At 32.2% G+C, this 288,358-nt stretch overlaps 15 protein-coding genes and 2 long non-coding RNA genes across 26 annotated transcripts in view; 7 read left to right on the top strand and 10 right to left on the bottom strand.

The window, feature by feature from the left end:
- LOC115878816 (clavesin-1-like) overlaps positions 1 to 10,418 on the bottom strand; it is an 18,931-nt gene extending 8,513 nt beyond the window's left edge. The window contains exons 1-2 of one of the 5 annotated variants that reach the window (XM_030895421.1): positions 10,315 to 10,333; positions 10,102 to 10,163 (exon numbers count right to left, since the gene is read on the bottom strand). The gene's annotated coding sequence lies outside the window, so the exon portion shown is untranslated. The other 4 variants (XM_030895420.1, XM_030895423.1, XM_030895419.1 and 1 more) reach the window with 4 other exon arrangements.
- Positions 10,419 to 19,077: 8,659 nt separating this feature from the next.
- LOC115878832 (myosin-9) lies at positions 19,078 to 72,876 on the top strand. Of its 3 annotated transcripts, none has more exons than XM_030895440.1 (13): positions 19,078 to 19,232; positions 27,730 to 27,940; positions 30,431 to 30,719; positions 50,947 to 51,082; positions 59,848 to 59,920; positions 60,041 to 60,115; positions 61,826 to 61,994; positions 63,143 to 63,294; positions 63,462 to 63,674; positions 65,993 to 66,167; positions 66,271 to 66,366; positions 68,695 to 68,784; positions 72,554 to 72,876. In XM_030895440.1, exons 2-13 carry the CDS (start codon positions 27,756 to 27,758, stop codon positions 72,749 to 72,751), a joined length of 1,851 nt encoding a protein of 616 aa, XP_030751300.1. In that variant the 5' UTR covers positions 19,078 to 19,232; positions 27,730 to 27,755; the 3' UTR covers positions 72,752 to 72,876. The 3 variants fall into 3 exon arrangements, with proteins under 3 accessions (XP_030751300.1, XP_030751299.1, XP_030751301.1); XM_030895439.1 differs by lacking the exon at positions 19,078 to 19,232 and adding an exon at positions 23,187 to 23,278; XM_030895441.1 differs by lacking the exons at positions 19,078 to 19,232; positions 68,695 to 68,784 and adding an exon at positions 23,187 to 23,278.
- A 19,414-nt stretch (positions 72,877 to 92,290) lies between these two features.
- Positions 92,291 to 147,628, top strand: LOC115878810 (frizzled-10-A-like). Its single transcript, XM_030895413.1, has 5 exons — positions 92,291 to 92,722; positions 139,588 to 139,793; positions 143,515 to 143,710; positions 146,272 to 146,455; positions 146,518 to 147,628. Exons 1-5 carry the CDS (start codon positions 92,540 to 92,542, stop codon positions 147,330 to 147,332), a joined length of 1,584 nt encoding a protein of 527 aa, XP_030751273.1. The 5' UTR covers positions 92,291 to 92,539; the 3' UTR covers positions 147,333 to 147,628.
- Positions 147,629 to 147,669: 41 nt separating this feature from the next.
- Positions 147,670 to 148,893, bottom strand: LOC115878813 (superoxide dismutase [Mn] 1, mitochondrial). The gene is made up of 4 exons (XM_030895415.1): positions 148,733 to 148,893; positions 148,500 to 148,676; positions 148,216 to 148,445; positions 147,670 to 148,162 (listed from the first exon to the last, which is right to left on the bottom strand). The coding sequence occupies exons 1-4, from the start codon at positions 148,768 to 148,770 to the stop codon at positions 147,963 to 147,965; spliced, it is 645 nt and encodes a 214-aa protein (XP_030751275.1). The 5' UTR covers positions 148,771 to 148,893; the 3' UTR covers positions 147,670 to 147,962.
- Positions 148,894 to 149,200: 307 nt separating this feature from the next.
- On the top strand, positions 149,201 to 149,945 carry LOC115878814. Its single transcript, XM_030895416.1, has 3 exons — positions 149,201 to 149,315; positions 149,373 to 149,434; positions 149,495 to 149,945. Exons 1-3 carry the CDS (start codon positions 149,281 to 149,283, stop codon positions 149,665 to 149,667), a joined length of 270 nt encoding a protein of 89 aa, XP_030751276.1. The 5' UTR covers positions 149,201 to 149,280; the 3' UTR covers positions 149,668 to 149,945.
- On the bottom strand, positions 149,869 to 152,186 carry LOC115878809 (protein RFT1 homolog). The gene is made up of 9 exons (XM_030895412.1): positions 152,026 to 152,186; positions 151,755 to 151,957; positions 151,506 to 151,695; positions 151,152 to 151,445; positions 150,918 to 151,093; positions 150,776 to 150,863; positions 150,466 to 150,719; positions 150,157 to 150,406; positions 149,869 to 150,099 (listed from the first exon to the last, which is right to left on the bottom strand). The coding sequence occupies exons 1-9, from the start codon at positions 152,083 to 152,085 to the stop codon at positions 149,947 to 149,949; spliced, it is 1,668 nt and encodes a 555-aa protein (XP_030751272.1). The 5' UTR covers positions 152,086 to 152,186; the 3' UTR covers positions 149,869 to 149,946.
- Positions 152,187 to 152,202: 16 nt separating this feature from the next.
- LOC115878811 (S-adenosylmethionine mitochondrial carrier protein homolog) lies at positions 152,203 to 155,999 on the top strand. The gene is made up of 7 exons (XM_030895414.1): positions 152,203 to 152,511; positions 152,561 to 152,717; positions 152,996 to 153,105; positions 153,159 to 153,278; positions 155,032 to 155,191; positions 155,255 to 155,396; positions 155,796 to 155,999. Exons 1-7 carry the CDS (start codon positions 152,458 to 152,460, stop codon positions 155,920 to 155,922), a joined length of 870 nt encoding a protein of 289 aa, XP_030751274.1. The 5' UTR covers positions 152,203 to 152,457; the 3' UTR covers positions 155,923 to 155,999.
- A 171-nt stretch (positions 156,000 to 156,170) lies between these two features.
- Positions 156,171 to 157,899, bottom strand: LOC115878834 (transcription factor jun-D). Of its 2 annotated transcripts, XM_030895447.1 has the most exons (5): positions 157,802 to 157,899; positions 157,673 to 157,742; positions 157,233 to 157,548; positions 156,884 to 157,175; positions 156,171 to 156,822 (listed from the first exon to the last, which is right to left on the bottom strand). In XM_030895447.1, exons 3-5 carry the CDS (start codon positions 157,426 to 157,428, stop codon positions 156,633 to 156,635), a joined length of 678 nt encoding a protein of 225 aa, XP_030751307.1. In that variant the 5' UTR covers positions 157,429 to 157,548; positions 157,673 to 157,742; positions 157,802 to 157,899; the 3' UTR covers positions 156,171 to 156,632. The 2 variants fall into 2 exon arrangements, with proteins under 2 accessions (XP_030751307.1, XP_030751306.1); XM_030895446.1 differs by having other exon boundaries at positions 157,673 to 157,866.
- Positions 157,900 to 158,327: 428 nt separating this feature from the next.
- On the top strand, positions 158,328 to 163,188 carry LOC115878835. The gene is made up of 3 exons (XM_030895448.1): positions 158,328 to 158,557; positions 162,203 to 162,425; positions 162,753 to 163,188. The coding sequence occupies exons 1-3, from the start codon at positions 158,546 to 158,548 to the stop codon at positions 162,956 to 162,958; spliced, it is 441 nt and encodes a 146-aa protein (XP_030751308.1). The 5' UTR covers positions 158,328 to 158,545; the 3' UTR covers positions 162,959 to 163,188.
- A 5,763-nt stretch (positions 163,189 to 168,951) lies between these two features.
- Positions 168,952 to 182,643, bottom strand: LOC115878807 (dyslexia-associated protein KIAA0319 homolog). Its single transcript, XM_030895411.1, has 14 exons — positions 182,167 to 182,643; positions 181,855 to 182,094; positions 181,535 to 181,723; positions 181,314 to 181,483; positions 181,079 to 181,261; positions 176,826 to 177,039; positions 176,591 to 176,761; positions 176,354 to 176,530; positions 175,049 to 175,178; positions 174,761 to 174,993; positions 172,121 to 172,536; positions 171,812 to 172,063; positions 169,917 to 170,130; positions 168,952 to 169,709 (listed from the first exon to the last, which is right to left on the bottom strand). Exons 1-14 carry the CDS (start codon positions 182,306 to 182,308, stop codon positions 169,558 to 169,560), a joined length of 2,883 nt encoding a protein of 960 aa, XP_030751271.1. The 5' UTR covers positions 182,309 to 182,643; the 3' UTR covers positions 168,952 to 169,557.
- A 297-nt stretch (positions 182,644 to 182,940) lies between these two features.
- LOC115878841 (cytidine deaminase-like) lies at positions 182,941 to 184,160 on the top strand. Of its 2 annotated transcripts, none has more exons than XM_030895456.1 (3): positions 182,941 to 183,203; positions 183,331 to 183,499; positions 183,550 to 184,160. In XM_030895456.1, the coding sequence occupies exons 1-3, from the start codon at positions 183,149 to 183,151 to the stop codon at positions 183,782 to 183,784; spliced, it is 459 nt and encodes a 152-aa protein (XP_030751316.1). In that variant the 5' UTR covers positions 182,941 to 183,148; the 3' UTR covers positions 183,785 to 184,160. The 2 variants fall into 2 exon arrangements, with proteins under 2 accessions (XP_030751316.1, XP_030751317.1); XM_030895457.1 differs by having other exon boundaries at positions 183,171 to 183,283.
- Positions 184,054 to 185,134, bottom strand: LOC115878840 (AN1-type zinc finger protein 2A-like). The gene has a single exon (XM_030895455.1). The coding sequence runs from the start codon at positions 184,932 to 184,934 to the stop codon at positions 184,275 to 184,277; it is 660 nt and encodes a 219-aa protein (XP_030751315.1). The 5' UTR covers positions 184,935 to 185,134; the 3' UTR covers positions 184,054 to 184,274.
- A 309-nt stretch (positions 185,135 to 185,443) lies between these two features.
- On the bottom strand, positions 185,444 to 187,318 carry LOC115878837 (erlin-1-like). The gene is made up of 6 exons (XM_030895450.1): positions 186,742 to 187,318; positions 186,603 to 186,683; positions 186,386 to 186,494; positions 186,133 to 186,284; positions 185,914 to 186,066; positions 185,444 to 185,857 (listed from the first exon to the last, which is right to left on the bottom strand). The coding sequence occupies exons 1-6, from the start codon at positions 186,868 to 186,870 to the stop codon at positions 185,468 to 185,470; spliced, it is 1,014 nt and encodes a 337-aa protein (XP_030751310.1). The 5' UTR covers positions 186,871 to 187,318; the 3' UTR covers positions 185,444 to 185,467.
- A 1,525-nt stretch (positions 187,319 to 188,843) lies between these two features.
- On the bottom strand, positions 188,844 to 189,408 carry LOC115878836. 2 transcript variants are annotated; one of them, XR_004049610.1, is made up of 3 exons: positions 189,319 to 189,408; positions 188,920 to 189,096; positions 188,844 to 188,861 (listed from the first exon to the last, which is right to left on the bottom strand). It is a non-coding gene; the product is annotated as an uncharacterized LOC115878836 (long non-coding RNA). The 2 variants fall into 2 exon arrangements; XR_004049609.1 differs by lacking the exon at positions 189,319 to 189,408 and having other exon boundaries at positions 188,920 to 189,312.
- Positions 189,409 to 190,414: 1,006 nt separating this feature from the next.
- Positions 190,415 to 196,557, top strand: LOC115878805 (ring canal kelch homolog). The gene is made up of 12 exons (XM_030895409.1): positions 190,415 to 190,658; positions 190,837 to 190,998; positions 191,050 to 191,254; positions 191,309 to 191,505; positions 191,563 to 191,659; positions 191,712 to 191,944; positions 191,993 to 192,176; positions 192,229 to 192,510; positions 192,563 to 192,677; positions 192,877 to 192,974; positions 195,004 to 195,278; positions 196,542 to 196,557. Exons 1-11 carry the CDS (start codon positions 190,615 to 190,617, stop codon positions 195,217 to 195,219), a joined length of 1,833 nt encoding a protein of 610 aa, XP_030751269.1. The 5' UTR covers positions 190,415 to 190,614; the 3' UTR covers positions 195,220 to 195,278; positions 196,542 to 196,557.
- A 7,479-nt stretch (positions 196,558 to 204,036) lies between these two features.
- LOC115878806 (SET domain-containing protein SmydA-8-like) lies at positions 204,037 to 211,089 on the bottom strand. The gene is made up of 9 exons (XM_030895410.1): positions 210,928 to 211,089; positions 210,743 to 210,860; positions 207,659 to 207,872; positions 207,424 to 207,601; positions 207,215 to 207,375; positions 206,265 to 206,491; positions 206,051 to 206,210; positions 205,293 to 205,480; positions 204,037 to 204,471 (listed from the first exon to the last, which is right to left on the bottom strand). The coding sequence occupies exons 1-9, from the start codon at positions 210,937 to 210,939 to the stop codon at positions 204,224 to 204,226; spliced, it is 1,506 nt and encodes a 501-aa protein (XP_030751270.1). The 5' UTR covers positions 210,940 to 211,089; the 3' UTR covers positions 204,037 to 204,223.
- A 52,557-nt stretch (positions 211,090 to 263,646) lies between these two features.
- LOC115878845 lies at positions 263,647 to 264,101 on the bottom strand. Its single transcript, XR_004049611.1, has 3 exons — positions 264,079 to 264,101; positions 263,920 to 263,995; positions 263,647 to 263,848 (listed from the first exon to the last, which is right to left on the bottom strand). It is a non-coding gene; the product is annotated as an uncharacterized LOC115878845 (long non-coding RNA).
- Positions 264,102 to 288,358: the final 24,257 nt, after the last annotated feature.

Raw genomic sequence — 288,358 nt, 5'->3', positions numbered from 1 at the left:
GTGTTAGAATTTTTATAATTTAGAATGAGTGGGAGGGGGGTTAATCACTGCGACCTTACAGATATATTGTATCCCCCTTTCTTGAGTTACAACTCATCATACAGTCCCAGGGCTTTGACAAAAGCCAGTATCTGGGACGGTTTTACAGAAGGTAGTTCTCCATTTCCAATATCAGTCGTACCAAAGTTCATGGCACGAATGGGTGTCGTCTCGGCGCACTCAGTGATGAGGTGTTGTGGTGTCTCCCCATCTCCACAGAATCTGCATTCGCCGTTTCTTCTTAGTTTCAATCTACTGAGGTGTTCAGTGAGGAGACAGTGTTCTGTTAAAAATCCCGTGACAATCCGAAGATTGTTCTTACTTAACTCCTGGAAGATCTTTGATTTTTCTTGGTCGTAAGCCCTCAGAAACTTCTTCGAGTGTCTTAAACCGTTGCAAGATTCCCATTCCAGGTTGCAGATGGAGTCTTCCAAGTTCTTGACTTCCGCCTTTAGTTGGTTACCACTTGGGAAGCAGAACGGTTCTGGTCCAGTTACTGGAGTGTTCCCTCCTTTTCTATCTAGATCATTTGCTTTTTTATTGCCTTCTATCCCTTGGTTAGCAGGCACCCAGAGTAGGAGGACTTTGTTTTCTTTGCCTAATTTATTCAGCTTCTCTATGCAATCTTTGACCAATTTCGAATTGATTGTTACTGAGTTGATCGCTTTTAACGCTGGCTTGACTATCAGATAAGATATCAGTATACCAAGTTATGGTGTGGTCTTTAACTGCTGAGCAGACGTTTCTCTCTTCCAATCCTTTTTATTGCTCAATACTACATTGAGATGTTTCTCAAAGTTGTACATTCTTGGCATATCATCCAACTGGAAGTTGAAGGAGTGGTATTTCCTTTTTGAGGATAACCTTTGGTGTTACAACAACAAAATAAAACACGAATTCACCACATACACCAAAATACCTTTACTTTTACAGTGGACGAGCGTTTCGATAGTTATCCTAACCTAACCTAACATAGTTATGTTAGCATCATCAGCAAATGATTAAAACTCAGTTTCACTAGTGTTTTATTTCACCCCCTGACAATTAAATAGTCTAAAATAACAAAAATTATAAAAAAATAAACCTCTCATCCTTGAATCATACAAATACATTTTTTTAAATCGTTTAAATCCTAGAGAAAAAAAGAACATACAGTTGAATCAATAGATCTTTGGGTGCACGTCACAAAACTTTGATTAACACATCCAATTAACTAGCTATTTATACACTCTCTTTCCATCTTAAAGAATCAGTCCGACATATGGTCGGAGCTAAGGTTAAAAAAATATTTGTCGGAGCTAAAGTTAAAAAACTAAGGACGACGTGCACGCAAAGATCCGTGGATTCAACTGTCCTTTCACATAGCCATTGCAACAAGTATTTTTATTTTGAAAATTGATGCTTTTAATTTTGTTTAAAATTGATTTATTGCAGGACAGTAAAGAAAAGTTATTGTATTAATAGTTGATTTGATTAGATTCACTTTGCTTTGGTGAATTATAATTCTAAAAAAGAAATTCCGAAAAATCAGTAACCACCAAAAGAATTTGAAAATATATTAATATTGACGCTGTGCATTCTGTGCATTGTCATAATTGTCTACTATAGTACCAAGGAAAATAATTCAAATATATTTACGTACAGCTAGAGAATTTTTGATAGGATTATTTACAGACCTTTCTAGAACACCTGGTTTAAATATCGCATGACACCCATAAATATACGAGTGTCATGAGACATTTTTTCAAAAGTTCCGAAAAATAAAGTTATAAATTACGTATGTATTTTAAAAACCCTAAAACACCTCTAACTTATATTCATAAAAAATTGATTTTGATTGCTGTAATAAACATGAAATTATAAATTTTACCTCAACTAACTCATGTGCTTGTTTGCTTAAAAGTACTTTTTAAAAAATTAGTAATTATATTTGCATAATTATTTGAAATATCATAGGATCGAAAAAAAAACGGTTTGAGAATGACGATCGATTACATCTCCCATATAATTTTACATATAAAATGACAGCGATCTTCATTTTATAGCCACAGCTGACACCGTTTTTTTTTTCATCATATTGTATTAATAATAACAAAAAAATATATAATTACGGGGATTCACGCTATTTTCTTGTTATAAATAATAATAAATTAATCATGATATGAAATCCTCATATCACCCTATCAGAGATAAATTTAATTATACCGGGTGTTTTTCAAAAGTGGCTCACACCTATAACTTTAATACTTTTTCAGATAAAATAACGAGATTTGGTACATTTACATAGTATATGATAAATTAGGATTGATGGACGTTCTCAATTATTTTCGGTCATTTTTAAATGACACCCTCGGTATTTTTTACTTCATTTGATAGAAATATTGATAGAAGTAGTCATTTCCGGTGATAGAGGAAGCGACCGAAAACAATTGAATACATCAATCAATTCTGATTTATGTCATACACTGACCTACCAAATCTTGTTTATTTATAGAGAAATAGACGCAAATTAAAAAATCTATAGGGGGTGAGCCGCTTCTGAGAAACACCCGGTAGGTACAGGTCAGCAGACCAAACTTGCTAGAGATTTTTGTTTAATTTAGAAAACCCAAAGGAAAAATCAAGAAAGATAACTCAAAATAACGTATAATCGAAAAATAAACGACGTCAGAATTGGCTTGGAAATTAAGATCGATAACATTCACTTTATAATTTTACATATAAAATAACAACGATTTTCATGTCCAAGCCGACTCTCAGTGGCGTAACTACAGATTTTGGGCTCCCCTGTAACTTCCGGCATTAGACCCTGGCAAAAAAAATGTCAATTTTTACCCGGTCGACCGGCGCTCATTTGAATAGCTCTATATAAGAGAGCCTCCAAGTTAGCGGGGGTTACCGGAGGTGTAGCTACGGCACTGCCAACTCTGATACCGTTTTTTACTATCTGTATATTAATATAGAGAGTTTTATTTTAGAATATAGGAAAAAAAAACCTGGTGCTATTTTGTATAAAAGAGTTTAAATCTAGTAGTAATTTACTAGCACTAGTTTGATGTTTTGTTGTAGTATTTATGTAACAATTAACATATCAAAAAAGGATAAACATTAATTATTAATTAACATAAATAGTAAAACAACTTTTATTAATTAAAAAGTATAAAATGTATAATAATTATAATACCTACAGAAGTTATTTCGTTTTAAATTTACCTAGAAAAATAGCAAAATATAAAAATTTATATATTATTATTATTATTTATAACATAAGAAATAGAAGATAAGACTAATATTGTTCTCCTTAAGAAAATGGACTGTGTCTACTATGAATGAAAAATTGACAAGGCTTAGTGTTATCTAGAACAATATTGTATAATAAACATCATCTTGTGTTATTAAGATTCATTGTTGTTAGTTGTTAGATTTAACTAACCATAGTGCATTCAACTCTACCTTAGCGTTATTTGTTTGACATCCGGTCATAATGACCCTAAAGTATGTTGTTTGATTTTAATTTAATGACCCATGTAGTTAATGCACAAATGATTATAGCTCTGTTGAAAAAAATATACAGAAATAAAAATCTAGATATATCACCAATGAAACAGAAAATTATAAAAAAGGAAAAAAATTAAGATAACTAACTACAAATTAGACAGGTAACAAATACTAATCAAAATCATGGATTGCAGACCACATATAGAGTCAAATCATGACCACATTCAATGATCAGAGAATATAGAGTTGTCGAGAGAGGACATCCATTGAGGGAAACGAAAATTTAAAAACTCTGGTTTTAATTAAAACAATAATAGCATTTTTAGCTAAGCCAGTAAGTGCGCTATACATATACAGGGTGAGTTTAAGTGAAAATTCCACACCTGCAGTTTTTAACCAATCAAAACGTGTTTTTTTGACAAATCACCATGGCAACGGATAAATTTTAGTGAAAATTTTTTCCTTCTGGGTAACCAACAGCGAATTATACTGGAAATTTTTTGACGTTTATAATGACAGAATATCTTTTTGATTTGGTTTGGAGAGTCTGGTTTTTATTTGTTTACATGATAATTTTGATACATTTCAATTACAAAGCTGAGATAAAAGTTTGTAAACTGCTTCCATACGCTTGACTAGTATTCGCGGGTGTCAACTGCTTAATTTCCTGGCGAATATTTTCTTTGCTTTCATGACCGAAGCGAAACATTTTTTTAAGCCGTGCCGCCTGACAGCTTCAAAACTGAAATAGTTTTTAGGTTTGGGTCATAGGTTTGGGTGCATGGTATAAAGAAAACAAGGTATGATCGATAGCGGGTCCAATTTCGTTCAGTTTGCGCATACCACCTGTGACGTCATACGCCATACAAAAAAATATCCATATTGTTCAATTGCCACTAATAAAAAAAAGACCTAAACGAGGGAAGAATTAGGACATAACCCCAAAAGTTATGTCAAATCATCGAGCTTGATATTTGAAAAATTATTTTCACATTTTGACACAATTAAATTTTGTTTTTTGTTTATCACCTGTGACGTAGTGACCAGCCTGCGCAATATCATACCTTGTATTCTTTGTATCATGGTTTGGGTGTCACTTAGTTGTCATAGTAACTAAATAATCAATTCGACCAAAAATCGAAAAATACATTTTAATTATTTGATTTTCAAACACAATTTGGTGTGGAATTTTCTTACCGAATACCACACGAGGTCAAATTAAATCCGGACATTTTTTCTCGCTCATGAATATTTTTAGAAAATTATCCCTCGTCTTCGACTCGGGATAATTTTCAAAATATTCATGAGCTCGAAAAAATTTCCGGAAATAATTTGACTAGTGAAAATATTTTTAAGAGTGGCCATATTTCGATTCCAAGAATACGTCTTTTTTGCCAAAAAAGATTTCACAATTTTGTGTTTTTCAAAAAAAATGTTGAATTTTTTTTTAATTTAGAACATAATATATGTATATTTCTTTTATGGAGATCTACCAGCCCTGAAAATATTTGCACTTATATAAGACACCTAGAGGTAAACTGATGGGAGCTCTGGTACGAAGGAACAGAATTGAATTATTCTGGGTGCCGGGCCACAGCGGCATTCAAGGCAACGAAAAAGTCGATGAGCCAAGCTAGAGAAGAATCATCGGCATCCTGTATTGGTTCAGAGCCAGTACTGGGAATACCCGAAATGTATGGCGCGTAGTCCACTAAAACTCTGGATCAGGGAAAAACAGAATGTCCACAGGAGAAACAGACAGAGGCACAGTCACAGCAAGGCACATCCAAGCAATGCTTAGCAGGAATAAAGTGCGGATTACAACAAGCCTCTTGGCAGAACCCATGTCTGTCAAGTATTACCTGAACAAGCTCAACTTGTATGAAGAAAGTATTTGCTGCAAACTCTGCGATAAAGATCCTGAAACAGCGGAGCACATAATATGTTTCTGCGAGGCTCTGGATCGCAAGCGACTTTATTTGGGAAAGCTGGGCTAGAACCGGAGGAACTATGCTCCCATTTTATCAAGAACCTGCATAAGTTGGTGCAGGGTACAGGAATAGGAGAATGAGTGCAGATATAGAAAGGGGAATAGGCCGACAGAATAGGCCTCACAGGTCGCAGTGCTTCCGGCAAAGGACAGCCCCTTGTTATTTCTAAATTATACACTTTGTATAAGACAAAAGTAGTAAAGTGTTCATTAATTAAATATTTAATTCCTATTTCTTACGAAACAAATGCAAGTTGCATGTAATATTTACAAAACTGTTTACTCAGAATTCCGTAAATATTATACTTTGAGAATAAAAATAGATTTTTATTATTTGTAAGTCTAACATTGCTGTATGTTTACTTTCTCGAGTTAAAACAATACATTGTACATATATTAAAAATGTCTACGACGGTGGTACAACAAATAAGGAAGAAAGGAAACAGTTTATTATGTTAATAACAATACCTACGTTATCTTGTGCGATGCATAATAGTTCAGTCATTGGGGATTTTTTCTTGGAAAAAAGTCCGGAAGTTTTGCAACTTTGCAGGTTTATAGGTTTTAGGGTCCCTAACTAAAATCCATAAAATGCACATTTCCAGATTTGCCGCCCGCGCCGCCATGTTGCCAAGATGGCGCCCAAAATCGGTATGAAGTCAACCGTTTAGGCACAAAATCCCTGGAAATTTTACAATTTTGCGTAAAATATGATATATTATGTATAGTCGATTTTCCGAAATCAAATGTCGATTACGGTTCACTAAAACTAGTTTTAGTTTAGTTTCTTCAATTTTGTCATAAAACAGTGGCGTATCATTAATTCGCTTATTAATTTATAAATAATTAATTTTAATTATTGAAAATGTGTACTTGTTTCCACACCACCCAAGAGGTAAAGTACATGGCACGTTTATTTTAACGTTTTTATATATTAATTCTTTCATTTAACGGAGGCCTACTCCACTAGATAAATTAAAAACTTTAACTTATTAATCTCATTGATGTCAAAGTCTATCGTGTCTGCTGTGCTGGGCTCATCAGGGTGGTCTCTCAATACGTCCAACTCTTCATCTTCAGCCGCCAGAGGGATATCTACAGGCAAGTCCAACTCCTCTTCATCGGATTCGTCGAGTGACACTTCAGTGACGTTGTCACAGGATTTCCCATTGCAGTATATGCACAAATCATTGAACATTTTAATTCTGCTTTTCTGCATCCGCAGGCTTTACCATAGTTGTTGGTTTTGCATTTACACAGTTTTTGTTTTCTTCCAACCCCATTCTTCGGTATCTTTGGTACAACTAGACCAATGCTGAACCCGATGGAAAGTTCGCAATGAATGCTGTTCAGCACGACAATTAATTATTCATAAATTAATGAGCGAATTAAAGATACGCCGCTGTTTTATGACAAAATTGAAGAAACTAAACTAAAACTAGTTTTAGTGAACACTAATCGACATATGACTTCGGAAAATCGAATATATTATGGATATCATACTTTACGCAAAATTGTAAAATTTCCAGGGATTTTGTGCCTAAACGGTTGACTTTAGCGAAAATTTTCATATAACCTTTTCATAGGAAATTTTATTCTCTTTAATTTTGCTCTCTTCAATTTTTTGCGAAAAACGCATAGTTTTCGAGATATTTACAAAATACCGATTTTGAGCGCCATCTTGGCAAGATGGCGGCCCAATGTGCATTTTATGGATTTTACTTAGAGACCCCAAAACCTATAAACCTGCAAAGTTTCAAAACTTCCAGACTTGTTTCCAAGCAGGCCTCTTTTTTGATCCCCAATGACTGAACTATAAGGATTGCCGGTGTTTGCTGACTGAATATTCGGAATATTCGGGTATTTTAAAAGTCAGAAATACAAAAAAAATCTTAGTAATTTACTAAGTGATAAACAAAACATTACACAAATAATTTACACGTTATTTTATTTTATAATATTACATTATTATATAATATTACCTACGTTATTTTATAATGTTTGTCAACTGACACTACGTGTCAGCATAAATAAAAGTGTAAATGCATAAATAAAAAGCTTTCCAATAAGTGTTTAAGGCCACTATCCCAAATATACACAAAAATATATTGTAATTTTCGTGTATATTTGAAATAGTTTGCTGTTTATATCTCTATAACAAAATTCACCGAATTAAAATAATTATAAATTTGCCTTCCAATAAAAAAAATCTAAAATTTCCCTTGTCCAATTGAAACCTAAATTCTTTGGTAAGTGTGTGAAATAACTATTAAATTTACTATCCCATCAAAAATATAAATGTGAAAAATGCCCCCAATCGCAACATAATTCTTCCAATATAAAAACTTTTGGGAGCTCAAGTAAAACCAAGTCAGTTTATTTTATTTGGTTTCTCTTTAAGCACCTATTCAACAATTTTGTTATAAACTGTTAGTATCAATATTAGACATATTTATTTCTGTAATAATTATAATGGCTTGGCAATTGCACGATATAATATTCTATATTCTAATTAAAAGAACTTTATTTTTAAGGGCACTGTTTAGATTTACTTATTAATGGAAATGGTAGATTATTCTTCTTTAACTTTCTTTATGTATTAAAAAGCAACATCCCACAAAAGTTCTTCGTTTGTCGTTTAGAGGGCCTCAATCACATATAAACTCGAAAGTTAACTAATTAAGGATGTATTAATTTTTTTAAGCTTTTTATAAAGTTTATTGTTAAATATAATTTGTGATACTAACATAAAATTCTTATTTTTGCTAACTAGATTATTAGAACATAATAAACTTTATGCCCCTCCGTAGCTTGATTTGATTGATGTGAAAACATTTTTTAGAAGTCAACTTCGGAAAAATAGTTTTTTTTCCTCAAAAAGTATGCCCGGTAGCGTTTTTTTCAAGAGACAAAAAAAGTAGTAAATACTAGAAGAAACCATTTTAAGAAAAAAAAATCGGTTATGGGTTGAGTTGGAAAATATATATAGTTTTTTTTCTTGATTTCTGTAAAAGTCATATGTATGTTTTTGTAAAAGTCATAAGCACTTGAAAAAATGTAATTTTTTTTAAATTGCTGCCCTCTAACCGACAAACGAATTACTTTTGTATAGAGGTAAATTGTGTCCAATGACCTTATTTTGATATCAAAAATACGTAGTAGTTCTATGTCCACGGAATATCAGGACACCCTGTATATTTAAATATCTTTCTAGATTTAATATGCTATGTTCCTACTATTTTCCGTTGAATTCTATAACGTCTAGTAGGTATGTCACTGATTTACACTGGACATCTAATAAATAAGCTAGAGGAATGTGTGAAGTAAGCTATCAATAATTGCTGAAGATGGCGGAGTTCCAAATGTAGTTTATTTAAAAAATTATTTTCCATAATATAATTTTTCCTTGAATATTTCCATTATTTTAATAGTTATTCTGTTATTCTAGCGGAGACGAATCCAACAAATCATAGATAGAGAGATTATAATTGGTCCAACCGTTTTTGAGTTAATTTAAAAGTTTTTTTAATTTTAATAGTATTCTTAGAGACACTGATCTTATTATTAACATATCAATTTATACCAGGCAGCAAATCTGCAAATATTGCATATGCAGTCATAATCAAAAGATTGAAAAACCTTCATTTCGAAAAATCAGTCAGTTCATTTTAAGACAAATAAAAAACCTGTAGCATGGTTTTGATTAAATGAAAATACAATATGAATCAAAAATTCGGCTTCAGCTATGACTTTCACGGTTTACAATGAAGATAGCTCTCATTTTATATGCAAAATTATATAGGGAATGTCATCGATCGTCATTCCCAAGCCAATTGAGCGCCGTTTTTTTATCATTTGGTATATTATTAAATATACGGAGTGTGTAAAAATAAAAAAACTATAAAGTAGCTTCATTTTAAACTGAAAGCCCTATCAGGCCGACACTACATAATTAAATAGTTTCAGGTATGTCTTAAATAAATTAGTAATTACGTAAACAATAATTAATTATAATATTCTGTTGTCATAAAATGTAATACTTTTTACTAACAATATATTCAAAGCTTCTTAATTATTTTTATAAATTTTCAAAATACTTACATTTTTTAATCACCAAATATACGAAAAACTAAAAGAAAATGGTTTCAATAACACTTCAATAATTTTCTGTTTTTATCATAAACTGCTCAATAATTATTAGTAATCTTTTTTGCCGTTACCTTGCCAATACGAAAACTGATTAGATAAATTCTCCGATAGATAAAACGAGTAAGATCGCTAAAGATCCGATAATAATTACGCAAATACACTTCAAAAGTAACAGCGTCGAGAATTGTGAATGGTTTCGTGTTATTCAATACCATAATTTCATCACAACCTGCATTTTTTTCAATCTGCATCTGCCACTGCGGTTTCTCAAATTGCTTAATTTTATTTGAAAAGCAAAACTAACCAGTAGAAATTACTGTTCATTAATAGGTTAATTAAAAGCAATTAAAAGTATTTTTAAGGTACCTAAACCATTAGTGGGATGATGAATTGAATTTCAGGCAGCTAAATATAAACTTACTCACCAAGAAGCTATCTGTAATATATCTATTGACTGGCACTCTTAACCATCACGTATTTTATGAACCTTTAAGAAAAAACGTATATAGAACAATAATTGACAATCGGTTTTTGTTAAGTGACTCACGAAACTTTAACATTTTGACGGTAGCTTGTTAAAGCACAACCATAGAAATAAACTGAAATAAAAAAGTAACCAGTATGCACTCTTCACTTACTTTGAATTTAAAATTTAAACATATCCCTAGGATAAACGTTATAACTGGTACAGTTGAGTTAGAAAACGAATATAGAACGAATATTGTTTCATAAAATGTAATACACTATTGGAATATGGTTACCAACTAGCGTTACTTTGAATTTAGGATCTACCTGTTGAATGGAGTGGGGTTTCATGGTACAAACGGTGGGACAGGTAAACCATGAACAAACCGGTAGAACGTAGGTCTGGTATTTTATCCTACAATTAGTAATTACCGTGTTGTTTTAGAACGTACGTCTTTGATAACGTTGTATGTGGCTCGTGACCGCAACACCATGGTTCCTATATGGTTCCGAAAGTCTGGGCATATCCGGCGACTTCCTTAATTTATTTTTTAATAATTTTACAGGCAATAAACTTTAATGGGAGATATGGGCTTTTGCGGCGATTTTCGTTGCTTATATATTGCCGTAATTATTTAATTAAAATTTACAGTAATAATATTTCAAAATCGTGAAAAATTACTTGGCTCAAGTTTCGTTTAGCCGAAATCAGTTACATAGAATATCGGTTTATAGGATGATTCTATACAAGAAAACTAGCACTACATAATTTGATTTTTTCCGCGGAAATTCTTTGTTTTTGAGAAAACTCGAAATTTTAATATTGAAAACTTTACGGTGTCTTTAATAGTTTTTTTCATTATACAGGGTGTCCCAGAAATAAGTGCAAATATTTTAAGAGGTGATAGATCTCGATAAAAGAAACATATTTTCTCTTTATCGTTTTTCAAATACTCCAAAAAAATGATTTTTTGCTAAAATTTTCAGAACCACTGAATCTTTTCTGGATTTTCTTTCTTGTAAATTTAATCTACCACCTATGTTGCCATATTATCAAGAAATTATATTTTTTAACTAAAAACTAAATAAATTTCCAAAATTTTTTTCAAATAATTTTTAATTTTTTTTGCGACAAAAACCTCATAGGCGTGTTTCTGGGGTTGAACTATACTACCAGTTAAAATATTTGCACTTATTTCTGGGACACCCTGTAGAATGACGTAAAACCATTTAATATAACGATATAATTTTTATTCAAAAATAGTATATTTTTATCACAATAATTTTCATTGATTTTTCCGGGTTTAGAAGTGCCGAAATGTGATAGGAAGATAAAAACTTGTTTGATATTTTTGTTTGATTAATAATTTGCTATAGCTTTTCTATATAAATTTTTCTGCGGAAATTTATCATAAAGGCGGTGTAATAGAAAATCTTCAATATTTCGAAGTTTTCCCTAGTATTCTCAACTTTTTTACATACTTTGGGTTTGGTTTTAGTTGGTTTGGTTTGGTTTGGTTTAATTGTCGTTTTTAAGATTTATTGACAATTTTTTTTTAAATTTTCGCATTTATTGACCATAGCGATATTAAGTTGATAAGAATAAATATTATCCATTGATCTGTGTCAAAGGTCGGGAAGAAGATCACTGCATAGTGGTGAAACAACGTGTTTCCGCGAATTTTCATTTTTATATCGGTGCTTAAAAATAAGTCTACAATATAAAATAATATTAATTTTTTATATAGCTCATTTCGTTACTTCTAAACCGTATTCAAAAAATGTCAACAGCGTATTTCCGTGGAATTTCATTTTCGTATTAGCAGTCAAAGACGTCTAAAATATGAAATAACATTAATTTTTCATGTATGCCATTTCGTTACATTTAAACCGCATTGAAAAAATTGTGACGCATGTCCTAGGCAAAATGTTTTCAGTAATTTTTTCTTTTTTAACAGATTTTGGTTTATTTTCCTTTTTCTCGATACGGTATTGATGTCTAAATTACAGTATCTACTAGATTAAGTTCATACCTACACAAGAAAAGTATTTAGTAAAGCAGGGACACGTTTTCATGTAACTGATTTCAGTTATTCCAAAGTCGGAAAAAAGAGAATGATGCATTTTCGCAGAGACATTTTTATGATTTTGTGTTTGGGGAGGCTTCTATATACTGTATTTTTTGTTGTTTTTTTATAAGTGATTTCAAGTAAAAAAATTGGCGCCGGGAGGCACGTATAGCCGCCCATACTAAAATATGTTAATAAAAAGTTGGTAGGCAGTTCTTTTAGTTTCAAAGTAATTCCAATTTTTTTTTATCTCAAAAACTGCAACTTTGACTGATTTTGATGTTATTACAAATTTTCTTGCAAATATTATTCCTAATCTTAAATTGAAAACCGCGTTTCGCTAGCTACTGTAATTTTGGAGTTACGAGTTTTGAAAATTTTTAAGCCCCTCCTATACCCCCTTACCAATCCCCCACTCCCACCAAAAACTAATGGTCAGATTCTCGGGTTCTACAGTATTTTTGTGCCAAATTTGGTTAAAATCGGTTTAGCGGTTTTTGAGTTATCGTGTTACAGACGGACAGACAGACAGACACCATGAAAATATTTTGTATTTAGGTCATTTATGACCCAAATTACTCATTTTGAGTGAAATTAAAAAAAACTTTTTTTTGCCGATCTTATAACCTACCATACCTATTGGTATGGTCGGCTAAAAAACTTCAGCCAAAATATGTTTTTTTAAGAAGATTGTCATATTACGTCGCAGTGCAAAAAGTTAATTCTTTTTTGTTTTTGCACAATTTTTTTTTCTTTTAATTACCTTCAAAATATCGTTCACGATGATGAAAAAAAGATCCGGCAAAGTTTTTAGTGAGGTATCATTCGTTATTTTCTATTTCCCATTTAAAGAACACGTGGATTTTTTTTTAAATTTTATTGGGTTTTAATAAATCAGCGAATTGTAAAAATCAGTACATCTTCATTCTCGTGGGAATTGATGAATAGAATTCATTCTTGTAGGAAATTGAGCGGATTTCAAACATAAAATATCCTATTTTCTCCTAAAGTTCTTAAAGTACCTGTTCTTTGGTAAAACATTGAAATTACACAATAATTATTAATTATCGCTAATTACAATAATTAAGAATCATCTTGATTAAATATAGTCAATTATTATTTTTAACTACGCCTTGTATTTTGCTTGGCGCCCAATATTTTTAGTTTTAGGGTAATTTGGTTTCCTCCAGTAAAATACAAACGAACCCATGACTGCTCTATTGACGAATATATATTGACGAATACGAATCGATTAAATGAAAAATCATATCAAACCTTTTATGAAGATCGTTCAGTTTCCTACAAGAATATGTATTGATATATTTACAACAACACGCTGATTTAAAAATTACTAATTTAATTTAAACAACATAATTTTGATGATATTATCACATTTAAATTGTTGTACCTAGTACCTCCTCAAACAATACTCAGGAAGACTTCAAAACATGAAGAAGTAATCTGAAGAGATAAGGTTTTATGTTATAGTTTTGCATGTAAAAGTTTTATATAAAACGAAACTTTTAATAACGATCTAAAAAGCTATAAAAGTCGTAAACAAAGAAAGTCGTTATAAAAGAACTGGGTTACTTACATGTCATATATTTTTTGATAACTTGTTAAAACAAAAATAAAATGATAAAACAATTTTATTTCTATTGCATTTGTGGAAATATTTCCTTTTATTATAGAAACTTAACTGTTAAATTCCATAAACATGAAAGCAGTAGGTATATCGATTAGGTAGTCGAAAATTTGCTTGTGGTTAATAAATCATAAATATACATATGGTGCATGAAAATAATAAAATGGACATTTTTTGAGTATGGTCAATTACATTAGTAAAGGGTTATAAGTTTCTTTAATATCCCTTTAAAATATTCTAAATTTTACAACATTTTCATCATTTTTTTTTTCATTTTTATATATGTATTTGCATCAGTTATACATATTTAAATACTAAAAAATTACAAAACAATTATAAATAAAATAGAGCCAGACAATGTCGCTGAAATATACTTTAATCTGAATTGTGTTTATATTAGACAATTATTAATACAATTAAAATATTTACAAAAAAAAGAAAATTATTAAAAAAATATAAAATAAAAATTAAAAAAGAATACTACTAGAAGAAGAATATAAATCGATATTGCTAAGAACGATTTATTAAAATAAAAAAAATGTTTTCGAAGGTCCCACATTATTTCGATTCGTTTCTCAGTTTTTTTTAATTTATTGCCAAAAATTGAAATACAATATTTATTTTAATTCATCTACCAAGCCAACAAGCCAATAATGCATATTAAAATTTAAAAATATAAATTCATTGTATGTATGTTATCGTTGATTGATTCAACGATATTTTCTTCATCATATTTATGTTATCTTAAGAATTTAACAGCGTACCTAAGAACAATGTTGCAGAAAAATCAAAATATATTTCCCTACAGAAACAGGAAACAACAAATTAGATTGAAAGCTCATAAAGTCTCCGAGAAATTAAAATTTAAATTAATTTATGTGTTTGTTTCAATATTCAACACATTCAGGTAAACAAAACATCAAATATGTAAAACTAATTGAGAAAATAAATATAAAAGTAGAAGAAAAAATATTACTAGCAAATAAAAATATGTTTTAATAATATATTATTTTAACGTATAAAGTACTAAGAGAACAGATTGCGGAATGTAAGTTTTAATAATATTTCTTTTCTAAATAATATATAGATAAAAAGATTAGAGAATATAATTATTCTGGTGAACTTGACTATCTATAAACAACTACGAGTACACTTTATATATGGAATCTAAGGATATTTTTATTAGAGAAATCCAATAGAGAATATATTAAAGCCCGGTGGACACAGTCCAAATGTACTTGGACCAAGTACACTTGGATGCTGCCATATACGTTTGGACCGTGTCATCTCGCCTTTAAAGTTGGACCTTCGTTGTTTGATATACATTTTTGTATCCGCTTAAGTTGAATATATAACACTTGAGAATGCAACCAAGATGGTCTTATTTCAGTTAGTTATATCTGCCTCTCTATATATGTATTTTAGATACCTAAACTATATCTGCAACATTTACACCAACAAGAATTTGATGTCTCAATAGTATCAAAAGTATCTCAACACATAAAAGTATCTTTGCTACATACAACATTATAAGTAGGCTATTAAATATGCTTGTCCAGTTTTTCATCTCACTTATGTGATGTAACAATTAATTACATACTTAATTAGTTCTACTTTAAGTTATAACCGCTAATGACACCTACCAATAACCAGATTTATAGCTTTTGCTCTCCTTCTATTTCAGAAGCATAGTTTTACGAAAATAATAATTTACCCCTCGTTTTCATTCTCATTAAATATGTATTAAGTTTGAGCAATCCCCACAATGTATTCCATGTAAATGTATGAGCATTAAATAAAAATGATTATGAAAATATGTGATAAAATCGTATTAATATTAATTAATTTTTTAAATATTTTTTTTTCTATTTTAGTAAGTTTATTTACTTATAATATTTATTTTCCCTGAAAAATATTATTAACTAATAGAATAAAATAAAAATAGTCACACTTCCTTTCTTTACACCTTACGACGTTGTGCATTATTTATTTATAAATTCATACGTCGTCTTACTACTTCCGGTAAAATTGGCCAGTCCTGTCACAAATCTAATTAAAATTCATAATTAATCATTAACAATATTTTTATTGTTATAAATATAGTCGAGCTACAAAAATAGAATTCTATATATACTAAGATGTGTATAATAAAACTGTTCAAGTCATAAAGAAATTTTAAAGACGTCTAAGTATTGAGGGCAGAATAACTTTCATTACTGCATATTTTAGGAAAGAAAAAAATAGTTTGATCATAGATTTTGTATCAGAACTTTGATTAATTTCATTAAAAAAATATAGACATAACAGAAACTAAATTGTATTTTTTATTTTTTGTGCTACTATATCAAGAATTATAAAAATTATTTACATATCCAATTCAAGATATATTGATTTAAAATTGTTGCTGAGGCTATATAATAATATGGCATTCATAAAAAGTAAAATTATGCATAATAATTGGCGAATTTTTCGAAATAATATGCATAAGAATATTTGCAGTATTTATGCCTACTCTTTGTCAATCTCTTATTTCATTTTGTATCACTTTAGGTTCTTTGTTCAGCATTTACGAGAAAAAGAAAATAGGGTAAACATAAACTCCTGTTTTACCTCACTGGAATCGGTAAAAATGCCTACATTACGAATTACATTATAAATAATGAACTATTAGTAAGTACAAATATACATATTACATGTAATGGATTGTCCTAAGTCTCTATCTAACAATATTATATTACTGTTTTAATTTCAATTATTATTCTTGACATAAAAGTGAAGGAGCGGAATTTATATTTATTCATATTTTTTATGTAAGTTAAGTACTCACTTTTTTATAAATTAAAAAATAAACTAAAATAATAATTATTAGATTGACTAGAAAGATAAATTTTAAAGTATATATAAGCTGCAAAAATTTTGTTAAAGTTGTTGGAAAAGAAGAAACATTTTAATCAGAAATGAAGCTTGATAATAGGTAGGCTACCAACAATACACAAAGAAATAACACCTTTAGGAGTGATACCATAAAACACAGTCGAGTTTACATTAGTACGTGCATAACAAATATATCCAGACGGTACCTAAAGCGCTTGTAAGCCCAAAGATACCGTCGATATTATCTGGAACTGGCAGAAAGGAACGATTAGATTATTCTGAGTGCCGCGTCAGGCAACGAAAAAGCCGGCAAACTAGCAAAGCAAGGATCATCGATATTGTATCTTGGTCCAGAGCCAGTACTGGGAATACCCAAATGTAGTATGAGTATTACCCTGGATCCAGGAGGAAACAGATAGTAGGAAAAGTCAGTAGTGCATATTTTTTAGATAAATATTCCAGTGATAACTCATATGCACGTTCTGGTAAATCTGTTGGCATATTTTTAGATTAAAATATGTAGCACTTATAGTAGCTTCACACTCAAAATTTCATTCGAATTCCTAAAAACACTTGGAAGAAAATTATAATAAATCGAAAAGAAATAAAGACTAACCCCGTATAGTTACGAAACATAGCAGAATCGAACATAAATATCGATATAATCGATATAAAAAAAATTAAGTGAAAAAAATTAAGTGAAAACCCACAAGAGACGGCACATGTTTTTGAAACACTCTATATGTTTTTTTTTTATTTCAAAATATCTAACAAACAATTAAAATTTAAAAATGGTCATTTTTATTGACAAGGCACATGAACCTATCCGAACTTGAAAAAACGACCAAAGCTTGACCATTAACAAAGTGTATTAATTTTAGTCCAAACCCTTCCGACTGCAACCCCACTAGTTCCTAGATTTTCTTTTTCGGATAACAAAATGTACGAAAAATTTTGGATTTTATTTTATATAGTGTTACAAATAATACTGTATAATTATTCTGGAACAGTATAATGTTTAGAGCAGAAATAGCCCGTAATTTTCGTTGAAGCTTAACCCTCCGGAGGGCGCGCGCGGACTTACAGTCCGCAGTCATATTTTTCCGATACTTCGAAAATCTGGAAATATCATATCAAATACTGCGCCGTTTAGTATCTTCCTGTCCCCGTCTCTACATATTTTATGAGAAGTGGTATGTTTGCACATCGTTTAGGTTAGTTAGTATCTTTTTATACTCATATGCGGAGTGTCAGTCTGTGCGCGACCGTTTGTGATACTATTTTTACATCAATCATTTTATAATGTCGAACAAGGTAAGTTATTTTACTGATTTGTTCTAATTGAAAATCAGCAAATTGTGATAAAAAAAGTGAATAATCGACTTTTTTTTATTAAATAAGTATTATTGTTTAGATGTATTCTGCAAGAGAGATTGCAACAGTTCATGCAAGGCTATTTGAACGAAGATGACGAATTAACTACTAAACATAACGATGAAAAGGAAGAAAGAGAAGTGGATACTATAGAAAGGCAAGAGCCCAAAATAAATTCTGATACTGAAAAATAAATTTCAGATTCTGAAGCACTGAATACAATATTACCAGACGATCGGCACTACAGAATTGTGATAGGCGGAAAACAGAACTCGTTAATCTTTGTACAGCGTCATAATTTCGTATGTTTTGAGCACACACAAATATTCTGTAATCACTGTTATACGGATTGATTTTTTCATTATTATTAAGTATTTTTGTTTTTAGATAATATTTATTAATTTGTTTTTTTTGCGTGTTTTATGTTATATATTTTATGTTTATGTTTGCTATTTGTAATGAAGCAAGTCAATAAATAATTGTTATTTTGTTTATCATATTTTATGTCTTTATTTTTCTTCTTAATTTTTTTAATTTTTATAAAGATTATGTCGTATTTACATGGAAAAACGTTGAAAACAATAAAACTGATAAGGTATTTTTTAAATTTATGTATAGGTAATATCATTTAAAATATTTATAGCACGCCCATGAATTGCTCGCTAACCGAGAATTTCGTTTCCCCCCTTACGGATGCCCCGTAGCTACAGAACGGATGGGCATCTTCCATTATAGCCACGTTGAATTTTTCGGCAGGCATTTTTTTAAATAAGGAAAAAAGCGCAAAATATATGGTGCTGCTCCCATATTACTTCACATCGGTGCCGGAGAGCGAGAATTTGAATCCCCGTCGCACTTTGTCAGTGCCCCCCTTTACCTTTTGTCGAATTAACTAGAGGGGAACCAAAATAATTATTATTTCTAGAAATGCAACCAGAAAAGTAAAGCAAACCGCGATGAGTTGCAAGAAATCGCTTCTAGGCTGGTTCCGGTCAAAACGCAAATAAACAAAAATCGCAATACAGTCCGGGAACGTCGGTGCGCGCGGTTCTCAGTACGTTCGTGTTGTTCTTACTTGTTGAAAAAAGCTTATTACCTAACAGGGTTTTCGCAATAATTAGTTTAACAGGTACGTAGACTGATTTTCCTTTCATTTGCATAAATTTGTTATGATAATATTCATTTTTTGAAAATCGGGTTTTAAATATCGTTGCGTATACCAATTGGTGATCTAATAGTTGTTGTGTTACAAAATATGTAGCAATAAGAGTTAGTTGGTTGCTATATTACGAAGATTTGTTATTAATTAAATATAAAAAGAGTAAAATATCGCAAAGGAAAAATAAATATGATATTAGTCCCTGGCGATGGAAAATCCAGAAATAATAAAGTAAGATCCTAATTAATAAACTGCAGCACTATGGGTTCAGGGAACATCTCTCGAATGGTTTAAGTCGTATCTGAGCAACAGAAGTTAACTTGTGAGGGTGGATACCAGCAAGTCTTCTAGCAAGCCAATAGAATGTGGAGTGCATCAAGGCTCAGTACTAGGCCCTATTTTGTTTTTTCTTTTTATTAACGACATTGCTAACATAAACATCAGTGGTAAAATATGTCTTTTTGCGGACGACACTAGCTTCACTTGGAGCAACAAGGACGTCACGGCACATCATAGGATTATATTAAATGACTTAATCACCATTAAATCTTGGTACGATTCGAACCTCCTGAGTCTCAAGATTTCTAAAACTAAAGCTTTGTCATATAAAAACTCACTGCAAACTTTTGTACTTAACAACACCACCATTGACGTCGTAAAATCTGTAAAATTATTAGGGATTGTTGTAGACAATTCTCTAAAATGGGACATGCATATCGACACTTTGTCGAAAAAATTAAGCTCTGCCTGTTTTGCATTAAGATCTGTTTCTAAGGAGCTTGACTTTGATTATTATGTACTTTTTGAGTCGCACCTCAGATATGCCCCTCCATTCTGGGGTACGTGTTGTGCGACTCAATTTGACCGCATTTTTAAGCTCCAGAAGAGAGCTATTCGATATTCACTGGGACTAAACAGCAGAACTCAATGCCAGGACTTTAAAAAAAAATAAAAAATATTAACTCTTCCTTCCGTATTTATATTTGAATCCGTTTGCCTAATACGTAAGCATGTATCAGCTTCTCAAGAAAGGCCATCTCACACTTATCCACTCAGGAACGGGGAGCAAGATTTTTATCTACCTACCCCACGCTCAGAGTTAGTTAAAAGTTCAATATTATACCACTCGAAAAAAATGCACAATCACCTGTCATTTGAAATCAAATCCAATCATTTTCTTCATTTCGCAAAGCATTGAAATCTTATTTACTTATAGACAAGGCTTTCTACGCCGTAAATGACTTACATTTTGATAATCGAATTTGATCTTGTAGACACTGGTCTAATATTTGCTATTACTATATTTACTATAATCTTATTAAATATTTGTGAATCTTATTTTTATTTTTTATTTTTTGACATTGTAAACATTTATAAATGTTCATTTTAAACAATAAGACTGACAATGTAATTTGTATACTTGTTTTGTATTCTATTTTGTTTGTCTGTCTGTTTACTTTACCTTTGTCTACAAATTGTAAAAATTTTTGACAATAAACGCATTTACTTATTTATTTATTTATTAAAATCAAATCCCAACCATTGTCAAAAAAAGTATTTATTAGTGACCGGTTGCGGCTATTCCAGCCATCATCAGACCTTTGTCAAAAACAGCTGTTCGTTTGACTTTATATTAATATATTTGTATCTCTACTCATAAACGAGAAACCCCAAAAAACACACGAAAATGGGACACCTTGTACAGGGTGGCCCACTAAGAATAAGCTCTCGGTTGTATCTCGGAAAGTATTAGTGGTAGAGCCTGCGGAAAAAAAAAATATTTATAACTAGATAGGCCATGAAAAATTGCTGGAAATTATTTTCGTTTTTCGTAGAATCTTTTCCGTCTTATTTTTTATTAGAATGGTCATAATCAAGAGGGCTAGGTTAGGGATACCGTGTTAGAAAATACATATATACAGCCGTTACTCGCTGACGAGTTTTCGACACACATAAAGAAGATGGTCACGCAAGACGTTTTCTTTCATGAGCTTTTCTGTGACTGAAAAGCCCGATACGTGATGTTATCTGCCTATCGCACTCCGGACATGTTAGAAAAATAGGTTAAGGGGTTATTGTTTTGTATTTATTTTAATTTTGCTAATATCTTTGGTTTGAAAAAAGCTATCAGGATGCGGTTGACTTTTTGAGCTTTTATTACTCTTTAGTGCCAGCTAAAATTACGCATACTATCGTATTTTTTTTTAAACGCGCAATATTTCTTAAATTGTAAGACAGCGCCCCCTATCGTCTACGTTCAAAAGTTTCTATTATTATTTATATGATATATTATAGAGTAAGGAATGCTCTTTTAAACGAGCTCCAGTTTGTTGGATTCCGATAGTCCAGTCCGGAGTTATTAATATTTAAATAAAAACAAATATAACCTACCCCCAACACTTTATTTTAACAGATAGAGAAAAATGGTTCCAACAAGAAAGATCCAAAATTTACCGAAAATTGCGAAATTATTATTTATAGTACCCCTTATTTAGGCAAAATTTCGTAAAAAATCAATTTTCTTATTTTCCATTTCAGTTGCGCCCTCTAGCGGCCGTTCTACAAACTTGAAAATAATTTCCAGCAACATTTCAAGGCCTCTTTGTCATAAATATTTTTTTCCGCAGGCCCTGCAGCTAATACTTTCTGAGATACAGCCAAGAGCTATTCTTAGTGAGACACCCTGTACTCTGTACATTAATAACTATTTTTTGTACTTGAAATCTAATAGCTAAATCTAAAATACAAAAATGAGAATTTGTCTCATGATATCTTTAATCACACTTTAATGTGTAATATTTGAGCTTCCGTATTTGAAAAATCCCGATAATTTTGTTGGTTATAAATTTGCTTCACCTTGTAGCTTGTGAACCAAAACCAGGATAACACATTACAACACCCCTATTTAAAAAAAAACGAATCACTTTCCAAGTTTTTGCTCACATATAATTTACATCCAGTATACAAACATTTAATAATTTATTTTGTAAGTTTTTGAAAATCGTATTGAAAAATGTGACACAATTTCAGACACATACTTTGTATTAGCAAATGGTAACTGGTAAAAAGACATACCACAGATAACATATAATATGTGTTATCTGTGCGTCATACTATAATAGAAATTCATTTACCCAGTAGAAGTTATAATTATAAAAAGCATTTTTGGTAAACTCTGTCTCAAATAGTTCCTGAAAAAAAATAATTTTTTTAAAAGGTCCGATTAAATTTATATCTCCGAAACTAAAGTTTCAAAAAAAGTCATACTATACTAGAAATTCATTTAAATTCATTTATCCAGTAGTAGTTATAAAAAGCATTTTTGGTAAACTCTGTCTCAAATAGTTTCTGAAAATTACTATCAATTTAAATTTTCACTTATATCAGATGTCTGTACTGGGTTAATAATGATATAAGTTTTAATTAAATCAAATTTGATTTTTTTTATTTAAACTGACCCCATAGCATAGCAGTAAAAATGTAGTAGAATCAATTACCAAACTTTCCAATTTTAATTTCTAGCATAATTTTATTGTATTTTTCTCCAAAAATATTTTGACCTAAAAATATAACATGGATTCAAATGCCAGTATTTTTTTTTCTTATTTAATCACATTTTTATGATAATTCACATTGGTTCAAACCGAAATTAATATAACCTGACCTTTTGTTAACCCAAATTCATACCAAATAAATAGAACTTTTTCGGCTTAAATTCAGTGTTTATTAACAAATTGATACAATATCCTACTTTTCAAAAAGCACTTGTATTTTTTAGCAGGCATATTCTAATCGAACGGTAAATTAAAATCAGCTTTTGAAGCGTGTTGAGCATGTGACTCCACAATATCCTATTACTTGACAGGTGGATATTGATAAGATTAAAAATGTGTTGTAATACCAATAAAGATAATTAAGGTAGCGTGGCATGTTACAGGCTTTTTTTGTTTTTAGCTGTTTTCGTGTAATACAGAAATTTGAAATTACAGTTTTGTGCTAATTATAATTGTAAAATGGTAAGTTTTTTCTTATACAATTATTTTTATTACTTTTAATTAAATTCTAGCACAGTAATAAGTGTAAAGTCTTAGTAATTATAAATTAATATGTTATTAGTAATGAGGAATGAATTGTATACGGATATATTATATTATTATATGGGGGGGGGGGGCTAGAGAGTATAATTTTGTTACAATCATAAACAACAATGTGTTTCCGCTCAGTTAAAATTATGCTTAGATACAGTTATATTTAGATTGATTTAAGTAACAATTTTATATTAAACACAAATTCAAGGTAATATTTAGATTTTACAATATTAAAACAATTGAAATTAATTTTAAGATACCTAACATAAAAATTATTTAATTTAATAACTGTCAATCTTAAATTGACAATAAATGCTGCAAAGCCGCTATTTTAACGAGTAAAATAGCTATTTATGTAACTAGTACCTAAAATGATGTTTTTTAGGACGAATCATTACTGTTTGCGGACGAGGCGTTAGCCGAGCAATTTTTGCAACTGCAAATTTTCCATATTTGAAATTATAATGTTTGAAAAAGTTGGCTTATAAATTCATATCTTAGTAACGAGTTTGTTTATTTCATCGCATTTTGACATGCATAGATAAATGCAACAAGTTTAGATTGGAAAGCCCGTAAAAATTTTAGGTCGCGAAATTATTTTGGGTCGCGACCGTTATACGCGATCTGGCGCTGCTATAGCGGTCGCTAAGAACAACGGCAAACAAAAACAGAAATAATTTTCTCTTGTCAAAGTCAGAATCTTCAAAAATCATGTGTCCACACTCCTGTCAGGAAAGCCAGAAATGTTTGTTTAAATTCATAATAGTATTTTAAATTGCCAAAACACATCAGAATATATCACAACCACAACTATAGGTTAATCAGTTTCTAAATTTTATACCTAGTAAGTGATTTAATTCAACTAAAAAGTATAGGATAAAAACAATTATTAATATAGAGTGTACTATAAAATGTCCTGCTGTGCTATGAAATGTGATTCTGCAAAAATGTCGTGAATACCAGTAAAATAAAACATAATTTTTGGTTTGGTTTGGTGTTTGATATTCTCCTTACATCTATTACAAACCTAAAGTGCTTTTAGTGAGTAACTGTATTTTTTTATTATTCTTTGTGTATAATAATAAAAGAATAAACAATATTTATATTTCAAGAAATATAAAACGAACCGCAATAGATATCAAACAGATTCATAAAAACTACTTACAATTATTGTACATAATTATATATTTTCAAGTGTTATTTGATGTTTGGTCCCATTACCAACATTACCTTATTTGGGTCTTCTACTAACAACAATCTGTAATGCCCGCGCTGTTTCGTGAAATATAAGTTTTAATCTATTTATTATCATTTAGTACATATTACAAACCTGAAAATTACTGATACGAGGAAACTCAAAATAATTAGAGACCTTTTACAAACATCTGACTAATTTATTTTCACGAATTTGTGAACGAGTCAATGTTTCGAATACGTTTTTAAACGTTTTACACATTTTGAATATCTTCCAGCCTATTCGTAAATTCTTGATCGGTGAAAAGATTATTTATAACTATATAATCTAGTACTTCAGGTTGCATTTTAAATAAAAAGAAGAACAAAATCAAGTTCGAAATTTGTCACAAAAACACACAAAATAATGAAAATATTTAGAAAAAAGGAACCGTACACGTCAATGTCAGCCAAGTGTCAGAGTTCAATTGAAATTACCACAGATTATCACTTCGAACGATTTGAAGTCTCGTGCGATTTAGTTTAAAGATTTTCGTGTTTTAAGCCTCCCATACAAAAATGTCCGTATTGGGAAGTTTTAAATGTATTGCTAAAGTATATTATATTATTATATGGGGCTAGGTAGTATAATTTTGTTACAATCATAAACAACAATTGTGTTTCGCTCAGTTAAAATTATAATTAGAACAGTTATATTTAGATTGATTTTGTAACAATATTATATTAAACATAAATTCAAGGTAATATTTAGATTTTACATTTTAAAACAATTGAAATTAATTTTAAGATACCTAACACTTAAATTGACAATAAATGCTGCAAAGCCGCTATTTTAACGAGTAAAAAAATATTTTACATTATGGTCAAGGTTTACTGAATATGTGATATTTAATATATTCTGACACAATAATTTGGCAAGTTATGGAACAAAAAATGACACTATAAATATATATTTTTTTTTCGAACGTCACAACAGTATTAATTTTTGCGACGTGATTGACAATATAGAAAAGTCATTTTAAAGCCTAGGCACTTTCCTAGGCATAAAAGTAAAGCACTTTTACGCCTAAGCATAAAACTAGTATAAAAGTACGAAAATATATTATTAAACTGACATAAAGTGTCAAATTCAACGAGCGTAACCATAGTTTCTCGATATATAATTACTTACAATGTATTACCTACTTTTCTACGACAATGTCATTATGACACAATGATGACACATTTAACATTGTCATTTGGATGTCATTATGGCGTTCATAATAGCACTAGTGCTATCATAGATAAATGAAACAAGTTTAGATTGGAAAGTGCCCATAAGGACAATGTAAACACTATTTGGCCCTATTCTCGCAACGGTCGCGACCCAAAACTTTTGAAAATTGTTGCATTTATCTATGAGTGTTATTATGAATTCATAATAACACGCAAATTTTAAAATAAGAAACATGCAAAAAAAGGTACCTAAATACGTTTATTTATTGTAATCATTAATTATAATATCAGTACAATTGGTTAAATTAATTCCAGACAATGACATGTGAGTTGTATTTTTAGAAAGTAAATTTATTTCCTGAGTGCTTGAACTTGTTGAAGATCCATCATTGCCAGAAATGTTACCCAAAACATTACATGACACTTTTTTCTTATTTTATTTGGATTTTTCTATATAGCTCTCTGCCACTGTGTTAGAGCGCCAACCACCATGTCTTTTAACAGTTAATAAATCCACTCCTGAATCTGCAAGCAATGACGCAGACGATCTATGGAAACAATGTCCAGTGTATTGTTGTGGATTTGGAAGACTTAGGAACAATGCTATTTTATACGGCATTTTCCCTAAAGTATTAATGCCAACGGGTTGCTTAATACATTTTCCATTTCTGTACCCCACAAAAAAATCGAGTATGCTCTGTGTTGCTTGGCCGCATCGCTATATATCTTCGAACCATTTCCACCATATTTATTCCTTCAACATTCCCTTTCGTTATAAAAAATCTCGTGATATCTTTGTTTTCGTAAATGGAATAATGACATGAATGCATTGTCCTTCATCTTTAACATTTTGCAGCTGCAGATTTGTCAACTCGATACGCCGGCAGGCTCCCGCAAGTCCCACTATCAATGAAACTTTTGTCAGGAAATAAGTTTTATCATCGGCTTCCAACAAAAAACGAGTTATGTCTTCTTTTCTTAAAATTCTCGATTTTCTTGACCGAAATCCTTCCGATTTTCTTTTTAGAAATGCAATTAAATGGACGTACTTACTAATATCTGTATTTTTCTTCACTGATATAACTGAACGTAGCATGGAATAATATACCCAAAGTGATGAAGCCTTCCTATGTTTTGAAAGATGTTCAAAATATGCCAGGAGATCCTTTTCGTTACTACTATTCTTGATTCCTTTCCCTTTGCACCAATCTTCAAGTTTTACATAGGCTTACTCGTACGTTTGTCTTGATTTTTCGGGATGTAGGGAATCGACAACGTTTTGCGCAATGCGTTCAATATCCGAAGGGACACTTTCAGAATCAGAATCACCCATATTAATATTATTTTTTGCTTTTTGCTAAAACTGAACATTTAACACAAAATTGAACATCAATAATTGAGTTGTCAAAGTCAAAATGGAAACAATCAACAAGCACGGTTACCACGGCGTCGACTAATATGGGCACCTGATAATTTTGAATTTTAATTTTTATGAGGATAACTCTGATATTTTAAATTAAATCAAATCTCTGTGGATCGTCCCTCGTGTCGCGTCGTAGATTAAATTTTGAATGATACACGTTCGATACGAACTTTTCAATGAAACTTGTGTTTCGATGAAAAAAATTACGTTCGTATCGAACTTGTATCATTAATAACTATTATATTATTTGGAACGTTTCAAATTACAGTTGGGGATTGGAGCTTTTGGTGGCTTTACACAGCAAAATAAAAAACTAAATCACCACAATACACCGAAACACTTTTACTTAAAAACTAGTTTTTAGTCATCTGCTGATGATTAAAAATGTAACGTCAAACGCCTGTAACGCTTTTCTCGCATGTAACGTCAAACGTACAGCCTCGCCACAAAAAGTATAATTTTTACTCCTAATAAAACAATATACTATTACTGACACAATAATTTGGCAAATTGTAAAACAAAACATGACACTGTATTTTTTTTTCAGACTACTAAACGTCAAAAAAACAAATCATGAGTGGTAAAATGTTTTCGACCAATCATTCGAAAACACCAGAATCTAGAATACCAGTACCATCGTCTCCTGTACCATTTCGCAGGCACAACAGTTTAAGACTGAAAGGTGAGGTAGGAACCACTCCTTACGTCACTCTTTCCAAAAGCAAACAAGGACATGACAGTGTAGATAATGTATCAATGTAAGTATAAATAGAACTGGCATAAGAATTACAATACAAGTTTTGCCGAAATATTTGAATCGTTTATTTTTGAAACGCCCTAAGCGACATTTTGCTAATTTTTCAGGAAATGAAAAAAACGTTTAATTTTATCAACTTGTGATATTTTCCTGAACTGATTTGGAGATGTTATTTGGACATATTTATTTGGTATTAAACAAAAAAAAAAAGAAAAAAATATTTTTTGGGTCTTAAAATTTGATGTTAAAAAACTGTACGTAAGACATAAAAAAACATTTTTTGTATTAATCGCAGTTTATAAAACTTAATTGGTGCTTATCCTACTAATTTCTATTACCGATTTTTAACCTTTTCCGGTTTACGAGCATGTGTATTCAAAATATGCTTAATAGTAATCCTGATATTCATAAGGCACCCAGCGTAACAAAGTTTCAATATCATCCAATTTGACCGCGGGTATTGGCAGTGGACCTTTGTGGACTCGTTCAGTAGGAAATTTTATCATTGCTTTTGATGTTTTTGGTTATCGAAAATCACTAAATTCATGCCAAGTAAAACCGTTTATATATTCACAGGCTCTGATAACATTATTTTTCTCATGAACTATGTGGTGATACTTAGATACCAGAAACTGATTTTTTTCGTTCCGGTCTTTTTGCCGTCCGATACGTAACATAACTTGTAGTATATTGGCCACCATTTTTTAAAATTTAAAATATCATTAGTGGCCACTTCTTTAACTGTGAATATGTTTTTAGCACTAACCAGAACTATTAATTCAATGTACTGATGCACATTATACAACCTGTCAAACCTTCTTAACTTGAAACCCGAATTGGATAAAATTGTGAAATTTTCTCGAAACGCTTTGTCGCTTTAAGGGCCATGCACATTTTAAGCATGCAATGATTTTTATTTTGCCCAGGGCAATTGTCACAAAACAAGCGTAACTCGGTAACATTCTCATTGATTTCCTTATGGAACAGACTAGATTTCCTACAAAAACAACTCAAGTGATGTCACCTGGGTTATTTCTGCACTAAACAGGTCAAACATAGTAACGAATTATACGCGGTACTCGTATTTAGGTTGTTTTTGCACCAAACGATGCATCTCTGCCAATATAATAATATTGTACAAAAACCCCAAAACAAAAATAAATGGTTCATTTATAATTTCACAACACCATTTAAGTTGGAACACATGGTATAAGAATATACATGGTCCGGCAATAGCACGTTGGGCATCTGTAGCTCCTAGAATAAAAAACTTGGGAATTTTGTTTAAGTGCAAACCTGAAGAATGTTTTAGGATGTATTTCAGGAAATATTTAAAACTTCTATAGGACGGCTCAAAAAAGTGTGAGTGGATCGGGAATTTTTTTTTAAATGGAACACCCTGTATATTACTGCATTTTTGGCTTCTATTCAGACCACTTTACATATTCCTAAGATATGAGTAAATATATTTCGATAGTTTCAGAGACATTAATAAATAAATAAAAAATGAACATCCTGTATGATTTAAGATTGCAATGTTTATAGCAAAGTAAATTTAGACCATCTAAAGTAAATACCTAATATAGTTTTGATTTCAGGACAGTTCTTATATTTTTAATATTTTTTAAGAAGGGCTGAAAAAAATATATTCTTTTTATTTATTTATCTGGAACTATCGAAACATACAGGGTGATTCTTAACCTATACGCATAAACTTGGGAAATTATATGCTGATGACAAATAATGACTAATAATGGAAAAAAATGTTAGTAAAATATTTTTAGATTCGGAAATAATTTGTGATATTTATAATTGAAATATTTATAATTGTAATTGAAATAAATAAGTTTTTTTTCACAAAAATTTATCAACTTTATCAGTAAATGCACAAATTCAATTTAATGGAATTTACGTTTTTTGTTTTTATTTCAAATAGTCTGTTATCTCCGTAAATAAAAATATTTAGTGCACATTCAATTTAATGAAATTTACGTTTTTTGTTTTTATTTTAAATAGTTTGTTATCCCCGTAAATAAAAATAGTTTACTAACTTTTTTTTTTCATTATTAGTCATTATTTGACATCAGCAATAATTTCCCAAGTTTATGCCTATAAATTAAGAATCACCCTGTATTTACTCATATCTTAGGATTATGTAAAGTGATCTGAAAGGAACCTAAAAATGCAATAATATACAGGGTGTTCCGTTTAAAAAAATCTCCGCTCGATCCACTCAAACGTTTTTGAGCCACCCTATAGAAGTTAAAATATTTTCCTGAAATACATCCTCGTATTGTACATACTTTAGGTTTACACTTAAACAAAATTTCCAAGTTTTTTATTCTAGGAGCTACAGATGGTCGACGCACTCTTGCTGGACCCTCTAGAAACAAACCTAAAACTAAAAACACAACCCTGTCCATATCCCACTCTTCCGGTCCCCATAAACCCAGAAACCTACACCGACTTGAATCGATACCCCATTTTCCAGCCAGGAACGCGGAAGACACGTCTCAGTAGTTCCTCCTGCTGCTGCTAGACCCTCGAGGGCAGCACCAGCGCCGTCACCAAACAACGATGAAAGTCGGCAGTCCGCCAACAACCCCCGTTTGCTGCGACGGGGCCGCTCCTTCATGGAGAGGGGTGAAAGTCGTGACGGTGGCAAATCCACCCCGATGCATCATCGACCCGCATCGGTGAAAATCACCACCAAGCCGCCGACAGGATTGGGCAAGGTGACGCTGAATTCGCCACAATCGCCAGGAAGGATCAGGAGTTTGGTAAGTGGAAAAAATATAAGAATTTGTGTCATAATAGCGTATAGGTTACTAGGAAGAATAGTATTTATTACAAAGGAAATTGGTCAGTTAAAGTAATTACGTAAAAGTAATACTTTCATATTTGACATTTAGGAATTAACCTGAAAGGTTACTTATTAATCGAAAAATAGCTTTAAAAGATGTACGTATATAAATGTTGTCATGCAATTCAGCCAATTGAAGAATAATATACTGTGTGTTAAATTGCCGACTTAAACATAGAAAAACCCATATAAATTTTTAAAGATAATATTTCGTTGCAATTCCATTGCTATTTTAAATATACCGGGTGCGTCTAAAAAGTGGTTCATCCCCTATAACTTTTTTATTTTTTCAGATAAAAAAACGAGATTTAATATGTTAGTATATGACATAAATTAGGATTTATTGACGATTCAATTGTTTTTGATCACTTCCTGTTTCACCGTAAATGACTACAACTTTTGATTTTTAAATGGCATCCTCGATAGATTTTTACTCTATTCAGTAGAAAATGCCATTCTGAATAGAATGACATATCATATGTCAACTTTTGACATTTTCGAATATGGTTTAATTGAAATTGTAACATGCGGTTCATAGCGACAATTCGACTTGAAATACTGTAAGTGTGTGGTAACAAATTATTCGTAAAAAAATGCCTTTTTTCAAATATGATAATGAGCCACGTTTGTTCTATTCGAAAAAATTGAGATATGATTAGAAACGATTTAGGCATCTTTTAACCGACTAGGACAAGACACGAAAAACACTAGATGATCAAATCCATTTTTCCAAAGCTCCTTTATTAAAAATTAGTGTTTTTAACACAGCCATGTCACTAATTGACATTTAAAATACGATTTTTTTGTAAGCCAAAATGTCAAAAGTTGACATATGATACGCCATTCTATTAAGAGTGTCATTTTCTCTCGATTAAAGTAGAAATATACCACTTTTGAGAGGTACCCACTTTTGAGAGGTGAACCACTTTTGAGAGGTACCCGTTATATTCGACTGTAATAAGATTTACAATTAAAATTAATTAAAATTCATTAAAACTTCCAAACAGAAAACTCATAAATTTTACTTTACTACTTTACATAAATAATTACGAGTACATCAAAGCCTATATTTTGGTACACCTACAAAAAACCCATGTAAATTTTAGACTTTTTTAAGATGATTAAATTTTCCCATGTTTCCCATTTTACTTTAGCGAAAAACATCAATATAACTTTTTTACATGTTCTTTTAAAATAAAGCAATTTCTCCATTATAAGTTTCAACGATTTGAACTTAACGAACTTAAAAACGTTTTCAACGTTTTTAATTATGATAAATAAAATATTACCAAATTATTATTATATTAGAACATCATTATTTTCTTCGACATACAGGTCTATCAAAAGCATCCTAAAGTTCGTTCTGTATAAAAATCTACAAAAAGCACACCCTAAATATGACGCAATCATTAAAAATGATCGTTTAATGAAAGAACGTAAACTTTTACTTCTCATTTAATAAAGAAACCTATAGAAACTATTTAAAATGAATAATTTACTTTATTTTAATGAGTTCTTTAAAAAGATTTATACAATTTTCCCTTAAAATAGAATGGGCATCTTTATTCATAATTTTAAAAATATATAAATGGGATTGCCTGTATTCAGGGGACAGCTTACAGGATACATTGTATTTTGCGACATTATTTTCATATAATTTGAACCTGTTCATCATAATTTGAATAAAAGTTAATAAGAACCTTGTCTAGATACAAAAAAATATCAATCACAAAGAAAGTCTTGCAAATCAAAATAAAAAATATGTGTGCACTAGGTGGGCATGTTTGAAGTCTCCTTCTTACTTCCGTCTGTCTATCTATCTGTCTGTCTGTCTATCTGAAGACTCCATTCGGGTACCTCTATCTACGTGCCGAGTTTGGTTCCAATCGACACATAATTAAGAAAAATCCTGTAGATTTCGTCCATTTAGAGGCATCTAGCTATGATCATTCATGTTTGTATCAACATAAAGAAAAAGAAATGCACCAATATGAATATTTATGTGCAAATCCAAAAAACCTAAACAATAACATACACCAACTTTAGACTCCAATTTCAAAAATCATACATTATTACAATTAAGTAACAATGGAGGAGAGAGTAACAAAAAAGTAAAATAAAGCTAGTTAAGCAAAACACTTTATTTTGAATTCTAGTCCACCAGATGATTAAAACTTAAAGTTTGTTAACCTGGCTAGCAACAAATGTGTCCAGACTAATCCAGGGACTAACTAGGAATAGTTTGCAGCATCTCAGCGAATACCAGATGAACAGCCAGAAATTTAAAATTCCAAAACGATATTTAGTTCTGTATTTACCACTGTTAGCATCAAGAATCATTTCAAATGACTTACAAAACCCAAATGACGTTCAATTGAATTCACGGAATGGCATAAACAACTTTCAAGAAAGAGTAATAAAAAAGTTTGAATCTAATTAATTAACCTGTAATAAATTAAATTAAATACAGGGTGGCGCACCTCATTCGCCTCGGTTAATTATACGAAAACGGAAAGATGTAGAAACAAAGTTTTTATGTTTGAAAGTATGTAGAAAGGCAATGTACATAATTTAGAATTATTTTCAAATGTACAGGGTGTGTCAGAGCTAAGATCCATACCAAAGTTATATTCTTTCTTATGGAACACCCGGTATTTTATTTCGTTTTTGGATTCTTGGGCATAAAATAAGGCATTTATTATAAGGGTTTAATATGTTTAAATCCTTTGGTTTTTGAGATATTTAAAGATATTTAAATATGCATGTTATAATAAAAAATATTGTCAACACCCTGTACATTGCATTTCAGAATTAATTCTTGTGCTGACTTTGAAGCCAGAGAAATAAACTTTACAAAAAAAAATATTGCTTCTTTAAATGTGTACAGGGGTATCAAAAATTGCTGGTCTATTTTAAATATTTATTTTACGTAAAAACTTCTTTATTTCAAATTCAAATACAACACTATGTATTTTTTTAAATAAGGTGAAGCAGATTTAAATGCTCTTTCAAACTACATTAGGGTTTCCTTTACCTATCTGGCTCAGATTTTGAATATAAAGCGATTTTTCAATAAGATGGCAATCAAGATGAAGATGGCTGGTGTCGTCATGGCAATTTGCCATTGACAGTAGCTATTTTCAAAACCGACATTAGTTTATGTATTTTATTTAAATTTATAACAGTTTACTTTTATTTAATTTACCTACAATAGTTTAATAAATAAGTATTTATTATTTTATCAAGAAAAATAAAGAAGTAGTTCTTTTTGATTTATATTACGATGACCTAGATATATTGGATTTTCTATAAAAGAACCAATTAAGGCAAATTCATTTTATTCACTTCCAATGACAGGTTTTTGCCTAATATGTTTTTCATATACCACCATCTGCTCTGCGAAATACGAAAAGTAGCTTTTCAAAGGAACGCTTGTCAAGAAAATTTTTATTTGGATATCTGAGCATAAACCCTTCAGGCCAACAAGCAATTGTCCTCACAGAATAAAATCACTAATCACTAGTAACATATCCATTCCTTCCGCCAGCAGATACTAATTAGTTTTTCTTGATAAAATAATAAATACTTACTTTTTAACCTTATTGTAGGTAAATTAAATAAAAATAACCTGTTATGAATTTAAATAAAGTCCATAAACTAATGTCGATTTTGAAAATAGCTACTAAGTGTCACTAGAAAATTGCCATGGTAACACCAGCCATCTTGATTACAAAAATTGAAAAATCACTTTTTATTCAAAATTTGAGCCAGATAGGTATAGGAAACCCTAATATAGTTTGAAAGAGCATTGAAATCTGCTTCAACTTATTAAAAAAAATACATAGTGTTGCATTTTAAATAACAAAGTTTTTATGTAAAATAGATATTTAAAATAGACCAGCAATTTTCGATACCCCTGTATATATTTAGAGAAGCAATCAAATTTTTTAGTAAAGTTTATTTCTCTGGCTTGAAAGTCAGCGCAAGAATTAATTCTGAAAGGTAATGTACAAGGTGTTGACAAACTTATTCATTATAGCATGCATATTTAAATATCTTTAAATATCTTAAAAACCAAAGCTTTTAAACATATTAAACCCTTATAGTAAATGCCTTATTTTATGTCCAAGAATCCAAAAATGAAATAAAATACCGGGTGTTCCATAAGAAAAAATATAACTTTGGTATGGATCTTAGTTCTGACACACCCTGTACATCTCAAAATAATTATAAATTATGAACATTGCCTTCCCACATATACCCATAAAATATTCTGTTTCTACATCTTTCCGTTTTCGTATAATCAACCGAGGCGAATGAGGTGCGCCACCCTGTATACATCTCCTGATTATGTTTATTCGTTGAAACAATGTGTATATCCTTCAATTCGAAAAGATAAATAAGAAATTTAATAATACTGTATTTCTACAATCTACAATGTACTAGTTTTCTGCCAGTTATGATAGCCTGTCTATTTCATATCGACAAAAATTATTTACAAAATACTACCGGTTACGATTACGTGTTATATTTCAAGGTAAAATACACCTGTTTCATTAACTCACTTCAAAATCCATTAAAGTTAAACTGGTCATAAATATAGAAATAATTTCCTTCTTGTTGGCTAGGGAAAAGGAAATTGTAAGAACTTAGTTTGCGGATTTAGATGGAATAATGTAGTAAAGAAATTAATAACATAAATAACACTTACCTTTATATAAACAGTGGAATATAACTGTTTAGGATGTGTTAAAATGTATAATTTGTACAAGGGTGACAATTTGAGAAATAGCAATAGAGAAAATTTCTTAGACAAAAAATACCATTACAAAGATCTCAAAAACGTATCGCGAGATAGGAGAAAAACTTACATTTCTCTAAATGATTGTCTTTTATATACCAACCACATGGAGAAGAGCAAAAGTAATCTTCATACCCAAAATAGGCAAAACTGACTGGACAAATCCAAAGTCATTTAGGCCTATTAGTCTCACATCGTTCATACTAAAAACGCTGGAGAAAGTAGTTGACAACCATATTGGAGAAAATCATCTAAAGGTTAAACCACTGCATGATAGTCGGCATGCATTCGTCATCTTGGTTGTAGTTTTTGAGCGATCTTTTTCGTTTTTGGCAGTGAGGCTGTATGGCTATATAGAACGGGCAGTCCACAGAAACTGCTCTGTACCAATTAACGGAGCTAATACAGACAAGTCTGGATAGCAAAGAAACAGCAATTTGTGCCTTCTTGGATATTGCGGGGGCGTTTGACAATATACCACATAAGGTGGTCAGGCGATCTCTAGAAACAAGAGGGGTGAACAGAACTATTATTCGCTGGTTTTGGGAAATGCTGTCAACACGAACAGCAGAGGCTCAGATGGGCACCAAAACTGTAGCTGTTAAAACAACGCAAGGAACTCCACAAGGTGGAGTAACCTCCCCTTTGCTGTGGAGCTTGGTGGTGGATGAACTACTAGATGAATTAACTCTAGCGGGAATACACTGCATTGGGTATGCAGATGACATAGTCATGATCGCTCGGGGGAAACATGAAGGCACCTTGTGTGATATTATCCAAAGAGGACTCCGTATCACTGAGAGATGGTGTAGGACTGTCGGGCTGAGTATCAACTCAGACAAAACCGCGATAGTGCCATTCACCGAAGGCGAAGTCTGAAAAACTTGAAAAGAATCCAACTAGATGGAAAGGAAATACTGCCAACACAGGAAGTTAAATACCTGGGAATAACTCTGGACAGTAAACTCCTGTGGAACAGGCATATTAAGAACACTACCAGCAAAGCCATAAAGGCTCTCATGATATGCAGAAGATGGCCGGAAATAGATGGGGCTGCTTCCCTAACATTTTGCGCTGGATGTATACCATGATAGTAAGACCCATGATTACTTATGGAGCAGTTGCCTGGTACACAAAACTAGAGCAACGGACGGCAAGGCTAAACCTATGCAAAGTCCAGAGACTAACATGCGTTTGCATCACAGGAGCCATGAGAACCTGTCCAACAGCAGCAATGGAGGTCATTCTAGATCTAACACCACTGCACATTGTCATTGGTAGATATGCCAATGCGACATTGATTAGAATGGTCACTAACGGAATTAGTACTGGGAGAATTGTCAGATCAGGGGCTTGGAACACCCTCATAAAGGAAATACCATCCTGCAACTCCCAGTGGACGATATGCCAAGAACGTACAACTTTGAGAAACATCTCAATGTAGTATTGAGCAATAAAAAGGATTGGAAGAGCGAAACGCTTGCCCAGCAGTTAAAAAACCATACCATAACTTGGTATACTGATGCTTCCAAAACCAATACGGGAATAGGGATCGGAGTGTTTGGGCCGAAAGCTAAATACTCCGAACCAATGGGCACTTACCCTAGTATCCTACAGGCAGAAATCTACGCTATCGAAAGATGCGTACAACTTATCTTCGATAGGAACTATCGGAAACAAGAAATAGCCATCTTGTCTGATAGTCAAGCAGCGTTAAAAACGATCAACTCAGTATCAATCAATTCGAAATTGGTCAAAGAATGCATAGAGAAGCTGAATAAATTGGGCAAAGAAAACAAAGTCCTCCTACTCTGGGTGCCTGCTCACCAAGGGATAGAAGGCAATGAAAATCCAAATAATCTAGCTAGGAAAGGAGCGAACACTCCACTAACTGGACCAGAACCGTTCTGCTTTTCAAGTGGTAACCAACTCAAGGCGGAACTCAAGAACTTGGAAGATTCCATCCGCAACCTGGAATGGAAATCTTGCAACGGTCTAAGACACTCGAAGAAGTTTCTGAGGGCTTATGATCAAGAAAATCACAGGTCTTCCTGGGTCTGAGTAAGAACAATCTTCGGATTGTCACGGGGTTTTTAACAGGACACTGTCTCCTCAATGAACACCTCAGTAGATTGAAACTAAGAAGAAACGGCGAATGCAGATTCTGTGGGGGAAGATGGTGAAACACCAGTACACCTCATCACTGAGTGCGCCGAGACGACAACCATTCGTGCCATGAATTTTGGTACGACTGATATTGGAGATGGAGAACTACCCTCTATAAAACCGTCCCAGATACTGGCTTTTGTCAAAGCCCTGGGACTGTATGATGAGTTATGATTCAAGAAAGAGGGACACAATGGATCTGTAAGGTCGAAGTGATTCCCTCCCACTCATTCTAAATTCTAAATTCTAAAATTCTAAAATGATTGTATTTAAGAGTTTTATTCCATAAATTCGGTCTTAGGGGAAGTCAAAGTTACTAGTTTTCAAAAATGTTGCTTTAAAATAGAAATATCTTAAAAATTAATAGAGCAATTTAAAGATTTAGTGTAGAACTATAAAAAGAAAGCAATAAGCTTTTATATACAGGGTGTCCCACTTAAGATGGATACAAGCCAATACTTTGATTGTTTGTTGAACGATCTTTTTCGTTTTTGGCAGGAGGCTGTATGGCTATCAGACGTACATTTTGCCCAGGGTAAGAAATGCGATACCTCATAGATCATACGATTTAATGGGGTTTGATATTTTTCGAGTCAACAGTAAACTATAATCATCAAATCTGATAAATCAGATAAATCATCTATTTCAAATCTGATAAATTATATTGAATCCTCCTTACTTAAGATACTTAAGTTCTAATTTTGATAAATATTGATACAGGGCGTGTCATTAAAATAAGACATTTTTATTTTTATTATTATTTTTTTAAGTATTTACGACGCCACCGGATAAACAACAGGTTTATTATCAATAACCAATTATAACCAATTATCAATTAATAATCGATTTAAGTTTTCAGATAGCTTCCATAATAATTAATATACGATACAAAAAAATTAAATATTTTCAATTTATTTTGTTTACTTTAAAAAATTGTTTTTAAGTTTGCTAATACAAATAAATAAAATAAGTTACAAAATAATTAAAAAACCCAGTTTTCAATGGAATCTGAAATATGATTTTTATTCGTTTTATTGAGAAATATTTTAAACAATCCAAATAGTTAGATATTTAAAACAATCACTAATAACTTTGAAAAATATGCTCTAAACAAAGATTTTAAAACTATAACGAACTAAAAGTCAACATCTTCGACCAAACCACCATAAAAAAAACGATTATTACAATTAATAATCGTTTTTTTATAACCAATTATCAATATAATTGGTTATTGATAATAAACCTGTTGTTTATCCAGTGGCGTCGTAAGTACTTAAAAAAATAATAATAAAAATAGAAATGTCTTATTTTAATGACACGCCCTGTATCAATATTTATCAAAATTAAAACTTAAGTATCTTAGGTAAGGAGGATATCAGATTTGAAATAAATACTGTCTTAAGGGTAGTTTACTCTTGACTCGAAAAATATCAAACCCCATTAAAACGTACGTCTATGAGGTATTGCATTTCTTACTCTGGGCAAAATGTACGTCTTATAGCCATACAGCCTCCTGCCAAAAATGAAAAAGATCGCTCAACAAATATCCAAGATATTGGCTTTTATCCATCTTAAGTGGGACGCCCTGTATAATAATGGCCCATACAATATAGGTTCGTATAAAAAATGGAAGGGTAGCCCTCTCAAAGGTGAGACGGGGTAAGCTAAGATGTACGATCATTTTGGTTTTCTCTCCAATCACCGATATGTATTTAAGATCTTCCTGATAATATTTCAAATTCTCACTCCCTATGAATTTGTCAATGGTGTGTTAAAAGTGACCGGTGTTAATACGGGTTTAAAAATATATCTTTTTAAAGATAAAATTGGTATCAGCGTACAGTAATATGGGTAAAATGAATATTATTATTTTTCACAACTATCGTTCACTTTATTTGAAATTCAAACTTTTACCAAACCTTTGTACCTACATCTAAAATTAGGTATCTGTTTAAAAAAATGGGTTCTATAGACCTGGTATTATTCTAATTAGAAAAATAGCTTTCTTTTCTCTTTCAAACCATTAGGAAACCTTTTGTAGAAAGTTCCTAAACATATTATATTATTTTCTAATATTCTACAGGTACCGGAGGTTACAAAAAATAATTGTATTGGCCTTGAAGCGTTTACATGACTTTTACCCATTTCCTGTACACCATTGTATAAAAAACAAAATAAAAAAAATATTATTACAATGGTTTGCACTACACTTCAATAATAATATTTTTCATCATGTATACTCTTTCAAATAAATCATATAATACAAAATAATTACTAAGTGCGCAAAAAAATTTTCAATCAGAACCACTGCAAATAGATATAAATCATTTTTTTCCTAATAAAATGCTTAAAACATGAATATTTTTAAAGCCATCTATCATAAATAAATTCTAAACGATTATTTTATCAAAAAATATACTAAATTATTCGGTATGTAGATACATGGTATTAAACCAAAAAGCAATGGTAATGAATTACATAAGGACCGAAACAAAGAATAACCAGGATAATAATACTTTTTTATCGTTTTCACGTAGTAAAAATTGCATTCGTACCTTTCTATGATCACGAAGATTAGTTAATTGCATTAAAACCAGTTAGATAATCACATTTTCCACTAGCATCAGTCGAGATTACGAAAATACTAACCTATTTTTCGACGGAAGAAAATAGTCGCCTAATTTTTCGCTTCCCTTTTCGTGTTTTCTTCCATCTCGCAAATCCGAGTCATTAGATTTCCTTCCCTACATAAAATACTTTACCAGGGCAAATCCGAAAGTATTGCTCTGTAAACCTATATAAAATATATTCGCTGGAAGTGTACTAATATAATTTACAACTGTATCTAATGTTGACATTATTGACTATTTAAAATTTTAAAAATCGCTATCTATCTTTAGTTCTTTCTTCTATTTATCCTAGAATGTAGAATGGTTAGAAGGGGAGTTAATCACCGCGACCTTACAGATCTATCGTGTGTTGAGTTATAACGAGTTATAACTCATCATACAGTCTCAGGGCTTTAACAAAAGCCAGTATCTGAGACGGCTCCACAGAGGCCAGCTCTCCATCCTCGACATCAGCCGTCGTCGTCTCGGCGCACTCTGTGATAAGGTGTTCTGGTGTTTCCCCATTTTCCCCACAGAATCTGGTGTTCGTTGAGGAGACAATGTCCTGTTAGAAACCCCGTAACAATCCGAATATTGTTTTTACTTAAATCCATTTGATTTTTCTCGGTCGTAAGTTCTGAGGAACTTTTTCGAGTGTCTCAGAGCGTTGGAGGACACCCATTCCAAGTTACGGATGAAGTCTTCCAGATTCTTTAGTTCCGCTTTCAGTTGGTTCCCGTTTGAAAAACAGAACGGTTCTGGTCCAGTTAGTAGAGTGTTCGCTCCTTTCCTAGCTAGATCGTTTGCTTTTTCAATGCCTTCTATTCCTTGGTGAGCAGGCACCCAGAGTAGGAGGACTCTATTTTCTTTGCCTAATTTGTTGAGCTTCTCTGGGCATTCTTTGACCTTGATTACTTGATTTATTTATTTATTTTATTATTTATTTACCCTAACTTTTCTCCAGCTTCTTCTCTCGAATTATTATTTACATCTACAAATTTACTATTAACATTACTCCATTTGCCTCACTCATTTCCGTCACTTGTCCTCTTCTGTTATTTCACTTACTGCTGTTCTTTCTGTAGCTTCAATAATAGTCCAAAAGATGGGTGCAAAAACATGAGTTTTCTGAAGGCTCGTATTTTCAAAATCGATTGCAATTTAGTGTTAAAAAGCAAAGGTACAGTCAGCAGTTCCACTTCCGGGACACCTAGCGCTGAGAACCCCGCAGAGGTGTATTTTATTTAACACCTCCAAGTTGTTTCTAAAGGCTGAAAATTTGTAGATAACTGTGTATTTGTATAAAACTCTGTGGCAGTGCCAATATTAAAATAGTATTTGTTATGACTTTCTGAAAACATTTTGTTTAGCTTTCTTTCTTTCTCAAATTTGAAAGAATAAATGTAAAATTTAATATTGACCAAGTTTGATATCTTTTATTGCTGTTATTTAGTTTATCTCTCAGTCATAATTATGCATTTCTCTACTTAGTACAGTGGTCGCATCTAAAGATGAGTCTTCTACATTAATTATTAGACTAGCTACCCTTAAATATTACAGTTGGGGGTTGGAACTTTTGGTGGTACAACAGCAAAATAAAACACTAATTCACCACTATAATTCAATGTTATTATATTTATCAATTTTATCATTCGTTCGCGTCGAATTAATCATTTGTAATGGTGATGATAAAGCAAAGCAAGAATTTCCATTAACATACAAATTGGATAAAATTTTTTCACATTTATGTCAGCACGAGAAAAAACAATCGAGAAACCCTTCCTTATCGAACCTCTACACCCCACAGTCAATCCGTTTGTCATTAATCAGCTTTAAACGTCAAGCAGTTTAAGCAGAATCGTGCTACTTAATGGTCATATTTTACGAAACACCCTGTATAATTTTTTTTAAAATCTTAAAATATGTAAAACAACAAAATTAAATATACGTGTTTAAGAGTTTTTACGAAAGACTCACCGGTTTTTAAATTAAAAATATTCTAATATTTGAGGGGTGGTTTCACCCCCTTGGATCTGGTATTTCGAGAAATCCCTTCTTATCGAACACCCTAGAATCAATCTGTATGCCAAAATTGAGCTTCTTACGTTGAGTGGTTTGAACGGGATCGGGATTAATCAGAGAGTCACTTAAGAATTTTATACAGGGTGTTAATGTGTTTATTACTCGCGGCAAGAGCTTTATAGTTGAAATATGGCAACCTCGGTCCGCTCGTCGAGAGACGACGCGACGGGACGAGTCGGCAACTTAGCTTAGTACTCATTTGGAACGTAGGCAGTGTTGCCATTCTTTTCCCAATAAGTAACCGTCCAGTTAACAATCTGTATATTAGTATAGATTATATGGAAAAAATCATCGACCGTCATTTCCAAGCCAACTGGACGTCGTATTTATTCGATCATATGGTACTTATTAGACTTGCTTATAACAAACGACTTCCGTAGATTTGTACAAGCAGGAAAACAAAATATGTTTTTTCTTTGTATACTTCGCAAAAAAAAACCTATAAAGCGCAAGCTGCACTAATACTAAAGTCAACTAAAATCAACCTTTTCATTGGCCCCATTGTTCCAGACACTAAAAACGCTCTTTTATTTCCCTTTTCAATGGATACTGATCAGCCGTAGTTCGGAAAAGCACATTCTCGTTCCGTTGTCCGAAAGAAAAATCCCTTCTTATCGAACTTCTACACCCTAGAATCAACCTGTATGCCAAAATTGAGCTTCTTACGTTGAGTGGTTTGAGCAGGATCGTGATTAATCGGTGAGTCAGTCACTTAAGGATTTTATATATTAGCACAATATTAGTATAGATAATCACCATGTTAGCGAAACTCCACGCGTCCATTGCAGAAGTAAAAGTGTTTTGGTGTATTGTGGCGAATTATTTTAGTATATTATTTTACCAATAGGGAAAGTAAGAGAAAAAGAACTATTATAGAAATAAAAATGTATTAAATATAACGACATACACACACGTATGCCAAGTAAAGTCTGCAAGTAGTTAAGTAGACGAAATTAGACCCGCATTTTATTTCTTCCAACTTTCTCACCTTGACGTAACAGAAATTACACTGATACAACTTATTTGAAGTTTTAATTAGTTCGTAGCCGCTGCACATGAAAATTATTTTAGTAACGTCTTACAAAATTTCTGATAATTTTCCTTTTTTTTATAATTATTACTTGGCATTAATTATGAATCTCTCTTTTTGATCTTTCATCTTCTCCATTATTCCGACAATGTACCAGTACTTGTATTGTCAAAGAAAGTGTACTTAATTGTATGGAAACAGGTGATTGTGATTGTGAGAAAAAGTTTCATATCGTTCAATGCAAATGTCGAAGATAAGGAAAAGAAGGTACTATTAGGATTTTAATTACTGTTACATGAAGAGATAATTTCTTTCTGTAAAGAATATTGTCTATAAGGAATTATATTTAAATGCATACACTGCATGTGTTATACAGTGTGTCCCAGGCTGAGCGTGCATTAGAAGTTTCTAGAGAACTACAATATCTAGATCAGAGATTTTTTGCACATCATTGTTTAACAATGAGATCTATCGATTAAAAACATTTTCAATATGGCGGCACTTCCGGAAATACCTGAAGTTGACAACAGTTGGCAACTTTCTTATTTTAAAAGGGTACCCCAATTTTTTATGACATACTTAAATTCTCTGTAAAATTTTATGAATTTTGATATCAAACACTCTATACCTAACATTAGCCCACGGCCACACAGAAAGCGTTTTTTGCATTTTTAGCTTGAAGCGTCTTTAGCGACTAAAACAAAATAACAGGATTATATAGGAGTGGCCCCACCAAAAGCGTGTAGCGTTCGGCGTGTCTCGCAAAAAACGCAAATGAAAACAAATCAGTTTGTTTTCTGTAGCGTCTTTAGCGATTTTTAAGATGAGACCCCGTCATAGGCGGACGTTATATTTAATAATACAATAAAAGTAAATTAAATACTATGCATTTTTTTTTCATTTTAGGGTATTATCTAAAAACATTTTTATAGAGATCTACTGTTTAGAAAGATTCTATTAAATTCAAAACTTTGAAGGAAATGTTTGAAAAAGTGTAGTTTGAAATGTCGAAAAAGTAATAAATTAAAGGAATATTTTCTTACGCGTAAAAAATAGTTTTTTATGCGTAAAGAGTGTTTTTTTTTCCGCGTAAAAAAGTTTTTTTAACAAAAACAAATATTTTTTGACGCGTAAAAAATAATATTTTTGAGGTGTAATAGTTTTTTACACGTAAAATTTTTTTTTTTGGTAAAAAAGTTTTTTAGCAGATTTTTTTTACCAGAAACAAAAAGCTTTTGACGCGTAAAAATTAGTTTTTTACGTGTAACAAATAGTTTTTTACATGTAAAAAATATTTTTTTTTGGTAAAAAAGATTTTTTACTAGAAACAATAAGTTTTTGACGCGTAAAAATTAGTTTTTTACGTGTAATAAATAGTTTTTTACACGTAATTTTTTTTGGGGGTAAAAAAGTTTTTTACCAGAATTTTTTTACCAGAAACAATAAGTTTTTGACGCGTAAAAAAATAGTTTTTTACGTGTAACAGTTTTATTAGTAAAATAATAAAAATAGTTTTTTTACATGTAACATATGGTTTTTTACACGTAATAATTTGATTCACTTTTACAAAAATTTGTATTAAAATATCAATGTTTTTGATAAAAACGTGGACTGCTCACAAATACACGTCGCGTCATTCAAATACACATCGTACGTATTTCTAAGGCGTTAACACGTTTCGTTACAACTAGCTCGTGTCAGGGCCGTATCGCTAGCTCGTATGTCACGGCCTTGAATTTTTACTCCCAGCGCAAGAAGTTTCACTCCAAAAAGTTTTATAAATTATGTCCTAAAATTGCTGTTTGACACTTAATGACAAAGGAAGCTAGATGAAATCAAGAAAAATATACGTTTTCAAACTAAATCTCAAATAACTTAAAAACGATTTATTTTAAGTATAGGAACATGTACAGTCATAAAGTATTCAAATGAAAAATCTACTTTCATCGGAATAAAAAGTGGGTTTCCATTTGAAAAAAAATGAGTTATGGTAATTTTTTAATCGCTCAATTCCATGACAGCTACCGCCATTATTATATGACATTCCGATAATTTAATTTTTGAAATAGATAGCCACATGTCTTCTCTTTATATCACAGTAGCTGTGGTAATCACTAAATTTGACTTTTAGGCTATATGTACAAATTTTTTTGACATGTAGTTTTTTTCGTCCAAAAATCTTAAATATTTTTACTCAAAAACGGTTAATGTTAGGTATAGAGTGTTTAACATCAATATTCATAGAATTTTACAGAGAATTTAAGTATGTAATAAAAATTGGGATACCCATTTAAAATACGAAAGTTGCTGTCAACTTCCGGTATTTCCGGAAGTGCCATATTGAAAATATTTTTAATCGATAGATGTCGCTGTAAAACATCTAGATATCTAGATATATTGTGGTTCTCTAGAAACTTCTAATGCACGCTCAGCCTGGAACACCCTGTATATTTATTTTTTTGTTACAGTTAATAGCTGAAAACTTATTATACACTCAGATGCAAAAAACGCAACGGAAAAAGTTTTCGTCAAATTTTTTATTTTTATTTAATGTGTTTAATATTTTTTAATTTTAGCCCAATTTTCATTATTTTTCCTGGAAACTGTGTACATATAAATATATCAACTTTAATTCGTAAATTCAGTTTATTATAAACTTTAGTATTTGACTTATTATAGAGATTTAATTAAAGAGTTATTTTTTACCATAAATAAGATCTCATAGACTACATAATAACAACTGTTGAATTTAAATGTGAAAGGCTGAAAACCAAGTAACTATTAAATAAAAAAAATACTTTTTCAGGCACTTAGTGTTTTAAATGTCAAAAACACAGCAAGAATCTTCTATGCTATCAGACCTTTATGCCAATTATAATTACACAATATGAAACGCCATCTTTGGAATTTAAACTACCTAAAATTCCTGCTAAACGTTTTTTCAAACAAAAAACTGTTTAATTTATTGGCTCTATTGGCTTTACTCTCGGCTTTACTTATGCAAAATATTTAATTACATAAAAAAGCATTCAAAAAAGGAAATAGTTCTGTGACTAGATATATGTAGGTATTTCAACACAACGAACTAGTGGAAAGAAAATACATTCTAATAAACAACACAACACTGTAAATAGTAGAAGAATATAAATATTTGGGACAATTAATACACAGCTCGTGATCTCTACTACCAGAAATCAACAGAAGAATTAAGTTAGCATGGAGTACTTATGGAAGAAACTCAGTCATATTCAAATCTAGAATGCTACTTTATCTATAGAAGAAAACATTCAACCAACCGACTGTACTACCAGTCATGACCTATGCATGCGAAACCTGGACAGTTAAAACGGACATAATAAGGAAACTGCAGGACGCACATCGCTCAATGGAACGAAATATGCTAGGAATAACCAAGAGAGCGTAAAAGAATAGAGTGGATACAAGATACAACAAAAGATCCAGGTAATAGATGTCATCCACAGAGTTAAATCCCTCAAATGGCAATGGACAGGACACCTGGCAAGAAGAACGGACAGAATGGACTAAAACAGATTGACTAAAAAAAACAGCATGAAGGAGGAATCAATCCACGAGGTCTCTACCTAGAACCTGAAATGGGACAATGATATTAGGAAATAAGCAGGAGTAACTTGGGCCCGCATAGCCAACTACAAAAAGAGTATCAAAATATGTGAGGAAGGCTACACCATAATTGGAAATGGTTGAATAAGCTGAATATGATGATGATGTTGATGATTTGATCGAAATGTGGATATACCGCAGAATCCTCAAGATACCATGGACGACCAAGATAAGAAACGAGGATGTGCTCAGACGTATTAATAGAGAACGTGAACTCTTCAACACTATAAAAAAAGAAAGACTGCATACCTGGGTCACGTCATGCGTAACCATTAATACCAATTTCTCCAGTTGATTATCGAGGGTAGAAGAGGTTTGGGACAGAGAAAAATGTCGTGGCTGCGGAACATAACACAGTGGACAGGCATTAGTAACATACAGACGTTGATCCACACAGCCAGAGATAGGGAAGCCATGGAAAGTGTGGTCGCAAACATCCATTAATGGATAAGCAGAGAAAGAAGAAGAAGTTGATAATTTAAATGTAATTGATGTAAAAATGTATCTAAATTATTTATTAGAAATTGAGGAAAATGCTTTGAAAACCTATTTTAGAATATTTTAGATATCGACCAGTGATATCATGCTATTCCGGAAAAGACATAAAGATCTGTAGGGACTATATTCAGTCGGCGTAAGCCTTTAAGCACATAAATAAGTCGTTGCACAGACATGCCATTTAAATAATTGAAAAGATGACCTAATTGCAACCAACTTGTTCAACGCGAAACTCTAGAGAATTTATATTTATTACTCTCTTATGTTATAAAGAAATGTAAAAGTAAAAAACAAGTTTCTTATCGTATTACACCAGGTCGAAGTACATATACTAAAACAATAACTGGATAGTTATTATATACAGGGTGGGTCTTAAATTACTGCAATTAGTTAGTATTTTTAGGAGTAGTATATTTCTATTCAAAAAACAAAAACATAATATCTTGAGTATAAAGGTGCGTATTCATTATCCGAACGAACGAACGAACGAATGAAAGTGCGGTATATTTAGACGGGGACCGAACGCATGCGGCCGTTCATTCGTTCGTTCGCTCGACCATCCGTTTCGAGTCGGTACATCAAAGGCGTTCGCCAACAAATGCCTCCGGTCTTCTCGTGCGGTTCTATCGTACGGTCCCCGTCCATACCACTAGCGAACATTCGTTCGTTCGTTCGTTCGTTCGTTCGTTCGTTGGTTCGTTCGTTCGTTCGGATAATGAATACGCACCTTAATATGTTAATTTACAAGAAAGTAAACCCAGAAAGTAGCCAATAGATCTCAAAATTTAAGCAAAAAATAATTTCAAAAATGTCTTTTTAAATATAGAATATGGAATTCTTCATTAGAATTGCTTAAATCGATCAAATATACAGGGTGAGTCAAATATAAGTACAAATATTTTCAGGGCTGGTAGATCTCGATAAAAGAAACATATTTTCTCTTTCCCGTTTTTCAAATAAGTCCAAAGTTACCGAGTGATTTTACTGTGAAAATTTCCAAAAAAAAATGTTTGCTTAAATTTTGAAAACCACTGGATCTTTTCTGGATTTTCTTTCTTGTAAATTTAATAATTGCTACCCCGCAAATATAATTTTTAACATAAAATTGGAGGCATTTCAAAAACGGTTAGACTAAAGTACCTACATTATACACAAAATGTATTTAAAATCCCATGTAGAATCCAAAAAGAATAAAATGTATACAGGGTGTCCCAGAAATAAGTGCATGTATTTTAAGTGGTGGTAGATCTCGATAAAAGAAACATATTTTCTCTTTACCGTTTTTCAATAAGTCCAAAATAACCGAGTTATTTTACTGTGAAAATTTGGAAAAAAAAATATTTTTTGCTTAAATTTTGAGAACCGCTGGATCTTTTCTGGATTTTCTTTCTTGTAAATTTAATTACTACTCCGCAAATATCATTTTTAACATAAAATTGGAGACTTTTCAAAAACGATTAAACTCAAGTACTTACATTATACACAAAATGTATTTAAGATCCCATGTAGAATCCAAAAAGAATAAAATATACAGGGTGGTTCGAACTGTATTCTGGAAACTTCGGCGGCATATTCTGCAGATAAAAATAAGCAAAAATGTTCGTATAAATATATGTCCTAAAATGCTTAGTTTCGGAGATACATGGTGTAGAAGTTTCATTTTTATTTCAATGTTTTCCAAATAATTTCTGAAGTAAGGTCAATATTTGAATGAAAATTCATGTCTGGGAGTCTTTTGACATGAGAAATTTGATTTTGATGTCAAGATGAATCCTAATAGAAGAGCGCGCCACCTATTTGTGTTTAAACTGTTTTGAAAAGTAATAACTTTCGTCCGTACCTGTATAAAACTGCTGAGTGAAAAAATATACATTTCCGTGACTTTTTACGTAAAAAATATCTCTTGGTAAAAATCGTCAAGAGCAACCGTTCTCAAGATACTTAGAATGGAAATAGTCAATACATGTTATTATTGACAAAACATAAATACGTTGAGTAGATAGTTATTTGACTGAAATAATAAATTTGGGAAATTTTATTTTTTTTAAATTGTTAATCATAAATTTTCTGCGAAAAATTATGATAAAACAGTTTCTGTTAAACTATTGACACAAAAACATTTCAAATTATGATTTTAGTCTAATAACTATTTAGTCAACATGTTTAACTTATGTCAGTGATGACAGGTATTGATAATTTCGATTCCAAATATCTCGAGAACCATTACTAGTAGCGATTTTACCAAGAGATCTTTTTTACGTAAAAAACGTCATAAATGTATATTTTTTAGGTGGCGCCCTCTACATGTAGGAGTCATATTGACATCAAGATCAAATTTCTCATGTCAAAAAACTCCGACACTAATTTTCATCCAAATATTGACGTTACTTTAAAAATTATTTGGGAAAAATCGAAATAAAAATTAAACTTCTACGCCCTGTATCTCCGAAACTAAGCCTTTTAGGACATATACGAACTTTTTTCTTATTTTTATCTGCAGAATATGATGCCGAAGTTTCCGGAGTACAGTTCGGACCACACTGTTTATTTGGTTCTGTTAGTTTATTTTATTTTTCTTATTTTGATAAGAAAGCATACTTCGAAAAAAAAATTAAACAATTAATTGAATAAAGACATTATTAAAAAATCTAAATTAATCCTCGAACTTTTCAATGAAGAGGTAGTACAAAAAAACCCTGTATAGTAACAGTAGCAACAAATTCACTTATGTGAGGGCTAATTTTAATACATACATAATTATTCTATTTAAGAAGCATATAGCAGATAGGAGAGACGTTTGTTTTTAATTTTCTTATGAATATTAATAAGAATCTCACATAAACTTCTCCAATCTCTTCAGCTAAGCCGTTTTGCCACCGAAGCTGAAATTTTCCCACCGGTGCATTAATGCAACCTGATGTGAGAATTTCATAGTTATTTATTCATTTTACATGGCAACTAGCCATCATGTTAGTATACTACTATCTTCTGTAGTGAAGAGTACCTAGGTATAGATTTCAGTAAAATTCGAAACTATTTATCCCGAAAATGAAGATATTCAAGCCCAGAAGTCAGAAAAGTTTGTCATGTCGTGTAAGAAAATTTATTATTTAAATTATAAGTTATACACAGTATTATTTGTGTCAGGCAAAACCGTTACAGCAATTCGTTATTTTCGCCTAGATTAAACATTAAACTTAAGCTATCTAGAACGGATTTTTGTTGGTCTTTTTCTGAGGTGAAATTTATTTATATTAAATCGTCGCGGTTTTACGGTGGATAAAAATGGCTTTTATTGTTCTTGTTGTTGTTGCAGTCGCTGTCGCTGTCTAGTTCGCGATTGTCTAGTCCGAAGTCGCCATCTGCAGGAATAAGCAATCCGGTATCGCCAGCAAAAAACCATTCGGCTAGTCATTTGGATTCTTGGGAGACGGACAGCATTACCAGTATAGGTAAGGATCACTTAATTTACTTCATAATGTTGTAGAGGGGTCAATAATACCGTACGATCGAAAAAAAACGGCGTCAGCGATGGCTATGAAATGAACATCGCTATCACTTTTTATGTAAAATTATATGGGGAGATATTTTTAGATTATTATTATAGATATATAGATTATAGATTATCGATCATACGATACAATGATTGTAGCGTCATCATTAAACTATACTCTACAGCAGAGATTTCTAAACTTTTTTTTCACGAACACTACTTTTAAAATTTTACTGATTTCAGTGCACCCTTCTATGCTGCTACATTTCTATCATATTCCCAAAACTTGTCAAAAATGTGATTATTAGATATAACGATATGATTTTGTGTCTTGATTCCTGAATCACTTTGAGAAACACTGCTCTAAATTTTTCCATGCGATTAATTGAGTGCGCTATTTTTAATTGGATTTTTCTATAATATAACATACATATGTATACAGGATGAGTCTCAAATAAGTGCAAATATTTTTAGGGATAGTATATTTTGACCCCAAAAACACGTCTGTAATGTTTTTTTTTCGCTAAAAAATATTTTGAAAATTTGGAATCTTTTGAAATTTTTTTTCAAAATATTTTTAGATTTTAGTTAAAAAACATAATTTCTTGTTAATATGGCAATATATGTAGTATATTAAATTCACAAGAAAGAAAACCCAAATATCTAGTGGTTCTCAAAATTTAATCAAAAAATCATTTTTTTTCTTAAAATTTCACTCTAAACTGATCTTAGATTTATTTGAAAAACGGTAGAAACGAAATATGTTTTTTTATCGAGAAAATACTTGCACTTATTTAACACTAACCCTATATAGGATGAATATTTCAAAATAAGATAGATATTGTGTCTAAACATTTACGTGTTCTTAATTGACCCAGGTTCTTGCAAATGGCCCAAGTAATATAGAATTTATTATAAATGTGTCCCAGAAATAAGTGCAAGTATTTTAACTGGTAGTATAGTTCAACCCCAGAAACACGCCTATGAGGTTTTTTTCACGAAAAAAAGAATTTGGAAAATACGGAATTTTTTGAAAAATTTTAGTTAAAAAACATAATTTCCTGATAATATGGCAACAGAGGTAGTAAACATTTTTAGATTATTAGATTACATTAGATTACATTTACAAGAAAGAAAATCCAGAAAAGATCCAGCGGCTCTTAAAATTTTAGCAAAAATTTTCAAATTGGAAAAATTTTCAAAGTGGAAATTTTCAAAGTAAAATAACTCCGTTATTTTGGACTTATTTGAAAAACGATAAAGAGAAAATATGTTTCTTTTATCGAGATCTACCACCCCTTAAAATACTTGCACTTATTTCTGGGTCACCCGGTCACCTGGTAGGTACAGTTATACAGGGTTGTTCACCACATACGACATGGAGTATTGTAGCTAAACGATGAAATTTTTACAAATTGTAAGTTTTGGGTTCGTTGAAGGACTATTAGAGCTACAATTTAAAATATTTTTACAAGATACAGAGTGTCCCAAATAAACAAAAAATATCAAAGTTTTATTTTTTAAATGGAACACCCTGTATGAGCTTTTACAGGCAGATGATGACCTTGCTTGAATTTTAGAAATCAAGCTTTCTCCGCTGGCGAATATCATATGATGTTAGGTATTATCAGTAATACTACTGAGTGTCTAAAATTTATTTGAATAATTATTAGCTTTCAACGACACGCATTGAACACTTCGTTTTATGATGGTCATATACCATCAAATTATTTTTTTACCTATCTCTTTAAGTTTGAAAATGCATTTTCTTACGAAAACTTATTTATCAATATACCCATGGAATACTGACAGTTTAGATTATTTTTAAAGAGTGCAGATACTAATATTGTCGATATAATTCATTTATATCATTAAAAAATCAAAAAAAAACTGTTTAAATATTTGTTAAAGAGGACCAATTAATATGATTCCAGTATTCAAACTACATTAACTGCCTGTTTACGTTATTAATATTTTTTACGTTAATTAATATTAATTGCCTCAAATACTAAAAAACTGAGTTTTGTATGTGTATTAGACAGTGTGGTAAAAAGTAACACCTTAAAAATGATATTCTATTATTTAATAAATGCTTATTTGTAACAACAGAGACGTTTTAATGGTATACTCTTTTATAAATATTTAAATAGTTTTCTTTTTGCCTACAAATGGGCTAGTAATATTACCGTTTTGCTAAAAACAATAATATTACTAGCCCGTACATTTTGTTATTTGTTTAAAAAACAATTTAAAATGTCAATATTCCATGGGTATATTGATAAATGAGGTCTAAATTATAAGAAAATGCGCGTTTTCTGTGAAAACTTGAAGGAATAGGTAAAAATGGTATAATACAATTTGATAGACAATTAAATTGTGCATCTGACTCCCTCCTAAAAGATACAGGATCAATAAATAAACTTCAGTAAATATTTAGTATTAAAAACTTTGATACCCTTGGAGAAATGAAGCCTTAAAATGTTTACTGCAATTTCACAAAATTGAAAAAAATTCAAAAACGGTAAGGTTTAAGTGTAATAAACCTTAATCAAATTTACCTTTATTTTAATCGTAGAAACTAAAAATGTAATAATATACAGAATGTTCTATTTAAAAAAATACAACTTTGATATTTTTTATTTATTTGGGACACTCTGTATCTTGTAAAAATATTTTTAAATTGTAGCTCTAATAGTTCTTCAACGAACCCAAAACTTATAATTTGTGAAAATCTAATCGTTTAGCTACAATACTCCGTGTCGTATGGGGTGAACAACCCTGTATATACAGGGTGATCCAGGAAATTCATACGAAAGGAGGTATGCATTCATTAATAACGTGAGGAAACCAAGGGAGAAGGGGTCAATCGGAATTTCACTAGTGGGGAAGAGTAAAAATGTAACAAAATCGGATTAATATAAAATAAAACATATTTCTAGACTAAAATATGTTTAATATTTGATATATAATTCTTCTGTATATTAAAATCCATATTAAATTTTTTCAACAATATAATAACAATATATAAATCACCTTTCCTCTGATTTAGCAACTCTAAATTCTAAATGTTAAATCAGAAGAAAGGCATACATATTGTTGTTATTTGTTGAAAAAATCAACAATATTTTTATGTTTTTTTTTTAATTTTCTCTAAAACGGTATGGAAATTTGGAAAAGTATAAAAGGGATTAACCATTAACCATTTTAGAACAAACAAAATTTTTATTAAGAATGCATTTTTCTTAAAATGTCAATAATAAAAAACTGTATCCTCTTGTAAAGACAATCCGGGGACATACTGTATAATACGAATTATTTAATAAAAATCAAATAAATGAGATATATATTCAATAGTAAAATGGAGTTCACTATAGGGAGTATTAATTTAATTAAAACAATAAAGAAAATTAAAATCTAATCTATTTTAATACACTTTCTTCTTGTTCAAATTACTCACTAGGAGCGGCTCACTTATTGGCCATTATAAAAATTACCACATTTTCTCTGTTAAATAAAATAATTGTATTTTTAGAAATGTTATTAAATTAAATTGTAATGTAATTAAATAAAGTAAATATTAAAATACAGGAATAATGACCAGATATTTTAGATAACGTAATAAAAACAAAATAATAATTTGTTTTGATAAACAATTAATAATTAAATAATTTAAATTTCGGCTTCGAATATAATAGACATTAAAAAATTAATATTTTTGAAATGACAACTAAATGAGGTTTTGTCAGGTTATTCTGGGTGCGTCTCAAAAGTGGCTCACCCCCTATAACTTTTTTATTTTTTCAGATAAAAAAACGAGATTTGGTATGTTAGTATATGACATAACTTAGGATTGATTGACATATTCATTTGTTTTCTGTCACTTTCTGTTTCGCCGGAAATCACTACAACTTTTGATTTTTAAATGGTATCCCCGGTATTTTTTTACTTCATTCGATAGAAAATGACATTCTGAATAGAATGACATATCATATGTCAACTTTTCACATTTTTGTTTAAAACAAAATTGAATTTTAAATTTCAATCTAGAGTCCATGGCTATGTTAAAAACACTAATTTTTAATCAAGGAGCCTTGGAAAAATAGATTTGATCGTCTAATGTTATTCATGTCTTGTCCTGGCTGGTTAAAAGATGCCCAAATCGTATTTTTAATCACATCTCAATTTTTTCAAATGGAACGAGGGTGGCTCATTAGCATATTTGGACAAAGCATTTTTTTACGAGTAATTTGATACCACACACTTGGTATTTCGAGTCAAATTATCGCATGTTATAATTTCAAATAAACCATATGCGAAAAAGTCAAAGTTGACATATGATATGTCATTCTATTCAGAGTATCATTTTCTATCGAATAAAGCAACAAAAAACCGAGGGTACCATTTAAAAATCAAAAAGTTGTGTCATTTCCGGCGAAACAGGAAGTGACAGAAAACAATTGAATACGTCAATCAATCCTAATTTATGTCATATAAACATACCTCCAATACCTCCATACCAAAATCTCTTTTTTTATCTGAAAAAATAAACAAGTTATAGGGGTGAGCCACTTTCGAGACGCACCCGGTATAATGTTATTAATGAAAATTGACACTAAAACTTTAAAATTAAAAAAAAAATATTTTTTAAAAAATAGATTGTGTCAAAAAATTCCTAAAAAATACAGGACAGGAGCCAGTCCGACAAAAATTATCATCAATATTTCAAAACCCAACCTGACGCCGTTTTATTTTCGATCACATGGAATATATATTTTAGTAGCAATTAACACGATAGGGTTCCTAAATTTAACTTGTGAAACATTTACAAATTGTTGTACTTAAGGTCATATGTTAAATTCATATTAAACCGACCCAAAATAATGAAGAATAAACACGATATTCCTAGTTGTTACCTCACTTATTAGATGCATATTTATGACAATTTCACATATTAAAGGATTATAATTTAAACTTTTGAAACATTATTTTAGAACCTTTTCTAATCTTAAAGATTTAATTATTTTAATTGGAGATAAACCTAAGAGATAAATAAAACTGAAAATTATACACATCAACCATAATAAATCAAAATACCCTTGTTTTACGCGGTATGCGTTATACGCGTTGGCATTTTTAACATCAGTGCCTTATTTTACGCCGTTCACTTATACGCGGTTTTATTCATTCAATGTTCGATAAAAAAAAGTCATTCAATTTTTATTATCTGAGTTCTAGTAATAAAAAAAATTGTGTGTGCTCTATGTGCGCATATTTGAAGTATAACTTCTTACTAACAGCTATTAAATTGAATGATTTGAAGATGTTTGAAAAGGTGAAGTTCCAGGAACAAGCAACATAAACATAATGTTCCTAGGTGTTGCTTTCGGTGTGGACGTAGCTTTATTCTCGAGATTAACCGGGTAATGTCGACATTAACCGGACATCGAACCTTAACCGTAACATATATATGACAAGGTTTTTGCCTACTAGATCTGACTATTTATAACTGCAAGTTGCAGGAAAGAGCTTTGATTTCGTTGGTTTCAACTTCATTGGGGGGGGGGGGTAGTTTTTTTATGTATGGCCAAAATTTGTCCTACGCTCAGATGCTTGGTATCAGAGATGAAATTGTTGATTTATTAAAGTCGATGCCTGAATACTTATTGATTGCCAGAAGAAAACAAAATAAAAAATTACCTGTACTAAAATTATAATTTTTGTAAGATATCTCGAATCTAAATATTATCACTGCCTTGATACCGTGATAGCCACCTTTAGCACTTCTTGAGATAAAAGTTGTGCTAATAGCCAGACTTGGGTAGTATTGGAATACTCGGTATTCTGAATCCTATTCAGAATACTTTTGACTGGTATTCAAATACTATTCGAATACATTTGTGTATTTGGTATTTGATATTCGACTGAATACTTTTTTGGTCAGTAATCAGTATTCTGGATTCTGAATACCGTTTTTGAATCCCAGTATTCAAATCCTGTATTCGAATCCAGGTATTCGAATCCCGGTATTCGAATCCTGTATTGGAATCCCGGTATTCGAATCCTGTTTGATTTTGTTTATGAATATTGCGTTACGCTTTACGCAACTTAAGCTTGTTAAAACACGTTCGCGGGGGTTGCGGACGGTTTTCAATTCGCGATGCCGACAATCGGCTTAAATTTTGTCCCATTGCTGCCAAAAGTCACTAACTTACTTTTTATTACTTCCGAGAAAAATGCGTCTAAAGATGAATTGCATCGCATAAAGATGTTATAGTTAGTAACTATTCGGTATTAAAATAAAACATAAATAGCCAGAAATCGTAGTTAATTACTTTTGCAATCGATTCTCCGCTTTAAAACATATTTAGTGATTGAATTTGGTTGTTCGGAAAAATGTTAGTTAGTGGCTTTTGGCAGCAATAGGACGATTTAATCATCGCCAAATCATGAGACGAGACAGGTCGCTTAAGGATCATGATTAGATATTACGTGTGCACTTGTGCAGTATCGCCATTCTAGGTATTTTATTATAAATTTTAATACCTGTTAAGGTGCGTATTCACTATCCGAACGAACGAACGAATGTTCATTCGTTCGTTCGGTAGTAGTATGGACGGGACCGGATTTTAGAACCAAACGAAAACACCTTAACCCATTCGTTTGCGAACGCCTTTGATGTACCGACTCGAAACGGATGACCGAGCGTACGAACAAACGAACGACCGCATGCGTTCGGTCCACCGTCCAAATATACCGAATCCCATTCGTTCGCTCGCTCGTTCGTTCGTTCGTTCGGATAATGAATACGCACCTTTATAATTTGTATGTGATACCAGACTAACCAGACAAAGTACATAGATATATAAAAAGGTAAGTTAATTTTTGAATTAAGTGGGTACATTGTGTAAGATTCATGTATTCTCCTATTAAGTTTTATTCTAGTAATCTATACTAATATATAAAATGCTCGATTGACTCACTGAAATCATCCCTTTAATATTAAAATAATTTTTATTTGAAGGACCGTTAGTTTTATGAAAAACGCTTCAACATGTGTATTTTATTTTATTTTTGATATATTTTAAGATTTTTAAAAAAAATATACATGGTGTTTCAAACAATCGGGTCTCTAAATTATCAGCCATTTTATGGATATTGTAAATTTCCTTTTCTGTAGATTTTAGATTTGGATAAAGGTCAACTTTTGTTTCACTAAGCAACAATGATTAACCTTTTATAATTTTATTTTGCCATTTTTATTTGGTTGATGAATATTTCAAATTAATATTCGGATTTTAAAATCAAGGTAATTAAACATTATTAAATAAATATCTTACAAATGGTTAATTCCGGAGTTTCTATGTATGGTTAAGTAATAGATTCACCTGTCATATTATAAATTTAACGTAAAGAGATTTTTTTTTGCAGATTACCGATGGAGAAAGATATCGTCACCCGGGAAACCATTTCTGATGGTTCAGAGCCAGAAGAACCGTTTGTTGGAGCCGTTGGAGGTTCGTCCGACTCCGATTATGAGCAAGAGTGCGCAAAAAGACGGAGGCTAATTCCTGACTATTTTAATGTCCCTTCTTTATCAGGAAAAAGAAGTTGTTGTTTTATTTATTATTTAAGATTTTTTTTAAGAAGATAAGCTTTTTTTGCTATATGTACAGTTATTTTTTGTTACCTTATTGTGGTCCATATTTTTATAACTTAAGCACATAAATAAAAATCAAATTTAAAGTACGGATATGTTTTTTTTGTTGGAATATTCAAAAAGTATTCATATTTAAATGAATCCAGGTATTCAAATACAGCGGTATTCGAAATTTTTTTTCTTTATATTCGAATCTTGAGTATTCGAATACAATTTAGAATACAGTATTCAGGATTCATATTCGAATACCGGATTTCAGTATTCGACCCAAGTCTGCCAATAGCGAAGTCTCAAGTAGCATAACTCATTTTTTTCTTTTTTGATTTACACCTTTACGTGAGATAGGGGACGCTGTAGGTATATACAGGGTGTCCCAGAAATAAGTGCAAGTATTTTAAGGGGTGGTAGATCTGATCAAAAGAAACATTTTTTCTTTTTACCGTTTTTCAAGTAAGTCCAAAATAACCGAGTTATTTTACTTTGAAAATTTAAACAAAAAATGCTTTTTTGCTTAAAAAATGATCTTAAATGAAAAAATAAAAAAAAAATAAAACTTGATCTTTTCTGGATTTTCTTTCATATAAATTTAATCTACCACCTATGTTGCCATATTATCAAGAAATTATGTTTTTTAACTTAAAACTAAAAAAATTTTCAATTTTTTTACAAAAAATTCCAAATTTTCAATTTTTTTTTCTCAAAAATACTATTTAAATACTTGCACTTATTTCTGGGACACCCTGTATAATATTACCAAAAAAATTAATACAACAATATTTTTGTATATCATTCGTCGAAATTGTCTCTGCCCTATATAGGGCCAAATTTTACCTACATATATTCTATATGTATATGTTACGGTTAAAGTCCGATGTCCGGTTAATGTAGACATTAACATTGGGTTTGGTTATGTTTTTGGTTGTTTTGTTTTGTGTTATTCTCGAGATTAACCGAGTAATGTCAACATTAACCGGGCATCGGACTTTAACCGTAACATATAGACAAAACAAAACTAATTCTTTTTAATAGAAATTTAAATAATAGTATAACGTTTTTTTTTATTGGAGGTAGCAGCGTGGCTTCCTGTGATCATGCCAGCGTCGCCAGAAATGGTACCACTTTCTCGGGAAGGAGTATGAAGTAAGTACTTACCCGTTATGGTTTAAACAGGCCATTAGCCTGTTGCGGTTTTGGTAATAGATAGCAGATAGCATACTAGTTGAATAATTCTCATAATATTATGGTTTCGCTTCCTGCTAGGTATGTTTTTCATTGCAATCAACATTCGGGAGTGGCAGGAGATGATTACCTAACACCAACACAGAGGGCGCATAGGCAAGTTCGATTCATATTTGTAGAACATTTCTAAAAATTCTATTGATCTCTATTTAAAAATTAAATAAATATTTAATTAAACGCAAAACCTCTAGCGAGGGGGAGGGGGGATTCAAACCTCACAATATTTTCAATTTTTTTATTTCAAAAAATTATTTTTGTTAATTAAAATATTTTTTGAAATAAAAAAAATTAAAAGATTATGAGGCCAAAAAAATCCTTTATGGGTATTTCGCCACTGCACTGCAAGAAAATCTACAAAATAAAATAATTATTTTTTGTAAGCACTTCTGCGTTAAAACTAAACGGATGCTGCTTGTCAAAAGTTATGTTTACAGTAATACAAATTTGTCTAACAAAGAAAAAAATGCTTAACGTTTCGGAAAGTTATCTCTTTCCGTCGTCGGAGCAAAAAAATACAAAGAATAAAGAAAAAAACTATTTGAAATATTTAAATTCAACTATTCGAGAACACTTTACTTTTTAAAACAGATACGTCTACAAGAAACCGTTAACGCCCTTTAAAATGACATTATATCAAGTTAAACTTCAAAATTAACAATTACTACCTGATAACAATTACTTAATAATCTAAAACCAAAAAGCCCCAAACTTATATATAAAAAAAAATTATGAGCCCAAAAAATTATTATGCCCCAAAAAGAATATGAGGTTTGAGTACCCCATTCCCCTAGCTAGAGTTTTGCATTTATGAACTCACATTGGGTTAGAGAACGTTTTAAATATTTAATTAATTATAGCTCTTTTATACGAGGTAAAAGCTATTGAATAGAAAGAAAAATGAAGGGTCAAATACACTCTTTGAATTTTCTCTTTCAATTTTGACTTTATGCGAATATTTGAATTACGCGAAATGTGCATTTATATCTATACTTTTTTTAATATTTCTTGCCTTTTTCTTGTTTATTTTATAACTCAAAATTAATTAGCATAAATCAATTATATGAATTTTACTTCTTTCATTCAGTGGCGTATCTGTGTTTGTATTATTAATTAATAACTTTAATGGATTTATTTTTATTTACAACCTAATCAGAAAACTAGTGGGTCAACACTATTAAAAATTATATATAAGTATATGTAACGCATTAAAAATAATTAGAACGCCACTGGTAAACCGAAATTCAAGTTAGCCATGTTAAAAAACCTTTGCGTTTTCGCTAATTTTCTGAATGTACTTCTTCCTCCTTATTCTTTTTATTTAATGATTAAAATAGAAAACAAACGCTTTTAATTTATATTTTATTTATTTATATTTTTATTTTATTACTTATTTATTATTACATTATAGATCCAGATTATTAAATTAGGTTCAGGTGTCTGTTATAGAACGTTATTGTTACACAATACTTTGTTCCTCTTTTTCTTATTGATTAATTAAATTTATAAAGTTATTGATTAACGTGTTTGTTCTCATATTAATTGTTTTTCTGAAGGACAGTGTCTCGACAAAAAATCCAATTATACTATTATTTGTGGGAAAATTCCCCATTTAAAATATCAATAAATCAAAAATAAGATCGCATAAATTTTAATTTATTATTATTAATATTCATATTATTTTATTACGAGTAGGTATATGGAAAACAATAGAATTTCTTTATTTAAGATATTTTTTTTAATTGAATTTCATTTAATTATATTTTATAGTTGTTATTAATACAATAATTTTGTTGGTTCATGTTTCAGGCAGGTCAAAAAATTAAAACACCTATTACATCAAGCCAAGAAAGATCTCGAGCAAAAAGATAGTGATATATTGAAATTAACCAAAGAAGTAGTGGAATTAAGACTTTATAAAGCTGCACTTAGCTCACCTGAAGACAAATCAAACAGTAGTGATGCTGTAACAGTCAGGGTGAGTTCATTCACTGAAAAAAAAATCTTGGAAACTACTAACACAACCTCTTCATAACCAGCCTGTCGACTTAAGATTTGTTGCAAATCTACGTACTTACCTAGATAATCGCTTATCATGTATCTTATCTATATTTTGTAATGACTGTTCTACATGATAGGTCACTATTATGGCCACTTCGAAAGAATCGTTGTCATCAGAGAGTTCATTATCAAGAATCGTTCATCCACTTCATAAACCATGCATTGTCATTTTTGCCTCATTTCTTTGAAGTGTATAAGAAAATACTACGATCATATAGTATTTAGGCAATTGTGTTACTGTCCTTGATTACCAAGGATGGTCCATTGTGTACAGCTGATATAACAAAAAGAAACGCGAATACAAAAAAAATCAAAATCAAGCGTAGACGACCAGCTGGTGCAGAACAAGTTGTGCTGGTAATTAGTAATTATTATTATTTGAAGTTATTTACATTATTATGCCACCGGTAAAAAATTAAATAGTTTATTTTAACTAAAACAATAACGAGCCTTATAATAGAAAATATAAATAAATATGAAGCTGCATGTAGAAAATTACGAAAATTTAAATGTTGTATGTTTTATACATATGTATGTTGTAGTATATTATTAGTTATGGGAGAGTGATACTGTTCCAAGTGAATTATTTTGTTGTAAAATAGTAATACTTAATAAACTGATTTCTTTCATCTAAAGTTACAGCGCAGAAATTGTATCATATATACATAGTATATCATATATTGGTTTTAGTTTACAGAAAAGTAAATTCTCTTAAGATACGATTTATATAATATATTTTTAGAATGTTTTGGTTAGGTTAGTTTATTTATAAACAATTAAAACGAATAGTTTTCTAATAGCAATGACAAATAACTACACAATTCAAAATAATCTTAAAAAATTGTAAAGAAACAAGGACAAAAATATTAAATTAAACTAAAGTAATTAATTTTTATTAAATAGTTTCTTTAAAATTGCAAAATTTACAAAATATTACCCGAATAAATATTCAAATATCCCAGTAATCTTTAGCTTTAAATAAAATAAATATTTTATTACATTATAAATGTTACTGAAAGTGTTGTATTTTTTTTACGCTTCTAACAATCATAATTTATTTTGCAGGAAAACGCAAGCGAAGAGACCACTCCTGATGGCGATGTTGCTGATTTGCGTACTCACCTTGTACCTGTCGAATTAAACAGTTCCTTTGCTGATTCCGGCCATTTTGATGACGGTACCAACTCTTCCATTCACTCCAACGATGACTATACAAGGTGCGAATCGATACTACATTACTTATACATATGCGGTTAATCCATCGTTGTATAAGAAACCAAAATATCAAATGTTAAAGTTTTTATACACTGAATAAACTTTTTTAGATATGAATCTCATTAACGCATTCTAAATATAGAATTACTTAGTATTATGATGTTTTTAGATCTCCATATAAGTCAAAAATCGAAATGTCCGATAAATCGTGTTCCGTTCATATGCAAGAGAAAAACTCGGAGCAAAGCAAGCTCATCATCGAATACGAAAAGAGAATTCAAGAACTGATACGGGCTCACGAGGAAGAAACATATCATTTGAAGCAGAAGCATAATGACAAGGTTGAAGAGCTGTTGCTGAGGATAACTGAAATTAATGCAAGGTAAATAAATATTGTTACGGATTCCGTGGGTCCACTAATTTAAATTCACGATAAAATACTTAACGAATTTATTATCTCACTTTATACACACAATAACTAACTATTTATAAAATTCCTTCACCAAATTGTCCGATTCGTAATAATTTCAAGCGCGGTATATTCAAACTTCCAACTGTCAACTGTCAACTGATACCCCCTGGCGAGTGTTTCTGGGACGTTCTAAAGAATTCGCCAGGTTCCTCAATGCTCGTTGCGGTTATGTAGCAGTAATGCAGTTATGCAACCAGTAATACACCTTGACCTTGACATTGCCCCCTTCTCAAATTTGATCGTCCCGATCAAGGTTTCCTGTCTGGTATCTCTTCAATCGATCCAGATGAACTACTTTCATCTTACTTCTAGGGCTGCGTTGAATCCGGTACACAACATCATTTATCCTGACTGTATAAGGACCTTCCCATGCTGGAGCTAACTTTGGGGACCTTCCTTTCTTGCGCTGTGGGTTATACAACCATACCCTATCGTCCTGTTGAAATCCCGTAGAATTAGCTCTGAGGTCGTAACGAGCTTTCATCCGGTCACTGGCTAGCGCAATCTTAGCCCTAGCTATTTCCATCCTTCTTCTGATTTCCTTAGAGTGGTCTAGCTAGGCTGTTTAATTCCCTGGCATATCTCTGCGTGGTCTCGAGATGGACGCCGTTTATCATTATGTCGGTGTTTTCATTGTCTTGTGGTTGTCTTTGAAAATCATAGTTTTTGTCTTGACGGTGTTAATCTCTAGACCCATCCTGATACTTTCTTCTGTCAGTTCTGTTCTGACACAACCTTTGTGATTCCAGTATATGTTCCTTATAATTATATCTCTCTCATCTAAGCCTACCTCAGTGAGAACTTCTCGTAATTTTTCGTGCTGTATTCGATCGAAGGCTTTTTTGTAGTCAACGTAAAATACCTACTGCTTCCATTATATACATTGCTTCCATTAACGTAATTTAATTTAGATTCTTGATTGATGTGCTATGTCAATTCTAACAATTTTAAACGGATAGCTTCCATTTAGCCAAGAACTGCTGATCATAAATTGTGTTCCTCTAAGTGAAGCATTCTGAATTCTGAATAGTCCTCAATTTGGTTCATAATGTGCGTTCAATTCGCATCTTCTTCTGAATATTGACTGCATATTGCTTCTATTCGTAGTCGGTAGAACAGTGCGTGTCCTGTAAACTATCCATTTTGTGAGCTGTTGTTTTTTTCCAGTTCAACAACTGTGCTCTGATACTATTTTTATCACCATCATCATCATCATCATTATTATCATTCTCAGCTTATTCAACCATTCCAATTATGGTGTAGCCTCCCTCACATATTTAGATATTCTCTTTGGAGTTGGACCAATTGTTGTCTATTGTTGACTATGCGAGTCCAAATTATCTCTGCTATTTCCTAATATAGTTCAAGTTTGGTCTTCTTCTAGGTATCTTAATTTCTCGTGGGTACCTTGCTGTAATTTTTGTGGTCCATCTGTTGTCCGTCCTTCTTGTCAGGTGTACTGCCCATTTCCACTCGCGGGATTTAATTCTGTGGAAGACATCTATTACCTGGGTCTTTTGTCGTATCTACTCAACTTTTTTACGGTCTTTCTTAGTTATTTCAAGCATGTCGTTCCATTGGGCGTTGTGAGACCTGCAGTTTCCTTATAATGTCCGTTTTAACCTTGTTTTAAGTATCGCATGCATAGGTCATGACCAGTCATGACATACATGACTGGTAGTACATATTGGTCGAATGGTTTCTTCTTTAGATAAAGTGGCCTTCTAGATTTGAATATGACTTAGTTTCTTCCATAAGTACTTCTACAGAAATAGCTATTTTTATAACTACGTTTTTTGAAAATTTAAATAATTTTGCTCGTTCTTCACAAATTTATCATAAGATTGAATCCACATCGGTAATTTTGGTATCACAATTACCTCTTTTGTCTTCATTTTCATAGCAAGGGCTATTAATTGCTGGATATTAATGAATAAATTAATTGATTTTATTTGTAATGACGCTGGTGCTTTTACTGATACTTAACTCTCTCCAATAATATCCAGGTCTTCCTGTTTGTAAACTTTCTCTTCGCCATAACACACTAGCTTCTATTCCTAGAAAACTGCTTGGATATTTGCAAAGCATGAGATGATTTTTGGACTAATATTAATAAAGGGGCAATATTACTTGCTACACTAATTATTCCCTTATAAAGTTAATAGTTCTACACTAAAGTTTTTGGGTATGTTTGACTACATTTATTGTTATTAGACTCATGGTTTCAGATATTGGGAACTGGTCCCCGAATTGGATGCCGCCAAAGAAAAAATTAAAGAACTTGAATCGCAACTAGAACAGGCTAGCAAGAAATTAGAAGAGCAAGAAAGTCATGCAAAACAAACATATTTGAAGATGTACTCGCAAGGTCAAGCTGCAGCTCGAATGGAGCAAGAAAACGCTGTAAGTATTTATAAAATCCTAATTAATTTCATTAATAACAATATGTGAAGCCAGACTATAACTGTAGAGCTTTTCATTTATGTATCTTCATATAATTTTCTAGGTTATGGAAATTGCCAGGCAGCATCCTAACAGAGTTTCCGTTCCTGAATTATTAAACGAACTTCAGGTGACAAAAAACGAATTAGAAAATATAAAGGTACAAAGAAATATTTAATAATTACTACCTACTATTTCCTTTATGGGTTTTGTAAACGTCTGCTAATTATAATTAATTACCCTGCAAAAACCACTTTTGAAATAAATAAGATTTTCAATAATATATACGCTAGTTTACAATATTAACTATTATGCTTTCATAATTTTATTGACCTTTGTAGGTATTAATAATGCATCCTTTTTGTAAATTTGTTTGCAAATAGTTGCTATTAGCGACTAAAAGTTGATGAATAGATATTGCTCGTACAACACGATGTATATTCGATACCAATTAAACTTTTAGTTGCGTAATCGAGGGCTCAATTCTTAAATTCATTGTTGCCAACCATGGACATATTCGGCTCCGGGCTGACTAACTGGAATTTAAATTTACCACTGGGGATTCAGGTGGTAACTATCTGATGTAAGAAATGTCAAGTTGCCACATTTATTTATTTATTTCCTTACATCGTCATTCGTTTTGACACTTTAGTTTTGTATTACGAGTTTTTGGTTTAAATAAATAGTGTTGGGATACTTTAAGCTTAAAAATGTTTACTATCAGACCTTGCAGTCGAACATTGTTCTTTTTAGAACCTCTTTTAGTGCAAAGTGTACAAGATAGCTTAATAGCCGTAAAAAAACTCATCGCAACTTTATTATAACAGTTAGAATGGGAAAGCGTTAGTAATGGTCTTTTATGTCTCTTAAGTGCTGTTAAGAAGGTGAGTTTTGTTGATGTAAATGATAACTATTCATATAGAGGGTGGTCCGAACTGTATTCCGGAAACTTCGGCAACATATTCTGCAAATAAAAATAAGTAAAAAACTTCGTATAAATGTATGTCCTAAAAAACTTAGTTTCGGAGATACAGTGTGTAGAAGTTTCATTTTTATTTCGGGTTTTTCCAAATAATTTCTGAAGTACCGTCAATATTTGGATAAAAATTGGTGTCTGGGAGTTTTTCGACATGAGAAATTTGATTTTAATTTTTTTTAATGTCAATATGTCTCCTACTAGTAGAGGGCGCCACCTACATATTTTTTAATTAGTATAAAGAGTAATAACTTTCCGTCCGTACCTGTATGAAACTACTGAGTAAAAAAATATACATTTACGAAGTTTTTTACGTAAAAAAGGTCTCTTGGTAAAAATCGCTACGAGGAATGGTTTTCGAGATATTTGGAATCGAAATTATCAATACCTGTCATCATTGACATAAATTAAACATGTTGACTAAATACCGTATGATCGAATACAAACGGCGTCAGCGATGGCTATGAAATGAAGATCGCCTGTCATTTTATATGTAAATTTATATGGGAAATGTCATCGATCGTCATTTCCAAGCCAACTGGACGCCGTTTTTATTCGAACATACGGTAGTTATTAGACTGAAATCATAAATTTGAAATGTTTGTGCCAAAAGTTCAACAGAAACTGTTTTATCGTTATTTTTTGGCAGAAAAAATTATGATTAGTTTAAAAAGACAAAAATTTCCCAAATTTATCATTTCAGTCAAAGAGCTATCTACTCAACATGCTTATTTTTCGTCAATAATGACATATATTGACTATTTCCATTCTAAATATCTTGGGAACGGTTGCTCGTAGCGATTTTTACAAAGATATATTTTTTACGTAAAAAGTCACAGAGATGTATATTTTTTCCCTTGATAGTTTTATACTGGTACGGACAAAAAGTTATTACTCTTCAAACCTGTTTAAACACATGTAGGTGGCGCCCTCTACTAGTAGGAGTCATATTGACATCAAAATCAAATTTTTCATGTCAAAAAACTCCCAGACACCAATTTTCATCCAAATATTGACGTTACTTCAGAAATTATTTGGAAAAAAATAAAAATAAAAATGAAAATTCTACGCCCTGTATCTCTGAAACTATGCATTTTAGGACATACATTTGTACGAACTTTTTTACTTATTTTTATCTGCAGAACATGCTGCCGAAGTTTCCCGAATACAGTTCGGACCACCTTGTATTTATAATTAATTTATTTTTATTTCCTAAAATATTTTGATTAAAAGAAAATACGGAAAAATTGGCAACGCTGTGCCGATCAAGCTCAAACACGTGACTAAAAGTTTATTTGATATGAACTATACGTAGACCCCTTTATACATATAAAAATTAGCATAAACTTTTTAAAGACATTCAGTATATACATACTTTTTTGTACATATACAGAAAAATTATATCAAAAATATTTTTGAAAGTTTTATTCCTTCATAAAGTTACATACTAATTGCTAATGGTTTTTGTAGAATATCACACTCATACCCAATTTGTTGTGTTGTCATTTCTAGGACGTAGAGTACGCGTCAACTTCTAACCACTCGCAACCATTATTGAGCGCCAAAGAGGCGCTGTCGCTTTGGGTACTCGGTGCACGAAAGGTAAACACATTAACGACCTTTTTTAGTGCACCCTGTAGATATTTGCTTCACAGCTGAGCGCAGCGCGAGAAATATTACCGGTCATATAACGTTCTTTTTCCTTTTCTTTTCGGCTTTTAGTCGGTTTATTACTTTTAGAGCCAAAGTTATGAACGTTACCGATGGGATGTAATATTTTAAGCCGAAATTTGCTGCAGTGCGTATCATGCATCTTTTCATATTATGTTTGTTATTTTTGTTTGACTATATGCTTTACTCAAGGAGCAGCACTGCTTTAATATATGTACTAAAACATGCTTATTGCTTTATTTCGTTAGTGTGAAAGAAAACTCTTTTTTTCTTATTTTACAGAGGAAAGAATTTCAAGCGGTGATTTTCAAAATAAGTTATGATATTTCATATAGGACTAAGCAAAATCACAAAATACATCACAATCTTAATCTGCAAAACATTTTCACAAAGCAAAAGGTGATGTCATATGTCGGAGTAATAGATACATTTTATAGTTTAGAGAGATGGAGAAGTGGCCACTGAGTATTTTTTAAATTTTAATTTGCAGCTTTAATTATATACCAGTACCAAAGATTAGGTACAAATGTTTACTTTTTTATATATATATATATATATATATATATATACCCATGGAATATTGACATTTTAGATTTTTTTTAAAGCAACAAATGTACAAAATGTACAGGTGGTAAAAACGATAATATTGGAAGCCCATTTGTTTACAAAAATAAAACTATTTAAATCTTAGTAAAAAAGTATATCAATTAAATATACCACCATTATTTCCGCCCAAAAATTAGTTAATTACATACTTATTTGTTTTAGTTAATAAATTATTGTAAATAAATGTGGATTTGAATCAGAAATCCTTATTTTTTACCACACTGTATAATACACATACAAAATTCAGTTTTTTAGTATTTGGAGCAATTATTATCAACCAATGCAAACAATCAACTAATGTAGTTTGAATAGTGAGATCCTATTAATTGGTCCTCTTTAACAAATCTTTAAACATTTTTTTTTCTCCAAAAAATCCTATATGGGTATTTCGCCACTGCAAGAAAATTTGCAAAATAAAATAGTTATTTTTTGTAAACGCTTCTGCGTTAACCCAGACGGAAACTACTTGTCAGAAGTTAGGTTTAGATATATACAAATTTGCCTAACGAACAAAAAAAAACGAAAAAAAAACACGACGGGAAGAGATAAACTTTCCAAAACGTTAAGCATTTTTTTGTTTGTTAGGCAAATTTGTATATCTGTAAACCTAACTTCTGACAAGTAGTTTCCGTTTGGGTTAACGCAGAGGTGTTTACAAAAAATAACTATTTTATTTTGTAGATTTTCTTGCAGTGGCGAAATACCCATATATGATTTTTTGGAGAGATGAATCCGCCACATAGGCATAGATATTTTTTATTTTATTTTTTAATGAAATAAGCGAATTATATCGACAATACGAGTATCTGATGCTCTTGAAAATTTGTTATATATACATAAAAATAATCTAAAATGTCAATATTCCATGGGTATGTTGATAAATGGGGTCTAAATTAAAAAAAAAATTGCATTTTCTATAAAAATTTGAAGAGATAGGTAAAAAATGATATTGTAATACAATGAGAATTAAATTGTGCATCTGATTTACGAATTCTCGAAAATTTAAATTATAAAGTTATTGCCGTTTAAAGCTAGTAACTATTTAAATTAAATTTTTAGACACTCTGTATAAGGTAGTATAAATTTTATTATTGCAACACAAAACTTAATAAATAGAAAAACTTCAGTACAATATTTGGATTTAATGCGCCTAGAGAAATAAAGCATTAAAATTACTAATATTGTATTTTGACAAAAACGTAAATATTTCAAAAACGACAAGATTAAAATACGGTAAACCTTAATCAAATTTGTCTTTATTTTAATAGTAGAAACTAAAAATGTAATAATATACAGGGTGTTCCATTTAAAAAATACAAGTTTGATAATTTTTTATTTATTTGGGACTTGGAACACTCTATAACTTGTAAAAATATGTTTAAATTGTAGCTCTAATAGAATCAACGAACCCAAAACTTACAATACAATTTGCAAAAATCTAATCGTTTAGCTACAATACTCCGTGTCGTATGAGGTGAACAACCCTGTATATTTTCATATTTTTTTTATTTTTTTAGCACTATTAGTTATGTCCAATAGAAAAGTCAAACCAAATTTACCCCGATTTTTATGTTAAAAGTTCTTCTCAAAAATCTTTTCTCATACGGGTGCGTCTCAAAATTGGCTCACCCCTAAAACTTTTTTATTTTTTCAGATAAAAAAATAGGATTTGGTATGTTAGTATATGACATCAATTAGGGTTGATTGAGATATTCAATTGTTTTCTGTCACTTCCTATTTCATCGGAAAGAACTACAACCTTTGATTTTTAAATAGCACCCTCGGTATATTTCTACTTTATTCGATAGAAAATTACACTCTGATAGAATGACATATCATATGTCAACTTTTGACATTCTCGCTTGAAAAAAATTGTATTTTAAATTTCAATCTAGATTGCCATGGGTGTGTTAAAAACGCTAATTTTTATCAAGGAGCCTTAGAAAACTAGATTTGATCCTCTAATATTTTTAGTGTCTTGTCCTGGCCGGTTAGAAGATTCACAAATCCTATTTTTAATTATATCTCAATTTTCTCAAATGGAAAGAGGGTGGTTCATTACCATATTTGAAAAAAGCGCGAAGTTTTTTACGAATAATTTGGTACCACACACTTGGTATTTCGTGTCAAATTGACGTTATAAACCGCATGTTACAATTTCAAATAAACCATACGCAAAAATGTCGACATATGATATGTCATTCTCTTCAGAGTGTCATTTTCTATCGAATAAGGTAAAAAAATACCGAGGGTGCCATTGAAAAATCAAAAGTTGTAGTGATTTCCGATGAAACAGGAAGTGGCCAAAAACAATAATTGAATACGTAATACGTTTTTTTTATCTGAAAAAATAAAAAAGTTTTGAAAAAATAAAAACACTTTTGAGACGCACATAGTATAGTATATTCCTTATAAGGAAATGTTTGTAGCATTTGAATTAAATTGTTGAGACTAGGCTGATTGTATTATATTATTTGTTCATTATAATATTAAAACAAACATTGTTTTAATTTAAACATTTTATAAAGGGAATGGACAGTTAAAGGTTGACTCTCACTATATCAGCTCCCTTCCGTTTCCCTTCCGTTAACATAAAATATTATATCATGTAAATGAATAGGACAATGCACACTATCCGTTCCATTTCCCTTCCGTTCCATATCCATTCCTTCCATACATTTTTTTGGCGGACGGACTGAAGCGTATCGGAAACAGCGTTGTCAAGTTCTTACATTTGTACCAGCTCTGCTAACATTTTGCTGATATTTATTTATGCTTTTATCCCTTAATTAAATCTATTACCTTTTTCAAAAGATACACATTTTTAAAATAAAACTTTCGTAATGATATGACTTGTACAATAAAAGTATGGAACTGATACGGAAAGCTTACGTATAACGTCAATAGAATAAAAATACGGAACGGATATGGAATGGATATGGAATGGAAACTGAAGGTATAGTGAGAATCAACCTTAACTCGGACAGATTTTTCTATAGGACAATTTCAAATATTTGTTCTTAAACTTCTTTAACTGCATGATTTAAAACAATTTTTTTATAAATTAATATAAAATTAAATTTCTATATTTCAGGCTATGTATCGCCAACTGATGGAAGCCAAGAGCAAGAACAAGATCGATCCCGAGATCACTCTGCAGTTTCTCAGATCAGCTATTTACTATTTTCTAACTGATAAGGAGAACAATCAAGGCCACTTGAAGGCCATCCAGAGCATTTTGGGATTCACCGAGACGGAGATAGCGAACATAGATAAAGCTAGACTGTCTTAACTTTTCTATAGATTTAGAAACATAATGAATTTTATATACGTCACTCGTATTTTGATGAAAGAGAGATTACTAGAATATTTAAACGAGCTTGCGTCAAAGATATGTGCCTAATATAAGAAAAAAAATAGAATATTTTAATTATAAATAGGGGCTCGTCCAAAGCTGTCTTCAGTGTTCTGATATTTGACATCAAAAATGTAAAATCAGTATTGTTAAAAGGTTTTTCTTTTATTTAATAGATGATCTGCAAGATTCATAAAATAGATTTCCACAAAAGCTAATATTTTTTTAATAATGCCCAAGAATACAGCTTGTCTAATATAGAATGATATATTTCGATGTTGACGAAGTGTAGACGGCAAAGTTTTCGATTACAGCTACTTTTAAAATAAAATTAAAGTGCAATACTATCAATGTTATCATGAAACTTCAAACATTAGTACAGCATTGTCAAGATCAGAGAAAAGCTTATCAGATACCTCAGAGGTTTAGAGGACTGATAAGTCTGATCATTAATTTGTATTGGAACCAAAAAAAAACTGAAATTCGTATATAACGTGGGAGTATCAGAAGATATATGAAATAAAAAACGAAGCAAGTCAGGGTTGTATTTAGTCTCCAATGTTGGTTGAGCTTATATGTGGAAAGATCATTTACTGAGTCACGTGAATTTCGGTCTTAGATACGGAATGGTGAAGTGCTATGTCTAAGTGATAGCATAGAGATTGAAAGTAACAACTATAAATAGAATTGAAACCTTAGAAGTGTGGGACCCTACAACAAGATATTCTCAGAAGACGAACATGAACTCTTCGAAATCATCAAGAAGAGAAATATAGCCTATATTGAGATATATATTATATATTACGTGGAGAATGCTGGTATTAGACGCTGTTCAGCATTTAATTGTCCAGGGTAAAATCAAAAGAGGTAAAAGAGACCAAAGAAAGCTATCCTGGTTGAGAATTATTTGTCATTGCAATGCCAAGAGTTCCAAGCACTCCAAGGCGCTGCAACTAATAGAGAAAGATGAACGCCTACGCAGGAACCTGCACGACTCCTTAAAGAACAAGAATACCAAGCAATATTTCGTTTTTTCTGATCAGCAAAAATGTTACTATGTATTCTTTTTATTTAAAAGTGGCTTATAAAATGTCACTGCTAACAACACCGTGTAAAGCTTGATTCAGAACCTCAAAATTAGTGGAATAAATCAATGGTTTCAATTAGTGTAGAAGTTTGTTCCTCTAATATCAATGTAAGCATTCACAACGTCAAAATTAGTGGTAGTAATCTCCAATTAGTGGAAAAAGTTAACAAACTTTTAACTTTTCCACTAATCATACTTCAAAAGTTGCGAGGAATGTCATTTTGTCCCTTGATTATCAGCCGTCAAGAAAAAGTGTGGTTAGAAATCAAAAGTTTATTGTTCTATAAGCTAAATATTAGACTTTCTCTATGGGTACAATATGGATAATATATAGCTTATAAAACAATTAGCTTTTGATTTCTAACCACAATTTCTCTTGAAGGAAATCAAATGCCAAAATGACATATCTCGCAAATTTTGAAGTATAATTAATGGATAAGTTACAAGTTTGATAACTTTTTCTACTAATTGAAAATGTCTACCACTAATTTTGACCTTCTGAATGCTTACATTGAAATTAAATGAACAAACTTCTACGCTAATTGAAACCACTAATTTATTCCACTAATTGGCGAGGTTCTGAATGAAGCTTAAGCTTAAGGTTGATTAATATTTTTATGTTGTCTTTTCCTTGATACAATTCAAAAATATTCTTGACACTGATGACAGCCGTTATTTAGCACTAAGTAGTAGTTTGTTCAAGATTCTTTTTATCTGTAATTTTGATGTTGTGATGCTAATATTAGTTAGTCTAGAAATTAATAAATTTTATTCAAATTTGATGAGCATGGAGGTAATACAGTAAAATTTGATTATGACATGACATTATTCTTACAATGACTTTATATTGATTTTAATTCTTATATTTTTTAGTATTTACGATTATGAAAAATATGATTGTTAGAGTTGGGCCAAGATTGATACTATATCAAAAATAACCGAAATTTAGATTAAGTTTTTTACTTTTTATACCTTTGGAGTCATATCTTATGCACTACAAAAATATTGTTTACGGAAAATAAGTTCTTAAAAGGTAAACAATGTTCCTTTCAGCTTATGGTGCTTTCTTCTCAGATTTTTGTTTATCGGAAATATAGAACCCGCAGGTATACACAAATAAGGAAGGTTCAAGGGTTCAGTTCAAATGGTTTCGTGCGTTGCTGTACAGAAACTACAATTTCTTTTTAAAAATCAGATACACAGTTTCGTTCTTGTTTAGTAATCTTGCACAAAGGCATTTAAACGTTTCTATTATGTTATTTAAAAAATAAAATAATATTTTAGATTGTTTACGATATTAGTTGACTTCTTTGACAATCTCCGATAATGGCATATACCGTATGATCGAAAAAAGACGGCTGGGGAAAGACAATTATCGATGATAATTTAGGCGAGGTCAAGCCCTAGACAGCAACCAACTTTATTAATTTGTCTTTTACTAGGAAATAAAATAACTCAATTATATATCTAGAATTTAATGATAATAATATATAGCTTATTACTTTTTATAAAGTTAAATAGTATTCTAATTTACAGAGCTACAGATATCACTGATAGTTTTACGTTTTAGTGAAAACTATAACACTATTTCATCAGGCTATTCATTTTTTTCAGATTTAGAAAGATAATTGAGTTTCTTATAAAATTTGGTAAGATTTCTAGCATGCGGTTGATTCGAGGGATAATTATTAAAATTTCAGTGTTGTCTCAGTTCTTTCAAATTTAATATTTTAAGTATTGGTAGTTTATGAGAACAGATACTCTTAAGTATTCGGTATTGGTCCAAACTTTAATACAAGGTGTAAAATTCTAAAAAAACTTAAATTAAGCGTTTACTCTCTTGGTATTATTATTGATTATAATACCAAGATCAAATATCATAATAAATCAATAATACCGTTTGAGAAAAAGTATATTTATAAACTTCTTGCAATTTTTTGGTAGAGTTTATCACATAAAAATAAATAGTTTAAAAATATCTATAGAAAGAAATGAATTACAAAGCAATTTTTCTTGTTATAATAGGTTTTACTGTACAAGTACAAATAATACCAAGTTAAAGAATATCAAACAATTCTTCAGAAAATAAACAGCAATGCCCTTAAAAAGGATGAACATAAAAGAGATTAACATTAATACGTTTTTCCGATATCCCTATCATACCCAAAGAGATCATCCTCTTGTTTACTCAAGCTTGGATTTTATTACTTTTCAGAATGTGATTTGTTATTCACAATAGTAGGTGCGGTTCCTTCTTTGAACTTAAAGGTTTCTTAAACAGACCCTTTTGAACGTGTTCTGAAAAATATAGAAGAAAACTATTTTGGGGAATTATAAAATGTTCGAACTGTGATGATTTTGAAAATATATTTTTTTTTATTTTAGCAAATTATGTAAGTAGGATAGGAATTGTAATTATTTCAATAATTTATGATTATGACATTTAAAATTTAATATAGAAGTTAAAAACAGTGTGAAAATACCGGGTGCGTCTTAAAAGTGGCTCACCCTTATAACTTTTTTATTTTTTCAGATAAAAAAATGAGATTTAGTATGTTAGTATATGACATAAATTGAAAATACCGGGTGCGTCTTAAAAGTGGCTCACCCCTATAACATTTTTATTTTTTCAGATAAAAACATGAGATTTCGTATGTTAGTATATGACATAAATTAGGATTGATTGGTGTATTCAATTGTTTTTGGTCACTTCCTGTTTCACCGGAAATGACTACTTCTATCAATATTTCTATCAAATGAAGTAAAAAATACCGAGGGTGTCATTTTTAAATGGCACCTTCGGTTTATTTCTACTTTATTAGATAGAAAATGACACTCTGAATGAAATGACATATCATATGTCAAGTTTTGACATATTCGCATATGTGGTTTATTTGAAATTGTAACATGCGGTTCATAACGACAATTTGTTTCGAAATATCAAGTGTGTGTTACCAACATATTCGTAAAAAAATGCTTTTCCAAATATGCTAATGAGCCAGGGGTGAGCTACTTTCGAGACGCACCCGGTATTATGTACTTTGTAAAGGTTATACAGAAATAGAACTATGATATGACAAAAAGAGTATTATGGAAATTTTAACATTTGAATGAAAAAATAAAAATTAATAATCGTTAACAATTTCTTTAAAAAAAATAATAATTTTCAATAATTTGTTTGGGGAATCTTTACATTCACTAAAACAAAATTAATTTATGATTTATTATTAAACAATGTGTGTTAAATAAGTAGGTACACATATTTTTTAGGATGGTATACTTCGATCTCAGGACCACGACTAATATGTTTTTTCTCGAAAAAAATTGTTAAAAATTTTGTATTTTTAAAAAAATAATTTTTAGTTAAAAACATAATATTTTAATAATATGGCAACATTAGATTAAATTTACAACAAAGAAAATTTACAAAATTAGACCAAAAAATATATTTTTAAAGTAAAATATCTCGGTTATTTTGGACTTAGGTATTTGAAAAACGGCATAGAGAAAATATGTTTTCTATCGAGATCTGCCAGCCCTGTAAAAATATGTGCACATATTTAAGACTCACCCTGTATTTACATCTATGGTCTATATACTGTTATATTAAATTTCAAATCCTATTAATTTAAAGGTGACGGTATTTATTTAAATAAATAATAATTATATAAAATTTACAATAAATATGATTGAAAATACCAAATATTTTTAAGCTTAATATGTAACGATAAACTTTCTATGTTACGCCTCTGTACCACTTTATTAGATTTAAGTTGTCCCTTTTAAGTACATCTGGTCGAGAAAAAAATACCCCTTTTTCTCACTTTAACAGCTGTACGTTAATTTTAGCGCACTATTCTATACTAAAAGTTTTTTTTTGTTGTTAAGGAAATTATTTTAAGTCTCTTATTTACGTTTAGTAACGTTTGGTCGGATTGTGCAATCTTTTTCTTCGTTTATACTTTTATCTGTAATATTTATTTTTATTATTTCTTGTTTTATTTTTTATATATCGTTAAATATAAAATACATTTTGACAAATTAGACTTGTTATTTTCTTACCTTCCTATTTGTTCATTTGAATTTGACTGACTATACTGACTAACTTTATTAAAAAAAAAGTTTTTCATAAAGAACTTTGTACCATTAAATATACATTTCTACTATACCACTATTTCTTGAGTTAACGCATGTTAGCATTATACAAAAAATAGTTCTTTAATTGGTTTGAATTTAGTCCTTTGAATAAAAAAGGATAAAGGAGCATGGGTATATCCACAAACTTTTCCCTAACCTAACCCATAGACCTAACCAAACAAACTTTCATATACATAGACTTAAAATAAAATCATACATATCAACATAGATAAATGAAACAAGTTTAGATTGGAAAGTGTCCATAAGGACATTGTAAACACTATTTGGCGCTATACTTGCAACGGTCGCGACCCAAAGCTTTTGATAATTTCGGATCGGTTCGGCTTTTTCCGGAATTATGTCGCCAAATATTATTTATTCAAATTTATTATTTTCTTTTAATTTTATAAATACAATACAGTGTGTTGCATACAAGAAACTTTATTTTATATAAAGACATGCATGTGAAATAGGTACCTATGAAACATTGAAACCGACGTTATGCCACGATCGACGATGGTTTTTGCAGTTCACAGTTCACACATTCTCAAACAAGTTTTTTAGTTCTTGATGCCACTTTTTCACAATTATCACGAGTTTGAGTAAGTAAAATTTAAACCAAACTCACAAGATATCAATAATTACTTTGAGAATAATTATAATACGCTTTAAATGCTTTTCGATATTTTTTCAATGAAAATTTTTAAATGGTTTAAATTTTAAAAGATTTTATAATTTTTGAAGATTCTGACTTTGACAAGAAGAAATTCTTTCTGTTCTTCTTTGCAGTTGTTCTTAGCAACCGCTATAGCAGCGCCAGATTCCGTACAACGTATGCGACCCAAAACAATTTTACGTTTTGGCGGGAAACCGAGCATTCCAATCTAAATTTATTTCCTTTATCTATGATTCAAATGTGTCATTTGAAACGTCAAGTAGAACTATAAAAAATGGAGGTTTGTGATGCCGATTATACGTCCCTAATGCATGAATACATGGATAGCTTCTAATATTAATTTCTTAATATTTTTATTCAAAGATTTAGTCCGGCTCTGTTGTTTTTATTACCATCTCATTTTTATTAAAAAAAAATTTTTTGATTGCTTCCATTTCCTTCACGATGTGAAAATTTACAAGAGAAGAACTATATTCTACGGGACAAATCCGAAATATCACCCTCATTTATTTTAATAAACGTGCCATTCTAACACTACAACATATGTCAAATCAATACCAAATTAATTAAGGTATATGCAAAATCAAGTCATTTTCAATTATTTTGAAAACTGTCCTGATAAAATATCAGATAAATTGACATATGTTATTAAGACAAGAGTTTCTTTTCAATTCGCCGCAATTTTTTAATTAGTGTGTGCCAGACATTTCGAAAGTGACACATCAAAGGCACCGCCCGCGGTTTATCGTTCTGTATAATTAACGGAACAATTTCTTTTTGAATTTCCCTGAAACTGATACTGTTAATATAAATTGCCATCATAAATTTGCTCTATTAGTCATATCGCGCTAATATTGAATAAATATTAATAATTTAGCATATTATTGCAAATGCGATATTAATAATGCCAAGTACCAAGTGTGACTTGAGTATATGGAATTAATTACCGACATTATGTATTGCTGAATAATTTCTACTATACAGTGCTATTGCTAAATAATTTTTACTATACAGTGTGTTATTTATTCTCTATGTATTTTTCTAATATGTATTATTTAATAATAAACGACAAAAGAACAACTAAAGACAAAATACAACATCAAATACATATGTCATCATCATCATTTTCAGCTTATTCAACCATTTCCAATTACAGCTTAGCCTCCATATTTTTATACTCTCTTTGTAGTTGGTCCCATTATTGTCTATTGTTGGCTATACGGGATGCGGGCCCAAGTTATCCCTGCTAATTTCCTAATATCATGGATCCCAGTTTTGGTCTTCTTCTAGGCCTCTTAATTCCTCGTGGGTATCACGCTGCTAATTTTTGTGGCCCATCTGTTGTCCGTCCTTCTTGCCAGGTGTCCTGCCCATTGCAACTTGAGGGATTTGGTTCTGTTGATAATATCTGTTACCTGGGTCTTTTGTCATATCTACTTTATCCTTTTCTGGTCTTTCTTGGTTATTTCCAGCATATTTCGTTCCATTGAGCGTTGTGCAGTTTCCTTATAATATCCGTTTTATGTCCGAAAATTGAGAGATGGATAAACGAGGGCCTACTGTATATTTACTTTTTAGTAAAAGACTTAACTTCTCAAAATGTCTACGCGTTTGATTATTTTGACTATGTTTTTTTCTTGTTACTACTTATTAGAAGACCAGAAGTGCCGCTATTATGCAAACCATAATAATTCTGCAAAGCACTTTTAAAATTTATTAAAACATTTTATTAGCTATCCGAGTAGTTTTGAATGCAATTTTAAATCAATAAAAATAAAATTCGTAAAATAAAAATTTATAAAATTATAAATGCAAAAATTATGAACATAAGGAAATTGTTAATTCATAAAAGATTTAAAAAATATTTATTAGCAATCTCTACAATTTGATTTTTTTATTTATTAATTTTCTCAAAAAAAAATGGACAGAGATAGGATTAGATGGTAATATCATCTGATTAAAAAACAAATTTAATAAAAAATTAACTGAATACTTTTTTTACACAGTTGTTAATTTAGACTTTATTCATTGTTTGAGACAAAATGATTGTAATAATATTAAAAAATACAGGTATTTTAATAACACAATAGTCGTTGATTTAAAGTTATCCGTTAAATAAACTATATCATAAAATTTTTAATACACATAATAACGAAAGTATATGATATATTCATATATTAGATGATCTGAACAACATTTTCTAAGAATTTAATATGTTAATAATTATCCTGATATGAATCCACATTACTTTGTTACTTATTTTTTATTATTTTTTTATTTATTCTGGTTATTTATTTTGAAAATTTTATAAAAATATATTTATTATTCTGCTTCAATTATTTTCAACAATATTCAAAAATCCTTAAATATAGTTTGCCGTACAATTTTTTTTAAATTTTTTTTTAAAAAAAATATTTTTATAAGTATTTTCTTCAAATTCATCCTTCCAAAAAAGTAAATGTTCCGTCCAAAAATTAGAACAAGAAAATTAGTTATATATTTTACTATTCTAAAAAGTATACTCTTAGCTGAAACAAATATACAACACAAACAAACAAACATAATATGTATATTTGTATTATGTATCTGATACAAGTGACCCTTCTGGCTTAACTATGGTAGCAGAATGTTTTCCAGTTCATAATCAAGATATGACATAATGGTGCAACTATTGTACTTACAGTGCACATGAAACATAAAGATAATAGATACTGCTAGAACTGTACGAACTTATACAGGGTGCCAATATGAAAAGCAATAGTCGGGAATATTTCTTTCACTCACTCCGCTTCAACCCTTAGAGGGAAACCACCCTAACTCTGTTTTAATACAAACCTACTTTGTGTGGTACATCATTGGAAACCATTGGTTGCGTTTTACAGTACATATAGCAATCACACAGTCTATATTTGTGTTATAAAAATCCTAAATACACACCAGGAAAACTTCAGAGAGTGTTCCGTCTTCATTACCTCGATATGTTTTAGAGACCTTTTTCGTAGTATTTTTGTCTATTGTCTCCCTGTATCCTGTTCATTTTATTTGCTTAAAAATTTTTTATTTGCTTTCTCTCACTTCGTATGAAAATTATGTTTCCAAGTCCAATTTTTAAAATTATAAATAACTGAATAATATAAAAATTTCTCTTTTATTTGTAATTTTATCAAGAAATAAAAATAAATTTAAACAATGAATATTGAATATTGAATCTCACGATAATGTCATCCATTGTGTAGAACAAAAAATTGTTTAAATATAAATTTTTCCATTACCTAAAAAGGACTAAATCGTAATGGAAAAATAATAATTAAATAATAATCTATTAATAATATATTCCAATCAAGATAGATGATATCCTCAGAGCTGAGAAATTTAATTTTTTTATTTAATAATTGTAAATCTTTCGCCATTTGACCCAGTCTCTAGCTCCAGTAGTTTCTAAGATACCCATAGAGAACATCGTAGAAAACTCACCCTGTATATTTAAAAGGAAAAATATTCATTAGACAAATGTTTCTTCTTTAAAATTTCATTTGCATTAAATTTCCAAAAATAGTATTATTTAAAGATTTCCTATGTAGACAATCCTAGAATACCTACCTGATAAAAATCTATTAAAAAAGTGCAAGACTTCCAAGAGAATGCTGCAAGACTCTTGCAACCAAGACCAAGACTACTTATTAAACGGCGTTCCAAAACCAAGACCAAGGCAATCTTGATCTTGCATTTGCTCATCACTATAGGTGGAGCTATTGAAGAATACAATTAGTGTTGTATGGATTTAAGTAAGAACAATCTTCGGATTGTCACGGGGTTTTTACACAGGACAATGTCTCCTCAATGAACACCTCAGTAGATTGAAACTAAGAAGAAACGGCGAATGCAGATTCTGTGGGGAAGATGGGTAAACACCGGAACACCTCATCACTGAGTGCGCCGAGACGGCGACAACCATTCGTGCCATGAACTTTGGCACGACTGATATTGGAGATGGAGAATTACCCTCTGTAAAACCGTCCCAGATACTGGCCTTTGTCAAAGCCCTGGGACTGTATAATGAGTTATAACTCAAGAAAGGGGGACACAATAGATCTGTAAGGTCGCAGTGATTAAACCCCCTCCCACTCATTCTAAATTCTAAAGGGTTCCTTTGACATAACACCGGTAATATAAAACTCTAGGGTAAGTACATCAGAAACACATTCACCACAGTAAAAACAATAAGCTTTAACCTTCTGCTGACGATGCTAACATGGTTAGCGAAACGTATCTACATCCAGGTTTAAAAGTACAGTGTTTTGATTTATTCCAGAGAATCAGGGTGGTGAATCTAACAAATTCTGAACTTTGTTGGTTTAACCACTACTGTGAAAACGAATGTTGGCTCCAAAATGATGAATTTGAGACGAAAATAATATTTTCAAAATAAATTCAGTATTTAATAACAACATAAAGACATAAGGATGCGTATCTTCCTGCGATACTTACTATCTTTCAGGATGCGGTTCGTTTTGGGGTTAATAAACTATTAACACTTCCTGCGGCGTCGCTCGGCATATCGGGACGATGCCGCTTATTTTTTTAGCTCGATACGTATACATGCACACATATTCAACGGCACTACAATTTTTTTCAACCATTATAATTACAATAGGTGTAGTTTTTACGATCGAGGCAGGAAGCGGGCCTTTCTTTGATCTAATGCTAATAAACCAGCCGCAAAGTATGCTAAATAACTTCTCGGTGTAGTCTGCTGCTTACGAATGGGGCATTAAAATGCTTGTAATATCTTTTGGAATGGCCTGGCTTCGTTATTCTTTTTAGAGTTAATTAATTTTAATCTAATCGTTTGCCGTAATCGGGAGAGTTGCCGTTACCTGTTGTTTAAAATTAAACTATAACTACTAAGTAACTAAAACTAATAGTTACTGGTTTTTATTATTTATTAATTTTGATAGGAAACATTAGTTCTTCTTCTTCTAATGCAAACCATCATTAATTCTTATATTTATGTTCATATTCACCTTAATCAAGTCCGTCAGGCAGGGGCGCCCGCGCCGGCTTTTATAAAACCTCGTGGATGCTCAATAGATTAGGTAAATATAACAAATTTCATACATAGGTAAATGTAACAAATTTCCAGATTCTTAAACAGCCTCTACACTATGCGAAAAACTTTTCGAAACATGTCAAGGTTGCATTTCGTCGCCCAACTTACTGTTGTTACGATGATATTTCGTTAATTACAGCTTGTTTTATGTTATATTGATATGATAATATATATTCCACAAAATTAACATTTGAAGACGCGTTTATTATAGTATGTATAGTGGATATTTAGGAACAAAACTTTTCACTTAAAACTGCAGGAATATAATTAATATTTTTATGATTTAATTTTATTATAATGAATTATTATATAATATATTATAAGAAGAATGAAATTATTGGGCAACTTACAGTAAGATTAGCAATGAAACATAGCTAAAATACGGCTACCCGTAGACACTCAGTGTTTCTGCCTTCCAGCTTCATCAATACGGGAGGAATCAGCAACGATGAACTAGCGATCCTGAAAAAAGAAGAAAAAGGGAAAGCAAACGAGGCACTAGGCACCATTTGCAACCCGGTTAAGCAGTAGCTCACAATTCGCAAGCGTTACTACCAAAAAACCGCTGGGGAGGTACTTCTACATACCTCGCCGCTATCACCTTAGCCCAGAGAAAACAATAAAGAAAAGATGTTATCATGGGGACTATAATAAAAAAAGATGAATGAAATTATTGGGCAACCTACAGTAAGATTAGCCATGAAACATGGCTAAAATACGACTACCCGTAGACACTCAGTGTTTCTGCCTTCCAGCTTCATCAATACGGGAGGAATCAGCAACGATGAACTAGCGATCCTGAAAAAAGAAGAAAAAGGGGAAGCAAACGAGGCACTAGGCACCATTTGCAACCTGGTGTCCCCGTTTGCTTCCCCTTTTTCTTCTTTTGGTATTATTAGATCAAAAAAGAAGAGTAGGGGATTCGCTGTTCGCACAGACAGTTTGAAATCGACAAGAAACTGCATTATTTGAGACCTGCGCATTAACACCGGTTTGGAATAAGTCACAAACATGTCACAAACATGTTGGGAACACGCTGTGAGAGCAAACCTCATACCGCATAAAAGAATCTAAAACGAATGGGTCAGGTGACCGAGGAGCCCTATGCAATTGATCCGCCTCTTCCTATGCCTCTTCCTATCCCTGAGTTTGCATAATTATGATATAAATAATTTAAATTTCTTTCGTTATGAGGGGGAGAGTCAGAATGAATGTCATGTTGGAGCCAATCTATTGATGCGCGAGTCTAAATTCAAACATGTCTTGAAAACCGTTCTCTAAAAAGCGTAACGTTCACCGGTCAACATATTGTCGAAAATGTATGGCTCAAGAAGAGTTGAACCAATAATCCCACACGTTTTTCTTCATAAGGAATATTTTGTTGATGTTTGATCATCAAAATCTTAAAAACAAAGAAATTTTCTAAAAATGTGCTACTATTCGGATATAGTATAATCCTTTATCTTCAATTTTCTTCTTCATTTGTGTAAAAATACCTGGCCAGTTTTACATAAAACGTTAAATGCCGAACGCTTATTTTGCTACTTTTTTGGACTAGTGAAATGGACTCTTAAGATTTTTATTTAAAAAACGAAAAAAAAAAATTAAGTCTATTTAAATTTTACGAGAACTTTAAATGCTGGATAGGAAGCAAACATTTATTTCTACATTAGGCCGTCTCTTAAATTACCCATATTTAAAATGTCGAAACGAGTCAGTATAAATCCTCCGACGTTGAATGCTTCCCCGGTTGTCTTCATCGCAAACCCAAATAAAAGAAAAACTATTACACCGAGGGGCTGTTCTATTTTTGTCGCTCTCGAAATGTGATACTTCGGAGACAAGTTCAAATAACCCGTAACGTCTCCCGACGACAGATAAAAAGATTTTTTCGGTAAAAACACGCTCATGTTAGAGACGGTCCCTTTGATTATGGAATCCCGTGGCAAAAAAAGAAATATACGTTGTTGCGAAGTGTAAAATGGAATAAGATTAAAGAACCACCGGGCCGCCTAAATGAGAAAGAATTTTTTAATAATCCTCTTTAGTTCTTTTGTAAGCATCTCTACTATGAATATATGTCTATACGTTTTTGTGAAAATGTGCAGAATGTCTACATACATATACCAGATTCGTACAGGGTGGTTCAACATCGGAAGTTGTATGTACATTTACACAGAATCTGTAAGATTCGAGAATACTTCTAGAATGTAATGTGAGATTAACCAAATATTCTGTTCAACAGAAAATGGGAAAAACCAATTGCTTTAGAATTTAAATGGCAGACATTGAAATGAGACTCTCACCTGGTATGTATCATTGTACAGGACATGCATATTATGAACATTTCCAGCAAAGCCACAAAGGCACTCCTGATATGCAGAAGACTAACAGGACAGCGCTCCTAACATTTTGCTTTAGATGCATGATTACTTATTGAGCAGTTGCTTCGTACACAAAACTAATGCAATGTGCAGCTAGGCAAAACCTGTGCAAATTGCAGAGATTGGCTTACATCACAGTTTAAAGAATATAAATATATCAGTTGGCCCACTCCCCGCCCGTATCAAAATTCCTCCCGCCGCTCCCCGCCTGTCTTGTAAACTTGGGTCAGTCTACATCCGTTGCTCAACGTGTACACAGCGTTCCAAGTTTATTTTAGTTTTGTTTTCGGTCCGACGCATAGGGTGAACCAAAAATAGTGTTTTAGTTGTTTTGTTCGAATTGTGAATAAAATGTCTACTAGAAATATTTGTGCAGTGGATGGTTTTGAAAGTAGAATGACAGACAATATATCGTTCTTTAGGTGCCCAAAAGATGAAGGAAGGTATATGTTTATATAGTATAGGATATTAAGTATATAATAATTAAAGTATTAGACATATTAATTTTTTAATTATAATTATGGAAACCCAACTATGAATAAATTGTTTTAAAAATATACATATAAATTAAGAAAAGATTTTACTCGAAATATGCACAAAATATTTATTTTTAACAATTAGTTTATTATTTTAGTAGATATTTTAAAGTAGTAGTAGATACTTTACTATTATGTTTTGGATTTTCCAATATTTACCGGTTGGCAAAGACCATATTAAATTATTTTTTAAGATATTTGCATTTTTTTAAATAGCATGTTTTGCTTTTTAGATTTTTGTATTTAACTTTAACTACCTACCTGGAAAGTCCAAATTTTATCGTCAGGTAATAAAAATACGTGCATACAACTTGTTCTGCTATTGACAAGTTATTTAGAGTTTTTACTAAATTTTATGTAATAGTAAATATAACAATTGACGAGCACATGGGAAAAACGATGAGTATCCAGAAATGATAAACGTTCAGGAAAGCGTTTTTAATTCAAATTAGGCATGGACTTTTATATCCTTTTTCCCATTTTTAAATGCCCGTTTCTATGTGGCCGTTATCGATATTCCCGTTTATTTAGGTACCAAAAGGTGTAGCCCCCCCCACCCTTTTTTGGTACTTTCATTGTTTTTTCCGTGTGCTCTCAATTAGTAGTAAATATTGTAATAAATTATATTTGCATATTTCTTAAGTTATAGCATGTTTTGCTTTTTAGCTGTTTGCATTTAACTTGAATGATCTACCTAATATTTAATCTTCTAACCTAGTATCTAATATCTTATTTTTATTTTTCTACTTGCTATATTAAAATTCCTTAGTATTTTTATTTGATCCCTCGTATACGGCCAGCGTTCTGACTGATAAAATAGCACTTCCGCTGCACCCGGTAAACGTACAAATTTTTTGTCACCTCGAAGGGTCACGGGCCGCCTTTGAAGTCAAAATAACAATAGAATTCCTTAGAGTGAGCCAACTGTATATGTACATATATGTTACGGTTAAAGTCCGATGTCCGGTTAATGTCGCCATTAACACGTTAATGTTTGGGTTAGGTTATGTTTTTGGTTGTTTTGTTGTGTGTTATTCTCGAGATTAACCGGGTAATGTCGACATCAACCGGACATCGGACCTTAACCGTTACATATATATTCTTTAAACTGTGCTTACATCTACTTAACAGAAGCCATGAGAACATGCCCAATAGCAGCACTGGAGATCATACTAGAGATCTACTACTATTTTTTGGACAGATTTTTTATTTTATTTTTTTTTTATTATTTAATGTGGCATTAAAAAATGCATACAACCCTAAATTTTTACTCTTCTACCATCAACCCCTATTTTTTAAATGAATGTTGTCCCATAAAAATATGTATGCCATGGTATGGCAAAACAACGTTTGCCGGGTCAGCTAGTTCATATCAATGAAAAATAGCGAGGAAATCGACATAGGAAAAAAGTATTTAATATTTTAATAACATTTTTAATTTACCGGATTTTAATATACCTTATACAGGGTGGTCCGAACTCTATTCCGGGAACTTCGGCAGTATATTCTGCAGATAAAAATAAGTAAAAATGAATGTATGACCTAAAATGCTTAGTTTTGGCTTTGGGGATGGTGGAGAAGTTTCATTTTTATTTCGATTTTTAAAATAATTTCGGAAGTAATGTTAATATTTGGATGAAACTTGGGAGTTTTTTGACGTGAAAAATTTGATTTTGATGTCAATATGACTCCTATTTGTAGGGGGCGCCACCTACATTTGTTTAAACTGCTTTGAAGAGTAATAACTTTTTGTCCGTACCTGTATAAAACTACTGAATGAAAAAATATACATTTCCGTGACTTTTTACGTAAAAAATGTTTCTTGGTAAAAATCGTTGCGAGCAACCGTTTCTCAAGATATTTAAAACGGAAATGGTCAATACATGTCACTATTGACAAAAAATAAACACTTTTTGAGTAGATAGTTACTTGACTGAAATAATAAATTCGGGAAATTTTTATTTTTTTATAATGTGTCATTAAAAAATACATACAACCCTAAATTTTTACTCTTCTACCATCAACCCCTATTTTTTAAATGAATGAATAAAAATGACTGTTGTCCCATAAAAATTTTTATATGGCAAAACAACATTTGCCCGGTTAGCTAGTTCATATCATCGTAATTTTATTTAGATTAGACATAAATTTTTCTGCAAAAAAATGATGATAAAGAACTTTTGACACAAAAACATTTCAAATTTATGATTTCAGTCGAATAACTATTAAGTAACATGTTTAATTTATGTCAATGATGACAAGTATTGATAATTTCGATTCCAAATATCTTGAAAACCATTAAGCCTAGTTCATGCACTTGCGAATTGCGATTTACGAATTGCGAAATGCGTTCTATTTTCGTTCTGATTGGCCACCTTCAAGGAAGACCTTGAAAGCGACCAATTGCAAGGCAAAAAGAACGCATTTCGCAATTCGTAAATCGCATTCCGCAAGTGTATGAATTGGGCTTTACTCGTAGCGATTTTTACCAAGAGACCTTTTTTACGGAACAATCGTCGTAAATGTATAATTTTTTACTCAGTAGTTTTATACAGGTACCGACAAAAAGTTATTACTCTTCAAACCAGTTAAAAAATATGTAGGTGGCGCTCTCTACAAGTAGGAGTCATATTGATATCCAGATCAAATTTATCATGTACTACAACCTCCCAGACACCAATTTTCATACAAATATTGACATTGTTTCAGAAATTATTTCGAAAAAATCGAAATAAAAATGAAATGTCTACACCCTGTATCTCCAAACCTAAGCATTTTAAAAAACATACATTTATACGAACTTTTCTACTTATTTTTATCTGCAGAATATGCTGCCGAAGTTTCCGGAATACAGTTCGGACCACCCTGTATATGATTAATCGGATAACAAATAAAAACTATTAATTAATAAAAACTAACAACTAATAAAAAACATAAAATAGTTGAACATATTTCGGTAACCAAAACCCACAAAATAGGCAATAAATTCCCTGCAGTGGTAAAAACAAGGAGAAAGTCAAGGCAAAAATAGGAAATATCGCATTTCAACGATTTTATATGCGCTGCTTGTGCTCGTTTCAACCCAGCGCGGCGGCCAGGGGCTTTGATCTCGATGAAACATTCCTTCTCAACCTTCAATGACGGCTAGCTGTATCGCGCCGATAAATGCGTAAGCTGAACAGAACATATTCACATTGGATTTCTGTACTTTCACTTAATACATATTTTTAGAGTTTTTTATGATTCAATTTTGGTACGCTGCTTTTATTTTTTTTTATAAAATATAATGAATGTAAAAAGTTCAAAGGATTCTTATTGACACCTAAAGTGGTTTTATAGAGGGTGAGTCTTAAATAAGCGCACATATTTTTAGAAGTAGTATATTTTGACCCCAGAAACAAACAGGTCTATGAGTTTTTTTACGAAATTTTTTTTTGAAAATTTGGATTTTTTAGTTAAAAAAACATGGTATCTTGACAATACGGTAACATAGATAGTAGATTAAATTTACAATATAGAAAACCCAGAAAAGATCCAGTGGTTCTCAAAATTTAAGAAAAAAACATTTTTTTAAATTTGAAAGTAAAATAACTTGGTTATTTTAGACTTATTATATTACATTAATGCAAGACTCACCCTGTATAAAGCATGACTTTATAGTTTTAATAACAGTAATGCCTATAATAATTATTTCTTTCCCGAATTTATTGACATACAATTATCACAAAAAAATATTATCATTGTAAATTACAAAATAAACGATTATGTTTTTATTAAATTTGTATTAAAATTTGAAAATATCAAACAAAACAGAATTATAATCTGAGATATCCTGATTTGGATAGTCGTTACAGAGCGATATTATTTATTTAGAAGGCATTTGTATAGTTTTGCTAAAATTTTAACAATTTGTTTCAGAATTAAGCAATTAATGACCACACTAAATAGATGTCAACAGATAATAAAAAATCTAACTGCTTAAAAGAACTAACCTCTTATAGTAGCCACACTACCTTAAGGCGTTTATCCACTGAAAAAGCTGAATTTTTGTGTTTTTTCAGAGAGATATTGGAAATAACTTTTCTTTTCATGTTGTCTACACCAAATTAAATGTAACAATAGAGATGTTTACAATTTATGAACACTCTAGTTGACAACTAGTTATCTTCGCCAAGACTAATTAATTCCCAAAATCAATTTGTTGCTCCAAATAACAGACATGTTTCGGTTCACAAACGCTCTCTCCAATTAAATAACGGCAATAATGGACAATATATGTATTCTTTCGATATTTATCACCAAAAAGAGAGACACTGTTTCCATTTTTTTTCACAATTTTTGTTGAAAACTTGCGGAAATTACAGCTACTTTTGTCACCAATGCCTTATTAGCAACATAAAAGTTGGTAATTTTCATTTAATGGAGAATTAGCTCGTTTCCTACTGTTGCCAAGTTAGCTATTTTTCGTTTTTTTAGTTAAAAAATAATTTTGCGTCTAGCGGTTTTTTAGGGGTTTAAATTTCTGAATAATAATAACTAATATTGACAACACAATTTTTATTTCAATTCTACTCAAAATTTGCACCAATAATCGCGTAATTATCATATATTCTTTATTTATCTAGGCCTCAAATTGCGTCCAATCTTCGAAGTCACGTTAAATTCGTCTCATTATTTGACAAGAGCCTTACACAAAGGTTCAAAAAAAACAACATGGCAGAATTTCACTTTTAATTTCGCTCTTGGCGAATTCTAGAGGTTTTTAGTTACGAATCTAGCGGATATTCAGCTTCGAGAGTTGGCAACCCCAGCTGTATGTGGGCCAGTGTTGCCGTCTTAGTGGTTTTCTAACTAAACCTGGTGATTTGGTCTAATGGCTGTTTCTTTTAGTGGTAACTTATATTCAAAACTGACAACCCCAAAGCCCGGTGGAGGGCCTAGCTACTAGATTGTTAATAGTTGACATTTGTTGTATATCACAAATCCACCAAATTTTAACTGTTTAAAAAAAATATATTATACAGGGTTAGTCTTAAATAAGTGCAAATATTTTCAAGGTTGGTAGATCGCGACGAGTTACTATACCTTGAACATTTCCAAAAAATGAGAGAAAAAATTTTAATTTTTTTTTAAAAATTTATTTATTTTTTAAAATTTTAATTAATTAAATTTTGAGAACCACTGGATTTTTTCTGGGTTTTCTATCTTGTAAATTTAATCTACTACCTATGTTGCCATTCTATCAAGAAATTTTGTTTTTAACTAAAAACTAGAAAAAATTCCAAAATTTTTTTCAAAAAATTCCGTGAAAAAAATGTGAGGTCGAAACATACTACCCCTAAAAATATTTGCACTTATTTAAGACTCACCCTGTATAAGGTTTAATTCGCACAACAAAAACATCTAAAAAAAGTTCTCTTGTCAGCCCTTAAGTAAACTTTACTGAGTAAACTCGAGCCCACCACTTTATCGACGCGAACCGCTCACGAAATTATCACGGCACACTAAAAAGTTTATCTTTTGTAAAGCGGTTGTTTTGTATCAGGCCGAGCGAGCGGCATTCATTTATTTCTCTTCCCTCCGTTAGTCCGTTTATTGCCTGCCTCGTATCAAGAGCGCATTGAAAAAGTCGTTCGTTATCCGATACGTTTGAGCGTAGAAAACTCGAAGAATTTAGCGTTTGAATACGGAAAAAATGGACTGCGATAGGCGGCCGCGTCTCAGACGTTTACGTGTCGATATTCTCGCGTAGAAATACGAATAATTTCAGTCAAAAATCGGAAATTATCCACATTATGGAGCGCGGCATCAGCGGTGCTTTTGTTTTGGTGCTGCTCGTCACGGCCTGCTTGACTTGGGGCTCGGGAGCGGAACGTTGTCAGACGATTTCGTCGAATTTGTGCAAGAATCTGGGCTACAATTCGACCACGATGAGAAATTTCCTCGACCAGGACGGCCAGATGAACGCCGATCTAGGGGTAATAACAATTTTTTTTATTATCTTCCATAATCTTTTATCTTTATGGTCCTGTGTTATCGTGATCCTTTTTGTACGTCGGCTGTCTTGTGTCTGTGTGTGCGTGTGTTATTTCGTACAAACAGCGATGTGTTCGGGTAATATATTTTATTGCCCTACAATAACTGATAGATTTTCGTCTTGTGATACCTAGCGGTATTTTTATACCTACACACATTCTGACAACTATTATTCACATTTTGGATAAAGTTTTATGGTTTCTGCTTTAATAAAACTTTTTTTATAACTTTCCTAATCATTAACGATCAATATTCAATTGTAATCCGTTAAATAATAGGGCAATAACAAAACAACACCATACATTAATAAATTATGGATTCATCACTATGCATTTCTTCATGAAAGAAAACACCTAGCTCCAGATGTAGAAAATCCAATAAAATAAATAAGCGTTAATCAATCATAACAATCATAAAAGAAAATCAAAAAAATAATTGATTATAACTGGAAATTTCTACTTAGGTTTTTAGATTTAGATAATTAATTCAAGTTTCAACAATCAACACCATCATTAGGACCATATGAACTCTTGGCTCTTACAATAACTGATAGATTTTCGTCTTGCGATGCCTAGCTGTATTTTGATACCTACACACATTCTGACAACTATTATTCCTATTTTGGATAAAGTTTTGTGGTTCCTGCTTTAATAAAACTTTTTTATAACTTTACTAATCATCAACGATCAATATTCAATTGTAATCATTAGCGTAACTAGTAACTCATCCTAGGGGGGGCCTGGTGATGAGCCAGGGGGGGGCCTAGGTCTTTTGGTTTTTAAAAAATGAAGAATAATTTAAAAAACACGTTTTTTGAATAAAACGTTTACATTAATTTCTATCAGTAAATTTCATAGATTTGGTTATCAAATCGTGTTCCCGTAGATTACTTAAATACCTACAAATTTTATAAAAAAATAAAAATTAATACATTTTTTGAACTCAACAAAATAATGTTAACTAAACAAAACTAGAAAACGTAATTTTTAGTACATCACAAGCAAATAAAAATTAATACGTAGCCAACAGTCATAATTCAAGATTTCTGGTGGGTGCCCAGCAGTACCTAGGGGGGGGGGCGGTACTCACGGGCCCCCCTTTAGATACGCCAATGATTGTAATCCGTTAAATAAAAGGGCAATAACAAAACAACACAGTGCATTAATTAATTATGGATTACACTATCAATTTCTTCACGCTGAATGTGTTCTGAAGATTGCATAAATGTATATAATTGTGAAGTAATGAAAGAAACACCTAGCTGCAGATGTAGAAAAGCCAATAAAGCAAACAAGCGTTAAATAATTAACTATAACTGGATTGTCTACATAGATTTTTAGATCTACTTGATTGATGATGCACTCTTGGCTCCCTCAATAACTGATAGATTTTTGTCTTCTGATACCTCTAGCCGTATTTTTATACCTACACACATTCTGACAACTATTATTCACATTTTGGATAAAATGTTATGGGCACTGTTTTACTTTACTAATCATCAATGGTCAATATTCAATTGTAATCCGTTAAATAAGAGGGCAATAACACAACAACGCAATACCGTTATTTATGGATACATTATTATCCATTTCTTCATATTTTGTTTCATTGAAATGTCAACATGCTGCATGTGTTGTGGAGACCTTAAATTAAATGCATATAATTGTGAAGTAATGAAAGAAACACCTAGTTGTAGATGTATGAAAATCAATAAAATAAACAAAAGAGCGTTAATCAATCATAACAATCACAAAAGAAAATCAAAAAAATAATTAACTATAACTGGATTGTCTACTTAGATTTTTAGATCTAGTTGATTCATTCAATTTTCAAACATCAACACTATCATTAGGACGATATGAACTCCTGGCTCCTACAATAACTGATAGATTTTCATCTTGGGATGCCTAGCGGTATTTTTATACCTACACACATTCTAACAAATATTATTCACATTTTGGATAAAGTTTTAGGGTTCCTGCTTTAATAAAACTTTTTTTATAACTTTACTAATCATCAACGATCAACATTCAATTGTAATCCGTTAAATAAATGGGCAATAATAAAACAACACAATACATTAATTATGTATTCATCACTATGTATTTCTTCATACTGCATGTGTTCTGAACATTAAATGTATATAATTGTGAAGTAATGAAAGAAACACCTAGCTGCAGATGTAGAAAACCCAATAGAATAAACAAGCCTTAATCAATCATAAAAGAAAATCAAAAGAATAATTAATTATAACTAGTTGATCTAGTTGATGCATTTAAGTTTCAACCACTATCATTAGGACGATATGAACTCTTGGCTCCTACAATAACTGATAGATTTTTGTCTTCTGATACCCCAAGTCGTATTTTTATACCTACACACATTCTGACAACCATTATTCATATTTTGATATAGTTTTATGGACCTGCTTTAATAAAACTTTTTTATAACTTTACTAATCATCAGCGATCAGTATTCAATTGTAATCCGTTAAATAAAAGGGCAATAACAAAACAACACAATACATTAATTAAATAATTATGGATTCATCACTACCTATGCATTTCTTCATTCTTCATGCTGCATGTGTTCCGATTCTGAATATTAAATTTATATAATTATGAAGTAATGGAAGATAGCTGCAGATGTGGAAAACCCAATAAAATAAACAAGCGTTAATCAATCATAAGAATCATAAAAGAAAATAAAAATAACTATAACTGGATTGTCTACTTAGATTTTTAGATCAAGTTGATTAATTCAAGTTTCAACCATCAACACTATCATTAGGACAATATGAACTCTTGGCTCTTACAATAACTGATAGATTTTCGTCTTGTGATGCCTAGCTGTATTTTGATACCTACACACATTCTGTGACAACTATTATTCACATTTAGGAATTTTTATGGACCTGCTTTAGTAAAACTTTTTTTATAACTTAACTAATCATAACCATCAATATTCAATTATAATCCGTTAAATAATAGGGCAATAACAAAACAACGCAATAGATTAATTAATTGTGGATTCATTATTATCCATTTCTTCATATTTTGTTAAATGTCATGATGCTGTGTTATGAAGATGTTAAATTAAATGCATATAATTGTGAAGTAATGAAATAAACACCTAGTTGCAGATGTATGAAAACCAATAAAATAAACAAGCATTAATCATAAAAGAAAATCAAAACAATAATTCACTATAACTGGATTGTCTAAGTAGACAAGTAAGGCATAGTATGAATTTAAGTAAATCCTTAGATTTAGTTGATTCATTCAAGTTTCAACCATCAACACTATCATTAGGACGATATGAATTTTTAGCTCCTACAATAACTGATAGATTTTAGTTCTGTGATACCTACCTGTATTTTTATACCTACACAGATTCTGGCAATTCCTATTCACATTTTGGATAAAGTTTATGGACCTACTTTAATAAATCTTTTTTTATAAAATAATTAATCACATCAGTGGTCAATTTTCAATTGAAGAATGGAAATACGAAAGGGGATAAGTGCAAAAATTATTTTTTGGAGATAAATGAGAAAAACACAGTAGAACTGAAACTAATAAAATACATATAATATACATAAAAAATAGACGCTTTCGCTTGGCACTTGTAACTTTTGTTAGGACATGCAGTATGGTATTTATTACGTTTCTAATGCAATAACTTTAATTTTTCAATATTAAATTTGGCACTTGCCCGCTTTGGTATTTCCCCAATAATTGTAATCCGTTAAATAATAGCTCGACACATTAATTATTATTATTATTATGGATACATTATTATCCATTTCTTCATGTTTTGTTTCATTGAAATCAGCTGCATGTGTTCTCAAGACCACAATGAAAGAAACACCTAGTTGCAGATGTGTAAAAACCAATAAAATAGACAAGCGTTAATCAAACATAACAGTCATAAAATAATATCAAAAGCTATAGAACGCTCCTTTTCTAGCTAGACCGTTTGCTTTTTCATTGCCTTCTATCCCTTGGTGAGCTGGTGCCCAGAGTATAAGGACTTTATTTTCTTTGCCTAATTTTTTCAGCTTCTCTAGGCTTTGTCGTAAATATTATAGACTAATTATTATAGACTCATTCTTTGACCAACTTCGAATTGATGGTTACTGAGTTTTTATTGATGGTTACTGATCGATTTTAGTTCTGATTGAATATCAATAGGACGATATGACTTTTTGGCTTCTACAGTACCTCACTGATTTTCGTTTTGTGCTACCTAGCTGTTTTTTTATACCTACACACATTCTGACAACTATTATTCATATTTTGGATATGGATTTTGGAAGTTTGTGGACCTGCTCTGATGAAACATTTTGAATTGTACCTATATCAAATTTAATGTAATTGCGTAAAATAGAAAATGCAAACATTTTGTTAAAATTTTAGAGACGAATTTTTAGTAAAATATTATTTCTTTAACCATACAAAACATTCGATATTCAATAATTTTCTATAAAATATTAGTCTAACAACAACGCTAATAACTAATAGCTGTTAACTATAACGCATTACATTAATTATGGACATCCACTTTATTGCTTCAACATTAAAATTTCAACATTTCTTTCAACAACATACAGATGGGGATGCTAAAAAAGAAATTAGCCATTCATTTAAATTACAAAGTCCTTTAGAAAAATCAACACTAGTTCAAAGGATATTACTTTATGACATAACTATTATAATTTTTCAATCACGAGATACAGTAAAAATCATGCATCAATATAAAAAACAATAGGGTAATTAATGTAATTATGTCTTGTCTGTAACTTATATCAGTTTCATTAAGATCAATAATTCTTAACATTTCCAACGCTCAATATAATATTTTAGCGCCTGGTTGCTGTCTTCGTTAACACATTTTTATAACTTAACTAAGGACAAACAACTTTATTTTAAAATCAAGAATTAAATAAAAATGCACATAATTATTAAACTTACGAGAAATTAAAACAACTTCCGTTGAACATTATAATACGACCACCAGCAAACTCCATAAGACGTGACATTGATGACGTGCAACGAAAGTCGTTCCAATTTCCCTTATATATTGTTTATTTTGTGTCTATTACATTAGCTATTAAAAGTCATAAAATACAAGCATAATATATTTCAAAGAGGTTGGCTTTCTGTATATTTAAGATTATTTGGCATCAGATACTAAGAGCACTATTATACTAGATATATCTCGATATTCTCGATAAAAAAAATCAGCAATAAGATGTGTATCATAGATTCTTTAATAGTGGCAAATAAAAATATTCAGAAAAAATTATTTTTGCTGTATTTTAACTTCATTTTTCTTTAAACTGTCTCTCAGAAACACCAATATAAAGAATGTTTATTTAGAATACTTACATATACATGTTATGTTATAATTGAAAATTATAAGACACTGCTGAAAAATCAGTAAATTTGATACAGTGATATAAACAATATTTTATTATTATGTCGTTATGATTGGCATTATTTTATTGTCTACGCACCTTTAATAAACCGTTATTATTTTATAACTAGAGTAATCTAAAGAATCGTAAAACAATCGTAAAATGACTAATTACAATCAATAATAAAACACTAAATTAATGTTATCTATATAGCTGCTGTGGCGGGTTCTTTCAAATCCCAACAATATCTTCTCAATGAATTTGTGCCCCCAATAACCAAGAAACACTAAAAAATATATTTTTCATTTTCATATAAAAACTACGGAAACCAACATATTATCAATTTAGAAATTTCCATTAAGTTCTTTTTAGTTCTGAGAATAAGGCGTTATACTAACATCTTTTCATTTATATATTTATCTAGATAAAAACCGCTTTTATGTGGAATGGTTTACAGTAAAATAATTTGTGTATTTGTACGACACTAAAAAAAGATGGATATGTATTCGAGACGGCCCGAGTTTCCTGTATAAAAAGATATTTATCTAGATGGCGGCCTCGCTTTGATCAACGGACTAATATTTAGTTCTTCCGCGAATGCAAAAACTGCGCATAACCTTACATAAATAATTATCGGCAGTTTTTCGAGAAGGCCCGGCCAGTCGTCGACGTAACTCCCAAACAGATCGCTTCAAATTGTTTTCGACTAATAAACATTCTCAGACATCAAAGCCTCCCTACTTGCTTTAATGTGTATATCAAAGTTAGCTTTGATTTTTCCCGTGTTTACGTTCGTGCCATCTGCGATAAAAGTCATCGATGTATTTTACGTATCTCTGCCTCTAGTGTGGCCGACTAAACTAATTCATCACAGATAGCTTCACTTTTATTCTTCCCATTTTTATTTTTAGTGTCGATTTCAATGAATATAGCAACTTTTCCCATAAAATCACTTATTAGTGAATTGGTTTACTATTTTTTTTCAATTTATAATTGTCGTCCATATTTCTAGTATTTGTCATGAATTTGTTTATTCAGTAGATATATGTATGCTAGATTGTAGATAATATAGGAAAAGGGAAGTTAAGCACCGTGACCTTATAGATCGTTTCTTGAGCTATAACTTATTACACAGTCTCAGGACTTTGACAAAAGCCAGTATCTGAAACGGTTTCACAGAGGTTAGTTCTCCGTCTCCGATATCTATTTTACCAAAGTTTATGGCACGAATGGTTATCGTCTCGGCGCATTAAGTATGAGGTGTTATTCAGGTGTTTCCCCATTTTCCCCACAGAATCTGCATTCGCCGTTGTTTCTTAGCTTCAAACTACTGAAGTGTTCATTGAATGAACAGTGTCTTCTTCTTCCAATGCGAAGATTGTTCCTACTTAAATCAAGGAAAATCATTGATTTTTTTCGATCCGTAAGTCCTGAGGTCTTCTAGACCATTGGAGGATTCTCATTCCATGTTCTGCTTTAAGTTGGTTTCCACTTGGGAAAGAGAACGGTTCTGGTCTAGTTAGTGGAGTGTTCGCTCCTTTTCTAACTAGATCGTTTGCTTTTTCATTGCCTTTTATCCCTTTGTGGGCGGCAACCCTGAGTAGAAGGACTTTCTTTTCTTTGCCTAATTTGTTCAGTTTCTCTACGACTTTTTGACAAACTTTGAATTGATGGTTACTGAGTTAATCGCTCTTAAAACTGCTTGTCTATCGAATAAAATAGCTATTTCTTCTTTTCGATAGTTCCTATCTAAAATAAGTTGTACACATCTTTGGATAGCGGAGCTTTCTACCTGAAGAATGCTGGGCTAGGTCTCCATTAGTATGGAGTATTTAGTTTTCGGCCCAAATACTCCTATCCCTGTTTCTGCTTTGGGTTTAGAAGCATCAGTATACGTTATGGTATGGTCTTTTAATTGTCGAGCACACGTTTCTTTCTCCCAATTCCTTTTGTTGCTCAATACTACAGTGGAAGTTGTATATTGTATATTCCTGGTGTATAATCCATTGGGGACGATACTTCATTGCCCTTTTTGGTTATATTTCCTCTCCCATTCTTTTTACGTGCCCATACCATAGTAACTCTCTCAATTCCATCATGCATTGTCGGCAGCGTTGCCAATGGTCCAAACTTATATTCCACGGCGAACATACCCAAATTCCACAAAATTCCACAATCACTAGCCAGGGGCGCTATTCTGTACAATCGTCGGTATCGGCAAGTTACCGACAGCTATCGGTACGTACGGCCAATGAGCGTCGTGTTGATTGTTGTTGTCATAGTTACCGCCAGTTTAGCGACCATCTCTATTTTGATGTAAATTTCTTGGCACCATATGTTAGAATTGGCTCTACGATTGCTTTTGTAAATCCTTAGCTTTTTTAGGATAATTACTACCTAAAACAGGAGAGGTTTTAAAAGACCGATTACTTTCTTGCCTTGGTGAACTCTGCGGAGTTTCCTTCTTCAGATACTTACTAAATATTTGTATTCGCTACACCTTTTAATTTCGTGTATGTGTTGTTCAGGATCTTGATTTTGTTCTTCTCCTACTTTCCGGTATTCGATTTTTGTAAGGTTGGTATTGAGTCCTCATCTATTATATTTTTCCTCAAGTTTCCTAAACATATAATTGGCATCCTCCTCACAACCTGCAATGATAATTTGGTCATCTGCAAAAACAAAGTCAAGTAGTAGACACTGGTGGTCAAACTCTAAATAGCTCTACTCTTCCCTCTGCAGTTTTTCAGTGCCTTCTGGATATATATTTTAAATAAGGTATGTGATAAAGTAATCAGTCTTTTGATGTCAGAAAGGATTCCGATAGGAACTTCCCCTGTCTGGATATATTTTTGGGGTTTTTATACCTATTCCAGATTACATTGATATACAGTATGCCCCCGGATTGTCTTTACAAGAGGAAAAACTTTTTTAATATTCACAGTTTGACAAAAATGCATTCTTTATAAAATTAATTTGCTTGTTCTAAAATGGTTAATCCAGTTTATAATTTTCCAAATTTCCATACCGTTTGAGAGAAAATTAGAAAAAACATGAAAATGTAGTTGGTCCTAAAAATCAAAACGCGTTTCTATAATAATATAATTTCGATTTCGTTCTTTGATAGACGGTTATTATTAATTTTGACTAGTCATATTTTTTGCTGTTGTAAAGTATCATATTTTTTGATTGACTATTATCACTCTTCCCGTAACATTGAATTAAATAAATTTTATACTCGTTTAACATTTTAAAACAGCAAGAAATATGACGTTAAGTAAATCAATTCTATCAATAACAATCTATCAAAGAAGACGCAATCAAACGCGTTTTGATTTATAGGACTTTCAATTATAATTCAACTTCATTTTCGTGCGTTCTTTAATTGTCTCTAAAACGGTATGGAAAATTGTGAAAGTATAAACGGCATTAACCATTTTAGAACAAGCAAAAATTTTTATAAAAAATATTTTTATTTCAAAAAGACAATATTAATCATACTGTATGTTTTACTCATATTTGTCTTCTTGGCTAGGCTTGTTTTTTTTTATTGCATTTATCATCGTTGTAGGTAGTCATGGTTAGTTTCGTTGCACACGGTATATACCGCTCGATATGTCCTGCGACGGCGACCGGTTCGTTTTGGTGGACGGAGAAAAAACAAAGGCGAGCGGCCCGATTGAAATTACTGAAATGCGTCCGTCCGTCCGTCGTCTGGCCGAGACCTCTTTTTGTTGGAAGACCGCAATTAGACCCGGCGTGGCGTACAAGAAAAAAGGGGCAAGAGGAATGGCAGTCGAGACATGTCAGAAATCACGACCGATGCGGAAAAAAGTACAATTAATTCCGGCGTGGTAAGCGCAGTATTGTCACCGTCTACGGATATTCCATAGATAGGTACTAGAGAAAATTGATTTAAAAACGGAGTTGAGTCGAACGGACAAAGCCGCGACAATGCAGAGAATCTGCCGTTTTCAACAAAACAGCAATTGGAGTGAAAAATGAGGAACATTTTGGAGATTTCGGTTCCTGTGTTTTTGTAAACAGAGTTTGTTTAGTCGGAATGGCACTAAATTATCCATTAAGTTCTTTATTTGTATCTCATGTGTTTAGCCAATCAATTAAAACAATTAACAATTCCCAAATGCGTGTCTGGATATTCTCATCACTTGAAATGACTCTACAAAATAAAAAAAAGGTAGGTATTTTTTGTAATTATTCGTCAATCATAATTTTACCATGTGATTCAGTCGGTCATGAGTTTACCAGTCCCTTTCCAATAGTTTAGTCCCTTCTACATTTGATTTTTTAGACTTAATGCTATAGACCACAAAAAAAGGAACTATAAAGCAGACCTCAGGAACCTGGAAGACTCCATCCGTAACCTGGAATGGGAACCCTCCAACGGTCTAAGACACTCGAAGAAATATCTCAGAACTTACGACCGAGAAAAATCAAAAATTATTTTTGATGTAACCATCTTCGGATTGTCACGGATATTTTACAGGGCACGGTCTCCTCAATGAACACCTTGAAGCTAAGAAACAACGGTGAATGCAGATTCTGATGGAAAATGGGGAAACACCAGAACACCTAATTTCCGAGTGCGCCGAGATGAAAACCATTCATGTCATAAACTTTGATACGATTAATATCGGTGATGGGGAACTGACCTCTATAAAACAATTTCAGATACTGGCTTTTATCAAAGCCCTGAGACTGTATGATGAGATATAACTCAAGAAAGGGGGGCACTTCACAGGTAACTTCCTCCCCTCCCATATAATCTGTAATCTAACTCATAACCATCATCATCGTTTTCAGCTTATTCAACCATTTCCAATTATGGTGTAGCCTCCCTCTCATATTTAGATACTCTCTTTGAAGTTGGGCCCATTGTTGTCTATTGTTGGCTATGCGAGCCCAAGTAATCCCTGCTAATTTCCTAATATCATGGTCCCATCCCAGGTTCGGTCTTCTTCTAGATCTCTTAATTCCTCGTGTGTACCATGCTGTAATTTTTGTGGTCCATCTGTTGTCCGTCCTTCTTACCAGGTATCCTGCACATTGCCATTTGAAGGATTTGACTCTGTGGATAACATCTATTACCTGGGTCTTTTCTCGTTTCCACTCTATACTTTTACGTTCTCTCTTCCATACTTTTTTTTGCTTTCTTCGATATGTACTCCATGCTAACTTAATTCTTCTGTTGATTTCTGGTAGTAGAGATCGCGAGCTGTGTATTAGTTGTCCCAAATGTATATATTCTACTATTTCCAGTATTGTGTTATTTATTAGAATGTCTTTTCTTTCCACTAGTTCGTTGTACATTACTTATTTAGTTTTTGCTAAATTTATTTTAGCACATTTTGCTAAATTCATTTTACCACTTTATTGCTGGCTGTATTTAGTTCAATAATTTGTGCTTGTAGTTGCTCAGGACTTTTGGCAATTAGGACTATGTCATCAGCGAATCTCCGATGGAGAATAAGATATTCTCCATCTATTTTTAATCCTTTGTTGGTCCAGTCCAGTTGAAGGAAGATTTCTTCTAATGTTGCTGGTAAACAGCTTTGGGGATATTGCGTTTCCCTGTCGTACTCCTTTGCCAGTTACAACTACTATTTGGGGATAGCTAAAAAGTTTTAGTCAGACAAATTGATTTCTGCTCGAAGTCTAAAGTATTTTAACAAAAACCTTTTCAGTGATAACAATCTACAATTTAAATATTACAGTTCTCTAGAATATTGTGATGGAAACTCATTAAGAGTCCATTTCACTATTCCGAAAAAGTAGCAAAATAGGCGTTCGGCATTTAACGTTTTATGTAAAACTGGCTAAGTATTTTTACACAAATGAAGAAGAAAATTGAAGATAAAGGATTATACTATATCCGTATGCTTCTTTGTTTTCAAGATTTTGATGGTCAAATATCAACCAAATATTTCTTATGTTTGGACTAAATTTTCTCGAAAATAAAGACATAATTTATAATTCCGTTACAATACGGAAATATATTAAGTTTTGTGATTACAGTGATATATAATTTATATGGTTTTGTAACATATTGCTCGCTATTTTATGGCAAATGCTGAAGCTCTGCACACCTTAATCAAGCCTTAATCAAAGCACGTGTGTATGGAATTTTGGGGGTGGCTTAACACGACAGGATCTGGCTAAGCCTGAAGCAGATTTCTGAAATATAATATATATTTCCTTCTTCCACACACCCGCTTTACCCGACCCCTGAGAGCGACCCGAACAGTACAGCGTAATAGACTCTTAAGCAAAATGTATGTATATCGTATGCTGTATATTGCAATAAAAGTGTATATTGTTTCGCGATCACCATAATCTTTCTAAAGCATTGGTCTTACTGCCGATCGACGACCCACCAACTAACCTTTGAGAAAAAGGTCGATTTTCGAGTCCCGCGCGGTTTTTGCTCTCCTCTCTTGGGCATTCTTTAAAATTCGTCGTAGAGACACCGGGACAAATTTCGAATTATAGTTTTTCGTTGCGCGATCGCTCTCCGTCTCTGTCCCGTCGGCGGTCCCGTCCCTTTTTTATTCCTCTTCTGCTTCTTCTTCTGGTTCGTTGACGGTCTGTCCGTCTTCGCTTCGCTTCGTCGAGCCATCAAATCGAGAATCCGCTCTCGCGAGCGGGTTTTTGTTTAAGCCTGCCAGTGGCGTATGTACCTGCATCGCTGAGCAGAAAAGAAACGATTTAAAATGTTTAATAATTCAAAATATAAAATTTGGGAACACAAAAAATTGGTAGAGTATAAAGGATTATTTTTATCGGGAATGTAAAACATCAAGCATTAAATTAATGTAATATTTATTTTTGTAATAGATTTAGTATCATTAATTATGAGTATTGTGTTACCATTTCAATGCAATGCTCGTGAAGGATCTGGGTCCGAATTCTGTAACTTCGAAAACGCTAAGCGCTTTTAGACGCTCAGCCTATATGACGTTAATTTTCGCTTAGCGCGCACTTCACTACCGATTTGGGTATTCTCATCTGACGCGCTTAGCGTCTTTACTGCATTCGCTAAGCGATTCGAAAACGGCTACCTTAGCCTTAAAGGATCGTTTTGCTTGTCGAACTGTCAGTAAAAATAGAAAAAATTGTGATTTTGTGCGTTCTCTTGCTCTTTAGTTAAAACCACAGAATATACTAACGAAAAAGAAGCCCAAGTTCCTTGTAATAAATCGGTTCCATTTTCGTAACGCCATCTCTCAACATAGCTGACATTTACAGGTTAGCCAAAGGGGTGCGGGGCCGGGGGGAATTGTAAAATACACTTTTTTATTTTAATTATTTTTATTCGCTATTTGCAATTTTATTTTTAAAACATATTATGTGAAACAACCACATAATATGTCTTAAAAATAAAATTACAAACGGAAACAAAAGGAATTAAATAATCTGAAAATCTACAAAGTTTATTGATAAAAAAGTTAGGCTATGCAAATTGATAAGTATATTAAGTATAACCTCTTTGGTATAACATTGTTAAACAAACATTAACAAATCATAACATATCAGATCATAGAACTAAAAAAAGTACTATTACATAAAAACAGGTGATACAATACTTCAAAATTAATTTTAACATGATATCAAAACCAAATAATCAAACTGCAAACACAACCACACTTATCACAACAGAAATTAACACACATTTCCGCGGCAAATGTCCAAGAAAGACTGATCATTCTGATTATTCCTGGGTCCGGTCGTAGCTCACGTCGTATTGTCGGTAAGCAAAATCCCTGTCCAAACATTTTGACGATCAGCGCCATCACCCGTCATAATTGGGAAACTTTTGTTGGAACCATTTTTAATATTTCACTTACAAGGCCCTGGTTAAAAATACTTCTTTTTCTATAAATTCCTCAATAAGTAATTGATAATTTAGGAATTTGCAGTTATAGGTATTGTTCAAAACATCAAAAATGCTGAGAAGCGTCTTCATAATTTCTCTCGTATAATAAGAATAATGATATATCCAAGGCATATCCATAGAAAAATAGGTTGACATAACTCAACAATAGGTTATGAAATTCACGTAACATTGACATTTTCCATTGTTTTGTCCACATTTGACTATTAAATACCTGAAAAAATGCGATGCTGCCAATATATACTCAACGCGTATCCAGAAAACAATTTGCACGGCAACGAGAATACCAAAATCGACTGCTTGGCGTTCTGCTAACCGAATACTTTCACTTAGCGCTTTGAAAGCGTAGGTAATGTTTTTATTCCAGTTTCAGATGAAGTTCCAGAATTCTGTGGCCGTTAATAATTCCTTTGTCGTTAAGGGTTCCCTAAGATTAAGGGAATCCAATCTGCGGAACCAGACCAACTACGGTCATTAAAGGATATTGCCAATGATAGGGAAAACTATGGCAAACACGAGTCCACATCTGCTAGACCAGAAAACGGACTATATTGCCCTCTAAACATGATTTTGGAGAAAAGATAAGGATTCACATTCCGACATGAGAACCGAATAATGAACACTCAAGAGATAGCAGTCTTCACAGATGCTTCCGTAACTTCAGAAAGCTCAGGTAGGTATGCCTATACCTGCTCTCAGAGGAACTAGACATCCGCTTTCTTTAAGGCTATTGGATGGCTGTAATGTTCTACAAACCAGTTGTATACGAGGGAAAATCGCTGATAAACCATATTTTATATTGTGATATACTCGTGTGTTGTGACAGCTTGGGCGCTTTAAGAAGTATTACCTTGCAATCAGTGAGATCGAAAATGCGATGAACTGCCGAGAAGCACTGTCCTGGCTGCGTCAACGCACTCTGTGCTGGATGCCAGGCCACAGCAATGTCGTGGGTAACCAAGGACCAGGGGAGAGGCCGTGGCAGATGACCCACCACTTGTAACGATCAACACACTGAAGGAAGCTATAGGAATTACCACTAACGCCAAGCAGCAAGACAGGTGGCAACACCGTTAGGACCACGCTACAGCTCGAAGACTATGACCAGTGGCAAAGAGGCAAAACAACTACTAGAGCACAAAAAGAACCTAAAACGCATAATTGTAGGTATCATCACTGGAAACTGCCCTGCGGGGATAAACTTTGTGAGATCGAAGATTCTCAACGAGGACTACTGCAGAAAATGCGGAGAGGAAGAAAAAAACCCTAGAGCACCTGCTGTGCAACTGTTCGGCACTAGAATACTGACGCTTTAAAACTTTAGGGCAAGGTTTTTTGGAGAGACTAGAGGAAGCAGCAGAAGCCAACATCAGCGACATCGGGAATATTGCAAAGAACTGGAAAAGCAAATAGCAAAAGAATATAGCAAAGAACTGGAACTTTAACGCAAAAAAAGAATAAGAAAAGGGGTTTGGTACAATAATACAGGGGTATCGCAATGGGCCCAAAGCATCCGAGTAAGAGATTTTAAGAGAAGATTGAGAGTAAATATGTATATTATGCATTATACCATCATTAGCAAATTAACAATAATCTAAAATTACATTTTCTTAACAAAGTAACTCTGATCTAATGTTGTTAATGAAAACTCTTAATAATTATCAATCATCTATTATTTAAAATCGTCAACATTCAAATTTGGAATCAATATCTCTTTGGCTTTGGTAGAAGATATGTATTAAAGTAGTTTATACAATATTAAAATTATAAGTGCTATTTTAATTTTAAAACAAGATTTTAATTAAATAAACACATTAAATAGATAACAATGGAGTGTCATTGTTAATTAATATTTTCAAATATTAATAGAAAATTTTTGATAACCTAAAATAAAATTCTGGCTTGAAATATTTATAAAGCGTGAAGTGTTTGATGATCGTTATCGACACAACACATCTGAGATCGATATTAATTTTTATAATTGCTAGTTAATAACATTAGATAGCGAAATCGGTATAATATCATGTTTCTGGCAGATGCTTAATATAGAAGTAGGTATTTTTTTTCGATTAACAGACTTATAGTTATGAATTTTATAAACTACAATGTTACCTATTGTATAAAAGATATTTTTTAGAATGTAATAGTTTATAATTATTATTTAAAAATACTATTGATTGAAGATTTGTTACTTTTATTACGCAGAGTTCCAAAAAAGATATAAGCAGTAGAGATATATAGGGTGAGTTTTAAATGAGTGCAAATATTTCTAGGGGTGGTATATTTCGACCCTTCTATGAAGATTTTTTCGCAAAAAAAAATCGTTGAAAATAGTGCATTTTCTTTTAAATTTTCCTGTATATTTTTAGAATTGCCTGTTCACCCCAAATTTTACGATGGTATAATATCTTATAATCTCTGATATTACCATAGTTAGGGCTTTACTCTATGGTTACTGCACTAAAAGGGATGCAATTAGAGATAAAATCCGGTAGCTCTCAAATTTTTTAAAAAATAAATATTTTTTTAATAGAAATTAAAATAGATAATCTGCCAGCCCTGAAAATATTCGCATTTATATTAATAGTATCTATTATACACTCTGTATAATAGATACTATTAAATATTATAGGTATGATGTAAGACGTGTGTTAATTTTCGCATTTTTCTCTCCCCATAATAAAAGAATCCATAAATAAATTAAAATCTTATTCTTCAATAATTAGAATTTATTTTCAATTTTCAGCCTCCTCTCAAAAGGCACCTTGATTTTACAACTTTTTAAGAGTACGATTATACCTTTTTATGTAATCTAATCACGGATGTACCGATATCTAAATATAATAACAACATTAATGAATTTTTAAGATTCTTAATTACTATATAAATATGAGTACCAGAAATCTTATATTTAAATTTACTATCTGAATCCAGTGTTATCTTTTGTAAATATCTCCTACGCTACATAAAAATAATATGTTTCAGCAAATTGCACAGCTTGTAGAGGAAAGTTAACATTTTCTTGGCAATAGATATCTCGATAGAGTAACGTTCGATTTAAATTAAAAAAAAATGTTCGAAAGGATTTGTAAACATGATATTAAGAGTATATTTTTGGAAATATATCTTAAATTATTTTCAGCATTTAAATTTTAGTGATATAAAATTTGTATAGTAAATAAAGTAGTGAATTGACACAAATATTTACTACATCTCTATGGTAGTTGTGAACTGAAAAGGATTGTAAATATATTTATGGAAATAGATAAGAGTAATAAGTAGTGGTTTATGATAATCATTGAAAAATACAAGAGAATATGTACAAATCTTTATAGCTTCACATCACATGTTCTAAGGATTCTGTAAAATCAAAATGCTAGAGAATTTCGTATAAGCTTTTAGCAATTTTTTGCATATTTTTTAAATAACAATGGGAATATCTCTTAAACAAAAAATACTGAAGAAAGATCGTAAATGCAACCGAGGGATTGTAGAGAGAAGATTGGGTTTTCCAATTTATATTTAACGTCAGACTTTTATGACAGTTACCAAGAGAAAATTGCTTGTGTACAAATTACTTACTTTTTATTTTTTATTATAAATATTTCTAAAACAAATAGTACGATTTGAAATTTTACTATATGATTGTATTGAACTTTTTGAATGAATTGTGTTGTACAAGGTACTTTCGTATTTAAAATAATGTTGTAGTAGTTAGCCTCGCGGTGGTGAGTCAATAATACCTTATTTTTACTCCCTACTTATACCCCCGATATGTATTTAAAATCCTCCATTACTACTTTTCAAATGATTACCCTTATATTCTATTTTTTTAGTTTAGGGGCAAAAATAAATAATGAGAGATATTTTACCATCATTATCATCATTATTTTCAGCTTATTCAACGATTTCGGATTATGGCCTAGCCTGTGAATGACATCTGTTACCTGGATCTTTAGTCGTATCCACTCTATTCTTTCTTTTGTCTTTTACGATTTTCATTGAGCGTTGTTCGACCAGCAGTTTCCTTGTAATGTACATTTTAAATGTCCATGTTTCGCATGGCATGGGTCATGACTGGTAGTACACACCTGTCGAATGTTTTCTTCTTTAAATAAAGTGGCATTCTAGATTTGAATATGATTGAGTTTCTTCCATAAGTACTCCATGCTAACTTGATTCTTCTGTTTATTTTTGGTAGTAGGGACTATTTCATCACCGAATCTTAGATTGTTAAGATATTCTCCATCTATTTTTAATCCTTTGTTGGTCCAGTCCCAGTCCAGTTGCCGGAAGATTTCTTCTAGTGTTATTGTAAACAGCTTTGGGGGATATCGCGTATCTCTGTCATACTCCTTTATCAGTTGGGAACTCTGGAGTTGTTTTATATATTATTATACTCTTGCTTTGGCTTCTTTGAGTTCTTTGTATATATTGGCAAGAGTTTCTATATAAGACTTGTCATTACCTTGTTTCGATAGGGCTTCTATTATTGCATTAGGATATGTCGAGTCGAAAGCCTTCTCAATGTCTATAAAAGCTATGGCTAGTGGAAGTTCGTATTCTTTTGTTCGGTTGATATAGTTTCTCTTAATATGTATGTGATCAATCCTACTGAAGCCGCTTCTAAAGCCTGCTTGTTCTCGTGGTTGTACAACATCTAGCGTGTTTTGTATTCTGTTGTTTATTATTTTTATGAATATATTGTATATTACTGACAGTAGGCTTATTGGTCTATAGTTTCTGATGTCTTCTTTGCGGCCTTTCTTATAAATAAGAATTATGTTAGCACTATTCCACTCTGACGGTATATGCTTTATACCCTTAGACAGCTGGTGTATATATTTGCTAAGATTTTCCAATTTCTTCTACCGATGAATATAGATGTACCTATAGATATTTTATACTTCCTTTTAATAATAAAATTTAGTCTTTAATGTATACAATAAAGATAATAACGAATTACGGTTCATCACAGTACTTTAAATATAGCCCAAAATTTGATGAACTTCTAAATTAAGAGTGGATAATTGCGTTCCATTTTATCTCTGGGAATACATTTCATTAAATCAATTTAAAATCCATTAAAGCACTTATAATTTAAGTAATGGTTGAATGATGGCCACCCGTACTATATTTCGTCTAACTTTCTTTTAAATGCTGAAAGAAGTGGAAACGTCAAGCATATCTTTATCAAGACACACTTTGATTTCAATATGTCTTGATTTAACAACTCTGGCAATTCTCATTTGAATTTGCGTCATGTCTGTATTACTTTGTTGTCGCATTGTAAAAATAAGATTCGAGTGTTTATCAAAAAAAAATTTTTGGTACTGCCTACGAGTACATAAAAACTCGCTAAAATAAATCGCGGGGGTCTTTTACCACGGATCCGTCATTTTTGAGGCCGGATTTTTGTTTACGTTCTACCACACGAGGTGCGAAATTTAATATTTATTTTTAATTTGTACGACCGTCTGAGTCCTGTCCAAAAATAAATCGAACTCGACGATGCGTTCCTCAATCCAAATCGAATTTACAGCTGAATTTTTCTGATTTTCTAAAATTTATCCCATACAGAGTGGATTTTACAATCTCGGATTTTTTTTCTATCGTGATTAAGAAATTATATATTTACATGACGTATTTATATTCAAATTTGTCATTTTTGAATAAATTTATAATTAAAACAAGGAAAAATTAGATCAGGCAGATCTAAACAGAAAATAAGTAACTTTGGAATGTATTTATTAGTATGGGCTTCAATTAAAAAAGGCTTCTTATTTTTATAGCTATCGGTCATTATTAATTTTGACATTATTCAAGTCAATTTTATAATCTATATTCCATGAGTTTTGACATCTAAATTTTACAAAAATATGTTCTTTTAAAATGATTAAGTATCTTGATGTTTCATATCTAGAAGATTCGATGGATCACAAATTCGATGATTTTGTCAATGGTTGTGGCAGGCATTGTTATTATTCTATCTTAGAACGTAGTGATATTTCATGAAGAATAGTTTGGCCGTTTTGTACAAAAACTTACCGTACGAAACAAAAAAGTTAGCAGGAAAGTCAAAATTATAAAATATTTTGATTTAACTGATTTATCTATAAAAATATTTTCGCATTTTTGCTTCTAGTTTATAAGCTGTAATGAAAATTCGATTTTTGCAAGATGAGTAGTGAAAAGCAAGACTCCCTTAGTCGAATAAGTAGTCTTTGCCTTGTTGCATGACTCTTGCATATCTTGTACTTTATTCATAGCTTTTTACTATAGAACCACTTTCTCCATAAAAAAATTATGTGTGGACATTTGAAGTCAAACTTCTTTTTATTTCCGTCTGTCTGTCTGTCCGTCTGCTCGACTGTCCGTCTGAGGACTCCATTCGGATACCTCTATCCACTTGCCGAGTTTTATTCCAATCGACCAATAATTAAGAAACATTCTGTTGATTTCATCCATTTAGAGGCATCGGTTCGAAACGTCGAGGGCGTCATCCTGTAGCCCGTCCCCAATTATGCAGAAATCTACCCACATTTTCTTCAATATCAAATCCTTAGTCCCACACTGATGAAGATGTAAACGATCGACGTCGTATCCAACTTTGCAGGGTGGGACTGTGTGCACCGTCGCTCACAGCCAAATACGTTTATAATAAAGTATACGGAAGGTACCGCTTAAATTCCTGTCCCGATATTGAAGGATGGCTATAGAATTTCAATGCATTTCCTACATAAGTCTATCCTTGTGTTGTAGGAGGTTTGACTAAACAAGGATGAACCTATGTCTTGAAACCAAATACGTTTAAAATAAAGTATACGGAGGGTACCGCTTAAATTCCTGTCCCGATATTGAAGGATGGCTATAGAATTTCAATGCATTTCCTACATAAGTCTATCCTTGTGTTGTAGGAGGTTTGACGAAACAAGAACGAACCTATGTCCACTCGATCCGATTTTCTGTCCTCCTTCAATACTGGGACGTAAATCCTCTCATTGCTCTTATGGGGAGGCCATCATATATTTTATTTAAACGTATTTGCTCACAGCCCCCCCACCAAATTTGGTCGCGATCGGACGACATCAACTTTTGACGTTTCTTACGTCAGAACTAACTGTCACAGTGACACGTATCGTACACGGTAAAGTTGGCCTTGGTCCAATCTATCGACATACCAAATTTCATTTAAATTAGACGATTTTTTTATTTGATCATATATATTTTTTTATTTTCATTGATGATGGGGTTTCGTCGTGCACGAAACGTTGTCAAAATATCATGAAAAGATGGGACTCTTCGAGTTCCATCTACATTCCTAGTTTCAGCCCTCTAATTTACATAAGGGCCGAGTTACAACGCTCCAAATACCCATCTCAACTTTCTCATTGACATACCACTTTTTTTCTCGCTAGTTTGTGTCAAGGCCGTGTCGTTGAATTTTAACTCCCATTCACTTCAAAAATATTTTCGAGCAAACAGCTTTAATACAAATATGGCTTCCATCAATCATATTTTTATATTTTGGCAATAGTTTCGGTGAAACCTTTTTTTATTAAATAAAAATTTCTTTATTTTTTTAATTAATAACTATGAACAATGAGATGTAAATAAAAACATGAAAAAATGCAATACCGCAAAAGTTTTGCATGCTGGGTTTTGATCTTACGTTAGTATTACCCTGGTCGGTCTTGGTTTTGCAGATCTAACGTTGCTCTTAGTATTGGTCTTCCTTTTTGACAAAGAAAAAGACCGCAAGACCAAAATAGAAGAGGTTAGGTTAAGCACCGCGATCATTGTGTCCCCTTTTCTTGAGTTACAACTCATCGTATAATCTCAGGGCTTTGACAAAAGCCAGTATTTGGGACGGTTTTACACAGGTTAGTTGTTTTTTTCCTATATCAATCGTACCAAAAGTTGATGGCAAGAATGGTTGTCGTCTCAGCACACTCAGTGATAAGGTGTTCTGGCGTTTACCCATTTCCTTCACAGCATCTGTATTGGCCGATGTTTCTGGATTGGCTCCAATCTAATGAGGTGTTCATTGAGGAGACAGTGTCCTGTTAAAAACCCCGTGACATCCGTGACAATCCGAAGATTGTTCTTACTTAAGAGTCCATTTCACTAGTCCGAAAAAGTAGCAAAATAAGCGTTCGGCATTTAACGTTTTATGTAAAACTGGTTAGGTATTTTTACACAAATGAAGAAGGAAATTAAACATAAAAAATTATATTGTATCCGTAATGTAGACAACTTTATTTTTAAGATTTTGATGGTCAAACATTAACAAAATATTCCTTATGTTTGGACTAAATTTTCTCGAAAATAAAGACATACTTTAAAATTCCGTTACAATACGATAATAGATTGAAGTTTTGTGATTACAGTGATATATAATGTATATGGTTTTCTAACAAATTGCTCGCTATTTTATGGTAAATGCTGAAGCTCTGCAAACTTTAATCAAGCCTTAATCAAAGCACGTGTGTTTGAAATTTTGTGTGGGGCTTAACACGACAGGATCGGGCTAAGCCTTAGGCAGATTTCTGAAATTATTACATATTCCCTTCGGCTACACACCCCCTTTACCCGACCCTTGAGAGCGACCCGAACAGTACAGAGTAATAGACTCTTAAAGCAAGAAAAATCTTTGATTTTTCTTGGTCGTAAATCCTGAGAAATTTCTTCGCGTGTCGGAGACTGTTGGAGAGTAGAGTTTAGGCGAGAATAGAAGAAACATGAGTTTAAAGGGTCTTGACAACAATGAAAGACATTTTAAACCGACTATCCGAATCTACAGAACATTCAATAACTAATTTTTGTAATTCGTACCATCAGCGTGACTACAGCGAACTTTCAATACTGCATCTAATCGCCCTATTTATTCCCTTCCTCTCCGTTCGGGACAGCGCCTCTGTGCCAACGCCACCATCGCGCATCGCCCTCTCGCCGAGTAGGTAGGTAGGTAAAACTGGACATAATCAAGCATGCCGAGGCGCCTTTGTGATAGCCGCCGCCTTGTAATTAGCCGTGCACAGGTGCCGCTCGGGCTTTGGGGGCCCAAGGCTCCTCTAATAATGGACTCCTCTCTTTTCTTGCGTTCCGTCCTTCTTCTTTGTCGTCGGCCGTCTCTCGCTGCAGCGTCCGTCAGTTTCGATGGGGGCAGGGATGGACAAATATCGCAGATTTTCGATTTTTATCGCGGTTTACTGCCTACAAATTAAAGATATTACCTTAACGTAACATTATTATTCTGGAATATAATGATTTCATTATAAATTCTAGATATTCTACCAACGGAACATTGAGTTGCACCATTTGGGTTGTAATATATGCTTCTTACTCTTCTAGAATTATTATATTGTAAATTTGCTGCAAAGTCTTACCAAGTCTACCATTTGCTCTTAGTCTTAGTCAAAATCAATATTTTCGTTCATATCATAGATTTATTTGAGTAGTCGCTATTGTATTACATACCCAGGGTCGGACGCATTGTGATTTTAAGAAATCTCCTCAATGTCTGTGGTAATGATAGATGAGATACTAAGTTGATAATAATATAAACTAATAAGCTGCAGTTATTTAAATTAATAGTTAAATATAGTTCCAATTTCTTGAGTTTTATGAAGATAACCATTCAACATTTTTTTAAAGAAAAGTGTCAGCTACTTTGTCAATAAGCTAACCGTTAAAGCTATTCTCCTTGTCTGTTTCTTGATTAGATTCGACTCTGTGTATTCGGTTAGGCCATGTTGCCATGAAAAGGGTGTCTTTTATGGTTTTGTCAACTTTAAGTTCATCTTCTTCCTCACTTTGAGAATCTGAGCCATTTATGTCTTGCAGTCCAAGTATAATTATGTCAATGCAAAAGCATTTTACAAAGTTATTAAAAACTTCTTGCATAAGGTTCTAGATCTTTCCAAAACAATTCTCGATGGACATTTGCACAATTGATGCAAGATACAATCCTATTTTTGCTGACATTATTACTGCCTGTAATCTTTATTATACCGATATTATTTTAAGAGGATGGTTTTATTTAAAGTATTTTCCTCCATATTAAATGAACCAACACTTTGTATATTTTTCTCTCTACGGTTTGTATATGTTCAGCATTACGCTTGAACTGTCTATTACTACCTTCAGATTGCCTGCTTGTACCAACCAATGTAACCAGCCAAATGTAACAATTTTCCAGGCGAAAACCACTGTTGTGTAGAAGAAATAATAAGGCAGCAATGCAAACACATAGTTCGGTGACAATCTTCAAGCAGCGCTAAGGGCACTCGGTTCTACGGAAGTCAATTCTAATCTAGTATGGGATTGTGTGTGCGCTATATACATACATAGGTGAGCGTAGCAATGTTGCGTTAGTCTGGGTACCAGGACACGAGTATTAGAAACTGAATGAACAGGCAGATGAAATGGCCAAACAAGACTCACAAATATCATTCATAGGCCGAGAACCCGTCTGCGGCGTTGCAAAAGTAGTCCGAGAATAGAAAAAAACGGTGGGTAGCCAACACATCTCTTAGAATGATGGAGAAAGTCACCAGGGCAGGCGAAAAAGTTCATAGTAGAACATTCACCAAAATTCACGTCAGACATATGATAAGGAAAGACAGAAAGACAGTCAAAACTCTAGTGAATCTACTAATAGGGCATTGTAAATTGAATAGGCATCTAAAGCCAATGGAAGTGATGGAGAAAGCCAAGTTTAGGTTCCTTCAATCTGAAGAAGAAACGACAGAACATACATATTTTATGTCGCCTTTTATGACAGCCTGGCAAAAATGTACGGTTCCTTGTACTAGACGATGATATGCTATTGATAGAGAGCTAAATTAAGGTTTCTGTTTCCAAATTGGTACAGTTTTTGAAAATGATTGGACTGGAGAATGTTACCTAAAGATCAGAAGAGTATCACAATAGAACTGAAAAGGTCGTAGTGGATCAGATCGATAACCACCTCAAAGATTCTAATCTAATAGCAAGCTGTTCAGCACTACACTTGAACTGCATATGAGAAGCAGACTTACAAAATGCATTTTGTTAATTTTTTAACGTTTTCAATCAAAGGTGGCACAGCAAACTATATACTCAAGTTACAATATTACGTCAGAAACGACGTTTTTAATGGATTTTATCGCCCATTCGAATTAAATGGCGAAAATATCTGAGACATTCTATGCGCTGTATGTCCATTGGCGGTAGATAAATAAACAGAACTATGTCCGCAAGATGCTGTGGACATACTGCTATTTGTTTGTCATTGCCAGATGAAGAGTTTTTTTTTTATTACAACTTCTCTATTTTTTTGAATAATACTACTTAAAATAATGTACGGAACTACGACTGAGAACCATGTAGTTGGAGTTATGGACCGTGGTAATAACAGAGAAATGTCAAGTCTAAAAGACAGTCAACAGCGAGGTCAACAGTTTTTTTTTCAATTTTTTCAGATATCATCAAAACTAGATTTTTTACATGAAGATGTACTATTTTTATGATTTTTATCCATTTTTCCAACACTGATAAAAAAGATAGACTTGAACTAAAGACGTCATCGTTCTTGAAAAAAAAATAGTGGCAAGAGAATTTATTTTAGCGTAAAAGAAAATATTTTGCCTGAAGAAAAACTCTCTTAACTCAAGAAAACTGGTTCTCTTGAAAAATTCAAAAATTTCTCTTGTATCTATTTTCATTCAACCAAGTGCAAGTTACTTTGTTTTAAGATAATAAGAAAAATACGCTAGGAAGTACTTCATTCAAGAAACATGGTCATTTTTCCAATAGCTAAATACTCTTTTGATGAAAAATAATAAACAACACGCAAAGACGATTACGAAGGACGGTATATACAATCAGTCGGCAGTCCGATCAGTCGTACATCATAGTACGCATGGGTTTTGTTGCTTGGAATTTTTCACTTGGAATTTTGCATAATTTGCTTTTTAAACGCATATCGTATAATAAATTAGTAATAGTTATTAACATGCATTTGTCAGTTTTTATGGACAAATTTTAGGATATATAGATTCTTTAAAGGAGTTTCTGAAAAAATGGAAATTAGAGCATTTATTTGCTATATTTGAAGGTAAGAGACATTTACCTAATGCACCTGTTTAGATAATGCATGTGTGACTATAGATAGAGTAAGAATATAGGTATCGATTTTTTTATGCAAATAATTACAAAAATTTTAGAATTTCAAGTCGTCGTATTAAAAAATTCAAAATGTGACCAAAGCTTATAATTTTAATAATTTATTTGCTTTACTTTGAAATCGTGATGTAACATTGCTTTGTAATTTGTGAGTGATGAACCACCCCAAAAAATACCAAGGAGTGAAGAAGCAGAAATAACTACTATCGAGGAAAATAATATCACTTTACTTACTACAGACCAGGAAAACCTAAATTTATCAGAAAATAATATACTTCGTAATATGCCTGTATATGATGTATAGACTTCTATTAGATCAAAATAAATTTTAGTTGAGTCAATAGTATTCGCTATTGGTTTAAGAAAAGTGTCTATAATCAAGAAATGATCCCTTTTCAATCAAGAATTTTTGCATGAATCAAAGAGACTATTGTTCTTGTAGCAAGAACTTCTTTGCCTGGACAGATAGATTCTTCTATTCTCTAAAGTAATTTTTTAAAGCTTATGAAAAGATAGTTAATGCTTTGGGTAAAGAAACGTCGTTCTTGGCCCTATTGAAAAGCGCCAATCTTTTGGGTCAAAGTCATATTCATTTCGACTGAGAGATTCTTTTTTTCAGTGAAGTTACTAGTTTTTCGGTAAGATTTCTGCAAAAAGTGTAGCAATTTTTCTTTGTTTGCCAAAATTGATTCCAGTTTGTTTGCCATTCTTTGTTTGCCAAAAAAAATGGACCAAATGCATCAGTTTCAAGTTTAAAGACAAGTCCCCCATATTATTACATTCAGATTGCCAGCTTTAAATAAATATTTGGAGTTCACATTCAACTCAAGTACTCATTTATGGCTAAATAGACCCAAACTTTTTTTTCGACAATATCCAGCATAGTAGGCGAAAGCGGTACTTCAACGCTACCGGATAACAATATTACGGAACCCATATAAATATCGAATTTTTCTTCGGCATTCTTCAAAAATTGACGCAATAATAAAATCAGTCCCGTATGGTTAATAAAACTGCGTAATCAACGTTTATTACTGCAGAGCCGACCCTGGCCGTGGGCAGACGATGCCGATTCGACGCGGCGGCGTACCGCTTTGCCCCGGTACTCCCTTCTTAGAAAATGTGGCTGGAGGGCCGCGCCGATAGGTACCGCCGCCGATGATGACGACGGTCCGTCACGGGCCCCAGAAAGACGGTCATTACGGCTTTAGTTCTGGCCGAATGGATTTGCCACGTTGCCGATGTGACCGCGGCCGAAGATTAATAACAATAATTACGTAATTCTATGCAAGCATTAATGTCTATAAAAAGTATATTGGTATACGTTATTTTAGTTTTTTTTGTTTTTTTTTAAAGAAACTTCTCTTTCTTGCATCGGTGTGTAGGTATTTGTCTCGGTATTTGTATTCTGTAATTTAAAACAAGATTGGGTCTCATTTTGCCCAGCTTAAAATAAATGTAGAAAAGATACAACATACCTGGTTTAAAACAACCACGAGATCTTCTTTTGCCAACTTTTAGATAGGACCAACACTGGTATCAGATCTAAGGAGAGACCAAGTAAAAGAGGTGGAGAAAATGGAGACAGATTCTCCAGCCTCCACCTTAAGGGTACCTCAGCCGGAGACAAGCTTCTAGACTGGGAAGGACACCGAGAGTTAAATCCCAACCGATGAAGGGTCCACTCCTCGGAGGATCAACAGCTGTTGTCCGAGGAGGATGTGAAATACCCTGTCTCCCCTACAACAGGCAGATCCCCATATATGATGAATTATAGACTGTATGATGGATAAAAGAGAAAGAGAAACACAATGGGTCTTTAAGGTCGGTGTGATTATCAACAATACTATCTATCAACAATACCTGCATTGCTTAGCATACTCTCAGTTACTCTCTTTGTAGTCGGGCCCATTGTTGTATATTATTGGCTATGCGGGCCCAAGTTATCCATGCTAATTTCCGAATATCATGGTTCCATACCAGATTCGGTCTTCTTCTAGATCTCTTAATTCCTCGTGGGTACCATGCTGTAATTTTTGTGGTCCATCTGTTGTCCGTTCTTCTTGCCAGGTGTCCTGCCCATTGCCATTTGAGGGGTTTGACTCTGTGGATGACATTATATCTCTTACCTGGGTCTTTTGTCGTATCCACTCTATTCTTTTACGGTCTCTCTTGGTTATTTCCAGCATATTTCGTTCCATTGAGCGTTGTGCAGTTTCCTTATGATGTCCGTTTTATGTGTTCAAATTTCACATGCATAGGTCATCACTGGTAGTACACATTGGTCGAATGTTTTCTTCTTTAGATAGAGTGGCATTCTAGATTTGAATATGATTGAGGTTCTTCTATAAGTACCACATGCTGACTTAATTCTTCTGTTGATTTCTGGTAGTAGAGATCCCGAGCTGTGTATAAGTTGTCCCAAATATAAATATTCTTCTACTATTTCCAGTGTTAGTTCCTCAGGACTATTGGCAATTAGGACTATGTCATCAGCGAATCTTAAATGGTTAAAATATTTTCTGTATTTTTAATACTTTTTTCCATAGCAACTGTTAAAATTACCTTGTATCTGTCAAAAATAGTAGATAAAATAGTACTTCAACCGCAAGGGTAGGTTAAATGATACTTTAACAGCGAGGATAGGTAAAAAACTTTATTTCCTTTCGAACGTTTTTTAATTGCTTCCATTTTTGAAAATTTTTGTATTCCTATTCATAAGTTATTCTTATAAGGATTTAAATGGAGGTAGTTTGGATATTGCGTTTGTCGCCTCAGCCTGAATATCTGTTGGTAATTTACTTATTTCGTTTTGAGCCATTTCTGGCTCTAATTCAATCAGCAATCGACACGAAACAGAATTAAAAAATATTGACTTAAAACTGACAACTAAAGAGACAGCTTTATTTGTTTGTCAAATTACATAGAAACCAACGCCAACCCAGCACAATATTTTTTCAACTCGTAATAAATTCCTTGAAATAATAATTTCTGAATATTTTTTAAAACGTAACTCGCTATGGAAAAAAATATTGTTTTATACACGACGATAAAATTGCATTATCGAAATTAATTCACATTCAAAATTAACCTTTTCGGTCGACGATAAAATGGTATTTTATCGTCTTGTATAAATCACAATAACAATTGTTAGTCCAGTCCAGTTGACGGAAGATTTCTTCTACTGTTTCTGTAAACAGCTTTGGGGATATCGCGTCTTCCTGTCATACTCCTATATATCATTACTATTGCCTGCGTAAACGTAATTACCCATTACTGCGTAAACATAATGACCCATTAACTGATAGACGGTACCAGTAGAAGGTAGACTAACCATTTAACTAAATCATCTAAAACATTATTTAATATAATAAATTTATCAATTTTATACATTAAATGACTACTGCGTAAACATAATGACCCATTAACCTAACCATTTCCTTCCTGAATGATGTTTAGTCGCCCAATATAAATATTATTTTTCGTATCATTATCGACAGAAGTATCGAGTTTCTAGAATCACATTGCCACCTACGGATACTGAATCCGACAACGCTGCATTTTTTACTACGTCGGCACTCAGAGATATCGAGAATCTTTCTTCTCTCTTCTCCCAGCTTTATATAGTTGAAATATTCAATTTATATGGGTTCCTGTGTGATTTCGGATTATCTTAAAACATAAATTAAGCGGGCAGGAATAAGATCGACAGCGAAAAAAGAAAATAAACTCACCGCGCCGAGTATTTGTTGTATAAATATTTAAAATATATTAAGGAATGATGTATGGCCGGGCTCTGCCGACGGCAAAGTTAACTCTACACGTTTTTTTTTCTCGAGGTGTATTTGCCGAACGCGAAGAAAAACAAACCTAGGCCACTCCAGTACGAAAAACATAACAAATCCATTTTGTACGAGTGCCTCGTATTTTTTAGATGATAAACACACTTAAACAGGTATCAGTTATTTTTCTGTGCACATCCTGAAGGTGCTACAGAGAATAGATATACAGGATGGTCCGAATTGTATTCGGGAAAATGCGGCAGCATATTCTGCATATAAAAATAAGTAAAAAAGTTTGTATAAATGTATGTCCTAAAATGCTTTATTTCGAAGATATAGGGTGTAGGTTTTTTATTTCGATTTTTTCAAAATAATTTCTCAACCAATGTCGATATTTGGATGAAAATTATTTTCTGGATGTTTTTTTACCTGAAAATTTTGTCAATGTTACTCCTACTTGTAGGGGACGCTACCCCTACATATTTTTAACTCATTTAAAAAATAATAACTTTTCGTCCGTACCTGTATATAACTACTGGGTGAAAAAATTAACATTTCCGCCACTTTTTTTCTCTAAAAAAAAGGTCTCTTGATAAAAATCGCTACGATAGTGACCGTTCCCTGTCATCATTCACAAAAATAAATATTTGACTGAAATGATAAATTTGGTAACTTTTTATTTTTCTATTAATCATAATTTTTTCTAGAAGGAAATATGATGAAACAGTTTCTGTTGAACCTTTGGCACAAAAACATTTCATATTTCAGATGATTTCAGTCTAATAACTATCTTATCAACATCATTGTCAATGATGGCATGTATTGATTATTTCGATTCCAAATATCTCAAGAACAATTAGTCGTAGTGATTTTTACCAAGGGACCTTTTTTGAGTAAAAAATGGCGGAAATGTAGGTATATTTTTTCACTCGGTAGTTTTATACAGGTACGGACGAAAAGTTATTACTATTCAAACTAGTTAAAAAATAGTAGGTGGTGCCCCCTACAAGTAGGAGTCATATTCAGATCAAATTCCCACTTCCCATGTCAAAAAACTCCCAGACACCAATTTTCATCCAACTTAGTTCAGAAATTATTTAGAAAAAATCGATGTACAAATGAAACTTCCACAACCTGTATCTCCAAAACGAAGAATTTTACGTCATACATTTATACGAACTTTTTTATTATACGTATTTTTACCTACAGAATATGCAGCCGAAGTTTCCCGAATACAAATCGTACCACCCTGTATATGGAAGTGCATATTTGTCTCTAATTCCAATCATTGTTTGCACCGCTTGAAATGAAAAAGATAAATAGCGGCAGAATCAAAGGAAATTTTCATTTGTTTAGATATGATTTCGTATAAGTGCATATCTAGTTAATTTCAATCATTATTTACTTGGCTGTTACTGTAAAGATAATGAACATTTCTAGAATAGAATATAAAATGATGGTTAATTTAAAATGAACAATTTGATACTTAACAAGCTATACCATATTTGTTTATTAAATTTAAATCGTTAGGTAGGTATTTTGTTTGGTCGAAAGTCGAAAAAATATCGAAATTTACGTGTTTGAAATTTTGCTGAGTTATGTCCTGTGTACAGTTTGTAAATAGAAATTAATAACATGTTACGGTTGACGCTTACCCGTGCAATTTTATTCGATTTTTATTGTTTATGACAGCAGATATTTCAGCACGATGATACCATTGCTTGGTACAAATATCGTCTACTGAAACCAGATGACTTACATGGTGGACTACTTTCATTTTTCATTCATTTAATCTACTTTTTTGAATTGCCATTTGAGTCGAAAAATTATTTTATATCTTCATAACTTTTATGCTATGATTTTTTTATATAGAAAATATTTGTCATCATATAAAAGCTAATAGTATCAAAGTTTACAGAATATATTTTTTAAGCATTGGTAGTATTTGCAATGGACGTCGTTCTTATAGATTGTCGGAAACTGAAACTGCTTTCACTGTATTTTAAATTGATCATATCTCTAAAGTTTAAAGACCAAATAGGAACAATACTTTGAATGTGGTAGACAATGATCTGTATTAACTAATATTATTAATATTCCAAACCAAACCAAACTAAAATATCGTATATGTTGACGATATTTTTATAATCTGGAATAAAACCAATAGACAGTTGGATTCCTTTCTCGATCATCTTAGCTCACGAATTAACTCAATCAGATTCACGATTGAGAAAGATAAAAACTTCTGTCTACCATTTCTGGATGTTCTTGTCAGTAGAAGGGATGGATCCATAAGCACTGCTGTTTATACAAAACCCACACATACGGGACAATATTTAAATTCTCAGTCGAACCATTCTGAAGCAACCAAAAGAGGCATATATAGTTATAGGTAATTTGTGTATATAGTTAAAACATTATGTCATCGAGCAATATGCAGTGACCAAGAACCTCTGAATTCTGAACTAAGTAATATTAAAACCGATTTGCTTCAGAATGGTTACTCTACAAAAACCCTGGACAATATTATATCCAATTGCAAGTCTGACTCATTAGTGCGTCAGTCTAAGGAGGATGCTCTCTCTCTCTCTCTCTCTCTCTCTCTCTTGACGATTCCATATGTGAAAGGAACATCGGAGAAGATAAGGCGAATAGCCAAGCAATATAAAATCAAAAATGTTTTTATATCCAGAACTGTTCTAACAAAAACAAAACCGGAATCATCAAAACAAGAGAAAGAGTGCATCTACCAGGTATCTTGGGAGTGCGGTGAATCGTATATTGGAGAGACAAAACGTCCTCTATAGTACATGTACGGCTTGACGAACATAAAAAACATATGCAAAGATGTGACACAATGAAATCGGGCATTGCAAATCATGTGTGGTCCAAGCACTATAACATAAAATGGTCGGAAGCCAGTAAGACAGTTGCCAGTTGGACAGATTTCCCAAAACCGATGGAAGCGTATTTGGAATGTTTTTCCAGTTCATTTATGTTATTCCAATCTTTGGTATTTATTCCTATTAATGTTCACACTCTTATAGAAAAAAGCAGATTACAAGCAAAATTTATCCTGTTTTTTTGTCCAAGGAATTAACACAAAAAAATAACTCGGTTGAAGAAAATAATCATATCTATATCAGTCTCATGAAATTATTTTTCATTAGTAGGTGAAAGGAATTAAATTATATAATTATATTATAAGACAACATATATTCAATTTAAATGGGCACTAGATCAAAGATCATCGTTCCTAAGCCTAAATTATCGTTCGAGTCAGAATTGTTAATTAGTCAAACTATATTTTAGTAGGTGTTTATATTAGTAGCAGTTTACTCTGTGGTCTTAATATTCTATTCGAAAAGATATATATATTTTTTATTTTTTGGTCTCTTTGTAACAATACGCAAGGATTCTATAAAAACTAAAAAAAGGTTTCATCATAAAGCAATAAAATACCCGAAGAATTCTGGTTTACAGTGCCTAGAAAAGGTATAACCCCCGTTCCTCAAATATATAGTGCCGAAAGTTAAATAAGTATCCCGCTGTTTATGATGATGATACTTTGTAAGAATACACTTGTTTTATTATAGCAAAGGAACTTCCTCATTGAAGAGCTGAAATAGGTATATGTTTTTTGTTTTGAAGACGATGACATATGACTTTGAATAAAATATATCAGTTCCACAATACACAGGCATACCTGTAAAACAATAAAACAATAATGGATTTTAAATTAAATAATGAGGAATAAGAAAAAGAGTGAATCTTGTTTATAAGAAAGGTAACTCACCTATTCTAAATTTTTTATGGGAGAAGACACGAGCTTGCATTACCAAAGTTTACCATGGCAAATGACAATGCAGAGTCCTCGAAGACATGCAGTGTATAATTAGTCTTTGATGTGCATGCTGTATTACAGAAAAAAATATTTCAAAATTACTATCGTTACCTAATTCTTTTCATTTCTACAATAGCCCTTATAGCGACTCACACGTCGTACAAAAAAACAAAAACTAAGTATTTCTATTCTTCTCTATGTTAAGTATCCAATTTGGCAGATATCTCAGCTGCTGTCTTCAAAAGATGCCCAATGCGCAGATATTGTTTAATGAAGTCATCTACTCTATCTGTTCCACTAATTGCGACGTTCTGAATGAAACTTTAGTTTGCGATCATTCGCAATGTTTAAAAAACACAATTAAAATTATTACAATATCTTAGCAACAGCTTGCATTAGTCAGTTGTATCCATAGAGAAACCCTAATATTTAGCTTACAAAACAAGCAACTTTTGATTTCTAACCACAATTTTTCTTGACGGAAGAATCAAAGACCAAAATAACATTTCTCGCAAATTTTGAAGTATAAATAATGGAAAAATTAAAAGTTTGATAACTTTCTACTAATTGAAAATGTCTACCACTAATTTTGTCTTTCTGAAATTTGAAATTAAAGGAACAAACTTCTACGCTAATTGAAACCACTAATTAATTTCACTAATTGCGAGGTTCTGAATGAAACTTAACTGCACAAATTTTGTTGCATGAATTATTTCATATACAGAGGTCGGAAACTTTTTAGAAGAGACTGGTAGCAAGATTGAAGATACTTTTATCTTTACAGTATGCACAGAGGTTATAATATTATTCCTGAGGTACAAGTATTACCTCTAACACGAGATGAGAGAAATTGTATATTACTGGAACCAATCGATTAGTAAATTACGAACACAGACGTATCGAAAAACATCCAGTTATTAAGCCCACATGCCTGCACTAATTTACGTCCAATTTAAGCAATATCTGGACTTGAGTTAATTTAAAGCCGTTGGAAGCCTGAACGCTGGTCGACCGTCTCGACCATTAAATCTACATTTTATTGTTCTAAATTAGCACCTAGCCTTTGCTCGTCTAACTAATTCCTTTTTATTATTATTGGTGGCTGTAGTTGTAAGTAGATAGTAGATATTTATTAGTATTAAAATTGTCGATGCAAAGGCATACCTAGAAAAGTATAATTTAATAAGCGTTGTTTTTAACTGACATACCTGTAATTTTAAATATAAAGTATGGTACGGATACCCTAACATCAACCAAGAAAACAGTAAGCAAAATCAATCAGAATAACACAAAGAGCAATGGAAAGAACAATGTTGGGGCTTGTAGTTCAGTCATTGGGGATTTTTGCTTGGAAAAAAGTCCGGAAGTTTTGCAACTTTGCAGGTTTATAGGTTTTGGGGTCCCTAACTTAAAATCCATAAAATGCACATTTCCAGAGTTGCCGCCGGCGCGGCCAAAATCGGTATTTTGTGAATATCTCAAAAAATATACATTTTTCGCGAAAATTTGAGGAGATCAAAATTAAAGAGAATAAAATTTCCTATAATAAAGCTTTTATGAAAATTTCCGCTAAAGTCAACCGTTTAGGCACAAAATCCCTGGAAATTTTACAATTTGCGTAAAATATGATATATTATGTATAGTCGATTTTTCGAAATCAAATGTCGATTAGGGTTCACTAAAACTAGTTTTAGTTTAGTTTCTTCAATTTTGTCATAAAACAGCAATCTGTGGTGTATCATAACAGTGGCGTATCATTAATTCGCTCATTAATTTATGAATAATTAATTTTAATTATTGAAAATGTGTACTTGTTTCAACACCACCCAAGAGGTAAAGTATATGGCGCGTTTATTTTACCGTGGTCTCCCCGGAGGCCTGCTCCACTAGATAAATTAAAAACTTTAACTTATCTGCACAACCCCGATGGATCTGGCTCATTGATGTCAAAGTCGATCCTGTCTGCTGTGCTGGGCTCATCAGGGTGGTCTCTCAATACGTCCAACTCTTCATCTTCAGCCGCCACAGGCAAGTCCAACTCCTCTTCATCGGATTCGTCGAGTGACACTTCAGTGACGTTGTCACAGGATTTCCCATTGCAGTATGCACAAATCATTGAACATTTTAATCCTGCTTTTCTGGCATATGCAGGCTTTACCATAGTTGTTGGTTTTGCATCTACAGGATAAAAATGCCAACAGGGATTTTGGAGCAGCGTTGTGATTGACCCCATTCTACGGCATCTTGGTGGTACAACCAGACCAATGCTGAACCTGGTGGTAAGTTTCGCAATGAATGCTGTCCAGCACGACAATTAATTATTCATAAATTAATGAGCGAATTAATGATTGCCACTGTTTCATGACAAAATTGAAGAAACTAAACTAAAACTAGTTTTAGTGAACCCTAATCGGTACATTTGATTTCGAAAAATCGACTATACATAATATATCATAATTTACTCAAAATTGTAAAATTTCCAGGGATTTTGTGCCTAAACGGTTGACTTCAGCGAAAATTTTCATAAAACCTTTTTTATAGGAAATTTTATTCTCTTTAATTTTGCTCTCCTTAAATTTTCGCGAAAAACGCATAGTTTTTGAGATATTCACAAAATACCGATTTTGGGCGCCATCTTGGCAAGATGGCGGCGCCGGCGGCAAGTCTGGGAATGTGCATTTTATGGATTTTAGTTAGGGACCCCAAAACCTATAAACATGCAAAGTTTCAAAACTTCCGGACTTTTTTCCAAGCAGGCCCCTTTTTTGATCCCCAATGACTGAACTATTGGGGCTACCTATCTCTGAGAGACAAAGTACCGAATATCAAAGTACGGGGGGGAGACAGAAGAAAAGTCATGGAGACCATAGACGAAATAACAACTTTTAAATGGAATAAGCCAGGGTACATTGCAAGGCTAAACGCAGATCGATGGACGAAGAACATTATAGAATGGAGACCAAGATATGATGCATTTCATTGCAACATATGACTTAAGATGTATTCACAGTTCACAGTAACTGAATGCAAATTGCAATATAGGGAGTTATGGAAGCAAACGAGGGAGGCCTACGTCCAGTAGTGGATTTTAGTGGCTGGTTGATGAATACATTAATACAATACTACTTCTACTTATAGTCAAGATTTCGAAATACGATATCCAAAAAATGACAGAAAATACAATTTACCTGTTAATTAAAATTACAGATAGAACCGTCACTTTTATCGAACCTTTCGTTGGACAGAGTATATTATATTGGACCCATAACCACATTAAATTTATTATATTTTAATAGACAAAATATTTAGATGTTGATTCTCTTTTTATTTCTGAAATATGAACAAATGATTATTTTTAACTGTTTTATTGATTGATGATGTATGTGATATATTGCAGAAAACAATATATAGAGACAATTACAAACCAGATTAAACAATAAATTATTGGAAAGTAGAACAGTAGGAAAAGAAAACTAGAAAGAATTATCTCTGTTTATTCTATCTTTACATTTATTTGTTTCATTACACTCATAAATGTCTAATTGTCTGTAATTTGTTATATGTTTGGTGTATCTGAGAAATTATTTGATACTAGTTGAAACCTGGCGCATCCGCCACGACATCAGGAAAAAAATACTTTTTATTTTTTTTAATTAAATGAAAAACAAAAAATCCGGTGACGACAGTTTTTAGAAGAGCCAATTAGCTATCTTTTAGTAAAAAAAGCAACTTTCTAGAGTAAGTCGTTACTTCAGTAGAGACGACACAGATAAACATTAGCATTTTATATATGTAGATACTTTTGTGGTGCAAATGTATTAAAAAACACTACAGTTCATACCAAATAAACGTTTAGTCACGTGATTAAGCTTGACAGACATAGCGTTGCCCACTTTTCCATATTTTCTTTTAATCCAAATATTTTAAGAAACAAAAATAAATTGATTATAAATATATAAACAGTTATTATTAACATCAACAAAACTCACTTTCTTAACAGCACTTAAGAGATATAAAGAACCATTACTACCGCTTTCCCGTTCAAAATATTCTAATAAAGTTGCGATGACTTTTTTACGGCTATTAAGATATCTTGTACAGGGTGTCCCATTTTGGTTGAAATCATACGGTATCTCCGTTATTCGTGAAGGTAGAAGGGTGCGGTTTGCACAAACCGGTGCCACTTTTTTCTCAAACAAGAGATGCCGTAAACAAAATTTTCATAGCCCTCTTCGTTTCTGAGCTACAGGGTCTTTTTGAAAATTTTGCTATTTGGGACACCCCCTGTATCTCTGTTATTGTTAAAGGTATCGAGAAGATGAAAACTGTTTATTTTTAAGTTTTCTTAAACGGAACACCCTGTATATTTATAAATTATATGATCTGGCTTGCCATAAGCTTCTCAAAAATATGTATCACTCTATATTTATTTTCAAAATTTACTGCAATATTTAAAAAAATATATTAAAAGGTCATATTTATTAGTAGGCCATGATTGATAATATAAGAAACTAAAGAATTGTTAAAACTGCTCTTGTTTTATTTGGAGAGCCACTAATAAATTCTTTATATACTAGGGAAACTTAACTTTCTACCGCTATTTGTAAATCTTGGATCGGATTGGAACGGATCGTATCGGAACTTTTAAATATACCTTTAGCTAATTTACGTGAAATCGAGGGGTGTCTCACTTGGGTAAAAAATGTACATGTACTGCCAAAATATAATTTTGTTGCCAAGCGACTGCCAATGACTGCGAAGAAGACTGCCTATGACTGCCATGTAATTATTATAAGCGACTGCCGCAAGACTGCCAATGACTGCCGGCGACTGCCAAGAAAATGTACAAGTAATTCCAATAGTGAGACACCCCTCGCGTGAAATATACTTTCATCAAGATGGAACCCCTACTCACAATTTAACTTGCAACGAAAATATTAGAATTTTGTTAAATTATTATTTCTCAAATCAATGAACAATTAGAACCAATGGACTCGATTCTCGATTTCTGATTTTAGGGATTTTTGAAATATATCGTGGCAACGAACACAATGTCGAACACCCGGAAAATTCTTTAATAATACAAGCTATTAATGCAAGCTTTTAGATATTTGCAAACCCATCCCCTTATAATAAATTCCGTTAAAAAAAAGAAAAATATATTCAGAGATTGAGTGGTTACAGTTCAAAAGTAAAATATATCAATTCCAAACAACATTTTAATAAGTGTATGACTATTTTAGTAAATACCATTTTGATTTTTTGTTATTCGTCACGGCCTACTAATAAGAAAATAATATATTTTAAATATTGCAGTAAATAGTGAAAATAAATATAAAGTGATATATATTTTTGAGAAGCTCATAGCAAGGCGGATCATATAATTTATAAATGTACAGGGTGTTCCATTTAAAAAAACGTAAGTTTAGTTCATATTTTCAAAAATATTTTTTTCGCAGAAAAATAGACTACGCCGCTGTATTCTATGTAAAAAGTTCTACAAGAATCAGTTTTCATCTTTTCGATATCATCCATAAAAACGGAGATACGGGGCCTGTCACAAATTGCAAAATTTTCGAAAAGACCCTGTAGCTCAGAAGCGAAGAGGGCTATGAAAATTTTGTTGACAGAATCTTCCGTTTGACAAAAAAGTGGCACAGGTTTGTGCAAACCACATAATCCTATCTTTACTAATAACGGAGATACCGTATGATTTCAACCAAAATGGGACACCCTGTACACTTTGCACTAAAAAATGTTATAACATAACAGCAGCTAATGTTCGACTGCAAGGTCTGCTAGTAAACATTTTTAAGCTTGAAGTATCGCAACACTATTTATGTAAACCTCGATTTAAACTAAAAACTGATAATAAAAAACTAATGTGTCAAAACGAATGACGAATGACAATGTCAGGAAATAAATAAATAAATGTTGACATTTTTTGTTGACAAATGTTGACAACTTGACATTTTTTACAGCAGAACTGCCATCTGAATCCCCAGCGGGAAATTTGAATTCCACTTAGTCAGCACAGCGCCGAATATGTCAATGGTTGGCAACAATTAATTTAAAAATTGCGCCTTCGATGACGTAACTAAAAGTCTATTTGATATGAACCGTAGATAATTAAAATCAACAGAACAAAAAATTTTAATAATTAAAAACACAACAATGTGTATGACACGTACGATGTAGTAAAACTCTTTTCTAACAACATTTTAGAGCTTAATATTTTTGTACCATAAAAATAATGGATTTTTTATGGTTTATTGCCCCAAATTGGCACCTCCGCACCTCACATCGAGCTATTCTCCCTTTTTAGTATTATTAGACACAGCGACTTTTAGAACTTTTTACGCCTTTTATTACAGGACCGGTGTAAAAAAGGGGTCCTATTATATCATTAGTGAATTATCTCCAGACGTTTTGGACGCTTTAAAAATAAAACCGGAGAAATTCTTAGAAACGCATATGAGCCCGCTTAAAAATAGATAGTCTTGATAAAGGTCCCGGTTTTTCGAATTGCCGTTGAGTATAGGAATGATGGCATTTAAAAAAAGTATCGATATTTTTAATACCGGTATTTAAAAATTATATCGAAACACAATGTTTTGATGTAAGTGTTAGCGGTACGCAAATGAATAGGCCCATAAAAAAGTAATTAGAATATTCTATATTAATTGTAATTGTATTTTTTCATTTTAAAGCTTCCTTCTGAACCTGGCAATTAGTGGAATAAATTAGTTGTTTCAATTAGCGTAGCAGTTTGTTCCTTTAATTCAATGTAAGCATTCAGAACGTCAAAATTAATGGTAGTCTTTTTCAATTAGTAGAAAAAGTTGACAAACTTTTAACTAATTAATTATACTTCAACTTTTCCACTAATATAATAATAGCTCCCGTATATAGCGTTTGACGCCTTGGAAGTAGCAAGGTACAGCTTGCTATACTAGAGCCATTCGGTACACAAGGAAGGTAATGTGACTAGCACTACGCTTCAACCGCCTATTATTACCTCAGGATTGTGAATCCCAAGTACTCATTTAAGGCTGAGTCGACCTAGGTACCCAAACTATTTTTATTTTAATAAAAATAGTCGGCTGATGAAATGCCGGGTGTGGGTATCGAACCCACACCCTGAGATAGGTAGACGAGAGCCTGTACCGCTACGCCACCGGGCACCTTCTTTTCCACTAATTATACTTCAAAATTTGCGAGAAATGTCATTTTGGCCTTAGATTAATCTTTCGTCTAGAGAAATTGTGGTTAGAAATCAAAAGTTGATTGTTTTATAAGCTAAATATTAAGCTTTCTCTATGGATACAACTGACTAACGCAAGCTATTGCTAGGCATGATACAAAGAAAACAAGGTATGATTGATAGCGGCCCCAATTTCGTTCAGTTTGCGCATATCACTTGTGACGTCATATGCCATACAAAAAAATATCCATATTGTTCAATTGCCACTAATAAAAAAGACCTAAAATAGGGGACATAACTCCAAAAGTTATATCAAATTGTATCAAATCATCGAGCTTGACATTTGAAAAATTATTTTCACATTTATTGTATCATCTGTTTGACAATTTGAAATTGGCGCGCAGAGCTTGCCGACTAATGGTTCGGTTTCTCACCTGTGACGTAGTGACAAACCTGCGCAATATCATACCATTGCCTGGAAACTTATATGGTGAAATTGTGATAAAATAATTTAGTACTCACTAAAAACACGGTATGTCGCTAGTGGTAGGTAAAATAATTTTTAGAGGTTACTAGTTTATTTGGTTGCCTGTGATATGCATATACAGGTTGTTTGTTTGATGAACAAGAAAAACTCAAAAGATCAATTTTGTTGAAAAAGGATGGCCAGTCAAGAAAAAAATATATTTTCTTTAAAAAAGCAGTAGTGTACCATTTATGTTATGCAAAATATCGATTTTTATTTTAATTTTTAACACCCTGAAGATCAGAAAGGAAGTAATTTAGACCCAATGGTTATATAAAAAGTGTTTTAAGAACACATGAGGAATCACACCACAATTTTTTAGACTAATTAGAAAACACCCTGTATATTGTCACTTGACAATGATTGTTGATAAATCAAAAAATACCTTTTCTGTGAAAAAAGCCCGATTTTCGCAGGAAAAATTTTGATTTTTATTGAATTTGGGCTTGCGTCTACAAATACCGGTGTTTTTTAATATTCTATCTATCTAAATTTTAAATATCATAGTCAGAAATAGTTTTATTATTTATTAACTGTAAAAATGGTATACTTATAAGTTTTATCAAATATTGTGATTTACTTTCTACCTTGTAGTCAAAATTTATATTTAATAAACTGTAAAATATATATATATATTCTTATGTTTTTTTAAAGTTACTCTGATATACTAATATATCAGTGTAACTTAATAAAACTAAATCCTTTGAAATCAAATATAAACATAAAATATATTTACAGCAGAAAAGGCGAAGGCGCTGGGTTAAACGTAGTCTCTACTAAGAACACGGAGGAGCGCTTTGACCAAAATTTTACTATTAAGTTTCATATCTATCTTAATAGAAGATTATTTTCTTTTATCTATGTATCATACCTTGTTTTCTTTTATCATGGCTGCTAGGATAATCTATTAATTTTAATTGTGTTTTTTAAACATTGTGAATGATCGTCAACTAAAAGGTATAAAGTGTAATTGAAACCACTAATTTATTCCACTAATTGCGAGGTTCTGAATGAAGCTTTTTAACTTTTGCCACTAATTATACCTCAAAATTTGCGAGGAATGTCATTTTAGTCTTTGATTATCAGCCGTCAAGAGAAATATTGTGGTTAGAAATGAAAAGTTTACTCTTTTATAAGTTGATTATTAGGATTTCTCTATAGATACGACTAACTACCGCAAGCTGTTGCTAGGATATTCTATTAATTTTAATTGTATTTTTTTTATTTTAAATATAAATTATAATTGAAACCACTAGTCAAAAACGCTGAGTTTTTTAGGACTCTTAAGCTCTTCTTTTAATCTTGTACACTTCGCACTAAAAGAGGTTCTAAAAAGAACAATGTTCGACTGCAAGGTCTGCTAGTAAACATTTTCAAGCTTAAAGTATCACAACACTATTTATTTACACCAAAAACTCATAATACAAAACGAATGATAATGCCAGGCACTAAATAAATGCGGCAACTTGACATTTTTTACAGCAGAGCTACCACCTGATTCCCCAGCGCGAAATTTAAATTTCACTTAGTCAGCACGGCGCGGCGCCGAATATGTCCATGGTTGGCAACAATGAATTTAAAAATCGCGCCCTCGATTACATAACTAAAAGTTTAATTGATATGAAATATAGATAAGAATTATCGATGTTTGTTAATATCGATAATTTGATATATAGATATTTTTACACCTCCTTACTCTAAAGGAAACGGAATATTAAAATGTACTTAAAAGGATGGCCTGTTGCCGTCAATTTTAGAAATATTTAAATAATATATTAGAGCGGAAAAGATAAAACGAACAAGTTTGCTTTAGGTATTTCTTGACTCGATATCGGGACTCGCCAACTTAAATACATTCTTTTGTAATAAATTAAGTAAATGTTTTTTGTCAAAGCGACTTTATGGAAGAAATATTAATATATAATTAATAAATTTTCTTAATTTCAATATATAACAATATTAATAAAATAGCATTCATAGTCAAATCTGTTATGACAGAAAAATCTAAAAGTCTATTACCGTGTTATCTATTATTCCATAGCTACAGAAATGACGGATATAAACAATATTATCATATTATATTAAAAGCAGTGGAATTATTCCACTTTTTCTCAAATCTTATTAGTCAAAATTTTGTTATTTTACTAAAGTTTTCAGTAGCTGATAAGCTGACTATTTATTAATAAATTTTGTGTATTTACCATTTAATAATAATTATGCAGTATTATTCAAATGATAAATATATTGCTTAAACTTTTGCATATTTATATTTGAAATCATTTTGAATTCATTATACGTTATGTTAGACAAGTATTAAAATAATGAGTCTAACCTCTTTACATCATTATTATGGTAATACCGTTGAACGATCCTCTGAACGTTTTGTGTGGGTTGTAATCCTAATTCAGTGGGCAGAAGACAAGTGTCGTTAACATTACTGACCTTATATTAAATCTAAAACAGGCTAAGAAGCTGAGTTATTACGCAAAAGGTGAAAAATTCGCAAACACATCATTTATAATTATTCCTTTGGGCAAAAAATTTTAGTTATTAATTTGTTTTTTAAACTTTCATGGGTCAATCAATAACAGGCTCAATCTTGATTATTTTAATAAAAGAAAAATATCAGCTATTTTTACATAAAAAAATAATTAATTAGAATTATAATTTTCTATTGCATATTATAACTACTGAATTTTAATTCGTAAAATTTGTGGCGTTAATAACCATCAGATTATCTTCAAATTATAAGGATATGAAAAAAATACTAGAGCTGAGCAAATTGGGTGCAGGGTGCAGCCAAGCATGATATGGCCACTGAGAATACCTGAATTGTTACGTTTTATGAGTGGTTGTCATATTATTATTTGTTAATTATGATTGGCAAAAAAATGCTTTTTCCAAATATGTTAATGAGCCACTCTCATTCCATTTGAAAAAATTGAGATAGTTAATTAAAAATACGATTTACGCATCTTTTCACCGACCAATAAGAAGTTCGTATAAAGGTATGTCCGAAAATGCTTAGTTTCGGAGATACAGGGTGTAGAAATTTCATTTTTATTTCGATTTTTTCCAAGTATTTTTTGAAGTATCGTCAATATTTGAATGAAAATTGGTGTCTACGAGTTTTTTGACACGAGAAATTTGATTTTTGATGTCAATATGACTCCTACTTATAGAGAGCGCCACCTATATATTTTCTAACTGGTTTGAAGAGTAATAACTTCTTGTCCGTACCTGTATAAAAGTACTGAGTAAAAAAATATACATTTACAACCTATTTTACGTAAAAAAAGTCTCTTGGTAAAAATCGCCATGAGAAATCGTTCTCGAGATATTTTGAATCGAAATTATCAATACCTGTCATCATTGACATAAATTAAACATGTTGACTAAATAGTTATTAGACTGAAATCATAAATTTGAAATGTTTTTGTGCCAAAAGTTCAACAGAAACTGTTTTATCATCATTTTTTCGTAGTGAAATTTATGATTAATTTAAAAAAACAAAAAGTTCACAAATTTATTATTTCAGTCAAATAATTATGTACCCATCACGTTTATTTTACGAAGAAAATCACGGAAATGTATATTTTTTCACTCAGTAGTTTTATACAGGTACGGACGAAAAGTTATTTCTCTTCAAAACAGTTAAAACACATGTAGGTAGCGTCCCCTATTATAGGAGTCCCCTAATAGGAGTCATATTGATATCAGAATCAAATTTCTCATGTCAAAAACACCTAGTCACCAATTTTCATCCAAATATTGACGTTACTTCAAAAATGATTTAGAATAAATCGAAATAAAAATGAAACTTCTACACCCTGTATCCCCGAAACTAAACATTTTAGGACATACATTTATACGAACTTTTTTACTTATTTTTATCTGTACAACATGATGTCGAAGTTTCCGTTCATATTAATAACTGGATACCTACTGTAGTGGAATATTTGTTTTGTTTTTACCCCAATTTCCAATTTTACCTTATCATCAAAGGTAAAATTGAAGGAAAGCGAGGTCCAGGCAGAAGATAGCTGATGACGTGAATGAGAAACATAAGGGATTGGACTATTGGACAGGAATGAATGTCAAAACACTCATCAGAGCAGCAAAAAGACGAGAAGAATTCGCTGTGGTTATCGCCAATCTTCGTTGAGAAGAGGCACCTCAAGAAAAAAAAGTATCCCAAGAAGTAAATCAACAAATATAATAATAATGCAAATTACTGCAAACCCATGATTATTCATGTATTAGGTCGTCTCTATGTATACTTATTTTTCTGAGATACCGATATATTAAAATTAATTAAAATATTTAGAAAGTCAAGTGCTGAAATAATACAAGTTGAAAATAATAGTTTCCAATAATTACCCAGATTATCCTAATTTATTTAAGCTCGCCTATTTCACACACATACATAAAATAAAATAAGCGGGCATTATGTGGAGGTTTTCCGTTTGCCGACAAAGCCTATTACGACAAATTGACTGATAAAAACGCGATAAGGGAATTGATGCGATATTCAATAATATACCTTTCAAATTGCCGCAGAGAAAAGTTCTATAAACAGGGCAATAAAACTTTTCGTGGATGTTTGCTTATCGTAAATGTATCACTTTTTTATAGTGTGGCGGATTTGACGGTGATGGCGCGGCATATCTAATGTGAATTTCCTCACTTAATACGTCTCTTTTCTGTTACAAAATTTGTTCCAAAGACAGTCAAGGCGGATCTAGGACAATGTAGCTTGCAGACACACTAGGTTCGTCTACGGTAAACAGAGGAAGGTAAATCTAAGAGCTCGTCGTAATAAAGCCATAGAAATGTCACTCGGATAGTCAGTGTGTTTGTCTTTATGACATCAAGACAATATTTGCGTTTTCATATCCAAATATTAGGCAAAACGCCATGTTTCAAGATTTACTCCTATTATATTTTCCTGCTTATAGAAAGTAAAGTAAAATTTTAAGTTTATTGCGTATAAACTTCCTTTTGGCTAAAATGAAGCCTTTTCAATGGAAAATCTGTGTTTCTTTAGTTTTAGTTCTTTCCCCATGAATTATATAGCACTAGTTATTCGAAATAACACTCGAGAGACCTACATTTTCAGAGAATTGAAAAGTTCTTCAAAAAAGTCTTCTAGGTATTTCGCCACTAGAAGAAAATCAATTTGTCAGCGGTATTTTCCTTAAACAAATTTGCCTAAGGGACAACAAATGTTTAAAGTTTCAGGAGGTACATCTCCTCTCGTCTTTAGATCTATTATGTGTTCCTCTTTCTTGAGTTATAACTCATCAAACAGTCTCAGAACTTTGACAAAAGTCAGTATCTGGGACGGCTCCACAGAGGCTAGCTCTTAAGTTTATGACACGAACGTTTGTCGTCTCGGCGCACTCAGTGATGAGGTGTTCTGGTGTTTCCCCATTTTCCCCACAGAATCTGCATTCGCCGTTGTTTCTCAGCTTCAATCTACTGAGGTGTTCTTTGAGAAGACATCAGTATCCTATAAGAAACCCCGTGGCAATTTGAAGCTTGTTCTTACTCAAATTAAGAAAAATGTTTGATTCTTCTGGATCGTAAGTTCTGAGAAATTTCTTCGAGTGGCTTAGACCGTTGGAGGATTCCCATTCCAGGGTACGGATGGAATCTTCCAGGTTCTTGAGTTCCGCTTTAAGTTGGTTTCCACTTCAACGGTTCCGGTCCAGTTCGTGAATTGGTCGTAGAAGTGTCGGAAGCAAATACCTTTACCCTCCATAGTATAGAGAACTTTGACGCCATGACTACCATCAATCTTGAAATAAAAGTCCTAACAGTATTATGATGCCGCTATATTATATACACTTCTAAAATTGATCGCTATTGAATCGATAAATTTATAAAATATTCAAATTTTATAGATAATACTATAGACAATGTATTAATATATTTTTTTCTTCTTTGCAGCTTCAAATGTACGAGCACCTACTGACCAATAAGTGTTCGAAGTACATCCGTCTGTTCATCTGTTCTATTTTTGTTCCGATGTGTTCCGAACATGTTCCTGGACCGATTCAGGCCTGCAAAGGGTTGTGTAATAAGGTCAAAGACGACTGTGAGGAGACACTAATTCATTTGGGAATCCTATGGCCAGCAGAGTTAAACTGCACTAAGTGAGTATCTACCATTTTTATATGATATTATTGTTAGATAGGTTAATTATATTTTAACTGGCAATAATGGGCTCTTTCACAAAAAGTAAAATACCCAATTCAAGGACAAAATCTGAAATAGAAGACTATTTTCAGTATATTTATCCAAAAAAAAATACTTCCATGACATTGAATAATTTTTTTATAGGCCCTCAAAATTGCTTTAATTTGAAATAATTTTAAAGGGCCAATTGATGACGTATGAAAAATACGCCCAATCGCATTGCAGAACCGTGCTCGTGCGCCAGCCAACAACTGGCAACATTGCGATTTGATTTGACCAGTACCACCTCAACTCAAGACAATCAACATGATATGGGCAAGGCAAATATGGCGGCGAAGGCAGCGCATTATTTTAAATTGTTTACCTTTAAACTGAATAGCCGGTAGTGGTTTCTCGTTCCGATTGCATGCCAGAAATAATTAATTATCTCTAGTTTGTTGTGCTTCTGGAACACGTTTGTTTAGTTCTTAGTGTTCAGTGCATGGTGTGATCAGAAAATTGTGATAAAATAACAGTGAAATAAAAATCCAAACCAGACATTCCACATAGAGAACTTCAAACTTTTGTGCTTGTCGTACTCCTCTATTATTAATTATTTTAAGGTAAGAACTAGAAGTATTTATCAAGATATTACACCTAAATGAGTAAAAAACCTTCACCGCCAGTCTGCATAGTACTTTATAATGGTTACTTACAATAATCAAAAAATAGGTATTAAAGGGTAGGTATTAACATTTTATTGTAGCATACCTTTTACATGCTCTGTTCCAAATTGTCACGAGAATTATAGAGGGGGTCCCAAGGTTTCTGCTTTTATATTTCCCAAAAATGACGAGCTTCGTAAAAAATGGTTGACAGCTATTAAAAGAGATAATTTCACTCCTACTAGTAGTTTTCGGATAAGAAGTGCATTAAATATGCCTCAAAAAGGCCAAAGGCCAAAGCCTCTGTTACCCTAGTGAGGATGTAGTTATGGCTACTGCTTACACTTACCTCACAAGATTTTGACAACATTCACATTTGAAAATATAAATGGCCTGGATGTAAGTTTGTTTTTAGGTCACAGTTGTCCCTCACTTACGTCAGAATTTATTATTAAATACATCTTGTTCAGAATATCCAATATTTTATTGAAGAACTATGCAAAAAAAGGAATGATGTTATAAAAAGGTATTTAGTTTTTTTTTCTATATAAAATCTTGAAACACATATTATATTTTTTAGTTATCCTGACCTATTATAGTTTAAATTTATTCCCATTTGTGTATTGCTGCAAAACATAGGAAAAATATTTCATATTTTTTGACCCAAGTCAGTGTAGTTTACACCAAGAGCATTTACCAAGGCTTTTACTAAGACAAGTAACTTCCTATACTGTCCATAATAGTATATATTTATCAATCGTGCAGTAAATTCTAAACTATGGTAGTTAAGTGTTCGCAATTGAATATTTAGTTTATATTGCTATTTTCTGTCATATATTTCTGGTTATTTCTTTTTCCGACGATTTTGAACACCCCCTATATATGCTATACTCTGTTTTTTTCTCAGGTAAGATTTCGACAGACGATGACAGAAGAAAAGCAGATGACGTCCCATACCAATCAATTTATTTTACTAAAAAAAGTTACTAATAATTTTTACGTTAACTATGGATGGATTTAAATATAAATCCGTCATGCGTCGTCTCTTGTTGTTTTTAACCAGTTTTATTGGTTTATTTCAAAAATGACAGATCGTATTTCAATTTCATTGGTTTGCCGGAACGATGAACGACAAACGGACGCCGATGCGTATGAACTCGCCTTTAGATTTTTGACTCTTGTCAAAGTCTTGCCAAATTAGAGGTTATAATTTTGTGTCAACTTTTGTCAGTTTTATGAAATACCCTGCGTTTTGGAAGATGATGCATTTTGATTCGTGTTATTACGTGTGTTTTGTATCTTTTGAAGCCAAGTGGAGGAAAAATCGAGTGAAAACTAACTGTAGACCCAGAGCACAGTTTATGGTTAATACTCGCTGCTCAGGCAAAAAGTCTTTTACACCAATAAAGTTACCATCTTTAAAGTTCGTATACCATCTCGTCGTAGATAAGTGCATATCGAATATGGTAGAAGGACCATACTAAACACATACTAAAAACTGAAGTAGCTGTAAAATATCGACATCACACAATAGGTAAATAATGGATTTTAGTACTGCACAAGAAAAATAATGCCAAAGGTACTGGTTTAAAAAAATTAAGATTAAAGTTAATTAATCAACCTTTAAGTGTGCTTTAAGGTACCTATAAAATTTGGTAAGTGTTATTAATAATAAAATAGTTTGTTTTATTTGTGTTGTTTTATTTATTCCTGCGGAATATTACAAATTTGTATTTGTACATAAGTTATGTGGATAAATATAATCATAAATACGGGAACTTTCATAAAGCTTGAACGAAAATAAGTAAGAAATAGTTCTTTTTTGTATTTTTTTGGTATGTGGTGTCTTGTTCTTGTTTGTTTTGTATTAACACATACCGTTTTTTATTAAATTAAATAACTCGATTACATTTTTTCAGTTTTATACAGTTTTTTTCGCAATATTTTGAAGTAATCACTTGTCAGTCAAATTTTAAATATAATAATTTCCTGCTATGCGTTCCAGTTGTACCAACTTATTTCTTTGTAAAATAAAATAAACTACTTTGAAATTAAAATGACAGACACATCTATCACTGTCAAGGATCTTCTCGTTGGACAGACTATACCTCAAGTTTGAATATTTACACACTAGTACACTACCTACCTATTTTCTGAGAAAACAGACCTTTTTATAAAAAGTAACTAACTGATGTTTTCATAAAAGTAATAATACAAAAAATTCCATACTTATGTGGAGAGCTTTAGACTCCCTGTATATTAAAAAATTAGTGAAATATTACGTAATCTAACCCAACATTTGTGTGAAAAATGTCTATTTGGAAATAAAGGAGGTTTTAAAATACGCGCCATATAAAGCACTTCTATCTCCGCCATATTGGAAAAGCTTGAATGGCCTTGTGTGGAGGTGGTGGTGGGTCAGCATGGTAGTGCGGCCGTGTTGCCGCTTTTCAACATGCCAGGTGTGACGTATTAAAATTAAAGTGCGGATTTTTATTCTGGCCTTTTTTGTTTTTATTTATTTTCTTAAGAACGACTTTAAATTTTTCGAAAGTGAGATAGCGGAAAATTCTAGAATTAATTGCTTTATTCAATTATGCTAATTCCAAAATATAGTGAAAGAGCCCATTCTAAAAAGAAAAAATATATAAAGATAATATATATGTTTAGAAAATATTTATTTGATCTTTGAGTGTCTCAAAAATGTAAATTTTCAGTTTTGACTGGTGACTTTAAACGATGTTTTAAAAACTACCCTTAAGAGCACCCCTTAAAGCGTACAATATAAGCTTTAAGGGGGGCAAATAAGGGCTAGTAAGTACAATACAGTCTGGACACCCCATACATTTGTATAGCGAAACTTTATTAACGTTAACTCTGACACAGCTTATTCAATGCTTCAATACCCAGCAAGTATCGATCAAAATGTGTATCAAAGTATAAATCTTTTACCAGCAATTTACTTTTTTAATATATCTGTTACTCTAACTAGGTTAAAGTCATTTGGATATAAATTCCTTTTCTATGTTTATAGTTTTCCTGAACCACCTGCTCTCTGTATGCAACAACCTCCCGAGGAAAACGAGCAATCCCCTACGCATTTTTTCAATCCCGATGAGATTCCTTTTACGCTCAATTGTCCAGCCAACAGTATTGCAAATGATGGAAAATGTGTTCCTCTTTGCACCAGCAGACAGTATTTGGATCCAGAAGAAGGAGCCATCTTTGAGGTAATTTGATTTCGTGTGAAGTACATTTTTTATTTTAAACTTCAAATGAAAGTTTATGGTATCAAATAATTTCTAAGGTAACTTGAAGCTATTTTCTTTTCAATCATATGGAACTTTTCTCATTCTTCTTTTTGTAATTTACTAATTAAAATAATGTATGATTTAATTTATAATTTTAATATACAGGGTGGTCCGAACTGTATTCCGGAAACTTCGGCAGCATATTCTGCAGATAAAAATAAGTAAAAATGTTCGTTAGATGTATGTCCAAAAATGCTTAGTTTCGGAGATACAGGATGTAGAAGTTTCATTTTTATTTTGATTTTTTCCAAATAATTTCTGCAGTAACGTCAATATTTGGATTAAAATTGGTGTCTGGCAGTTTTTTGACATAAGAAATTTGGATTTTGATGTCAATATGACTCCTACTAGTAGAGGGCGCCACCTACATATTTTTTAACTGGTTTGAAGAGTAATAACTTTTCGTTTGTACCTGTAGAAAACTACTAAGTAAAAAAATATACATTTACGACGCTTTTTACGTGAAAAAGGTCTCTTGGTAAAAATCGCTACGAGTAATGGTTTTCGAGATACTTGGAATCGAAATTATCAATACCTGTCATCAATGACAAATTAAACATGTTAACTAAATAGTTATTAGACTGAGATCCTAAATTTTAAATGTTTTTGTACCAAAAGTTCAACAAAAACTGTTTTATCATCATTTTTTTTGCAGAAAAAATATGATTAATTAAAAAAAAATATAAATTTCCCAAACCAAACTATCTACTCAACGTGTTTATTTTTCGTCAAAAATGGCATGTATTGACTATTTCCATTCTAAATATCTTGAGAACGGTTGCTCGTAGCGATTTTTACAAAGAGCTATTTTTTACGTAAAAAATCACAGAGATGTATATTTTTTCCCTCGGTAGTTTTATTCGGGTACGGAGAAAAAGTTATTACGCTTCATAACAGTTAAAACACATGTAGGTGGCGTCCTCTACCAGTAGGAGTCATATCGACATCAAAATCCAAATTTCTCATGTCAAAAAACTCCCAGACAATTTTCATCTAAATATTTACGTTACTTCAGAAATTATTTGGAAAAAATCGAAATAAAAATGAAATTTGTACACCCTGTATCTCCGAAACTAAGCCAGGACATACATTTATATGAACTGTTTAGAAGAAATTCCATATTAGGATTAATTTTGAGATTCTAACTTTTTTTCTAAATGTACGGGGCAACGATTAGCGCTAAACTACTTATTTGCTTAGCGTACGTACATAGATGTTAAAGTTAAAGCTATATTATTTTTCTCTGGTATCTCTAAAGGAATATATACCGCGCATGATCGAAAAAAAACCGGCGTCAGCGATGGCTATGAAATGAAGATCGCTCTCATTTTATATGTAAATTTATATGGGAAATGTCATCGATCGTCATTTCCCAGCCAACTTTTATTCCGTTTTTTTCTCGATCATACGGTATTGTCTTCTATTTGATATTCCTCACGTAAAAATGTTAAAAATAACATTTGTTTTTTATATCAACAGGGGGTTAAAGACTTTATTTTTATTTATTTATTATAATTTAAATAATTGTTTTTATTGATACGAATGCGCGAAAAATTTTAATGCTAAAAAGTGTTGACAGATTCATCAGGGACGTATATACAGGGTCCGGCAATAGTGCGTCGCGCATCTCTGTAGCTCCTAAAATAAAAAAAAAACTTGGCAATTTTATTTAAGTGCAAACCTAAATGTATTAGGATGTATTTCAGGAAAATAATTTAACCTCTACAGGGCGTCTCAAAAAAGTGTGAGTAGATCAGGATAATTTTTTTTAAACGGAATACCCTGTATATTATTACATTTTTGGATTCCTTTTTGATCACTTTACATAATCTTAAGATATTTTTAAATAAGTTTTGATAGTTCCAGAGATATTAATAAATAAATTAAAAAAATATTTTTTTTCAGCCTTTATTAAAAAAATTATTAAAAATACAAGAACTGTCCTGAAATCAAAACTATATTAGGTGTTTACTTTAGATGTTTGGTCTGTACTTATTTTGCTATAAATCGTAATCTTAAATCATACAGGGTATTCAAAATTCTACGCGAAACTTTCTAAAATATAAAATAATTTGTCTTCGTTATTTTAAATGGAACACCCCGGATATTATTTGTTTAATAGATGAAGAATTAAAAAATGAACATTTTTTGGCTGAAAGAAAGGCTGACATACATATATTTTTTATTTATTTATCAATATCTCGGAAACTATCGAAATATAACTACTCATATCGTAGGATTATGTAAAGTAATCTGAAACGAAGCCAAAAATGTAATAATATACAGAGAGTTCCATTTAAAAAAAATCATCCCGATCCACTGACACATCTGTATATTTGAAAATTTACGAATACCAATAAAAAATTCGCCATACATTATTTTCAGTATTGAAATTGCTATTTAACTGCAAATATAAAATAATTTTAAATGTAATAAGAATGGATTTATTTTAACTAAAGATAATGTGTTTTTCTTTACAGATCTGGGTAGCAGTTTGGTCAATAATCTGTTTGGTTTTCACCTTATTTGGCCTGATAACGTTTATCATTCAACCAAAACGGTTTAGGTGGCCTGCCCGACCCATCCTATATCTTACAGCTTGCGGTTTTGTCACTTGTACCATCTACTTAATTCGATGGATCGAGGGACCCTACACTTGTGCTGGTAATTTAAATTGGTTTTTGAAAATACTGTGATATTTTTTAAACGTATTTCATCATTTTTAGGTAACCTGGCTTACGAAAAACCAGCAGAAAGTCTATCCTGTGTGGGCATATCTCTCATCCTTTTATTTTGCGACATCGCCTATACTCTATGGTGGACAGTTTTCTGCTTTGTATGGTTTCTCAGCGCTATGAAGGAATGGTCCACGGAAGCAATAGAGAGGATTTCATCTCGACTTCACGCAGTCGTGTGGATATTTTCGGCCATACCCATGTTCTATGTCCTAATGTCGAACCATATAACCATCAACCACTTGTCGGGATTCTGCGAGGTCACCAACAAGGTTCTAGTCTTTTTCCAGTTGTTTTTCATGGTTCTAAGCAGCATTTTAGCGGTCCTGACTTCGGTCGCTTTAAAAAATGTTCGAAAAACACTTTTAATCGCCGGAAGGTCGCCTTTGAAACTAGAAAGATTATTTTATCGTCTTCTAGTAATTAGCATAGGTATTAGTGTGCCTTATTTTATGTATCTGATGTGCCAGTTATACAACACTTTTACGATAGCTTTAACCAAATTAGTATTAAGGAAAACAAGTATTATTTTTGCTACCCTGTGGGTGTATAGTCCAAAGACATTTGATATGTGGAGAGATTTGATTTGTGTGTATAAAAGATCTAGCTCGGAAAGTACCGACCAGAATAAAAATATTTTTACGTCATTGTTACCAAAAGTTTTTAAAAATGCGGAGGACAGTAGCACCAAATCAAGTAACAATACACTGATAAATAATAACAAGAGTATTATTGACGAGAAAAAAACTATTTTTGATATATTTTTTGCTAGCACCTCTCACAATGTGCCTGTAAGTCGAGTATAAACATGTGTTACACAAAGAAAATAGGTAGCTTTGTAATGTTTCTCCTGTATATTTTCTCATTGCTTTACAAATTATGCCTCTACTTTAAGAAGATGCCTTAATATTGTACATAGAAAATTAACAAATGATTATATGTAATTATTATTGTTAATGTTGTAAGATATTGTTAATTTATTGTAAAGATGTGATACTAGATAGTAACTATTTTTATACATTTTTTGTAATTAACCAGTTATGTTTTAATAACTATTTATTGTAGGTATTGTACATGACAAATAAATATACATATAAAAATATGAGATGAGTATTAATATAGATTTTATTTTAAATAAAAAAATGTATTTAACATAACTTTTATTTAGTTGTATCATTACACCTGATTACATACAGAATTGATTGTCTTTAATTAGTGGTCTGAATTGTAACATGTAAAATAATGATAGAATAGACAACCAATTGATTTTATATCTTTGTTTAACTCATTATAGACCACCAATTTAGAATAACCAAACTGTCTAAAGTAGTAATAAGTAAAAAAAAACATATAACAATTTAAACTTAACACTGCTATAATCTATTATCCAAAATCACATGATGCATACGAGATTATTATGTCCCTTAAAATGAAACTTAAGCAGATGCATTTTTGAATCTTTGACTAACATCTTCCCAGTTGACAATATCAAACAAAGCATTTACATAGTCAGCACGAACATTCTTATATTGCAAATAGTATGCATGTTCCCAAACGTCGATTCCAAATAATGGAATTAATCCGGTTGTTGCTTGCAGTGGGTCTTGATTGGAACATGTAGCCACACGTAGGAGCCCTATGAATATTTAAAATTACGTTAAGAACATTTTTTTACACTAACAATAGTACCTGTTTGCTTTTCATAACCAAGCCAGCCCCAACCAGATCCCTGTACAGCAATTGTCGTAGCAGCTAATTGTTTCTTTAAATTCTCCAAATTACCAAATGAATTATTAATAGCTGTACATAATTCCGGACTTGGTTTTGTACTTGCAGGACTTAAATTTTGCCAAAAAATGGAATGGTTAATGTGTCCCCCACCATTAAACTTAAGTGCCGGGGCTAAGCTAATCTGAGTGCTAAAGACCAAATGCATATTGTATTATTTAAAATCAGCTTAGCAAAATACATACGTAACATCACCCTTTTCAACTGCACTTTTTAATTTTTCTTCCGCTGCATTCAAATTAGTTATGTAAGTTTGGTGATGCTTTGTATGGTGAAGAGTCATTATTTCACGTGAAATTACTGGCTCCAAAGCGGCATAATCATATGGTAAATCCGGCAAAGTATGTTTCAATCTAGCACCTCTGCAAAATAAATTGTTCAGGTTCTAAATGTACTATACAAATATTATAAATAATACCTGGAAACAGTAGTAATAATTTGACGAACAGCAAACATTTTGTTATGGAATTTAGAATAAAAAAAACTTCAAACCAGAGCTTCAAACTAATGAGATATGTTACGAAAGAGATTCAAAAGGAAAGATAATTTGACAGATTTTGACTTTGACCACAGACAATTTTTTTAAGATTTTTATATTTTCCTGCCAGCAGGAATTTTCTTTACACCGATGCCAATAACTATAAATTTTTAAAGTAAATATCACAAACTAAAAAACACATTTTACTCAATATGATTACCTATATCTATAATAGATTAAAATTTAAATGTAAAACTGAGAAATAATATTTAAATTTTGTAGTTTATACAATTCAATATCAAATTTTGTACGTTTAATTCCCAGCATAAGAATAAAATTTTTTCATTCAATAACAACTTGGCAACGTGAGGCCCTCTACCCGTCAACTAAGAACTAAGAGTTAATTGACAATTGACAAATAGATTTGTCACTACTGTCACTAGTCACTATTATTATTTATTATCAACAATTTTATGAAAAAGTAAACAATGGAGAAAAACTTGGAAGATGTTATGGACGAAATGTAATTAATTATTTTTTAGTATATCTTCCAATTAGTCTTATTTTATCAATTTTGTAGTTTGGTTCATCCAGATGTATTTGGGTGCCTATTCGCGGATCAACGAGGATTGTGTATTGCAGGTAACAATCAGCAGCTTTAAAATTTTCAGTTCATGTTATAACTATTTTTCCTTTTATAAGCCAAAGGTAAAGCATCCAAAGACACTGCTGGATATATAACAGCTATAGCTCATCAGGCAGCAAAACTAGAACCTAATAGCAAAATGCCAGTCATAACTCTGGAAAGTGAGAACCAAATGTGTATTATTCAAAATACCGGATCTATTACTGGAGCTATTTATAAAAGAACATAGTAGAATGAAATCTATAAAAGTTTGTTAAATATTTATACCACTACACTAGGTATGTTGTTATGAATTTCTCATTCAATCTGTTTCTCTTTCATTTTTATAAACTGATAAATATTATGTTATGTGTGAGACATATCATCAGACCTGATTTTTCTCTGAACCTTCACCATAAAAAATAATTTATAATTGTAAAAAAAATATGTACTTTTATAGATAGACTTTATTAAGAATTAAATTATATATAGAAAATATTTTTTATCACAAATATACCTATAATAATATTCAGTCAGTTTTGATAGATAATTTTCTTTTGTATTTTGCATATCCTAATTTTAACAAAGTTTGATTGTCAATAGCCCATACAACCAATGTTCCTAATAATAGTAACATTCCTATTCCGATATGGCCAAGAACTGTATTAGGTAAGATACATTTCTAAAAAGTATATAAAATTTACTTATGTAATTTACTTTTCCATATTATTTTACTTACTTCTGACAATTTTGTGCCTATTCCTGAAATAACTAAAATTGCAATATATTTTTTATCAGGTATTAAGCCTTCAATAGGTTTGTATCCAGTTTTTAAGAATTTTTCATGGATAAAATATAAACTATGGATTATTCTTGCTGCCATGTTAATACAATTAGCAACTATAAATCCTACAGGTCCCAATATATTTGTTAAAATATATGATATCAACAAAAAACTGATTGAGAATACTACCATTACGTAGTTATACCTGGAAAAGTATTACCGCCAATTTTACACATTTTATAATCACACTAATACTGAATGTACCTATCTAACTGTATATTTGTCATGGTAGCAAATACATATGCCTCTGTTACACCATTAATTGCCAGAAGAACTATAGCAAAGCAGTGAAATTGCAGCAGAGTTGTAGGTAAATCACTTTCTATCAATTTTTTGCCACCATATAAATATAATAGAGTAGAACTATAGGACTGACCAAATGTTACAACTAACAGACCAATACTAGTAACTATTTTACACAACTGATTTAAAACATTAGTTGCTTCGGCTATTTTTTTCTAGAACATTAATATAATTGAGAAATTTATTAATATATTTCATATAATAAAAATACTTTATCCTGTTTATCTAAAGGTTCATCCCTTAATACCATTTGGGTGAAATAAAAATATGCTGATTCCTCTATAGGCCGAAATATAAATCTAAAAAAATTGATATTATAAAACTTAAAATAAAGAAAGATTATATTAATGTACCTTGCTGCTAGACTACCCAAATTATTTACAATGTCATAAACAGACTGTTGACTAAAAGTTAAAACAGGTGATATAGTCATCACATATCTTTCGCCTTCGGTTAGGACTTGTTTTATAACACACTGTTTCACAAAACTTACTGTCAAAACTAAAAGCTTTCTATTAATTGATTCATCCTAAAAAATATGATGGCATGATGAAATGAATATCATATAGTAACATTAATCTCCTTACCTCATTGAACATAAAACCAGGGAAAAAATTTAAGATACTTCTGAAAGGAAAATCACTCATATCAGCAAATAAAGTTCCATTGTGACTAGTTTTTTTATCATCTCCATCCAGTGCTTTTATTTCATTCAATTTTAGAATATACCAGGTAAAAAATCCATAATACAGTCCGCACAATATCACTGCAGAAAATATTTGGGCCAGAGAAAATGCAGTTATTGCATTATTCGGATAACTCAATACGAAATATACAAAAATGAATGTCCTACTTAAAATATAGATTGTTTCAAATACTATCTGAAAGTAATAAAATATATTCAGTGTAATAAATTATAGCATTCAAGTGTCCATACAAACCTTCAACTTAACAAAACAGTAGCTTTGAGCTACTAAAATAACACTTTGAGTACACTGCTCTATGATACATGAGATTGCAATAGCATAGCATCCAAGTTTATATTGTGCAATATAAACTTCATCAGTTGGGCTTAGTAGGTTTATCCAAACATATACTAAGACAGCACCTAACACTCCTGACAGAGGAACCCTATAAATGGTATAATATGTTAAAAATAGTATATTGTGTTATTTTATTCAGATACTGACGACAACCATATCATATTTATAACTTGTGCCCAATTATGTGATTTTGTATTTGTAAGACATGCTTTCAAAAGGGGTTCCTTTGAAAGAAATAATATAGTCGACTCGAGTAGAAGAAGTCTTACATTCATGATTCCCAGGACATCTTGTCCTACAGTTCTTATAATAAAAGCGTTTAAAACGAAAGTAATACATCTGAAGAGAATCTATTGAAGGAGCAAAACCAGGAGTTAGGAGTTAGCTAGGTAAAATTTACTAGTTGTATTATGTTTACCTGAAATATAATGCTAAAAGAGGCGTTTTGAACGCTACTGCTTAAAATATTTCGGGTCATTTTGCTGATTTTTTCAACCTCCAGTTGTATTGTAGAGCAAATGTGACATTTTTCTAAGGTACTTGAATAAAATTTTATCTCTGAGCTATCTCTGAGCTCAAAAAATAGGTTAGAAAATAAAACAAAGTTAGGTTAAAGATTTTTATTTATGTAATCAGAAATATTAATTTCCAGCTACTTAAAACTTTATGCTTAAAACTAGGCATACTAACTGCAATAACTGACTAATATTAAATCATAGTTTGTCTAACAATCATATGTAATTTGCAGTTTAAGCGTCTTTAATAAGAAATCCTAATTTCTCTAGTCCATAAATAGAATTGAAAAAGCATGTTCATTCTTTAAATAAAACGATTTTGCATTGAAAATAAAATGGCTTTGGAAATTGAGCAGCGTAGGAATAATTTATTATGGTCATCCTTTCTTGTAAGGTAAATATATTGCCAAAGAATTTTTTCCTAAATACGTTTTTAAGGGTGGCGGAGTAGCAGGACTATTTGTGGATGTAGTATTATTTCCCTTAGATACATTAAAAACTAGGCTACAAGCTGAACAGGGATTTAAAAATGCAGGAGGATTTAGAGGAATATATAAAGGCATTGGAGTTCAAGTAATTGGAAGTGCTCCACAAGGTAAGTAATTTCATAAATTTTATATTATTTGAAAAAGCAACTAGAAATTGTAATAACTGGAGGTAAAAATCTTCATTTATAGATAACACTTTTCAGAATCCTATTTTTTGTGCTTTAGAGATATTGTGACCTTTCTTGGCTTTCTTTGAACTTATAAACATTAAATCTCTTTAAATTTTAAAAAACTTTTAAACTCTAATTATGTTTGTAGGTATGCAACCAGTAATATACGAATTTTAAATTGTAGGTGGTAATTTTTGAAACGTTTCTTATTTTAGCCGCTTTCTTTTTTGTAACTTATGAATCTATTAAGTATTATTCAGAACAAGTGCTTCCTAAGGGTGCAATGCCACTTGCTTATATGTTCGGTGCGTCAGTGGCTGAAGTTGTAAGTAACAATGTTTATGTCGTTCATAACAAATTTTCTTACTGTATTTTTAGATGGCTTGTTTAGTAAGAGTTCCTATGGAGGTGGTAAAACAACGGAAACAAACATCTTTAGTTAATAAATCGTCATTGAGAATATTATTGTCAGCTTATAAGCATGAAGGATTTTTTAAGGTTTTTATTCTTCAAATTTTTATATTGAGATTTTCAATGAGATTTTAATATTGTGAGGCGTTATAAAACCAACAATACATTAATAATTTGTAGACTTTAAGTCTATGGTTTTAAACACAGCCTATTCATTAGGCAGCTAGTCGATTTTGCTACTTATAGAATGGTTTTTAGAGCACTAGTCTCAATCAGGGGGGTGACAGTGAAATAGGAAAATTGGAAACAGTCATTAGTGTCATTCCTGTCATTTGCCTCACGACAAGTATGGCCGCCTAGACAAGGACAGCATTGTTTTTGTCTAACTATTGTCTAACTTCACAGTTTAGAATTGACAGATTTCAGTTTCAGAGACAACTTCAGATTTGTTCTAGAACAAATTCGAAAATATTCGACGCCATTTTAATTCATTCCGTTTAGTTTCGTTTTGGAAGTTCAGTTTAATATTTCGGCTGAAATTTATAAATATAAAGGTAATAAAGTATATAAAATATGTATTACATGAAGAATCCTGGAGAAAATGACGTTTATGCAGTATGTATGTCCCATGTATATGAAAAATAGGTAGTAAATAAACACTGTTTTTACATTTTTTAGATGCAAGAAAATGGTGTTATAATCTCTTTGATCGGCGATTTTTTTGAAAATGGAAACAATTTACAGCAAGGTAAGATCATTTTTAACTATAGCCAACATTAGTTATCTCCAGTATGTGCGATTTATTGTCAATAATGCAATAAATCGGACTGATAATCTGATTATGTTATCCGACTAAAAGTCTCTTTTTGCATCTTTTTGATTTATAAGCCAGGTTCTTTGGGAATAATGGACGCTTTTTTAAACAGTATATTTATATTTTATACCTATTGATATTTTTACATTGTTAATTTTAGTATAAAAAAATTGTTTTTCTGTTTTCAGGTTTTTGTATAAGGCTCCCGTTTTCATATTCCTGTGTCCGTTTTCTGTCCTTGAAGTTTGCGAATGCGTGTGTTTATTTACAAATTACTGTAAGTCATCATCAACTTAACTAATTTACGTTAAAAGTGCATATAATTAACTAATTGGTATTGAAACAATACAATCATCTTATATTTGTTAAAATAATTTTCGACATGTAAGAACAGTGTGTGCTTTTAATTAGGTTGATTGGCCGTTTATAATACGTTCGAGTAGATTAAAAACATACATTGTGTTCTTACTTCTTACATGTTGAAAATTATTTTAAATCTATTATAACCAGATTAAAACAACCCCCCTTCCCCGCACCCGTCTGTTCCGATAGTATTTCTTCCTCCAACTACCAGAGGCGCCCTTGTATAATAAAATTGAAATGTATAATAAGTTGCCTATCTATTTAATATTATAAGTCTTTTATCTATGATTTAACACAGAGTTGACACTTCTTTCTAGTTAATTATTTTATGGTCTCAATTAGTTTATATAAACCAAGCTTCAATGGAACTCAGAATCGGGCATTTTACATAACATAAGATAAGCAAGTATCTAGGTAAATGCACAGAGTTCCAAGTAAATAACTATAATTGGACTGGCTGCACAGACTGGCTGCCTTATTACTTATTAATAGCCTGTTGTTTTAACAATTCGTTTTTATCTCATAGTTTATGTTACAATTTACGAAAAGTAAATTTTGTTATATCACTATAATTTCATTTTTATGCAGTAATGAAACAACTATACTCATAATTAACTAATTTCGAATATGGGTTATAACATAAAAAGTCTCTTTGTGTTACAGGGTGTCTATAGAGGCTTTGGCTCAACAATAGTCAGAGAAATACCTTTTTCAGTTATACAGTTCCCAATTCTTGAATACTGTAAAGCCACTTACAGAACTAAATTTAAAAACAATGTTCCTTTAGAGTCTTTTGAGGTTGCTGTTTGTGGATCTATTGCAGGTATAATAATAAATACTGTTTGGAAACAGATAGATAGGTATATAATAATTTATTGAATATTAGGAGGTATTTCTGCAGCAGTAACAACACCTTTAGATGTAGTTAAAACTAGGATAATGTTAGCTGACAGAAGAAAAGCGCAAGCTGGTTCGTTAACATTTATAAGAACATTTAAACGAATTTTCAAGAACGAAGGTGTTAAAGGGTAAGTGCCAGCCAATCTAAATGATGTAAACACTCTTAAGGTCTCCATAGTAAAGTGAAAATATCACAAATCACCTCTGGAAATCACAAATAAAATTTTTATGTGGGTATGCAACCACCAATACAAACATTTCCCACTTAAATACAGTCGGTCCCTTGGGTCAGGGAAAATTTCGACAGATGCTATACAAAAAATGACAGAAAATACAAATTTACCTAGGAATTTATGACAGACACAACTGTCCCTGTCATGAATCTTCTTGTTGAACTGACTATATCTCTGAGACACTTAACAGACCATTTTTATTTATATACAGACATAACAAAATATTACATAATATTGAATAATAAAACCCAAAATGGTATTATTAAATATTAAACAAACCTTGTTTATTTTTAGGTTATTTGCGGGGGTAGTACCAAGAACACTATGGATATTTTTAGGTGGTTATATATTTTTTGGTAGTTATGATTTTGCAAAGAACAACATTTGTGATTTTATAGAAGATGGATCTTGTGACAGATGATATTTATTCTACCCACTGAATTGTGTTTAGGATTTTTGTTCAATAGTAGTTTTGTTTTAAATACATTATTTTTTTACTGTATGTTATTTTATTTCAATGAATCCAAAATGAACATTTTTCAGCCTGTTTATGAATAACACCAAAATTAGAGAAATATAATTTGTTTACATTTTTTCAATGTTCAATTTTTTTCAAATTTTCATAAATTTCACTTTTAAATAAGGCAAATATAAAAAAATAGCGAAAGATAAATTAAATCTTTTTTAATGTTTAAATAATATACATATTTTTTTAACTGTATGTCTGAAATTAATCTTTATAAATACTAAAAGAAAATACAATTTTAAATATTATATACTTCATGAACTCACAAAACATACATACAATAGTGGTTTGGTATAGTAATTGTAGGATTTAGATATAACATCTGTATTTAGTATTTAGAATATACAATAAAAGGTCTATGTAATAAATATGAAATATAGTATGCCTTATGTGCTAAATTTTATAAAAATATAAAGTAGGTAACTCATAGCTACAACTTACTGGCTACATTATTATTTATAATACTATAAAAATAGTGTATGTTTTTTCAAAACAACAAATTTATATTAATAATATTCAACTCTGGTTATAAAATATAAAGCTATATATATTTACATTAAAAATAAATGGCTCACTCCTTATCACAATATCTTTGAACTTTTCGTTCAATACAGCATCAACTGACAACCCGACTTATTATGTTCTATTACCTCTAGTTTCAACAAGCCCACCGTTTCCTTCAACTGATTTACCATAGAACCTAATTCCACATTTTCAGTCTTAAGCATTTTCACTTTGTCTTCTAATTTTGATATCCTTTCCAGTTTACGTGATCTGCATTTTGATGCTGCTAGCCTAAGAAGTTATTTAAATATTAACATACAATATTATTTTAAAGTATACTTTATTACTTTACCTGTTTCTTTGTCGTTTTCGTTCAAGTTTCATTCTTTCCTGGTATTCCATATCAATAGGGGACATTGGTGGACTGTTGTTGATATTAGGTACAATTTGGGGTTCTTCTTTGATTTGTGGAATGAATGAATCATTGTAAATTGTGCTGGTGTTACTATCAGATCCATGTTGTGAGCCATTGTTGTGAAGATTACTTAATGCTTCAACAAAACCTCCAGCAAATCTTTCTTGTTCAGCTGTTACATTTTTTGGAAAAGGAAACGATGGTGTTGGAGTATTTGGTAGTGGATTGTCTAAAAAAAATAAATTGTTTAAATTGAAATATAGAATTTAAAAATAATAACACGTACCTAAAATCATGTTTTCTAACTCTGGAGTATCTACTTTCAGTTTCATCAGGTCAGGAGATGATAATACCTCACTGAGACCCCCTTCGCCTGTAGACAAAGGAAAAGCTAAATTCTTTTTAGCTTGATTAAAATCTAATGTCAGGCTCCTTTTCATTGTAGACACGTTCGGTTTGTTACTTTCGTTGAACTGGCTCATCTTAATTATTCTTATAAAGTTCTAATCCCAGCCAAGACCAAAGTTTGAAAAAGAGATACACAGGTAGAATCACAAGAACCAACAGAAAATAATATACACTATCAGATATTTCCATACAACCTAGAAATCGAAAAAAATACGAAGCGTAAAACAAAGAACAAGTGTTATTACATTGGTAAACGTAATAATTTGACCTCGTCACAATAACATCCACAAAAATATTTTATTTTAAGCCTACACCTACCTTAGAATCGTATAGAAACAAACGATGAAGTAACAACTGTAGCGTGCTTCCTGTTCTCTTTCTGAATCACCTATCGTAAAAATCGTAGTAAGGAATTGTTTTTAATGAAAGATTTCTGAAGAAACTTACTTTTAATCAAGAAAATGAAAGCTTTCTGGGAAATCTAAAAATGGCGATGACGTTTTCCTTTTGGAGGTTAGATATGACTCATAAAAGAATCCATGTTCGTTCGTTATAATTGCCCGTTTGTTTATTTTTTTAGTGTATTGCTGGTTATCAATACTAAGGGGTCACTTTAATTAATTACCATTGGCGTGACAGAAAAAAAAATCTATAATTCTATTATAATTATTAATTAAATAATAATCTCAGTAATAACATAATAGTAGACCGAACTTTCCTATAGAATAGCTTCTCAACGTCAAGTACATTTATCATAATAAACATCAAATACCCACGGTACTATTTTTAAAATTCAAATTTTAAAATATTCAAACCGCTAATCGTTTTCTTCTTAATATTATACAATCAACCTACCAGATAAAAGTACTGTTAAATGAATGAGAATTAAATAGATTGTAAAAATTATTTTACGCACAATAGCCTTTCTCAGTTCATAAGCGATATAGTTTAATTATAAAATCAATGATAATCATTTTTGTAAGTATATCAAATTACTCTCGAATACTTGCAATGTAAAATTAATTTTTCTGCAAGAATCCAAGGCTAGAATGCATATAATTTAATGTTAATTAGTCAGTGACACACCTTTACTTAACTTAAACCACCGCGGTTTGCTCTAAATTGCGTTTTAGTATCGACTAATCTTTAATAAAGAACACAAGGTGTAAAGTTCTTAGAATATAATTAAAAATGAAACTACTGGTAAGTATAAGAAAACATAATTTTGTTTAAAAATATCTAAAGAAACAAAGTGCGCTCAAACCCATATAATTTATGAGAAAATTGCACATTTTTTAATTAATAGTGCCATATTAGTTACAAAAAGTTACTTTGTATTGTCACGTTAAAACTACATAAATCTGCACATTCCTTTTATTAGTCCTTTTATTACTTTAATATAAATTCATATTTAGAAAAGAACTGGATATACAAAGAGGGTATCAAAAAAATAGTGTAACTTTGGCAGGTGATTCCACAGATAAAAATAAAACAAAAAGTTCCTAAAATGTTGCCCTAAAATGCTTCCCGAAGAAGTTCTTCTTCTTAAGGTGCCGTGCAGATTCCTGCGTAGGCGTTCATCTTTTTCTTCCTCATCAGATGGTTCTGTTAACTGCCGCGACTTGGAGTGCTTGGAAGTCCTGTATGCCTGTCCAATGACGAATATTTCTCAGCCAGGATAGCTTCCTTCGTCCTATCGCCCTTCTGCCCCCCTCTATTTTACCCTGGAGAATCAGACGCTGAAAGTGATAGCGTTCTCCACGTAGTATGTGTCCCAAATAGGATATTTTCCTCTTCTTGATGATTTCGAAGAGTTCACGTTGTTCCAGACCAGCTCTTCTGAGAATGTCTTCATTCCTAACACGGTCGACCCAGGGCACTCTTAGCATTCGTCGTAGGGTCCACATTTCGAAGGCTTCAATTCGGTTTATTGTTGCTACCTTCAGTGTCCATGCTTCCACACCATATAACAAAACGGGCCAGACATAGCACTTCACCATTCTGTATCTAAGGCCGAAGTTCGAATTCCTATCTGTGAGAAATCTTCGCAGTCTCAGAAAAGTAGATCTTGCTTGTTCGATCCTGCATTTGATCTCCTGGTCCGGATCCCACGTTTCGTTAACCATGCATCCCAAATATTTAAATTGTGTGACCTGCTTGATGACCTCCCCATTTAAGTAAATTCTGGTGTTCGGAATATTGTTTCTGCTAACAGCCATAAATTTAGTTTTTGTAGTATTTATGTTTAAACCCAGTCTTTGACTTTCACTGTTAACCTTATTTAGAAGGATTTAGAGATCATTTGCATTGTCTGCCAATATCACTGTGTCATCCGCATATCGGATATTATTAATTGGAATACCATTTATTTTCAAACCGATGGGACTATCGGAGATTGACTCAGTGAATGCTCTTTCCACATATAAATTGAACAACATTGGAGATAGAATACACCCTTGCCTTACCCCCTTTTTATTTCAAAATCTTCTGTTACTCCCACGCTATGTATACGAATTTCAGCTTTTTGGTTCCAATACAAATTACTGATGAGCCTTATATCTTTTCCATCAAGTCCCAAGTCTCTGAGGTATGATATAAGGAGGTTATGTTTAACGTTATCGAACGCCTTTTCATAGTCTATAAAGCACATGAAGACATCTTTTCTCTGATCTTGGCAATTCTGTACTAAAGTTTGAAGACTGAATATGGCTTCTCTAGTACCAAAGCCGTTCTTAAATCCAAAAAAGCCGTTCTTAAATCCGAAGAAGTTACAGCCCTCGAAAGGTTATAAAAATAATATATTTTTTTTATTTTTAAGAACATTGGCAAACCGTTCTTACTGAAATTTGGTACTCGTACACACATTTTAATTCCACAGCGAATGGCGATTGTGAAAAATTCACAATCAGACCTGGAAGGGTATACTTTCCATTAGGGTAGAGACTACTAATGATGGTACTTCTTTTGTTCTTATAGATACAGTAATTTAAACAAATGATATAAAAAGCTAGAACTTTTTTACGTAAAAATATTTGCGTTTAAAGATTACGATACATCGATTTTAGCAAAAACAGTTTAGCAATGTTCTTAAAAATAAACAAAATATATTATTTTCATTTAATCTTTCGAGGGCTGTAACTAGGGTTCGTAAAAGTACATGTTACTCTTAAAAACTATAATGTAATGTAGTTTACATGAAGTTAATCGACGTAGATAATGTAGTTTATGTAACTTTCAAATGTCAAAGATTTGAGGCAGGTTTGGGGTTCGGTAATAACAAGTTAAAGATGAGTTGAAGCTTTTATTTAGAAAAGATAAGGAATTTGGCTTTAAATATAGTATTGGCGTCAAAAAATATTATTTACACCCCTCATACGGAGGAAATGAAAAATATACTTTCTAAAAAGTTTTGAAAAAATTACTGACTTATAGGTGATTAAAATCTTATGATATTTTATATTTGTAATTTGGTTATTTTTTATTACATATTTTTTTTATTATATGAGATGAGTTTTGTATTTTATATCTAATAATTTTAATATACTGTCACAATATTGTGTAATTCATTATACAGTATGGGTCAGAAATATGTGCAAGTATTTTAACTGGTAGTATAATTCAGCCCCAGAAACACGCCTATGAGGTTTTTTTCACAAAAAAAAAATTAAAATTCGAAATTTTTTGAAAAAAATTTTGGAAATATTTTTAGTTTTTAGTTAAAAATCATAATTTCTTGATAATATGACAACATAGGTAGTAGATTCAATTTAGAAGAAAGAAAATCCAGAAAAGATCCAGCGGTTCTCAAAATTTTAGTAAAAAGTAAATAAATAACTCCGTTATTTTGGACATATTTGAAAACGATAAGGAGAAAATATGTTTCTTTTATCGAGATCTACTACCCCTTAAAATACTTGCAGTTATTTCTGGGACACCCTGTATATTCGTTTTTTTTATCTGAATTCATAATGCTTTAATTAAAGAAATAATTTATACCTTACATGTTTCATTAAAATGAACATTTTTATTTATAGGATTGTTTTTCTATCGTAATAACAATATATGTAATTTATTAAAGTAATTTTCATGTAGTTAATGAACAAGAAAAGATAGTTTTTGCAGAAAAAACTACAGGTAGTTAATCAAATAAATTGCGTCATCGTCTTAATTAACTATTTCCGAACCCTGGGCTGTAACCTTGTATATAAACAAGGGCTGTAACTTCTTCGCAAAGCATTTTAGGGCATATGCTCAAAGGAACTGTTTATTTTATTTTTATCTGTAGAATCACCCGTCGAAGTTAGATATACTATTTTTTGTCACCCTGTATTGCGTTGCTATTACTCAAAGAATATACCAAGAAAAAGAAAGTGACTTACTAAAACATGGTTCTATGTTAGTGGTACCATTTATTGTAATGTAAGGGTCTCAATTAAATACGCTCATTGATATAATTTCACCTGAAACTATCATTTTAAATATGAAAACCATCTTAAGAGTTTTATTTTTTAGACAATATTAACAAATCTAATGCAAAGCTTTACTATGCGTTGTGTAAAAAGTAAAATTTATTAGTAAAATTTTAAACATACAAAAAATAGAATTCAAATATCTAAATATCGTTTATTATAATAAAACAAGACTAACGTAATACCCCAAAGTTTTTTAAATGGATTAAATATAAATACTAATAAATAGGTACTTAATTGATGAAAAAAAAATACTTACATTATATTTTAGGGCAACAAACAAAAATAATTGTCTAATTAAAGCACATATAATAAAAATAAAAGTATTTACTTCTACATATAGATCCTGTAATAAATTTCAATTTATATTTTGATACAGGTAATTTTCCCTCTTATGGTTTCCATAGCGTCAGGAATTGCTATAGACGGAGGTGCTACCTTGGTAGGTCCGGATGAACCAGGAACTCTAATTAAAGGACCTTCATCCAAAGCAACAGTGAAAGGACCATCAGGAAAACTTATAATTGCAGGAGGTGACACAGGAGCTGTGTCTTCTGGCCCCAAAGCTGGAGGAGTTGTCAGTGCTGCTGGTCCAACTCCTGGTAATTATTTTTATTTATACAGGGTGACCTAATAACGTTCCAAAAGGAATAAGCTTCAAATAAGGTTTTCTATTTGAGAATTTTCAATCCACAAACTTTCGAATACTTTGATCAATCCTTATTTTTTAATTTAATTTAGTCTTTTTCGCTGTATACTATGAGATTACCATAGATATGAAATACCATAGAAACGCCTTGTGTATCTAAAAAATATGTGCGCTACCATTGCCCGTATATTTTGTAGAAAAGATTGGACTCAAAGTTCTTAAGCCTTTTTGGAACACTGATAAATGTTAATATCCTGTTAATCCTTTTTTATTTTTGCAGGTGTAATCGCGCAAGCTATACCCGTAGCAAGGGTGGAACCCGTAGCAAGTCCAATTTTAGAACCTGTACCTGTGATAGCAGCCCCTGCATTGCCTTTAAAATTAGTGCCGCAACAACCCATTGAATATATTGAAACCTACGAAGAACCAAAATATGTAGCTCCATATCCGATACCTATAGAATATTACAAGAAACCGTATTATTAATATTTTTTTTTCTTCCTAAATTAATATGCCATATTATGACCACTGATAATTATTTAAATACGGTTTATGTATATAAATAGTAATAATTAACAATTAATTTTATATCTTTTTTTTTTGTTAAGAGATACTTAATAAAAGTGCATGCCTATACTTTTATGTAATGATTATGTAATTAATAATACCGGTGTATAATATATAAAACGGTAAATACAAAAACCTTCTATTTTCAACCCACTAGTTCCTTCAAATCTTTATCTCAAGGGCAGTGCAATATAGTTCGGTTTCATAAGTCTATGCCGAGGTGGTATTGTTAACTTTGCGGTCATATAGTTCTTAGGTGATTTCCTTGCAGATCGCTCTGTATAAAACATTGCATTAAAATTTGTGTTTTAAATAGTTACCTATATACCTTACATTTGCAAAAAATACTTAGAAACTTTGAGACATTTTATGAGATAAATCATAATAAATAAATATATTTTTTGTTTCGTTTCTTTGACCTGTATACTATATATTTTTTGTTTTCACTCTTGGCTTTAGGTCGTTGGGGTTGCAAAGATGTTTCTAGATTTTGTTCATTATTTTTTTATTTTATGACGACGTTTCGACAGTATATGTCTTTTTCAAGCCTCTTAAACGTAGATTCTTACAGAGTTAAAATTTGTTAAAACTGGACAACACAATAACACATATTAACTATTGTTTTAGTTGTTTTTGGACATTACACTTTACTATAGAGCACGTACATATTTCCTTGCAGATCGCTCTGTATAAAACACATTTATCATTTCAATACCCGATGTCTACTGTTTTTAGTGCGTTAGAGGATCGACAGATATATTTTGCTTAGATTTTTTAGGTCTTTTTTATCATTTACCGCGTTTTTGTTTTTTTGTATTTCCACCATTTCATAAAATTCTCTCTTTTTTTGGTGATTTTCTGTGTTTAAGAATTTTTGGAGTCCATCTTTGAATATTTTGTTTATTAGTTTTTGTGGATGGTTATTTTCTTTTAATGCATTTTTTGCTTTTTTTATTGAAGCATCTCTATATTCTGGGTCGGATAGACGAATTGATCTGTCCGCCAAGTCAATTATCACCGATCTTTTTTGGTTAGCTGGATGGTTAGATAAAAAATTGAGATATCTTGAGGACCAAGATTTCTTTGTATACCATTCGGTTTTTATGGTTTGATTGGTATGATGTAAAGTAATATCTAAGAAGTTAATTTTTTTATCGTTTTCTATTTCTGACGTAAATTGAATATGTTTATTATAGGCATTACAATTTACATTAAATTTTTCTTCGACATTAAATTTTTCTACAATAATATCTGTCGATCCTCTAACGCACTAAAAACAGTAGACATCGGGTATTGAAATGATAAATGTGTTTTATACAGAGCGATCTGCAAGGAAATATGTACGTGCTCTATAGTAAAGTGTAATGTCCAAAAACAACTAAAACAATAGTTAATATGTGTTATTGTGTTCTCCAGTTTTAACAAATTTTAACTCTGTAAGAATCTACGTTCAAGGTAAGACCTTTTAGTTTGACATTTTATCTTATTGATTTTAACTGACTGTTTTTGTGTACTTAAAGAGGCTTGAAAAAGACATATACTGTCGAAACGAGCTAATCTGCTGCCAGGGTCTTTAATGAAAATAACCATGTTAAAGGGCGATGATCTGTTATTAAAGTAAATTTACGACCAAAAAGATATGGACGAAAATGTTTAACTGCCCATACGATTGCCAAAAGTTCACGCTCTATAGTGGAATATTTTGTTTCCAGCGCCGCAAAGGGTTCTAGAAGCAAAAAGCAATAGGTAAATCTTTTCCCTATGTGTCCTTGTGAAAGAACGGCTCCTATAGCAAAAAGCACTAGCATCTGTTGTTAATAGGAAAGGTTCTTCAAAATTTGGATATATCAGAATAGGATTTGAAGTCAAAGAATTCTTTAATACTTCAAAAGAATCTAAACAATCCTGATTAAAAATAAATGGAACATCTTTTTGCAAAAGTCTTGTTAAAGGCTTTGATAATTTTGCAAAGTTTGAGATAAATCGACGGTAATATCCTTAGGCTAAGCCTAAGAAAGATTTTATTTCTTTCGGATTTTTGGGTTGTGGAAAATTTTGAATACATGAAACTTTTTCTGGATTGGGTTTAACACCTTCTGGAGTTATTAAATGTCCTAAGTATGCAACTTCTTTTTTAAGAAATTCACATTTATCTGGTTGTATTTTAAGATTTGCCTTTTGTAATCTTTGAAAAACTTCTTTAAGTCTGGAAATGTGTTCATGAATAGTTGGAGAATAAATTATATTATATATAATATAATATATATATAAATATATATATATATATATATATATATATATATATATATATATATATATATATATATATATATATATATATATATATATATATATATATATATATATATATATATATATATATATACTATATATATATATATATATATATAATAATAATACATTTTTTACAATATTTTATTCTTTAATTTAAGCTGAACCTTGAGACGTGGCATTTTATTTTGGTTGGAAAATTGATACGTAGTGTAATCCTCGTTCGAAATGTACAAGTATATTTATTTTCGTGATATTTAACAAAACGTTCATAGTAATCACCACGAAAATTTACTTTATTTGCATAATAAAGTCTATTATATACACATATATATATATATATATATATATATATATATATATATATATATATATATATATATATATATATATAGTCTGTCCGCAACGAGTCAAGGAAGATTTCGACAGACGTCCAGAAAATTATAAAAAATACCAATTACCTGTGAATTTAAAGGTATTTTAATATAATTACTGACAGATTATACCGTATCGTCGAATAAAAACGGCGTCACCGATGGCTATGAAATAAAGATCGCTGTCATTTTATACGTTAATTTATATGGGAAATTTCATCGATCGTCATTTCCCAGCCAGCTCGACGCCGTTTTTTTTTCGATCATACGGTAACAGGGTGTCCCCCAGGCTGAGCGTGCATCAGAAGTTTCTAGAGAACCACAATATCTAGATCGGTGATTTTTTGCACATCATTGTTTCACAACGAGATCTATCGATTAAAAATATTTTCAATATGGCGGCACTTCCGGAAATACCGGAAGCTGACAGCAACTTACTTATTTTAAATGGGTGGCCCCATTTTTTATTGCATATTTAAATTCTCCGTAAAATTTTATGAATTTTGATATTAAACACTCTATATCTAACATTAACCGTTTTTGAGAAAAAAATATTTAAAATTTTTGGATGAAAAAAATTGCTTGTCAAAAATATGTGTATAGCCTACACGTCAAAATTAGTGGTTACCACAGCCACTGTGCCATAAAGATAAGACATGTAGTTATCTATTTCAAAAATTAAATTGTTCGAATGTCATATAGTAATGACCTTAGCTGTCATGGAATTTAGCGATTAAAAAATTATCATAAACCATTTTTTTTCAAATGGAAACCCGCTTTTTTTATTTCACTAGTGAAAAGGTTTTCCAATTCGTTACTTTTTGAATATACATGTTCCTATACCTAAAATAAATCTTAAATAACTTAAAAACGATTTATTTTTGGGTATAAGGCTATCTTATATTCAAAAAACAGATGAAACCTTTTCACTAGTGAAATAAAAAAAGCGGGTTTCCATTTGAAAAAAAAATGGTTTATGATAATTTTTTAATCGCTCAATTCCATGACAGCTAACGTCATTACTATCAGTTACTATATGACATTCGAACAATTTAATTTTTGAAATAGATAGCCACATGTCTTCGCTTTATGACACAGTGGCTGTAGTAACCACTAGTTTTGACGTTTAGGCTACATATATATTTTTGACAGGCAATTTTTTTTGTCCAAAAATTTTAAATATTTTTTTTCTCAAAAACGGTTAATGTTAGGTATAGAGTGTTTAATATCAAAAATTCATAAAATTTTACAGAGAATTTAAGAATGTAATAAAAAATGGGGTACCCATTTAAAATAAGAAAGTTGTTATCAACTTTCGGTACGTCCGGAAGTGCCGCCATATTGAAAATATTTTTAATCGATAGATCTCATTGTAAAACAATGATGTGCTAAAAATCTCCGATCTAGATATTGTAGTTCTCTAGAAACTTCTAATGCACGCTCAGCCTGGGACACCCTGTATATGCCTGTTTAAAAAATATATTTTCATTAAAAAAAAAAATAAAGTCTAAACATGCGGAAAATTTCGTCGAAAAACGACCATAGGTGTTTATTTAAGTCATAAGCACAGTCATAAAAGTGTCATAATCATTGAGTAATCCTTAGTTTGACTGGTAGAACTATTGTCATCAATGTTATTATGCCCACTATGTCGTTATTTGATATTTTTACTGTTTTAAAGAAACTGTTTTAAAAATTTTAAATATAATCAATACTAAAAATTAATAGAAATTTAAACTAGAGTTGAGCGGGCAAGGTATAGCGAACGAACTCTTCGACGTCACCATTTACAAGGTTGTCAAGCTTTGTTTTCCGCCACACTACCAACACTACCTTTGTATTTTTCTTTCATATTTTCGCTGTGTATTTTCCTATTCATGATCAAGAAAAAAACGGAGTCAGCGATGGCTTTGAATCGAAGATCCTCATTTTATATGTAAAATTATATGGGGAATGTTATTGATCCGGATTGTTATTTCCCAGCCAACTGGGTACCATTTTTTTTTTCAATCATTGGGTTTCGTTATGTTTCATACATGTATAGTTCACTATACTGTCACAGATTCAGCTATGATACTATACTATTGTTATTGACAATTTAACTCTGACCTATCTAACAAAACACGTAGTTTCTCACATTTAAATTTATTGGATAGAATTAATTACAAAGAATAGTTATTTATCTTAAAAATTACATTTGCAATATGAAAAAAAAACAGTTTTTCAAACTAAGCGCTAAAAACATTTTTTCTATTTTTAAAAAATACATTTGTGATCCAATATATTCAATTATTTTAGATCAACACATACCTATAGTGAAATTAACTATTAAAATTATAATACTTCTTATTAGGAACAATATAAAAAGAATAATTCGCGATTTTTTCTTTAATCAATATCCTAAATTTCTATTAAAGATCAAAACATTTTCAAAAATGACTAGATTTACTGGTTAGAACATTAAAAAACCCTGTAGGTTAAAAGATGCTGGCACAGAGTATTTATAAATGAACAAAAACCAGCTCATAGTTACTTAAATACTGTAATGTTAATTTAGATATTCTCAAAATATAATTTAAAGAACATTAAGTACATAATACTGTATAGTGCTATTCATAAAGTACATGGCAAATATATTTTTTATTTGATTGACGTTATATAGTTTGATATCAGATCAAAACTGTCAAGTTTGACATTTGACTTTGTTGATGTTGTTATGGACACAAATATATAGCAGGTATACAGAAGCGGCAGTATGCGTCGGCTTCTTTGAAGCATGTATCCTAATTTTTTTGACATGGGTATTATTTTTTTAAGTCGGTAATTAAACACCCAATATACATTGAAAAAAATGCCTACAATTTTATTAAAAGGTAAAAAATATATTGAGAAAAACAATGACTAAAGAATACAAGGATAAATAGCACCCCAGACCAAACTGTTACTATTCTTCCAAACAGTGCCGTGGCACATATTTTTCTTAACATAGCCGTTTGATGCGATACTTATATTTTTGATAACTGTTTTGACTACGCCTATGGTGTATGCGGTGATATCATACTAATTAATTATGAAAAAAACGTATTAAAATGTTAACAAAATGTACAAAACTAGTATCGACGTATAGCACGTTATCAAGTATGTACATATAATATCAGAAAAATAATTATCCAATTTAATAAAAAAAAAAACGTTAAAAAGGTGGAGTGGACTTCCCTATGAAACGTAACTCCTGGCTCTTTCTGGTTCATTGCCCCTTTTACACTTGGAAGCTGAACAAATTACCATTGTAATAAAATTTATACAACGGTCACTACATCCAATAAACTATTAAAAATCACTAAAATTGTCGCTGATGACTCATTCGTTACTTCCAAAAAATAGCCCTTGCCTTGTATGCACCGAGTTCTGAATTCTGAAAGAGCCTATATAAACTTCTCTGAATTTTTATTATGACATATAATTCATATAGATACAGAAAATATGCATATAGAAAAAATAATTTTACTAAAACTGATAATAGTTAAAAAAATAAGGAGCCAAACTCACTTTTCCAGTTAATCATTAGTTCTTTTTTGGACGACTATGTCACATAATAAAATTATTTTAAGAAAAACATTATATTTGAAATGGACTATTATGTATAACACTACACGTCCTAAAGTTAGGATAAATATCACTATCCAATCAAATTGGTAAAGTATCGAATCTAAAATGCTAAATAATTTGATTAAAAAACGACCAGTCATTTTTCAATGAAACGGAATATACATAATACATAAGCCTACACATAACACTTATTCATTTGGAAATAGGGTATCACAATTTGTGCATATAACATAAATAGTAGGTTTACGTTTTAACTCTCCTGGACATTTTGTTAAATCCATTTCTACTGGACTTGTGACCATTCCTAGAGTCGGAATAACGTGGAGGCTTTTGACGAGTTTCGAAAACTACGTCTGAATCGGTATCGCTGTCAGATAAGTTACTTTTTCTTGAAACTAAAAAATAATATGTGGTGTCATCCTGTATAGGCAAAGAACTTCATAAGGGAGCATCAAACAAACAAAAACTCTATTAAAGCTTATCTCATTATTATTCTAAAAGCAGTTACCTAAGAATTTTTTTGCACTTATTCATTTACACCCTATTTTATGGTTTGATAAAACTTAGAGAATGATCATGATGGTTATAAAAAATATACATACATGGTGGAATATCATCTGTATCTTCAAGAAGCTTGTAATTGGTGGGCTTGACTTTGTCGTGTCTGCTATGGCACCAGCGGTAACACAGATATACTAATGCCCAAGTTGCACCCAAAAATGAAAGAGCGCCGCATATCATCCCCAAAACGACATAAAGAATGCTCCAGCTGCAATCAGATTCTCCATCTGATAGTATATACTGTTTAAAAAGATCCTAAAAAAAATCACATTAAGAAGTTAGTGGTCTTAAAACTATGCTCGAAAAAGCTGTTTTAAGCTGAAAAATTACATTATAAATAAAATTACTTCTAAGAAGTTCACCTCAGAAATTGAAATTTGAAATTTCAACTATTATATAAGTAGTTTAGTCATTGGGGATCAAAAAAGGGGCCTGTTTGGAAAAAAGTCCGGAAGTTTTGAAACTTTGCAGGTTTATAGGTTCTGGGATCCCTAACTAAAATCCATAAAATGCACATTTCCAGACTTGCCATCTTGCCAAGATGGCGCCCAAAATCGGTATTTTGTAAATATCTCGAAAATTATGCGTTTTTCGCAAAAATTTGAAGAGAGCATAAAATTTCCTATAAAAAAGGTTGCACGAAAATTTTCGCTAAAGTCAACCGTTTAGGCACAAAATCCCTGGAAATTTCACAATTTTGCGTAAAGTGTGATATACATATAGTCGATTTTCCGAAGTCAAATGTCGATTAGTGTTCACTAAAACTAGTTTTAGTCTAGTTTCTTCAATTTTATCATGAAACAGTGGCGTATCATTAATTCGCTCATTAATAATTTATGAATAATTAATTGTCGTGCTGGACAGCATTCATTGTTAACTTACCATCAGGTTCAGCATTGGTCTGGTTGTACCAAATATGCCGAAGAATGGGGTTGGAAGAAAATAAAAACAGGCATTACTCCAGTCACAACGTTGAAAGATCCAGCTCCAAAATCCCTATTGGCATTTTTATCCTGTAAATGCAAAACCAACAACTGTGGTAAAGCCTGCGGATGCAGAAAAGCAGGATTAAAATGTTCATTGATTTGTGCATACTGCAATGGGAAATCCTGTGACAACGTCACTGAAGTCTCTAAAGTGAATACTCCACGAATCCGATGAAGAGGAGTTGGACTTGCCAGTATATATTCCTCTGGCGGCTAAAGATGAAGAGTTGGACGTATTGAGAGACCACCCTGATGAGCCCAGCACAGCAGACACGATCGACTTTGACAGCAATGAGTGAGATCCGTCGGGCTTGTGCAGATAAGTTAAAGTTTTTAATCTACCTAGTGGAGTAGGCCTCCAGAGAGACCACGTTAAAATAAACGCGCCATGTACTTTACCTCTTGGGTGGTGTGGAAACAAGTACACATTTTCAATAATTAAAATTAATTATTCATAAATTAATGAGCGAATTAATAATACGCCACTGTTTCATGACAAAATTGAAGAAACTAAACTAAAACTAGTTTTAGTGAACCCTAATCGACATTTGATTTCGGAAAATCGACTACCTATACATAATAAGAGTATATCATACTTTACGCAAAATTGTAAAATTTCCAGCGATTCTGTGCCTAAACGGTTGACTTTAGCAAAAATTTTCCTAAAACCTTTTTTATAGGAAATTTTATTCTCTTTAATTTTCGCGAAAAACGCACAGTTTTCGAGATATTCACAAAATACCGGCGCCGGCGGCAAGTCTGGAAATGTGCATTTTATGGATTTTAGTTAGGGACCCCAAAACCTATAAACCTGCAAAGTTGCAAAACTTTCGGACTTTTTTCCAAGCAAAAATTCCCAATGAATTTGATGCATAAATTCTTTAGCATATTATCCAATCTTAAAAAAATTATTTGTGTCTTGGTGGCAAAATTTCAGTATATTTACTCACATGCATCCAGAATACGTCACATTCGCATTCTCTGGTCACTTCATTGCACACTCCATGTCCAGAACAGTTGTTCTGGCAAATCGCGGTTTGCAATTTCGATACAGAAAATCCAAGAAGACTTGCGTCCACTTGAAGCTTTCTTCTTAAATTCTTCACCACAGTATTGGCCGAGACTGGAACACCAGTGACATCGTCCAGATAAAACGTCAGTTTCACCTTTCCACTACCAGCTTCAGGTTCCACATTCCTAACCTAAATGCCAGTAATATTCCAGATATTGCTTAAAAATGGTTTAATTCAAATATTTACCTGAAGCTTACAGCCATCAGTAACAAGAAGTGTTAATTTAGCTTTCAAAATGTTATACTGAGCTTCCGTCAAATATTTAGCGTCCACATTAACTGTCAAGTCCACCAAATAAAATAATTTTGGATCATTTTTTACAATGACAGTGACAGTATCCATGTCACTTAGGCCTTGTTGATCATACACTGTTAAGTTGAATATGTATGTGCCAACAGAAACATCTGTCACTACTAGTATAGGAGATTCATCTGAATGCTCAACGATTTTTCCAACTGCCAATGATTTATCGTCTCTTGTCCATTGCCATTTTACAATTTCCCAATCGTCTTTCGAGTTAGAACCGTTTATTGTTAATCCATTTAATGGCAGTTCTACAGTGATATCTGGGCCTGCATCGGCGGTAGGTTTTTCATTTTGATCTAAAATAAATTAGGCTCTGCATATAACTTATCTTAATTGATATATTATTATTAAAAATAACGATGTATAGCACTACAAGAAATTTAATACAATTATTGTAATTTAAAAACAAAACATCCCTATATACCCGGTGTCCCACTTAAGATGGATACAAGTCAATATCTTGGTTGTTTGTTGAGCGATCTTTTTCATTTTTGGCAGGAGGCTGTATAGCTATAAGACGTACATTTTGCCCAGAGTAAGAAATGCGATACCTCATAGACGTACGTTTTAATGGGGTTTGATATTTTTCGAGTCAAGAGTAAACTACCCTTAGGACAGTATTTATTTCAAATCTGATAAATTATATTGAATCCTAAAAAATGTCTATACCTATGTGGCGGATTCATCTCTCCAAAAAAATCCTTTATGGGTTTTTCGCCACTGCACTGCAAAAAAAATCTACAAAATAAGATAGTTATTTTTTGTAAACACTTCTGCGTTAAACCTAAACGGACGCTGCTTGTCAGAAGTTATGTTTACAGTAATAAAAATTTGCCTAACAAAGAAAAAAATGCTTAACGTTTCGGAAAGTTTTCTCTTTCCGTCGACGGAAGCAAAAAAAATATAAAGAATAAAGAAAAAAACTATTTAAAATATTTAAATTGAACTATTCGAGAAAACTTTACTTTTTAAAACAGATACGTCTACAAGAAACCGTTGACGTTCAACAGAACGTCAACGATTTCTTGTCATTTTAACAAAAATGACATTATTATTATTTTAACAGATATAAAATAATAATAATGTCATTTTAACAGAACGTCAACGGTTTCTTGTAGACGTATCTGTTTTAAAAAGAAAAGTGTATTTTTTTGCTTCCGACGACGGAAAGAGAAAACTTTCCGAAACGTTAAGCATTTTTTTCTTTGTTAGGCAAATTGTTATTACATAACTTCTGACAAGCAGAGTCCGTTTAGGTTTAACGCCAGAAGTGTTTACAAAAAATAACTAATTTATTTTGTAGATTTTTCTTGCAGTGCAGTGGCGAAAAAACCATAAAGGATTTTATATTGAATCCTCCTTACCTAAGATACTTAAATTCTAATTTTGATAAATATTGATACAGGGTGTGTCATTAAAATAAGACATTTTTATTTTTATTATTATTTTTTTAAGTACTTACGACGCCACTGGATAAACAACTGGTTGATTATCAATAACCAATTATATCTAATTATCAATTAATAATCGATGGTGGTTTCGTCGAAGATGTTGATTTTTAGTTCGTTTTAGTTTTATAAATCTTTGTTTAGAGCATATTTTTTCAAAGTTAATTGTGATTGTTTTAAGGAACTATTTGAATTTTTTAAAATAAATCTCAATAAAACGAATAAAAATCATTATTAAGATTCCATTGAAAACTGGGGTTTTAAATTATTTTGTAACTCATTTTATTCATTTATATTGTATTAGAAAACTTAAAAAACAATTTTTTAAAGTAAACAAAATAAATTGAAAATATTTAGTTTTTTTGTATCGTATCTTAATTATTATGGAAGCTATCTGAAAACTTAAATTGATTATTAATTGATAATAAACCAGTTGTTTATCCAGTGGCGTCGTAAGTACTTAAAAAAATAATAATAAAAGTAAAAATGACTTATTTTAATCACACACCCTGTATCAATATTTATCAAAATTAGAACTTAAGTAACTTGGGTAAGGAGGATTCAATATAATTTATCAGATTTGAAATAAATACTGTCCTAAGGGTAGTTTACTCTTTGATTCGAAAAATATCAAACCCCATTAAAACGTACGTCTATGAGGTATCGCGTTTCTTACCCTGGGCAAAATGTACGTCTTATAGCCATACAGCCTCTTGCCAAAAATGAAAAAGGTCAACAAACAATCAAGATATTGGCTTGTATCCATCGTAAGTGGTGTATAAATAATTAAAGATTATTTCTATGCAGAGTTTTGCAAACTTGTCCATTAACATTGATTTTTAGTAGCTATTGACTCAGCTGTATGGATAGTTGAAGATATAAGAAGATGCCCAACTTTATGGACGATTTCGTGGTCCAAAATAGGTCGAGATGTAGCTGGCGTTACCGTCAGGTTAGGTTAGGTTATTTGTAGTGTAGAAGAATTCAGGTTAGCTTATAACTACTTATTAACAATTGTAAACAAATCCCATATAAGCTTAAAGAAAAGAAAAAAAAATGTTTAATATCTTACTTTGGTTAACTATGACATAGACAATGTCATTGGCAACATTATTGTTATCATCAGTGACACTGATCTTCAAAGTATACGTTCCTTTAGTAAGCCCTGTCACGTTTGTCTTACTCATGTTTGCATTGACAAAAGTTACAGTAGAAGGACCTTCTACTTGCTCCCAATTGAATTTTATTATTTTATTATCGTCTGTACTATTAGATGCATCAACAACTGCCCAAGTTTGAGGTAAACTTAAATAATATTACTCATATATTCATTATAAAATACATTTAGTAATGTACCTACCTTATTGTAACATTTTCTCCTGCTTCTGCTATAGGTGGTTTATTAGTTGGTGGTTTTACAAAAACATGAACTTCTGCAGTACTGGACTGGTTGGCACTATCAGTAACTTTCAAGGTAAATGTATACATGCCTTAAAAAAATCATAAAGAATAAGTTTTCAAGAATAAAATGAACTGATTGTAAACTATTACTATAAGTTAGTCTGTACTATTACTAACAAGATACACGGTTTATACTTTATACTATATATTATACTATATACTAAGTGCTGGCAAAGGTTAGCTTTAGGTCGAGATTTCCATATGTAAGAAGAGTACAATGCGTTTATAATGTACTGAACAAAGAGAAAACAGTAAAAACGTTGCTAAACGTATGAAATAAACCGAGAAACTGTGCACGTCTCGTGATACTTTATTTGCTTATTTATTAACGAGTCGTTGTAATTTTCCGTATAGCTTGTAAATTGTTACAAAAAGTGCAAGCTAGAAACACTTGCACTTTTGGTAAAAATAAGTGGAATTGAGTTGGTGTTCGACAGTGGTCGCGCTATTAGAACCCTGAATTCAAAAATCGATATCTCCAAATCCATTAGAAATAATTAATTTTAGTTTTTTTACAAAAATCTATATCTAATGATTTTATCTAGTTATCTTTTCGAAAAAAAGTCTTTTACAAATAAGCGGTTTGCGATCGTGATCGTTTACCACAAGTGCACTTTACTTGATATGGCAACGCCGCAACAGCACACCGTCGCATTTCTCTCACTGACTTAATAAGATCCCTATGCGATTTACTTCCACACGTGTAAATACCGACCTAAAAGTAAAAGTTGCCAGCATGGTATACTATATAGAGGTATATAATAATTGTATTTTATTCCAATCCACTACTAATATATTATGACCGATATTTTATATCGTTTCTATGACTGATAATAAAGAAAATGTATTTATCTACTGAAGTTTTTGTTCTATGTAGTGTATGAAAAACACACCATAAACAACATGAAATTACCTTACAGAAAAGACTATTAATGACATTTGTTATTTCAAAAGTAACTTGACGCCATTTTTTTCGGTAATACATACTTATAATCGTACAAAATTTTTATAAACAATATAACTGATAAATTATAAAAAACGCCTTTGATACTTTTTTTTAGCAATAAACATTTTTATAATAAATTCTGTCTATTTTTATGTATTTTTTGCCTATTAAAACAGACTAAATATCAATCTTATATTATTATCATATTGAGTTCAATTAATGTTTTATCTATAAAAAAATATACCATAAATACATTACCTTCTTGCAAGTTTGATAGCTGCAAATATGGCGTTCTAGTATTCTGCATATCGACGGTTTTTTGCGCATCATCAGCTGACTTAGTCCATTCCCAAGTTTTAATAGCATGATCATCAATACTCAAACTACCATTCAAAGTAATGTTATTGTGCGGCAGGTATATAATTTTATCTTCACCTACAAGAGCATTTTCAAATTTAAAAAAAAACTTTTTCCTGTATAAAAATAGTCACCAACCTGCATTAGCTTCTGGAGGGTAATCTGTTCCAGCAAGAACAGTAATATTAGCTACCCCAGTACTGCTAGCTTTATCTGTATCAGTAACAGTCAACTTAAAAGTGTAGTTCCCTGGTATAGTCAAATCGTTTAATTGTAACGTGGGACTTTCCTTCAATTGGGGCCCATAACCTTAGAATGAGAATATTAATATGGTACAATTTTTTAAAAATAATAAAAAAATGATATGCAATACCTAATGGGCCCTCTTGAAGATCCCAATGCCATGAAATAATACCATCATCATCTTTACTAGACGAAGCATCCAAAACAGCTGCAGCATTAGGCTGTTTTATGGTCTGGTTGGCTGGAGTAATAACAATTTGTGGAGGCTCATTTATACGCGCTTCAGGTAAAACTGTTACATTTACAAAATTTTCTCCATAAGCCGTTGGTGTAGAAACACTAACCTGCATATTTCAGATTTCATATAAAAAAAATCAAAATTTTTTGCTTTATACAATTTTTTTAAGCTGAAGGAAGTACCCTTTTTTCGCTAAATTAGAAACAAATTATCAGTATTTTATCTATGAATAACTGAGTTCAATTTATTAAGGTTGACAATACGTGGAACATTCAGTGGAACGGTTTTGTAATCGCTGTGCGCTCCTTATTAGTATTTCTATATTTTAGGTGATTTAGTAGTGTTGGGAATAATCGGATGATTTCAATCCTCAAGTATTTATCCTCGAGGATTCTAATAATCGGACGATCATCCGAGGAATTCTCGGTCATAAAATTTTATCGATCGATCGATACCCGAATAATGTTGGGTGTATTTTGCTTGCTGTTTGTTCACACATTGTTATATAGCATGTAGGTACCTGAGAAACCTGAATTATATTCTAACAAAAATAAATACACAATTACCTATGTATAAATATGTATTTTAAATAGGTTTTTTCATAGATTTTTTTTATTAATTTTTATAAAATTTTCATAGGATGTACTTAAGAACATGCTTATTTTGTTTCTTTAACTCTTATTTTGAGATTTCTCTGGCAAATATTTCAGGTTTCAGGTCAGGAAACGATTTCAACGATTTCAGTATAAACTGATTTGTATTTTCGATTCAGCATTGTCGCATGTGTTAGTTGTGTGCCGAGTAATCCTCGAGGGTTGACAAAAATCCTCGAGACATACCGAGGATTTGAATAATCGAGTGACCGAGTATTTTTCATTCGAGTGATCCCATCACTACTATTTAGACTTATATTTAGTCTATTAAGCACTTCTATTAGGCTATTAGCCGTTATAAACAAGGCTATTAGACAAGTATTTTGTTTTTTTGTTCCCTAGCTAATAATTACCCAGATTTAGATTATTTCTCGATGTATCCCTGGCTTCATTCAATGCCAAATTGAGGTATGTTTTGGGTGGTATGTGAATAGGTGTAATGTAAATATAAATAATTATAAAACTTGCCGGCAATTGTTGTTGCCCTATCAGTGATGGGCGATGGGTAAATATCCAATGGGTATAGTAAAGAAATTTGGGTATATACCTACGTAGTATATATCTAGAAGATGTAGGGTATATACCCGTTGAGAGAACAACATTTCATAGTAACCCCTTGTAAAATTCGATTATTCGCCTAACTTAAATTGAACTCTCTACTAAAGGTTGGTTGGTTGGTAGACACCAAGGATACTATAGAACATACGACACATTTGAATTTGATTTGAAATTTTGTGGATTTGTCAGTCTTTACGGAGCTTATTTTATGTTATTTATTATTTATTCTACTACTGATAGTTCTTAGTAGATCTAGATGGAAATTGTGGCAGAACTTAAATTAATAGTGACACTATCGCGATTTATCGAAAAAGACTCGATAAAGATCTCGACAAAAATCGAGTAAAATAATGGAACAACTTTTCGCAGTAGTGACTATATAATATACATACGTGTAGTAAACTTAAAAAACTTAAAACGTAAAAAATTTATGAAATTCATTTAAATTAACTAATTGTATATTTTTTCTTGCATTTTTGCTTTTATTTACTACTTGTCAAAGATTAGATGTCAAAGAATTTAGATACGTCAATTTGACTTACCTGCTTCAGTAGCGTATCGGATGTTTATGGTTATAAATAATTATTATAACTTATCTATTTTTATTAGAATTTTATATTTTTATAACAATTTTAATAACTACCAACATTATTTATTCACAACGTAAAATAATAAAAAAATTATTGAGTCTACCCCACGTCTACCCCACATCATAGTTTTATGGTGGGTTCATGCTTCCGATCTTAGCCCTAACACTAACATTAGTCCTAACCCCAAGAATATGAATCAACTTTAACGAACGCTAGCGTTCATGCCCTCATTGTATCGGTCCTAACATTAGCCTTAGTCCTAACAGGTTGGGATATTTTATATTCTTAGGGCTAATGCTAATTCAAAACTGAATCACGCATGCTCAAAGCTAGGGGTTTTAAGAATTCTCGAAATAATATCTGACATGTTGAATTTGACGGTTTATAAATGCTAATAAATCATATATTTTTTGGTCTAGAAAGTATTAATGTAAAAATTCGTTTCCCTAGTATTAGAAATAATAAAAATAATTGTAAATTTAGGTTAGTTCAAAACATATGTTTTATATGAGCGCAAGCGCTTACGAGAATATTGATTATTTTCTTAAGACAAGTAGGAGAAGTATGAACGGCCTTTCCTTAAGTTCTCAAGGTTAATTTCTTAGTGTTAATGTTAAGGTTAAGGTTAGGACTAATACTCGAAGTATGAACCCACCTTTACATTTTTTAAATAAAATTAGAACGGCACTGATAAACCGGAATTTAAGTCGGCCATATTTGAGGCCCATCGCGGTGGACCTAAGATTTTTGATATGCTCCTTCCTTAGTCTTCTTATTCAAAGAGGTCATACGAAAACAAAATATTTAAAAGTGCTTATACATTTTATTCCAAAGCCAAATTATGTTGAAGATTGCCAAAGGTATGTACTTTTCTACTGTAGGTATATTATTTGTTAAAATCCTTTGTGCCTTTGTTCTGCAGATATCAAACTTTCACTTTTTTCAAATATTGATATATTGAATGATGTATATCTTTTGAGTTAGCAATAGTTACCAATACAGGTAATCAGAGTCACAAGGAGTTCAAGCTCAGGTGAATGCCCAAAGTGGTGAATGCCGAAAAATTTCATTTCAATCGGATAGGATAAAAACGAAACAAAGACTCGTTAAAGGGTTAATTGAAGAGCATTCAGAAGAAGAATTGGGTTTTGCAAGTACTATGTACTTTAGGGCTAGTGGGATTAAGGATGCTGCTGTAATTGTTGAAACCTTAACTCCATCGAAAAGTACTGTGTTTAAAAAATTAGTAGTTGCCCATACACGGAAATGCCCGGCCTTCGGACTTGGCCTTGAGGCCGGGGCTTTTTTTAAGTTGTTAATAAATAAATAAATTTAACCATATGGTTGCTATATTTTAGACCCTTTACTACGACGTTCTTAGATTTTAAGTCCCAAACAACGCTCCTGAGATTTTGTCCCGCTAGAATAACTATCCGCCGCACTGTGGAGCGCGTGGTCCCTGCGTGACGTAAGCATCCACGGCGACTACGACAGCGGTGATTTTACGCTATCGAACAGTCCTTTAGAATATATACAGTCCTTGGGTAGACACCTCAAAAAAATTCTCTCCAAGAATGAACTCTTAATTTTAATAGGAAGGTCCTCCGCCTTTAATTTTTCTATTTTTTTTTATCAAAAAGTACTAAAAAAAAATAAAAAAATACAATAATATTTTTATGAATAGCTTTTAAACGGTTAATTAAATCAACTAATTATAAGAAACCATTTTTTTAGAGCAGTGAATTTCCTATAAAACCATGAGTTCCGCGCATCATAATGATTTTTTGTTAACAAGTTATAAAATTCATAAGAAAAAAGAAAACTACCTTAACATAATCAAACTACAACATTTAATAACGTTCGAACGGCGAGGTTTACAAAAAATTTATAAGAGACCTTTTTTGTAGAGAATTCAATTTCCTACAAATATATGAAAAGGAATATTTTTTCCAAATAGTAGATACCGAGATATGAATTTTTCTTTCTAATAATAGGGGAAAAAATAGAAAACTGAAAGGCGGAGAACCGTCCTATAAAAATAGTCGATTTTTTGACCCACCCTAGTAAATATCTTATGTCATATATTAATTAATAAACAATATACAGAATACAGAAAGCAATTCTTACAAACCTAATGATTATCATTTGCTATTAAAATTATGACCAATCTCTAGTAAACTGGTTAATTTTCATTTAAATTTTAAATAACCCTTAATAATCCAAACTCTATGAACATAGTACATCAACACGTTCTTAATTCAGACTGGTTTACACAATTTAGTACACAATTATTTATACAGATCTATTATTTGACACATACTAAGTAAATTTTTAAGATACCTACCTTAAATTCATATGTGCCTTCTGAGAGTTTTTCTAGATGCAACTGTGCTTCACTTTGATGTTTGACAGCTGTACTGCCATCTGGTTGGTGTAAAGAAGTCCATTCATATTGATATTTATTTTCAGCATCCTCTTCTTGAAGAGTTTTCGCAACTAGAGTCACTTCATCTTCTGGCAGTTTTACCTAAAACACACGTTCCTATTTAGATAGAGAAAAATCCAGATTAAAAATTTACCTCCTTAGATTCAACCAATACTGTTAAATGTTTTCGAGTAACTGGTGCTGACTTATTAGTTATGTCTAAAATTCGTTCTGTTATGATATCTTGTAGTCCATCTTTTAAATCTTCCAACACACAGAGACCATCTTCTTGTCGAATATATCCAGGTTTGCATTCACAAACACCTATAAAAATTGTATTAAAAAACAAATAATAATTTAAAAAATTACAAATACCACTTCTTGATTGTTCTCGTTTTTGAACACATATCTCATCAGGTAATGGACATGAGTTATCTACACCAACTTCACAACTTATATCATATGCAAAATTATCAAATAAATCACTTTCAAGATTTTTATATGCATTTTCAAATCTGGTTCTATCAGTTAATATATTGTACATCTCTCTATCCCTAACTGAATCTAAAAAAATATGTATTATTTTTTTCCGTAAGCTGAATTTGTAGTATTCATCAATATAAATATTATTAAAACATTTATATCAAAATTACAGATAAACTTTATATATCTCAGTTATAGTATTTTAATATTACCTTGCGATTCAAGAACATAACTCCAGCTGTCATCATCTGTAGGTTTTACAAGAACCATTTGAACATGGTCTATAGTTTCTGGATTAGTGTTCAAAGTAGGTATACACAATTCATTACTATTGCAATTTATATGGTAACATTTATCATCGGTCAAAAATGCAACATGGCATAAAGGTTTTACACAACATTTAAGTACACAAGGCTTTAAACTACGAACGTCTGTTATCTCTTCGTAAACCCCTAATAAAACATAATACATTATAAATGTAATGTAACAGCGACTTGAAGTCTTGTAATAGCGATATTAATTACCTGCAGATATGTTTCCTCTTGGGACATAACCCTTAAATAATTTAGGATAAAGTTTTGGGCAATCCGACTTAACAGAGTTTGCAGGAAATGAATGAATAGCACTGAGGGAACTTAGAATAGTAACCAAATAATAAATGAACATTATTGCCTTAATATATACCAGCAGGATGAGAAAAAATCAAGTAAATATTCTTAATTGAACTTAAATGTTCGTTTCTGTACATTAAAATATATTCCACATGATAACGTAAAACAATCGTATCAGCAGTTATGTGGGTGTTTACAACTTGCGTTCAGAGGAAAATTACTGTTATCTTTATCAGTCTAAGCTCTGGTCCAACTTTTAAATGTTACACTAATCAAAGAATTAGCAAATAAACTCATTAGATTAGCCACCTATGTTAGCCACCCTTTTTCAGAGCCCTTTTATAAATTTGGTCGATTTGATTTGTCAAATTGACAAGGACCAAGGACAGAAGTTGACAGAACAGAAGCAGAATTTGACATTTAACAGGTGACAAAAAAAATCGTCCTTGAAGAAAAGACAGTCACATGTATATATGGTTGCCTGGTAAACAGGCGTAAAGATATATGTATACAAGGACTATTATTTACATTAGAAAAAATAAATATTTAATTTGGTTTATTTATCTTTTAAATAACCTACAGCCAGTATTGTGATATAGTGATATGGTTTAAGACCAATTAAACTTTCTATGTTATTTTAATTTGATATAACCATTTATTGATATTTCATAAGTGCTTTTTTTAAAGATTACCAATTTTATTGTAAGTATGTTAGGTTTATCTTTTTAATTCACCCCTGGCATGGGATTAAACTTTTAAGTCGTATCAACTATTTTACATTTTTATTAGAAGTATATTAATTACGCTTAATGCCGATAACGTTTATATAGATAATTATATAATTTAAATTTATTGTTTTGTTTGAGTTGAAAATTAAAGAATCATTAACTACAAGATGTCAAACTGTAAGAGAAATTTGTCTCCTAATATTCAGAATTTGAAATCCTTAGGCAAGTGTATTTTTGTTTGAGAGATAATCAAAATGGTTATGTAATATTTAATTATTACCCAATGTTATTTCAGATAATTGGTAATATAAGCACAGGTAAATACCCTTTTAATATGAACATTTTTTAGAAAGCAAATATCAAAGCATCATTAAACAAGCTACAGAAGCCAGGGAAAACGCTTATTGCCCTTATAGCAATTTTAAAGTTGGATCAGCAGTTCTATGTGCTGATGGGTCAGTTACAGCAGGCTGCAATATTGAAAATAGTGCCTTCCCTGTTGGCATATGTGCTGAAAGGTAATATTTTTTCTTAAAGTTAACTTGCATACATTTTTTTCTTGATTTAGATGTGCATATAGTAAAGCGATAAGTCAAGGAAAAAGACAATTTGAAGCTGTGGCTGTTGTCGCCTCTCAAAAGGACCACTTTACAATGCCCTGCGGAGCATGTCGTCAATTTATGTCTGAATTTGGAAATGTAGACGTTTTTATTTCTAGACCTGGGCATGAGGATGTATTGGTTACTAATCTAAATGAAATTTTACCTTTTCAGTTCCAAACTACGGACAAAACTTTTGAATGATATATTTGCATGACTATGACATGAAATAAAATAAAAAAAAAGAAATGTATGTATATATTTTGTCATGTTTTAACAGTATTTTACAAGATTTAAATTAATTTCCAGTAATATAAATTAAGATCTCCAACTATGTAATAATAATATTGCATATATAAAAAATCTACAATATAATTTTTTAACTTATACTAATCAATATTAATAAAAATATACATCATTAAAGTAAACATTTTTTGATATCAGTCTATTTGCTTTTTACCTATTTTTATGGGTGAATAATAATAATCTTAACATTGTAGCAGAACGTGTTTTTGTATATATCACTATTAAAAGCTGTAATTATATATAATCTCTAATTTGTACAATAAAAAAGCTTGGTCAGAATATGTTTTCTATTACTTTTAGAAATTGTAAGCTCTTCTCAACATTCTAAGGTAGCAGTGATTTTCTTAGTTTTATGATTTAAATGAAGCACAGGAATTGCTGTAAATAGCTAGGAAACATTACATCTATCATTCCTAGATGTTCTTGAAGCAGTTGTTGCTTGTGCTTCAGCACTTTGGAGCTGTCTTGCTAAGGCTAAATCTAATTCTTCCTGTGTTTTCTTATTGCAAGGACCATTGTCCTGCATTGAGAGTGCTAAAGCCTTTGCTAATGCTTCATCTTCACTTAATGAACCTTGGATAGTTTCAGAAACTGTATGATTTGGTTGCGCATCAAAAATCCATTTTCTTTTAGCACCCCTTCCTTCACATGTATGGTCTGCAGGATGGCGATGCTTTAAACAAAAATTTAATGCACACTCATTACAAATCACTGGAATAACTTCCTTATTCTTGCACCTCTTATAAGAGCACTTATTTGTAAAAACTCGTCGTCTTGATTTTGCTGGATCACTTTGACAGTCAGAATCGATGTGGGAACCTACCACATAATCAGGATGTTGACCTTTTTGTACAGGTATTGGAATGTTACACAATGGACATACTGGCACTTGGTTGTCTTTTTGATAAGCTCTTTTGCAGTTATGTGTAGTGTATCTAAAATGTTCATCACAGAACAACAAATTGCAGGCATCACATTTTATCGGTAGAAAGTCTAGCTTATTGCAGTTTAATTTTGAGCAATGTTTTCCTAAATGAGGCAATTCCATATTTTAAAATCACATTAATCACTCTAAAGACGTAGTAGCACTTATAATCTATTTCTTGACTAACTAGACAATTTGACAATAACTGATTAATGAAAAATATGTTCTTCGTATTTATAGTTTCAAAATAGTTCTTGATAATTCTAGTACGACCGATGACAAAGTAATTTGCAAATGTGTGATTTTTCGTTAGTATATTCTGTGGTGTGATTTATTTACTAAAAATTTGTTTGTCATGTCATGATATGACATCTAAATGTCAGTTGTCAGTTGCTTGTCAGCATATTTTGGAATTATTTGATCATATATAAAATGTATGTACATATATGATCTAGTAGTAAGAGCGTATCAACACGTATCAATATCCGATATCAGATACTATCGATAATGCAAAATCAGATAAAAAAATTACCTTTTATTCTTGTTATGTGGTAAAAGGAAAAGGTAAAAAAAATGATTCAATATATGGAATTATAACATATATTTTAATAACAATTTATTTTAATATATTTATATATTTAATTATTTGTACAGATTTATTCCTCTGATATATTTTGAATATTGTTATGCAAAACTTCATCTTTTAAAGTGCTTTTGTGGCAGATATCTCCAATAAAAGTTTGAGGGATATCAGTGCCAAAATATACCTTCGTATTGCTTGCTAGAGAGCTATATTTTTTTAATTCAATATATTCTTTGGTAAAGAGTAATTTATTGACTTCTGCTTGTTGTTTCATTTTATAGAATTCAGCATCAGCTTGAGCTTTTTCTCTTGCTAAATGCATCTCATCTTCAATTTGAGAAATATGTTGCAAAGATTCCTTTTCCATAATTTTCTGTTCAAACTGAATTTTTGCAACTTGTGCCTCCTTCTCAGCTTCAATTAATGCTCGTTTCCTATCAGTTTCAGCATCTTTTTCTACCACCTAAACATTAATGTGTGTATATTTTAAATACAATATAATGTTTAATGTTCATTTACCTTCTGATGCTCAATGGATATAAGTAGTTTAGTTTTTTCTCCCTCCATTAGTTCATAATTTTTCCTAATAGGTTCTGGAATTTTTGGTTTTGTAACTCTAACAGCTTGAATTATTAATCCAGGGGCCATTTCTAACAAGTCTCTTTGTAAAGCCTATAAAATGATGTAAACAAATAATTTTCTCCCATGTTCATTTCTCTTACAAAATATATTTGTTACCTGTTTTAGATTTTCATCAATTTGATCAAAAAGATTAATATATACCTCATGTAAATTGTGTATACTACAAAACTGATTAAGCTCATGATGTACTTTATTAAAAATTAATGTTTTATCATAATCAGCAGTATAATTTCTAACAATATCCATGACTGCAAAAAAATGTTATAACAGTATAGCTTAAAAAATCAGTAGACAGCATAAAAATATTAAACTTATAAATATAAAATAATAAGAAATGAACAATATTTACCACTGTTAATATTTAAATAGTTTACTACTTCAATTCGATCAAAATATATCATGACACCACCACTAGTTCCACATGGAACATTTGTGACTTCATCTGTTTGTAAAGTTACCTAAAAAATAAAATATTTAAACATTCTTATGGATAATCTAGAGACAAATAATTTAAAATCTGGGTAATATACATCTAATGTTTCTGAAAATAAGGTGTAAATAATTACTTGAACACTTTTATAAGATGTAATAATTGGAATCATCATATGGTATCCAGGATGAGTCATTGATGGTAATAATGCACCACCCTATAAAATTGTAATTCATTTAAGTAATCTATTTTTAACAAACATTTAAGCAACTTACTCGAAAGTATATACCAACATGGCCCTCTTCAATTTTGTGTAGAGAATAATTAAATATTAAAAATATGGTTGTTAAAACACTTCCAATAATAGCGTGCTCAAATAAAGCGTTATAACTTATCAGCGGCATAATGCTTGAATAATAATGAATAAGAATTTTACATGTTATTTAGATATAAATTCATTCACTGTTTTACTGAAATAGTATCGAAAATCATTAAAACCACGTCAACATGTGTAAATCAATAATAACACATAAAAGTACTGTATATTTTTTCTTGATAATTATAGACAAAAAGGATAGTACGTCGGAGCACGCCGAACTCCTAATAAATCCTGTGAATAAATCTTTGATAATGAAAATTGCAAAAAAGTAAACAAAAAAGATAGGTTATGTTTGTGTACAAACGTCAAACGTCATTGTGTTGCCATCACAGGTTGCCCACGGTTGCCATATCACTGCAAATATCACATCAAATCGAATTAAACTAACAGAACATAAACACAATCGCGCTTAAAATATCAGTTTGATAAAGCAAAATAAAAATCAAAAATTACACAATTTAATATTTAACTTTTGAAGTGTGTTTTGAACCTCTTTGGTTTTGAAGCAGAAAATATACGGTTAGCGAAGACAAAAAAGTGCAAAAACTCTCTTTACTACAAAACTATAGGAGAAACAACTCCGTGCATTAAAAAATGGTCAAAAAAAGGGAAGAATTAGGATGGCGCTGCTGTAGCAAAAACCTAAAATATAAGACATGCGCCGAACATTTTTAGAACAGCTGATTCAAAAGACATAAATATTTGACGTGAATCATATACGAGAAGCCGCAGGTTTCAAAAAAATACAAATTTATTTTTATGTCACATGAAATAAATTACAGATTTTTATTCAGCAGCAATAGACTAGGCTCTTTTTTTATTGCTCTCATAAGTTATTTCGCAAATGTCATTCAAGACGACGAAAACATTATTCTGATCGTTTTAGCTTAAAATTAATGTTAATTATAATTAAGAAAAAAAATTATTTAAGGTAATAATTGGTGATGGGTTTAAAATAAATATAATGCAGCTTTAAAATAACTTCATACCCACATTTATTTAGTATAAAAGTAAGTCAACATGTGGTTTTATTATCAATTATTCAGAAGCAATAGACTGAGCCTCTTTTTTATTTTTTCTCATAAGTTATTTCTGTAAATCTCATTCAAGATGAAAAAGCTTTAGTTTGAAATTAATATTAATAATAATTAGGAAAACTTTATTAAAAGTTTAATTGATGATATGGGATTTAAATAAATATAATGCAGGTCTAAAATAACGTAACACACTTTATTTAGTATAAAAATTAAGCCAATATAATATAATTTTATACTGTACAAGTATTTATTTACGTTTTGCCCCATCGTAGTTGCCATTCATTCAGAATAGTGGATTTTAAATGTTCGATAGTAGGATGGTTTAACTACCTTAATATCAACTACTTCTAGACAAGAATGGTGTGCAGTATTATCTTCTTTTTCACTCCCAGCTATTCCAACATGGCTTGAAACGTGAAATAATATAATTTTATAGCCCTTCCAGATGCTCATGTCTTCCTTGTAGTTCACCCAATAGAATCGTTCTCGCAGCTTCCTCTCAAGTTGGTAGTTGCTATTCATTCAGAATAGTGGATTTTAAATATATTTGGTAGTCGGATGGTTTAACTATCGTAACAATAACTACTTTTAATAATTCTTTTTCTCAATTCTTTGCACTATAATTTGCATCCAACGTATTGTAATATTTTCCTTTGAATTTCGTTTCCTATTGTCCCATGGCTTGAGACGTAATGTTATAGCCCTTCCAGATCCTCATGTATATGTCCCTTTTCCTTGTAGTCCACCCAATTGAACCTTTCTCTTAGCTTCCTCTCAAGTTGGTAGTTGCCATTCATTAAGAATAGTGGATTTTAAACATGTTTCGTACTCGGATGATCGGTTAACTACTGTAACATCATAAATAAATTGTATACCAACACATAATGGCCAAACTTCAACAGACTTTAATATTCATAAACCTCATCAGAAGAAAATATTTTTTGATCCAAAGTTTTTTTTTGTTATTAGAATAAATTACCTGCAATTTGTTAATTCATTACAACATTGAATAAAAGATGCAAAGTGTTTATACATACTATAATAGATAAATCTTCATTTAAAATTATGTGATAGATTGCTTGCTTGTAGGATCTAGACTCATAAACTCAATAATTTCTTTTATTGATATAACCAATAAAGTGGTAATGATGAAATTTTGTTTTTGATTTGAGCAGTAGGGTCCATTATTTCCATTATTTGATGCTGTTATTGCTCTACAAAATGTTGATCTTTATCAAGGGATGTTTATGTGTATAATATTATTATTTATGTGTATAATAATACTGTATGATCGAAAAAACACGGCGTCCAGTGGGCTTGGAAATGAACATCTCGATGACATTCTCCATATCATTTTACATATAAAATGACAGCAATCTTCATTTCATAGGCATCGCTGACGCCGTTTTTTATTCGATCGATCAAATTGTACTTACGTGTGTAATATTCATTTAATGGTTCCTGTTTTAGTTGCTGGTGTTCATATTTTGGTTTTTTATTGTGTTGTTGCTCTACAAAATGTTAATATTTATTGTATAACATTACTTTTCTTTGTATAATAATACTTATGTGTATAATATTCATTTAATGGTGCCCTTCTTGCTTGTTGCTGTTGTTGCAACTCAGAATTTAAATTAACCTGAGGCAGTAGGTAGAGCTTCATCCTCCAACATTTTCCTATGTAAATACTGCAAGTGGACAGTATTTCTGATGACAATTTTATCATAAACTTTAACATCTTGTTCTTTAAAACGAAACTGCCATACCTTATCTGTAGATTTCAAAGCAATATCTAAATGCTTTTGACCATCGCTGTAATCTAATTCTTGTTTGAAAATCAATACCTAATATTATCCTGATGATTTTGATTTTTGATAGATTATTAAAATACAGCACTTACAGTTAACTATATTTCTTGAAAGTACCTACAACTTTATTTATTTCCTACTTTTATTTGTTTAAAAAAATGCCAACAATTTGTGCATGTCTGTCAAACTTTAAAGTCATTAAAAATAAATTTTATTCAGGTTGTAACTTTATAGAATGGATTGTACAAATATACTTTGTAACATGTATGTCAATAATCTTACGAAAAATACAAGGGAAAAATGTTTACTAAACTTTTGATTGACTCTAATTTTTACATTTAATACAAATAATACAATACTGAATTATAATTATGTATTTTACAGGCTTTGCCTTTGTTCTTTATTTTTCCATCAGCTATTCAACCAACTTCGCACCACACACACTTTAACCATTGTTAAATAATAAATAAAGCACAAAATATTGATAAACAATAATTATTTTATATTCTAAAAAATAAAAACAAAACTTTTTTTGGGTAATGTTTGGTTATATTTATTTTTATTCTCTTATCTATGGTTACTTTTCATTTTTTAGATTTATGCGTTTTTAGCGCCACTGTGGTCATTTGGCGAACCCTTATTCTTCCCGTTTTGTGACCACTTTTTCAATAAAAGTCCCATAAGAGTTATTTCTCCTTACCTCTACACTCCATATACAAAACACAGCTACAAAAGTGTGACAGCTGTCTTATTTCCTGCAGCTGTCGCTCTCCCTTCCATTTTGCTGCTACTGGATCTAATAAAGATTTGTTTTTCTGTCTATGTTTGGGATAAATTAGGACTTGTAATTGTTGTGTTAATAGAAAAATGTATTGAGGAGAGCTTCATAATAAACAGCGACGTACTTGTGGAGAATTTTGAACAATGGATCAAGATAATCAAGAGGGTTTTATGGAAAGACAGGGCAGGTAAAGTTGAAAAAAGAGACGTAATTATGTCTTTGAAATTGAATTATTTTATTAAAGTTTAAATTATAGAATTATATAATAATAAATAGCCAGTATGATATCTAATAATGTTTAAACATTTATTATATATTATTGTATATAGGTATGTACATGTATTTTTTTTAAATTTCTTTTTTAGTTGTCTGCTATTAAGGTGTGCGAGTCAAAATTCATTAGATGAGAGTTCCCAAAAGCATGTTTCGCAGAATTGTCAAAGGCAAATATCATATAGGGAGAGAAGACCATATAAAAACCTTTTACATACACAGAAAGCTTTTGAAATAATGAATTCTATGAGAAAGTAATATATTACTGATCACATATGAGTAGATATTAATCGATACATTTCTAGACAAAAACTGTTATGCGACGTTACATTAGTTGCTAACTCTGTAGAAATTCCTGCTCACAAGATGGTATTGGCAGCTTGTTCACCATATTTCTATGCAATGTTTTCTAGCTTTGAAGAAAGTAGACAAGACCGAATTGTTATACAGGAGGTTGATCATTACGCTTTAGAGTTACTGGTTGAATATTCTTATACTTCTGAAGTTCATGTAAAGGAATGATTGTCTAAATTTTAACTCCTGTTGATTATGAAAATTTATTAGGTTACTGAAGAAAATGTTCAAGTACTTCTTCCAGCAGCTCATTTACTGCAACTTACTGATGTTAGAGATGCGTGCTGTGATTTTTTACAATCTCAGCTGCACCCTACAAATTGTTTGGGAATAAGAGCTTTTGCAGATTTACATGGATGTCTAGATCTTTTGTCTAATGCAGAGAGTTATATTGAATTGAATTTTCCGTAAGTGAAATAGAAATTTAGTAAGCTTTTAGCTCATAATAGAATTTTCTTATTTAGGGAAGTAGTAGAATGTGAAGAATTTTTGACCTTATCTCAACAGCAAGTTTCAAAACTGATCAGCAGTGATAGACTAACAGTCCCATCTGAGGAAAAAGTATTTAGGTTTTATCTTTGTATTTAATTGGTGGATTAATTATGTTCTTTAGGTATTTGAATGTGTTATTGCTTGGGTACACCATGATGTGGAAAATCGCCAAAAGCATCTTGCTTCTCTAATGGAACATGTAAGACTTCCTCTGATGTCTCAAGACTATCTAGTCCAAAGAGTTGAAGAAGAACCACTTTTAAAAGCTGATCTACAATGCAAAGATTATTATATAGAAGCTTTAAAATTTCATTTGTTAAAAGGTGATACTAAAATTACAATCAGAACACCAAGGTAAGTTGATTTATTAGTTAGTATTTAAAATAATAAATTAATCTCTAGGACAAAGCCAAGACAACCTGTTGGACTACCTAAAGTACTGTTAGTAGTAGGTGGTCAGGCACCAAAAGCTATCAGAAGTGTAGAATGTTATGATTTTAAAGAAGAAAGATGGTACCAAGTTGCTGAGATGCCTACAAGGAGATGTAGAGCTGGTTTGGCAGTTATTGGAGGAAAAGTCTATGCAGTATGTATAGTATATTTTTCTAGAAAATACAATTAACACATTTTTCTTTTAGGTTGGCGGTTTTAATGGATCTCTCCGTGTTAAAACAGTAGATGTGTATGATGCCTCTCATGACCTCTGGACTAGCTGTGAATGCATGGAAGCAAGGAGATCTACTTTAGGAGTTGCTGTGTTGAACAACAGTATTTATGCTGTAGGTGGTTTTGATGGGTCTACAGGACTAAATACAGCTGAAGTGTTCGATCTCAACACTCAGAAGTGGAAGTCCATAGCTGCCATGTCTACTCGAAGAAGTAGTGTGGGCGTAGGAGTGCTAAATGGTTTATTATATGCTGTAAGTGTTTAAATATGATTGAATTTAATTGATTATGTGTTTGATATGTTAGGTTGGAGGGTATGACGGTGCATCTAGACAATGTTTAAGTTCTGTAGAGTGCTATAATCCTGAGACTGATAATTGGAGATCTGTACCTGATATGTGTTTTAGAAGAAGTGGTGCAGGTAAATATGGAGTCGCATGAAGTTTTTTAATATACATATATTTTTTTGAATTATCATAATTTCTATAAAAATATAACTTGATATTTTGCAATATTATTTCAATTTTGAATTGTTATTTTTTCTTTGCCAAATATATTTTATTGCATTACATTTTTCTCTATCACAAGAAACATAAGATTTTGTTTCTCTAATTAAATAGGTGTTGGCGTATTAGATGGAATTCTATATGCTGTTGGTGGTCATGATGGTCCATTAGTAAGAAAATCAGTTGAAACATATGACCCACTCAAAGATCAGGTTTGTACTTTATTACACATTTTTGGGTTTGTTTAAGTGCAAACCTAAAGTATGTACGAAAATGTATTTCAGAAAAATATTTTAACTTAGGGTGGCTCAAAAAAGTGTGAGTGGATCGGGATGATATTTTTTAAAATGAACGCCCTGTATATTATTGCATTTTTGATTTCCTTTCAGATCACTTTTCATAATCCTAAGATATGAGTAAACATATTTCGATAATTTCAGAGATATTAATAAATAAATAAAAAATCTATATTTTTTAAACTTCCTTAAAAAAATTATTATAAATACAAGAACCTGTTCTGAAATCAAAACTAACTATATTAACTATATTAGGTATTTACTTTAGATGGTCTATACTTACTTTGCTATAAATATCATAATCTTAAATCAGACAGGGTGTTCAAAATTCTATGCTAAACTTTCTAAAATATAAAATAATTTTTCTGTTTTTTTTAATGGAACACCCAGTATATTATTTTTTCAATAGATGTAGAGTTAAAAAATGAACATTTTTTGTATTTAAAGCATTTCAAAATTTTTAATGGTTTCGCAGATACACGAACTATTATTTCATATGGCTCTTTAAAGAGTAAAATACGAGAGAAAAATCATTGGGTGGCTTTGATAAAAATTTATTGTGGAATGCCATATGAAATATAAAACCGCGAATATCTGCGAACCTGTTAAAAATTTTGGAATACTGTAAAAACAAAAAATGTTCATTTTTTAATTCTCCATCTATTGAAAAAATAATATACAGGATGTTCTATTAAAAAAAAACGAAGAAAAATTAATTTATATTTAGAAAATTTGGCCTAGAATTTTGAACATCCTGTATGATTTACGATTACTATATTTAGAGCAAAGTTATTACAGACCATCTAAATCAAATACCTAATACAGTTTTGATTTCAGGACAGTTCTTGTATTTTTAATAACTTTTTTAAGGAAGGCTGGAAAATATACTACATTTTTTATTTATTTATTAATATTTCTGAAACTACCGAAATATATTTACTCATATCTTAGGATTATGTAAAGTGATCTGAAAGGAAGCACAAATTGCAATAATATACAGGGTGTTCAATTTAAAAGAAAATCATCTCGATTCACTCACACTTGGCTACGTGGCTACGCAAGTTAAAATATTTTCCTGAAATACATCCTAGTACATACTTAGGTTTGTACTTAAACAAAATTCACAAGTTTTTTATTCTAAAGCTGGATTTATAAACTCCGAAGTTGGCGTTCAGTTGAGGTTCAGTTGCAGTTGGACGTTCGCGGCAGTTGAGGTTCAATATTTTTGCCAATTTTTGCATTTATAAACTGTCAGTTTCGGTTGTAGGTTAGGTTTGGAATTGTGAAAATTTTGAACGTTTTTCTTTCGATTTAAAAATACTTTTGGTATTTGTCAAAGTTCAAACACAGTAATCCACGATTACGCAAAATATAAACATTACATTAACAGAAATAATGAAACAACAATAAGGGTCATTTTCCAATGCATCGGCGTACTGTGCTTCACGTGATCGACAGGCGCTTATTCATTGGCTGTCGCCGAACGTCGCCAGCGGTCGCCAACTGCCCGCAACTGCCGACATAAACATTGACCATCTTTGAACTCCGCTGAACGTAAAACGAACTGCCAACTTCTCGACCAACTGACTTTATAAATGCGCGCGTTCATTTCATAGTGTTGAACATTTTAAACGGCAACTGAACCTCAACTCCCGAGTTTATAAATCCAGCTTAAGAGCTACATAGTATGCTTGACGCACTATTTTGTGCGTGTGGTTTTTAGTTACCCAGTGCACGGAATTGATTTCTCGAGCTCTCAAAGCGTTGAGTATCTATTTCCTGTCTCGACTAAAGTCAAAATTCTCGAGTAGAAACTCTATTACTCTTGACACTCTTTCGTTTTAACGACAGACAAAACTGATTGTAAAAAGTTATGTGTAGACGGGGCTGGACAATGTTGGTTTTGTCCATCTTTAATTTACTAACGAATCCGTCTTATTTTCAGTGGATGCCTATAAGTGACATGGCCCTGTGCCGCCGGAACGCAGGCGTGGTGGCGCTGAACGGACTGTTGTACGTGGTGGGCGGCGACGACGGTTGCAGCAACCTGGCCTCGGTCGAAGTCTACAACCCGAAGACGGATTCGTGGAATATGCTGCCCAGTTGCATGGGCATCGGCCGCAGCTATGCCGGCGTGGCCGTCATCGATAAGCCCATTTGAAAGTCGGACTCTGTTGGCGGCGGGACCGTGGCTACGCAATTGGTTTCGATGGCTGGCAGGTGTGTATCATTTATTTAAACGAAATTTTAAACTTTTAACTTTTTTTTAACTTTTCTGCTGTTGATTTCAGTGGCGGCTCGTTAGGTCTAAAAGAGGGAGGGTACAAGAATACATAATTACTAGATTTTGTATATAATTTTTGCGACATTGAACATAATTTTCTTGGTTGGGTATGTATATAGTGTATGTCATAAATCTCTGTTTCCGCGAAAACAAGTATGTGAGGGGCATATTTGTGAAATTTTGTTCTTTGTATAATATTGTCTACGTTTTTGCCAATTAAATGTCAAATGGCATAGTCGGACTTAACTATCTTGGCAGTAGAGTATGATTGTGTGTGTTAAGCTTAATCATGGATAATCTAGAGATTTGGTAAACATTATAATAAACCAAGTCCAGCACGACGTAATGGGGAAGCAAATAATACCTCCCAACATTTTTATTGGAACCACAAAACCAAAAATTTCTTCAATAATTTGAATTAAGCATACACCAAACACAATACGTTTTCGCGCTTACACAAGCCGTTAAGTGGTGGTGAGCTCGAGTAGCAGAAAATCGGCATACTCTGATATAACCTGTCATACACATACCCAGTAATGTGTAGTTTGCGAAAAATAGCTTAATATAAAAAAAAGTAAAAGCTTCTTAAGGCCAACTGGCGGTAAGCGTCATTAAAAAATAAAGACGAGTAAGGGCTAAGTAAATGATGTCTAGGACTTGACCTCGCCAAAATTATCATAGATTGTCATTTCCTAACCGTTTTTGGCGCCGCTTTTTTAGTGGTATAGTATATGGATATTAAACAGTTATTACCAGTTTTTAAGAGCGTTTTTGAAGGACTTTTAAACTTATGCAAAGCGTTTTGCAAGTTTTAGTGAAATTTTTGAAAAAGTAGGATTTTATGTTTTCATAAAACGTTATAACTCGACTGCGAAAGAACTTTTTAAAATAGTATTTTTATTCGCTTATCTCTACTCAAAAGAATATTGCTCGACGCCGTCTATTCAGATGTCTAATAACAATTTGTAAAAGGTAATGTCTCTGAGATAAGTCGTTCCGTGCCTCGAGTCGACGATTTAATGGCGTATTGCGTAGATAACCGAAAATCACCGAATGATACTCAGAATAGATATATATTAAACAGTTTCATTGGGCGATGCGCGTTTCTCCGTCTAGTCGATAGAGAGTTGTTTAGTACTAGCTGCTACTGTCCTTTGGTACAATAATACAAGGATTGAAAGATGTTATAAATTTGTTAGGTACGCTAACTGTGAAGAAAACAGCAACGCAGAGGGCGCCGTGGGATACGATTTCCGAGCGCCATCTGTCTCTTCCAGGGAGGGTGCCCCAGAAAACATTTACGAACCGATTTGCAACGAGCCCGACGCCAACAGTATTCAGGTGGAGAATATCTACGAGTCGATTGAGGATATTAGACAGCAACAAGAAAGTAAGTTCATAGCATTTAGATTACTATGGTAAGATAGTGTGTCCAGTAACGATCTTCAAGAATATTTTTGGGGTGGGAAGCTTTCATGTTACAATAACAAAATAAAATACTAGCTCACCACGATGATTCAAACTAAACCCAGTGGTGAACTAGCGTGGAAATTCTTCAACACGTTACCGAAAATTATTCTCATCAAGCAGATGATTGATGAGAACTGATGAAAAATTAATTGATGCATTGATGAAATTAATCTTAAAATATAAGAAAAACGGAGAAACATTGTAATTTTATGGTTTTTACGGTTTTCTTAAAATTCTACGATTAATTGAAATGAAACGAAAACGGTTTCCACCTTTGAATAAGAAGACTAAGGAAGGAGCATAATGCTATCCATGTATTCATGCATGGTGGGCGGAAAAAGGACTTTAGGGTGGGAATCCTTGACAGTTCTGTTTGACGATTCATTTGACACATTTGAATTTGATTTGAAATTTCGTGGATTTGTCAGTATTTATGGAGCTTATTTTATGTTATTTATTATTTATTCTACTACTGATAGTTGTATAAAGGTAGTAAATCTAGATGGAAATTGTAGCAGAACTTAAATTAACAGTGACACTATCGCGATTTATCGAAAAAGACTCTAAAATAGTTCTGTAGCGTGCGGTAGATCTCGGCAAAAATCGAGTGAAATAATGGAACAACTTTTCGCTAGTAAGTGACTATATAATATACACATACGTGTAGTAAACCGATCATTTATGAAATTCACTTAAATTAACTAATTATATATTTTTTCTTGCATTTTTGCTTTTATTTACTACTTGTCAAAGATTAGATGTCAAAGAATTTAGATACGTCACTTTGACTTACCTGGTTCAGTAGCGTATCGGATGTTTGTGTTAATAAATAATTATTATAACTATCTATTTTTATTAGAATTTTACATTTTTATAACAGTTTGAGTCTACCCCACGTCTACCCTATGTCATAGTTTTACATTTTTTAAATAAAATTAGAACGGCACTGATAAACCGGAATTTAAGTTGGCCATATTTGAGGCCCATCGCGGTGGACCTAAGATTTTTGATATAGTCCTTCCTTACTGTTCTTATTCAAAGGTTTCCACTTTGCAAGGTTAATTTTCTAATCTGATGTGTCGGATTCAAGACACCACCATTTATTTGTCAAAATTTAGCAGTGTTCGACGTATTTCGAAACAATGCCATCTATGACCATCTATTGAATTTATGGCCATGCCATGAGTAGAGCTAAATTAGTGCTTTTTTAGACATCAACTTGAAAACAAATATTACACTGGGGTTAGACCGCTGGTGATCCAGCAGCAAAATAAAAACACCAATTCACCACAATACATCAAAACACTTTACTTTTAACACTGGATGCGCGTTTCGCTCACCATGTTAGCATCATCAGTAGACATATCATGGTTAGAGAAGCGCGTCCAATGTTAAAAGTGGAGTGTTTTGGTGTATTGTGTTCTTATGTTTGCTTTTTATTTTGTTGTACTTGATTAAAATCGGTATTATTGAAAGATAAATAATGTCTATGATCCCCTCCACCCCACTTTATTTTTGACAATAGACAAAAAAAGGTCCTGAGGAAAAAGTTACATAATTGGTAAAAGAAATACACTGTTTATATTTTCATGTAATAATAATAATAATAAATAGTCTTTATTGTAATCCATAAGCATTACAAAAGGCGAAGTTGAAGCATTGCTTCCTATCTTAACCTACATACCTACATTTACAAAAAAAAACATATATACATTCCATAATCAATCCTATAACTTCATAGAGAAAGAAACCCTGCTCAATTTTCCAAAAAAAGAGATACAATAAATTCAATTACAAAAAAAGGAAACCAGCCGAAATATAGCTCAATTAGAAGAATTTAAACGAAAATTGGGGTTTCCCATTTTAAAGATAGAATATTATGTTTTTTTTATTAGATTTACGATTACAACGACCCAGTAGTTCTAACGCGACAGTACACGATGTTTGCGAACCTATCTACGATCCGAATCTGCCCAGCTGCAGTACCAGCACGTACGGACGCATCGGCAACGCCTACGGTCGTATTGACATTATTGGTCACGGCATTGGACGAATCGAACGACATCTGTCATCTTCATGTGGAAGTATCAACAGTAATCATTACGCTATCGAAAGTCTTTATGGAACAACTGATCATACAGGTATGCAAAATATTAATGTTAAGTCAAATTCCAAGCCAATTTATACAGGGTGAGTTTCCTACGATGTTCTGTATGGGTATCTCAGAAACTACTGAAGATAGAGAGTGGGTTAAATGGGAGAAGAATTGCACTTTTGTGGGGTCATAAATATGCGCTTTTTAGATTTTCAAAAAGTGCATGGCTTACTAGATATTTCGAAAAAAACAAATTTCGGCTATTTTAAAAATTGTCCCTAATTCCATTATACCCTATTTTAGACAAAAAGTTTTCGGATAAAAGTTCTAGATAATCACATCCCTAATGAGTTTGTGTTCTCCGATTTTTTCTAAAGCCTCTCATTTTTGACATATGACACAAACATGTTTTTTTTTTAAATGGAAACCATAGTCATAGCCAAACTTCATAAAAAGCGCAATTTTTTAAGCTTTTCGGCGATATAAGCTATATGTTTCTTTTGAAAATATAGTTATAGCTAATTCTTATCTTTCTTGACTAATTTCACTTAGTTGGTATGGTATTCTTATTCTGTTATGATTTATAACTTATAAAAATACAGAATAATCTATTAAACGGTTCTTTACAATTTACTACACAAAAATATCACTACATACTACATACACGTTAAGTTATTTTAGCAAATATTCAAAAAAACGGCCATTGTTTTGAGTACATAAAATGCATCTTTTTAAAACTGAATTACAAGCTTTTCCCACAGAACGGTTGATAACGGCCGGTCGACATTAATAAATAAACTTCTCCCGTACCGTCTCTTCGGGTGCCTCTCTTAATTCATAAGTTCTTTTGTAACCCTTATTGTTAACCATACCGCCTAAAAAATCTAAAATGGATAGGTTCTAAAAATCGTAAGTAACATTCACCGGTCAACGTATTCTCGAAAATGTATGGCCAAGCAAAGTTGAACAAATAATCCTACACGCTTTTCTTCAATTGAAAAATTCATATTTACAATTTTTGTTTATTTTAATTTACAAAATTTGGATGTGACCGTTTCACATTTCTGAGAGCAACGACGATTGAACTTGTTCTCATGGCTAATTAAGTGAAATTTCTCCAAAAAAATCCTTTATGGGTATTTCGCCACTGCACTACAAGAAAATATACAAGATTGTTTAAAAATTATGAAAATTGGCTATAACTCAGTCATTTTCCGAAAGAAATATATATTATATAGCTTATATCGCTGAAAAGCTTAAAAAATGGCGCTTATGAAGTCATGACCAATTATAGTTCCGATTAAAAGAAACATATGTTTGGGTTATATGTCAAATATAAAAGGAAAAGGCTTTAGAAAAAAAAAAACTGAAGACACAATCTTATTAAGGATGTGATTATCTACAACTTTTATCTGAAAACTTTTTGTCTAAAATAGATAATGGGATTAGGGACAATTTTTAAAAAAGCCGAAATTTGTTTTTTTCAAAATATTCAGTAAGCCATGAACTTTTTCAAAAATCTGAAAGGCGCATGTTTATGACTCCACAAAACTGCAATTCTTTCTCTATTTAACCGACTCTCAATCTCCAGTAGTTTCTGACATACCAATAGAGAACATCGTAGGAAACTCACCTTGTAAATTATTTCTTTATTGTGATTTTTATTCGATATTGTTTTAGCATATAAAATTACCTCTTAGTATAGGCTTGATGCATTCTCTGCTAGTTCTGTCACCATCGGAGAATCCCATAAAAAAAGACTGATAAAAATACACCAGCTTAAATAGCAAGTACATGAAAAATTTGTTACATAATTATTTTAAAACTATTAGTAAATGCAATTTGTGAAAATTCTGAAAAAAATAAATAAAAAGGTAAATCTTTTTATATCTTTAGAAGGTCTAACGTGTATTATAATTGATTATTCAAGCAAAAAACTTTCTAGATGAGTAATAACACGCAGGCTTCAACTACGACAGCGAGCATAGTTTTATCACTTTTTACATCCCAGTTTTTCTAGTTGGCACATAACTGTGGCTATCTGGACTGTAATAACAATTTTTAAAGTTACCTAATTATAATTTTAGAACATGTTCATAAAACAATTAAGCCAGTAGTTGATTAAAAAGAAGTATACCATTAATATTGATCAAATTATATTTTATTCTCATAATTATATTTATGACAATTTCATATTTTGATAATGCACTTTGTTTATTCATTTTTATCGTTGAACTGCCCGAATCAATTTTTGTTTTTGATCAGATCGATGTGATAAAGCTGGGATTTTGTAAAATGTTGTTCCAGGAGAGTTAAATATTATGACAAAACCACGATTTCAATATTATTTTAATCTGATCAACATGATAGTGACGTGAAATATATACTGATAATTTCTGATTTCTGCCGTTGAAGCGCTGAGGTCGTTGTGCATTTGTTGAAATCAACTGAAATGCACCAAGCCTATGCATATTATGTAAAATACAGGGTGGGTCACTGAAAACTTACAATCGCTATAATTTTTAAACCAAAAAATATATCAAAAAAATAAGAAATACCGCTTCTATAATATCGAGGGGGAATACATATGACGTATTTTTTGAACCACCCCGACCTACCCCTAAGGCGGCACCACTACTCACTTGAAAATCTTAAATGGCAACACCCCACTTGTTGCGCCTTTTTGGAAAGCCCATGAAAAATGCTGATCATAAAGTTTTTAGGGTGAAATTGAAAAACTACCCCTTACACGAAAAATTTGGTGGACATTAATGAGAAAAGTGATTATTTCAGCATAAGTTACAAATTGGGATCCAGCTAAATGAGTTTTTTTTTCAAACTACCCTGACCCACCCCTAGGTGCCACCCCCTTACTTCTAACCTCAAGATAGCGATACTCCACTTGTGACACCTCTTTGGAAAGCGTATATAAAATGCTGAACGACTGTCATAAAAAAGAACGAAAAAAAATAGAGCCTAAAAATAAAACAAAAATGTCAAAACGTGTCAAAATCAATAGAATGAATTATTTTTGTATCCATGAACCATTGCGAGAAAAAAAAGCTGGTACAAAGAAATTTATTATAACTCTTAATGAAGATCTCATACACTTTCAGCAAGATGGAGCCCCTTCGCATTATTCTATTGTCACAAGGCGGTGGATGGATAAATATTATCCAAGGCAATGGATTGGCAGAAGGGGTCCAATGGAGTGGCCGCCAAGGTCACCTGATCTCACTCCTTTAGACTTTTCCTTGTGAGGCTTACACTAAATCCATAGTCTACAAGACAAAACCAGGTTCGTTGCAAGAATTGCGGCAGAGGAGAACTGAAGCATGTCGAAATATTCCGAGAGAAACTTTCCAAAAAGTGAGAGAAGAATTTGAAAATCGTTTGTATTTTTGTATGGAACAAAACGGCTGTCATTTTGAGCAATTATTAAAATAAATTATCATTTAAAATTTCTTTCAAATTGTCACACCTATATTTCTTGTCACTAACCGGTAATTAAGTTGAAGTCTGTATGACCATCTTTTAGCAATCTAGGGGTGGGCTGGGGTGGTTTGAAAAATACTTCATTTAGCTGGGTCCCAATTTGTAACTTATGCTGAAAAAATCACCTTTTTCATTAATGTCCACCTAATTGTTCGTGTAAGGGTAGTTTTTCAATTTCACCCTAAAAACTTTATGATCATCATTTAGCATTTTTCATGAGCTTTCCAAAAAGACGCCACAAGTGGGGTGTTGCCATTTAAGATTTTCAAGTGAGTAGGGGTGCCTCCTAAGGGGTAGGTCGGGGTGGTTCAAAAAATACGTCATATGTATTCCCCCTCGATATTATAGAAATGGTATTTTTTATTTTTTTGATATCTTTTTTGGTTTAAAAATTATAGCCATTGTAAGTTTTCAGTGGCCCACCCTGTATAAAAGACCACCTAATATACTATAAACGCTACCAGTGTATGTACCAGCGCGCTAAATCTGCATACAATCTAAGCGCTTGATAGGTGTTTCAGGTAGAATAAGTAAAGTCTCCGTGCAATGGTTACTGGCAAATAAATGGTTGCCTCTGTGGATAGCCAATACTGAGACCGGAAAGGATTACCGAATAATCGATTTTTTGATAGCCCAGGGTCTGGAACAGATGGAAGAGGCAGAAGGAGAGGACGCACTCTCCGCCACTGAAGATTGTCCTTCAAACGACCCTTCAGAACAACAGTCTAACTAGGTAATTATTGGAATGAAAGCAGGTTATATATATAAAACAATTTAAAATATTTTTCTACATAAAACTGGTCTAATTTTGACGTAGGTATTTTATTAGAAAATATGGTTGTGTTTTCCCAATATTTCTATCGCTGATGTGGTAGGTTATGTTCAAATAGAGGTTGTACCCTAAATAACTTTATCTTGAGGTCGGATTAATAGATTTATCTTGTGGTAGGCAGCTGTGCCAAAATAGTCACTGTGCAGACAAAGACATATTTGTCTGAAAATGTTTGTTGTTAAGCTAATTTTCTTGTTGCGTCTCTTAGATATTATCTCTTCACTTGCTTGTTTAGGTTTTAATGTCCAATCTAATTGCATATTTATCTGACACCAAGCACGTAGTTGATTTGTTAATATGCAATTGGTTTTTATAGTTGATATTATAAATTATTAAACACTTATAAATTTAGCTAAGTTTTACCAGATTTCTTATAGTATGTGATGAATATAGTATATTTTAGATATTTCTGAAATTGTGATGATAATTTTAGTCTTTTTATATTGATTTTATTCAGTGAAACAAAATGTTTTAAACAGAAAAAAAAACAAATTATGTATTACAATTTTGATGTGCATATGACAATAGCCATCCCAAAAAGTTCTGACCTAGAATCTTTCCTTATAATGTTACCACATTCAAACCATAAATTAATATGCACGCTCTATTTTTGTATATTTTTTGTTCTCAAATATAAATGTGATTTAGGACTTAGATTTTAATCGTACAAATTTTTTTTTAACTTAATATTGTGACTTCTTTACACACGAAAAAACACTCGATTTGTAGACTTAGATCTGTTACTTAGTCTTAAGTTTATTTATATATATTGAATTATATTTATCAAATAAAACCTTCTATGACGTTGCTAAGTGGTTTTATTTCAAGATATATAGAGTGGCTTTTTATGAGGTTATTCGTACTTTATAAATTTGTATTCTTATTTGCTAGCATTTTTTGGAAAAACGTGAACTACAACCTATGAATTAATTGGTGTAGCAAGTAAGGTATCTCGATAATACTTTTATATTTTATTAAACAATGTTACATTAGTAAGCAGTCTCAACGAGCATATCAAAATTTTCGATCAACTGATCGTATGCTGTTTGTGCCATTTGACCTAATTGACCTTCAGGTTGACTGACCGGTTCATTTGTTAATATTTCCACTGCCTGTTTAAGAATATCCACAGATTCTTTGAGTTTTTGCCTGAAGTCATCTTTGCTGATTGCGTCGTATTGGTACTGGTGTCTGGCGTGCATCATTATGGGTCCATGGAGTTCGTACAGTGTTATACCTTAAATCAAATTTGTCTGAGTAGAGTAGGTAATGTTAGAAGCTATTATTTGTACAATGATAATTATGTGAAATATATAGTGAATGATTCTAAATGATCTCAATTTCCACGTACGGTTCAAAATGGGGGTATACTGGCCAGTATAGGAAAACTTTATGCGCATAACTACCGAGTTACATTTCAGTGTGTGAGAATCTCCAGCAATCAGTATGGTTAAATCTGGGATGCCATGATGAATTTTCTCAACGTTGCCGATTTGCCCGAAGCGTTTAATATCTTTAGAAAATATTTACCATTTATTGCCAAATAAATAAAGTTCTAACAACAGTTACGTTATGAAACTTGAATCGCTACTTGTGAATACTTGGCATACGTGGTATACTTGTAACTAAACTTGTGTATGTAAAGAACTAAAAATATATTAAAATAACAGGTAATATCGAACAATTTTGCTTTTGTATTGTTATAAATTTGACAACATCGATTTTTTTTGCCCACATTTCTCTTGATGCTTCAGATCACATTAGAAGAGTTGATTGTTATGGTTTAATATACAAATTATAATATAATGATAATATAATAAATAGTGAATGTTGTGATCATCAATAGGTCAGTTCTTAGGTAACTCCTTCCATTTTTGTCGATTATATGTGTTTATCAATTTGTGAGCGAGATCCAACCAAGTATACAATGATAATATGGGTATCATCAGTTATTTTAGGTTTATTTTTGATTTTTTATAATGAAAAAATGACCGATTTGTTTGGTCTGGGTTGGGTTGCGATTTGTTACGAAAATATTTTGTATTATAAATATTTTACCTCTGATTCTTGATAATCCGGGTTCGATAACATCTAAAACTTCCAAAAGTTGGTAGCACAATTCCATTTTCCTTTCCAAAATTACATCTGGCAAATCTCCTAATGTATATCCTTCAGCCTTTCCATATAACTGGATAAGGGCACTTCTTAAAATAGTCATATAAGCATGTTTGGGATGAAGAACTGATCTGCTCGCAAAAAAAATGCTTTATGTGATATGTGACTGTATTTCACTGATATTTAAGTATAACAAAAATGAACAAAGTTGCGCTGACAATGTTTTTCTGTTAATGTTTCCTACAATCACAAAAAAAACATCAGTTTACTGGAAGTTTATATATATCATTATTTAAACTGATCAAAATGACTCCGGTTCAGAGACAATCGGTCACTGATGTTAAGCGACGTTGGTCGAGGTACTCGCTTGGTTGGATGGTGGTCTGAAAACTTCGTCGTGTTATAGTTGAAGGTAAAAATGCAAAACCTATTGAGACATTGCTTGCTTAAGCTGGTTAGAGGCCTGATGAGATCATGAGTAATAGGCGATTTACACACTCGTTAACTTGGTAATACGAATGTATAATCAACCTTTTTTACTTTGAAAAAAAAACGAACCAAACCCTTCTTCAAGTATCTGTGATTTTTTTAGGTAGTTTTAAATTGAATATATCATGGAATGTAATGGCCGAAAATCTACTTTTTATCAGAAAGTTTGTTAGCGAAACTTTGTTTGGGACTCTCTATAAAATAGTACTTACTTGTATTTCCTAAATATCGTTTCTCTTTGTTGAATACCCTCATGTCCGCCTACGTATTCTACCTGATCTATTTCATTCTGTATGGCAGCAAAAACTTTCCTCATAGCTCCTCCATGAGTCTTATAGTCGCAGTGAGTACAATTCCATTCGCATAAATCATCTTAAATTTTCCAAAATAATTTCTGAACATATTCTCAACCATATCTGAACTTACTTAAAGGATCCGAAGCCACGACTACACCGTTATCGCATCTTTGGCATTTTAAGCTGCTCATGTGCGTTCCTAATTCGGTTTTGTCCGAACATCTCGGGCAGGCACATTCAAAAAATTTACTTTCCCTTAGAAATTCTCTCCTGACGAGTGTGGGCCAGATGGAATATGTGTAGCTACTGTATAGCTCCCCACCTTTTGGAATGTGTATAGCTGCTCTGACTGTAACACTAAAATAATTGGCAGAAGAGAATAAGTCTTCCTCCTTCTCAAGTCTATTTAAAGCGTATTTTTTTATTTATAGTAAGTCATCTATTAAGCAATTGATCAATAAAGTTATTACAAAAATTAAGAGTATGTATATATGTATGCGTTTATGTATTGAAAATTTATTCGTGTTAAACATAGATTAAACAACAAAAATAATTTTTTATAGGTACTGCATATCTCGTATGATTGAAAAAAGTCGTTTAGTTCGCTTGGAAATTACGACCACCACACTACACTACTCAAGACATTAACCATAATATTTTACATATAAAATTACAGCGACCTTCATCCCCACGCCAACCCTGTCGCCGTTTTTTGTATAATCATATAATATATTAAATTGTTTAATGTTAGAAAATCCGTATTATTAACATACTGTACCCTAAATCCATAAATCTACGGATTAATCCGTAGTTCTGGCAACACTGTCTCCGGCAACCACTAACTGTCGATTGAAAGCAGAACTACGGTACAGTATTCTTTATCCGCTGCGCTGTAAACCACTATCAGCGAGCAGCGGCGCAGAGTTAAACCAAAAAACTAAATCTCGGGCAGGTTGACTAGCGGCGACGGTATTACCAGCTACATTTTGGACAGGTTTTGTGCCACAAAATTGCTCATAAGGTTGCGCATCTTATTTCTTTAATCAAAGATATTAATTTGTACGGTCTAGGTATACTTACACGCAATCTTTTAGATTTCCGTTTCCGTGACAGTCAACCGCATGGTGAATATTCGATACACAATTATGTGACATTAGAGCTAACTTAGGGAATAAACATCTAATCATGTAACAATTCGGTGTCCTTGCTTCAAATGCGTTTACCTCTAGTATTCCACACACCTAAAATGTTTTAGTTTTTAACAATAAAGAGAAGTTGATTAATCTTACTGTATGAATTAAATCTTCTGAGAATCTGTCTAGTTTACAAGGCCCCCTTAAATATTCTACAATGTTGTGTTGGTTAAATTCCCATATGGGTTTTGGTTTTCTTTGCTCATTGTGTGATTCCATGACTGATACTTCCTCTTCCCATCGTTTTTGATCACGTTCTTTCTCAAGCAGAACTCTAGAACCAAACAAATTGATAATGAACGACGATCTCTACTAAAAACACATTTTTTACCTTATAGGAGTAATACATTCATACTGAAGACAAACATCTGTAGGGTCTTCGACAGCTTGAAATTTTACTTTGGCATTCGAGAATACATCACATTCGTTGTCTTTATGTACGGATAAGACCTCGCATTGTGGTCCGCACACTGGCCACGAACATTTTGAACATAATGTGGCGCAGTCTACGGGATTGTGGCAACCCAAACAAACACATGCACTATCTAAAAATTGTAATTATCTGTTATATGAGTGATGAAATGATTGTAAAGTTTAGGTTTAGTGTTTGGGAAAACTATGATTTTTAGTTTATGTTAGAAGAAAACATGACATGACACATTGGAAGGAGATGGATAAAATTGTGAATAATTAACATAATTTTAATGAGATAAACTATAGTCTTGGACTGAGTTTGTCTTTACTGTTGAAATTTTATACGGCTTTACGACGTATATATGTTACGGTTAAAGTCCGATGTCCGGTTAATGTCGACATTAACATGTTAATGTTTGGGTTAGGTTATGCTTTTGGTTGTTTTGTTGTGTGTTATTCTCGAGATTAACCGGGTAATGTCGACATTTACCGGACATCGGACCTTAACCGTAACATATATATTAATTGAGCTCTCATGAGGAATTATAAAATTTTCTGAATTACTAGAAATGAATATTTCTTTGCTTTGGCAAAAAATGAATTGTTGGTTTGCAAGTGTGATTTATTCTTGGTCCCTAGTGGAAGATTAAATGGCATAATATAAATGCGTCATAATATATTTAATAAACGCATCAACATGTCATAAAGGTAGTTATAAGTTATTTTTATTTCTGCTGTGCTTTGCAACCACGTTCTATATCACATTGCTTGCAAACCACGTTCTATATCTAAGTTGTTTGGAGTTTAATTCAGGTATCCATATCAACTATTTAGTGTATAGAATCTTCATAAAAATTAGTTTTTTTTTCTGTAAGACCTTATTGATTCTACTTTGAAATTTTTTATCTGATTGATTTTTTCTTTTCTGACTTTTAAAATAACATTATAAGATTTTTTCTTAAAATATTTGTATATGAAAATGTAAATGTCTTATCTGTCATCGATACATATTATGGTATGCATGTATGTATGTATTATACCGTATGATCGAAAAAAAACGGCGTCCAGTTGGCTGGGAAATGAACATCGATGACATTTCCCATATAAAATTTACATATAAAATGACAGCGATCTTCATTCCATAGCCATCGCTGACGCCGTTTTTTCTCGATCATACGGTATATACATATTATACATATACTATTATGTAATAAAATTATATAAGGATTATTGCCACTTAACTGCTGATATAGAACTTTAATTCTACGCTGTGTTTGTCATAATGTGGATCAACCTTCTCTCACTACCGGTTTCGGAGCCCTACTCCATCATCAGGGGAGTTTGGGCAGATCCGCAAAATGACAGCCACAGCTCAGAGATAGTTAATTCCGACATGTCGGAAAGTGTCGGTTAGATATTAAGTCCCGAACGGGAGATAGCGGCCTGCGTGCAATGGTAGTACTTTCGTACCACCGAGGCGCAACTATCGATAGTAAAAAGATGGTAAAAGGCTTTTTTTCAGGCAAGCCAAATTATAAAATAGAAAACAAATTTCTTGCTGTATAGGTATATAATAAAATTGTATAAGGATTCTTGCCACTTAACTCCTGATATAGAAATTTAATTCTACGCTGTGTTTGTCATAATGTGGATCAACCTGCTCTCACTACCGGTTTCGGAGCCCTACTCCATCATCAACCAATCATCTGTCCAAACTCACCTGATGATGGAGTAGGGCTCCGAAACCGGTAGTGAGAGCAGGTTGATCCACATTGTGACAAACACAGCGTAGAATTAAATTTCTATATCAGCAGTTAAGTGGCAAGAATCCTTATATAATTTTATTATATACCTATACCTACTGCAAGAAATTTGTTTTCTATTTTATATTATTATGGGTACCTTCGACACTAAGGGTTTATCACAGTTATTACTGGATCTTATGACCGCCAAGTCTAGGCTATTTACCACTATTTACAGCTATTCTTGCTTGTATCGAGTACGTCAGTTTTAGGTAGTTTCTAGCAGTGAAGAGTTTAAAATAAAAATACTAGTGCATCTCATGTCATAAAGGTAGTCTCAATATAACACCAAAGCACTTACTTACTTTGAACACTGGATGTACATTTCGCTAACCATATACTGGTAGCAAGATCGGCAGATCATTAAAACATTTTCATTTTGGTGAATGATGACTATACATCGAACACTTATATAAACGTGCCTTCAGTGTTCAAATGAAATGTTTTTTTCTTGAACTAGTGTTTTATTTTGCTGTTGAAACGCCGAATGTTCCAACTTCAACTGTGATAGTAAAGAGAGTATATGCGCAGCAGGTGATGACAGGAATTCTCGAAAATATGCAGAGATATCCAGCTAGAAAGCATTCTACAAACTGTGACTGCTGGGGAATGATTCTCGATGATAATTTTGGTGAGGTCAATCCCTAGACATTTATTTACTAAAGATTGACATAGAACTTGTCAAAAAATAACACTAATAATTATAGAAAGGTTAAAAAAATGATGGAACGTTTCCAGGAATCCCCAGCCGTCTTTGACGCCGTTTTCTTTGGATGTATGGTATATATTTAGTAGAATATCTGTTCAATCAAGCTAACACATGACAAATCTTAAGACTGGCTCTACTAACAGGGCATGTATTTATAGTTGATGGGGTTAACAGATGAAACTACAGATTCCCGATTAAATCAATTAGAATAATAAATGGCAGAACATACTTCTATGTGATTGTGATAGTCTGCGATGGCAAATGTGCGGTTCCTTGTATTAGGCGATAATAAGCTATAGGAAAAGGACTACATGGAAAGTTCAGCGAAAAGGATAAAATTAGAGAATGCCTATCTAAAGATCAGAGAACTATAATAGATTTGAAAAGGTTGCATTGGTGTAGATCAAAAGCCACCTCATAAAATCTACTCTAGTCTATCTGTTATTTAGCTGCTACATTGCTTTACTGGAAATATCCCAAACATACGTACCTGATTTCGGTCCATACGCAAAGGGAGCTTCTTTAAATATCACATCGCCGGGCTTTAAGTCTTGGCTAGCCACTGAATACCGTCCTACAGTGTTGTTTGTCTCAATTTTAAACAAATCCTACCGGTAAAACGCCAATGATATTCATATAAAAACATTCTTAAACCATCTCTCATATGTTACTTACTTGCTCACTCATTTTAGTTCCTTGTAGCACGTATTTTATCAATGAATATCTAATTGGATTTTGCTAATTCCTGTTCTACAGATCAATGAATATATAGTTCGGCCTATTTATCTAGATCGGTCTAGAAAACGAGTTTGTTTTTCAAACACTGGACCTGTTATTGCGTTGGGTATTTATTTTAAATATAGATCCTGGATAAAAATAGGATGCGGGCATTGAATATGCCCGTATGCTTTTTCCTGAGTGAAAAGCGGTGTTGTAGGAGTAGGATATTAATCATTTAATTTAATTGACTTGTCGTGGACTTCTTTTGTTTTGCAGTCAATTCGTCCTTTAATGATAAGTGTTAGTTATGGTTAACAATAATGGAATACGTAAATTAAAAGATGAATGAATATATTGTCTTTTTGAACATGAATTTTGACTTTTAGTTATAATCTTTACTGAAAAAAAATGGCGTCAGGGTTGGCTTGGAAGTGAAGAATGTTGCCATTATACCGGGTGCGTCTCGAAAGTGGCTCACCCCTATAACTTTTTTATTTTTTCAAATAAAAAACGAGATTTGGTACTGGATGGTCATTGTTACTAGATGACATAAATTAAGATTGATTGACGTATTCAAATGTTTTTGGTCACTTCCTGTTTCACCGGAAATGACTACAACTTTTGATTTTTAAATGGTACCTTAGGTATTTTTTTTTTTACTTTATTCGATAGAAAATGACATTCTGAATAGAATGACATATCATATATCAACTTTTGACATTTTCGTTTGATAAAAAAATCGTATTCTATCGAATATTCTTTAATAAAAAATCGTATTCGAAAATCTAGAGTGCCATGACTATGTTAAAAACACTAATTCAAGGAGCCTTGGAAAAATAGATTTGATCTTCTTTGTTTTTTGTGTTGTCTTGTACTGGCCAGTTAAAAAATGCCCAAATCGTATTTTTAATCATATCTCATTTTTTTCAAATGGAACGAGGGTGGCTCATTAGCATATTTGGAAAAAGCGTTTTTTATGAATAATTTGATACCACACATTTGGTATTTCGAGTTAAATTTTCGTTACGAACCGCAAGTTATAATTTCAAATAAACCATATGCGAAAATGTCAAAAGTTGATATATGATATGTCATTCTACTCAGAGTGTTATTTTCTATCGAATAAAGCAAAAATATACAGAGGGTGCCATTTAAAAATCAAAAGTTGTGGTCATTTCCGGCTAAACAGGAAGTGACCGAAAACAATTGAATACGTCAATCAATCCTAATTTATGTCATATATTAACATACTAATTCTCATTTTTTTAACTGAAAAAATAAAAGAGTTATAGGGGGTGAGCCACTTTTGAGACGTACCCGGTATATTATGTAAAATTATACATGGCGGATTTTATAAATTTATCATTCCAAGCCAACGTTTTTTGGGTAGATATAATAAATTAAGGTATTCTTTATCACACATTTACGGTGTTAATTCCCTAAAAGAAAGATATAATAAATATTAAAGATAAATTACTGATGTAATGCTAATATTTTTTGGCTTCAAGCAAGTCACAGTGATTGTCTCTGGAAAAAAGGACGGAAACAGGACATTTAAAGATGGGGGATTCAAACTGGAGTAACTCTACTTAAGAAAGCAAACAACACTTATAAGAACTTTATGTTTTGAAGAGAAGCAAAATGTTTTATTTGCCATCAAATATGCACGGCAATAGATACAGAAGAATATTGGAGAAACTAAACGTCCTCTAAATGTACGACTTAGGACTTAGCGAGCACAAAAAAACATGTACAAAAAGGTGAAACAATGAAGTCAGGTATTGCGGACCACGTTTAGTCAAAACAGCCCAATATAAAGTTGTCGGAAGCTCGGATTGTCGACAGGGAACCTCATTGGAAAAAGCATAAATTTAAATAAGCCGTTTTTATAGCAAGCAATAATAACATTTTTAGCAATCCTAATATGGCAACAAAACAATTTTGAATGATACTTCAAACAATTTTTTCAATCCGACAAAGGATTTTTTTATATTATCTTAATCATAATTAGTCATTATATTTAGACCGTCCATATTTCCTAGGTATTATTTATTATTAGTTTAAGATGTAGTTTAAAAATATATCCCGAAAATAAAGTGTGTAATGACCGCGTTAACCTTTAGATCCAATAACTACTTAATGTCAAGGATTAAAGTCAACGTTACACGCATATAAATTAATATGAACAGTAAAAAACTGAGGTATTTATTAAAACTAAAGATTAAAAATCTGTCATTGTTTTTTATTATGCATCCTAAGACCAAATAGTCTAAGTCTCTCTTTAAGAAATCATACAAACGAAAGAGCATACTAAGACACTCATCTCATTTAAAAATATATTATTATTTATGAAATATAATATCTTTTTGAACTGAAATTGTCTTTAATTTTGAAATTTTACAGAACGTTTCGGTCAAATGTATCACTCACTGATCAATATCAAGTGTGAATTGATATAGACAATAGATAACACACTTGATATTGGTTAATGATAAAAACGTTCTATGACACCTTTACATTTTACATAATATATCATTGCTTTCAACTAGGAAGGTATTGTTACATATGTTTTTCATATGCTATTATTTTTCATAAAGACAAAGACCATCATCGAGATCAGACCAGCCCCGTTATCAAAATTAACACACAACTCTATGCACACACTGCTACACGAAGCACAAGACAGAGAATTATGGAGACATACTATAATATATAGCGCCTGGTATACAGACAGACTGGTGACACTACCACTGCATTCCTTTTGTAGGAATAAAGCCAGAAGACAGTTACAATATTAACCTAACTAGGTCTAGACGAAATGTTCTTAGGGATTTATTAAATACCAATAGCCTCTCCCCTTTTAGCTTTCTCTAGGGCTCGAAACAATAAAACTTTACAAAAATTAATTCTTCTAGCAAAAAGAGTTACAAATTGAAATATAAACAAAGCAAAACTGTCGCGATAAGACAGACCTTCGTTCCGAAATCCCTATAGAAAGTCTGGAGAACTGTAACTTTCTATTTCGCTGTCCGGGTCCACGAAGGAGAAAAGTTAAAACAGTAAAACTTTTCGTCGTTCATAAATATTTTCAATTTATTCCTCTAAATTAGACGCTTAGAATGCTAATTAGTTCGCCATTCTTTCTCAACAACCCCGAGCTTTTATTGTTGTTCCCCCGCCGAGATTGTCTTTTACGTTTATTAAGGTAAAGTTTAATTGCCAAATGAGCCAAAAAATAGCGAGAATTTCGTTGCTCGCAACGGACCCTAATGTTTGACAAAGGCGATTTCCGGAAAAATGCAAATGGAAAAACGGAACAGGTTTGAAATTGCCAGGGATTTTGTAATTGCGGATAATCAGTTTTAATGAAAAATCCGAACAAAAAAAATAGAAGAAACGAATATTATGAAACATTTTGAGTGATCTTATAATAATCAAGTTGCGATGTAAAATCGCGAATGTCATATTCAGTAATTGGAAATTCTAACAAATATCATGGCTAACATTCTAACAAATACCAAGCGTTCCAGGAAATAACAAAAACGTTGCCCGACTCCCTGACAGATAGACAAGCTATCAAAACTATAGAGAATTTACACACAAACCTCTGCCTAAGCTGGCACACGAAGCACAAGACTATGGGCATCTCGGCTTAACATGACCGCTACTTTACTTTGAATGTGATAGACAATGATTCAGTGTTAAAACTAAAAGAATTTTGGACTTCCATTGTCTTTATTTATTTTGCTTACACGACGTTTCAGTCAAGAAGCATCACTGACCGTTATCAAGTGTGAACTAATAGCTTAGAGCTTACCTTTGAACTAAAACTTAGAGCTATTAGTTCACACTTAGTTCACGCTTAAGGCTTATATACTACCCGAGTAGCATTTTTGGGCACATTTTAGGTAATGTTTCTAATAATTATGTCTCTGTTTCTTGACACAAAATGGAAACGTTATGTCACAAATAGGAAACATTTTCGAAACCTATCTATTTTATATGGCTTTATTACATGTGTTTCCAATGTACTGGCACTAGCCGTTTCCTGAAATGTTTCGATGCGGAATCAAATCTTTTAGAGGAAACGTTTCGAAAAATTTTCTGCAGTTTGTGTCCAAGATGTTCTCGTTTTCATCAGCCACTGTTTCTAAATGTGTAGAAACAAAATACCAAACTCAAATAGTCTGTCTGTGTGAAAACAACCATCATCAATGTCGCCCTTCGCCATAATTTTTTTGCCTTAAAATGTGTTTGTTTTTGGGTTTTCTTGCACAAAAAATGTCTGGCAAAAGCAAATTCATCTTGTGTGTTGACAATGTACTTTCATATTTTTAATGCCCCTTTTATATATATTATTTGTTGCTACAAAATGTTTTTGTTTGAAATATAGATTTTTATTTTTCATGTCATGAAAAATAATCTATTCTATATCATGGTTCTGAAAATAAAAATATATAAATCAATGTAAGTAGAACGCGTTCTTATGAGTTTAAAAGCTCAACAGTTCTCATATATGACAGAATATTAAATAAATTATGGAAACTGTTGAGTTACAAAACGGGTACGAAATCTGTAAATGTGAGCCACACCTGTTTCTTAAACGTTTCGAAAAATTTGTGACACTAAGATCTTTATAAAAACACTAAATCACCACAATACACCAAAACACTTTTACTTTTACACTGGACGCGCGTTTCGCTAACCATGTTAGCATCATCAGCAGATGATTATGAACTCAGTCAGTTTATAATCATCTGCTGATGATGCTAACATGGTTAGCGAAACGCGCGTCCAGTGTAAAAGTAAAAGTCTTTTGGTGTATTGTGGTGATTTAGTGTTTTTATTTTGCTGTTTAACACCAAAGGTTCCAACCCTCAACTGTAAACTAAGATTTTTATTGTTATAGCTTATGTAGCAAAACCATATTTTGGTAAAATGTTTTGAAACAAAAAGCGATTTATGTTACGAAATATGTATCAAAAACGTGATAAAACTGTTTGGCAATGTTTCTCGGCAGATATTTTGTTTCGATTTTGTGTCTAAAAATGCTGCTTAGGTAGAGCCGAGCATTCCACCCATTAATTAGTTGGGTACATTCAAGCATGGGGTTGTCCACTGAGTATACCTGCATTGGAGCGTTTGAGGAGCCATATTGTTGAAATTTTCATACTTGGATTGGTAAAGATTTTACTATTACTATTAGATATGAATACGGCCTCTTTAAATTTACGCTTTTTCCAATGGACTTGTGGACTTTGTGGACAAGCCGGGCTTCCGACCATTTTATGTTGTGGTGCTTGGACCACACAGGATCTGCAATGCCCGATTTCATTCACCTCTGCTTATGTTTTTTGCTATTCATATTGACCAAGAATCTCCGAATTCTGAACCAAGTAATATTAAAACCGATTTGCTTCAAAATGGTACTCTGCAAAAACCTAGACAATATTATATCCAATTGCAAGTCTGACTCATTGGTGCGCCAGCCTGAGGAGGATGGAATCATCAAAACAAAAGAATCATGTGCATCTACCAGGTACCTTGCAAGTGCAGTGAGTCGTATATTGGAGAGGTAAAACGTCCTCTACATGTACGACTTGACGAACATAAAAAACATACGCAAAGAGGCGAAACAAGGAAATCGGGATAGTACAAAGAACCCCACATTTACCAGGCTAGCTCACTGACAGAATGTGTTTTGCCGGGTCTTCTTGCGACTGACAAAATCTACACATGTCTTAGTACATGAATCCTATCAGCTTTAAATGCTTATTGAGCTTGCAGATTCCTGTTAGAAGACCCACGGCAGTTTGGACAATTTGCCTGTCTTCGGTTATCAGGTCTTGCTCTAAATTTTGTCGAGTATTATACTTTGAACTGTTTTGCCTGTCTCTGCTCTGAGGAACTTTTCCATAACTCTAGAGATTTTCTGATCATGCACTGTTCGGTTGCCATTTTTGCAATTGTTTTTGCCGCAAAGGTTGTGAAACCATTTAATTTTAACTAAGAAGCATATTTGGTTTTGTACTGGTTACAAGTAAGGAATTTTTAGTGTTTTTAGATAGTAGGCAATTAAAAGTATTTTAAACTAGCACATTTTTACTTTGTAAATCATATAATTACCTAACACTAATGCAATTGGAACGTTGTAGAGTGTAGAGACAACATAAAAGGCACATATATTTCTTTAAATTTTTATATAAAAATATACAAAATCTATAAATTTCAACATACAAATCGAATCATAAATAAATATATTTACACAATAAGTAGTTCTAATTATCTTCTGCCCGCGTAATGATGTCCTGCGTGATGTCTGACGCCCCACTTGTAATTAGCGTTCTTGTCTGTCTTTACGAAGGTGAGAACTGGTCCCGTAATGCCATGAGAGAATTGCCTTTTGTCGCGACTGTCGTTACTTTCGAGGTCTGAATTATCTTAAACAATGTAAAAGCTCCTATTACTTGAAAGGGAAGTGGATTTTAAAGAGGTCCTTACCTTCTTCAAAGTGTCGCGGATGTGCGAAAGCGACGACCAAAACAGAGAGAAAGAACAAAGCGATGTGACACTGAAAAAAAGATTAAATTTTGATTTTTCGATTAGATTTGATTAAATTTGTTTAAGGGGTGGCAATTGGTTTATTCCATTGTGACCTCTTTTTGAGAGAATTGAGTCCTCTCCTTTTCAAAAATTTTAATGACTTGGAGAGTGAACCTTATATATTTCATATCAATTAAACTTTTATTTACGTAATCGAGGGCGCGATTTTTAAATTCATTGTTGCCAACTATGGACATAGTTGGCGCCGTACTGACTAACTGGAATTTAAATTTCGCGCCGGGGATTCAGGTGGTAGCTCTGCTGTAAAATATGTTAAGTTTTTATTTATTTATTTACTGACAATTGTCATTCGTTTTGACATTTTAGTTTTGTATTACGAGTTTTTGGTTTAAATAAATAGTTATGTGATACTTTAAGCTTGAAAATGTTTATTAGCAGACCTTGCATTCGAACATTGTTCTTTTTAGAACCTCTTTTAGTGCGCAGTGTATAAGATTGCTTAATAGTCGTAAAAAACTCATCGCAACTTCATTAAAATATTTGGAACGGGAAAGCGGTAGTAATGACCCTTTATATTCCTTAAGTGCTGTTAAGAAGGCCAGTTTTGTTGATGTAAATAATAACTGTTTATATATAATTAATTTATTTTTGTTTCCTAAAATATTTTGATTAAAAGAAAATATATAAAAGTAGGCAACGTTGTGCCAGTCAAACTTAATCACGTGACTAAAAGTTTATTTGGTATGAACTGTAGTTCTTTGCCATTGACGCATGACGTATCCTAGTACAGGGTGTCCTAGTAACCTAGTACATGGTGTCCTAGTAACCTAGTACAGGGTGTCCCACTAAGATTAGCTCTCGGCTGTATCTGGGAAAGTATTAGCCGTAGCGGCTGCGGAAAAAATATTTATAACTAAAGAGGCTATGGGAAATTGCTGGAAATTATTTTCAAGTTTGTAGAACGACCGCTCGGGGACGCAACTGCAACAAAAAAATAAGAAAATAGAGTTTTTACACAATTTTGCCTAGATAAGGTGTACTATAAGTAACATCTTCGTAATCTTCAGTAAATTTTGAATATTTTTTGTTAGAGCCATTTTCCCTTATCTACCAAAATAAAGTGGTGGGGGAAGGTTAGATCTATTTTTATTTGAATATCAATAACTCTGGACTGGATGATCGGAATCCAACAAGCGAGGGCTCGTTTAAAAGAGCGTTTCTTACTCTATATTGTACCATATAAACAATAATAATAAGCTTTTGAACGTAGACGCTAGGGGGCGTTGTCTTAAAATTTAACAAACATTGCTCGTTTTTTCAAAAAAATTAAATGCAATAGTATATGTAATTTTAGCTGATAGTAAAGAGTAGTAAAAGCTTAAAAAGTCAGCGGAAACCGCATCTTGATATCTTCTTTCAATCCGAAGATATTAGCAAAATTATAATAAATACCAAAAAATAAGCCCTTAATTACCTTATTTTTACAATACGGTATCAGTAGCCCTCTTGATTATGCCCATTCTAACCTAAAAATAAGATAGAAACACTTAGTTTATTTTAAAATATACCAGAATATCATTTTACCATATGTATTAATATCTAATAATTAAGATATTAATAATAGTGAACAAGAAACGATGATTCAGTGAAGTCATGGAAGGTTTTGGAAAAAAATTGCTTTTGACGTAATAGTATAAACGTCAAATTGTTATTAGATCAACATTTTGACAGTCTTAGCAGCGTTTTTTATATTTTGATTGCTTTTTTCAAAATGGCAACAACTTCAACTACTTCAAATAATAAAGGCATTTTGAAAAATCATTTAAAAGATAAAAAAACGCTGCTAAGACTATCAAAATGTTGATCTAATAACAATTTGACGTTCATACTGTTACGCGAAAAGCAACTTTTTTCCAAAGCCTACCATGACTTCACGGAATCATCGTTTCTTGTTCACTATTATTAATATCTTAATTATTAGATATTAGTACATCTGGTATTATGGTATTCTGGTATTTCGACGATTTTAAAATAAACTAACTGTTTTTATGTTATTTTTTTGTTAGAATGGGCCTAATCAAGAGGGCTACTGATACTGTATTGTAAAAATAAGGTAATTAAGGGCTTATTTTTTGGTATTTATTATAATTTTGCTAATATCTTCGGTTTGAAAGAAGATATCGAGATGCGGTTTTCGCTGACTTTTTAAGCTTTTACTACTCTTTACTATCAGCTAAAATAACACATACTATCGTATTTAATTTTTTTGAAAAAACGCGGTATGTTTGTTAAATTGTAAGAAGGCGCCCCCTAGCGTCTACGTTCAAAACCTTATTATTATTATTTTGATGGTATAATGTAGAGTAAGAAACGCTCTTTTAAACGAGCCCCCATTTGTTGGATTCTGATCATCCAGTTCGGAGTTATTACCATTTAAATAAACATAGATCTGACTTTCCCCCACCACTTTATTTTAGCAGATAGGGAAAAACGGTTCTAACAAAAAAAAATCCAAAATTTACTGAAGCTGAAGATTATGAAGCTATTATTTATAGTACCCATTATCTAGGCAAAATTCTGTAAGAAATCTGTTTTCTTATTTTCCATAGCAGTTGCGCCACCTAGCGGCCGTTTTACAAACTTGAAAATAATTTCCAGCAATTTCTCATAGCCCTTTTAGTTATAAATATTTTTTTCCGTAAGCCCTACAGCTAATACTTTCCGAGATACAGCCTAGAGCTATTCTTAGTGGGACACCCGGTACAAATACCAAAGAACCGAATTTTTTCATCATTCTTGAGATTTGTTGTCCATCCAGTGGCGCATCCAGAGACCAAGTCTAGGAAGGATAGTGGCAATATTACATAAAGTACTACATTTAAATTAAATTTTCGCTAAAAGATATTGTGTCTATGGAAACAATAAACTTGGATTGGACTGCATTTTTTGTTATGATTGGTATTAAATTAATTTCTTTTGGGTTAATTTTATTTTATACCACATTTTCTTATTTGTAAATCTCTTTCTGGGAGGGGTAATCACCGTATATGCGCCCTTGTGTCCCTCCACTATTTTGTGGCCATTTTTGAAATTACTAATGAAGGGTTGTGAAACCATTTTGTTTTAAGTAAGAACCATCTTAGTTATTGTAGCGGTTATTATTACACAGGTTCCGGAAAAATCCACGTTAGGGTTCTAGTTTGAAAAAAGTATTTTTGCTAAAATGGTATGTATACGACCAGTGTAATTCACACTTATTTTTTATCTTATAATTATAAATAGAATGCTACATATTTTTTTCTTGGGTAATTGCCTCAAAATTCCCGTCAGTAGCTGCTTCTCTAACCAAAATCGATATTTATTCCATAATTCTACACTTAAATATAATTCATAGCTGGAATAAAATAATAAATTGTACTATTATTCGCCCATTACGTGAAAAACTTATTTTAAACTTAATTGGGACCTTTGATAAATGATTATTTTGTGTTCTAGATAGGTACTTTAAACACAAGCGTCAAGTAGTAAAACAAACAAGCGTATAAACTGGTAAAAACAATGTCGTTTTGCGCTATATTTACTAATGACATCGAAATTAATTTATTTAGAGGTCATTGATATTTTGCTATAAACTGGCTAAATATTTTTGAATATTATTTTAATTTTTTTTGTTCTTTGACATTGTAAACATTTATAAATGTTTACTTTAACAATAAGACTGACAATACTATTTGTATAATGTTTTGTATTATCTTTTGTTTGTTTGTTTGTGTACCTTGTTTTTTTTTACTTTGTTTGTTAGTTTACCTTTGTCTACAAATTGAAAAATTTTTTGACAATAAAGGCATTTATTTATTTATTTATTTATAATTATATCGAACTGTCAAATAATTTAATTTTTTAAAATAGTTTATTATTAAAAATTAAAACTTCTTATTTTTATTTAAAATAACCGTAATTTTTTTTCAAAGTATTTCATAGGAAATGTTGCGCAAAATGTTTTGAAAATGCGACTTGAATATGCCGCAGAATTTTAAAAATTCATAAAATTTTGGATTGTGGTTGTTCATTTTTGAAAAAAATCATCTAAATTTCTTTGTCAATCAATATACTTACAGCTTTGAAAAAAACAATAATTTAAAAAGTATTAAAATATTAATGTACCTTAAAACAGTAATGGATAGAATCAGTTAAATAACGAAATAAGATCTTGAGAATGTGGGCTATTATTGTTAATAAGTTTATTATTATCGTTAATGGGTTAAATATATTTTGGCACACTCTACTAGTTAATGTTTTGAATATAACCACACTCAACAATTTTGTACACATCTTTAATATCTATAGTATATCAGTTGCTAAAATAAAACGCGACACTATAAATACCTTTTGTTTATGAACAAACGCACGACTTACGATTTTAGTGAAATTCATTGTAACGGATTGATGTCTTAATACTCTTCTAAAATTCTGTTCAATGGTGTATGTAATTACTTTATTCGCTTCTTATTTAGGACATATTTTATATATTATTCAGGGGATAACAAAAAATAACTTTCATTTTTGATAGAAAGCGCTTCGGTGATATAAAATAATTTTCAATGTTGTTAGTAAGTATTTATATGACACTTATCGATGAATTTTAATTTTTTTTTGATATTTATATGAATATTATCAAATTTAGAAAATGGGAATAGGATGACAATTATCAAATTCAATTAAATAAAAAAAATTAATTTGATTTTTTTTGAAAAGTAGGAAAATTTATCGGTTATGTTCCAATGAAAATTCTTTATTTCCTGGTGCAGACCAATCTTGGATTATTATAAAGATATTTATTGGAATATCTCTTTTAGAGTCACGATCTATTGTAGTGATAAATAATTGCAAGATTGGTTTAGGTTTTGCAGGGTCTAGTCATACAGTCGTAGTCTCGCTGCAAGACTCTTTTTAGAAAATCTTTAAATAAATAGTATTTTAAGTAATTTAGTACAAATGAGATCTTGAAATTTTAAAGAAAGAATCAATATTTTTTAATAAATATATTAAATCAGCATTGCTTCATTTAAAATTTTATGCAGTAATCGGGAAACAATGATTTTGAACATATGAGTAATCTTTTATATCATATTTTTTTGGATGGTTCAAAACACATACGCGTCTTAACAAATATGAAAATGTAATACGAATATGTTTTAATGTTGACGGCTATCATAAACCACATGTTCTCTGACAAATGTTTCTGAGATCCCTTTTTATTTTTTTATTTAATAAATTAAAGGGAGGGACGGTTTAGGTTAGGTTAGGTTAGGTTGCTGGGGTTTGGGATCATATTTGATCCCTCACTTGGAGGCCTTGGGCCCATTGCGATACCCCCGTATTGTTTTACCAAATCTTCCTCTCATTTCTTTGCGTTAAAGCACTTCCAGCTCTTTGCAAAGTTCCCGATGTCGCTGATGTTGGCTTCTGCTGCTTCCTCTAGTCCCTCCAAAAAACCTTGCCCTAAAGTTTTAAAGCGTCGGAATTCCAGTGCCGGACAGTGGCACAGCAGGTGCTCTATTGTTTCTTCTTCCTCTCCGCATTCTCTGCAGTAGTCGTCGTCGGAAATTTTCCATCTCATGAGGTGCCCGTGGGACAGCTTCCAGTGACAACATCTACAATTATGCTAGTACGCATAATTGTCCTTTTTGTGCTCTAGTAGTTGTTTTGTCTTTTTGCTATCTACCACTGGTCATCGTTTTTGAGCTGTAGCGCAGTCCTCACGGTGTTGCCACGTCTCTTGCTGCTTGGCCTTGATGGCAGTTCCTATAGCCTCCTTCAGTGTGTTGATCGTCACAAGTGGTGGGTCATCTGCCACGGCCTTTCCCCTAGCCCCGTCTTTGGCGAGTCTGTCTGCTTCCTGATTGCCCACCACATTGCTGCGGCCTGGCACCCAGCATAGAGTAGCCCTGCCCGACACAGCCAGGATAGTGCTTCTCGGCATTCCATCACAGTTTTCGATCTTACTGATTGCATGGTGATGCTTCGTAAAGCGGCCAAGCTGTCAGAGTATATCACTATATCCCCTATTGGTCTATCAGCAGTTTTCTCTCGTATACAACTAGCCGCTTCCTTTATGGCCTGTTCCTTTATTTACCTCTGCTTGTAGAACATTAAAACATTACAGCCATCTGATAGCCTTAAAGATCGTCGGATGTCTAGTTCCTCTGAGAAGATACCTATACCTGTGCCCCTGAATTTGCGGAATCATCTGTGTAGACTGCTATCTCTTGAGTGTTCATTACTCGGTTGCTTTCCCATTCTTCTCTTGTTGGGATGCGAATCCTATCTTTTCTCCAAAATCATGTTTGGTGAGCATATAGTCCGTTTTTCTGGTCTAGCAAATGTGGACTCGTGTTCACCATGATTTTCCCTATCACTGGCCATATCCTCGAGTGACCGTAGTTGGTCTGGTTCCACAGATTGGATTCCCTTTTGGAGGGAAGGTTTAGTAAATAAAAAAAATTATGTATGAAAAATGAGATGAAATTTATCTCAATTATATTGAAGAGTACCTTAAAATCCTCCAACCCTAAGCTTATGCCATCGACATATTACATAGTGACCAAAACACATTGTCATATTTAATGGATATCTATTCGATGGACATCTACTAATAAACTGTAATTGATACATAAATATAAAGTATTACAAAATCGATTTAATTTTATAAAAAAATATATTTTTTTGTGTTTGTAGTTTTTGTAAAAATCAACCGTTTTATTTCATGTGGTTTTAGTCTCATTTGTATCTACAATAAATTAATAATATAGGTAATATTATAAGAAAATCGGCAATCGGTAATACAAGAACATTTATATTAACATTAAAAAATAGGTATTTAAATGGATTTTGTCTGTCTTGACGGGAATTATTTTGATTTAAGTCATTTTGCCGACTTAACTCGCAGATCATCATGATATAAATAAAAAATTAAACAGTTATTATTTAAATCAACAAATTCACCTTCTTAACAGCACTTAAGGGACATATAGGGCCATATTACTACCGCTTTCTCGTTCAAAATATTCTAATAAATTTGAGGTTACACTAAAAGAGGTTCTAAAAAGAACAATGTTCGACTGCAAGGTCTGCTAGTACATTTTTAAGCTTAAAGTATCACAACACTATTTATTTAAACCAAAAACTCGTAATAGAAAATTAAAGTGTAAAAACAAATGACAGTGTCAGGAAATAAATAAATAAATGTGGCAACTTGACATTATTTACAGCAGAGCTACCACACGAATCCCCAGCGCGTAATTTAAATTCCAGTTAGTCAGCGCGGCGCTGAACATGTCCATGGTTGGCAACAATGAATTTAAGAATCGCGCCTTCGATTTCGTAGCTAAAAGTTTAAGTGATATCAAATATACTACCCCCTCCCACATATAATTCATTAAATACAAAATAACAAAAAAAACACTAACTTAAGTCATAAAAACGTCTTATAGTTACGATATTATATTGATTTAAGTCTTCACAAAAATTACTTAACTTGAAAGAAATTTTCAGAAAGTCAAGTTCATTTAAATCATTTTAAGTTTATGTTGAAAATTGACACTTGCCCATGTACTACGGTTGTAAAGACCAAAACAGTGCGCTGTTTATTTACCGTGAAATTTTAATCCATCGAAAACGAGAGAAAAACAGAATAATCTGAATAAATTTTAAACGTTTTGGAAAATTTATGGCCCTCGATAAAAATTTAAAATATTTGTTTGAAATCATAAAGGTGGTTTGGAATGGTCTATAAAAAAGCATTTTTTATTTAACATCTAAACTTTATATGTATGTATTAGGATAAACATATATACCTAAATAATTGTCACATTCTTTATCAGTGTTTTAAATCAATTTTACTTGGATATTTTAGAGTTAACGTACTGGTACACCCTACTCATTAGACAGCCAGCTGGCTTCATCGGGATACTCAAAAGCTAGCAAAATTGACTGACTATCTAATGCAGTGATGGTCAGTGCTTATACGCGAGTTAATTTTTGGTGACACGCATCTTCAAAGATAAAAATTTCATAATTAAATAAGTGTGGCATATCGTTGTACTCAGGTGACCGAGTTCTGTCAAAACCTGAAATAAAAAATGTAGTTCTGTAGTTAAAAAAATTAAGTTGGCCTTTGTATCTCACAAATCGTCAGCTAATTTGAAAATCTAATCAGATAGTCCTAATAAAGTGGCTATGAGAATGTGCAATTAGTTTTTTGACTTTCTAAAAAGTAACAACAGGTAAAAATAAAATTGAGCAAAAAAACGTTTTTTCTAAAAAAACTCAGCAATCCTTGAATTTTTTAAAACTTTTTTGATGGCATTTTGGTGAACATCCCAAAGCGGCAACTTTGCCCCAATTTAACCATGTTCGTATCTATTACGGTTACCGAGATACCAATGATCGTACCCCGAATTTGTAGCACCCTGTATACAACATCTTATCGGTGTTTCCTTTGTGCACTTCGCAATTCCTTGCTTCACTCGTGCACCTTTGTGCACTTCGTGCACCGATGAAAATAAACCATCAGTAAAACGGAAGCTGTATACGACGTTGTATCAAAATACAACGGGAAATGAATGCTAAAAAGAAATATTAAGTAATTTGATACATAACTCCAGTATACAATTTTTTCCGTTGCCACAAAAATTTACAAACGTATCCTGTACACTGAACACCAAAGAAACCGTAGTGAAAATAGGCTCTTTTTCAAACAAATCCTTCGTTACTAGAACTGGACTGGTAACGGATTTTTTTGTAACAAGATCTAATTGCATTTAGCATGTTTGCCAGAGCCGTTCGGTGTAAAAATCATCGTATTTAAATCTGAACATACAAAACATCGGACGTGCAAGAGAAACAACTCAACGAAATTCAAAACTCCTGACAGGTTTTTGCTCCGATGGATGGCCGTCAGCAGAAAATGGTACGCTTATATCAAACGCACACGGCAACGTAAATAATTTTGTATTTTTTTCTCCAGCTTCACTCTTGGTTTATAAATGCAAATTTTAAAACACTTTGTCAAAAACAAAACCGGAGTATAAAATATTGTTTGATACGGGTTTACCATTTTCATTTTGAAATTTCCCGTAATTCTATATGTATTTGCGATGTGATTTGATTGGTTTCTATTAAAACTACAAATAAATCCCATTTGGAAATGTAATTTATTAAAAAATCGATTTTCATACAACGTATTGTTTGATGTTTTACAAGGGATGATATGTATTGCGTTATTTATTTTTTAATTCGATAAATTGTTGGCGATTTTGCAGTTATTGCTCCTATTTTTTCCTAGTCCATCAGGTAAATTCCAAATTTCTATAAAAAAAAGCCTGTACAGGGTGAGTCAACGATAGAGTAAAGTCCATTATCTCATTTGTTTCGAGGTTTACAAAAAAATGTTAAATACAAAAGTTATAGGGAAGGTTAAGATACACATTTTAAAATTATTATAGAGTATACAACACCCTATTTTTTATTTTATTTTTAGATTCTGCGTAAAATTCTATAACTTTTTTTTATATATAACGTTATATACGTAAAATTAATAGTTTTTGTAATATTTAAATTTGTTTATACAAATGTTAAATTGCAGTGTGGTAAAAAATTGTCAGTTGTATCATTGTTTCTGAAGTTGGAATACCAAACTTTGGTATGAGAGTTCTATATAGATTAAAAATAAGATATATGTTAAGATATTTTAGTTAAATGCTACAGGGTGTTCAAAATATATTTATGAATTTCAACTACTTAAAATTAAAAAATCTATATAAAAACCCATATATTTTCATTTTTTCTGATAGATTTTAGAAAGCTTTTCAACTTTTATTAAGTATGTCATATACCTATTTTTAATAGTTTGCGATTTATTCCAATTTTTTCTATTTTTACCCTAATTTTTAATACAACTACGCTATAACATCATAGTTGCCGTGACAAAACAAACATATTTATTACCTATTTTTAACAAGTAGTTTAATAATTAGTTACAATTGTTATTATTAGTCAAAATTAACTAACTTTACTCAAAAAAACTAAAATCGTAGTCGTGAATTTCTTGGTGTATTTCTGTATTATGAAAGATGACATTTGGATTTTCCGTCGGGCTGAATATCCACAGATTAAGGGTAATTCTAACTAGATTACCTAATCGTTGACGACTACTGATATTGAAATTTTCTCCGACATACAGTAAAGTTCTTTTCTCGTAGTAATTCTGGTTTATAATTCATTTCGTAAAGCCAATATTACTACTGCCACAAAACCGTCCCATTATACACTGAAAATATTATAATATGAAGATGTTTTCTAGATAATCTACATCTATTCTTATAGTACTTAGCAAAGTATTATATAATATATAGTACTGAACCAAAAAATATGTTTATTTTGGCTTGTTCGTGTATATCAGTCACATTGACTAATCCATTTTCATGAAAATCTGAAATTATTACCTCTACTTCTACCATTTATACTTATTACAACAAATTAAACTAAAATTCACCTTTTATTCTTAACTTGCTTAACAGACATATGAAATTTTGATAATTATTATTATTTTTTGCCATGGCAACTATGATGTTATAGCGTAATTGTATTAAAGATATGGGTAAAAATAGAAAAAATTGGAATAAATCGCAAATTATTAAGAATCGGTATATGACATACTTAATAAAAGTTGAAGAGCTTTGCAAAATCTTTCGGAAAACGTCAAAATATATAGGGCGTACCATTTAAAAATTTTTAGATTTTTTAATTTTAAGTAGTTGAGAAATTTAGAAATATATTTTGAACACCCTGTAGCATTTAACTAAAATATCTTAACATATATCTTCTTTTTAATCTCTATAGAACTCTCATATCAAATTTTGATATTCCAACTTCAGAAACAATGGTACCACTGACAATTTTTTACCACACTGCAATTTAACATTTGTATAAACAAATTTAAATATTACAAAAACTATTAATTTTAGGTATATAACGTTATATATAAAAAAGTTATAGAATTTTACGCAGAGTCCAAAAATGAAATAAAAATAGGGTGTTGCCTGTAAAAAAACATTTGTTATATCCGCGACACTTTTTTTGAAACACCCTGTATACTCTATAATAATTTTAAAATGTGTATCTTAATCTTATCCAAAAAAATCCTTATGGGTTTTTCGCCCCTGCACTGCAAGAAAACTTCTGCGTTAAACCTAAACGGACGCTGCTTGTCAGAAGTTGTGTTTACAGTAATAAAAATTTGCCTAACAATGAAAAAAATGCTTAACGTTTCGGAAAGTTTTCTCTTTCCGTCGTCGGAAGCAAAAAATATAAAGAATCAAGAAAAAAACTATTTAAAATATTTAAATTGAACTATTCGAGAACACTTAACTTTTTAAAACAGATACGTCTACAAGAAATCGTTGATATCTTCGCATTATATTAAATAATAATGTCATTTTAACAGAACGTCAACGATTTCTTGTAGACGTATCTGTTTTAAAAAGTAAAGTGTTCTCGAATAGTTCAATTTAAATATTTTAAATAGTTTTTTTCTTGATTCTTTATATTTTTTTACGACGGAAAGAGAAAACTTTCCGAAACGTTAAGCATTTTTTTCTTTGTTAGGCAAATTTTTATTACTGTAAACACAACTTCTGAAAAGCAGCGTCCGTTTAGGTTTAACGCAGAAGTGTTTACAAAAAAATAACTATTTTATTTTGTAGATTTTTCTTGCAGTGCAGTGGCGAAAAACCCATAAGGATTTTTTTGGATAGATGAATCCGCCACATAGGTATAGATATTTTTTATCTTAATCTTCCCTATAACTTTTATATTTAACATTTTTTTGTAAATCTCGAAACAAATGAGATAACGGACTTTACTCTATCGTTGACTCACCCTGTACATGATAATGCATGCATTTTTGTATACAATATTTAATCGTAAATAATTAATAAGGAACCAATATGGTTGATTAATACAGTGTGGTAAAAAACTGCGTTCTTGTGACTGCTTTTGCAGTGCCGTAGAAGGGTTCTGGGTCTATGTATGGCATTTAGGCTATGGTAACCCGTGTTTATCTGGGAAATGGCTACTGTGGCCAATTTTCGAGGACAGTCAAGTCACATTATGGTCATTCCTTATAAATTAAGTTCGCCGGTGGCTTATACAGTGTCTATACAGTCCAGCTTATGCAGTGCTTATACAGTCCACCGATCAAAGCTAACCATCAGGAAAACGGAATCCGTATACGACTATCTAAATACAACGGGAAATGAATATGAAAAAGAAATATTACGTAATTACATACATAATTCCAGTAAGTCACTTTTTTTTCTGTAGTCACAAACACTTACAAACGTATCCTGTACACTGAGCATCACAGAAAGCTTAGTGAAAATACGCTCTTTTTCAAACAAATCCTTCGTTAGTAGAAATGGAACCGTAACAGATTCTTTTGTAACAAGAGCTAATTGCATTTAGCATGTTTGCCAGAGCCGTTCGGTGTAAAAATCGTATTTAAATCTGAACATACAAAACATCGGACGTGCAAGAGAAACAACTGAACGAAATTTAAAACTCCTGACAGGTTTTTGCTCCTATGGATGGCCGTCAGCAGAAAATGGTACGGGTATATCAAACGCACACGGCAACGTAAATAATTTTGTACTTTTTCTCCAGCTTCACTCTTGGTTTATAAATGCAAATTTTGAAACACTTGGTCAAAAACAAAACCGGAGTATAAAATATCGTTTGATACGGTTTTACCATTTTCATTTTGAAATTTCCCGTAATTCTATATGTATTTGAGGGTATTTGCGATGTGATTTGATTGGTTTCTATTAAAACTACAAATAAATCCCATTTGAAAACGTAATTTATTAAAAAATCGATTTTAATACAACGTATTGTTTGATGTTTTACAAGGGATGATATGTATTGCGTTATTTATTTTCGAATTCGATAAATTGTTGTAGTTGAATTTTGCAGTTATTATACCGTTTTTTTTTCTAGCCCGTCAGGTAAATTCCAAATTTCTATAAAAAGCCTGTACATGATAATGTAGGCATTTTTGTATTACAATATTTAATCATAAAGAATTAATTAGGAACCTCTATGGTTGATTAATATAGTGTGATAAAAAACTGCCTTCTTGTGACTGATTTTGCAGCGATGCAGAAGGGTCCTGGTCTATGAATGGCATTTAGGCTATGGTAACCCGTTTTTAACGGGGAAACGGCTACTGTGGCCGATTTTCGACTAGGATTTTTATACAGTGTACATCTCCTAACAGACTGTGTCTAATGAGTCTAATGAGTCCTATATGTTCTATAGTATTTACACCATATTCTATACATCACCGATCAAACCAAACCATCAGTAAAAGGAAATCAGTATCATTATCAAAATACAACAGAAAATGAGTACTGAAGAGAAATGTATATTAAGTAATTTAATACATAACTCCAGTATGCCACTTTTTTTTCTTCCGTTGCCACAAACATTTACAAACGTATCCTGTACATCATCATCATCATCATGTAGCCATCGTTGTCCACTACTGAACGTAGGCCTCCTCCATATTTCTCCATGTCTCTTGATTTTGGGTCGTCATCATCCAATTTCCAGGAATCCTCTTTACATCATCGGTCCAGCGTGTCGGTGGTCTGCCTCTGCTACGTTTATCTGCTCGAGGTCGTCATTCTAACAATCTTCTAGTCCACCTGTCTTTAGATGTTCTCACCACATGACCTGCCCATCTCCATTTCATTCGAGTTACGTGTTCCACTATGTCTTTAATTTTGGTTTTTTGTCTGATAGTGTTATTAGGAATTTTGTCTCTTTTAGTTATTCCAAGCATGGCTCTCTCCATGGCTCTCTGGGCTACTCTTAAATTTTCTGCTGACTTTTTCGTTAATGTTAGAGTTTCTGCTCCATATGTAATTACCGGCAAGACGCATTGTTCATAAATTTTCCTCTTCAAGCATATCACTTTTAAAGGTCTCCCGCAGTTTGCCAAAAGCAGCCCAACCCAAACCTATTCTGCGTTGTATCTCGTGTGTTTGGTTGTTCTTTCCGATTTGTATTTCGTGCCCGAGATATTTGTATATATGTGTTTCTTTTATGTCGGCGTCACCTATTCTGATGTTCTGTATCAGCACTAAGTTTGTCATTATTTGCGTTTTACTCGTATTTATCCGGAGACCGACTTTTAATGAGGCCTGTACTAATTCTTCGAGCATCTGCTTTGAATCTTCGATGTTATCTGAGACAAGGACGATGTCATCTGCGAATCTGAGATATGTGAACCTTTCACCATCGATATTTATGCCCCTATTCTCCCAAGAGAGTGATTTCATTGCGTATTCAAGGACAGCTGTAAAAAGTTTAGGCGAAATAGTATCCCCTTGTCGAACTCCTCTGCCTACCTCAATTTTATCTGTTGTTTCGTGTAGTTTTACAGTTTTGGTGGCATTACTATATATGTATTCTATAAGCCTTGTATACCTATAATCTACTCTTCCCTGCTCCAATGCTGCTATTATTGATGTTAATTCTACTGTGTCAAATGCTTTCTGGAAATCAACGAACACCAATGCTAGGGGCCTGTTGTATTCCACAGATTTTTCTATCAGGACTTTAATTACTTGAAGATGATCGTTTGTTCCATAACCTTTCCTAAAGCCTGCCTGTTCTCTTGGTTGATAGAAATCTAGTTTACGTTCGAGACGTTTGGCAATGATTTTGGTAAATAGCTTATACAAGTGACAAATAAGGCTTATCGGTCTATAATTTTCAAGCTCGGTGATATCGCCCTTTTTATGGAGAAGTATCGTTATGGCGTTGTTCCATTGAGACGGGATTATTCCTTTTTCAAGGCATAGATTAAATAAGTCTTTAATCCATTTTAATAGTGTTCCTCCTCCGAGTTTTACAGCCTCTATCACTATGCCGTCCTCGCCCGGGGCTTTGTTATTTTTCATTTCTTTTAAGGAGTTTCTGATTTCTTCTGTAGTTATTTCCGGTATATCCTCTGATCCCTGGTTAACTATCTTTTTGCACAGACGTTGTTGACTGTTGTATGTTTGTTGGTGATTACTTGTTCTAGTGTAAACTTGTTATGTTTGTTGGTGATTAATAGTTCAGTGTAAAAGTTTTCTGCTATTTTCAACTCCAAAAAAAATACAGAAAACAAAAGTTTTCTGTATCCTGTACACTGAACATCAAAGAACTCGTAGTCAAAATACGCTCTTTTTCAAACAAATCCTTGGTTACTAGAACTGGAACGATAAAAGATTCTTTTGTAACAAGATCTCATTGCATTTAGCATGTTTGCCAGAGCCGTTCGGTGTGAATATCGTATTTAAATCTGAACATACAAAATATCGGACGTGCAAGAGAAACAACTCAACGAAATTCAAAACTCCTGATAGGTTTTTGCTCCGATAGATGGCAGTCAGCAGAAAATGGTACGCGTATTTCAAACGTACACGGCAACGTAAATAATTTTGTATTTTTTTCTCCAGCTTCACTCTTGGTTTATAAATGCAAATTTTAAAACACTTTGTCAAAAACAAAACCGGAGTATAAAATATCGTTTGATACGGTTTTACCATTTTCATTTTGAAATTTCCCGCAATTCTATATGTATTTGCGATGTGATTTGATTGGCTTCTATTAAAACTACAAATAAATCCCATTTGGAAGTGTAATTTATTAAAAAATCGATTTTCGTACATCATATTGTTTGATGTTTTACGAGGGATGATATGTATTGCGTTATTTATTTTCTAATTCGATAAATTGTCTGCGATTTTGCAGTTATTGCTGCTATTTTTTCCTAGCCCACCAGGTAAATTCCAAATTTGTATAAAAAAATCTGTACAGGGTGTAGAATGTAAAAAATCAACCAAACCAAACCAAACCCTTTCTTGAGTTAGAACGAGTTATAACTCATCATACATTCTCAGGGCTTTAACAGAAGTCAATATCTGAGACGGCTCCACAGAGGCCAGTTCTCCATCCTCGACATCAGCCGTACCAAAGTTCATGGCTCAGCGCTCTCAGTGATCTGGTGTTTTCCCATTTTCCCCACGGAATCTGCATTCGCCGTTGTTTCTCAGCTTCAGCCTACTGAGGTGTTCGTTGAGAAGACAGTGTTCTGTTAGAAATCCCGTGACAATCCGAAGATTGTTTTTACTTAAATTAAGGAAACTCTTTGATTTTTCTCGGTCGTAAGTTCTGAGGCTGTACAGGGTGAATTAACGATAGAGTAAAGCCCATTATCTCTTCTGTTTCGAGGTTTAAAAAAATATTAAATTTAAAAGATATAGGGAAGGTTAAGATACACATTTTAAAATTATTATAGAGTATACAGAGTGTTTCAAAAAAGTGTGGCGGATATAACATTTTTTTTTAAATGGCACACCATATATATTACAATTTTTTTTTGATAGATTTTTTTATGTCGACTACTAAATGTTTTAAATCGTTGTTTATTTATTACCCAGCAATAAAATAACGACAAATTAACCTCAATTATCGTAAGAGGTAGAGAATATAGAGTCGCCCGAGACGTTTTATAGCAAAGTATTAAACAGTTAAGCTACGTTATTAGGTTTTAATAGCGAATTTATGGTTGTGTTTTACAAAATTCTTTATAATAACTTTTATAAGGTATATCATATACCTATTTTTAATAATTTCCGACTTATTCTGAATTTTTTAATTTCTACTCTTTTTTTAATTCTTTTATACAAAAACATCATAGTTGCCATGACAAAATAAAAAATATTTATTATTATTCATTAACAAGTAGTTTAGTAATTAGTTACAATTGTTATTATTAGTTTATGTTAATTAATTTTACTCAAGTAAACTAAAATCACAGTCTTGAAGTTCTTGGTGTATTTCTGTATTATGAAAGATGACACTTGATTGTGTGTATTTAAAAAAAAACATGGTGTAATATAATTATGTATTCATAGTACATAATACATAATAAAAGTAATCATATTTCGGTAAAGTAAAATTGCATGTTAAATAACGTTATAACACTCATGTATCGTCTCATTTATAAATTATGCTGTATGCACGTTACAAATGGTAGGTATGTTAAGATTTATCGATATTTATTATTTAATAATAAATAGTTTTTATTGACAAAACTGTCACATAGAAACTGATTTTATAAGTAATTACATGACCAAATGGATTTCAGTTCAGTCAAATTGTTTCATAAATATATAGAATTTGACTGAAACACTTCGAAATGAATGTGGTAAAAGCTTCTGGAGAAGAACCGATATTTTATCCTCCTGTATTGTTTTTGACCAAGTGTTTTAAAATTTATATTTATACACCCGGAGCCAAAAGAGAAAAGGAATACATAATTGTTTTTGTTGTCTTGTACGTTTTGATGTATGCATACCATTTTCTACCGAATGCCAGACAACCAAGCGAAAACCTGTCAGGAGTTTTACATTTTGTTTGGATGTTTTTGTATATGTGTAACGTATTATGTGCTCTAATTAGAATACGATTCTTAGACCGATCACATTTAGTAAATTTGGTAAATACAATTCGTTTGTTATACAAAAAGATTCGTTACAATACGGGTTGTACTACCAAGGGTTTCGTTAAAAAACGAGAATATTTTTATGACTATTTTTTCGGAATATGCTCAACGCTCGCTGTTAGAATACTTCTGCAAATTTATGTGGCTGTAGAAGAGAAATCTAATATATTGGGATTATGCATTGAACTGATTTACAATTTTGCAGTTTTATGTTCGACTTTTCAGTACTGTTGTATTTTGTTGGCGATAGTGGATTTGTTTTACTTAATGGAAACCAATTTGACAAACATAGAATCCATTTTTTCTCAAGATTGTTCATTCTCTTACGATATATATGTCGTATCAAGACAAAAACACAAGACTAAAAGGATTATAGAGTGTTATGTTCAAATATACGAATTGTTAAGGATGGCTAATAAATATTTAGGAATTTATATACTGCTTGATATAAGTATTGTTTTGGTACATTTTTTAATAGCTTTGGCTTTAGTAGTTCAGGAAATGAGTCAAACAAAAACTTTCATGTTTCCTACTTACATAGTTCTAATGCTGGCTGGAGTCTGTTGCTTGAATTTGATGGTAAAGATATTTTCATAAAAATTACGCAGCTTAACCCATATAAGGTTTTTTTCTAGATTTGGATTCATCTACTGTCATTCATAGGCCATAAAATAGAACAAATAGTTGAGATTACTGGGTTGAAGTTATATGATATAGCTCTGAATCTACCACTAGAGTGCAGAAACGAAATTGTAGATGATTTTGAAGAAGACGTTTATTTGTTATCACATATGCTTAAGAATCAACCGTTTAAATTATCTGCTGCAGGCTTATTTAATGTTAATTATTCAGTATTATCTTTATTCATTGGATGTGCTTCAACATATTTGTTGACCTTTCTGCAATTCATTCAAAACGGTCAAGTATAGATTTAGGAAAAATTTCTTCAATGTTAGAGCAACAAATTTCAATTGTAATACATTTCTAATAGCATTTTGTAGAGTACTTTTGTATTATATGTTCTATTTCTGTCCATAAAGAGTTGCTGAGTATTAATAAAGGATATTTAATATTGTAATATACTATAAAATTGAAAAAAATACATAAGATAATTATTAAAAAACTGAAAAATTATGCTTTTCTAGCAGGTTGAATTAAAAATCTAAAAACATAGAATTTGACTGAAACACTTCAAAATGAATGTGGTAAAAGCTTGCGGAGAAGAACCCATATTTTATCCTCCTGTATTGTTTTTGACCAAGTGTTTTAAAATTTGTATTTATACACCTAAAGCCAAAAGAGAAAAGGAATACATAATTATTTGTTTTTTTTTTGTTTTCACTCTTGGCTTTAGGTCGTTGGGGTTGCAAAGATGTTTCTAGATTTTGTTCATTATTTTTTTATTTTGTGACGACGTTTCGACAGTATATGTCTTTTTCAAGCCTCTTGAACGTAGATTCTTACAGAGTTAAAATTTGTTAAACTTGACAACACAATAACACATATTAACTATTGTTTTTAATTGTTTTTGGACATTACACTTTACTATAGAGCACGTACGTATTTCCTTGCAGATCGCTCGGTATAAAACACATTTATCGTTTCAATACCCGACTACTACTATATATGTCTACTTCAATACCCTACTACTACTATACAGGCCAAAGGAACGAAAAAAAAATATTTATGTTTTGATATATATATATATATATATATATATATATATATATATATATATATATATATATATATATATATATATATATATATATATATATATATATATATATATATATATATATATATATATATATATATATATATATATATATAAACAAGGAAGTTATCGTGGAAACTATAAAAAAAAACGAAGAAAGAAATTTATTGGGCAAGTCCACAGAAAGATTAGTCATGATACATGACTAAAACATGACTACCCGTAGACACTCAGTGTTTCTGCCTTCCGGCTTCATCAATACGGGAGGAATCAGCAACGATGAACTAGCGATCCTGAAAAAAGAGAAAGAAAAGGAGAAGCAAACGAGGCACAAAGGCGCCATTTGCAGCTGGTCCGGCAGTAGCTTACAATTTGAAGCGTTACTACCGAAACCGCCGCGGAGGCGTTCCAACACACTCGCCGCTATCACCCTGGCCCAGAGAAAACAATAAACAAGGAAGTTATCGTGGAAACTATAAAAAAACGAAGAAAGAAATTTATTGGGCAAGTCCACAGAAAGATTAGTCATGATACATGACTAAAACATGACTACCCGTAGACACTCAGTGTTTCTGCCTTCCGGCTTCATCAATACGGGAGGAATCAGCAACGATGAACTAGCGATCCTGAAAAAAGAGAAAGAAAAGGAGAAGCAAACGAGGCACAAAGGCGCCATTTGCAGCTGGTCCGGCAGTAGCTTACAATTTGAAGCGTTACTACCGAAACCGCCGCGGAGGCGTTCCAACACACCTCGCCGCTATCACCCTGGCCCAGAGAAAACAATAAACAAGGAAGTTATCGTGGAAACTATAAAAAAACGAAGAAAGAAATTTATTGGGCAAGTCCACAGAAAGATTAGTCATGATACATGACTAAAACATGACTACCCGTAGACACTCAGTGTTTCTGCCTTCCGGCTTCATCAATACGGGAGGAATCAGCAACGATGAACTAGCGATCCTGAAAAAAGAGAAAGAAAAGGAGAAGCAAACGAGGCACAAAGGCGCCATTTGCAGCTGGTCCGGCAGTAGCTTACAATTTGAAGCGTTACTACCGAAACCGCCGCGGAGGCGTTCCAACACACCTCGCCGCTATCACCCTGGCCCAGAGAAAACAATAAACAAGGAAGTTATCGTGGAAACTATAAAAAAACGAAGAAAGAAATTTATTGGGCAAGTCCACAGAAAGATTAGTCATGATACATGACTAAACATGACTTACCGTAGACACTCAGTGTTTCTGCCTTCCGGCTTCATCAATACGGAGGAATCAGCAACGATGAACCAGCGATCCTGAAAAGAGAGAAAGAAAAAGGAGAAGCAAACGAGACAAAGGCGCCATTTGCAGCTGGTCCGGCAGTAGCTTACAATTTGAAGCGTTACTACCGAAACCGCCGCGGGAGCGTTCAGCACACCTCGCCGCTATCACCCTGGCCCAGAGAAAACAATAAACAAGGAAGTTATCGTGGAAACTATAAAAAAAACGAAGAAAAAGAAATTTATTGGGCAAGTCCACAGAAAGATGAGTCATGATACATGACTAAAACATGACTACCATGTAGACACTCAGTGTTTCTGCCTTCCGGCTTCATCAATACGGGAGGAATCAGCAACGATGAACAGCGATCCTGAAAAAAGAGAAAAGGAGAAGCAAACGAGGCACAAAGGCGCCATTGCAGCTGGTCCGGCAGTAGCTTACAATTTGAAGCGTTACTGCCGAAACCGCGCGGAGGCGTTCCAACACACCTCGCCGCTATCACCCTGGCCCAGAGAAAACAATAAACAAGGAAGTTATCGTGGAAACTATAAAAAAACGAAGAAAGAAATTTATTGTAATTCCCATATTGATGAAGCCGGAAGGCAGAAACACTGAGTGTCTACGGGTAGTCATGTTTTAGTCATGTATCATGACTAATCTTTCTGTGGACTTGCCCAATAAATTTCTTTCTTCGTTTTTTTATAGTTTCCACGATAACTTCCTTTGTTTATTGTTTTCTCTGGGCCAGGGTGATAGCGGCCAGGTGTGTTGGAACGCCTCCGCGGCGGTTTCGGTAGTAACGCTTCAAATTGTAAGCTACTGCCGGACCAGCTGCAAATGGCGCCTTTGTGCCTCGTTTGCTTCTCCTTTTCTTTCTCTTTTTTCAGGATCGCTAGTTCATCGTTGCTGATTCCTCCCGTATTGATGAAGCCGGAAGGCAGAAACACTGAGTGTCTACGGGTAGTCATGTTTTAGTCATGTATCATGACTAATCTTTCTGTGGACTTGCCCAATAAATTTCTTTCTTCGTTTTTTTATAGTTTCCACGATAACTTCCTTTGTTTATTGTTTTCTCTGGGCCAGGGTGATAGCGGCGAGGTGTGTTGGAACGCCTCCGCGGCGGTTTCGGTAGTAACGCTTCAAATTGTGTTACTGCCGGACCAGCTGCAAATGGCGCCTTTGTGCCTCGTTTGCTTCTCCTTTTCTCTTTTTCAGGATCGCTAGTTCATCGTTGCTGATTCCTCCCGTATTGATGAAGCCGGAAGGCAGAAACACTGAGTGTCTACGGGTAGTCATGTTTTAGTCATGTATCATGACTAATCTTTCTGTGGACTTGCCCAATAAATTTCTTTTCTTCTTCGTTTTTTATAGTTTCCACGATAACTTCCTTGTTTATTGTTTTCTCTGGGCCAGGGTGATAGCGGCGAGGTGTGTTGAACGCGCTCCGCGGCGGTTTCGGTAGTAACGCTTCAAATTGTAAGCTACTGCCGGACCAGCTGCAAATGGCGCCTTTGTGCCTCGTTTGCTTCTCCTTTCTTTCTTTTTCAGGATCGCTAGTTCATCGTTGCTGATTCCTCCCGTATTGATGAAGCCGGAAGGCAGAAACACTGAGTGTCTACGGGTAGTCATGTTTTAGTCATGTATCATGACTAATCTTTCTGTGGACTTGCCCAATAAATTTCTAAATTTATATATATATATATATATATATATATATATATATTATATATATATATATTATGTTTTGATGTTTGTACGTTTTGATATACGCTTACCATTTGCTACCGACTGCGAGATACCCAAGCGAAAACCTGTCAGGAGTTTTGTATTTTGTTTGGATATTTTTGTATATGTGTGACGTATTATGTGTCCCAATTAAAGTGCGATTCTTAGACCGATTACATTTGATTAAATATGGTAAATACAATTCGATTGTTATACAAAAAGATTCGTTACGATGCTGGTTTTACTAATAAAGGGTTTGTTAAAAAACGAGAATATTTTTATGATTATTTTTTTTCGGAATATCCTCAACGCTCGCTGTTAGAATACTTCTGCAAATTTATGTGGCTATAGAATATGAATCTGGTATATTGGGATTATGTATTGAACTGATTTACATTTTTGCAGTTTTATGTTCGACTTTTCAGTACTGTTGTATTTTGTTGGCCGATAGTGGATTTGTTTTACTTAATGGAAACCAATCTGACAAACATATAGAATCCATATTTTCTCAAGATTGTTCCTTGTCTTACTATATATATGCCGTATCAAGACAAAAACACAAGACTAAAAGAATTATAGAGTGTTATGTTCAAATATACGAATTGTTAAGGATGGCTAATAAATATTTAGCAATTTATATACTGCTTGATATAAGTATTGTTTTGGTACATTTTTTAATAGCTTTGGCTTTAGTAGTTCAGGAAATGAGTCAAACAAAAACTTTCATGGTTCCTACTTACATAGTTCTAATGCTGGCTGGAGTCTGTTGCCTGAATTTGATGGTAATGATATTTTCATAAAAATTACGTAGCTTAACCCATCTAACGTTTTTTTTATAGATTTGGATTCACCTACAAATAAATAGAACAAATAGTTGAGATTACTAGGTCGAAGTTATATGATATAGCTCTGAATCTACCACTAAAGTGCAGAAACGAAATTGTAGATGATTTTGAAGAAGACGTTTATTTGTTTTCACATATGATTAAGAATCAACGGTTTAAATTATCTGCTTAAGGCTTATTTAATGTTAACTATTCAGTATTATCTTTATTCATTGGATGTGCTTTAACATATTTGTTGACCTTTCTGCAATTCATTCAAAACGGTCAAGTATAGATCTTACTACTTACTAGATATCAAGTATAGATTGGAGAAATTTCTCCAATGTTAGTGTAACAGATTTTAAATGTAATATATTTGTAACGTGGCAATCTGTAGAGTACTTTTGAAGATATTTTTTGGAGTAGGACAGTAACAATTTACAGCAATTTTAGCATTGATTTTGGGTCCTCAACACACTTATAAAATAGTGTTTATTGTTTTTGTAATGTCACTGTCATTGAAAAGCCATATTATTATTATTTATTGATGTTTACTCTAGTAGAGAGGGTTTTAAGTTCTGAAGTATCGGCTATTGCTAGTTTAATTGATCATGGTAGAGATCAATTTTTGTACTTAAAACCATATCTGCTAGATTAACTGCCGAACAGACAATGACAATAATAATATGATTTTTCATTGACACTGATATTACATCAATCATAAATGACTGGGACCAAAACCAAGGCACAGTTTTAATATAAAAATACGAAAAAGGTCTTCTTCAAAAGCGAATATCTCCAAAATAAATAAAGCTTTTGAGGTGAACCAAAAGACAAACTATCGAGCAAATATACCCAGATAATAAAAAAGATTTTTAAATTCCTCCCTTTGTTAACGTACAGCTGGTTCCAAAAAAAATGAATACGACTCTTTACACATTTTTTTCGATTATTTGGGCAATGTATATTTATGTGTCAAGTATTTTGACATGTTAAGGTTATTGTGACATTGTATAAAACAACTTTGCTTTTGACAAAGTGAAAATAGAGAAATGGGGGACTGGTATCATAGAATATACTGCCCGAAATAGTAAAAATATGTTTTAAATCGTATTCAATTTTATTGGAACCAGCTGTACTCCACAGGGTGTTTCAAACTTTCATCAAAATATCAACATTTTGTTTTCCCTCGCATAATTGACAGATGGCACCTTTCATTTTTAATTTAGAAAGAAATATTAAAAAGCCAAATAATTTAGCTACAAATTGACTAAAAAATCATGAAAATCGGTCCACTAGAATACAATGTATTAAGCTTTAAAATATATGAAAATTTTGCCCGTTTTTTTGTGCCGGTGAGTGTATTTTAATAGTTAAAAATAATTTTTCAGTGTGTGGTCCCATTGATTCCACCAAAATCAAGCTTTTTACTTTATTGCTAAGTATTATTTATTTGTTTGTGGCAATTTTAGGAGATTGAAAATACATTTTATACTATTGTTTTATGTCGACTACTAAATGTTTTAAATCGTTGTTTATTTATTACCCAGCAATAAAATAACGACAAATTAACCTCAATTATCGTAAGAGGTAGAGAATATAGAGTCGCCCGAGACGTTTTATAGCAAAGTATTAAACAGTTAAGCTACGTTATTAGGTTTTAATAGCGAATTTATGGTTGTGTGTACAATATAAAATCCCTTCGAAATAAGATCTAGCTTGAATTACCAATAAAATTATTTGTAATGGTTCGGCTCGCTGGGATTGTATCGAGCTTACCAGTTTCGAATAGGATGCACAAGTAATTGCGAAATAGGATTCGTTCTAGTCCATTTTTAAACTCAATATGATAGTAGAATGGCAAGTATTAGTTGGTGGTTTACAAATAAGAAGTAAATAGGATAACAAATTTAATATCAGTAAGCAAATGTGGCACGATTGCATTGTACTATTTTATGAAAGAATAATTTTTATAATTTTTTTTTATATTTAATAAAAAATATCCTTTAAGGTTTTTTTAGTTTGGTTTGGCGTTTAAAGTTTTTTTAGCGTAGGTACGTACTATGTACGGTAATCCAGCAACACTGCGCCAATTTTTTATTTACCCGTAGAAAAAGTTAGAGATAAAGAAAATAGAAAATATTTGTTTGGGCATTCTTTAGCGTAGATTCTGGTTTGTGATATCCAGTTTTATTTAAAATATGAAGGGTCAGGGGAAAGAAGCAGGTAAGTCAGTTTCCTTCCAAACTGATAAAAGCACGATTTAATATTCAAAACGTTACAAAAAGAGAGTACAGGTACTTATAAAATAGCGTAATAGAGATTTATTATAACTTATTAATAAGGTGGGTGGACCATGGAACGCCATGCTCCTTTGAAGGCAAACTGTAAAAAGTCATAGTTATTGTCATGTGATGAGAGATTCCTTCCATTCACACTAAGTTCCAATAAACTCAAGGAAACAGACGCGGCGGCGAGTCGCTCGCGCCGCTATTTTGTTGCTGCGATTCCTCACTTCGTAGACTTCGGTCGTCGATGTTAAAATTGCAATTTGCGCCTACAGGAAAAGGCAAGTTTCTACGTAAATAACCTATTATTATCTTATTTTTTACTGTAAATTGTCATATAAGAATTTGTTATGGTACTAAAGAAAAAAATAATATTTTTGCTTTGATTTCAGTTAAAATATCGGTAGTGTTCCTATGAAAGCCAGTGGTTTCATCAATCAAGGCCAATCAAAAATTTGACGGTTGGACTTGCTAGGGTACATGGGCCTTACTCGGAACATTTACAAATCATGAAAATATGAACACTTAGTTTTTAGTTATAAATACGTACCAGAAAAGTTGAAACAATGTTTTATGTTTATAATATTATTATTTATAAGGGTTATTCAACATTTTAGCTAAAATGTCATTTTAGCCTTAAAAAGAACAAACCTTATAGGTATTTTTTGTAATTTAATTTTAAAACACATTGGCAATTTTCTTGTTATCGATATAATACTCATTACTATAATTTTTAAATAATTTTCATTAATATATTTTTAGTTATACGATTGAGCCCAAGGAATGTTCGTGTTTTTTTTTAAAGAAGATTATATGTTAAGCATTTAATTTTTCGTTTAAATGAACTTCTTATGTCATTTTAGTAAAAGCGGATATTTTGATTATTACAACTGAAGGGTGTCGGGAGAAAACCATAGATGTCACAAAATTTTTAAAATTGAGTTAAACACTCCATTTTGTAGATTACGGCAACTACTGTTAGCTCATGTATTAATATAGGAAGAAAACGCTGAATGTGCCGAGATATTACACTTTTAAAATATCCTATATAGGGAGAAAACCATGGATGTCCGCGCGTAAACGGCGAAAACAGTGTATATCCACTTAGGAGGATCTGGTAAAACAAAGTGTTAATTAATAATTCATTTCTTTCATTTATCCAGTAAATGAACCAATAAAAACTGTTTATTCGTTACAGTGACCTTCCATGGGCCACCCACCTTAATTGTCTATTTTTAATGGAATTCAGACACTCATTTCGTGGAACAATTTCTTCATATTTTGTACTGCCACTTATAGCTTTATCAATGTCAGAATTATATTTTAATTAAATTTTAACTAAAAAAGGAGCCTCTACGGTGCAAATTGGTAATAAAAAACAAAACTATTGATCAGATAATGTCATTCGAATACCTCGGATTCAAAATTACAAGCTCAGGATTCCTGGAAGAAGTAAGGAAACAAGCCAATAAAGCTGCCACAATATCAGGACATCTTAAATATCCCATATGGAAAAACAAACATTTGAGTACAGAATATAAGTCAAGAATATACAAAACCTGCATACGACCAGTGATGACATATGGTGCGGAAACCAGAGCTGAAACATCAGTAACAAAGAGAATCCTACGAACTACTGAAATGAAGACCTTAAGAATGATAACTGAATACACATTGAGGGACAGACAGAGAAATGTAGACATAAGAGAAAAGTGCCAAACAAACGACGTTGTCAGATGGATAAGGCAGAGAAGAAGAGAATGGAACCAGCATGTCAATAGAATGGTCCCCGACAGAATGGCCATACTAATTCTCAACAACGTACCACATAGCAGAAGACCTACTAGACGACCACCTAAACGTTGGCAAGACAGTTGGCAGTCAACCTCGCAAGAGTTGCTTAGACGAGGAGGAAACCGGAACTAAACAGGCGATACGCCTTCTAAAAGAAGAAGAAGAAGAAGAATTATATTTCTTGTTAACAATGATAAGATATAATTTATTATTTAACAGGTCAGATGCTGGACATTGTTCTATATACAAGTCAATTATCTTGTTTTCTAAAAAGGATTCCTTCAAAAAAAAACAGGGTATGTTGCTGCTAAAAGCTAATGGGATTGGCGGAAGGGGCCTTATGCAGGTTTCGTCAATCTGAAGAAGAATCGAAAGAACATATTATGTTCTCTCTTTAATAATCAATGATAGGCCATTGACAGAGAGCTATTTAGGGTTCAGGAACCAAGTTGCTGGACTTTTTGAAAAAGATAGGACAGGAGAATGTAATCTAAGGATCAGAAGAAGACCACAATAGACCTGAAAAGGTAGCAGTAGATTAGGTCGATATCCACCTTGAAGAATTTAATCTAATCTAATCTGCATCTAATACAGTCACTGGCATATCTGTAAAGATTTTTAGATTACTAAAATTTGGTAGAAAATAAATCACGTTTCTTAAGAGTCCATTTCACTAGTCCGAAGAAGTAGTAAAATAAGCGTTTGGCATTTAACGTTTTATGTAAAACTGGCTAGGTATTTTTACACAAATGAAGAAGGAAATTAAAGATAAAGGATCGCACTATAACCTTATTGTAGCACATTTTTAGACAACTTCTTTATTTTTAAGATTTTGATGGTGAAACATCAACAAAATATTCCTTATGTTTGGACTATTATGTTGTTTCTTCGAAAATGTAGAGATAATTTAAAATTCCGCGACAATACGGAAATAGATTGAAGTGTTGTGATTACCGTGATATATAATTTATATGGTTTTGTAACAAATTGCTCGCTATTTTATTGTAAATGCTGAAGCTCTGCAAACCTTAATCAAGCCTTAACCAAAGCACGTGTGTTTGGAATTTTGTTTGTGGCTTAACACGACAGGGTCGGCCTAAGCCAGGCAGATTTATGAAATATAATATATATTTTCTTCGGCCACACACCCGCTTTACCCGACCCCTGAGAGCGACTCGAACAGTACAGCGTAATAGACTCTTAAATCATATTATTGAGTTGAGGTTATTAACTTATAAAATACTTAATTAATAATATATTCATAGCAGTGTTCACGACTCTGTATTGAATCCGCCACTGTCTACATACAGAGACACGCACATAATAACGCTGTTGGTTATGGGATCGCGTCATCAGCGCCATTGCCCCTACAACGCCCGCTTCATGTAGTTTTTACGCTTATAATAATCACCCGTGTCGCAGATTACTGCACACAAGATGGATAACGTATATTTAAGATAGGTCATGCCGAGCGCCATTACTCTACACGCCGAGATAGGGCTGGAAGAAAGCCAACATCAACAAAACAAACTCCTATGCTGCGGCAGCTCGATAAAAACCAACTAAAATATTTGCCATGGAACGGTAAATAATTGCAGTTTGAATACAGAGATGGCGCGTTCGGAAAACGAGCGATGGAAAATCTTGTCTGTGTCTATTTATTCGTCGCGGATTGAAACGGAACCGGAAGTACGTTTCTATTTCGTTGACGTATTAATTTGAACAGCGTGACTGTTTTGCTGTGTTTAAAGTTTTATGCCTTTCGGAGCGTTGTAGTAAAAATGTGATGATACATATATTGGCAATTTCTGAAAAGAATAGCAGTAAATAGTCCATATAATTCTAAACAATCCTATAGATATCTTGAGGATATCCACCAAAGATATAGTAAATATCTTAGGGATATCCAAAAACCAGAATTTATGGGATATCCAGGTGGGACAAAAAAAGTCATCTTCAAGACATCTCTAGGCAAGCCATTTACGATTATTTGGGATATTTATAGGATAATATAGGGATTAAGTTGGGAGGCATTATAGAATATTTTTAGGACATTATAATAGGACTGTTATTTGACAATACTTACTTCATCCTTAGTTTATAGTAAAATGTTTGCAATTTAGTTTTATTCAGCCACATTTTGACACTATTTATTGGATATTTTTATTAATAGCTATATAACATACCTACATATGGCTATACTGGCATGTATCTGTATCACAGGTGCCATGAGAACATGTCCAACAGCAGCAATGGAGGTCATTTTAGACCTAACACCACTGCACATTGTCGTCGGTAGTTATGCCAATGCGACAATGATTAGAATGGTCATTGACGGAAACAGTACTGGGAGAATTTTTAGGTCAGGGGCTTGGAACACCCTCAAAAAGAAAATTCCACTTCTCCAACTCCCAGTGGATGACATACCAAGAATTTACAACTTTGAGAAACACCTCACTGTAGTATTGAGTAATAAAAAGGATTGGAGGGAAGAAACGCTTGCTCAGCATATAAAAGACCATACCATAACGTGGTATACTGATACGTCACGGGGTTTCTAACAGGACACTGTCTCCTCAACGAACACCTCAGTAGGCTGAAGATGAGAAACAACGGCGAATGCAGATTCTGTGGGGAATATGGAGAAACACCTCATAACTGAGTGCGCCGAGACGACGGCTATTCGTGCCATGAACTTTGATACGGCTGATGTTAAGGATAGGCTCTGTGGAGCCCTCTCAGATACTGGCTTTTGTTAAAGCCTTGAGACTGTATGATGAGTTATAACTCGTTATAACTCAAGAAAGGGGAACACACAATAGATCTTTAAGGTCGCGGTGACTAACTCCCCTCCTAAACATTCTACATTCTACCTACATATTATGTCAATGAATTTTGCGTCAAAATTTAAAATTGTATTTGTATGAGTTAAGAGCTTTCCAGTTATACCGTATGATTGAAACAAAACGGCTTCCAGTTGGCTTGGAAATTACGATCGATGATATATTCCCTATACAATTTTACATAAAAAGTAACAGCAATCTTCATTTCCAAGTCACCTCTGACGCCATTTTTTCGATAGTAAGGTAGTATACCAGATTATACTACCCTTTATGGAATCTAGCAGTTTACATCCAAATTAGTACACAGGGGACAGGTATGATTTCTAACAAATAGAACAAATTCCAGAAACTCACAATTCAAACACAAAAATAGGATTTGTGTTTTTCAACAAATTTTCTAATAAATAAAAAGTAGTAAATTATTTATTTTCTTAAATATCTAGACGATATTGTTAGGTTTGGTTTGGGTATTTTATTATCTTGAGCATGTTTGGATATCTCAGCTGGATGGACATAAAATATACGACAGATATATCCATTATCCATAGGATATTCTATTCTAAGACATCTACAAAATTTCAGGATGTCTAGAGGATATTCTGTAGATGTCTTTATAGGATGATCTTGTAGTGGGATATTCAGAGATTCTATCCTTCAGATATTGTGTGTTATGTGGGAGGGGAAATTAGCCTAAATCACACTTTTTACACAAATATTCAATTTTTACGGGCTGAGTAGTTGGTCATTATTGCGTACGACATATGAACAAGTTTACTTACTGCGATTACTCGCTGACGAGTATTTGACACACATCCGAAGATGGTTACGCAAGGGGTTGAAAGGAAACGCCAAAGAGACGCGAGTTTTTCTATGACTGAAAAGCCCGATACGTGGTTGTTATCTCATTTCCGCACTTCGGACATTCAAAAATCTCATTATTTTGTTGCCTCTTTACTTTTTATCTTTGTTTTCATTGTTAACTGAGTTTACAATTCTTCTCCATTACGTGCTATTGTGCCCTGCTTCCTCCCACTGATTCTGCATGCTTATCCCCTTTAAGTTTTTATGGAAAATATCCTTGTACCTTTTGAGTTGTCCACCTGGTTTCCTCTTACCGTCTACAAGCTCACCGTAAAGAACAGATTTCGGTAGGTGGTTTTCTTCCATACTACATACGTGACCAACCAATCTTAAGCGGGATTTAGTAATCATGGCTTCAGCGCTCTTGCAGCTAACTTTTTCAAGTACCGAAATGTTTGGTTTGGTTTGGACATTGTGGTACCATTTGATTCATAAAAACAGTTGTTTAAGGTGTCTCTGTTGCAACGTTCGCTTCCATATAACATGGTGGGAATTATAATTGCTTGGTACACCGCAAGTTTCGTTTCTGTGCCCAAGTCATGATTGTAGAAAACTTTGTCTTTTAATTTCGAGAATGCTTTTGAGTTGCTGCTAATTCTTGCTGAATTTCAGAGTCGATATTGGCCGTTTCCGAAATCAAACTGACTAGATAATTGGATTTCGCTGCATATTCCAATAGTTCATCTTGAATTTTCATAGCATTGTTATGATTTTCCGGGGGAGTGAACATTGTTTTAGTTTTATCGATGTTCAGTTTAAGGTCCTTGTATTCAGAGCCTTGTATATGTGTTCAATATTTCTTGTAATTGTGGTAACGTTTTTGCAACTAGAGCGCAGTCATCAGCGTATTGATGTTCGGGACAAGTTTATCAACTTGTTGATAAACATCATAAACTCACCTTCCTAACCACTATTTTTATCTGCTTGTTATTTTCAATCTTTTAGCTCAAATCAGCATCTGTGTTAATATTTTTGTCTACAGACCAAATGCTACAACTTTAAATTCCATTTGTAGTATTTACTATACTTAACGCTACTTTGCTACTTACAACCGTACCTGTATAAATTGATCATCGATATTGATTGAGGTATATGTATATTATTTCTAAATTCAATTCAAAATATTCCTAATTTGTTTCCCAAGTCAAAGACAGTGCCGAAATTCATTCCATCCGATTCCAATTGACTTCGGAAAAACTATACTGTTTAGGCTGCATCATTGAAAACCTGAATTTCTATTTAAAAAATTATTTTTATTTTAAAGAAAAATGTTCATAAGTACCTAGTCCCTGACTAAAAAAATCGCCATCTAAACACCATAAATATTGATATTAAAGCTGGACCTGAGCCTGGTAGGCGGCGAATGTGATTATTCGGAATTATGCGTCGCCTCTTGCGAGGTCTTAATCCACACCGGCCCTAAGCTCTAATTTATTTGGATTTCCTACGCAAATGATTCGCGAATTTGTTTTCTTTCCGCGCTAATTAAAGAGTTGGCAACGCCGTGGTGAAAAGTGCCCGGATTAATTAGGGATTCAGGTGAGACATTTTTCATTTTCTTCATGGAGAGAATGGAGGAGATGCCTCTCTTTAGGCTCTGCCGCAGAGTAAAAAACGAAGTAGTTATTTGACGGCTTTGTTGGAGCTTGTCTGGTTTAAGTTGATTAAGTTTGTCAAGTGACAATAATAGAACCTGATTAGTCGCAATTATACAGACTACACTTATTCGGTGGATGATTTTGCACATAAAAATAAAACAAAAAGTTTCTATGAATATATCCCTAAAATACACACATTAATTAATTGAAATTGAATTTAATTATTTGAATAAATTTACTTTTGCATTTTAATTTATTATAGGTGCGTGTAGTATTCTATTATCTCAGTGGCTTTTTTAAATAAAAACGTATTACAATATTTTGAAGGGATGATGCGATGACATCACCCGCATCAACGGAAGCTTCGCCGCTGAGAATCTCAGGCAGCTTTTTACAACAGATAAATGTAAGGCATTCAAGAATTGTTGAAATAGCATTTAGTGATAACGCTTGTAGTATAACAACCCAAGTTCGTTCAACAAAGTTGAAGAGGTAATATTTTAGCCCATTGTATAAAAAAAACAATTTAAATGAAATAAAGGAACCTACGTTGTGTTAAAAATATTTTTTATCATGGTTACCTCTAATGCGCTCGGCAGAAGCAATATTTTGGGAAATTTGAGGAGGATAGGTTATGTATATCAAACGCTAAATTTGTAAATAGTTCTAATTACTGTATTAAATGAAATGAAAGAAGTGCCGTAATCTTCCTGGAATGAATTCACAAGTGAAAAAACACGTCAGAGAAAACCCTGGTCACTATTCCAAAGAATCCAGCAATGCTGTTCTGAACTTTCATTAAAGAGATATAATAATAATACAAATACTGGTCTTCATACCAAGGTTTGAGGTTTAATACATTCATAACTGAAGATGTTTGGTTACTTAACAGGTACCTGCAGGTACTGAGGTCTCTGGTAAGTATTCGGGAGGCTACTCAGCTAGAGTTGATATGGTTGGTGCCAATATCTTTAGACTATGAGTTATACTATATCATTTATTGATTTTGACTGCTCACTCGTGTGCTAAGATATTCGCCTAGACAGGGTTGGAAACTCTTCGTCATATTGTTGTCATAAATTGTGTCTCAATAAGTCATACTGAACCAAAAACATCGGCACGAATGTACAGTAAACGATTGCATTTAGATTTAATTTTAAACTAGATATTATTTACAGCCTAAATGGAATCTGTTAAATACATACACATGCTATACTAAGGGCTGGCAAAGGTTAGTCTTGGGTCGAGATTTCCGTATGTAAGAAGAGTACAATGCGTTTATAAAGTACTGAACAAAGAGAGGACAGTAAACACGTTGCCAAACATATGAAATAAACCGAGAAACTGTGCACATCGCTAATGGTGCGTCCATCTAAATACCATTAGAGACGTGGTTAGGACCGAGATTTGTCGCAGTTACCTCTGTCAGTACTTAAAGTTCTAAGGAAAGGTGTACGTCATGCGTTCAGCTTCACGATTTAATTACGTCTCGTGATACTTAATTTGTTCATTTATTAACGAATCGTCATAATTTTCCCTATAGCTTGAATTTTTTTAAGTGTAAGCTGGAAACACTTGCATTTTTGGCAAAAATAAGTGGAATTGAGTGGGTGTTCGATAGTGGTCGCGCTATTAGAACTCTGAATTCAAAAATCGATATCTCGAAATCTATTAGAAATAATAGATAGTAGTTTTTTCAAGAACTTTGTTAATAATTCTGCTGTATTTTCTTTGTAGACAGTATGTGAAAATCTTTATCAATAAAAAAAATTACACGATTGCTGAAAATTGCTATGCTCTAAAAGTAAATGGATGGATTGTTTACAATTTTTGAATAGAAAAAACAACCTTATCGAATTTTTCTTATGAAAACATATTGTAAAATATCCGATCTTGAAAAAAAAAAATTCAATATCTAAAGTGGTTCTTGAGTTATGGCCTGTTATGTGTGAAAAAGTTGAGTTTTTAACTTATCGAGATTACTTACGTTTTCTCGTTATAAAAAAATGACACTTTAACGATATCCTTATAATTCCATTTCAGATGCTCAGAAACATGTCGATGATGAATGATTTTATCTAGTTATCTCTTGAAAAAAAAAGCCTTACTTTATATTACAACAGAAAAACAAAGTAAATAAAATTTACAAACTAAAAATAACATCAATGCGTCTCGAATGGTAGTTTAACACCTATCATCTCTATTCGTTGTCTGATTTCCCTCTCCCGAGTTTACGAATAATATTTTAAAAATCAGTAATTTTATTTATGTATACAGAGTGTCTTAAAAATAAATGTTTTGAATTTAAAGAAATATGCTTATTTTTAAATAGGCGGTTCATCTCACGTTCAAGATCTGGGAAGACGTTTCAGAAGTTTACAAATGAAATTATGAAAGAATAGGGGATTGTTGTAAACCAGATTACCCTTTTTTAAATTCACGAAGTGCCAGCATTATTAAATAACTATTGACGTAACCCTTATACGCGCTCACGTCTATGTGTGTGTGCCGTCGCCGTTTTTACGATCATCGATTGGGCGAAAATTGATGTGGCTAAACTCTGTCGCCATACGCCGTTTTGCGATCCTTTTAACTTATGAACTACAACTTAAGTCTTTTGCTTTCAGATTTAGTAGGGTGGCCCGTACGACTATATTTCTGTTGAAACTAGGTGTCGGTTGAAATATGGGATATTAAATTCATAAAATATGGCCTCGTTCGAACGACGCAGTCTACGAAGAAAACGTGGCACCGTATCGGTGAATTATGTGCCGAATGGGGTAGCTAGCGGTAAATGAAATTTTTTAACTATTTTTATAAACGGTAGTTGAAAATAAAGATATATTTTTCACTTTTCATATTTTGAAATGTATACTGGATTAATATAACTGTAAAAGTAGTAAAATCGTTGAGATCATGTGTAATTTGACAGTCAATTGCAGACTTTGATAAATGGTAGTATGATTTCCCATTTAAATCACGGGATTTTTTTTTTCAATCAATCAATTCTATTTCCCATTAAAGTAACACGGAAATTTTTTTTTAAATTTTATTGTGTTCTAACAAATCAGTGTGTTGTAACATCAATACATATTCTTGTGGGAATTACAGTTAAGGGGTGGAACCTTTGGTGTTACACAGCAAAATAAAACACTAAATCACCACAATACACCAAAACACTTTTACTTTTACACTGGACGCGTGTTTCGCTAATCACGTTAGCATCATCAGCAGGTGATTAAAACTAAACTAAAATCTACAATTTGAGCGTTTATATACTCGCTCAGTGGACACGGAGTGGGGGGCATGGCAAGATCTAGCCAACCGAGTCAGAGCACACCGAGCGTAACAATTAATTACCGCAACTAGTGTAGTAGGAACAGATAAATAAAATAATAAATAAATAAATGCCTTTATTGTCAAAAAATTTTTCAATTTGTAGACAAAGGTAAACTAACAAACAAAGTAAAAAAACAAGGTACACAAACAAACAAACAAAAGATAATACAAAACATTATACAAATAATATTGTCAGTCTTATTGTTAAAATAAACATTTATAAATGTTTATAATGTCAAAGAACAAAAAATAAAAATAATATTCAAAAATATTTAGCTAGTTTATAGTAAAATATCAATGACCTCTAAATAAATTCATTTCGATGGCATTAGTAAATATAGCAATAGCAAACATTAGACCAGTGTTTACAAGATCAAATTTGATTTTCAAAATATAATTCATTTACGGCGTAGAAAGCCTTGTGTAGTAAATAAGAGTTCAATGCTTTGCGAAATGAAAAAAATGATGTTATGGATCTGATTTCAAATGGCAGGTGATTGTGCATTTTTTTCGAGTTGTATAATATTGAACTTTTAACTAACTCTGAGCGTGGGGTAGGTAGATAAAGATCTTGCTCCGCGTTCCTGAGTGGATAAGTGTGAGATGGCCTTTCTTGAGAAGCTGATACATGTTTACGTATTAAGCCAACGGATTCAAATATAAATAAGGAAGGAAGAGTCAATATTTTTAATTTTTTAAAAAAGTCCCGGCAATGAGTTCTGCTGTTTAGTCCCAGTGAATATCGAACAGCTCTCTTTTGGAGCCTGAAAATGCGGTCAAATTGAGTCGCACAACACGTACCCCAGAATGGAAGGGCATACCTGAGGTGCGACTCAAAAAGTGCATAATAAACAGTTACAAGTTAAGCTCCTTAGAAACAGACCTTAATGCAAAACAGGCAGAGCTCAATTTTTTCGACAAAGTTTCGATATGTATGTCCCATTTCAGAGAATTGTCCACAACAAGCCCCAAGAACTTTACAGATTTGACGACGTCAATGGTGGTGTTGTTAAGAGAGAACTGGAAGGAACTGGACCGTTGTCTCTGTTCATACTGTCTTTACATTTATTAATTTTGAAGCTTTCATATGCATCTAATTGCCTGTAATTTGAGACTTGTTTAACTAATTTTAAATTATTAATATCTATACAATGTTCTTTATCAACAATATGTTCAGCAACGCAAGATTTATCCGGTCTACCATATCTTATCTAAACTATATGTTCTTTAAATCTCGTTAATATTGATCTTCTAGTTTGCCCAACATATTTCTGATTACAATCTTTACATGATATTCATAAATACCCGACCTTTCTAGTGGAGGTGTTTTATTTTTAGGATTACCTAATAATTGTTGTACACACAGGTATATAATTGACATTCTTAAAAATTCTTTTTAAAGTTATCCCGTGGTTTAAAAAGAAGATCTCACATTTGCCAGGCTATTGCAGTGACACAAAATATGTTCGGTTTGGCTAGAAAAAAACGAAGATCAAAAAAGGATCAAAAGTTGATTGAAAGGGAGAATGATAGAAAAGCAAAAAAATTAAAGTAGAATCTTAACCAAGAATAGCTGAAATGAAGTAAGTATACAGGGTTGTTCACCACATACGACACGGAGTATTGTAGCTAAATTGTTAGATTTTTACAAATTGTAAGTTTTGGGTTTGTTGGAGGACTATTAGAGCTACAATTTAAAAATATTTTTACAAGATACAGAGTGTCCCAAATAAATAAAAAATATCAAAGTTGTATTTTTTTTAAATGGAACACCTTGTATATTATTACATTTTTAGTTTCTACGATTAAAATAAAGGTAAATTTGATTAACGTTTATTACACTTAAACCTTACCGTTTTTGAAATATTTTCAATTTTGTGAAATTGTAATCAAAATTTTAAGGCTTCATTTCTCCAAGAGTATCAAGGTTTTTAATACTAAATATTTACTGAAGTTTATTTATCGATCAGTTATTGTGTTGCAATAATAAAAATTATACTTCCTTATACAGAGTGTCTAAAATTTCATTTTAAATAATTACTAGCTTTAAACGGCAATAACTTGTTTAATTTAAATGGAACGCTCTGTATATTAGGAGAATCAGATGCACAATTTAATTGTCTATAAAATTGTATTATACTACTTTTTACCTATCCCTTCAAGTTTTCGTAGAAAATGAATTTTCTTATAATTTAGACTTCATTTATCAATATACCCATTGAATGTTGACTTTTTAGATTGTTTTTAAAGTAACAAATGTAGAAAATGTACAGGCTAGTAATATTATCGTTTTTAGCAAAATGATAATATTACTAGCTCATTTGTATGCAAAAAGAAAACTATTTAAATCTTTATAAAAGAGTATACCATTAATTAATATACCACAATTATTTCCGCCCAAAACAGTTTTTTTTATTTCTTAATGAAATAAACTAACTATATAAGATTGGACAATATTAGTGTCTGTACTCTTTAAAATTTTTGGCACACCTTTAAAAATAATCTAAAATGTCAGTATTCCATGGGTATATTGATAAATAAGTTCTAAATTAGAAGAAAATGCATTTTCTATGGAAACTTGAAGAGATAGGTAAAAAACGGTATAATACAATTTGATAGACCATCAAATTGTGCATCTGACTCTCATAAAATATACAGGGTGTTTCCTTTTAAATTTAAATTAAACAAGTTCTTGCCGTTTAAAGCTAGTAATTATTTAAAATGAAATTTTAGACACTCTGTATAAGAAAGTATAATTTTTATTTTTGCAACACAATAACTGATCAATAAATAAACTTCAGTAAATATTTGGTATTAAAAACTTTGATACCCTCGGAGAAATGAATCCTTAAAGTTTTGATTGCAATTTCACAAAATTGAAAATATTTCAAAAACGGTAAGGTTTAAGTGTAATAAACCTTTATCAAATTTACCTTTATTTTAATCGTAGAAACTAAAAATGTAATAATATACAGGGTGTTCCATTTAAAAAAATACAACTTTGATATTTTTTATTTATTTGGGACACTCTGTATCTTGTAAAAATATTTTTAAATTGTAGCTCTAATAGTCGTTCAACGAACCCAAAACTTACAATTTGTAAAAATCTAATCGTTTAGCTACAATACTCCGTGTCGTATGTGGTGAACAACCCTGTATATTAAGGTGTGGAAATTCGATCTTGTCAAACAAAGTTCAATTTTTTTTATTGCAAAAATGTCCCAAAGTTTTAATCAAAATGAACAAGAGCTCTAAGCTTATAAACTATTTTCTCGAGAAAGAGACGCTGGTCTCTTGCTAGTCTGTTGTCCGTGGACCTCGTATGTGAAGTAAGTATAACATTTTGTAGGGACCAGTTAGACCTACTATAATCTGGTAAAATTAAGAAATTGGCGCTTATAAAGTTTTTCCCCTGGACCCTTTAATTGATTTTTAAATAATATAGCGAGTTGCTGATGCTTTAGAAATAGGAATTTCAATAGTCCAAAGAAAAGTTAAAAAAAAATAAATGCCGAAAAAATAACGGAACTTGCTCAATCAATAATATAAGAACGTAGGGTAAGGTAAGGTAAGTTGGTGATATTTTTGTTTGAACATGGGCAATTTGAATTCGTATGAAGATATATTATTTTTCCAACTTACCTATCCGGAAGGTTTATGTTTCACACAATCGCTTATATACAAGGTTGTTCACCACATACGACACGGAATATTGTAGCTAAACGATTAGATTTTTATAAATTGTAAGCTTTGGGTTCGTTGAAGGACTATTAGAGCTACAATTTAAAAATATATTTATAAGATACAGAGTGTCCCAAATAAATAAAAAATATCAAAGTTGTATTTTTTTAAATGGAACACCCTGTATATTATTACATTTTTAGTTTCTACGATTAAAATAAAGGTAAATTTGATTAAGGTTTATTACACTTAAACCTTACCGTTTTTGAAATATTTTCAATTTTGTGAAATTGCAGTATAAATTTTAAGGTTTCATTTCTCCGAGGGTATCAAAGTTTTTAATACTAAATATTTACTGAAGTTTATTTATTGATTAGTTATTGTGTTGCAATAATAAAAATTTTACTACGTTATACAGAGTGTCTAAATATTTATTTTAAATAATTATTAGCTTTAAACGGCAATAACTTGTTTAATTTAAATGGAACAGCCTGTATATTTTATGAGAATCAGATGCACAATTTAATTTTGTATCAAATTGTATTATACCATTTTTTACCTATCTCTTCAAGTTTCCGTAGAAAATGCAATTTCTTGTAATTTAGAACTCATTTATCAATATACCCAAACCAAACCAAACCAAACCAAACCAAACCAAACATAATAACTGATCAATAAATAAACTTCAGTAAATATTTAGTAATAAAAACTTTGATACCCTCGGAGAAATGAAGCCTTAAAATGTATACTGCAATTTCACAAAATTGAAAATATTTCATAAACGGTAATGTTTAAGTGTAATAAAATTTAATCAAATTTACCTTTATTTTAATCGTAGAAACTAAAAATGCACTAATATACAGGGTGTTCCATTTAAAAAAATACAACTTTGATATTTTTTATTTATTTGGGATACTCTGTATCTTGTAAAAATATTTTTAAATTGTAGCTCTAATAGTCCTTCAACGAACCCAAAACTTACAATTTGTAGAAATCTAATCGTTTAGCTACAATACTCCGTGTCGTATGTGGTGAACAACCCTGTATACAAAACGATAAGATGGTGTCAATTTTGACAGAAAAAATACATTTGAAAAAAATACAAATGGGTTAGGTAATTTGGTTATAGGTAATTTAATTTGGTGATAGTGGAAAGGTATTTTGGTGATATATGAGATTACGAGCAGTTGAAAATAAAATGGCTGAAAATTTTTAAGTTTATTACAAAACAAGTATTTTACCTAGTAGAAATAATAATAATATTTTTTATTCTGAGTCGTCTGAAGACTGCTTATCACAACCGTCGCACATAAAGATGTCTTCATCGTCAGGTCTCGTTTGACAATTTGTGTGATACGGAACACAGCAAAAAGCGCACTGAACCCATAAGGCACCATTTTTAGCGTTCACATCTTTTCGATAGCTGATTCCGCAGACACCACAGTGCCAATCATCATCATCCTGTTCTTTCTTGTTCTTTTTTGTGGACTTTTCTTTCGAAGAACATTTTATGTTAGACGCTCTAGAGTTTACTAATCCCATATATAACCCCGTATTAACCCCGTATAAGTTAGCCATTTTGCACTGGAGTCTCTGGTTTTAGTCCGTCGTGTTGCTTTGCTGGCTAAACTTGCAGAAGGCAGTAAAAACAAATTGTCGACGCTGGATTTCTCCAAAAGGGGATCAGAGGGAACAACATCATCATTTTTAGTAACTGACTAAAACACTAACATCCTTAAAAAGTCTTCTAAAAAGTGCAATCATAATTTTATTTAAAAGTCTGTGTCCTAACATTCACGTTTTGCATGCAAAATTGCTAAGTAAATGGCCGAATAACTTAAGCCCTAACAAGAGCAAACAATATTTTAAGCTCATTATTATTGTACCACATTAAAAAGTAGCATATTCCCTATGGGATAACACAGGAATACACTCTTACCTTTCAATAATTCGCAAAGACTACAAATAAAACCAATTTATATCACAAAAATGATCAAATCGAATAACTTTATTTACCGGCACGAAGCAAACGTTTTCCTAAACGTAAACAAAAAAACCGAACCGCGCCGCAGACTATGCAGCATGTAGGGGATATTAGATAGGCTTAGCCGACATGTTTTAAGGCCTCCCACTGAATAGGCGAGTTGCTGAAAAATGATTAAAGAACTATCACCAATTTACCTATACCACCAACATACCTTACTTTACCCTACTTAAAATTTTCTAAACAATATAAACTGATCTAAATCTCATATTTGACATATAATGATGACGTAACGTTGAGCAATGGCTGAACAGTCTTTTAGCTTGAACTGCTGCTGTGTGACCCTTTTTTCTATAGTATTCCGAGATTTTACGTCGTATTGCCTGTAATGATACCTATATTCTCTCTGGACTAATAAAATTAAGGACGACACAATGAAGGGATTGATCCTAATAGTATACCGAAGCGGTAAAAGACGGAACGTCCACAAAAATACGACCAAGGAAATACGGCCGAATTTACCACCTACGACGACTCGTCCTCATGACCCGATTTTATTTTCTTTTCGCCTTTTCGACACCAGATCATTTTTATATTCCCCTGGAGGATCGACATTTCAGAGGTCCTCGGAAAAGATTGGCACAGTCGGAATGATAATGTTTTGCATTAGAAAGAGAGACAGGACTGGGGATATGAAGCTGCCTTGACAGGACCGGACCACACGAAAAATGGACTAGCTGGAAAATACACTCAGATGCAAAAAACGCCACTGAAAAATTTTTCGTCAAATCTGAAGTGTTATGTTTGTTTTATTTTTAGACCTATTTTTATGATTTTTAAACAAACTCTAATAAAAATATCAATTTTAATTCGTAAACTCAGTTTATTATAAACTTTAGTATTTGCCTTGTCATATAGTGTTAATCAAAAGGTTGTTTTTTACCTTAACTTTAAAACACCCTATGCAATAATTTCGTGAGTAAATTTTCCTGAAACATTATTTTTTGGTCATAACCATGATTCCTGAGCATTTTGTTTTTTTCATTCACTCAGACTCAGATCAACACATGCCTTGATTAATTTTTAAGATCGAAATGATCTTGCCACCAACAATTTGCAACTTATTCAATTATCGTTACATTTTTATGATATTTTTTAATATGACAAGGGTCTTTTGTGACTATTGTCCTAATGTCATATCGCCAATTACATCTGATGTACCTATGAATCGACGAAGTGATAATACATGATATTCCTGCCTCGAAGTTCCCGATACCAACGTCTTGTTTGCAGGGCCGGCGGAAGGGAAATATTGAGACCGGGCAAATACCTTACCTGGCGCCCCTCCCCCCCCAATAGTTAACATGCTCCCATAACAATTAAGCATATTTATGCTACTTTAACAATAAAATTTCACTTAAAGGTACTTCAAAATTCTTCTCGTTCAATCTTAGTCCGCGGTTGATTTTTCTATACCGGGTGCATCTTGAAAATTTAATTTTTTTAGATAAAAACCGGAATTTGGTATGTTAGTATATGACATAAATTAGGATTGATTGATGTATTTAATTGTCTTTGGTCACTTCCTGTTTCAACGAAAATCTATTGATATTTAAATGGCATTGTCGGTATATTTCTGGTTTATTCGATAGAAAATGACACTCTGAGTAGAATATGTCAACTTTTGATATTTTTGCTGAAAAATTCGTATTTTAAATTTCAATCTAGAGTGCCATGGCTGTGTTAAAAACACTAATTTTTAAACAAGGAGCCTTGGAAAAATAGATTTGATTGTCTAATGTTTTTCGTGTCGTATCGTATTTTTAATCATATGCCAATTTTTTCAAATGGAACAAGTGGCTCATTTGCATATTTGGAAAAAGAATTTTTTACGAATAATTTTGTACCACACTCTTGATATTTCGAGTCAAATTGTCGTTATGAACCGTATGTTACAATTTCAAATAATCCATATGCGAAAATGTCAAAAGTTGACACATTATTCTGAATAGACTAATATGGTCATTCTATTCAGATTGCCATTTTCTATCGCATAAAGTAGAAATATACCGAGGTTGACATTTAAAAATCAAAAGTTTTATTAATTTCCGGGGAAAGAGGAAATGATCAAAAACAACTGAATACGTCAATTAATCCTAATTTATGTCGTATACTGACATACCAAATCTCGTTTTTTCATCTGAAAAAATAGGAGTGAGCCAGTTTTGAGACGCACCCGGTATATAAATGATAAGTATAAGTGATCTTTGAAAACATTACTATTTAGTTGCAAGCAATTGGCATTATTTTTCTATAAGAATTTAAGAAAAATTTCTTTTCTTTTTCACAATCAATTATTTCGTGCAGAATCAGTATATGTATGATCAGATAGTTTTGTCGACTTCAAAATAAGGATCAGCCAGTGTTTGAGATTTGAGATGCATTCATTTGTCTTGCTTTAATGAGAAATTTCTACGATTCTGCTACCATTTACCATGTATTACTACATATTCAATCCAGAACAATCAAAATCACCAAAAGATTGACATTTTTCCCACTACTGTTAATAAATTAATGAGGCAAACTTACAAGCTTTTTTTGATAATAAGCATATCGGGATCCTATTTAGCTTCTTGCGAATGAATATTTGTCTCATATAATTTTAGGGCAGATCAGCCATTAACAAATAAAGGGTGTGGGTAGTAGACAAAGTGCAATTTTGAGCAACAAGCAGTCTAAAACTGTCAATTTTGCTAGCTCTTGACCCAAAACAGTTGGTTTAGAGAAAATTTATAAAAACAAGAATTATAGAAAGAAGGGTTATTTACAAAAAGTTGATAGCTTTTCAGTTATAAGTAAAATACCACGAACAATTTTTTTTAAATATTTTAGTTGCTGGCGTGCCGCCCCTCACATTAGACCGGTCGTTTTGCGCTATATACTTCCTACCACTACCACCTTCATTACCAGTACTATTGCCAACACTTGCTGACGAGTATTGGAGACGCATCAGATGGTTATGGTACCAGGTATTATATATTACTATTATCAGTACTATTATTACATATTAATACGATAGTACATATTAATACGATATTAGGGAATTCACTAAAAATAATATTCTGTTACCTGTTAAATAATTTTAAAAGATTGGATAGAGTAATTTAAAGATTGGATGAATAAAAAAGAAAAAAGGATAATTTAATCCAAATTAATTGCTTACGCGTTATTAAATTCATTTGATTTTATCAATTGCCACCGTTTTCGAGTCTGTTGAGATAATCCGGTCCTGTATTGCGTAGGGGAGATTGGAGATGAAGAGAACGATCGGCGTAGGGGAGGCTGGTTGCGCCCCGGGGCAGGTAATTACGGCCGATTTGCCGAATAAGAGGGGCAAATAAAAATCAAGGGATAGGCTATTGTGATTGGCAATGATATTAAAACTTCCCCCGTTAATTCGGAAAGCTTTTTTTGTTTAGTTTACATTGGTTGTTTACTCAAAAGTTAATTTGGGAGAAATAGAAAGTTACATTTTTTATTTATAATAATGAGGTTTTTTTATTTTTGTTGATATTTTAGTCGTTTACACATTTGTTTTCAATAAATAAATAAAAATATATAAAGATGTTTTAAGTTAAATAGATAAGCATATTGGATGATCCCAGGTAATAGATGTCATCCACAGAGTCCCTTAAGTGACAATGGGCAGGACATCTGGCAAGAAGGACGGACAACAGATGAACCACAAACATTACAGTATGGTACCCACTAGAGGTGGGCAAAGATTGAACGAGTCGTTTATTTGAACGAGTATAAACAATGAATCGTGAGATTCGATTCATTGCTTGCAATACGGTTCCTTCAACTGAATCGTGGCCAGCACGGATCTATAACATTGAGCCGTAAAAAGAATTGTGAGAATTGAATCGGATCACTACGCGATCGTTCGCTTCTACGGCGCACACTGGTCGCAATCGCTACTTTACGATGCAAAAAATGTTCGATATTAGTAAGACGAAAATTTTAACCTAGTTTATATTGAATATACCATAAAATGACAAGATAAATCTAAAAATACAAATAAAAATGTTAGCCTTCATGTTTCAACCCCTTAGGAGGGGTGAATGTTACCCTGAGAATATTAAATGAAAAGAGGTGCAAGATGCACATCATTTTGAAGGTCTCATCGAGTACTTTACAATTCTAAAATCGTACTTCCTATTATCGTCAAAAAAATGGTGGTAAATGGTGGGTAAATGACATGACAGGCAACTAGGAACATAATCTGGAAGGCTAAAGTACTCGATCAGATTTTTAAAATGATGTGCTTCTTGTCCCCATTCCCAATTAAGATTTTAACGATAACATATACCCCCACGCTTCCAGGGAAGTGAGACACAAGGGTTAAGAATTAATAAGTTTTTCTCTTGCACATATAATTATTGAAAAAACCTAGAGATAACAGAAAGAGAATACTAGATTAACAAAATTTGGTTTGTTCATCTGGATCAAAAACTATGTTGTCATTTAACCAATCTGAATTATTTGTTTCGAATCGACTTAGAATTATATAAGACTCTTTCCCACTTTTATTGCAGTTTCCTAGTGAAACTATTTGCTGTGCGCTTCACTACAAGATACTTTTGATTTGGTTGTTGTCTCTTTGTCTTCGGGTATACCAAGTCGGCGAATAGCATATGAAAGGACCGCCGAATTTTTTTATTTAAGACCACTTTTCCGTCGCCAAACTTCATAAAGCTCCCTTCTTGTCAACGACATATCTATTAGATAAATGTGTGTTACTCCGAACCGTGCACCTAGTAGCAGTTAATTATATAAGAAGATGTCTTACCAAAAAGCCTTCTAAATCTTGAAAAAAAAATTGTATCGAACACGACCGGACAAGGTATGGTTTACCTTTGCGAAACCTGAAGAAAAGAAATATAATTATTGTTTTAATCACCAGTTTAGTTTTGTTGAAAAAATAATAGACAAAAAATTATTTGCTCACCAAAATTTGGTCCTAACTATTACAAATTCGCAGCAAAACAACATAAATCACAAACACGTTAATTCACGTTTGCAGACGTTACTAGATTGCAGTCAATATTAATGATTAAATATTATTTCAATTTTTTGTGTATGACTTCATACAATTACTACCTGTTATCTAATTAATAAAATACAACAAAGACAGCTATTTCGCAAAAAAATATGTCACCTGCGCCATATTTAGACCTTCCTTTTTCGCATTTCATAGGTCACAGCCAACTACGCATCTTTAGGGTTTCCTAATATTTGCACTGTAAAGTAGCGATTTCGACCAGTGTGCGGCGCGGCGATGATGTAGGCATAGAGTCAGGCACCCATATTTAGACTTAAACAAAAGCCCTAAACAAACATCATGGGCATAAAATGCAAACGTTAAGAAAGTTATTTACAAGAAAAAAACTTATTTATACTGTGCTTAGTAGGTAGTATCTGTAAGGTATTTAATTTTCACGTTAATATTTTTGTTAAAATAATATTACCGACTATAAATCATTAAATGTCGGACCAAAAGACGAAATCGTGTTTTTTCTGCAACTTTAAATAAATATTGATGGCCTTTGCTGCATATGATAAAAAAAAAGCGTCAGTGGTGGTTATAAAATGAAGACCGCTATCATTTTATATGTAAAATTATATGGGGAATATCATCGATGTTCATTTTCAAGCCAACTGTATGCAATTTTTTTTCGATCATGCGGTTTCGATCATGCGGTGTATTATATACTATTTATTATGATTACTAAATCGTAAGTAAAATAATATCGCTCTTTAATATTAAATTGGCATTAAGAAGTCTTTAATAAATAGTATATATTATGAATGGGATTGATAATTTAATTATTATTGGTAAAATAATCAATCCAATTACGCCAGTGTCGTAAACTGTTGAAAAACAAATGAAAGAACTTTATATTTCTTTTTCTGGTCCTTTAAGCAATTGTCCGACCAAATTATCGCCGGTAGTGCTAGTTACTATTCTTGTTTTTATGAAACGTAAATTGTGCATGTGATTCGTTGAAAAAGACAAATGAACGAATCTTAGGAGTCGATTCAATATGAGAAATTGAATCGTGTGATTCGATTCACTAAAAAGAATCATAATGCCCATCAGTACTACCCACCATGTATTAATTGAAGAGGGAATTAAGAGACCTGGAAGAAGACCAAACCTGAGATAGGACCATAACTTGAGTCCTCTAGCCAACAATGAGCCCAACAACAAAGATATTATCTATATATATGAGGGAGGCTATACCATCATTAGAAATGATTGAATAAGCTGAAAATGATGATGTTGATGATGGGTTTTACCAAAAAAATTAAAAAAAAACATTCCAAATTTTCTTTTTTTTGCACGAAAAAACCTCATAGACGTGTTTCTGGAGTCGAAATATACTACCCTAAAATAATTGCACTTATTTAAGATTTATCTTGTGTATCACCTGAACGTTGAGTGTGTTCTTTGTTGTTTAGGCAAATTTCTTACTGATATAAAGAACCAATGAGAAGCTAAATTTCAGTTTGGATTATAATCCACTAATATCCCACTACAAAGTTATAGACATTATTTTTAGACCTAGATCTAGATAAATAAAGAAGAAAATGTTCTAATTGATTATTCAAATACATATTTCTTATAATTTTAATGGCTACACTGATTATATCAGAACTACAAATCACTTTGTACATTCAATAGTAATGCCTGTTGACAAATTGACGTCGCTTCATTAAACATTCAAGATATTTTAATTAATTTTATCTACTGGACCATAGAATCAATTTCTGTGAACGTTATTGTATAGATTCTTTAAAGCAGTGGGTATTTCTTTAAAACACATTTAAGCTCTACTTTTAATTATGAATCTAACGGAGGCGATAAAATTAGTAGCGATCTACTCCGAGTTTTATTGTATGAAACCTTTTGAAGTGAAGCTGGATAAATTCTATCCCAAGTTAGCCAATGCCAGTTTTCTGTTGCGTATAGCTGCCATTTTGGTGTTTGAAACAGCCTTTCGAGTATTTGTTTATATTTATTACAAACAAGATTACCTAGTCTATGGCGATGTTGTGAATGTTTTGCGTACTTTTTATTTCTTTTACATGTTTTTTATATATTTTATCATAATACTGCAAACCCATTTCAGGAAATATGACATTATTTGTTTTCTTAAAAACAGTCAGTATTTGGATAAAACGTTCGAACAACTATTGAATGAAAAAATCGATTATCAATTTTTGAACAAGTTTTCGAAATGGCTGGTAACTGAATCTATAATTGAGAGTATTCTGTATGGACTTGCTCTTTTATTTGATCAGAGTAAGTAAAAGCGATCAGTTTTTTATGTTTTTATTAAAATTTTATATCACAAAAAATCAAGTGCGTGGTAAATAAAGTTTTTCAAAAATTGTGTGTAATATGATGTACTTCATTATCATCATTTTCAATTTCAGCTTATTCAACCATTTCCAATTATGGTGTAGCCTCCTTCAGATACTCTCTTTGCAGTTGGGCCCATTATTGTCTATTATTAGCTATGCGGGCCCAAGTTATCCCTGCTAATTTCCTAATATCATGGTCCCATCTCAGGTTCGGTCTTCTTCTAAGTGTCTTTATTCCTCGTGGGTATCATGTTGTAATTATTGTGGTCCATCTTTTGTCCATTCCTCTTGACAGGTGTCCTGCCTATTGTCATTTGAGGAATTTGACTCTGTGGATGACATCAATTTCCTGGGACTTTTGTCATATCCACTCTATTCTTTTAGGTCTCTCTTGGTTATTTTCAGCATATTTCATTCCACTGAGCGATGTGCGACCTGCAGTTTCTTTATGATACCCGCTTTAAGTGTCCAAGGTTTCGCATGCATAGGTCAGGACTGGTAGTACACATTGGTCGATTGTTTTCTTCTTTAGGTAGAGTGGCATTCTGGATTTGAATATGATATTGAGTTTCTTCCATGAGTACTCCATGCTAACTTAATTCTTCTGTTGATTTCTGGTAGTAGAGATCCCGAGCTGTGTATTAGTTGTCCCAAATATATATATTCTTCTACTATTTTCAGTGTTGTGTTATTTAATAGAATGTCTATTCCTTCCACTACTTCGTTGTACTTTTAATAAAAAAACTTTAATAATAAAATTACTTTAGTTTTTGCTAAATTATTTTAAAACCCACTTTATTGCTGGCTGTATTTAGTTCATTAATTTATGCCTGTAGTTCTTTAGGGCTTTGGCAATTAGAACTGTGTCATCAGCTAGTCTTAGATGGTTAAGATATTCTCCATCTATTTTTAATCCTTTGTTGGTCCAGTCCAGTTGATTTCTTCTAATGTCGCTGTAAACAGCTTTTGGGCTATCTTGTTGTCCTTCTTTGCCAGTTGGAAACTCTGGCGTTGTTTGATATATCATAACTCTTGCTTTGGTTTCTTTGTATATATTGGCGAGAGTTTCTATATAAGGCCTCTCAATACCTTGTTTCGCTAGGGCTTCTATTATTGCCTTAGTATATTATATTGAGTCAAAAGCCTTCCCAAAGTCTATAAAGGCGGTATGGCGTATTCTTTTGTTCGGCTGATAGTTTCTCTTAGTGTATGTGATCAATCGTGCTGAAGCCGCTTCTAAAGCCTGCTTGTTCTCATGCACGTGCAGCGTCTATCGTGTTTTGTGTTCCGTTGTTTATTATTTTTGTGAATATCTTGTATGTCACTGGTAGTAGGCTTATTGTATCGATAGTCTCTGATGTTTTCTTTGCTGCCGTTCTTATCAATTAGAAATTATGTATAAAATATATTTTACTCAATTGGTTAGAAGAATTGGTTTTACAACAATGTCTCTATCAGTATCATAGTAGCATCATCAGTAGATGATTAAAACTGAACAATGATAAGACCCATTAGAAATTACTGCCTGTAGTGATCTGTTTTCTATAGATATCAAATTCCAGGTAATCATTACTTATAACTAATACATCTGGAAATGGTAATCTATCGTTTTTTCTCAGTTTCATAGGTAAATTTAATGGAAGTAAAACGATTATTTAAATTACAAATAAAGTTCTCTATCTCGTCAGAATGTTTGTCAAAAATGGCAAATATATATCATCCATATACCTACTCAAACTGGACAATGTATTACCATTGTCGTACCTTTCCTCCTGTTTGAACAAAAGATGACATTAAATTAAAAACAATTTTGAGACTATTTGCGTTCGGTAGTTCTTTCCAGTAGCCTAAAGTATGTGGAATTGGAACACTTGCGAACAACGAAGATACATCAAAGGAGACCAAAACTTCACCATCATATAATGTTATATTTTTAATTATCTAATGAACTCTATATTGTTTTTAACTCAGAAAACTTTTAAAAATCTGCTGATGGTGCTAACATGGTTAGAGAAATGCGCATCCAGTGTTTAAAAGTAAATTATTTTGGTGTATTATGATGAATTAGTGTTTTATTTGGCTGATCTTTGTACGAGTTACTCGCCAGTTACTCTTGTAAGATACTGACTTATATTTAAAAAAAATATTATCGTAACTAAGTAAAAACTTATTATTCAAATTTTATTTCAGGAGTCACAGTTTGGAATACAATTAAATATGGGTACGTTTTCTTATACGTCTTGACTGCAGAAGTTGTAACTGTCCTTGCAATTCAGTGGGTTACATACCATTACGTTCTACGAAACCACATAACACTTCTAAACAAATACTTGAATACTTTGACCGAAAATAAACCTCAAGAGAAGGAATTTCAACTGGACGTTGCCTGGACCTGCTACAAACTTTATAACAGACTAACTAGCCAAGCTGAAACACTTAATGGATACTTTTGCTGGCAGATATTAGCAATCGTTGTCACCTTGTTATTGGTCTTGCTTTATAATATTTACTTTATTTGGAAATATGCCGCGCTAGGTGAAGAGTTTTCACATTACTTAATATTTGAAGTCATCTTTGCAACCAGGATTCTTCTGTGCCTTATTGTTCCAAGTTCTAGGACGTTCGAAGAAGGGAAAAAATTCGTGGACATTCTTAGAAACATTGATTACTGTATCGAGAATGATGATCATTTTGACGATGTCGTAAGTAACATATTATTAAATATTGGATAAATAATAATAAATAGTATTAAACTGATTCTGTATAACACAGTTAACAGTAGTTTTGTTGGAAATCGTTAGTGATAATGACTTTATTTGACATCAGAAGTATCAGATAAGACCTTGTTGTCAACTTTAGTTATGTTCTTATAATAAAAAAAACTTAATTTGGTTTTCCTTTGGTAATACTTGTTTTATTTGATGATTTGTTCATTTAAAAAAAAATCACAAATATTTTTCAATTAGGATAGTAAAATATTTTTCATAGGTTAAATCTGTTGTTGGTTGTTGGTTGGACAAAGATATTTCAACTGTAATAATCTGCCGTGCACTCAGATGCAAAAAAACGCAAAGGAGAAATTTTTGCTCAAATTTAAAGTGTTATATTTTTGTTATTTTTAGCCATATTTTCATGAATTTTCTAGCTAGCTGTATATAATTATGTCAACTTTAATTCGTAGACACAGTTTTTTATAAACTTTAGTATTTGGCATATTATACAGGGTTAGTCGAGGGGTTGTTTTTATCTTAACTTTAAAACACTGTAACGTTTTTAGTTCGTTACATGTTTTTTTTTATATATGATATATGATGTCTGGCGTATCCACCGGATTCCGTATCGTTCAGGCCTGATAATTTTTTTGAAACGCTTGGCGTAATTTTTACGTTCTCTAGTCGACAACCCTATTATCGTTTCACTGCTTCTGTGGAGGCGCTGTCAACATCGCTCCAAGGTTTCGCTCTCCGCGCTTAACTTCACTTTTGGTTTGGCCGGTTTGCGGCACGGTTGCAAACTGGGCTTTGAGAAATGGTAATTATTTAAATCTTGCTGTATAATCTGAATCAGCTGCTATTTCAAAGCAACAGGATAGAGTTTTGGATTAGCCCAACTTAACTCATATTTGTATTTTGCTGGCACGTTGGTGTTCTTTTGCTGTTGTCCTCCAAAATGCCAAATGGAAGAAAGATCAGTTGCCTTATTTTTTGTTAAGCCCTCGGAAGTAGGGAAGACCTCGAGGGTCCTATGGTTGGATGCCCTATGTACGGGTAGTGATTTCTATGTACGAATGTCCTGTGGACGAGTGTCCCATGTAGGGATGGTTTATCTTATGTATAGAGTGCCCCAGCGTGGATGTAGCTTAAGCCCCATGCTGCTTCATTCTTATTTCTAAGCCTAGTCAGTAGTTATGGAGGTATTGGTTCATGGTGGCTTCATCCTGGCCTCTTTTGTTGTATTGGCCAACAGCATAGCCGAGAGACAGTACATAGATACAAGCTCACCTCACGCTGTTACTGTTTGAAGCAGGATTGCCTCAAGAACAAACAGCTAAGTTTAATTTTAAGTTTTGGTTTTACATTTACAACAACATTTTCAGTCTTAAAATAATAAAGTACATCTCGAATAATTTGCTGATAGTGGTTGTTATAATATCTATGTCTATTTATTGTTTATAAACCTGGTTAGATCTTTAGTTTTGTTACGAACATATCTTGTAATAGTATTACTTTCTATAGATATTATTATTGCTCTATTTTGAAAGATGAATTACCGAACAGATTCTAGAATCTACGGCTTGCAACATCTTAGATTTAACGTCTTATAAAATATAACAATTTAAATAAAGTAATGCTACTTTTTATATATTTTCTATAGCTTTATCTATATTGTACTTTTCCATCGAGTTTCATTGAACATATTTAATATTATTTCTAACGTAACTTTCTTTGACATATAACCACTATGATTATTAAAATTTTATAATGTTATCTACCATCACAGTCCATCGTGAATAAATATAGTCATTAGTTTTAAGTAATATACAACTGTGTTTTCTTTCCCTGTATATGCCTGGCGCCCAATATCTATATTTTTTTGTTTATTGTTATTAATTAGTTTTCTTTCCAGTGAAATACCTTATCCACGACTGCTCTCCGATGAAAAGCTGCCGTTCGCAGTGGTAGTGGTTTGAAAAACGCTATAACACCCTGTGCAATAATTTTGTGTGTTAATTTTCTTAAAATATAATTTAACTGTTACAACCATGTTTCTTGAGTATTTTGTTTTTTGCATCATGTCAATATATGCCTTGGTTAATTTTTAAGAGCGAAATGAACTTGCCACCAACAATTTGCAATTTTTTCAATTGTCATTTCTTTTTTATTTTGCATTTTTTATGACAAGGCGGCTTTGGTGATTACTGTGAACTATATACTACTATGAACACCGATGTTCGACTTTTGGGAAATGCTTGGCATGAGGTTTAGAGGTCCCGAAGCGGTACCAGATTCATTAAATGAAATTCGCTTCGTTCTTAAAGAAGAATGGGAAAGCATATCGGTCTATGATATATGCAGCCTCAATGACAATATGAACGGTTGTCTGCAGGCAGTGATAACAGCCAAGGGAGCTTTTTTTCTGTTTGTATACTTGAGGATTACAGACGTTTCCTTTAATATCGTTAGTTCTGTTATCGTAATCAATGTTTATCAAAACCAGAACTGTATCGTTAGTCTTTAACGTCTTTTTATTAATTTAGTATAGAGTATCCAATGCAGCGTAGTATGACGTTACGGCAATGATCACCAAAACCATCTCGTCATAATAAAAAATTACATCAAAAAGTAATGCTAATTGAAAAAATTACAAATTGATCGTGATCAGTTCATTTCGTTCTTAAAAATTAACCAAAGCATGTATTGACATGAATAAAAAAAAAAATACTGAGGAGTCATGGTTCTGACCGTAAAATTATATTTTAGAAAACCCGAAATTATTGCACAGGGTGTTTTAAAGTTAGATTAAAAAACAACCCCTTGATTAACCCTGTATAATATGCCAAATACTAAAGTTTATAAAAAACTTAGTTTACGAATTAAAGGTGGCATAATTATATACAGTTTGCTAAAAAAATCATGAGAATATGGCTAAAAATAACAATTTAAATTTGACCAATAATTTTTTTGTTGCGTTTATTTGCGTCTGACTGAATATTAAGGATGCTTTACACTATACCGTGACGGGTCCGAGCCGTGCGTCGGTGAAGACACGGCCAAACATTGTCAAGTGTTCTTTACACATATACATTCATGCCAGGCCGAGCACGACCCGAGCTTCGCCGGAACTCGTCCGTGCCCCGTCACAGAAATGTCGGTGTACATTTTTTTCTCGGATCCGCTTCGTTCTCGCCACGTTGCGGAAAGCATGTATGTACTTTTCCCTGCCCCGACTGCAATCTGCAGTCATGATATAAACAAAGTACACTTTTTATCATGTCCGTAGTAGGTAGTGAATCTTACAGCAGTATTTGATGACAGGGAATGCATAAAACTGGACAATGAAAGGATGTAATGAAGAAGATAGGTCCTTCATCTTGCCCTTTGAGCAGGTGTTGTTCTTTCTTCATCAACTGTAATTGGTACCAATTCCACTTGCGAGAACTTTGGCATTGTTCGTGTTAAATCTTCGTGTGTCTATGGGGCTGTGTTTTATAATATACTCAGAACTAATACAAGCCCCGTTATCAACTCGGTGTTGCATAAACAGAAGGCTCGGACGTGGCTCGGTGTCTACTTCACGGAACGTGCCCGGCTCGGGCACGGTCCGGTGTACTGTGAATCATCCTTTAGTGTATTGGTGGCATTTTGCTGGAAATAAAATAAAGGAGCGATATTTACAGTAAAACAGTATGCACTTATTATTTAGTTATATTTTTTTAATAACTACAAGTTAATTTAATAAGTTATGTTCATTTTAATATTAAAATCATCTGGTTCGATTTAAACCTTAATTTTTCAGCTCAATCTTCTGTCTATTCAAGCTTTCCATCACAAAATTAAATTCAGAGCTTTTAATATGTTTTACTTGGATTGCACTCTATTCACAAAAGTAAGCTGTGAAATATTCATTAAACTACATTAAATTAAAATGGATTTTTTTCTATTTACAGGTATGGGGGACGCTAGTGACCTATTTGATTATCTTGATACAAAACTTCTAGATAGAATAAAGCACGTCAATGTTGTAATATTAAATAATTCACTCGTTTACGAATGGTTTAAGTAAAACGTCAATTTCTCCAATTAAATGTGATTGTCCCATCGTCCTTATTACTTCTTTAGCTTATTTAGTCAACATGGATTTCCGTAGAGCGTTAAAACCGTTTTCAATTTACTTAGAAATTTTAGGAATCAGTTTTACTACCAATAAAAATGAATATAAATGTTCCGTAAAGTTTATCATACGTGTAGTATTAAAGCTATTCTTTATGACATTGATATTCATTTATACCCCTCTAATATCGTATCTTAATTTTACTCCAATACCCCCGAAGACTAGTTTTATTTTCAAAGTTATATGCTATATTATAGCTAAAGATTTAATTATTGTTAGAATGAATACGGGTTTTTTTTAAATTTGAGCTTCCGACCATTTTATGTTGTGGTGCCTGGACCATACATGATCTGCAATTCCCGACTACATTGTTTCACCTCTTTGCGTATGTTTTTTATGTGTGTCAAGTCGTACATGTAGAGAAGGTTTTGTCTCTCCAATATACGACTTACTGCACTCGCAAGGTACCTGGTAGAGGCATTCATTTTCTTGGTTTGATGATTCCGATTTGTTTATGTTAGGATACTTCTTAAAGTAGTTCCAGACTTAAAACAGTTTTAATTTTATACTGCTTAGCTATTCGCCTATTTTTCTTCTTCTTCGTCGTCAACATTTGGAAGCCAGATTTTCGGTTTGACGACTGCGGTACTAATGGTATTGGTCTCGAACTGGAGATCAATCTGGGATTGGTCGATCACTGGAGAGAGCGAGAAACCCATAGGTAAACCATCATTTTGAGCATAAAACTTTTCTTCAACTTGAAAATAAGAATTATGCAGACATAGAAGAATTATGCACCTCAAAAGCTCTATAACTCAACTAAGAAGCAGCGGAGTCCTTTCGGATATAGTCCTCGATCCTTAGTATATAAGCTCAGTAGTTTTAGGATTTAGTTTAGTTCACACTTGATAACGGTCAGTGATACTTCTGACCGAAACGTTGTGTAAGCAAAATAAATAAAGACAATGGAAGTCCGAAATTCTTTTAGTTTTAATTTAATAAGTTCTGTTCATTTTAATATTAAAATTATATGGTTCGATTAAACCTTAATTTTTCAGCTCAATCTTCTGTCTATCCAAGCTTTCCATCACAAAATTAAGTTCAGCGCTTTTTATATGTTCTATCTGGATTGTACTCTACTGATAAAAGTAAGCTGTGAAATATTTATAAAGGTAAGGGGCACGTTAGTGACGTATTTGATTATCCTGATACAAAACTTCTAGATAATAGTGAAACCTCAGCGATGTTTGAATATTAAATTATTCCCTCATTAACGAATAATTTAAGTAAAACGTCAATGTCTCCAATTAAATGTGATTGTCCCATCGTCCTTATTACTTCTTTAGTTCATTTAGTTAACATGGAATTCCGTAGAGCTTTAAAACCGTTTTCAATTTACTTAGAAATTTTAGGAATCAGTTTTGCTACCAATAAAAATGAATATAAATGTTCCGTAAAGTTTATCATACGTGTAGTATTAAAGTTGTTCTTTATGACGCTAATATTCATTTATACCCCTCTAATAGCGTATCTGACTTTCACTTCAATACCTCGGACGACTAGTTTTATTCTCAAAGTTATATGCTACATGTTCTACGCGTGTAGATCGTGCTTACCTCAAATTAATCGAGTGGTAATGCACGCTTACCATAAGTCACATACTAAGTTTTTCGATAAGATAGTCGAGACTGAGGATGTTTTGGCGAAAAATGGGTTTGAAATAAATTATAAAAATCTTAGACGTTTTGTATTGATATATATGATTTTTACGATTTTGTTGCCATTTTTTATGACCGTTCTCTGTTATTTCGAAAACTGTAAGTATCTTTGGGTTATATGGGTGATTCGTCGTCACTTTTATTTTATTTCACACTTGTTTGCAATAAGTTCAGGTATATTTTACTAAAATTATATTGCTACATTTAGGCCAATACATGCATAAATGATTCAATCATCATATATGTTAATTTGTTTTGAATCACCTTTGTTTATTTAGAGTTGTATTTGACCACAGACTTAATATAATTCATTTTTCAAGATTCAATTTGACAACACCCTTCTGTCCCCCTCCCCCGGGACCGCCTTATGGCATTACTTATGTTATTTTTTTTAGTTTCATTCTTTTTTGTGTTTCAATATATTTCCACATTTCTTGCCTTTATTATTTTTCTATTATTACTTGTTTCACAAATGCCCCTACTTTCCTCCAGATTTAGTTGGTTTTGGCCATTGTCATGATCAAGGTATCATGATCAGATCTTTTGTTTTTCCATCTTGGACAGGAGAATAATGTATGCTCGGCATCATCAATTTCGTCGTTGTACATACAGTTGCCATTTGGTGTTTTCTTTATACTGTGCAAAAAGTGCATGCGCGGAAGACTCCATGCCCGGAAAGGAACTATGTTTCGTAATAGTCCACGTCACCTTGTTTCCCACTCGTCCAGTTCTTCACGTTGTGGATTAGCTTCCTAGTCCACCTTCCCTTTTCACAAACATAAAACTTCTCTTGGCATTTTAGATAGGGTATGTTTTCGTTGTCGTTTTCTCATCTCATCAATAACCTCCGCTTTAATAAATAGATCTCACTTTTCCTCGGTTACTAAAATGATTCATGGCGACACCAATCGTTCACTTCCTAAGAAATGCGAGACTTTGCCGTTGGTGGGGAAGCTCCTAGTCGGGTGCGGGGGAATCTCCCTCTGGTACTTTGATTGGGTCGAAGGAGCATCTCGCTCTCTTATCTGTCTCACAAACTCGAGGGAAGAGGGCCATGGTCAGGTCCTCACAATAGGAATTGACCTCAAATCCGATGACAGATCCTCCAGCCTCCTTCAGCCTACATACGGGTACCTCAGCCTCCTCGTAGACAAGCTCCTCGTCTGTGAAGGGCACGAAGGGCCAAACCCCAACGGTCGAAGGGTGTATACTCTCAGAGGAGGTATATTTCCACTCCTCGGAGGAAGAACGTCTGATGTCAGAGGAGGATGAGAAATACCCTGTCCCACTTCAACAGGAAAACCGCCATGTATGATGAGTTATAGACTGTATGATGAGTTATACTGAAAAAGGGGGGACATAATAGATCTTTAAGGTCGCGGTGTTTAACCCCCTCCTCCCCTCTACATTTACAACCGCTCAGAGTATAAGAAACACAGATGATACGAACTGAAGAACTACCATATTAAGCCCACAACGGTTTGCATCGTGCAAAAAATAGCCCAACTTTTCTGTATGTATCATCTATGTTTATTGTCGTACGAGCGGTTGGAGTCGCCATGAATTATTTTTTAGGCATGCGGAGTACTAAATTTTAGTGCTTGAAGAAGCGACAATAAAGTGGCGAAACGTCGCGCGTCGCTTAAAAGATAATTGTTTTCTTTGAACCTTCCCAAATACCCACGATTTTCTTTACACATTGGAACGCATCCATTTCTTTAGCTTACAATTCCACCATTCGCATTCTTTCCATTTTCTGCATTTTTTCCGTTACGTCCACACTGCAACGTTTCCAATCATTTGTGGCTCGCATTTTTCCTTGATCTGTTCTTTTGCTTTTACCTCCAGAAGATGGAAAACATTCGTTCGCGCTGAAATAATTTGTGGTGACTTACATTCGCTGCGAATGTACGTTCACACCTGAGAAAAGCGAATGCGAATGAATGGTAACATTCGTAGGTTTGTCCTCGGCTTAAGACATTAAAATCAGAGAATTTTCCTTATAGCATAAAACAAGTATATAAAGTTATACGTGTGAAATAATTTGTTTAGATCGATTGAATGAATCATTATTGTTCAACATAAGATTATAACAAGGCCTTATATAAGATTATAATAAGGCCTTAGAAATATGCCTTATTATATTTAATCAGAGAATTGTCTATATAGCGTAAAACAAATATATAACGTTATACAAGTGCGAAATATTTTTTTTCAGATCGATTGAATCATTATTGTTCAACATTAGAAATATGCATTGTCATATTTATTTTCTACACAGAACTAACTTTAGTTCGACTTCAATGGATAATCTATCAATGGATCCTTGGAGATCAGTTCTCTAGATTAAACATGATGCTCTCCAGTTTGTGCCATCGAAACCAAATAAATTCTTCTGTTATTCTCGTATCAAACTGGCAAAAATCAAGTCGTTTGGAGACACTGAAACTATGTTATTCGATTTACGTCAAGCTGGCAGGTCAAGTTCAAAGACTAAACGACATGTATAGCTGGATATTTGTGACTCTCGTGCCTTACACTCTTGTGTGTTTGGTATTTTACGTTAGTGCTCTGTTGGTAAACGAAGAAATACGCTACAGAAATTTCAGGGTCTGTTTTGAAGTATTAGAATTCGTTACATATTTTTTGGGTTTGGTAGAGTTCAGCACAAGGACAATCAAGAAGTCGAAATGTCTGGCGACAACGTTAAGGCTTATTCAAAGTAGGCAGTCTCAGTATGATCCTGCTTTCGATCAAATGGTAACGTTTAAAAAAATAATATCTATGAATAAATGTGTATGAAATATGTAAAATATTAGTAGTAGTTAAGCTTCATTCAGAACCTCGCAATTAGTAGAATAAGTTAGTGGGTTTAATTACAATTTATACTTTTTAGTTTACAATCCTTCACAATGTCTAAAAAGCACAATTAAAATTAATACGATATGCTAGTAACAGTTTAGGCTAATCAGTTGTATCCATAGAGAAATCCTAATATGTAGCTTATAAAACAATAAACCGTTGACTCCTAACCGCATTTTACTCTTAACGGATGATAATCCTCGCAAATTTTGAAGTATAATTAGTGGAAAAATTAAAAGTTTGTTAACTTTTTTCAGTAACTGAACATTCTTACCACTAATTTTAACATTCTGAATCTTCTTCTTATAGTACCATCTTCTAATGAAGGCGTCATTATCGCGGCGAAACACTGTCTATCCTGTGCAGCTCGAAACAGTTCGTGTGAGTTCAGTCCAGTCCAGTCCCGTAAGTTTTTCAACCAAGAGTGCTTGCGTCTCCCAAGTCCTCTTCTGCCTTTTATAATCAGCTTCAGAAGGCTTGCTCTACTATTGCGCATGACATGTCCCAGGTATGCTGTCTTTCGTTTTTTTTTTATATTTGCAAGTAATTTCCTTTCCTTGTTAAGCTTCCCAAGAACCTCTTCATTGCGTACATGATCTGTCCAGGGTATTTTCAAGAGTCTTATGTAGATCCACATTTCAAAAGTTTCCAACCGCCTCTTGGTGTTCATTTTGGCGTCCATGTCTCACAGCCGTATAAGAGGATTGAGTATACATAACAATGGACAAAACGCAGACGTATGTTGTGCGAGCATGTTGATGTTGAGTGATGGGTTACATAATAGGTTTCTTATTTTGTTAAACACTGATCTAGCCTGTTCTATACGCGATGTAACTTCTAAGTCGGGGTTAAGGTCCGATGTTAGCCAGGATCTCAGGTATTTGTATGTTGTATGTTGGGTGGTGGAATATTTCTCCTACTTAACGACCATTATCTTGGTTTTTGCAGTGTTTATTTTAAGGCCCAATGGATCTCCTTCCCGAACTATGTCGTCTAGAAGTTCTTGAAGAACCTCAGGGTTGCCACATTCTGAATGCTTACATTCAAATTAGAGGAACACACTTCTACGCTAATTGAAACCACTAATATATTCCAGTAATTACAAGGTTCTGTTTTTTTTTTCATGTTTTGGCTTTAGTCATGCAAATTTGAATGTAATTAATAACATTAGATAACTTTTATTTCAATTTTCTTAACTAAAACTAATTACAAACTATACTTACATTTTAGTATATTACTTATATTACTCAACTAAGGTCTTTGCCATTAGAGCAGAGACTGTTTCGAATTTTGACAGACGACATTCGGAAATTTTTTATTTCAAATAACGGGCATCAAGTGTAATTATCACACTTCTCACGTTGGATAGTCTATAGGCTTTGTGCATTCTCCGCCGGTGCTGCCACCATCGGAGAATATCGTAAACAACCATATACAAATACACGGGTCTAAATAGCCAGTATACGAAAAATTTACTGTATACTTATTCTAAAAGTGTTAGGAAGTACAATTTGTGAAAATTCTAAAAATTAAAATAAAAAAGTAAATATTTTGATACCTTCAGAAGGTCTAACTTGTATTATAATTTATTATTCAAGCTAATAAAACTTTTTAGATGAGTTCAACTAGCATAGCGAGCACAGTTCTTGCATTGATTTTGCTAGGGTATACCCGAAACAGCGGCACAAACACCTCGTTCTTGAGTGTTTTATAGTTTCAATAATAAAAATAAAATACTTAAATATAATAACAAAGCTACGATCTTAATATTATGCGTTCAATATCGGAACTGCCTGAACTACGAAGCTAAAAACTTCTGATTTCTGCCGTAACGAGCGCTGCGGTCGAAATCTTTAAAATCAACTGAAATACACCGAGCCTATAGATTATATCTATTAATAATTTCTTTCCTGATTTTGTTTTTTCATAAAGAAAGTTATTTATAAAGATAAAAACATTTTGAATTTTGTATGTTTTTTTTTACATTTTTCTATAATACTTATTTTATATTTTAGATGAATTTATTTTGTATGCAGATATATAATGTTCCAATAGAGTTTTCAGTATTTGGTCTATATTGTTTAAACTACAACTTATTGTTTGCGGTAAGGACTATTATTGTTTGATTTTACCTAATTAAATTTATATTATATTTTTTAGATTTGGGGTACTATAGCAACTTACTTAGTTACATTTAGTCAAATTAAAATTTAGATGTAATTTATTCAATGTACCTATACCAAAGAATCGCAATATTTGCAATTGTTTTCAGAAACCGGCTTATAATTATTTTTAGTGTTTCAAGTACACTATCGGACAAAAATACAGAAACTTTTTAAAATTGTGTCTTTTTTGATAATGCAGGGACTGAGGCCATTTTATACATTATTAAAATTAATCATACTTAAAAAATATAGTTCTTATTTAAATACAATTATCACATATCGCACAAAAACTTAAGATTTTATTTAGTTAAATAAAAAACTGTAGGGACCAAAATAGAGAAACTAAATATTAATATAAAAACTACAAGAACATAGTTGTTGCAAACCTAATAAAATTAATAATGGATAGAGTAACCGTGATTAGCTATAACTTAACGACATCGCTTTGGCATGGAGTCCAATAGTTTTCTTATGGTATCTGGTTCAATGCTTCATTTTCTTGCTGAAATATCCAGGTTAAAGGCAAATTATCATCACCAAACGGAATCATCACTTTCTTTAAGATGTCCAAATACGTAAATCGATCCATTGTTCCTTCTATTACATGCAGTGGTCTATGCCATAGCCCGAGAAGTTCCCTACACCATGCAAGATCCACCACCATGCTTTACAGTGGCCTTGGTATACTTTGATTGTGGCTAAAAATGATGGTATTGCTAAAAGGAAATTAATTTAAAACAAACATTATTTTAAATATTGGAGGTTTTTGAAATCCGACGAGTTTTAAAAAGTTTCTCTACTTTTGTGTGATAGTGTATATGTTAATTGTAATTTGTGTAAATGATAAATCTTAATAGCATTGAAATAATAGATATAAGTATGTTGACTTAGAAATTCAATTATATTATTTATATTTATTATTAGAGTATAGAAACTATGTATATCACATTTCTTATACCAGTCTTTTCCAAAGTTAAATCCATTTATAAAGAGTACGCGATGCCACTTAAGACCGCTAAAATATTTACATTTAATTTTTCGAAAGCAAATAAAGAGTTTTATTTTAATTTCGTTGAAACTAAATAAAAAATTGCTCGCTGCTTTGTGTACTTTTATTTTTCCATCTAGAGTAAAGTAAATAGAAGGATAAATTATGTAAAATACACAGCTGCCACTCGGGAACGAACCTGCACTCTTAAAATAGAGTTTTAATTACCTCATTAAATTATTCATAGCCGCAACAGAAAATTCCAGAAACTTAGATGCTCTTAAATCATCTTAAAGATAATCCAGCTGTGCGAGTCTATTGTATCTCTAGTTGCATTAATTCCTTTGCGGGTGTTCTTGAACAGTAGCGGCACTCTAGGTATTTCTCTGTAATAAGGTTCGGTTCTTAGCTCATTAACTAGCAATTAAAGTTTTATTTCTTGGTCAAAGAAAGTTTGATATGAAATATCGAATGATTTAAGTAACAATTTTCGTTTAAGAGCTTTCAATGATGGTTTGATTGAAGGAAATTATTGTCTTAATTTAAGAACATATTCCAAAGAATACAGTTTGCTTATAAGACACATTTTCTTTACTGAAGTTTTTTTTTACATAAATGACATTAAATGGTATTTCTGATAAATACGCCATGTTGGAATACAGTAGAGTGGTTGCATGCAATGATCGCATCGTATATTACACGATTGCATTGCGTTAACCGGCAAAAGATAAAGCATCATCTTTAGATGCTACGACCACTCTAATATAAAAACTGCATCACAACTTACTTACTTACTTACTACCATTACTCGCTGATGAGTATTTGACACGCATGAGAAGATGGTTAGGCAAGGCGTTTTTCTTCCATGAGTTTTTCTGTGATTGAAAAGCCCGTTAGGTGATTAACATCTCTCTTCCGCACTCCGGACATTCAAAAATATCATTACTTTGTTGCCTCTTTACTTTTTGGTTGTCGTTGTTAACTGAGTGCATGGCTTATCCGCTTTAAGTTTTCATGGAAAATATTCTTGTGCCTTTTGAGGTGTCCACCCGGTTTCCTCTTACCGTCTGCAAGCTCTCCGTAAAGAAGAGATTTTGGTATGCGGTTTTCTTGCATTCTGCATACGTGACATCTGAGGGATTTTGTAATCATGACTTCAATACTCTCGCAGTTAGCTTTTTCACGGACCGACACGTTTGATACATGATGGAACCATTTGATCCGTAAGAGTTGTCTAAAGGTGTCTTGCAACTTGTTTAATGCGTTCATGTGCTGGAGGTACGGCATCCAGGTTTTGCTGCCATATAACATGGTGGGGATTATTACTGTTTCATACACTGTAAGTTTCGATTTTGTGCTGATGATTGTAGAAAACCTTGTCTTTTAATTTCCAGAATGCTTTTGAAGTGCTGCTAATTCTCTGGTGAATTTCTGAGTCGATATTGGCTTTTTCCGAAATCAGACTGCCAAGGTAATTGAATTCTGCTATATACATATATTCCCATAGTTTTTCTCCGGTTTTTATAGAATTGTTGTGATTTTCCGGGGGAGTGCACATTATTTTAGTTTTGTCGATGTTCAGGTTAAGACCCAAAGTCTCGTATGCCGTAATGTATTCAGCACTTCATGTAATTGCTGTAACGTTTTTGCAACTAGAGCGCAGTCATCAACGTATTGAAGTTCTGTGATGAATTTGTATACGTGTTTGTGCCCTTTGTGAGTCTTTTTATGTGGAACAGACTGCCGTCGTATCTGTATCTAATGCCCATTCCTCTTTCCTGCAGTTTGCTGTCCACTATAATAGAGAGCGGTGCCATGAATATGTTGAATAGGAGAGGAGCTAAAACACATCCCTGCCTAACTCCTGTATTAGTTAGGAAGGGATCGCTCAGTGATCCTTGATGTGACACTTGTTATGGAGGTTTTTACACACTAAGATATTTTCTGGGTATTCCAAACTTTTGCATAATTCTCCAAAGTGCATCTCTATTTAGAGGGCTTTTGTTAGGTCGATAAATGCAACATAAAGTTTACTTTGCTAAAAACATTATCTCCGATAGCCATTAGTGAAATTCACGTGTAGTTTCCGTTAATGACATGTAAGTTATGGATTTATTTTAAGTTCTGCATTGTTTACATGTTTCATATAATAGACTGGGATAATTTGTGCTAAAAAGTGTGAATATTATGCATGTTATCTACTCAAAAAAAGATGTGTATTAAAGTATTTCGGTATCTTTTAGACACCACACACAGAAAAATAAATTCTTCCTTCAAAGCAACTTGATTTACTTTAAGATAATGTATGCTTAGTATATAACGAAAAAATATACTCTTCTATCAGAAATATTATATTCTTGGATTTATTATTTTTATTAGAGAATATATTTATTTAATTTAAAATTAAAATTTTATTTTTGATGAAGAAAGTCTCCTGTTTCCGTTCAAGGAAATATATTTACTTCATTTAAGAAAAATTATATTCTTAATATTAAAACAATCTAATTTAGATATTCTAGGATGAATATTTTGAACATTGTTTTTTGTGAAGTAAATTGCAGAAATTTCGGTGAAAATTTCGTAAAATTATATTTTTTATTACAAATATCATATTCTTGTATTAAAATTATTGTATTATTGTTGGAAAATTATAGAATATATTTAAATCAAGAAAAAATATGTAACTATAACGAAGAATAACGGAATTCTTCATTAATTCATTTTTAAAGCACGCAAATCTTTAAAAAATATATTTTTCTATCATTAAAATAAGTGAAATTTTTCTTTCAAGAATGATGTCTTAAGTAGAGAAAAATATTCCTAATGAAAGCATATATTTTCAAGAATTTTCATATTCTTGGTTTAAAAATATTGTTTTTTCTGTGCAGTTAGTTGGAATGCTTCCTAATTTTCTTCAACGACGAATTTCTATTCGTGACATTCCTCAATGACGTTGATTTCGAGACACAGTGAAAACTACAATTTACGCAAACTGTTTTAGATGAAGTATTAGCCGCAATTAGTCAGATTCCCAAATTTGACTGGCGAAACTCAACCCTATTCTTGCCCTCGTTAACAAGCCTTATCTATAGACATCCGTATATTTCGTAAATTGGGCCAGTACACATTGCCCGATATTATTTCTCTCCCAGGGCTAAACCGGGGGGACCCTTTTGTCTCCCCGATTAAAATATAGACCATTAAATAAACGAGTTTACTGCCTGCGGTCATATTTAGTCCGAATTAATATGTAGAAAAGGGTTACGGCCGTGATTATATTAATAAAAGTCGTTAGAGAGTTGAAATGTAGCTAACAAGAGAAAATATGACAATTAAAATTTATATCAATTTATTTTAATTTTTTTAACATGTTGATTTCATTGTTGAAGGTAAAGCAGAGTTTACACTGTGTCACTTTGGATGTACAACCAAAATGAATCACTCAAATTGAATTCATCCAAATTGAACATCCTTGTTTACATATTTTCATCCAGTTCGCAGCAGTTCACTGTTCCATCTTCCGCAGGCTGCCACCTCTCCCAGTGTTTTCTATAGCGAGGTTAGCCGCTCGGGTCGGCGTCGGCTGTTTACATTTTTCACTTGCCGTTCAATCTCGATGAATCAACGGTTAGTTGAACGCTCTTTCAACAAAAGTAGGAAGACCGTCAACTTGTTTTATTGTTCAATTCTAGTGTACACTTTGGAGGAAACAGTGATGAAAGGCAATTTATACTTATCACTTTGGATGTTTCATCCAAGTTGTACATCCAAAGTGACAAATGTAAATGAGCCTTAAAGCAGAGTTTACACTGTGTCACTTTGGATGTACAACTAAAATGAATCACTCAGATTGAATTCATCCAAATTGAACATCTTTGTTTACATATTTTCATCCAGTTCGCAGCAGTTCACTGTTTCATCTTCAGCAGGATGCCACCTCTCTCAGTGTTTTCTATATCGAGGTTGGCCGTAGTGATGGGTAAAACTGTTATTTTTAGATAACAGTTGAAACTATTATAGTTATTTATAAAAAACAGCTTAAAATAACAGTTTAAAAATAACAGGTTTCTTTATTTTATTGCTAAATATCTGAAAGAGTATGAGGCGGTCACCGCCAGGCGTATTAACGCAGTTGCAAGTTGCAACAATGACATGCTCGGTGGTAGTATTTCCAGGGTGTCAAAACATTTCTAAATATCGATTGTTTTCTAAAATACCTCTCTAAAAACGGTGGTTGTTTACAAATAAGCGCTGATTACAAATTGCGATATAAAAAAGTCAAAATTCCGCCACTCGTCTATACCTATACATTCCGATCTACCAACGTCTTGCCCCTCGATCCGCGTAGATCCTGAATTGCGTAGCAGTGTACAGGGTGCATCTCACTTGACGGGCGAGAAGCTCTTAGTTATAATTTTACCATTTGCGGTCAAAAAATAGCAATATATGAAAATATGTAGTATATTCTTCATAAGTAAACCAACTACACACTAGAGTTCGAATTAATTTTACACTTAAACTAGCGTGTACCCGCGACTTCGTTCGCGTCGAATTAATAATTTGTAATGGTGATGATAAAGCAAAGCAAGAATTTCTATTAACATACAAACTGGATAAAATTTTCTCACATTTGCCAAAAATAAGCTTTAAACGCCGAGCAGTTTAAGCGGAATCGTGGTTAATCAATTACACAACTTTTTGGAACACCCTGTATGATTTTTTAAAAAAATTCAAAATATGTAAAAAAACAAAATAAATTATGCTTGTCCAAGCGTTTCCCGAAAGACTAACCGTTTTTTAAATAACAAATATTGTAATATTTGAGGGGCGTTTCACCCTCTTGGAATTTGAGATTCGAGAAACCCCTCCTTATCGAACCTCAACCCCACAGTACATCCGTTTACCAAAAGTCAGCTTTAAACGTCAAGCAGTTTAAGCAGAATCGTGATTACTCAATGGTCATATTTTATGAAACACCCTGTATATATTTTTAAAAAATCTTAAAATATGTAAAACAACGAAATAAAATATACCTGTTTAAGAGTTTTTCCGAAAAACTCACCGGTTTTTAAATAAAAAAATATTCTATTTGAGGGTGGTTTCACCCCCTTAGAATTCGAGTTTCGAAAAATCCCTTCTTATCGAACCTCTACACCCTAAAGTCAATCCGTTTTCCAAAATCAGCTTTTTACGTCAAGGGCTTTAAGCAGGATCGTGATTAATCAATGACCAGATTTTTGAAAACACCCTGTATATATTTTTAAAAAATCTTAAAATATTATTCTGAAAATTTTTCAGAATAAATAAACACCTAAATATTGAAACTTAATAACGTACTGAAACATACAGCGCCATAATATCTCGACCTCCGCCTGTTATGCTCGTAACAGTTTGAAAAACAATGTATCTAAAACAACTGATGCGTTATTCTCCAACCTGTTTCGAACCTCCATCGCCAATCGACCGATGCAGCAGCGTTCCTTTCCCACTCCGATTATCTCGACCACTGCCCTGTTATGCTCGTAACAGGTTGAAAAACAACGTATCTAAAATGACTGCTTCTCCAACCCGTTGCGAGCCTCAATGTATCGATGGTTGACGAAATAACATGTTCTCCATCCATACTCCATACTAGTTGTTGTTTGGAATTGTTTCGAGCACGTGGCGGTGCAGAGCGCCGACTTCGTTTTTCGTTTCACGAGCGGCCGATCTCTACGTGTCGTTATTTTATATCTGTTATTTTTTAGAAGTAGTAACGGTTGCGTTATGTTATTTCCAAATAATTGTTATAAAATAACAGATAGTTAAATAACAACCCATCACTAGTTAGCCGCACGGGTCGGCGTCGTCTGTTTTGCAAGGCGGCGGCGTTCACTTGCCGTTCAATCTGGATGAATCAACTTTGTTGAACGCTTCTTTCAACAAAAGCAGGAAGACCGTCAACTTGTTTCATCGTTCAATTTTAGTGTACACTTTGGATGAAACAATGATGAAAGGCAATTTATACTTATCACTTTGGATGATTCATCCAAGTTGTACATCCAAAGTGACAAATGTAAATGAGCCTTAAGCAGAGTTTACACTGTGTCACTTGAACCAAAATGCATCACTCAGATTGAATTCATCCAAATTGAACATCCTTGTTTAGATATTTTCATCCAGTTCGCAGCAGTTCACTGTTTCATCTTCCGCAGGCTGCCACCTCTCCCAGTGTTTTCTATATCGAGGTTGGCCGGACGGGTCGGCATCGGCTGTTTACATTTTTCACTTGCCGTTCAATCTGGATGAATAAACGGTTCGTTGAACGCTTCTTTCAACAAAAGTAGGAAGACCGTCAACTTGTTTCATCGTTCATTTTTAGTGTACACTTTGGATGAAAAAGTGATGAAAGGCAATTTATACTTATCACTGGATGATTCATCCAAGTTGTACATCCAAAGTGAAAGTCTGTCATGCTGTGGTTCTATGATAAGAGTATAAAATCTATTGACAATCATTGCTCATTCCCGTCGGTTCGAGGTCGGATGAGATCGGATATCTCGTGAGTAAGAGTCGATTCAGACACTCGCCAACTCGGCAGGCCATTAAATGACTATGATATGGCCGAGGAGCGTGGTTTGGATTCCGCGTAAAAAAAGTACGCCCAGTCCAGATTAGTCTTAGAAAAAACAGACGTTAACTTAAAATACTTTACTATAACTATCCCTTTAATAATGTGACGTGACAGAAACATACGGGGTATTATCTCACTATGTTACATTACTGATCCCTTTAGAGCAGTATTGCCCTTTAGCGTATTGTGGAAATTACTAATAATGGAACTTCCCCTAGGAGTTGCGAGACTTTGTCGTTGGTGGGGAAGCTCCTAGTCAGGTGGTAGGAAGAATCCCTTTTGGTATCTTGGCTGGGTAAAAGGAGCATCTCCTTGTCTTTTCCCTGCCTGTGGTGTCGTGGCATGTATGTGGTCATGTATCACGGGCATAGGTTGTGGGGGGAGGAGCTTAGGTTAATCGCTCGGACCAAGAGGAGACAACCTGACCAGAAACCTAAATCCTATGATAACCAGGTTAAAGGGAAGCGTGGCTAGATAAAAGACTAGTTTCTACTAGTCTCAACCTGGGGTGGGGGCAACCCATTGTATTCTCGACTCCTCTACTTCTATATGCGGGGCTCTGTAGAATTAACCTAACCTAACCCTTGCGGTGTGACCTCAAATCCAATAGAGAAAGAGGGATATATCCTAGGACAAAGAGGAGGAGAGACCTAGCTGAAGACAGATGGAGAAAATGGAGACAA

Source organism: Sitophilus oryzae, unplaced genomic scaffold, assembly GCF_002938485.1.
Source record: "Sitophilus oryzae breed Bouriz unplaced genomic scaffold, Soryzae_2.0 scaffold_1532_pilon_pilon, whole genome shotgun sequence".
Taxonomy (NCBI): Eukaryota; Metazoa; Arthropoda; class Insecta; order Coleoptera; family Curculionidae; genus Sitophilus; species Sitophilus oryzae.
This window is presented reverse-complemented; position numbering and strand designations above follow the sequence as displayed.

Bases quoted from the DNA above. Each gene is read 5' to 3' on its own strand.
- LOC115878807 (XM_030895411.1), bottom strand. From the start codon at position 182,308: ATGTTCATTTATTATTTGGTTACTATTCTAAGTTCCCTCAGTGCTATT. The intron at 177,040-181,078 runs GTAGGTATCTTA...TGAAATATGCAG, and splicing joins AAGGCACATATGAATTTAAG to GTTAGTGTTTCTACACCAAC. The intron at 172,537-174,760 runs GTAAGATATTAA...AATTTATTTTAG, and splicing joins CTATGTCATAGTTAACCAAA to ATCAAAATGAAAAACCTACC.
- LOC115878840 (XM_030895455.1), bottom strand. From the start codon at position 184,934: ATGGAATTGCCTCATTTAGGAAAACATTGCTCAAAATTAAACTGCAAT.
- LOC115878805 (XM_030895409.1), top strand. From the start codon at position 190,615: ATGGATCAAGATAATCAAGAGGGTTTTATGGAAAGACAGGGCAG. The intron at 190,999-191,049 runs GTAATATATTAC...ATACATTTCTAG, and splicing joins ATAATGAATTCTATGAGAAA to ACAAAAACTGTTATGCGACG. The intron at 191,255-191,308 runs GTAAAGGAATGA...AAAATTTATTAG, and splicing joins CTTATACTTCTGAAGTTCAT to GTTACTGAAGAAAATGTTCA.
- LOC115878837 (XM_030895450.1), bottom strand. From the start codon at position 186,870: ATGCCGCTGATAAGTTATAACGCTTTATTTGAGCACGCTATTATTGGA. The intron at 186,495-186,602 runs GTAATTATTTAC...TTTATTTTTTAG, and splicing joins CATCTTATAAAAGTGTTCAA to GTAACTTTACAAACAGATGA. The intron at 185,858-185,913 runs GTAAATGAACAT...ATTAATGTTTAG, and splicing joins TATCCATTGAGCATCAGAAG to GTGGTAGAAAAAGATGCTGA.
- LOC115878841 (XM_030895456.1), top strand. From the start codon at position 183,149: ATGTCAAACTGTAAGAGAAATTTGTCTCCTAATATTCAGAATTTGAAA. The intron at 183,204-183,330 runs GCAAGTGTATTT...AACATTTTTTAG, and splicing joins TCAGAATTTGAAATCCTTAG to AAAGCAAATATCAAAGCATC. The intron at 183,500-183,549 runs GTAATATTTTTT...TTCTTGATTTAG, and splicing joins GTTGGCATATGTGCTGAAAG to ATGTGCATATAGTAAAGCGA.
- LOC115878810 (XM_030895413.1), top strand. From the start codon at position 92,540: ATGGAGCGCGGCATCAGCGGTGCTTTTGTTTTGGTGCTGCTCGTCACG. The intron at 92,723-139,587 runs GTAATAACAATT...TCTTCTTTGCAG, and splicing joins AGATGAACGCCGATCTAGGG to CTTCAAATGTACGAGCACCT. The intron at 139,794-143,514 runs GTGAGTATCTAC...CTATGTTTATAG, and splicing joins GCAGAGTTAAACTGCACTAA to TTTTCCTGAACCACCTGCTC.
- LOC115878811 (XM_030895414.1), top strand. From the start codon at position 152,458: ATGGCTTTGGAAATTGAGCAGCGTAGGAATAATTTATTATGGTCATCC. The intron at 155,192-155,254 runs GTATAATAATAA...ATTGAATATTAG, and splicing joins TGTTTGTGGATCTATTGCAG to GAGGTATTTCTGCAGCAGTA. The intron at 155,397-155,795 runs GTAAGTGCCAGC...GTTTATTTTTAG, and splicing joins AAGAACGAAGGTGTTAAAGG to GTTATTTGCGGGGGTAGTAC.
- LOC115878809 (XM_030895412.1), bottom strand. From the start codon at position 152,085: ATGACCCGAAATATTTTAAGCAGTAGCGTTCAAAACGCCTCTTTTAGC. The intron at 150,864-150,917 runs GTACATTAATAT...CAATTTTTTTAG, and splicing joins TTGGGTAGTCTAGCAGCAAG to ATTTATATTTCGGCCTATAG. The intron at 150,720-150,775 runs GTATTTTTATTA...TTAATGTTCTAG, and splicing joins CTTTAGATAAACAGGATAAA to AAAAAAATAGCCGAAGCAAC.
- LOC115878832 (XM_030895440.1), top strand. From the start codon at position 27,756: ATGAGTGGTAAAATGTTTTCGACCAATCATTCGAAAACACCAGAATCT. The intron at 27,941-30,430 runs GTAAGTATAAAT...CCCATTTTCCAG, and splicing joins AGTGTAGATAATGTATCAAT to CCAGGAACGCGGAAGACACG. The intron at 51,083-59,847 runs GTAAGGATCACT...TTTTTATTGGAG, and splicing joins GGACAGCATTACCAGTATAG to GTAGCAGCGTGGCTTCCTGT.
- LOC115878835 (XM_030895448.1), top strand. The intron at 162,426-162,752 runs GTAATTATTTTT...TTATTTTTGCAG, and splicing joins TGCTGCTGGTCCAACTCCTG to GTGTAATCGCGCAAGCTATA.
- LOC115878834 (XM_030895447.1), bottom strand. From the start codon at position 157,428: ATGAGCCAGTTCAACGAAAGTAACAAACCGAACGTGTCTACAATGAAA. The intron at 157,176-157,232 runs GTACGTGTTATT...TATTTTTTTTAG, and splicing joins GTTAGAAAACATGATTTTAG to ACAATCCACTACCAAATACT. The intron at 156,823-156,883 runs GTAAAGTAATAA...ATAACTTCTTAG, and splicing joins CGAAAACGACAAAGAAACAG to GCTAGCAGCATCAAAATGCA.
- LOC115878813 (XM_030895415.1), bottom strand. From the start codon at position 148,770: ATGTTTGCTGTTCGTCAAATTATTACTACTGTTTCCAG. The intron at 148,677-148,732 runs GTATTATTTATA...TTTATTTTGCAG, and splicing joins ATTATTACTACTGTTTCCAG to AGGTGCTAGATTGAAACATA. The intron at 148,446-148,499 runs GTATGTATTTTG...TTTGGTCTTTAG, and splicing joins GTTGAAAAGGGTGATGTTAC to CACTCAGATTAGCTTAGCCC.
- LOC115878814 (XM_030895416.1), top strand. From the start codon at position 149,281: ATGGAGAAAAACTTGGAAGATGTTATGGACGAAAT. The intron at 149,316-149,372 runs GTAATTAATTAT...TCAATTTTGTAG, and splicing joins GAAGATGTTATGGACGAAAT to TTTGGTTCATCCAGATGTAT. The intron at 149,435-149,494 runs GTAACAATCAGC...TCCTTTTATAAG, and splicing joins ACGAGGATTGTGTATTGCAG to CCAAAGGTAAAGCATCCAAA.
- LOC115878806 (XM_030895410.1), bottom strand. The intron at 206,211-206,264 runs GTAAGTTCAGAT...GGAAAATTTAAG, and splicing joins CGTGGCTTCGGATCCTTTAA to ATGATTTATGCGAATGGAAT. The intron at 205,481-206,050 runs GTAAGTACTATT...TTTTGCGAGCAG, and splicing joins ACGATATTTAGGAAATACAA to ATCAGTTCTTCATCCCAAAC.